Genomic DNA, 284,414 nt, shown 5'->3' with positions numbered 1-284,414 from the left:
TAAGCAATGATACAAGACTCTATAGGCGAAAGCATTCATATTTGCGTGTTGAATGATTTTATTTTTTGCAAACGGGGGCTGGTCCCGAATGCGTTTTTTTTCCCGTCTTGCGAGAAATAATAGGTTTCAACCCCCCCCGCCCCCTGCCTCTCACCCACCCCCTCTTCTTAACCTTGTTTATGCCGTCCAAAACGCCTGGAAAAAAAAAGATACAAGGCGTAACTAAAAAAAGATCACGCAGAGTTGGAACAATAGACGCCAATTCACAATGGACAATGAATTGGAGAGCCGAAACTGTTTGGGTTTCTGCGCACGTTTGCTACAGCCTGGGCAGCGAGAGGAGTAACAACGGACTTCAAGAGACTCCGGTCTCCGGGTCTGTGAGAAAATTCGGGCTGGTGGGGACGCGAACGGCACCGCGGCGAAACCGTCTTGGCTCGTCAACTTTATCTCGACTCAGCTCACGCGAGCTCAAGTAATCGCGGCGTTTGAGCGAATTGCTCTGGGCGGCGTGGAGCCGAAGAAGCTTCTTTCAAAGTCGAAAGAGAAGGTCCGCTTTTTGGTTTTGTTTTTTTTTTCCCCCCTTTTCACCGGCTTCCTCGTCTCTGATTCACTTTCGGTTTGTTTTACAGGTCTCGGTTCTTTGTCGTATTTTTTTTTATCAATCGTTTTCGCTATTTATTTTTTTTTAAAACCTTGTTGCTGAAGCAGGACTCCGGGTGCCTTACCATTCTGGATTATCTCAAAAAGGCCTCGCCGTGTAAGTACCAATACTGTTTGAATGATGAATTCTATAAACATTAGCAGCCTGACAGCCTGTGCAATTTTTGTGCAGTTATTGAAGTGGGGCGTTTTAAAATCAGTTTCAAAAGTGCAAAAAAGTTACGTGGACTTGCCTTTGTGCATGTGTGTACTGAAATATGTTCGTGCAAAAAAAAAACCTTCCAGCTGCGTTAAAAATTGTTTTAATGCAAACGGCTCAAAACATACATGCAAACAGTCTGTATCTCAGTCTTTTGTCTTTATTACTTATTATTAGTTGCCAAAAGGTCTTTTGTACGAGGGTACGTTGGTTAACGTACCTTACACTAAGCTTCAATTCTGCATTCTGTTAAGTAATTATAAGGCGAACTTAGTGGCCTCTGTGCTGGCGTTTGAGGCAAACAGTTGTCCGATTGTTGTAAGAGCCTGGGAAAATGTTTCAGGGTCTGGGACTCGGAGTGTCTTGACGCCAGACCTTCTTGTTAAGAAGACTTCTGTGCTCCCAGACGTTATTGTCATGTTAATGAGCGCCTGCACGTTGTTGAACTTGATGTTGACTTCTCTCTTTGGGGGCCTGCTTTTCTCGGTCACTTGTTTGTGGGAAAATCTTCTCTCGGGCTACAGTGTGAAATTAATTAATCAGGCCCCCTTTTGGAACGGGCAACAAAAGAGTCGAGGGGATCTGGGCAGCGCACAAAAGATTCAGACTTTTTCCTCTTTAAATAAACTTGATTAGAGCGAGCGAGACAGCGAAGGGAGCAGAAATAAGAGAAAAATATATTGGCAGGTGCGTAAAATTCATATTCAATTTTCGAGTCCTACTGTGTGATTTATATATATATAAGTAACAGGCACTCTTCTTAATAATTAAAAAAATGTAGCTTTTCAGCTTCCTACATCCACTCAAGTTGTATTCATCGTTTAGTGTTTTTTTTTTCAGTTAATGACGAACAACGCTGCACATATAGCTACGCATCTAGCTTTGTATCAAGGCCCTTTTAAGGATTGTAAATTTAGCGAGGGCTGAGGTGCTTCAACCGTGAAATACGTGGTGTGGGAGACTGAAATTAAAAAAAGTTCAAGCTGCAAAAATTGAATACGGATCCCCGGGAAAACTGATTTAATTTTGAAAAGCAAAAATGTACTAGGTAGGGTGTTCTGCGTTTTTATAAAACCTCCCGGTCGTTTGTTTGTTTTTATCTCTGTACACGTGTAGCCTTTACACGCACACATTCCGAGAGACTTTACACTAATTGTCAAAGGGAAGGCAGGGGCATGGCTGCTCTAACTACAGGTTGATGAGGAAGATCCCCGAAAAGACAAGAGGCCCGGCTGGATTCAAGAAATATGAGGGTGTTTAACAAAATCATATTTCTTTCACACGGAAACGCGCTGGACGTCCAATGTGATTTGGATAAAAGTTTAGAATAACCTTCTAATATGAAATAGTCGTCAAAGAGCACAGAAATATAGATTCGAATATTTCCTGAAACTACGGCTTCTTAAATTGCTTAACCCTAGGATATTTTTCAGCAGTGTCGGTTTGTATTTTCTCTAAATCGAAATGCAGTTACCGTGTTTTATTCTGGTTTGTTATTCCCAATGATCTTAGCGTTTCTTATTTGCCCTGTTTTGCTCAGTACACACAGGGGCACGCTGTATTTTTTTTTAATATATCCTCTGGTATTGTGGTAGTTAAAACAGGTTGATAATTAACCGTGCGATGGAATTTGGCTTGTGTAGGAGCTGCGTTGTGTAGGAGCACTTTTCTTTTTTCGTTGTGTTACGGAATGCATCATCTGAAGAGAGAAAAGTTCATAAAAAGGTTTTTTTTTGCCATCGAATGTGTAGTATGTAAATTGTGCAAGAATTTTCCTCTCTGCTCCCACACCAATTCAACATACATATATAGTCGTTTTAGGAAGCTTTTTTGTAAGCGTGATTTTTAGTGTAACTGTTACCTTGTAAAAAGTGTAGTGCTGAAATATGAAATCTGTAATCCTTATGCTTGATTGATATTTGATTGTGTGATGAAACCCAAATCACAACACGCCCCATAGAATAAATCACTGGGACGCAAAATGTGCTCATTTTTCGCAGAATTTATTTTCCAGTGCCTTATGATAATTTGCTAAATACAGACGTGAATTTGAAAACGGTATGGTTTATATAGACAAGACCAACACTATGTTACAGTACGTGCAATCTATGATCCCATTGGAACATTTTATACAGTGGGCTGTTGCAAACATTAAACAAATTGGCACGCTGGTGAATACTGCCTTGTAGTTATTTATTTGGAGAAAACGTTGATGTATAGTATTTTATGCACATATTTTACAGGCAACAGGTGCTGAAAAAAGCGAAGCTGTTTGTCCGAAGAGGTAAATATCTGATGCATGTCTAGTCCATTAAAAGAGATACCCTGATATTCAGTGTATACTGTATATCTGACCTGTGTGTATTTATGTGAGAGTGTCGGTATGATCGAGTTGTAAATATGTAATGGCTTGTTCTCAATTTAGAAAAACTGGATAATCAATAAATAATAGAGCAATTAAATTTGGCGCGTATGCGGTTTAGAGCTCGTTGCAAAACATTAACCATATTGTTTAGTATTGAGAGTTCTTTTTTACTCGGGAGATGATGGTAAGACTTTATAAACCTTCAATGACCTGGATTCCAGGTTTTATCTGGAACGTTTTTAAATGATGTGGGAGAACTTGCACTTCGTCATTTTATTTCGCTTTTTATCCGTTACGTCCAGCGGTTTCCCTGTAATTGTAATTTTCTTAACAGGCTTCATGCATTAAAGGGGGCCCAGAAATTGAGTGACATGTTTTCTTGTGATCGTATGACGACTGCAAATGCCAAAAGGCAGGATAATGAATTTTATGGTCGGAATCCGGATTCGCAGTGCTGGAGGGTTGAAATAATCCCAGCAGCTGTTTCACTTGGGGGGGGGGGGGGGAAAGAAAGATTGGGAGGCTTTCGGGTTCCGAAGCTTAAGGTCCTTTCACAGTTCAGCACAGAGCGACATTGTGCAGCGCGCTAGGGAGGCCTGGTTGTTAGCGCGCAGAGTTTGTTTAAAATATTACAGCGGTTTAATTTCCGCTTATCACGTGCTGTGACATCACGAATTCCAGGTCTTCTCCCACTGGGGTGCGGCCCCGTATCAACGTGTTTTAAAGCACAACATCTGATTTAGGGCTCTAAAAACCTGTTTGTCAGGCCGCCGGTGTAGTCGATTCCACCCAACTCCAGTACCTCCTCACTCGGCCCAATTATGGGATATAAAAAAAATTCGCGTTGCACTCGGAGTTGTATTGCGGATCAACGGCTACATAAGCACGTGTCCCAGGCATGCCTCGTGTTCCTCTAAATCTGGGGGTCCCTGCGTGTATCCAACGTGGACTGACTTCAGTTTCATCTTTTCTCGACTGCTTTAGAATAACGCGTATGTCAAACGTAAAAAAAAAAATCAAAATTTATTGATTTACAATACAGTCACGCATCCGACGAAGCCGGGTTTTTAGTGCCTGGTTCCGTTTTTCTCGTTCGGTTTATTTGAGGTCCTTTTACGGGGATCCTAAACTACCACGAACTCTCCGAGGCCGTTGAAAAGGATGCAGGCCTTGTGAGGACCGCGCGTGTTCTGTTCACTGGTTTACGTGGAATGTAAAAAAAAATTACATTGTGGTTTCCTTGAAAAAGAGTAAAATCGGTACTAATAACTGATCTATGACAGACACACACACATGCTGTTTCTCAAACGTCTTATATTTGCACGAGTCTTTTTTTTTTATTTCCATCTCTTTGAAATGGAAAAGGTGGACTAAGGTGGACTGTCTTCACATCCTGAAATAAACAGGAATTCTGTGGAGTTTGTCCTCCCTTTGTTTCACACCAGTGTGCCCGCATTTGCCGCACGGTACGTGTTTAAAGGTGGGCCTGCATGATAAACGGCTCGCTTCGGATATACAGATCAGATCCTGGACATTGCATTCAACTTTCCTCTCCTCCTGCCTTTTGCTCTTTTCTGCTTCAGCGAAGCGCTTTAACAAATCATTGTAAGAGTTAAAGAAAATAAATCACTCTGCGCCTTATTGGGGGTCCTCCCTGTAAAATAAGCTTTGAGACGAACTGCTTTATTGGTTTAAACTAAGCATGATGCTGCACTAACCCTCGTTAGCAATACATTTCCGGGACGCCCCCTGAGAGAAAAAAAAAACTTTTTCGTGTTGCATTTATAGATGAAACGGAGTGGAACAAAATGGAAAAAAATGAGGAAGGATTAAAAGAGTTATTATCATTATTACATTAGAAATAGAACACCAGTTGCTTAAGTTGTAATTGTGTGCGCATGGACGTCATGTTTCTCTTGGTCATATTTAGTCAACAGCATACACTAACGGTGGTTGATGTTTTTGAAACTGGAAACCCACACTTGCATGCGATTCGGGTGACAAAGAATGAAGTCGAATCCCAGACTGTATGAGAGACTGACCTACTTGTGGGGCCAGGGCGCGTCGTCTTCAGAATATTGCTCTTCAAAGTTAGTTTGAAAGAATGCAATTGATTAATCACGAGTCAGGTGATGTGTGTATGACCCAATCGGACAAGAGAGTGTGTATCCTTTTAGAAAGTGTGCGCGCTTTTTTTCCTCCTCCCTTTTTGATGTGGATGTGTATTTATCTGTTTACCGACAACCGCATTTTGCTGTGATTTTCAGAATCCAGAAGCACTGCACTTGATTATCATGAATCGAATGTCCTCATCTCTGCTTGCGTATTATCGCTGACTAAGATAAATGGGGGAGACGGCGATAATGTACTACACCTATAGACTCAGTGTAACTGGATTTGGTATCAGCAGCAGTATCATCAGCATGAAAAGACGTCTTGTAATTGTATCAAAAAGATGTTTGTTCAAACACGCCTGGGCGTATTTCAGCACCGTGGACAGAGACCCACACCTTCATTTTTGCGCGACTCCTGTAGGCTAGTGCTTCAAGAGTTTTTACAATGTGAAAACATTCTGTTTTATTGTACAGTCGTGTGTGTAATAAAAACACGAAGATGCATTTGATAGCTATAGGTAAAGTAACGCTGAAAATAAATGTTGGATACGAATTACTGTAACTGACGTCATTGTACCTATATTAATTCAATGATTTTAGTGGTCGACATCTTTTTTTTTAATCTATTGACAAAAGTTACCTTTCGAACAGACGTGCAGTGGTCGCATTACAATGGTCACTTTTTTCAGTTGTGGGTGTGATTAATATACGTTATATGGAAAATTATTGACACCAATGCATTTGAAAATGTAGTGTTATGTTTATAATAGCAACTTTGAAAACAAAATTGTTTTGATTGGATGGGCCGAAACGAGTATTACTTACTGCAGCTATTGTCTACTTCCTAACATAATGAATGCGAGTTCTACAAGAATGAACGTTTGAAAAACTTGAGAAATAAGGAACATACACGTTATTCTCTAATTATGGTTAAACCAAACCAAACCTAACCTAACCAAATCCCAGAAGGAAAGAATATTCTTGTTCAAAAATGGAACGCACAGTCCTGTTTATTAAGAATTAAGCTATTTACTTTTTTATGTCCGTTTCTCATTTGGCAACACTAACGTTTTTCATACTAGTAGTGCTCTTTGCGAGTTTAGGATATCACGGGGAAAGGGATTTATGGGTGCAAGGTTTCGCTGCGATTTCGGCTTTATGACAGTTTATACCCAAGATGTATAATATACCATCTTGGGCATAAAAACAAGTTCTAAAATCGGTAGACGTCACAACGAGTGTAGAACGGAATTAATTGTATTCTTGGCGGCAGAATTTGTTTTGTATTTTATGCAATTGTATTCCCGACGGGCATCCGATTTCGTCAACAACGCGTTGCTTCTCCATACCTTTTCTGACGTGTACCAAAATAAAACGGGATCCGTATCTTATTTTTAACGTAAATCCCAACGATAGTATTTATGGTATTTATGAATTTCCCCAGCATCGTCTTCCTCTCTTTTATTTCTTGTAGCTTATTGGAGGAAATTCAGTATTTATCCTTAAAGAAGCCTCAGCACTTCTTTCTCTTAGAGTCCCGCAGATGTTATGATTGAGTGCTTAAAGTTATGGATGAGCCCTGTTTTGCGGGAGTGTAGGCTTCTCATTAAAGGCACCACTGATGTGCAATGTAAGGTGTATGTTCACTACAAGAACCAGAACATCCGTCCCACTAGAACGCGTTGAAAGAGCTATAGAGCTGGGAAAGAAGATAGATGAGGCATTCAAGAACCGAGCTTAGAAGGATCTCCTGTTAGGAGGAGAGTGATAGATGTTTGGAGTAGCCCGTCCGCACCGCATTGCATTGTCGGCGTGGCTGACATCTCGATGTCCTTTAAGACCAAGCAGGATATGACGCAGGCGAGGGGGGCTAGGGCAGATTTGGGAGGGATGGGGGGTGCTGAAGGAAAGGTACAGGGTCGTTTTAAATCTCTGAAAACCGACTGGTGACCAAGTACCAGAGATGAAGTTCTGACTCTTCCTGAATCCGATTCATTTTGCCGAGTGTTGTTAAGAGCAGGGGAATTCGAAATACAAGGGAAACATACAAGCACAAGAGGATATTTCTTATTGTAGAATAAGTGAAATGGGAAAAAAGCACTAACCGTTTTTGTTACTTTTGAAAGTGATAATGAAAAATACTGTTGGAATAATAGTTCGTGTATGTTAACATGAAACAGGTCTCTAATATTGAGAAACAAATTCAAAAAAAAAATCTAAAAGCTCCACTTACACATTTAAAAATGATATCAAATTAGTATTTAATTTAACGTGACTAAATTTCTTTCTTAATTGTGTATTATTTTGCTATTCGTCAAATACATGACTTTTTATTTACCTTCTATACTGTATTTCTTATTTAAATTTATGATGGAACTGTTTTTGGACAGTATATCACTCTGCTTGTTATTTTAGACAGCATTGTTATAGTTGGCAATTAAGTTGTTTGACTTTACAAAATTAATATTTTATGTAAGTTGCCTTCGACAAATGACTTATTTCGGTAAGTTAATTTCTAAACATTTTTTCCAGAACTATTCAACATATTTAATATGTTAACTTAAGCACTTCTGGGGCAGTTGTGTAACGCTTAGTATAGTTTACCTTTGTGCACTTTTCAGAATATTTAATATATACTAATTTCGGAAAAACAGTCATCTTTTTTTCCTGGAAAATATAAAGTCTAAAATACACAGAAAACACCGTGCGTATTCCATAAGCATCGGATTCGTGAGAATACCCTTAATAATATCCATCGATTGATTGCTTGCAAAATGCCTACTTTTTGTCTCTATTTTGTTTATGAAATGCTTGCTTTTTGTCATATTAACAGAATATGTATTAGAAAAACCTGTATTTATAAACATGTGGATTCCGTGGTGCTAATTCACGTTTTATGTTGTTGTTGGTTTTTTCGTAACAACTTTAATGAACACCACAAGGGTTCTAAACGAAACACATTTCTTGAAATAGTTCGAGTAGGGAGCTGCGTCAGCAGGCGTAGGCTGCAAAGGAACAGGTACGGGTTTATTCCGTGCTGAAAAGAGAAGAAAGGAAACACAACGTTTCGCCTGTGGAGCCTCCTTCAGGTGTCAAATTTGGCGTCAATCAAGTGTCAAATTTCTTGAAAGACGACGACCTTGCAACTTCGTAAAATGTTTATGGTTCAGCACCATGGACAGGGCTGTAGGGACTACAGTGCCTGTGGAATGTTTCGGAGCAGAGGGATTCCTTAAAAGAGAATATACCTGTTTATACCTGCTTATAAAGTTACTGTAAAAATAGCAATACCAACTGGCTCTCGCTTTGATTATCGATCACTCTTGTCTGTTTACCCCGGTTGAAATTTTATTTTTAGTATATATATAATATTTATCTAAATGCAATTCCAAAGGGCATCTAAAACTTCATTTTAAACCATTTGTTTTTGTGAAGGATTTCTTGGTAATGGACTAAGTTGAGAAAGCATTATACCCTCCACCAATACTACCACCAGTACCAGCCACAACAAATAGACAATTTTAGGAGCACTGATCTCCATTCACTGCGCTGTAACCTACAGTCCACTTTACAAATAACTTCCAGCTTATTCGGTATTTTCTTTGGTTTAAACGGGTGACATTATTCCTAAACTGGACCTTTAGAGTTAGCTAGCTGTGTGTACCCGGTCCTAATCGTGTTGCGCAGAAAGAGAGATTCAACCGGGGGTATAATCTCGGGCACTCCGTTAACAAACCGGGGGGCAGTGTCATGCAAATCAGTTATCGAGCAGCCTTTGGCACGTGACCTGCTATGTATTACAAACGCAGTAGCACGAGGCAACTTGGAGTCTAGGGCAGTTGTCCAAAAAAATCAAATGGGAAAAAAAAACCCGCACGTTTCTGTGTAATTTCAATGCATCACAGTCTAGGTATTTATAGTGCTGTATAACTAATCATGCTGCTGCGAAATGTAAAATTTTTTTTCGGGAATTAAATAGATTCCCATCATTTCAAAGCGTTATCTGCGCTTTGCAGTTTATTTTGTTGAGGTGGTCGTTTCTGCATTTCGGACTGTAATGGTTAAATAAAACTGACCCGAACGCTTTGAATTTTAGATTACAAAAGGTTTTTTGTTTTTCAATACAAAGTAGAGGGTTTATAATTTAAATGGGTAAGTCGGTGCGCGATTCAGATCTCTCCAGATTCAGGACCCGCAGGTAAACAGGTAAGTGCAAACTGGAGTCCGATGCGGCAAAACCGACTTATACTATTAGCTTATTACTTGTTTCCTAACCACTAGAACCACTGGAGGAAAAGAGAAAGGTTGTTGAAGTGTGAGCATTTCCGTAGCCGGTGTTCTTTACAATATAACCAGAAAAATCGGTATTTTCACGATATCTGTCATCCTGTATATGAAAACCATAAAATACTGAAAAATAATGTGTGTTTTTTTTCCCCCCATAGGCTCCCCTTAATTGTTGTTCTTTCATTTTATGGGCATCGTAAGACTGGAAGCCCGAGAATTACACATTCGAAACCAAATAAATGGTGAAAAAAAAAAGAAAAATATCGTCTTCCTCTAGAGTGTGTGGTGATTTAATTATCCCTTCTTTGTCAAAGAATTAACAGAAAAAAAATCCTCATACTCATCCCTATGAATGCCGCAAAAACAGCCCTCCAAAATCCTTCATAGGCAGCTACTGTACTTTTCGCAGAGCGCCGACGCGTTTTAAATATACATAATGCTACATATTAAAGCCTGCCCGCTTTGTATCTACAGTCCTCTGCGCATAAAATATTAATTGAAAATAATTTGCATAACCTAGTGAATGGTACAAACTCTGCAGTCTGCAACCCCCCACGTCCTGGAGAACTCCCGGTTCAAACCTCTATGCTAATTATAGACCGGCCGGCGGATTCCTCATTGGCCGACTGGACGCTTGCCAGTCACTATTAATCTGCGTCTTGAGTGTGAGAGGAGGTTCTAATTGATGGAGTGAATATTAGGCTTTTAACAGAGTGAAAGTCAGACAGAAACTGTCTGGGCAGGGCGCGCGGGTGATGGGCATTTGTACCGCAGTTGATCAGAGATCAGAGACTGGTGGGGGGTAATTCAAGGTAGAATATGTAACACTGCGAGTTTACAAATGGTATCATTTTGCACTAAAAGGAAGAGCTACGGAGAGGGAAAGGAGAGTTTTACCAGTCAAATAGTTCGACGTCAAGGGAGTTTGGGGCACGTTCGGTCTTTCTCGAGCGATTCCGCCCCGTTTTCATCGTGCGAACGCGCGATCTAACGATAATGACGACGAAGAAAAACGCCGCAAGCGCTGGGGTGTACGACTGAAGTCAAGTGAAAGCATCTTTTTTTTTTGTCACCATTTTTGCCTTTTCCAGAAATCATAATCGCCTCTTATGGAAAAAAAAAATACTCGAAACACATTTCAAAAGGCTCAAATCTCCTCCTGCCCGCGTCCCCTCTCCATTTATCGTCGAGAAACATGATTGTAATGGGAAAATCTGAATTGAGTGAATGTACAGTACATGAGTATATAGGTATGTAGGTGTTTCGGTTGATGCAAACTTCTGAAGTCTACAGCATGGTCAAGAAAACTTTGTTTGTCTGTTGATGGTGTTTTTAGTGATTGTTGGCTGCAAAATATGAGGTTTATGAGGTGTTATTATTATGAACTAATTAGTACATGTATTTGGCAGACACTTATCCAAAGTGACCTATATTTGCGCCCATTTATACGGCTGTTGTATTTGAGGTATTTTACTGGAGTAAATCCAGTGAAACAACAGCAGTGTTTTTCCTGGGATGTGAACCTGCGACCTTCCAGTTACAAGTCACAATAAATGCAAAAACACGCTTCATAATTTACCGATTTAATGGCGAAAAACGTTCGTATAGACTATGCAAAGGGAAGTACGATTTTAGAATTTAACTCCGTGATAACATATTGATCTTATTTTCGACAGAAGCAAAATCAAGCTGAAAGGGTAAGGCGGGGGGAAATTCAGACAGCATTTCCAAGTGTCGAGAAACGTGCAGGTTTCCCGAGGCGCCGAGAAACGCACTGCCCGGATCTGTGAAGAGGAAGTGTTTCAGTGCAGCTTCAGAACTTCTCCGCTCGTTCTCCACCAGGTGTTAATTACCGCAGACAGAGTTAATTAGAGGTGGGCTGTTCGAGACTGGGAAAGGAGCGACGGACACCCCCTTTCCGTTTCCTATCACCCCGTATTCTAAGCGGCATGATCCAGAGGCCCTGTACGCGGACAGCAACTTATTTTTATTATAATTAAGTCATTGAGCGACTGTCTGACTTCTGACAGTGGGGCGATACATTAATAAGTAATTTTCGAATAGGTGCGAGCATCAATTAGTAAAATTATTCATGTGCCCATGTGCTCTCTGTATAGACGCATTTCAGATTCCTCATCTCCACGTTTTCTGCTTCCATTTTGACTTTTGCATACGAAGTGCGCAGATGCAGATCCAGACGGTGTCCTGCTGGAGTCTCACACCCTCCGCCAGCCGCTGTTCTGCTGCTGTTCCTACTCCAGCGTCTCCTTTGCCTTCCTATTCCTAAGCTTTCTCGTCCTGCCCGGCTCCCAGAGCTGGAAGTCTGAACCCCGTGGGCAGAACTGATATTGGATCCGATTCAATTATTTCCTCCCGTTTCCGATGCCTAAACAGAAGCATTTCCTGAAACAATCAGTCAGATCAACGCAAAAGTTTGAATGTTTGTGTAAATGAAGTCAGCAGGAACAGATTCAAGGGGCAAGAAAAGCAATTTAAGAAGAAATAACTTTAGATAATGATACTAGTGCCACTATCAACACTAACTCTAAAATTAATACTATTCTTAAAATGTTTATGTTAAAGGATATGTGAACAAAGTGAAAATGATTGAGTCTTATATAGTATCCCTCACCGGTATAAACACGTAAAAAGATCGACACCTCTAAGGCTGACAAGAAAATTGCAGTGCATAACATTGTGTACTTGAGGCACCGATTTAACAATGCATACTATCAGAAGGCATTGTAAAGCAATGCCACATTCTGCAATTAGCACCCGTCAGACATGTACAAAATATGTAGTGTAACTCTAACGTTTCTGAAACATTCCAGGGTTTAATCAACAACTTTTTCATTCTGCAGTTTTCTTTTGTTATTTAAAAAAGTAACAGCGGATTTCATTGGTCTGTAAGATGATTGTAATCAGTGCTTTGTAATTATATTACCAAATGCCTGTTCATTCTCACAGAATTAATATTACATAGAAGTTGCTATCTACTATCGGGAAACCCCCGTGAACTACAGACACGTCCGTGGTGCATCACTGTAGGATTTCTGTTGGTCTTTTCGATCTCCTCTTCCTCCTAATCGTCATCTTCTCTTTTGCATTGATGTGTATTTCCTTCCTCTCTTTCCGCGGAAAAGCGACTGGGCCTCTGGGCAGCTGCGTGCCTGTGTGCGGATGTGTGAATTCATCTACTTTGTATATAAAACCAGATATGAAAAATAGGGAGTTAATTTCATATAATACTTGGTTAATTTCTTTGTGCTTAAATCAAATGTTTCGGTCATTGCGTTACAAAACAGTTTTATAATATGTGCAAAGTGCAATAGCAATCGAAAAATAAAAAATGTTATTTTGTCGTTATGCAGTTGACCTCCAGGTATCCAAATCGTATTATGCTGGGAAAAGAAACCAACGATTACTTAACTGTATAATCAATTGTGTAACAATTTTATTTTTCTATTCTAACGGATAAACGTGGAGTTTTGAAGGTGTTGGGTTGACGACCGCCATTGGATTGAAGAATTAAAAATGACTTAATGTGGTTATTTTGCAGCAAACAAAACAGGGCTCCTATTCAAATCAGTGAGATAATTTATTAATAGACTTACTAATTAAAAAGCGATCAGATTAAAAACACCCTTCTTGTTACATTTGAGGGAAATATCTTTCCGCGCTTAAGTAAAAATTCTGTATAAAAATGTAGGTAAAAATTCATAAACAAGGGGAGCGCTACTTTTGTTTAGAATAAAGCAAAGGCGCGATCCAGCCTTTAAGCGCGTGTTACCGACAGAAAGACACCGACAAAAACCACATTATGGTTGCGCGCGGTCTGTCCCCGCCTCCTGAAGTTTCTCGTACTGTAAAAACCTCTTTACATCTTCCAGGCGGGCTGTTCCATTCCGGCATCCCAATGGGGAGGATGAGATTATAATGAGAACACACACACACAAATAATACTCCGGCCTTCTCGCAGTTGTGCAGTCCACGACGGAATCTAAGATCTGTGCTTTTTCCACACACACACACACAAAAAAATCCTTTGGCGGCACTAGCAAAAAAAAGATATATTTGCGTTATGGGCACACTTGTACATGTGTGTCTGTGACAATATGTGCATTGTCTGGAGAGCAAATCATTTTTCAGCCTTGCTGGCAGTTTGCATAGCATTATACAAAACAAGATTTAAAAACATTGACTATATATGTGTATACGTAATATACTGTATTACCGGAAAAGATCCAAACAAACGTATTCCTTAATTATTTTAAATTATAATGCTTTTGAAACTTTTCAGTAAACGGTAGATGATTTTTTCTGTCTTCTGCATTGCTTTGCAATGGTCTGTCTCTGCCCGTCAGGATTTATAACCTATGTATTGCGTGCATGCAAAGCCTTTTAAGTGTCAAATAATACATGAGCGTATGTGTGTGTATACATATGTGCAATGTTGATTTTTCTTAGGCGTGCCTCCAGCTAGCTGTAGCAATTATTGCGTGTGTGGGGTCTTTGCTAATTTAAGAGAAAATTAACATTTTGGTCCAGTGCCTTTACAGTATATACGCATTCATACAGTAGGCAGTGACTATTTCAAAACTGCAGAGCAGGTCGCGCGAGTTCAGCTCAGCAGTCATGATCTGTCAGGTATTCATGCGCGTGCAAATGAACGTTGTGCATCATGTTCATAGACCAGCATCCGTCCATAAGCTGGGAGGGTTTATTTTAAACCTAAAGGCCTCACAAATATAGTATAGCAGAGGTTTGGCTGACTGAATGTAGGAGAAAAATGACATGTATTTTTTGCTTCAGGTTTATACTTAACTGTACATTTCCCTTGCGAGGTAAATGCGTAACGAAAATTATTTATAGTTCGTGGAAGAGAAAAAAAAATTCGGTCTGACTTCAACGGTCACTGCGGGGACCTCGCCTAACTCTGCACCTGTTAATCTTATAAGACACGTGTATGCGCCCAATTTCCCCCAACGAAAATGAATAAGTCCAGCATTAGAAATCTGAACAGAAATGAAAGAGTGCAGGGGCGCACAGGCGGGTATTTTTTTTTCCTTTCTCTGGCAATCGAAACACTTTCGCGAGCTAGAAAAACGCCATTTTCGGAGGTCCTTTTCCTCCGTTCGATTCCACGGCAATTTTAATCTTGATGATGACGGCCGCGCGGATCGACGGGTGATAGTGTGTTATCAAATTGTGCTCTGGTGTGGTTGCAAATTACAGCTAGCTCAAGTTCGGTGGGCGTCAACACTGACCCCGCACCCACAATCGTAAAGGTCGTGCCCTCTCATAACAGGTGCGCGAGAAGTGAGTCCTGGAGGTTTGGGTATAATATAGAATTGGAATCTGGATTTGAACTTCAGTCTACTGTGGTTAAGGAGGCATTTGAAAGATACTCCTGTGCAGCTTGTTTCGCAAGCAAGTCGAGGTTTCGTGTGTCGTGCACTGCGGCGCGATGTGCGTGTCGCGACACGGTCATACTTCTTACGGTTATTAGCGCAACGGTCTTCCTACACGTTTTTGCGACAGAATCCTCGATTAGTCGAGGAGGCTCGGCGCAGAGCTGGGATTCAAAGCGCCAATTCCTTCTCCTCCGGTGTGCACTAATCGTCGCGCCACGCGTGGGTTCGGGGCTCCCGACCCCAAGTCGCTCTGCTGAGGTTTCGGCGTTCTCGGGCGACGAAAAGACGGCGCGGGGCGGGTTGGAGCCCCTGCGCGTGCTCCGTGCCACCCATGAGCGTTACGGAATTGGCCGCCACCGCCTGCGCTCGGAGATTTGTGTCGATTGCTAAAGACGCTTTGTTCTCTGTCTGTGATTCTTCCCTGCACTGCCGTTACTCTTGATAGGAGAATCCAAGTGTGGGGTTTTTGGGAAAACTCCATTTAAGGTGCTCTATTAAGTCCGCTTTCCTTGGAGTCGTATCATTACAACGGGTTATAGTTTTGCACGGCCTTGCAGTGTTTATGTATCTGTGTGATGCATATTAATCATGATAAAATTCATATTGTTGATGAGTCAGGAGATATTCTGTATTCCGCCGGCTTCGATTTCCAGTGGGAAGTGAATAACGAAGCGCGAATCTTTCCAGATCTTTCCTGTTTTTTTTTCCCCAGTTTTCGCTTTTCCCGCTAATCATCTTTACGATCGAAACAGTAGAAGATTCTTCTCGCAGAAATCGATCTTTGCCGTTCTAGGAATTTATCTGAATTAGTGTCTATCGGCTCCTTTGATCCCCAGACTAATGTTCGTGGACGAGATGACGTTGCAGACGCACGGGTCCAGTTCTTCTTAGGCCCCCGTTTGCTGCTTTATTCCAATCTAATTAGTATATTATAGACATAGAATAATACAAAATATGTAATAAGAAACAAGCCATTTGCCCAGATAAGTCGATGTCCGAATAATCCCAATGGTTTCTTTTGGCGTTTGGCCTGGGGTTTATGAGACACCCTGAGGACTTCAGGGTTGGCAGGACTAGATTCGCACCCTGAAGAACAGGCTCAAAGCGCGGCAGGATCGCAGGGACACACCGCGTTTCCTGGTCCCTTTAACCCCTCGTGGTGCAATCAAATGACGTCTCGTGTGATTGAAAACATTTTAACCGGTTTCCTCTCTTGTTTTTGTTGGGGGGTTTTTTCTCCCTTTTCGTCATTTGATGGCTGGCGTGGGCGGAGGGGCGTGCTGGTCCTGGGGAGACCTGGGGAGACCTGGGGGAGCCGGTGAGTTCGTGGAGCCGGGGGTCGCAGCTGCTGTGGCATCTCGGGCTAGGCAGGGCGCGCGGTGAAAGCCACGCGGCTGCGTGCTCGGGACGCTCAGCCGTGTGTGTGGCAGTAAGCCCTGCCTAATGGCGGTGACGTCACGGGCCCACTGGCGGTGTGACCTCGGTGGCCCGGGGAGCTGGTCCCAGCCCCGCGAGGCTCCCGTGTCTCCCCCCCCCCTTTCTCTTTTCTTTTCTTGAACTCCCGGAGCCTGACCCGATTCATGGGTGTCGGAGCAGCATTCTCTTTCGGGTGTCCCTATTATCTCCAGGAGACGTTCCCAGAACCAAGTCCGACTCAGTGCCCTGAAAGGACCTGTGTGTGTGTGTGTGTGTGTGTGTGTGTGTGTGTGTGTGTGTGCGTGCGTGTGTGTGTGTGCGCGCTACAGAGAGAGAGAGACCGGCCAGCTGTGCTTATGTAGATTCATGGCTTCTCCACTCAGTGAGGCGAGCCTGCGAGGACTCGCACTGACCACTAACTGGGGACCGAAGATGATGTGGCTTTTTTTCCCCTAGTTTTTCTCAACTCACGGGCTGTTGTATTAGTCTCATTTTCTTTATGTTCGTGTGCACCGACTTTGCTTTTTTTTTTTAAAAAAGAAGAAGAATCGATGATCTCACTAATATAGGACCGATCGCTGGACAAAACTAACCCTGCAGCAACTTCTAGTGCCGGACAGTCGAAAGAGCCTGTGTTAGCAGCAAAATTGAAGCACCTCAGTAAGTGAAACATTTTTTCTCATTTCACTCCGTTCCTCTGTTTGTGTGCCTAAGCGTTTGGTAGATGAATTAAAGATCAGTTTGACAAAGTTGCTATACGTAGAATGCAGATATAGGAAAATAACTTCTAGGTCCGCTTTAGGTGAGAGTATTTGGTATAAGGCAACTGCTTGCGCGTCTTCAGTGAAAAGTTCATTATTTGCTGTTGGCTGGGTTTGATTTATTTTAAGGAGATTGCAAACGTGTGGTTTTAGGAACGCTTTTCTTGTCATCGCTGGTGAGTTGGCTGATCAGTTTTAACACTGCTCTTCCGCGAAGTTATTTTGGACAAACTTTTAGAACGTCGGAGGCCCGTTTCATTTAAAACAATGTTGTGAGAGCAGGGCTGCACCCCGCATTATAATGATTTGTGTACTGTATCGCACCGAAGGCTGGATGCATTTTCTTTAATCAGCTGAGGCTGGTGTACACCGTGCATATCATGAGCTGGCTTTCGTAAGCGCATTTTATTGGATTGTGTATGTTATCATCAATTTTCAAGTAAAGCCTCTGCTTCTCATTTTATACGTAAAGGCCTTAGAAATACATCTCTCATTTCTGCATACTGGGTAGATGCTCTTTATGAGTATGACCACAATGTTTTCGACAGACGTGAGACTCGAAATCGCTCACAGTCCTGACATTGCAGTCTTACAGAACACCCCGTTCAGCTGTTAGCCTGTGGACCCTGCGCGTCACGGACCGAGGACATGCTCGCGTGTCTTACCAGAGATAAACCTTTTAAGCGCAGAGCAGTTTCTTTACAAAAGTTAGTATATTAGTGCTCGGCTGTCTTTCCTCTCCATTCTTCATGCACGAGTCCGCATTTAAACGGGTGATCGTATGAACCGGGGTGCTTTTTTAAGGTCCTGTAGAATCTCTTCCATTTGGAGCTGGTGACAAAGGGTGGGGTGGTGGGGGGTGTCAGATTTTTAAAATTAATTATCCCTAGCCGTGCATTATTTTGGAGGCATTAGAAGCGTTCAGCCTGCACTCACATACCTCTCCAAGCCTTTCAGGTTTATTTTTTTGCATGTCAGTGTTTAACAAGCAGAGTGCAGTAGATTGCACACTCCTAAGCTGGAGCAGGTCGCAGGCATGTGGTCCGATTCCGAGAGGCTACAGGCCCGAGTCTCCCTTCCCCTCCGACCTTCTGTCGATCCGGTATGCTCTGACTGCCTGTGACACTCAGCACAGTAGGGGGGAAAAAAAAGCATCTTCCACAACTCGAGTGACGGCGGGGGGAAGCGAGCATCATTCCCACGGAGGATTTTGTTATTAACTTTCCACCCATTCAGCGACACGCGGAGGTACACTGAAAAAAAGAGCACATGCGATTGGCGTTGGAGAGATCAGCACTGAAGTTCAGAGCACTGCAGGCTAGTAGCTCTACAACTGGCGAGTGTCTTAACTCCTTGCGTAGACGAGCGACGGAGCTACATCTCCGCCGTTGACAGAAAGGGAGAAGGACCGGGGCTGTTCGGATCCCAGCGTGCTGGGTGCGTAACGACGAAGGAGCCGGAATGCATCGGTGACTAATGATGCCAACACGCTCCCGCAATCGACACCGCCGGTGTTACGGTACGTGTGGATCTGAGCCGAAGACGCACGCCAACGAGTGCAATGCCTCCATGTGACCACAACAGAAGCGGCATCCAGCGCGCCGCGGTCCCTTTAAGAGAGGAGGTTTAGTTTTTGTCTTTGGTTATCTAGCTGTATGAGTTTATGTGATATCATAAAGCTAGAGAACCGAATGTACAAACTAATCCCGGAGACTTCGGGCACCGCGGCTGGAGACCGGACAAGCGGAGCAGGGGCTTGAGGAGAGAAGGGGGGGGCGGGAGTCGGGGGTAGGTGTGTGTTCAGGGGGAGGGAAGGATGGAGGAGAGGGGGCAGGTTTTAAGAGCGGTGGAAGCCCAGGTGCTATGTGTCCATTTAAAACCCCGTAAAATACCGGCGTGGGGATTTCCAGTGGACGAACAATATTAGAGGGAGTTGAGTGGCGCTGGAACGCCGCGCACACGTCTTGGAAATGCCTCTTCTGCAGCGAGCTGTGGAAAACGGGTCACAAACTGCACAGTTTCGACCGGAGGCAGTCTCCATTCAAGCCGAGATGCGGGTGCGCGGCTGTGTTGGTGGGAGTCTATGCACAACCTGATACTGCGGCCTGGCGGAAAGAATATTAGAGCTGGGTTAGTTTTTTTATAAGGACGCAGTTGGAGACCGCGACATAAAAGGATTATTTTGAAAGAGCGGCGTGTTATATAATCAGTGTAATTTAAACGTGGGTGCAGGTCAGGTGCGCGGAAATGGTTAAAACAAGCATGTGGGATGATTGGTCCGTTCCGGGGAGTCACGTGTTTGACACGCTGCAGAATTAGTTCTTACGCATGCTGTATCATGCAATATGGAAAATGAGAACGACCTTACAATTACCATATGCAATTCTTCTAAATCATTCCTCTTTCCCTCGACTGAGTAGTCCTGCAATGTGGAAGGGATCAATTTTATAACCATTTTCGTCCCCTTTCTTTTGCTGTTTGATCAGAAAGTTATCTATCACAGCCACACTGACATTACGTTACGAAATTATTTTCTGTAATTGTCATTATAGCTTTGGGCTGATATTTGGAACAGTAAATGTGCCGCTTTTCCTACACTGTAGTATAAATTGGGGGGAAATACTGCTAGTTTCGGATTATTTGGACTAAATCTCTTATCGTTTTAGCATTTTCATTGTTTTACTCTGACAAGCATGTCAGTGCCCAGTTATGTCATAAAACAAGATTAAATTAACTACAACCAGTAAAACATGACATTGTATTAGGAGACTGATACAGATGTAATCTGTTTGGCCTATTCTGAGAAAAAAATAGAATAAAAGCAGAAAAAAATCACATCCTGAGTTTTGGATGAAGACAATGTTTCTTCTTTATATTTATAGCATGTGATATTTCCATTTTTACATAGTCCTGTGTTTCAGCCTATATAACAAATGACCTTGTTTCTGGACAGGAACAGTATGTGCAGGAACAGTGTTGCCCATGGGGTTTCCAACTTTGTACTAGTAGTGGGTAGATATGGACAAATATAGGTATAAGAACATAAAGATGTGTTTTCTGGTTTTGCACACTGATGCTCTCATTTGTGTGAACCATGGCTAACATCTGGGGCTATTGCCAGTGACTGCTTCTGGGTCTGATTGGAGATTCCAGTAACACAGAGCACATGGCCACAGAAATACTCAAGAATTCATTAGTAACAACCAATAACTGCTTTAACCTGCGGGCCTTCCTTGCTTTATGGTGGGAATGCTAACTTGATTAACAGTACAGATAAAATCATGATGTACAGGTAGCAAAAGGTAAGAGAGGATGGACAGTAATCCAGATAACCTGATAAAGACTTGCTTCTTTCTGACCCATCCCCTGTAAATTACCACAGTGACAAGATTTCTGTAGGAAAGGCTAAGACCTGGATAATATGTGTTTTAGGTCATCTGGACTGAGAAGGATGAAGCCCGTTTTATGACCTGTGTACTGATGTTCTATATAAATATATACTATATATACTGATGTCTTGGTCAGATTTCAATGCATTGAATATAACTGGCTGGTTTTGAACTCTCCTAAGAATAATCAACCAGCCTCTGCCCTCACTGTCACTGAAAGATTAAAAATGGGGGGTTGGCTTTATTGTCTCTTTACTCTTTCCACTTTTGTGCAAATATTAACAGAGATTTATTTATTTTTTACTCAATACAAATACCACATTTTAATAATACATTGCCACGTTTAATTATTTCAATAATCCTAAAGTATGATTCAATAATCATTAAGTATGAGCAATTCTTTTTTTATCGGACTTGTGAAAAAAATGTGCATCTTGTCAGTACAGTGGGCTTTAAGCTTTAAGGCAAAGATCAATGTGCATTGGTTCCTACCTGATTGCTCTGGGTGGCCATTAATGACAATGCTCTTAAAAAGCATACTCAATTATTAAACATTTGGTATCCAGTGCATTCATCACGATACACATAACTGCTCTTTCTGCTTGTCAAACAGTTTCTTTCTTAAATATTAATATCTGTGATTAAGGCAGATATTTTAATTTAACGTGTGTAAATAAGGAACGCAGTGTTCAAACTTATTTGGACCAAGTCACAGTGTAGACAATCTGTGGTTTTGTGGAACAACACCAAGGTATCAATAACTATTGCTTAAGCATTTGAGAGACAATGCAACATACTGTATGTATCTCAGGAGTGCACATACTATGGAATCCATAGTATCTGTTAAGTATCAGTATATGTAATATGTACTGCATTAAATGTATAATTATTTCTTGCTTTTTATTTTGCAAGTAAAGTTAAAAACTACACACATTAATTTTAAAGACAATAATAGTTTATTATTGCATATCAGTATCTGTCAGTGCCTGTAATGATTGTTCTGGTGGAATGGCAAATGTTATTGTGATTCATTTGCTGTTCTGTTTCTTTTGTGTTGTATTAAAAGGCCAAGAATTATGACAAACATTGATAGACAAATTCCTTCTTATCACCTGCTGTACGTTAGTTCACAAATGTGTTTTTCTTTTCTGTATATTATTACTTTCAGGTGTCGTGTTGTAGTTAATGTCTTCATCTGTATAAAAGACCATTTAAACTAATTTAGAGTTATAGATAGGTAACATGTTAAAAATACAGGAGGGTGATTGTTAGTGCATAATAAACATGATTATAACCCGTTAAAATGTATGAAACAAAGAGCAGGGGAGAGAGTGCGTATTTAGCTCTTGGGTTTTAAGAGCTTGTACCAGCAGAGCTCACATAATGAGAAAGCAGAACAGAATCTACCTCTGTATTCCACTTCCTCCCTTTCCACATCTCTAACATGAGGCAGCATCTCCTGCTGTTCTGTTTCTGTAATATCCTGCGCGGTGCAGGGCTGAGATATTGGAATGTGCTCAGAATTCCGTCGCTGTGCTGTGCTGATTGACAGGTGCAAACTGTACAGCTGCTGCTGGCATCGTTTAGACTGGTCAGCACTGGTCAGCACTGGGTGAGGGCTGGCCTGGGTGGTGTCACTGAAGCTACGGTTTATGCCATTGGGTATGTTAAAACCCTGTGAAGCATGAGTGTCTGAAAGGATGTTTTAACACCTTTCCCAAGGTGAAGCAAAGCTAAATCCAAGGTGTTTTCAGGAGGAAACGTTGTGCATGCAATACTTTATGTGGTGAAAAATGCGCTGTGATTGTTTGTAATGATTGTGTTTCAATACTGTCAAAAATACTGTTTGCAGTACTTTACAAAGTCAAATTATACCAGAATAATTTTATAGCCATTAAGTACACAAAGTATATGTATTAGTGTGTTGGAGCCATTTCTAAATATTGGTAGTCATTAAGTAATATATATATTTATTTTCATTGCTAGGATTTAATTTAAGGAAATATGAGGTTTAATGCAAAAAGTATGTTCCAACAGCGGGCACTACGATTTTATGGCACAAGTACACTAGAGCTACAATGTGTTAGACACAATCCCACAACCTTTGGGTTGTTTATTGTAAATGTAAAATAAGTAGTGGAAAACGATCTTTTGTGAATCTCACTGCTGTAGGTTTTGTGTTCGCGGGGGTCACGATAGCTGGACCCGGAGTGGGCACTGACAAACGTGTCTGTGCTGCACTGGAAGGAACAGGCCTAAACGGATCCTGTGAATTCCAGGGACAAGACGTTCCGGTGTGGTGTGGAAAGACCCACTGTATGACAGTTTGATCTGCACCCACGGTCTGAAAAAAGCCGCCCCTTCTCGTACACGCGTGGAATGACACGCCAGGCGCCTCGGGCCCGCCGGACACGACCGAAGGCGCTCCAGCACTACAGATGTGAACAGCGCCCGCCAGAGCAGAATGAGTTTTTTTTAAACCGGAGCACGAAGGGAATTTATTCTCCATCTGAATCACGTGGATATTTGTTAGGCATAAACAGATGTCGTATCCTTGAGAGCGCATACCCGTAGACGACAATAATAATAACAATAATAATAATAATAATAATAATTATAATAATAGCAAACAAACTTAAATATGTCGCCTCACTGAAATGAGACTTTGTTATATTAGGCATTAGGGTGAAATTTTTTTAACGTGCTTGCACGTGCATTGATATACATATTGACTTGAAAAAACATACTAATAACAGCTCATGCTCTGTGTTTTTGACTCTGCATGTGGAAAAAGCAAGATGTCTTTTTAATTTTCTACCACGGTTTGTGTAGTCTTAAATTCGGTAGCTTAGCAACTGTCTCCGACTTCCTTCAGTGAGAAAGGAGTCAGGCTGAGCCGGGAGTGGTTTCAAATCCACGCGCTGCCTGCCTTTAATACAGCCGCCCCTGCAAAATTAGGGTTTAACTTGTTATGCGCTGTAGCTGAAAGCAAGTCAGGAGAAGGTCTTTCATCGCTGACGGAAGAACTATCAGAACGCAGAATACTGTGCTCAGACATGTCGAATAATGTATTTTGGAATTTGGAGGCAGTTGTTAACAGCATTTAGTGATACTTCAGATTTTTTAAAAATAGGCATATTCTACAACACACTTTTAATGCTGCTATTTGTAACTACTGGTTACTGGACATCAGACTTCATATACTTTACATAGCAACGGCAATATCCCGTGCATTCTATTAAACACAGCGAGTTTTCTGTTCGCAGGCCGTGCTTTGTGTGTATAGACGCGCAGAAAACGCTTGTATCACTCACTCGAATATCTGGTGTTTATTCCACTCTCCGCGGATAGGTTTGTGAAGCGTATTGCAAGAGTTGATTTGTAATAGTAAAATGCAGCAAAATAGAGAACATGCCATAAAAAAAGTTTACTGGTCACGCTCCTGCACATATCCATGCCATCGAAGGTGCGCTGAAGCAGGCGCAGACTGCTAGCGAGCCATGACATTAGCTAATGCAGTGACCGGTGACAAGCATTCTCATCTTACTCGCCTTTAAAATATTTTATAGTTTATTAAAATGAAGGCTATAAACAATTATTTGTATTTCGCAACGATTAAAAACAACGAGAGCCAAATACAGCAGGTAAATCGCAGTTTCTTCCGTGCCGTGTCGACAGAGGCCTGGTTTCAGAGCAGGTGTGTGCAGTGCGATTTAAATCACATGAGGAGCGCGGACGTGCCAAAGCTTTTGTCCTCCAGAACCCTCCCCAGAAAATGAAAAAAAAATAGAATCCTTGAGAATGATCTTAAACATCGTCAGAGTCTTTCTCGTGGCTGCTAATTGCTTCGAGAGCATGTGAAAAACGCTGTAGCCAAACCGGCTCTGCGTTCTTCATCAACTGCATTAAGCCGCACCATGCAGATACAATATTTTTAATATCTGACACCATTTCCCAGCTGCCTGACTAAGGGCGGCTGTTTAGTTGTTATGTGCCAGAACACTGGTATTCACGGTGCACAGAGCGCCGATTTGGATGTTTTGGCTAGGCAGCACAAATTGTTGGGCTTGAAAAAGCAGGAATAAAGCCCCAAACACAATAACAATCACAGTCAAAACATTAATAGTCGCACAAAATACTAAGGCGAACAATGTTTCTTATTACATCGCTACTGTTAAGAGGATTAACAGTTGTGCTAAGCAGCTTAAGTATGTTCAGAATTTATTTTCATGAAAACGAATAGAGCAAACTAATGTTCAGTAGTTTTCCATGGTTATATCCTAGTTACCTTGTTTGTTGGCGGATTCATTCTTTTTAATACATAACCTTGTCTTTTGTGCGTGAGTTTGGATTACAAATACAGTGTGTGTACAGAGTGTGTATTTTCTCTAATGAAAAAACGCGTTATCCATAATACCAGCGAACGGGGCCATTGTATGTGCGCCATAACGCATATATCCATTATATAGCAGAAAGAGTCGATTTTTAATATTTGGGTCGCCTTCTTATAATAAACAGCTAAACTCCAGGTCCAGACGACAACTTGACACTTCTGGGCAAAATAAAAACACGTGGCCTAACTAACCCACGGCATTTATTGGATTAATTCCATTACCATAGTAATTTTAGCGCACGCTGTTTGAAATGATTTCATTAAGCATTTCATGTACAAACCGCAGAAACACACGGCGGTTACTCTAAGTATTGTAGAAGAAAACCTTTCTTCGAAGACAATAAATACAGTATATAACTGAGCCAGCAGCAGAATTAATTTCTGCAAATTGACTATTACTCGACAAATGAAACATCTCATTACGTAGATACTGTCAGAGTCACGTGTTATAACCTTCACACCCACCTGGGTCTTCGTCTGTAGTGTTTTCGTTTTTTAAATACGAGTCAAAGGTTTGGAAATGGGAATCGCAAAACGTCTTTATCTGTGACAATAAAACGGCACTTACTGTACAAGAAAGCCATAGTTTGAAATGTAATTAAGGTGCACTAACACAGCGTTTACATAATAATCTCTTAATTATTATCTCACTTTCTAACACATTAGAGAACTTATTACTTTACATATTAATACATATATAATTTAATGTTTCAGTTCAATCAAAATTTAAACGTCGTATTTTTAAGATAGAAAAGTTATAGTAAAAGCTAATCGTCCTTTATCGTTTGTTTACGTGAACTATGTTAAGTGCAAACAATATCTACAAAAAGAATTTGAATACTGCTACGAAATCCAAGATATACTCCTAGATACTTAAAAATATATGCTAAAATCCACAGAATGTTAAAATTCACGTTACTGCTATTACTACTAGAGCAGCAACAATATGATGTCCTGTTAAGGACAACCTGTCTTCGTTACATTTTATACTATATTTGATACCTACCGGTCAATATATATCCAGAAACGCGCATGAAAGTGGTTCACCAGGGTTGTTGTCGATTTAAACCCTCGACGCTGCATCTAATTGTCGGTATCGTTAACGTTTAAGTACAGAAAGATTCAATTCTTGGCTTTCATGCCTGAACTGATGAATTTCATGTGTGCCTGTCGGTGAATGAAGTAGGGTACTGCTGTTGTTGTTTTTTTTGCAGGAGTAAAAAAAATATTTCAAAATGTAATAGTGGCAAAAGCTACATTTTATGGTGAAAAGTCAGAACGTCTTCAAGCATAAATAAGCATTCCACCTTCTTAAATTAATAATTGCTAGTATATGAAGAATGCTTAAAATATTTTTTTTTTGCGCAGCATTTTAATATGTTCAGTATATCTCTGTAGAAACCGTGGGTAAATAGTCTGTTCAAGGTGCGAGAGTCTTCATTAAATAAAACGGTGTATCTCCTGGTAAACCGTAAACCTGGGCCTACAGTTCTCCAGGTGAGCACTGATGTCAGATCGGTGCCTCTGTCCTCCTCTTACAAAAAAAATAATTCGTCCGAGATCTCTTCGCATCTTCACTCTCTGTGTAAGGGTCAGAGATGCACGATGGCGTTGTGAGTCTCCCTATTAGTAGAATTATATTATTATCAGTGAGTTAGAGTGGCCGGGAGGCGTGATTAGAACAAGCAGCCTGTTCGTGATCTGAGTTTGTAGCTCGAACATGGGGCCCTTCGCGACAACTCCGTTAGTTAATTGAAACAGGAAACCTAAGCGGTAACTCATGCTGAAAAACAAACAATAAGTCATACCTAATTTGAAGCAAAAATAGTTACCTAAAAACAATGCCCGTATTGGGAACAAACTGGGCAGATCTCTGTCTCTAGACAGTATAAAGCTGTTTATTTCCATGCTTTCCAGTTGGGTACAGCCTGGGAAAACAGAACTAGGTCTTTCCACCAGGTGATGGAAATAATCATCAGGAATATTTTTTGGAATATTCAGATGATTGTTTTCGGGGTCTGACAGAAAGAAAAAACCGGAATGAATATACAGTATTCTCAACTAAATATACATTTAGTTGATGTACATGCAATGGCAGGAGAAGCTCTATGTAATTTCAGCGTGTTTTGTCCCCCTCATTCTTCATTAACATACAAATAAGTGGTCTTGCATATATACTCTTTTTTTAAATCTTTTTGCAGGGTTGGGGAAGAGTAAAGGCGATGGCCTGTAATTGTTTTTTCAATGTTTTTCCTGAATTAAAAATAGAATATCAATGTTCTGATGCACGCTGAGCTACAGAGTCAATGCAAATAGTGAACTTAGAGGAAACCACCACTGAGAGCTTCCTTTAATACTTGCTCATGTGTAAAGGTTAGGGTTGGTTGGCACTTTAAGGATAAAGTGATCTATTTTTTTTTAATGACAACGCTAACATATCCTTATGAACCTCCCCTTCTTTTAACAAATGGTTGTTCTTACCGCCTTTTTCTTCTTTAATTCCAAAATTACCATTGAGTTATGTCACCTTGCTCCTATACTAGGCAAGGTCAGCCCCAGTCAATAATATTTAAAGCCTCAGTTGTCATCCCAGTATAGCTTCTCTGTGTAGGTCTTTAGTTTGTTGGTAGCACCATGCTGGGGTAAATCTTAGGGTTTGAGGGGCTGTTAAACCACGGAAACATGCTTTTCCTTGTATCACAGGTAATATATGTATTTTTGTTAGTCTTTTACACTTTTTGTGGTGTTGTTATCCTCGTTTTTTAAGTGATCACCGAACTTATCAATTAAGGGTGAGCTGCATCCTAGACCAACGCTCTCTTTTCTCTCTTCGATGTTGCAGGGGGCGCGTGTGAGCAGGCTGGACCTCCCTGTGGGCGTCACGGCGGCGGGCACAGGGCAGAGAGCCGAACCAGCGGTCTCCCATCCAAGCACTGTGCTGCCCGCGGGGGTCCCTGTACCCCCGGACACTTCTCTGCCACGGCGCAGGTGAGACAACGATCAGAAAAAACGCCACCTTCGGGACATCACCCCAGGCCACTGCACAGGGCTTGTGTGCTGCCCAGTACAGTCCAATCTTGCAGGCCAAATGTCAGTTCATGATGTGCTGTTTAGTCAGGAGGCATGAAAATATTAAGGGTGGTTGCATAACAACCGTTACTCGTTATCCGTATCCTCTAGCACACAAGAGGCTGGCTAAAGGTCAGAATCAGGCTTAGAGGCTTGGTGGTGGATCTGAAAGCTACGATGCAAAAGAAATAACTTTTGTCTTTACTCCACTTGTAGCGGTGAGCATGACACACACTCCTGTTACATAACCAGCCCACCTACAGTGCTCATCACTGCAAATGTCATCACCATTTAGCACCGGAGACCAGCTGAGCTCACGATGAAGCACGAGCCTCTCACGCTGCTTTTTTAAATTGTTTTTTTTTTTTTAGTTTTCGTATGCACATGTTTAAAAAGTCTCGCCTCTGAAGAGAAGCGTGCCATCATCGCCAGAGTTTGCGTCCACCACATGGGCTTCGACATTCCTTCTCCTGTGCCTTAAGTTTGGCATCAGGACAGGGACGTTCTTTTCAAACCATGCTTTTAAAATAAGTATTTTGTTATTGTTTTTTAAACCAAAAAACAATGAATAAAAATACATGCTGCATGAGTTATGTGTTAAATCGCCATTACAGAACATTATAAGTTGTTGGTACAACTGGTGTTACCTTAAGAATAATTAATGAAATAGACAAAATGCAGGATTTCCAATCCCATTCCCACGCCCCTCCCAAATCTTCCCCCACAAAAAGGAGTAAAACTAAAAGAGGAAGAGACGGAAGACATAACAATGACCATAACAAAATACTCATTACGCTAAGTCTCTAGGAGATGAAAAAGTGGAAGACCAGTCCTATCGGGTATCATCTGAGTAGCCAGTAAGACACAGGTTATGGTCTAGGCATTGAAGGGGGGCTCAAATTTCAAAACAGTTTAAAAATGTTTGCCAAGCTTTAATAAACGTAATGGTGGACCCGCAAGTTAGTGTGTATCTAATTTTCTCCAACATAAGAAACTGCGTTCTAATCTCTGACCCAAATGAAACAGATGTGGGTGGGGCACCTTGCTTCCAATTAGAGGATAAGGCACTTTGCAAGGAGAGATGCAAAAGCAGGGCCAAAATGTTTTTGCAAAAGATGTGATACTCCTCATCACCGACAGGCAAAATGATCGACACGAGCTCTTCTTTCTGTCTTTTCAACCAGGCTGCCAATGCACCTGACATTTTCCTCGCAGATCGGATCCCTTGACTTACTATAGTAACTGCAGAGCAAGAAAGTTGTTTTTTTCCCAAGAAATGTGCTTGCTTGTGTATGGCTGGACTATACGCAGGAAACTTGCCCATTTATCCGTTGTACCAACAACCGATGTATTGTAAAGAGAAAGTATGTGGAGGTTGTAATTCGCAGCACAAATACCAGAGATCCTGCAGGCACTTTCAAGGGGGGCTTCCATTTACTATTGGAGAAGGAAATTCAGTATGCACAAGTGAACGCTTTAGTCCCCAAATCCTGGCAGTCTTTCACAGCCATCCACCATGTGATTTGGCCTGAATCCCTGAGTTTTGGGAACACGGATTTGTGGAGCTGATTAATGTTGGTGTCTCCCCCTGCAGTGGCTTTAATTTCAAACACAGTTTCCCGGCCGTGGCTGATGTTGTGATCAGCTTTGCCTGTGATGCGTTAAAATGACACGTAAAATGCGGGTTTATTTTTCTAAATTTGTTTAAAAAAACGGGACGTCCTTCAATTCATTCCTTGAGAAAAGTCCAATAATAGAAGATGATAAGTCGTCTCGGATGTGTTAAATTCCATCCTTTCCGTCTCAGAGGCTAGCTCTTTCCCCTCTTGATCCATCCTCAGGCAAATTCCACACTCTCTTAAAAAAATAACCCTCACCCTCTCTCTCTACCTTCTTTACCCCCTTACTCCTATAAGTCTGATCCAATTTGTTAGGATCCTTGGTTTGGAAAGATAAGGCGAAGGGTAGCCGTTTGTGTAATCTATATTTTAATTCCTTTGTCTGGGGCCTCTTATCCCTTTAGGATACTTGGAGACTTTGGCAGGGTCTCCGTGTAAGGTGTGCTCATGTGGAAAGAGTGTGAGGGTGGCTCAGTCCTTCACCCCTCTAATTCCTCCTCGCCCCCTGTCCCCCTCTTCCCCCTGCATCTGCACGCGGGCCTCCCTGCACCAGCCTCTCAGAGTCCTCGAAGAGACCTCAAGTCAAAGTTCAAAGCCGTTTTCATTGCCCCCTGTTCTCCCGTCTTTCCTTCTGAGGGGATGTTGGGGGTGGGGGTGGGGGATCTGGGTTGCTTTAGTTGAATTTATTTCTAATTTATCACTTTATCCAGCCATAAACCTGTGAAACATTAAATAAAAAAAACATGGCCCAGAGACTTTCCTAGTTACTTTGCGAATGTTAATCTAAGAAATGTGACCTTTGAGGTCAGAGTGTGTTTAACACGAATAGGAACATTTCACAAACTTTTTTTAAACTGTTAACACGGTATATCTCCAGAGGGACATGTCTTCGGTGTAAAGTCACTTGGTAATTAGTAGAAAAAAAAATTAGAAAAAAGGAAATGATCACGAATTCATTTTTAGCTTTTTTAAAATTAGGTATTTTTTCTACAGGCACAAGAAATACAAAGCCTAAGAGCTGAGGAACAGCCCAACTGGAGGTTTGAAGCCTCTTATTAAAAACAAAATCAGTAACGTTTAAAGCTTTAAACTTCTGACAGGAGTGAGGAATTGGACACACTGTGGAAAGCACAGTTCAGACACATCAGGCATGCAGATACGTGTAAGGTATGCTGAGGTTATGTACTGAACCCACAGATTTCAGCCAGTAGAACCTTTTTAGAGACACTATATTAGCCTCTCCTTCCTGTAGGACAGTACAGAGGAAAGGGTGGCACAAGGAATGACCCACCAACTGGTGCTTCACGTAAGAGGTTCAGTGCTTCTTCCTTCCAACAACTACTGGGGCTTTTAGGACATCAGCTCAGCGCCCAGACTGTTGGGGCACAGCAACGAGACGGACAGCCAGGACCTGACTGAGAGAACAAACCATCCAGAGCAGGAAGAGGAGGAAGAAGAGAAGCCGTCGAGCCGCAGAAGGAGGAAGTCTTCTACGATAAAAGAAAAGGCTTTGTCTATAAGGCCCTAAAAATAAAAAAAACTTTCCTGTGACACCGGCCTAGTTCTGTATCGGTGTACCCCCAAGGAGAAACTGCAGTTAAAAATCAAAAAGAGAAGATCAGAGGGAGTTTAAACCCCGTGGCTAAAATCTACACTACAGGCACCTTTCACCCACTCTCTGGTTCGTCCACATTTCAGCTCAACAGCAGCCGCTGGTTTCAAACAGGCAGTCGATACTAGATTCTCAAGCAGATGGATCGATATGGACATGTTTGGGGATAGATGAATGGAGCGCAAAGACGGATTTTGGTAGTCAAAGAGAGATAAATACAACACATCCGCAGAACTGTGTTGCATTCTTTTAAAAATTGCTAAAAAAAAAGACTTTCATCGCTGTCAGGCACGACTCTTATTATTCGTAATTCATGTTTGCAACTATAATTGAAGAAGCACAATTTGCTGTATTTTACAATATAAAGGCATGGTATTCATGACGTTCAAGATTATTTTATCTCTTTAACACCAAGAAGTGCACGTTTTGTAAGTATAACCTCGTATTAATTAAAAGAATACAGTGTGCATTCAGTCAGAAATGGATTAAAACAGGTGGCCTTCACCATGAAATCTTCCTCGTCAAGTAATGTCTAAATATTACCGATAAAAACATAAAGCAAAATACTGATTGATGTATCAGTTTCAGTCACTGTTTTCTTGGGGGGGGGGCAGGTTAAGAAGATAATAGCAGTGATGGTAATCACTCTTTTTGAGAAACTGCTTCACTTTTACTGTTTGCTGCCCTGTTGCAGACAATCCCTTTCATAGAAAGGAAACTTGGTGCAGACTAAGTTTGATTCAACACGTTGGGCTGGTAGCATACCCACAATCCACTGATTTAAGAGAAAAGTCCCTTTGAAAAAAGGAAATTTAGTTAAGAGCCCTGTGCTTGGCTTTAATCAGCTTGACTGAAGGCCTGGTGTCTGGCTGATGCCTAGGGGATGTCTGGCCCCTTTGTATGGGGGGTGAGGGGGTGGCTGGATTGGTGTGTTTGAGGAGCTATCCTGGAGGAGGAAAGTCTGAGTCTTATTTATAGGGTGCATAAGTGGTACAGGTGACAGGTAAAGGGGTCATTGTTGGGTTTTTAACTCAATTCTTAAGGACCTGATGTTCATAAAGTGTGACTAGGTGGGTGCAGAGTCAGTGGTCAGAAAGCACTGGAAGCAAAGCAAGCTTTTATAATCTGGGGCCGAACAAGTGATCTGTCGTGTAGAGTGGTGGTTATAGCCCTGGGCTCATATTTGGAAGGCTGTGGCTTCGAATTCTGGCTGGGACCTTGCCATTATACTCTTAGTGCAGAGTTTCTGACTGCATGAATGTTGCTAATGATTAATATTAATTATTAATAGTTTAATGGCTGTGTATTGGCTTCTTGAGGTGCAATCAATATGGCTGCATGTAATGTACCTGCAGCAGGCACAGATTCTACTCTTCTGCGCCACGCCTAGAACATGTGTGACATTGATCCTTGCGGTGAGTGCTCTTTACATGTGTGCAGTGCTGTTCCGCAGCGTTTCCTGTGCTTATGGATAAGCTCCCAGCTGGATCTGTAATCCCCTCATTTGCAGTACAGACTCCTGGATCTAGGGGCTGTATCTCTGGGTTCAGTTTTCCCAGTTTAAATTTTGGCAGTGACGGACTGGCAGGCTCCAGAGGGCCCACTGGCCGGCTGTTTGACCGGACCAGGGGATATCTGCATCCCCCCCCAAACAGCACCTCCATTTTTGCCATTTTTTTAAATTCTGAATTTCATTGTGGAGAGACCACTTCCTCTTCCCTATTTTTAGGACTTCTCCTTTAATAGTGTTGCACCACTAAGACTCTGTGCTGTGCAGTCTAGGCTGTTAGTCAGAGGGCATCAGCTTTGGGATGTACATTTAATAATGCACAATTGTGATGCTTCACAAGTATGTGTCACTTACTCGGCTTCTGGATTCTGCCAAATTTTCCCACTGACATGCACAGCAGTATGGGTAGCACATTACTGGGACTGTAGCTGTCAAACAGGGACTCTGGTGCTCATAATAATGCTCTTCTGCACCACTGTTAAACCAGCTAATACACTCTCCATCACATTTTTCCTCACTGTTGTTCTAGGGGATTCTGGGAAATAGTCTAAGAGTCTAAAAGACTCTAAAACACTGCCACTGCCTCATTTCATAAAGATCCACATTTTTTTCTCCATAAGTGTGAAGTATCATTCTTTAACATACAAAGAAACTGTAAAAGGGATAGTGTTTGTAGTTTTTATCCTCCTGGCCGAACCTGTTAGAGTGTATTGCTGAAGCAGGTTATTCTTGATACATACACTGGTTGTTAAGGTTAAAATCTACCCTTGCAGTTGCTATGATACAGTCTTCAGTTGATGGTCTCGGATTCATCACTAGATTCATTTGTCATTGTCTCTGCCTTCAAAATGCCAATTAACCAGAAGCCAATTATCCTACCGGTATATCGTTGGACTGTGGGAGGAAACCGGAGAACCCAGAGAAACACCCACACAAACATGCAAACTCCATGCAGAATAGCACCCCAGGAATTGAACCCAGGGCCCCAGCATTACAAGGCAGCAATGCTCACCACTGCGCCACTGTGCTGCCCCCTGTTAAGAACTAGCCATGTGCAAATATTCACGGTTGCCAAACTTTGCATTGGAGTTCAATAGCTATTTAAATTTGTGAGAAAGCCTTTGACTTGCTAGGATTTTCCCAAGCTTTGCAGATTTTAAATGCAAAAACTGTTCTGCACGGCTGTTCTTAAAAGTTGCTTTAAATTATGCCCTCTGCATTATACAGCTTGATAGGAAATAAATCTCTTTAAATGAATTCAGTGAATGGGGGGAGGGGTAAGAAGGGAATGCCAGCGTATGTTAACATAAATTAAAGCCCATCTGCAACGGGTTGAGTGTTTTGATTTTTTTTTTTGCCTCTTTGTGCTGAAGGCAAGCAACAAGAAGGGGGAAAAAATAAAGAGGGACTTCCTAAAATTGGGCTGAAAGCAGTCCGAGTCCGAAGGTTAGCTGGCAGGGAGAGGGAAGTGTGTCATGGTACCTGGAAGCCGACAGTCTGAGACTGATGGGATTCCTTTTGCAGGAAAACGGCAGGCTTTACCAGCAGGGCCAGGCCTCTGGCATTTCTATGCAAACCAGGCTTTGAATAATGAGGTGTATTTATTAAGAGAGGGAAGCAGGGGAGGGGGAGTCATGCAGGCGCTCTGAAAGGCAAGGCAGGCTGCTGACTGAATGTGAAAGACGGAGGGAGGAAGGGGGGCATCTGGGCAGCAGTGGCTGTGTGTATGTGAAGGCAGAGTAGAAAAAAAATGTCCAGGCCTCCATTGGTTCAATGCAACTGCCGGAGCAGCTGTGAAAAGAGGTCTTCTCTTTTTCCCACGCCCAGTGCGACGCGAAACAGTAGTTTAGCTTGCGAGGGTCAAGTCACATTGCTAATATATACACAGCGCCTGTGTACTTATTCAATACGTACACACAGCTCATTTATTTCATGCGTGCACACACAGACAGACACACAAATGCACGCACGCACACACACGGAAAGCACCCTGACACTCATTTGTATCACACTGGAGCCTTTGTCTGATTTTAGGCCAACGGTCTTGGGTTCTGCAAATTAACTCGCTGTCTGTAAGCAGCAAGCAAGGGCCCCACTCCAGCACCGAGACACCTGCCACTCCTGAGCTCCTGAGGTGGCTCTTTCTTTTCTTGTAAATGGCAAATTAGAAAGAAAAGGCAACATATGTATTCCTATCATGTGCATTTCCAAGCAACTGAAAATTTTTGCTTCTGTGGGCAACCTAGCCTGTTTTGTTAAATGCAATATATATCTAGTGGCATTCATTGCTTTGCTGCACCCAGTATATTGCTGCACTCAGTTGTCTAATGAGTATCTGGCACATTTTTGGAAAAGGTACAAGTGTTTGAGCGGAACAGTGAGGGCTGGTACATCTTCCTAATGTTTGTAGATTATTTTGGCCTTAGATTTAAAGGAAACATTCTCACCAGCCTGTGTCCTGCTCTGCCTCCCAGTGTCTGATTAGAACTGAAAGACTGACAGAGGATACAACCTTCTCTTCTTAATCCATCCTTCCAGTTAGCTGCTTCTCTGCCCCATCCTCAATTACTTTTAGCACTACTGAGAAACTATGCTGCATTGTTGCCATCCAAAGTTGCTCAAGTTACAGAGTTAAATTGCTTCATGCACATCAACCCCCCTCCAAAAACAAAACCTGTCAGGTCTCCTTGATTTCTAGTTGTAAGTTAATGGTCTCTTGCAAGGCTTCCTGGAGCAGTGTTCGTCTGTGTCTGTGATGTCACGGCGCATTTGTTAGAGACTTTGAAAGAAGCTCTGTGACAAGTGTGAGCACTGGGGTACAGCACCAGTGCACTGCAAGTAATAAGACTGAGCCCTCTTTTCATGGAAATGGAGCCGGGAGCTTATTTAAACAGAGGGGGAGTTGTTTGTGAAGGCATAGCAACTTTCCAGGAATGTCTCAAAAGCTGGATTCCCAAGAAGACATGCAATCTATTTCCACTGAAGGCAAAATAATAAGAGGAAAGTCGTATTTCAGCCGTATGCCAGCCCTGCTTTAAACAAGAAGGTATTCTCCCGCTTGCAGAGGAATTGCACTTTGAATAAAGCCAAAGTTTACTGCCAGGGCCCTGTACACACACACAAACCAGACAAATCTATCAATTGTAGTGTGAGCGTGCCAACATTACAGTCCAACAAATCAGATGGGGGATATGTTTAATTGACAGAATACTATATACGAGGTGACTGTGTCCTGTTCTTTTCTTGGCAGGGTTGGTAGCAGTGACTGACAAAAGCAGCAGTAAATTACTAAGGTGGTGGAAGGGATAAAGGAGTGAGGTCAGAGGAAGGTCAGCAAGGGTTCATGTCCCAGTCCAACCTGTCCTCTCCACTCCTCACAGTCACTCCAAGAGGAGCAGATGAGTCCTGTGGGTCTCAGCCCTTAGCAAAGTTCAGTGTTTTGTTTTTTAGGGTTGCCTTTGTTATACAGTAACTGCAGAGACTTGTCGTCCCCAAGAGCTGTGATTAAACATCAAGCATGAAACCTAGAAGGGATTCACCCCTTGGTCTCCTGAATCTCTCAGGACCTGATGCACAAGATTGATATTAACACCACGGGTATAAAAGTATAAGCCAAAACACGACAGAGTTCACATAACACATATTTGGGAAGGCAGGTGATGTTTCTCTGTAAACTACCTGATTTGAGAATGCAAGCTGGTAAGAAATGTTGGCGAACAGGACCTGTGACGCGGGCACTCTGTGTGTGCTTTCCTCAAAAACATGTGCACCACCAGGGCACATGGCACAGCCGGCCGCTTCCCATGTCGCAATGCTCACCGCGTTCCCAACGGAGATAATGTTCTCTGGACGAGCAATGTGTCTCCTCACTGTGCCTATAGGCAAGTCTCACCAGTACCTTGCAAACTCGGGATATTACTGCCAATCTCTGACAGCTTGACCAGGACGCAGGCACTTTTGGGCAACTATTAGGGGTATCCCAATTCTTGTGGGTGAACTGCAAGAATCTAGGTGCAGATGACCACTGCTCCAGACTGTAGAGCTCGACTTGTGCACCATGTAAGGACCCCACTGCCAACCAGCAGGCACTTTCTAAGTTGTGCATGAGACATACTAAGGCCTTTATCAGCTGGGATCGAGTCATTAACCTCTTAATCACTTTTGGATTGAAACTTGGAAGACAATGGGGAGAAGGCAAAACACACACTGTCTAGTCCGTCACAGGACACACACTTGAGTGCATGGCAGCAATTTAGAGATGCCAACCCACCTAGCCAGCATGCCTTTGTACCGTGGGAGAAAACTGGAGCACACTGAGAACATAAACCTGCCAAGAATGGGCCGAAAGATAGACTCTAACCTAGCAACAAAAAGTTGTGAGCTAACTGCTGTGTTGCCCCCCCTTATAAACCATGAAAAATACCACTTAGCAGTAGAGATGACCACAAAGGTCTGGAATCAGAGACAGGCTGCTGTCAGAGTCTTCCATACTTGCTATTCTGCATGGCAAATCTAAATCTAAATACCTGTGGATACAAGCACAGTTCCAATGGTTTTTATTGACGTTGTGCACAGTGCTGTGAGCTTCAGTGGCCTCCTGCTCTGACATCAATTTGCAGTATTTGCAATGTGCCTCTCTTCAGCTTCACTGTGGATACTGTAGAAAGCCTATATTGCATGAAACTACAAGGAGAGACGGATGCAGGCTAGTAGTACCTCCCCAGGAGAGCACAAATACTGCAGGATCATTATGGAAAGTGGGAAAATAACGATAGCCGGAAATAAAAAACAATTTAGCTTTAATTTCCTGGTTTTTTTCCACATTTGCAGTAAACACAAAAAACAGAACTGACCTTTTTAACGAAAACGGAGGGCAATAGTCCAGCCAGAAGCCCCGTTATATTCATCATGGACATGTTTCTTTTTAAAGAAAAACACAAAACTTAGGACTGCATCAAATGTCAGCATCTGCCTTTCAGGAATTTAATTAGCTGTATTTAAAGAGCATAAAAAGTAATTTACTCTGTGATAATGAGACCTTATTTACACAGGGTAAATGATGTCTGTTTTAAACAAATCAGCAATTTCTTTTACATTTTAAAGTACCAAAAATATATTTGTTTTGGGTTGTATTTTCATCCTGTGTGTAGTAACACTGGTGTGGAGTTTTGAATGATAAGGAACAATCGCATGGGAGTCGAGGGGAAACCCTTTCAAATATGTGTGAGAGCTTCCTGTTATGGGAACATGATTAAAAAGCAATGTGTATGTGTGGGGGCCACAGCTGGTGGGGGGGAGGTGGTACAGGAAACCCCTTTCATATGTACAAATTTCTTCTTGAATGAGTTTTATTCAAGCTGGATACATTTCACACACAAACAAATGAAGATGCTCTGCACGTGGTCCAACACAGCAGAAGGTAGCTGTTCTGTTTTGCTCTCAGGATCGATAATTGTTGGCGGGTCGTTCACAGCTTTTGTCTCCCAACCTGCGCTCAGAGCTGGGATCCGCAGACAGTTCATAACAGCCTTGTGAAGGGGGAGAAGCTCCGTGCCTCTAAGCAGTGCAGATCTGAAGGCTTCTTCAAGGCATGTGCAAGGTTACACCATGTCAATCCACACTGCTTAAACGGAGACACTTCTCTGCCAGATGCTATATGGTGTGTTCGTTGAAGAGGCCAGCCATATCTCATCTGCAACATGGTGCCCAGCCAAAAATCAATCTTATGTGAAGTTTCAGTGTTGATTTAGTTTGATTTAAAGGTACTGGATCTAAAACTCTGAATTAAAAGCAGCACTTTGCTCAGAAATCAGAGTCCTGTAGTGAACATATTCCTTGAATGGGAACAGGTAAAGTTTCGTTCCATGCTGAAAGGTAGGGAAAAGAAACACTAGGTTGAGGATCCTTACCTTTCAGCTTGGAATGAACCTTGACCTATTCCCTTGCAGCCTACACATGCTGATGCAGCTCCCTGCTCGAATGTGGTCCTTGTATGCTGTACTTTATACTATATACAAATGAGTACTAAGGTTAAGGAAGCTTGTTTCCCCCCAACCTCTTTTCTGTGTTTTGCTCTTTCACACACTCCATGGCTCCTAAAATCCCCTGTGCTTAGCCTTTCTCCTTGCTGTTCTTTCTCTTCTTCACCCTTCTAACCTCTCATCCTCTTCCTCTCTTTCCATACTCAGATCGCGTCTTATCGCTGAGCCTTCAGGCCCAGCTTGTATTTCTTCTCACCTCTGTCCCAGCCTCTTCTTCCTCACGTACTCACCCCCTTTCCTCTCTCGTCATCGGGCCTCCCTGCGCCCTCTTAGTCTGTCTGCCTCTTTAGGCTCTCGGCCTTCCTGTCCTTCCGAGCCATTTGCCTCCTCATCCTCTTCCTCGTTCCCACAATCCCCAACCTCCTTGTTTCTCGCTCTTCCCCCCTTGTCCACCCCCCCCCCCCTTCTCTCTTTCTCTCTCAAGTTTAATTGAGTCAGTGAGCAGTTCACCGCCCTCCTCATTCCCCAGGATCCCTGAGCCCCTCCCTCACAGGAGGGGTACATTGTTTGCCCCGTCCCACTGATGTAATCCCCTTGGCTGGAACAATAAGTAGCCCCCTGGCCACTGAGAGGCATTAGCCCCCCAACGAGAGATGGGCTTTCAGCAGACCCCCAAACCCCTCTGCTTCTCCCCCTTGCCGACACCGCCCCCAGCATCTTCTCTGTATGGGGGTGGACTTTGCGTGATCAAAGCCCGGGCACATTTGCTTGTTTATAAGTCTGTTTATTTATTAAAATGCTTTCCCAGGAAGGAGCCTGCTGAGATGACAGGCTGCGACTTCGAAGGGTGTTAGTCAGGCAGGACTTACCACCCAATTTCAGTGCCGGACCTGTCTTGAAACTAAAAAAAAAAACTCGGCAGGGTTTGAACAAGTGTCCTGATGCAGGATAAAAGCACAATACAGTGCCAGGTCAGCCATAGTCTGAATAAGATCTGTTTTTATCCCAGTTTGGATGAGCATCTGGTTGGGTCGGATTTACATGGGTAAGAATAAATAATTTAAAAAGCGAACTAACTGTTTGGCCCAAAGTAACCAAAACTAGCATCTTTATCAGCATAAAGAGCATCACTCTTCATGGTGCAAGGAAATGTTTGTTCTTGTCTGCTAGCGTTTGTGAAAGGATGACTCATTTTCCTAATTAGCCTCCCCCGACATAGAAGTAAACTCAGCTGAAAGCACATGCAGCAGTGGAATCACATGGTAAAGTTCTGAGGAGGGAGACTGTGTGAGAGAAGGTGAGAACGAGGGCGTAGCATCTGTCCATCAGAGGTGGTTTGATAGGAGAGACGCCCTCTAAGCTGGGGCAAGGGCCCGGGTCAGCGGGTTTAGTTACTGGCTGTGGTGCAGGAGGGGTAAGGTTGACCAGTGGTGCGGTGATATGAGTCAAACAAAGCGGATGTGTACAGTGAGGGCAAAGAGGGTAGATGGAGTACTGGCTGTGGGCTGGGCCACAGAGAGGGCGGGGGGGGGGGGGGAATTGAGGAAAAAAAGGGCTGAGAAATTAGAAAAGACTCCTAGAAAAGAGCATGTTAAACCCAAGTGAATAATCCAAGATCTTACAAATAAAAACGTCCCACTAAAGGATTGCAGGAGTCCTGGAGAACCATCAGGGAAGCAGTGTGTTGTTTTAAGCCTCGCTGATCTTTCGTAGAGGACTGGGCGCGTGCTTTTTCAGACAAGGCAAAGAGCGTTTGGGATGAGATAGAAAATAATATTTTTTCTCTGTTTTGTCACTTATGGCATGGCACATTCCTAGCACTTTTTTTTTTGTTTTGGCTCCACCTTTACAAATATTTAAGAGGCGCGCCAAGAAGAAGAGTATTTTTGTGTTGGCCTTTTCCGATGGGGAGAACTGAAGACAGTTTCCTTTGCTGCCAGCAGCTCTTTTAATTGAGATGAATGAGCGCACATCTTGTCCTTTTATTGCAGTAGCTGTACTGTACTTGTGTAAAGGCAGGTCCTGCTGTTCTCCAACCACCTTGGAACAGAACAGATTATGCAATCACATACAGTATATATATAAAATGCCTTCTCTGGCCATGCTGCCTTTGTTAGCCATGTTTTAATGAAAGACAATATAGTGCCTAACATTTGTCCTGCTGTTATATTTCATTTGTCTTAGATTTGTTCTGATCTTTATATCTATACTTGTCACAGTGCTGGCCTGAGGTGTGCTCAGTAGTTTAGGGTTACAGTGCTGGCGTGCAGTGCGTTTAGTAGTTCAGTGGATAGTGTGGGGTTGCAGTGTGCTTGGTAGTTCAATTTTTAGGGCTCTGGGCCGCAGTGTGTTCAGTAACTCAGAGTTAGAGAGCAGAGCTGCTGTGTGATCAGTAGCTCAGTGTTAAAGTGCAGGGCTGCAGTTTTCAGTAGCTCAGTGGTTAGGCTGCTGGCCTACAGTGTGCTCAGTAGCTGGACTGGGGAGTGGAAGCAGGCTTAATGAAATACGATGGCTGTGTCCTTAGTATCGAAAGGTGTGACATTGTTGCTGTTATGAGTCATGTGAGTAACAGGATTTACAAAAAATTAAAAATTTAGGCAACTTATTCATTATAACCTGCCAGTTATTACATATCAGTGGGGTCATTTAAATATTTTTTTTTAAAACTGACCATTCACCCCCAGATGTTTCCTGACCTGTTTTATTTTTCTATGCTGCCTGTTACCACACGAGCGCCTGTGGTGAGCTCTGCAATGCTGCAAATTAATTTCGTCTGTAAGCCTGGTGTGTAAAGATCTCTGAATGGTATTATCTGTTCCCCCTTTCCCTGAAAGCGGAACTCCAATCCTTAGCCCTTCCTCATGATGCGATGCCCAGAGAGATGGTATCTATCTCCCCCTGTTCTGCTCCTCCTCTCCTCTGGGCACATCCCCCCCCCCCCCCCCCACCTCCTTCTCCTCTCCTCGCCCTTGGTCCCAGCATCTTCGCTGTGCTCAGTATGATGTTCTTGTTGGGGGTGGGGGGTTGAGGAGGAGAGGACTCTGTCTCGCGGTAGTTTAGCGTCAGCGCTGCCAGATCTCATACCCAGCCACTGCAGCAGGCAGGCAGGCAGGCAGGCAGGCAGCGAGCGGGGGCTGTACACGCCAGCGCGTGCACACTGCGAAGGGAAACGAAAATCGGCAAAACTGAGGACCACCACATCCATACCCCCCCAGCCCCCCAGCATCCCACCCCCAACAACCCCCTTCCTCCCCACTTCTCCGCTCCGTGCATGGCCGCTTCAATAATATTTATAGCGCGATCTGTTTCTCTCGCTCTCTTTCTCTCTCTCCCTTTTTTGTGTGTGTGTGTGTATATTTCTCTTTTCGAGAGCGCACAAGTCCAATGCCATGGGGCTGTCCCCCCGCCCTCCCTTCAGGAGCTGACAGATAGACAGCCGCACTGTTCTCTCCGTGTCTGCCCTGCGCCTCCCCGGCCCCTGCTCACCCAGGCTTCCAAGCCAAACACAATGCAGCCCCTTTCTCCCGAGGTGGGGGAGAATACGGCCCTGAGCTAACAATATCACCAAGGCTGTCTGAATGACAGGGAGTCCCATTGTGTCGTGCTGGGGGGGTTAACACCCATGTCTGGGCCCAGTGAATGGTATTATTGTGTCTGAGACACCCTCCTCTCCCCTCAGGCCCCACGGTCCCTCTCAGCCCCAGCGTAGTCCCCTTCCTCTGCTATCTTTACACAAATCAACAGTGGCTTTTCACAGACTCCCACTTCTCAAAACTTTATTTCTTTATTTCCCCTGACTCGGGGGGCTCCTGCGCATTTGTTCTCCTTTTCTTTTTTTTTTGTGGAAGGGTTGGGTGGGATATTTGGGGTTGTGGGATGAGTGCATGTGTGTGAATTGGGGGGGTGTATTTTCATAGAGCAAAGGCACAATAAGCTTGTGAGTGCGTAAAGGAATGTACCCTGGGGCCATTAACATAATAACAGGGTGCTGAAAGTGTTTGAATAATTTTAGATAATTCAAGAATATAAAAGAAAGGGTATTTGAGGTTTCCTTGTGGAATTTTTGCACCCATCATTTTTTTAACTGAGGTTTTTTTTTTTACTGTAGGCCAGAGCCAAAGGTCTTTGCATTGTCCGTTAAATGCGGATAACTGGAGCAAATCTCAAAGCCTGCTGAAGAAGGGCTGTAAACGCAAAAACAAACTGGGGAGCATAGCTCATTCTGGCAAAGTGGGTCCCTGTCACAGCCGCAGTCACGACATTCAGGTCTGCGGTACCTTAGTTTAGTCCGCATCGTTTCTGCAGGAAGTCATGCCTCTGCCTTAAGACTGAAGGCAAAAGTGTCACAGTGTCATGAAGAAGCTGCATGGAAGTGCATTAAAACCAGGAACATGAGGCACTTCTTTAAGCAATGGGTTGTGGCAGCATGCCTAGCAGTGTTGTCGACCTGCAGACCCCTGACTATGTTCAGGAAATGGCTGGATGAGTTCCTCGAAGGGGTTAGATGTTTCAAAGGTCACCTCCAGTTTGTAACTGGAAAATGCAAAAACGAAATGCTAAACGCTCATCAGTCTGAAGATTGTATTTCATTCGTCCTTTTTAGCTTTATTTTTAACGCACTTGTTATTGTTCATTATAGTTTTTCAAATCTGTGGCTTTTCTGTAAAAACATACCACGGGCAAAAAGAACACGACATATTTGGCAGGCAAAGTCTGAGGCTTTGTGCATTAATTGAAAATTTATAGTGGCTGATACTGGGAAAAAAACCACTCTGAAGCCCTATTATACATTACAGAGTCTATCATCATTTTCAAGGTTAGACCATGCTCTCCTTTCTCTCATACATTGAATCTTTAGACATTCGGGCAGCGCGTGTGATGAGCAACCAGCAAAAGTTATCCTGAACTTCTTTTCTGATTTTTTTCCCCTCTCCTTGTTTGCATGCAGTGAGGAGGAGGAGGACAAAGCCGAGCTTCAGAGCTTCAGATGAACTCGGGAGCAGCGCACAGCTGTTTGTTGCCACAGGCGGCCTCTCCATCTCTCCATCTCTGCGAGGATCCGGGGCCAGCCAGGAAGCGGCGGAGTGGGCAGCCGAGGCAAGCTACCGTACCCACTGGCGTCCCGCCTATACAAGCAGGCAGCAACCGCGGGAGAAATCAATACGGAGGAGGGCGGCTGGGGGTCGCTCCACACAGCCCCTGGGCAGGGAGCCCAGGGAGTCCTCCGCACATCTCCCTGGCTCTCTCCGGCTCTCGGAGCGCTTGGGCTGGAGCCATGCCGGCTGGGCTGCATCAGGCGGGGGCTCAACCCTGAACCGCTGTGCACGTGTGTCTGCGTTGATATATGTGTGTGTGTGGTTTTGCCGAAGGGCCTTTACTCTCCAAGACCACTTGCTAAAAGTTTGCCAGAAACAAAGAAGAAAACCAAAGGTCTTTTTTTTCTGCATTTTTTTTTCCCCTGATCACATCTTCCGAGCTCTCCTTGGACTGAATCATCCAGAATTCATTGGAGAGGCCTCTGTAATGCAGCACTGAAGTAGCAGTGTTTTGGCTTCAGTGATACGCTGAGCCTGACCTGTAACTGAAGAACGTGCCTGAAGACTCTCTGGAACGTTGTCTTCCATGGTTTTTCACCCCCAGACTTTCACCTAATTCTCCCTGAAAGGCTTCTGTGCACCTCGGAGGCCTAAAAGCCATGTGCCTGAAAAAAAACAGGGATTTTCCAAATGGAAATGCAGGCATTAACAAGTTTCTGAATAAGCAGTGAAACATCCATATACAGTATGTCTGATGGGGGTTTTATTCCCCTTTTTTCAAGAGCAAGATGTGTAAAATTCACAGGATGTGGCATTTCCAGAGCAGTGAGGCGCAAAGCAGAGAATGTTGGTATCTAGGCCCTGATGTACTCCTGTGCTCCACCCTTCCGGCTCTGGGACATTAGTGGAGACATGGCACCGAAAATCGCATGGATCCTGCAGAGCTTAACAGTAAGCATTGATGATCACACTTCCCGGCTTCTCTAAAAGTACGCAGAGACTCATTGCACTTTGGAATCTGATCTGGCCCTGTCACTTGAGACTACTCAGAATAAACGAGGTGCCAATGCACATCACTTCCAGCTTTCCTAAACTTCCCAGCTCTCTGTTAACTCCAGGATGTCGCAGGCTGACGTCTGAGGGAAGTTTGCTGCTGTGTAGTCAGTCTCAGCAGGAGCAAGTGCAGCCAGTGCCAAAAAGCTCAGGGGAAGTAAAAACTGGGCTTGAACTCTGCATCTTGCTCCAAAAAGACTCAAAAAACTCATCTGACTGGTGCAGGCACAGCGTGGACCTTTCCTTTCTTTTCCTTCTGAGATCTGTGGTCCCTTGAGCCACCTTCATCTCAAGACTTTACAGACAATGCAGGAAAAAAATCCAAGTGTGGAAGGAAATTCACGGTCCATCAAAACTTAATCTAAACCAATCAAACTTCAGGACGGGTGGAGTGCAGGTCTGGGCTCCATGATCCAGTATTGGTCTCTGTAGGCCACCTGGGAAAAGCAGCTGGGGCCAGTGTGTCCCAAGAGCGCCTGACCTGTGACAGCAGCAGACTTCTTCCTGGAAGGGGTGGACAGAACCCTAATCTCAAGGCGCAGCTCACGACCGGTAAGCTGTGATTTTGCTCCTTCACTGATACTCATCTCAGCAGTACCTAGTCCTGGACCACAGCACTCCAGCTTCTTCAGGTTATCATTATATCTGAGCTCTTCCTTGCTTTCATGATCCCTATCCCGAGTTAGGAAATTGACTACGTAAAATCCCTTACCATAAAAGGTGATCGCTGGAAATGTTCAAGATATCAATAATAATTGATAAGAAACTGTCAGAGCCACTAGATCACTTTGAGGGCTAAAAGAAAAGGTCAAATAGGATCATTGGATCAATGAGCTATCTTTTTCTAAGGAAGTCAGAAGTTCTGAATAGCCTCATCGTATTTGCAGCTTTTCTTATTTTCTTTTGATTTCATTTGAAATTTTAAGATATGTAGGATGCCTTTAAAATCACAAGTGCAATTAACAGGTGTAATCCACGTTATGAGGGATTCAATTAAATACTTTAATTCATTTAAATGAGACAATGCTTTCATGAAGGAGAGGTAGACAGTCCTGTTGTGTAGCAGCCTCTGGGCAGCTGTAGTTGAGTTAGGTTTGTACTTGTATTTTAATTAGTGTCTGATTAACACCTGTCAAGTGGTTATTTTTTAAAAGCAATATACACATTCACTTAACAGTTTTCAAGGGGGGTTTGAATGAAATTTAAAAAATCAGTTTGGCCTCGTTGGGTTACCAATGATCACTGAGCGCCCCTAGAGTGAGTGGCTCGTTCTTCCCCCGTCATCCCAAATCCGTTACTGCCATCTCGCCATGAGAGGGATTCACTAAGTTCCTAAAAGAACCACAATGTTCCGGAAGCAAAAAGAGAAGATGTGTAAGGTTAGATGTAACAAAAAAAAACATTGCCTTTGCTCTCCAAAGAGAAAACTCCTGCCACTGTGTTTTACTTCCGCTTGCAAAGTGCTGAAGCAGGTGTTCCCCTCCGGGCTGGAATATGACGGCAGGGTGGACCGTGGGGGATGGAAGGCTGGCATCGCAGAGAGTGGCACTTCACAAAATGGCCGCCCCTTGCAGCCGGCTCTCTGGGAGCCCAAGATGGCGCCTGCTTTGCATTCGCCAGCTGCGGAACTGTGAACGATATGCAAATCGCGGTTAATTACATTTGCATGCACTTGATTTAATTAACTCTCATGGCTCCGTCTGTGGCGCTAATAGCCTTGGCCACTCACCAGACACATATAGAATGGCGTCTATATATTTGGCTCATTTTTGAGGTTCAAATTTGGGGGCGTTGCAGTAGTAGTCAAGAAATCTCCTTTCTCTCTCTATCCTTGAGATTTTTTTAAAAAAATGAATAATGCACAAAATTGCAGGATTGCATGGGTGTTCAGTGGTAGAGTCCCACATGCTCTGCGCCATACGGGTGGTGTAATTATTTCTCAGTTCCTTTTTTGCTTTTGGGGACAGAAGAGAGTAATGTTACCCACTACTCTGCCTACATCCCTACTAAGCCTCTGGACTCCTGGCTGACAGGTTGTGGGTTCGAGTCCCTGCTGCAGACGCTGCTCTTATGCTTAGAGGGAGGTCATTTACACCAGTTGCTCCAGTCCACCCAGCAATAAAGGGGGACCGGGATTGCGTGGGGTCATCACTGCGATGGAGGAATCATACGGTCATCGATCAGCTTAGCACTGCAGAAGCCATGAGCTGTGCTCCGTGCTCTGTTATGCACTTCACTTTTGCTACCTTTCTGTTTTCGTCTTTTCATTATTCTGCTACCTTTCTGCATTTGTTCTGAGTAAATCGGTATAGATTCTGTGCACAAAGGACATAAGGGATCGTATCACTTTGAAGATCATCAAGACAATCATAATAATTAATAATAATAATTGCTTACACTTATATAGCGCTTTTCTGGACACTCCCCTCAAAGCGCTTTACAGGTAATGGGGATCCCCTCCACCACCACCACCAATGTGGCAGCCATAGTGCACCAGAACGCTCACCCCACATCAGTTATCAGTGGGGAGGAGAGCAGAGTGATGAAGCCAGGATTATTAGGAGGCCATGATTGGTAAGGGCCAATGGGAAATATGGCCAGGATGCTGGGGTTACACCCCTAATCTTTTCGAGAAATGCCCTGGCATTTTTAATGACCACAGAGAGTCAGGACCTCGGTTTTACGTCTCATCCGAAGGACGGCGCCTGTTTACGGTATAGTGTCCGTCGTCGCTATACTGGGGCATTAGGACCCACATGGACCGCAGGGTGAGCGCCCCCTGCTGGCCCCACTAACACCTCTTCCAGCAGCAACCTTAGTTTTTCCCAGGAGGTCTCCCATCCAAGTACTGACCAGGCTCACACCTGCTGAGCTTCAGTGGGTTGCCAGTTGTGAGTTGCAGGGTGATATGGCTGCTAATCATGGAGAAGTTTAGCAGTTACCATGCTAACCCAGGGGATGTACAGTCTTCAGTGCTCACTGTCCTTCTTGTCCACTCTGTTTCAGTGATTACATGTTATTTTAGGATTCACTTTAGAAACAGTTGTCTGTTTAACCCAGAATAATGACGTCCCTGCTACGGTGTTTCTTGGCACCCCTGAGCTGATTGTCAGTGACACAACCACAAGTTTAGCTGATAAACAGTTTAACCAGCCAGACCTCATAGCAAACCACCCTGTTAATGGTTTGTCTCCTTGTGTGTTTTTAAGAAAACTCTAGGGATGTCAGACAAATCTTTCATTTATTTCAGCATGAGCTTGCTTCGAAATTTGTCAGCTCTTATAAAAGTAAGGATTATGTCATGAAACTTAAACCACCTTTGTGTCAAGAGTTCATGTCCATGGTTTGACTGCCCCACTTCATCTTTTACTGATGTGATAGTGAAATATACTCTATTCATTTATTTTCTACTTTGGGTTAGGTTCAGCTGTATAATACACATATTGTTATACATCTGTTTGAAATGACACCCTATGACATAAACAGTGGCTGAATTGATGTATTAAATCATTAATATATACTGAAATGGACTATGGGGCTATTTCAGTATCCCAAAGATCAGTACAAGAGTTGCCTGTCTGGACCTGAAAGGGTCTTCTTCACAAGGAAACAGGACAAACATGTCAAGTTTAAATTTGGGTCTAATAAATGACAGATTCTCAGACTGTTGTGTAGTGTTCTTTGCTCTTTCTAAAACAAATTATTTTGATTGATTTCATACCCATAAGCAACAGTGTTGTTTTTGAAACTGTTGGTGAGAATCTGTGCATCTGTTGAGTGTATATTATAGAATTGTGCTGTACTATGACACCATCTAAAAGGTTCATATTTTGTATGTATAATACATTGGACATACATTTGGAAATCAGTAGTAAGAGACAATAGATCCATTTGGGGATATCTAGCCAGACAGTAAACGGTAAAACAATGTAATCTCTTTTTAGCTAACCCTATGATTGTCACAAAAATCTCTGCATGCTGTTAATTGCTTGCTCAGACAGAGGACCTTACAGTAAACATAGGGCTGTTGAGTTTACCTTCGCCAAGTAATTCAAAATGTTGTGCTGGATTTGGCTCAGGTGGTGATACAAAAGAACATAAATTTAAAGTCGCTTTATAAAAACCTTTGAATGCAAGTGGTGCAGGTCTGAGTCAAGGAGAAAGTGTGGTGTGTATTTTGCTTATGACAGTTGCAAAAAAACGAAAAGCAAACACACTTTGCACTGCACCTCTTCCTCCTTCGTCATATTTGCACGCGGCTCGTTATGCATGCTGCTCCCTTAATTGGCATGAAGCTAAACCCAGAAGAATGGCTGGCAATGAAAGTGGCCATTTGTTTCCCAACCTAACGACAGGATTCGGCCACGCTCGCCAGCGAACTAGACGGTATCCAGTGTGTTCAAAATGGCGGCCATGTTTTTCGAGAAAGGGGGACTCCGCGAGGAGGGGGTTCGGGGAGAGACTGTCTGGGATGGCGTGCAGATAGAGGCGAAAATGGCAAGAAGAATGGGAACACACCGCGCGTGTGCGTGTGTGAGCCAGCGTCTGTGTGTGTCTGCTTGCATTTTCAATTTGCATATTCAGAACAGCTGGGGAGCCCATATGTTTTAAGATGCGCCAGACTAAATTGAGCCCAGCAACCACAACTCCCCCCCCCCCCCCCTTTCTCCTCCATTTGCTGCCCCACATTTAACGTTTAAGGTTTGGCATGAACCCACGTAGATACATCTTCACACACACTGGGAGATACAAAAAGAAAGAGGGGGAAAAAAAAGCTTTTATGGTAATCATTACTGGAGCCATGTGTGTAAGTATACCACAGCAATTATGCAAAATTCTGAGCAAAGAGAAGAAGGAGGCATGGTACTGTAAATCCTGTTAAAGGTGGAGCAGGCTGGCGCATGAGGAAGAGAGAGAAAAGAGGAGATTGTGGTTTACCCCTTAGGTGCCAGAGATAAGGAGCCCCTCCATCAGTACTGGAAGAGGAAGCTTTATTGTGCCTTTAGAGACACCTTAAAGGCCTCCGACAGAAAAGCCACTCTGCATGAATTGCATCTTTGTGAAAGTCTGTGTCTACATCAGTTATTCTGAATGATTTTGAAACAACAACAACAAAAAAAACACTGTAAGCTATCAATTTTGCGGTAGCACCAAAGCATGTATTGATATTTAGGACAGTTTGAAGGCAGGTATGATTCAGCAAAATAAACTGAAAATAAAATGTTCAGGTCCCAAACTTCCTAAAAAATATGGATTCATATTAGAAGTCACAGATCATAAAAAGCCATAAAAATAGGAAAAGAAACTGATATCTGAATCTTGTAATAGATTAATATTTTTCTAGGAAGAAAAATGTTTTCCTGGCCTTGCATTCGTAAACATGAGAATAGATTTTAGATTGAAATGGGACCCTTTAAAGCAGATTAATGGACACGTGGCAGTGTATTATTTTAAGTGTTCTTTGTGCATTTACATTTGTACCGTTGCTTTGTTACTGAATGAGGAGGGCGATGTGCTTCCATGTCAAATCAGGTATTTTAAAAATCATAGGCAGTGGTGTCATTGATGAGTGCACACCTACAGAAAACAGTCTGCGGCAATTCTCAAAGCATCAGAGTAAAAGCCAGCTTCAATTCCAAGAATAATACGACAAAGTTCTTTCACCTCTCTCAGATTCAGACTTCGTACAGCATCTTCCAGAAGGCTGGCAGATTGTGCTGTGTAATGGAAAGTACCGGCGGTTATTCATTTAGTCCCTAAACACTCAATTTTAGCATTTCTCTTTGGTGTTTCATTGCCTGGAACCTCCTTGAGGTGCATGTATGGACCAGAATGCAATGCATCCTTTTTTTGTGTTCCCCTTAAATGAAAATGCAGCCCGTGGATAAGCACCAAAATAACTAATGGTTTGCCAACAGTAGAGCCTGTTGCGAGACAGACATGTAGAACGTTTTTCTTTTTTTCTACTGGGGAGGAAAAACCAAAACTAGCCGCTCTTATCTGCATCTGTGGTTAAAACGGAACAACAGTTTACTCACTGAGAACCAGTTTGTGATCGGCAGTCCTTAGTTTCGATGTTGACGTTTTTGATGTCGAGATTTTTGATGTAAGGAAAACTATAGCTGAAACGTTCATGTTTTGCAAACACTGTGTGGGTTTCACATTTTTACATACCAGTTCCGAAAAGGTAACAGAAAAGACTAGCCAGTGGATTTATATGTCTTCAGAAGAGATTTTTTTTGTTGTTGTTGTTTATGGGTTACAATATTTCGTATTTCATCACTCCAGTAATGGGAACATTACCAAAAATACGAAGTGCTTAACTTATTAATACAGCTTCACTGGGACTGGAATTCATTCATGGGAGAGTGGACTTGAATCACAGACTCCTGCTGTGTCTTGCTCCAATATTACAGAATGAAGTGAAAGGAAACATATTAATACACAACATACATGATCAGAAGAGAATCGTCTAGATCTTCAGTTCTTGCTAAATATACTCCAAATGGCCTGACTCCTGAAACAGATACATTAGACCGTAACACTGGAGAGGGGGTTACAGGCTTTTAATTTCTTCCTTAATGTTACAGCAGGCGTTGTTTTTTAGAATTTCTGCGGAAATCTTTCAACCTCCACAAAAAGTAATATAGTGAAGAGAAATGTCATCACTTTTTGGCAAAGAGAACAATTGCAAATTGAATATTTGACACGGAGCCAGAAAGTAAAGGCCCTGAGAAGATCATATGCTAAACAGAAACATTCAGGCATTTTATGGTGGTTTGGAAATTTTAAAGAATCAAAATTTAGGAGTCTGCAATACCAGAAAAAAGAGTACAGAAAGAGCAAACAGAGTATTTTAGCAGTGCACCTAAACAAGGAAAAAATGCACATTATAAATTAGTGTCCATTATGAATATTATTTATCCACCCATTCACTTGCATAATATACTCTCATAATATACAGCTTTATTTTTAACATTATAAAGTCACAGGTGACTGTAAAAATAAGTGCATTAAATTACATCTGAATAAATTGTGCATGTCTGGTGGAGAACATGGAGCAGAGAGCTCTGGGCAGAAGTCTGCAGTCAGCGAACTGGGGTTTTTAATGAAGAGGTGAGCAGGATGTCAGGAGCCCAACAACCCCAGGACAGTGCCTGCTGTCATCGCACGTGGGCCCCCTGTCCCTTTCATCGTGAGGCGCAGAGAGAAAGACAGACAGAACGAGGGACAGAGGGACAAAGCAGAGCTGTGCACAGCGCACAGTGCAACCCACCAGCCGGTTCGGCACCGGCAGCCGGCCGCTAGCGTGATGGCGCTGCTAAACTCCGAGAGAGGGAGAATAAAAACAGGAGAACATGCAAAATAAAAGCAAAAAAAGAACAGATGGGTGTACAAGGCATGGCCAAGGCAGAAAAGGGCAGTGGAGGGTCCTTTCAGTTCAACTCCCTCAAATCTCAAAGGGAAGGGGCAGGTTTGGCGGCACGGGCAGAGTCCAGTAAATGGAGTCCCAGCAGCAGCACACAACGCGCTCCATAAATATTATATTCTGCCGGAGAGACGCGCTGGAATTCAGAGAGGTGGCAGCCAAGCGTGGGAACAAGCGCAAAGAGTGTACAATCCCGTCAGGCGCTGGCTAGACAGCCCAGCTGCGCTGAATGCCTCCGCAGCAGGTGAAGAAGGACCCCGGAGGTCAAGGTCAAAGAGGGGCCTCATCTGTTATGCGGCTCTGGCTGTCTGGGCCCAGACAGCAATGTGTTTGGTTATTTAATAAGGCAGCCCGGCCTTCGTTTGCATACATGACAACCTCAGGCCATTCTAGGAAAACGCCAGACAGGCTTGAGGATAAGGGGATATTGCCATCATCATTCACCACTCCCTAGCCACGCCACCGCCACCCCCCCCCCCCCCCACACACACTACAAATTTGCTGTCTGTGTCTTTCCCTCTCCGCTTTCTGGATTATGACATCGCTGCCTGGTCACGGCACCCCCACCTCCCACTGTCTCTCCAAGGTGCAAATCCGTTACACTCTTCCATGCGTTTGTGCATAGTTTTATAACCTCCCTCCCTCAGGACGGCCCGTTTACTCCCTTAGCTTCTCATTTGGCCTTTTTTTTCTCCTAAGCTGCCTAGGTGGGACCTCTTTTAAAAAGCTCATTTGCCAATACGCAGTTAGCTTTGCTTACCCTTCACGGGCCCGTTTTCATTTTAGACAATGTCAAAACCTCCACAGAGACAAAAAAGTCCTGTGTTAAAAATCTCCTGGTGCAGATCAGCTGGCTTATGCAATATGAGAGAAACAAAAGTTTGAGAAATCAGCTTGTGCTGTGTGAGAATAGGGCATTTAGAGACGATTGTCCATAAACCAGCCATGTTTTGTTACTGGTGCAGCGGGTGATTGGGAGACTCGCTGTGGCTCAGCGCTGTGACTGCAGGTGACAAGAAACCCTAGATTGTGCCTTGTGTGAGGAGGAGGAGCAGTTTGTGAAATGGCAGGCGTGGATGGTGCCGCAGGAGGACCGGCTGGTCTCCCAGGGACAAAGAGGCAAATCTTGCAACAAGTAAAGAGATGCGGTCCAAGGTTGCAGGCAGACAGAGCTGCCTAACTGGGTAGGAAAAAGTCCCCTCCAGGGCTAGGATTTCTGAAGGAGCCACACGCTGATGAATAGCACAACACAAACCAGCACGACCCGAAGTCGAGCAGCGCTTTGGTGCAACTCTGAGCCACAGTTCCGTTTCCCAGCGTTCGCGGTGTGGTGGTGGTGCCCAGCAGATCCAAAAGCCAGAAGAGGGCTCGTTGGAAACTTTGGACGGCATCTAGAAACGCATTCACTGGCCCTAGATCATATAGGTCCAGGCTGCACTTAGGAAGACAGCAGGAAATTTTTGAATATGTTTTATTACAAAAGTTAAATGCAGTACAAGGTCATGAATTAGCAGCTCAAATTCTGTGCAGGGATAGAAAACAACATTATGGGAATGAACTGTTACAATATTATGTGTACCTGCGTGCACGAAGGAAGAATACTTAGGAGTCTTCTAATGATATTGGTATCCCTTTAAGAGGTGGGCCTTCAATGCTTGCGAGAGGGTTTTCGAAGAAAGGAAGAGAGTGAATGGATGCGGCGCACATCCTCCCACCCTCTGGTAGATTCCATTATTCACCCGAGTTTAAGCTTCATTAGTTCAGCTGAAAGAGACACCCTCCCCTTCTACCACCACCGCCTCAATAGACCTGTCTGACCCAGCGCTGTGCTGACTGGAGGAGCCCCTCCGGGCCCCCGGGCCCTCGCGTCGCTCTTCAATCGTCTCAACTTGCACTGAAATACAGCTCAGTAACGGCACTCTCCTGCGTCTCCTGCCCCCTCCTCCCTCATTCTCTCACCTACCTCTGCCACCCACCCACTGCTTAAATCCCTATCGCCGTGTCCACAAAGTATCTGCTCAGCTGGGGTCAGTGCTCAATACCTTCTGGGGTTTAACCCCCTCTGTCCCGGTGCCACCAGCAGACACAGACGCCCTGCTCTTTTCTTCCTTTGCTTCGCTGCTCCGAGTTGAGAATATCAGACTCGAAGGATCCGTCTTGATTTTGTCTCTCCATACACAGTCTGCATCAGTCCTCCCGTAATTATTCTTATGTCACATTCTTTTCCCCTCACGCGTTAACATTAAATATTTCAGTCTGCACTTTGTCCTGCAGACCTCCATTCTCTGCCTTCCTCTATCACTGGGAATTATAGTCCGAGATGTTTGTACACCTTAACAGATGATTTCCTTGTTTCTTTTGTGAAACGGGATAGGATCATTTTGAAAATTTTGAGAGAGGCGCTTTTTGTTGTTTTTTGATGTATTTGACCCAATTGCGTGGTGACTAGGGACCTGACACTGTTCCGAAATATGAAAATCTAGTCATTAGTCTGGAGCATGAATAAATAAGATCAAGGTCATTTTAGTGACTTAATTAGAGCTTGTTTGTAAGGACGAGGAATCGTGCATGTCATTCAGCAGCAGTAAAAACTTGCACTCTAGTGAGGTTCCTCAAAAACCAGCAAGAGGAAAAGATAGCCCAGTTTAAGAACCAAGCAGCATTAAGGGCATTTGCCCTCTTGCTGGATGTCTGATACTTCTAGAAACACTGTGCCTGTGTTTAAAATGTGTAGTGTAAGCATATTTCTTCTGATGTGTAAATTAATGTTCTAACCTCACATGCACAAACAGTACATGCAAAATAAAGGTTGGATACACTCTAATTTATACTTGTCATTTTAACACTCCTGTTAGTCTCACTTTAGAACAGCTAATCATCTGCTATCATTTTGTTCTGTCCACAACGCACTTGGCTCTCAGCTCTTGCCTGTAACACATTGTCAAGCCAGGCCCTTCATCCGAAAACTGTTATATCATTTTTTTTGTCATTTTAGGCAAAGGAGGAAAAAATATGCAACATAGACATAGGATCTAAATGTGTAATTCTGGTTTCTTATCTGTAAGTGTAAAAAAATTCATTCAAATGTTATGACATTTTACTGTTCTGTCCATTTAGTGAGGTCCGGTTTCCCACTAGTTCTTACCAGTGTTGAACTTATATACAGAGAGTGATGCAGTTGGAGGATGTCTGTGAAAAGATCGTAACGATCTTTTGCGGTTCTGAGATTATCCCAAGAGTCTTCGCCTACGGTTCTCAGTGTAAAGGTTTTGTCTTTGTGTTAGGCTTGGCACATGGCTCTGCAACACACATGAGCTCTCCCACCCTATTTTCCTGCTGGCCCACTGTCTCCACGGACCTCTACTGCTGGAGCTGCTGGATCTCTTCACCTTAATCCTCAGGCTCTTGCCCAGTTGGAAACACACATTACTGCATACATCTGACAAGGTCCGTCACTATAGGGACTCCTGGAAGCCTAGAAGGAGAAAGGATTAAGATTTTAATTTTTATTTCACTTTTTAATACAATGTGCACATTGTATACAAAGAAGTTTCATTTCCCAATAGCGAAATGAATTACGTATAGTGCAAATTAAACATCTGAATGAAGAGGGGGGTCCTTTTCAACAACCCATGGCTGTACTGTACCTCTGGGAAGGATGGAAGCCCCAGTCAGCACAGCTCACAAGTGTTCTGTGCTTGGCCTGGGCACACCCACTCTCCAAATCTCTGTCTCCTCTGCAAAATCCGCTTCGCACAAGGGCTTCGGAAAATTTGCCCGTATGCTTTGAAAGATAGAGGGGAAGAAAGAGGCGGTTGGGTTTGGGGAACAGCGCTGTGGGAGGACGCACGCGTGTGAGTGTGTGTGCGTGCGAGTGCGTGCACTGGTTGCTAGAGAGCAGGAATTGCAATATCGCAGCAGTGGGCGCGGAGCCTGCAGTGACTGCCGGAGACAAGGGTACAGGGGTGCCGAGAGACTGACGCATGCTCCGGTGCAGTAACACAGCTCTGCACAGAACGAGCCCTGTTCCCGTGGACAAATGCTCTCCTGCTTGTGCCTGTTGGGTGGCACCGCAATTAGAAGGCTCCACATATGACAAATATGGAGCAAAGCTGATACCCAAAGCTGGACCATCAGCTTGTTCTGTCCCTCCTACCCAGCATGTCTCTTAAAATAAAGCACATCCTGTGTGTTTTGTATCACTAATCTTCATCGTCATTTTAATTTTTGTTATTATTTATGATGATCGTTTGCATTGCGAATTCTCTTTTCAGATGATTCCTAGCCAGACAGCATAATCCATATGTAAATTTATTCAAACGAATTCCTGGCCGCAGCTCTGCAGGACTTTTTCTGTTAATTCTAAAGGAGGGGAGTGTTTTTGCCTCTTTTTTTTTGTTCTGAAAAGGGGTTGGACTGGCAAGAATCGGGGGGGGGTGCTATTCTGACCGACGGTGTCTGTGAGCTGGAGCTCTCTCAGCCCTCCTGAAAATCTCTGAGAAATGAATTTTAATGATTTTAAAATGGCTTCATCCCCTGTAATCACTAACAGTGTGCCATATGCCACCTTGCCTTCTATCAGGCACTCACACTAGACAGCTATAGCAACGATTCCAGGGGTCCTCGCTCTGAGTCTGTAGGGGTGAGATGGGAAGGTTTGCGCTTGGAGGGTAGGGGGGGGGGCCAGCATTAAGCCCTCACTAAGGCCATCTTTCCTATTTCTCTAAAGCAGTGCTGAGTATGCATACATGCATTCAGAAGAATATTAATAACCTCCGCTCGACAGTCCCTCTCTGTGCCTGTGCAAGACTGGCGACACTTCAGGTGTGATTTCTAGATCTGCTTTGCCACCAGCTCCTCGCGGCCCCGAGTTTGGTTAAGCCAGCTGTCTTTCCCGATCTGCACTCCCGTTCCCGATTTCACGCCACAAAGTGGGGTGAAGCCACCGGCACTCCAAGAAGCGCCAAAGCACAAAGCTCTGCGCACAATCCCACAAGCCCCGTGCAAAGCAAACTTGTCTTAAAACAAATCTAGACGCAGTGATCTGTGTTCAAATCCAGTTAATCCCCAACGACAAAGGCCTTGGGAGCCCGAGTCTAGACTGTGCAGTACTTGGTGTGACTTCAGATCACAAAAGAGCATCTCATTCCATAGGGTCCCAACTGCATAGCAACCTTCTACTTCTCAATCATGCAAGGTGGATGACTTGAATTGCATCTCTCTTATTTTCAACCTTTCTTATTTTAGTGTGTCTGCAGCCCTTTGGTCAGCTGCTCTCTGGCGTGAGTTTCAGTGGTGTCCTGGGAAATGAGCCTGCCTGCCAGCAGTGCAGTGTCCTTCTTAATCTGGGGGTTTTCTAATCTCAGTGTCTCACCACCTCTTTGGGATTTGCGGTGTCATTAGAAGACCGGATGCACAGTGCAAACTCGCAAAGCACGGAGGGTCTGGGGGAAAGACCGCCAGGGAACAGAACTACCCCCTTCGATTCACATCTCTTCAAGAGCCGAGACTAGACAGTTAACGGGAAGAAGCAAACGGCAGAAGTTGTTGTGTTGTGTTGTGTTGTTGCTGCTTGTTAAATTCCGTTCCGCTCAATTGAGGTTTTCCTGTGTCGTTTTTTTTTTTCATCTCTGGCTTGTTTGTTTGTTTTCCTTTCTTCCCGGGCAACAAAGTACAAACTCCAGGAGCTGCAGGATGCGGTTTGCTTAACAGAGTCTATAAAAGGGCTTTTTTTTTCTTTACGACGGCATCAGCTAACAGCCGAACAATGGCTAAATAGCCCACCCACTGTGAGGAGGTGGTGCCCATGGACTGGAGGGGGGCCCGTATTGCGCTGTATTGGCAAACCCAGCCCCAGTGCCTCATTCAGGGCTTGGTCATGGTCACTTACAGCGGAGAAGATTCACTCAGCTCACGCGAGGGCTGATCCAATGACATGGATTTTTAATGAGGGGCTATGTCTTTGTTGGGCAGACACAATATAGAGACGGGGGCTCCAGACCCCTTGCTCCTGGCAGCTCGCACTCACTCTCACGCTCAGCTCCTCCGTGGTGACTGGCGGGGACAAAGCAGATCAGAACCCGGGCCGAGCCGCAGACAGGAGAGGAGGTGGGCTTTCCTCCTGCTCCAGTGTCAGGGCTCTGTTACCCTCATGATCGTGTCAGCAACGATGACCATGACCCTTTCCACTGACTCAAAGGCCTGTCTTTGCATTCAATTTTCAAGCCATAGTTCTCTCACGTAACTATTTAGCTCACTATAGACTGAAAAATGATCTATTCACTGTTGTACCTTTAATTTCCTCTCTTTCTTAATTGTGCAGCTATATTTTGGGGCCACGCTTTCTAAACACATTGTTCACCTACTAGCAAAGTAAAACTTGTTCAGAGTTTTATTTCCCTTCTGTTTTCAGACGGTAACAGCTCCCTGCCCCAGACTTCAGAATGTTTCACTCTGGGCAGTTTAGAAATCTCATTGGTCTGACTAGAAAAAGTAACATGTTACAAATGTAATATATTGCATAGAATGTAAACTCAAATGTGGTTGTGCTACTTTTTAAAATTTTAATCAGTGCATTTTGGCTTTTAATATATAAAGTAATAAAAGAACAAAAAGCAAAGTTTAACAAAAAAAAGGCTTAAGAAAAACAAACATAAACAAAATTAAGAAAATAATAAGCAGCAGTCTTTGAACATGTCATTAATGTAGTTTGTTTTATTCAAAATGACAAAAGTCTAGTGACTAGTATTTTTGTTTTAAAAATAAATATATTTTAAAAACACCACTTTTACTAGCAAAGATGCAGTTATGAAAAATCCAAACGGAGCTATTTTGTCCTTCCATTATAATTTGAATCCCTAAATATCTAGGAATAAGGAGTGTGATTTTTATATGTAATTAAATGACCTGGACGGAGTAAACCCACTCACTTCAAAAGAAAAATATAGTTATAAAAACGCTGTATAACTGCTCTACTCCAGCTGTGGTACTACTCAGTAATTCCTGGGACACAAAAAAACATAAGAAAAAAAAAGTACAATATTTGATAGGTCTCTTAAGTTTTCCATGACACCTACCATTTTCATCCACGACAAATTTAGAAGACGTAACCATAATTTACTCTTTCCGCAAAGGAAAAAGAGAAAGCGGTTCAAATGTCTTAAATGTATAAAGTGTACAGTGATCCTTGTACAATAACTGGGTTATCCCAATCTACATGATTGCACACTTTTCCCTTTAGGCACAGCTAGGTGCCTCCCCTTTCAGCACATGTTTATAAGTTATGTCTGGACGGCACATCATTAGTATTCATCAGACAACTCCTCTTAAATAAACGGGGCCCCGGAGCATCAGAATACAAAGGGTTAAACACTGACGCCCCCCATCTCTTTCCCATCTCTGTCCCAAACCTTAATGGGACAACAGACAACAGCTGTCTGAAAATGAACATTCAGACATTTAGAAATCCCCCTTCAATCCCCCCCCCCCCCCCCCCCAGAAACACACATTCACCAAAACCTCCCCTTTGGCTTTTTCAGTGTCCCAGACTTTCCCCCCCCCCAACCCCCCCAACACACAGCCAAGCCCTGAATTTATTAGGCATCACCAGGGCTTCCAGTCAGCAGACTGTGGCGCACCATCTCCCAAGCTGTCCTGTCCTGAATGGGGCTCTGTCTACCTCCTCCCCCTCTCCCTCCAATCTAAAATGCTAATAAATCATGTTGCATGACACTTGCGACAATTCACCGGCCTGTCTGCTGGCGTTGCACAGATCTGCGTGGCTGTCACTCCTGGTGTTCAGCTGCAGCGGAACAGGACTCAACCCACCCGGGCAAAGAGAAAAGAGTGGAAGTCCAGGGGTCAGATATTAAGATTTTTTTTAACTAATCTTCACCTTTATTTTAGACTCTGAACAAGTCTCGGTTGGCCCATTCCGCAGGAAATGGCCTTGCAAAAAAACAATTTAAGTGCTGCTGTCTTGAGGTGCACACAGTCAGAATAATGTTGCAAACTGTGTTTGAAATAGCTCACTTCAGGTGCCCAGTGGAGGTGCAGGCAACATAACGAATTAAATCATAGTCTGTTTATTATCTAATGCACAGCTCTCCGGATTTTCCTTTTTTTAATTTGAGAGACCACAATTTCTTTTTGCAGCGATATCATTGCAACCTAGAACATTTCCATGACTGTCTGATTAAAGATCAGATTGAAAATTATTACAAAACCAGTGTTGTTCTGACCTGATCGAGCAATTTTAATGGCTAGGCAGGGTTACCGCAAATCTCTTGCTACATCTGGCTTTACTCATTCTGACGCAGAGGTGTGGCAGTGAAAGCAGCACTGTCTTATCAACTGTATCACCCTGGTGTTGGTGGAGAATATGACCGAGAGCCTCCATGTTTCCCAATGAGAGGTGACGTCCGTGGGACACAGAGCGCATCCAGATATGAATCCCAGAGGCGATATCCGTCTGATCACCACGGCCCCAACCCCCAGCCCCACCCACCTCCGTCCTCACAGCCCAGGGGTCAGTGAGAGTGCCCAGACAGCCCTGCTCATGACCGGTGTCTGGCTGCAGTCTCGGGGTCATCGCTGCCTGACCTCCCCAGCTGATAAGGGCTGCCTGCTGCCTGTTCCCCGGCCCAGATGTAAACAACAGAGCAGCATGGACACACGCCGCACACATGCTCACCTGACAGCAACGCTGCTTCTTTGCTTTCATGAATTGTGTGGCAGTATAAGTGCGTCAGGCCTGTATTTTCAATTTATATGTGTAGGACTAAAATTTGCATATATATTTACAGTCAATGCATTTTTACTCTGCACAAAGACATGTCCTTTCCCTGTCTCTACAGGCTAACCAAGACAGAGGGCAGTGCCCTGTTAATGCACCGTTTTTTGTTGTTTTTGCAGGAGTAATGTGAAGGGTCGAGCTGGACTGCCAGTAGAAACACAGCGTCAATGGTTGGTAGTTGGGTGATGGCTCGTCCCAGCGTAGCTGATGTCTCCGACAGCCTGAGAGAGCTCCGGCTCTGTCTCACCCCCGCTTTGGGCTGAGCCACTGCTGGCCAGTGACCCCAGGCTGGCCTTTCTCTCCTGACCGTTTGCAAGGTGCGGATCAGACATCCCTGTCACGCCAAGGTCAAGAAGGTCCTGAAAATTGCAGGTTAGCGCACAGCTCTGGCCCTCGAAATGCATGTGTAAAATTAGGAGTGCTTGTCTAAGGGCAGGTGAGTGTTAAAGGAGTGGACTTACACACCAGTGCAGGTAAGACAGGAAACTGGATTATCTGCAAGCTATCTTCCTGACGTGTCTGTACAATTATACTTCTTTGGCCAGATTGATTCGATTTTTTTTTACTTGAAAAAAGTTAATAATAATTATTTTGATAATGATTGATCAATCACTTATGAGCCTTGAAACTGTGCCATTGGAGGACTAGCAGAGTTTTACCTTAATGGGCAAGTGACCAAATTCTCCATTACTAGTACAAGGATACTGGGAAAAAACGGCGTAACAGCTAAGTAAACCAGTCTCTCACTTGGATATAGTGACCTCTGACACTTCAAGGGAATCTCCACCCAGCATTAAGGGGCTTAGTAATTTCAATGCAGGAAAAGACATAGTTCCCTTCCCTTGTCTGTTTCTGAGGAGTCTTTTAAATCTGGTCTCCAAGATGCGATAATTGTGGGTAGTTGGGGTAGCCACATTGCTACTGTACTGTAATGCTTGTCAGGACACACTCTGCTACTGGCTTCAGAGATTAAAGGTAAGTAATTGTTTATTGTTATTATTGCCAAGTCATACTTCAGGCCATTGATGGAGCTACATCTAAGAAGATCCATCAATAAATAAAAGGGTGTTTATTGAATGCGCCCTATTATAAATGTGTCTGCAGAGGTGAGTGCCTGACTGCCTGCATTAGCATTTGTGTGATGCGTGCTGTCGTCTGACTCAAAATTAATGTAACGCTGCATGACCAGCATTTTTCCTAAATATTATTTTTGCACATTTGAATATGCTTGTATTTCATCAATAAAAATCAATAATTAAATACAAAGATCGCGTGTCTGAATCTTTTCTCTCCAGTTTCTGTAAGCGTCTCATTGGTTGGCCTCATGAATCTGTTGTACACCTGGGCTACCAGTTTACGAAGAGCTGGCATTGCTTCCTTCCAGTGCCAAAAACACTCAACTTGCAAAGCCAGCAATACTTCGTTTTATTTTTGGTATGGAAATAAGTCCCCACCCACTATTGTCTTCTGTTTCATTCAGTAGAAATGCCTTCAAAGTAAATTAAATGATCAAGTTTCTAGTTTGTCACTGTATGGACATTCTAGTGTGAAAACCCCAATCACGTTGTAAATAACAATTACACAAAGCCAAAATAAATATTGTAGGGGTGCCTTTCGTGACCTGAATCTGAGTTTGGTAGAAAGATGGAAAACTAGAATCGGACTGAATTAGTTTGCTGTAAGGAGCCTCTTTCTAGTTCTAGAAATATGGCTTATTACTGCTTAGTGTTCAGTCCTGCTTTTTAAATGATGCTGCTGAGTCATGGTAAAATTGTAATTGAATGTACTTCTTTCAGTCCATAAGGGTGTCTGACCTACTTGTATTACTGCATTTCCTGTCCTAATCTCTTCTTATGGTAGATCTGGGCTTGGTTTATAGAAAACCGGCCTATCACAGAGGTAAAGGCACTGTGCTTTGGGGTTTCTCTGCTGCTCAAACAAAGGTGTGCTGCTCGCACAAATTTCTGCAAGTGTCCCACCCAAAAGTGTGGGGGTGAGTACGCTCCATAAACAGATGACACACTAAAGCAGCTGGTTGTGAGAGTTTACAGTATATGGGCTGAGTAAACCAGGACACAGAGGGAGATGCTCTTGGTGGTGGTGGAGAGCCTGTTTGCTATTGTTCAGTAAGGGAGCCGGCAGCCGCAACGCTCCGGCGCTCGGGGTGAAACTGGCACACACACACACACACACACACACACACACACACACACACACACACACACACACAGTAGACTGTGGGATCAATGCCGTGTTGAGACACACAGCCCCAGAAAGGCACTTTGATTGTGATGGGGGAGTTCGACCCCGAAAACTAGGGCCAAGCCACCTTGGCCATGACTTAGCTGCTAGGAGGGGAAGCGATCTGGGGGAAAGAAAGAGGGAGATTATCCCTTTTTGCCCAGCCAGTGAACAGTGAGGCCTGGCCAAGGCCCACCCATGGAGTCTCCACTGAGCCGTGAGATGGCCTCGTATACATGCTTACAAACCCTGGCAGATTCCCCTACTCCCGCCAGGGATAAACTTCAGGGGCACAGGCCTCCCTTTAAACACCACTCAGGAGATTACAACACCCTCCCCCCCCCCATAACACACACGTACCTCCACCTCCCCTTTCACACACACCCCCTCTCTTCGGCTCATTCTTACATTTTCGCTCATCTCCATTAGGAGTGTAGCTGTTGGAGAGGTGCAGTTTCTGACAGGCATTAAAAGAGCAGGGGTTTGGCTTTTATCCTTTTAGACTGAAAACAGCTTTTTTTTCCAACAACGAAATGATTGTCATATGGTAATATTGTAAGGGCAGCTCCCCGAGATACAGGTAAAGCACGAATCAGTTCAGTGTGTTAAATAGGAATTACTGGCTTGGAAAAAAAAAGCATAATGTCCTATAAAATCACCTAAAGGCCTGAGGTTAAATCTAAGTGGAAGTGCATTTTAAAACCAAGAACAGGAAACACTTTCTTACACCAGGGGAATCATGGAACAGACTAACAAGCCATATACTGTACGTATTTGAGGCCAATACCCTGGATTCTTTCAAGAAACAGCAGAATGACATCATAGGATCATGCAATTAAACCAGACAGATGATCTGAATTAACTCCTTTCACTTGTAACTACTCTTAGGTTCAGTTTTTAGCTTCTCCTCTGTAAATTTTCAGCTGTGGGTACGTCTGCAGGTTTCATAGAAAGTATCAGTATGAGGTCATTTCCACGCCCAAAGCACAGCATCTCATTTCGGCAAGAGCTTATCCTGGTTTCCACGGCATTAAGTGGACAAGAGAGCACGTCTCCCAATGCCCTGGATGGGACACCAGCACATCACAGGGATCCCCACTTACACAGCTGGGTGGGCTGGAGCACCTCCCTCTGGGTACAACAGCAGTGTCTGCTGCGGAGGTCCGGACCCACGACCTGTCAGGTCTGAGACCAGAGACTTGCCCACCACACCGAGCTGTCCCCATACCTGTGTAAAAACAACAGGAAAATATGAAAGCTTTCTTGAAAAGCTGTACACAAAAAACCTCAACACGAGTAGTTACATGTAGTCTGCATTACGTGTGCCATTACAAATAATCTTGAACCATTTTTTTTAAAGACCATGAGACTAGAAAAATAGTACAAAAGAAAGGCTGCAGTATCCTGGGCCTAAGAGTTAAGATTTTCTTTTAAGATGTGTATTTAAAAAAGGCAAGAACACTGTGATGGTATAATGGATATTAAAACTATACTGACTGCTAAAATATTTTTCAGCTGAGACGTGATGAAATGACATATTTTCTCCTAAAAGGCTTTATGTTAAGAATTAAAAGGTCAGTAGGTGTAATTTTTCTCCTACCAACATTCTTTATGTTTCAAATAATCAATCCAATAAATATAACAGCAATATTAATCTTGGGCATTGATTTGTGTGTTAATGTAAGCACTCTATGCAACTCAGGGTCAGGGGGAGCAAGAGTCTATCCTGCAAGCAACTGGCACAAGGCAGGGTACACCCTGGGCAGGACGCCAGTCCATCACAGGGAAGACAGACACCAACACACACACTCACACCAGGGCTAATTTTCCCAGAAGCCAATTTTCCTACCAGTATGTCTTTGGACTGTGGGAGGACATGAACATGGAGAGAACAAACCAACTCCACATAGACAGCACCCCAGCTTTGGAATTGAACCCAGGGCCCCAGCGCTGTGTCGCAGCAATATCAACCACTTCGCCACTGTGCCGCCCCACACGTATATTATATGGGATGATATGTTTTAAGCTTGAAATGCACAGGAGTGGTTCCAAGGAATTTTGGAATAACGGGTGTAAAACTAAAATAAGCAGTTTGGAGCAGTGGATAAGGCTGAAGACCTCCTGAGTAGGAGGTTGTAGGTTCAAATCCAAGATGGGGACACAGCTGCTGTTTCCCTATGAAAGACACTTGCCCCAGAGTGCACCAACAAATCGGGCTGGGTAAGAGGGCACCAAACATCTTTGTGGCATGAGCCAAATTAATACTAAATTGATCCTCCACTGACACGGGTAGAATATTACACTCTCTTTATCTCAAACCTGCTGTTTCTGCTCAGAACGATGGTGAGAAGGACCACTGACTCCCTAGCCACAATAAACAAACTACCTCTGATGTCAAAACCTGGAGAGGGCAGGACAGCAGGGGGTCAAAGGTCGACGGATGTTGAGGCATGTGCCATGTGTGGCATCACCACAGTGGCTGTGGTCATCCAGAGGTTAATTACTCAATGGAAGTGTGCCTGACATGAAGGCAATTGTAAACATTTAAAAGCCTCACACAGATGGTCATTTAAATGGTACTTGAGGGAACAGAAACTCCAGTGAACATGTTCAGGAACTCCAATTTCTCAAAACTCTCAAGCATGAGTGAAAAAATCCTGACAAAGAGTATCATTGAAGAGAGGACGCAAAACATTTTTGATTTTTTTGACGTCCGTCTCGTTACCAAGCACAAAATGTTGGTATTTTTGTTGATAAGAAAGCTTGAACTATTTATTTTCAAATAATGTATGTTTTCCAATAAAAAAAAATAGAGCTGAAATTGTGATGCATCACTGAAGAGACTATATAGAAAAATAACATTTTTAATTTTTACAACCAGCTCATTCTTTCATACTGGGCATATACATGATTCACACAATAACACACAGCAACAAGAGTGAGATATACTGTACATTTCTCCAGTATGCAGAGATTCTTCACGGTACCTCCTTACAGTAAGACATTTTTCGTCCTTACAGTTAAATACATTTTTCAGTAGGATTTTTGAAGAGCCCAAATAATGTCCATCAATAAAAGAGAGAGACATATCTGTTTTTTTATGACCAAAAAAATCGTAAATCTCCTGTCGATTAAGATAAAATCGCAACTCTTTTTATCACCAAAAAAAAACTAACATAAGGCAGACAAAAACATCTCGTTCATAACAAATACTTGTCAATCGGTCTGTACAAGTTAAGATTAGAATCAAAAGTTTTTTTTTGATTCCTTTACGTTATATTATTATTAATAATAAATCCGTAATTAAAATCAGGCTTGAATATAGACAGCCTTTATGCACCTGTGGGGTCCTAAGAGGTGCGCAAATCTTGAAATTAGTTTTACCTGAGGGTTAGTTTGCAGGCCAATCACCGAACTGTCTTTTTATCTTGAGTCCCTTTTCTTTATGCGAACAAATCGGCATTTGTCCATTTAGGTTTCAATATTGTTACACGGAATTTTTTTTACTGCGTGATATTCTTTTCTGATAAAAAGAAATCGTAGGTCCACGTGTTATTCCTTCGTAAACTGACCCCGTGCGCCTTAAGATGACAACATAAAGGTAAGAAAATTAGTTTTTAATTTTTTCGGAGCTGTCTAGTTCTTTCTTCGGTTTTCATATAATGAAAAGAGATTAGTAATGACAAACACGTGTATTTGGAGAATTAACACAGCTCGTGAGAAGATAAACTGCGTGCTGTGTTTCTTAACATAAATATCACTGGTAAGACAGTCTCATGAAACCTTGAAACTGAAATAATTACAGCTTTTCTCCCCCTTTTATTTTCTGCTGTTGTAATCGGTCTGCATTGCATTAGTTCAGGTGGGGAGCTACGTCAGCATGCGTAGGCTGCAAAGGAACAAGTAACAGGTTTATTCCACGCTGAAAAGAGAAGAAAGAAACACAACGTTTCGGCCGTGGAGCCTTCTTCTCCGAAATGTTGTTTTCTTTCTTATCTTTTCAGCGTGGAATAAACCTATTGTTCCTTTGCATTGTATTAGTATTGTCATATTCGTTTAAAACGGTGTGAAAGGGGGCGTTTATTCCTTAAATGTGTATTTATACAGTAGATGTCTTTAAAAAGCAGCAACTTGGGCCCGCGGTAACAGTTTTTAAGTGTTGAAATATAATTTTGAATGTCTTCAAAGCAAGCAGAAAAACAGCTGCACGCAGACGGAGATGCTCAGTGCGCTACCAGCGGCGCGATGGAGTGGTCTGTACCCGTCTGGGGCAGGTCTTCGGGAAGTGGTGCAGAGCTCAGGTGGGCTCGGGCGCTGGGGTCCGATTTTTTTGTGTGTGTGTGTGTGTTTTTTTCGCAGACAGCACTGCCCTCTAGTCCTGCACTAGACTTAGACAAGGCCCAGTTGAAAACGGTTTTAAATGAGGCCGAATTAGAGAGGCGGCTGGAGAGCTCTGGCAGGAGCGGGGCGGGGGGCTGTGGGATCGCACTCTGTTATGCTAACTACCTCGCCTCTATTGAGCGCCTTGTGGAGGTAAACGCGAGGAACAGAAGGTTCACAGGCTCTGGGCTTTTGTTATGCTAACTCCGTCGGCCACCCCCACCCCTCCCCACGGCAGAAAAAAAAAACCCATATATTTATATATATATATGGGCCCGCTCCCAGCGCAGCGAGGCGTGACACCCGCCGCACAGGAGCGCCGGCCTCCGGCCCCGGGCCGCTGCCAGAACAATGCCGGCGCATCGCCCAGCCGGGGCGGCTGAGGCTGCAGCCAAGTGCGGGATAAAACCAGGGACGAATGAGGGAGTCTGAAAGGGAGAACGGGGGGGGGTTGGTGTAACTTAGGGGGCGCGGATGCGTTCATCAACTCCGAAAATGTATTCGCCGCGGCCAAGGTTTTCCAAACTGAAGGTTTTCTGTGTCTCCTGATACCTCCCTTTATAATCACACAGCTTTCCCTTTATAATAATAATAGTATTATTAATAATAATATTTAGGAGGGCCTGAGAGCAACAGAAACGTATCTGCTCCCAGCTGGAGTGAATGATATGACCGTGCAGCTCTCAGCCCTGACTGGAGCACAGGAGGTGAACACACACTGTTGAGGTGCCTACTTGTTCTACACTTTGTCTTCTTGTGGGCTCAGTACCTTCTCTTAACCCACCCAACTGAACCTCTCCTGTATAGAAGCAGTTTCCGATTACTGGATGCCGGTGGATGAAGGTTTGTGTAACACAACCAAAGTTATAGATGGAACTTTTTTTTTTTTACAAAACCCCCCAAAACGTTGTCCAGTCTATCGAGACCGAAGTGGGTGGTGGGTGTTTAACACTGCGATGGAGGACGATGCATGCAGGTGTAGTAACTCAGGAGGGGAAGCCAGAATCTGGGCTGGTTTCCCCCAGTGCTGTGGGACACGGAGGTACAGCTCGTGAATAAAAACCGACCCTTGTAATGACTGCACCCTGTAATAGAGGGTTCTGAATTCGTGTTTGCAGTCTTCATTTTATTTCTTTAAAAAAATGCAAGGGAATTCTTGCAAAAAAAACATCCAGTCAGGATTGAACCAATAGCTCCCGACGGATAGGGATTCCTGTGTTGCTGATCCGTTTTGCTCCTGCATGGAATTCGGGAGCAGTGTTGGGCACCCTTCGCACCCCTGCTCCCGGCCAGTGAGAGTCTGTTGTAGCTTTTCCTTAATTATTTAGCCGATCTTCAGCAGCAGCGGCAGTCAATACAGTAATTAAAGTAATGGATTGAAGACCGAAGGAGTCTGGAGGAGACACAGCCAGTAGACTTTGAAAACGCACACATCCAGGCGGGCTGAATCAGCACCCTTCTGATTCGGATCCAGAAGTCGGTCGGTCAGTTCTGCGGAACCGGGAGAAATGGACTCGGACGGGTCCTAGGAACCAGCACCGGACAGGCTGGGCCGCAGGCGGTCTGAGGCGGTTAAGGCGCTGCGTTTCTCTGCCGCTGTGTGTTGTGGTGTGGCTGGCGAAAGACAAGCTGACCGCCAGCCGAGGGGAGCCCCCTGTTTCCCCTGTGAGACGGCGGAGAGGGCGGGGGCGCGCACCCCCCAACAAAACCCGCCAGCGAGACCGCGCAGCCCGAGCCTCTCGCCCAGGCGGGAGCTGCCCTCGGAGACGCGGGCAGGAGGATGGATCTCCTCGGATGAACAAGGGCCGGGTGGGATTGGCAGAGTGGGGAGAGAGGTGGGGGGCATTGTAAAATGTAAATACCCTGAGTGTGAATAAAGCGTTAGCGAGGAGATTTTCTCTCCATGTGAGAGCAGGGTGCCTTGTACCACACAGGGCTGCTTTTATTTTCCCCTTTTCTCTTTTTTTTTTAACAAGCCAGCTTTACAGGTCCAATTATGTTGCCAATGATGTCTTTCTCGGGGTTTAAAGCTGGAGAATTTATGAAAGCAGGCCGTGGAGGAGCCCACTGAGTGCAGTGACTGCAGGGGCGGGGGGGGGGGGGGGGACTCCGCTGCAGCACTGTTTTACCCAGAGTGCCCTAGCGGTGCCAGAGCGGCCATTTTCCTCAGCCGCTCGCCTGTGGGCGCGGGCGGGGGGCCGGGGAGGGAGGTGGGTCTGGCGTTCGTGCTTTGTGCCGTTTCCGCGACGTGAGAAACCAGGGCTGCGCCCTTGCGCGCCCGCCCTGCAGAGCACCCTGCAGAGAATCTGGGATTGGGGGCACTGCCTGCTCCGTACGAAGGCGCGTCTTGAGGTCCCAGCGTATTCCAGTGGCAATGCAAGCACAGACGGGGGAGAGGGAGGGGGGTTCTGGCTGATCAGACCCAAATAAGGAGCCTGATTCTCTGTTGCTTTTATACCCTCGCTGACGGCCTCCCGTTTCCCACGCCAGCAGTGGGGCTCAGGCCCGAGGAAGGACGGGGTGTGTGAAAATGAAGCCCTTTTGTTTGCGAGCTGGACTCTCCTGGGCTGCCAGGCTGTAAATTATTCATGCATCATTTGAATACATGCAAATGAGCTCGCACTCCGCTGGCACGGTCCCAGGTACCTATGGTAACCGAGCTTCCCAGGAGCCCCTCATTGTCCGTCCCCCCCGCCAAACCCCACCCCCACCGCCGTATCCCTCTTCGTGACGCTTTCCTCCTGCCCGTCTCCTCTTCCCCACTCCCCTCGTGTCTTTTGAGATCCCCAGGATATCGGGGTGTCTCTTGGTGCTGGCAGGCTGGGGGAGGGCACTGTCTGTGCCGGCTGGCCCAGACTTCACGGTCAAGGTCAAGTGCAGATACAACCGCCACCCACCCACTCACCCACCCAGCCGACAGGACGAGCAGCACAGCCCGGCTCCACACTGCCCCCTGTAGATCACACTGCCACACCTGCCTCCACTCCCCTCCCTCTGAGCCCTGGTACAGCAGCTTTTTGCTTTTTATAAAACCACAAAGAGGAAGCCCCTTCCGAATTTCTTTAACCACGCCAGCGACGAACCCTCTGACACAACACCCTTTGGTGTCATATGTTGGGAATCTTAACCAAACCGTTCGGTTAAAGAAATACGCAAACGGCACCTTGATACTTTGGCTTTTTTGGGGGGTATTTTTACTAATTCTGAAGCCCGTGGTCAGATGTGTAATAGTGCAGTGTGAAGCAGAAGTAGGGTTTGCTCATGCAGCTGGTGTTTCTGGAAATGGTGGTGAGGTCTGACAATTATTCGCATTTAATTGTATAAAACACTTTTCATACAAAGCTTTTCAAAACCCTTTATCCCCCCCCCCCCCCCCCCCCGAGGTGCAGTCCCCACCTGGGAAACACCCAGTAGCTATTCTGGACCCACAGCCTCACTGCACAGCACGGCGGGAGGGGGGGTGGGGGCAGTGAGAGATTGGTTTACCAATTAAATAAAGGAGACTTTTGGGGGAGGCTAGATTCTGCATGCAGAATGTATGCTGTGTTTTGCAGCATGTTAATGGAGGGGATTTGTGTAAGTTTGTAGGTCCAGGGAGGGCGATGTGTGTCTATTAAAAGGAACCACTGTCAAGGTCAGCTTCAAAGCAGTTCACAGTGGAATCCACGTTCCCAACACCGTACACTATGTACCACTGCCATCTAGCGCCCAGGGGTGCACACTGCAAGCCCAGCCCCGTTTGTACGTCTTTTTACACCTCCGGAGTCGGTGAGCAATCCAGATAAAAGGAGAAGCTGATACCCGTGTTTAAGTAAAATGTTTAATCCGCCGTTCCCACTTAAGCTAGATTTCACCCTGTGGCCTGGACTCCTGCTGTTTTTCCTGGGCTTCACATAAAATTGTTAAATCGTCAGAATCGGCTTGAATGTAAAGAATAATAAGAATGTAAGAATCGGCTTTTCAGTGGCTGGAACAGTACATTATTATAACATAAAACAGGTAAAGACAGTACAATTCGTTATCGATGTAAGTTAACTGTAAGCATACCAGTTGGGAAATGCGGTATTTGTGAGGGGAAAAAAATGGGAGACATTTTGTCCGAGGTTACGGATGTTTGTTTAAAGGCTAAAACATGGAAGACGTGAGAGTGGCAAAGCCCTTCACGTCCGATAGCGTCAGTGTCGGCAGGAAACGTGACCGGGATTTTTCGGGAAAGTGGATCTGCTCACGCTGTGCGCCCCCTTGCGGCCAAGGATGCACACGACGTGGGCCGTCCAGCTCAGTCCTGCTTGTGTGAGTGCGAAGGGGGGGGGATGTTAAAAACCCACTGCAGAGACCCGTATTTACACATCGTTGCTTTTATTATTAAATATACAATCTCTTGGCACAAATAATTAAAACACGAACATTTGGGTGTCTTAATAGTTTGATCTTGCCCCATGAAAACGAGAAATAAACAAACAAAACGGCTAAGATACTGTATGAATACACCGTTTATGTCACCCACCGCAGGTTAATACACCAAGCTATTCGGTTATTGCACACCTGTGACAGCTATCACCAGAATAAACACATGTAGTACTTTTACTGCCGTGCCCTCGTGTAAACAGGAAGATTACGTCTTTTTATTCCGAAGTTTGTTTCTGATAAAGTAAGAAAATAGAAAGCTTTTCTCGTAGCCAAGGAGACACCCTTAAGCTCATGGTTTTTGTTCTGCGTCTCGACCACCTGCTTTTCTGCATAGGAAGATCACGCTTCTAATGAAGGTTTTTATTAGATGACCCTTAGTCTACCGCTCCTAATTTCTGCGTCAATACTGCCACCTGCTGGACCATTTTAATACTGCAGTACTATTTCATTAAAGCTCTTGAAGAGGACTATTCATTAACCTGACCCTAGAAACGCGCGCTTGAGGAAAACGTGTGAAAACGTGTAAAACGCCTCCCTTTCCCGCGTGGTGTTCGTGAAATTGCGTGGGGAACTGAGCCAGTGCTCAACATTGCAGTCTGTGCTTACAAAGACTGACTCCCGTTGTTGCATTTTTAGGTGAAATACAGTTTACTGCATTAATATTCACTGTATAGGTTATTTTGTCATGATACTATTAAACAGTGTTCTATGTAATTGCATATTTTTATAAGCTTTTTTTAAACAGTAGAAAAAAGATCAAAATCTTTCTAAGGAACAATGCTTTGGGGTTTCTAGATTGTCTTTGTGCTTTTAAAACAACTTCATGTCGTGACATGCAAGACCTCTTTTTCTTTTCGTGAACACCGAGATAGTGAATTGTTCTTGTTCTTGTGTCGTGTGAAAGTAAGGTGGTGGGCCAATACCCAGGAAGGGCTTATAAAACAGTGCCCACAAAGAGTGCACTTGGTTCTGATCTGGTTCCGATGTGCCCTTTGGGTTGGGGAGTTAACGGGGCCCCTACAAGCCAGCGTCTCCCTCCCAGAGCCTTGCGTTTCCTGTTCCTGCGCGGCAAAAACGCCAACCGCTACAGAAGGGCAGTAAAACTGCAGCTGTTAGACTTGGGAAATCTGACAGATTCCTCCTCTGCAGTAGTGTAATGCACTCTTTATCCACCCGTTTCCTAACGGCTTCATCCAAATCAGGGTCGCGGGGGAGCCAGGCCCTATTCCGACAAGTAAGGGGTGCAAGGCGGGGTACATCCCTGGACGGGGTGACAGTCAGTCACAGGACACACACACACTCCAGGGCCCGTTCTCCTGCAAGCCAGTTAACCTACCGGTATGGCTTTGGACTGTGGGAGGAAACCCATGTGAACACGGGGAGACCATGCAAACTCCACACAGATACTCCCAGGTCTGGAATTGAACCCAGGACCCCAGCACTGCAAGGCAGCAATGCAAACCCCTGAACCACTCCTTATAAGCCTCACAAGTCTTGTTTTCCCACTAGTTATGTCCAGTTATGCCATTTCTTATGTACGAGTCCGTACGACTCGATTTATGAAAAATGCAGCAAAATCCATAAGAAAAGTGGCGCTATAGACGTCGGCTATCAAGTATTCCAGTTAGATGAGATCTTGTACATTTTTTGTTCTCGGAAGAAAGGAGGTTGGAATTATAGTTATGAGGAATTTAGGCACTTTCCAAAGTCCCGGTCTCTAAGGCATGGACTCTTTTTCAATCGCCTCCATTTGAAAACGATTTGCTGTAGCAAAATACAAATTACAATCATCTCATTCATGCACAGAACCCAGGTCCCCGAGGTTAAAGGTTAAAGCATCCCTTTATCCCAACAAGAGAAGCCTTGTTATTCTAGAATGTCTGAGGGCAATAATGACATAATTTTGTGTAACTTCCACTGCTATAGAATGCAAACTATTAGGACACACAGAAATCTCCTGCTGTACGCCATTAACACACTCTTTCCTCCCAGTATTGTTCTGTGTACTTTTACTCACCTCACACACACAAACTGATTCTTTTCATGCTGAGAACTCTTTAAGATAAAGTGACATTTATGTGCAGTTCCCGTATGAGTACATTTAAAACATTTGTAGATAAAACCGCACGAAGGTCTAGAATCTCTGTGGAGCCAAGAGTTCAAATTCCAGCCGTTGATGAAATTTTAAAAAGATTACGCTTATTGGGTGAAATAGTCAACAATTAAAACAACTCATCAAATACACAGAACAGCAAACACATTGCTTCCATTATCTCAAATTTCTGAACATTCAAAAAGTAAAGCAAATCTCCGCTATTTTCTAAACTAAAAATCTGCATTGTAAATTTTCACCTGAAGGGCTTTTAGTCAAAAACATTCCATAACAAATAATTTAGTAACCACTAAAAACGTATACAACACAAAAACCTTTTGTTTTATAGGCCTCACTATTGTGTATTGTTCCTACCGTCTTATTGCTGATAATTGTCCATGCTTTACAAACAGGGATGGGCATTCTGGGTCCTGGATGGGCACTGTCTCTCTCTGCCACTTTCCTAGTTTCTGACAGAAACTCATCCAGTTAAGCTGAAAAGGAGCTGATTTGAGGTTGTTAATGGCCAAGTTAGAATAACAATCTGCAGAAATACACCGGCTCTCCAGGACCAGGACTGGACACACTGACCCTTCCAGGACCGGGACTGGACACCCTGCAGACACACTGACCCCTCCAGGACCGGGACTGGACACCCTGCAGACACAATGACCCCTCCAGGACCGGGACTGGACGGACGGACATGTGCTCCGTTAGTCCTAATTTCGCATGCTCTTAATTGGTCTAAGTACTCAATTAACTGTGCAGGTTCTGCATGTCTCCATGTGCCTCTGAGCGTTTAAACACCTATCCAGGTCTTTGAAATAAAAGCAAATCTTAGGCACTGAAATATAAAATATCTAAAAGAAGGGAGGGGAGGTCAGTTTACAGCTACACAATATTTGGACTACTTCAGATGAACTCTAAAGCTGACTGCCAATTGAGAAAATCGGAGAACACCACTGGCCTGGGTTGGAGTCTCCTACAGAAGTGTTCTGAGACAGCACAAGCTACAGGCAAGGGGGGGGGGAGGTACAGGGGGGGTCACGAGTGCCAGAAAGCAGTCTGTCATACACTCAGCTGCTGTGAGCACTCAACCTCAGGCATGTGTAGTGCAAGCAAGGAGGTCAAACTGATGTCTGAACAACTGCAGCTAAATCCAGACCTTGGGTGCACTAAAGATAGGCTCCAAAACACTGGGCTCTAACAGCCACAAACAGCTGTGTGGAAGCATGCGGTCATTGCTGTATGAAGCACTCTCACACACTCTCACAGCTAAAACAGTAAGGCTTAGCAAAATTGCACTGTTCTTACAGGCTCACAGTAACAAAATCTTACATTCAATCTGGACAGTTGTGAAACACTCATTTGTAACAGTAAAGCAAAGAAGTTGTAATTGCCTTTTACAAAAGTCTGCAAAATAACTGTTCAGTTTACTGTTGTAAGGAAATGGCACGTTAGCAAAGCTCTAAGTATGTCTACTTGCTTCATTTTATAAATTATGCAGCATTATTTCTGTTGTCATCCTGTCATCCAGCACTGTAAATGATTTTTTTTCTGATCTTCTAAATTGAACAAAAAAGAATGCCTGACCCGGGCTTTGTTTAGATCACTTTAAAAAGAGCTACGGAGAGGAAAATAATGTTTTAAGAAACTACTCAAAACAACATCAGCAGCCATGAAATCAGGAATCTCATATTCGGTGTCTACTGCAGGAGTCCGCAGTCCTGGTCCTGGAGAACCTGTGTCTCTGCAGATTTTCCATCCAGCTGGGCATTTAAAGACCTCAATGAGCTGGTTACCAGTTCAACTAGACCACTTCACCAACTTCTCCTGGCTCTTCAGCTGCAGAGGCTTTAAAGAGAGCTGGAAAATCTGAAGACTGGAGACTCCCAGTATAGTGTCTTCTGCTTCTTGCTCTGACCTGACTGGTCAATTAAACAATTAACCTATTTTCTTACATGTATATGGGATATTACAGTGGACTTTAAATGTACTGATGGTGCATGCAACAGTACTTCAGCTCACTCGTGAATTGCAAACCCTGCTTGTTATCCCACTGTTAATTAGATATTGCCTCCCTCGAAGCTCTGCATAGTGCCCTAAAAGCAAGCAGCTCCTGCTGAACCCTGCTTAGCCGTTATCGAACCAGGAACACAGACACTGTCATTAAGGTTGAGACATTCTGATGCAGCTGCTGACAACTGGTCATTTCAGGTGCAGAACTAGCCAAACCCTCCATGTGAGCACTTCAGCGCCCTCCTGTGGTGACAGTTCAGAGAGAGAAAACAAACTGGGGCACGGGGCCATTGCTGTTTGCATGCTCTCGAGAACGAGGCACAGGACTTGGAAAGGTCAGCATAGTTCAGTATGCATTTAGGGGACAAATTGTTTGAAAGCCATCCTATTCATTGGCAACCTGCTGGGCTGCTTGAGCTAGAGGAGAATAGCCTTTAAAGCAACACTGCTACATTAGCCAAGCTGTTGAAACTCAGTCAGTGAAGTTACAAATACAGACATTCCTTCTGTTTTACCAGTCCCTTGAAATTACTTGTATTAACGCACCTGCTTCCTCTGCCCACGCTGCTTGTTAAGGCTTAAAGTCAGTGTGGATTCAGATTTCCTCCGTAGTAAATCCCATTTCACAAGTCTGATTTTATTGTACTGGAAGATCAGCACGTGAGATAAACCCAGCTCTGCTCTGCCAGATCAGATCGAACACTGAACCAGGAACTCAAACGGAACCGGCTCAAAGGTTTTGCACGAAGGCTCACAACTGACCGCCTCGGTTCCCGAATTGACCAAAAATCTTCACGACCTTCCTCACGGAAGTGTGAGTTGGCGATGTCCAGACGCCGGTAGCTGCAGCCCGATTGCTCCCGCTCTGGAGTGGAAGCCGGGCTGCGGCGTGCGCGGTGCCGAGCCGGTGTGCGTGTCGGGAGGCGAGCGTCTTGAGATGCGAGGCCCGGCTGCCCCCGCCTGCACGCCGACCCCTGAAGTCCACAGGCCTGTCCAGATTCGCCTCTCTCCTGCTCATCGCCGAAACGGGAAGGTGGTGCCGTGTGTCCCGCGCGTCGCCGTGCCAATCGCGCCAACCTCTTCCGCTGCCCTTCGCCCTCACCCCCCCCCCCTACCCCCACCCCCACCGTCCTTACCGCTGGACGTAGCCGTGCTGCCGCAGCTTGCGCTGGAGGATCTGCAGGAGGTCGAAGGTCGTGAAGCTGATACCCACCGCGATCGGGCCCTTCACCCAGTTCATGCTCAGCCCCTTGTAGAGCCCCCGCACCAGCCCCTCCTCCGCCACGATCTCCCGCATGGTGCCCGCGATGGTGCCGTACGTGTGCCCCGTCACGCCCGCCGTCTGCATGCGCCGCCGCACCACGTCCAGCGGGTAGGAGGCGGACTGGCCGATGAGCCCCGCGCAGGCGCCGAACGCCAGGCGCTCGTACGAGTAGGGGTGCGCGCGCCCGCTGTTCTCTGCAGGGAGGAGGGGAGAGGGTTGTGTAAGGGCAGTGCTCCGGCCCTGAATTTATTTCTCATCCCTATGACTGTTAAAACTGTCGATCTAGGGTACCATAACCGCTTTCTTTTAAAAAATAAAAGCGATGGATATTAAGAAATCATTTAAAGGGGAACTGCAGTCCCAATTTCTCAATTTCGGATTCTAAGTCTCGGTTACAAAATAAATTCATTGACGGTATCGCAAAATTTTACACATTCTGACTTCACACAAAATCGTGAACTTTGTGAAAGTTCTGGATAGTCGCCATGCTGTCGCAAACCCCTGGTCTCACCACAGGCGAGAGTGAGAGTTCCCATGACTTGTGACGTGAAGCAGCCCTTCCTGCTCAGTAGTCCCTGTATTGACTAATGTACTGCGATGTACGAGTGAATACAGTACAGGTTGTGCAGCAGACATTTCATTGCAGAAATGATCTGCATGCAGAGTTAACAAGTAGTGTTTGTCAGCAAGACCATCTGGAAGTCAAGAGCAATATTTCTATTGAACAAAAAGAGAGGTTTTCACAAGCCTGCTTGTTTACAATGTCATAGTGCCAGCTCACCTCACTGGAAGTTTTGTTGCCTCGATCTGAATCACAGAACACGGCGCTGTGCATACCTGCAAATTTAATCTATTTTGTGATGTAAATTAGGGGTTTTATATGTAACTGTGTACATTTTACTTTCTTTGTGGTTTGAAATGCCCATTCTTGCTAACCCAGAAATATAAAAATAGTGTTGCAGTTCCCCCTAGAATTCCTCCTATTCCATTTTATTTCCAGACCAGGCTCATAAATCCTAAAATAAAGTACGCAAGCAGGAAAATAAGGACACTGCGGACGCGCCTGTGCCTTCGCCCCCCCCCGGCTCCTGTACCTGCGTGGAGCTTCTTCAGTGTCTCGTAGGTGAAGAAGCTGAGCCCCGCGTAGGGGATGACCCCCAGGATGGTGGGGGCGAACCCGCGGTACAGCGTTTTCAGGCCCTCCTCGCGGGAGATCCGCACAAAGACGTGCAGGATGTTGCTGTACCTGCAGCGCGGGAAGGGACAGAAGATCGTCAGGCAGGTCAGGAAACAAGGAGGCCATCCAGACTAAATAGACAGAATTAGTGGGAACTACAGAACCCCCCCCCCCCACCCAGGACTTCATCCAGCAGTTTCTTGAGAGAGGCCAGGGTAGCAGCTTCAGCAACGTGGCTGGGCTGCTTGTTCCACACTCCCGCCATCCTGTGTGTAAAGAAGCACCTCTTGTTCCCGGTTTTGACCTGAGTTTCGTGGTGAGAGGAGAGCAAGGAGGCAGCACTGCTGGGAATTCTGCTTCGAACCTCCCACCCGAGTTCCAAGGTGTTCATCTGAATAAAACAGTCACACTTTTTTAAAACTGAAATCTCCCTCTTTTGTACTACACCTGCCAGAACCAAGACGTCAGACCCCAGCTGTCCCTCACTCTGCCCAAGCTAATCCTCATCGGCCCCTGTTCCCAATCCTGACTGGAACGACTGAGACGGTTTAGGAATATTATTGTTTTCCACTCCCCTCCCCCCCCAATCAATCCCATGGGAAACAGCCAATTAACCCACTGCAACCTGGCCCCACTGGCGGTGCACCCCTTAACCCTTTCTGTCGCGAGGCGTTATTATTTAACAAGGGTGGGGTAAAAGAGTGACGTCTTTCATCGTTGGCATCAGCAAAGGTATTGCCTCTCTCATCTGGACTTCTCCTCATATACCCCCGTCTGAGCAGGGGGCAGCTCAAAGAGCAGGTGTCCTAATACCAGTTCTCACAGATTCCGATTGTCCAGCAGCTTACTGCTCTGAGAACCATATCCATAAAACGGCACAGAGAAAAGCTGGGGTTTCTCTTACATCTCTTTGGGGGTGACGGCCATCCTCGCGCGGACCATGTCCAGCGGGTAGGTCAGCATGGTGGCTGTGGTTCCAGCCAGCGATCCCGCCAGAAACCGGGGGAACGGGGGCAGGGCTCTGGAAAACAAAATATAGGTTTCTCATACTTCACCTGGGCAAAAGCCTGTCTTTTTTTTTTTTTTTCCCCTTTCCTGATGCAAGAAATACAGAGGAAACATCTGGGACAGAAAGGATTCTGCAGGCCTGCTAAGATTTTATCACCTAATTTAAGATGAGATCACTTTATTGGCCATATACAATTTCTTGCATTAGGAATTCGTCTTTTCTCATACCCCAGCTTGCTCTCCATGAGACACAAAGACAGGGAGAGAAGCCTGGGGTCAGAGTGCAAGATCTGCAGCCCCTTTATGCAAAGCAAACAAGCGTGCATGACTGGTTTTAACTTTGCCCACCCAGATGTGCCCCAAATAAGGAAACTCCTTTTGTGTTGACCTGTGCACTGTAGCAGAGCTGGCAACTTGCACCACGTCCACTGGCAGACATTATGAGTGGGCGTCTCGTTTCCATTCCTCGTTTTGTTCACATATCCCATTTCTCCACAACGAGGGCCAGCGGCTGCGCTGAGCTTCTCGAGGAGGGGAGTCTGAAAAGTGGCTATTTATACCCTACGGATGTTTACACTGCCCACCTCCGAGACTCACTTCAGTGTCTGTGAAACGTGTGACCAGCAGCTTATGGTCTCCATCGTCACGCTGCGCTGATATTGTCTGATTTAGATGCAGCAGCTGCGTTCCAAGTTTGAAAGTAACTCAAGTTCTGGGTCAAAGCGTGTGGTCGGTGAACAAAACCGAGCAAGCCAACCACTCTGCAGCCTCAGGACGGGAAACGAGAGATTTGCCGGCTGCAGGTCAGTCTGATTTTTTTGGGACAGGTGTCAATGCTGCCCGGCGGGGAGGTCCTTACTTTCCCTGGAAGCCGTAGTAGCTTCCCAGAAGCCTCTTGTACTGCTCGTGGGCGCAGAACTGAATGGCGGCGTAGGGGATGACCCGCACCATGGTGGCGGAGTTCCCCCGCCAGAGGCTGAAGAAGCCATCTTTCCGGTAGGTGTGGTAGATGAGCCTGTAGGCCTCCTGTAAGGAACAGCAGAGAACTCCATCACTGGGGGCTCACCGTCACCCCCCTTCACTGCTGCGGGCACCCCCGCTGTACTTCCTCCTTCTTAATCTGGAGTCGCCCATCGTGCTTTGACACACCCACCTGATATGGAGCCGCCCACTGGGTGGCCACCAGCCCCGCGACTCCATGCACGACCTCTCCGATGGCACCCCGGACCGACTAGTCCCACCTTATTCCCCTGTCCCCTGACCTGAGGCTCGAACCCGCCTGGATCACGGGGCTGAGCCTGCACTCGGATGTGCTTCTCGGAAGGACTCCTGCCCCCGCTTCCTGCCAGTTCTTACTGGGATTCGGCTTTACAGCCTTACTGGGACTCGGCGTTACAGCGGCGACTCCAGTACCGGCTTGGGAGAGAACGAGACAGGACATTCGCCTCTGACACGCCCACCTCCGGAGCTGTTCACTCTCCAGCTCTGCAGAGTCTCACGGGAGAGGTCACGCTGACCGGCCGCCATTGGCAGGAAGGCTGAGAGAGCCCCCCTGACTAACTAACCCCAATCGTCTGCCACAGCAGCACTCCGACAGCTCGTCCGTTTCGGAGGCTCGGTCCCGTGGCACCAGAACACAAAAACACAAAAGCAGGAGCGAGCCCTGCTGCATGTGTCTCCATGCCACTCATTGCTCCTCCCTAACAGAAGCAGCCTGCAGTAGGTTCATGCTCAATTGTATTGGGCGACCTACTCATCAGCAGTGAGCAGCCTACAGCCTTCAGAGACGCACCATTCTCCCATCTGCTGATTAATACCAAATTTGCTACCGACGATTTTTGGATCCTCTCCCATCCAGAAATGTAAATAAGTGATTCTTGAAATGTCTTGTTAATTGCTTTGTTGCTTTGCTTAGGGTGTTGCATTCATATTCAATTAAAAACACTTTAGTTAGAATATCGTGCATCATTCTGGCCACCTCAATTTAAAATGGACCTGGTCTCACGAGAGTCATGTCGGATAACCTCATCACTCTGCTTATGCATCATATATATATATATTCTAACGTAAGGCACCAAAGCTTTCAAGACTTGAGAATGTCTCAAAAGATAAGACGCTGCGAATCTCTGAATAACTCTGAATCTGTAACGGCTGGGCTTCCCCATGGCCATGAACGGGAGTGTAGGGGAGTTTTTAAGACCTTTGCTTTAATCTCATCCAGCTGCGCTGAGATGGTGGATGAAACTTTCCATCCCATTCCAGCAAAGATACATGTCTGCCTTTAACCTGCAGCCATTTCCCTTAAACCTCATGTATATTTAATTTCCATTAACTCAATGGTCAAACAGAATGACAGCATCCAGAATGCATTACCCCCTAAACCCCAGTAACAATCACCCCAACATTTGACCAGTTTACAGGCATCCTCTTAAACTGTAAGGTACCTGAAGTGTTTTTTAACATTAAATTCATAATGTACCTCATTACAGAAAAAGCAAAGCAACCCAAACTGTGCCAGACTGTCAATTTATATTAAAAATACTGAGAAGGGTTATTATTTCAATGCTCACCTTGGCAGAGAATCTGTTTGAAGACACTGTAAATGTGATAAAAGACATTTGTTAAGCATTACCTCATACTGTCAGTTCCTGGCCCATCTCTAACTTTCAGAATCAGATCTATAGATCCTTTAATCAAGATATTTCTACTGATCAGTAACATTCCTTTAATCAGTTAAAAACACAAAGGTCACAGGTAAATCCACTGAGGAAAAGAGGACTGCAGTACATGCTTTCAAATACTTTAAATAACCATACAATTATATATATAATACTTAACTAAGGATGAAAAGAGATCGGTATCCTTACCTTGGAAAATGATCTTAGTTCTGTCCAGTGGGGCCACAGAGGTCTTGGCGACAGCGCCGGCGAGTGCCCCCGAAAACAGAGAGCTGATAACCGAGTGGCTCTGCTTGATCCCCTGTGGACAGACAGACAGACAGACAAGCCCTCAGCAAGAGCCCACAGACCGCTCTCGAACACTGTATAATTAGCCCATCCACTCATCCAGCTGTCCGTTTTCTAAACGCTGCGTTCAGTTCAGGGTCGCAGGGGAGCCAGAGCCTATTCCAGCAGGCAACAGGCGCAAGGCGGGGTGTCACAGGGCAGACGGACACAGAGAGGGCACGCACTCACACCAGGGCCAATTTTTCGTAATTCATTTAGCCCGCCAGCATGTCTTTGGACCGTGGGAGGAAACTGGAGCGCCTGGAGGAAACCTGTGCAAACTGAAGGAGAACATGCAAACTCCACACGGACAGCACCCTGGGAACTGTACCCAGGGCCCCAGCGCTGCGGAGCAACAATGCTAACCACTGTACCACCGTCCTGCCCCCTATCCATTCAATCAACTTATTTTATTTTCTTATATAGCGCCTTTCAATACAGAGCATTCACAAGGCACTTTATATGTTTGTTTTTATTGTATATTTTATATAAAGTATACAGAGTACACAATAAAACCAGATAATGTCTGAAAAATGAAAAGAAATAGATTAAGAGTTAAAGGCCATCAAAGGCATTTGTTTTAAACCCAGAAAAGCACCCCAGGGCAAGCCAGCCCAGTTCCTTCCGGCAAAAAGTATCTAAAATGATTTTTTTTTTCAGCATCGTCCAGGATTTACAGACATCTCAAACGTGCTGTTTTATTGTGCATTTAAATTTATTTTGTATTTTTTAGGCTAAGAGGTCCTTCTTGAATTCTCTAAAATGTTTTATAACATCTGCTTTGATAGAAGAATAGCAAAGGGAAAGAAAATTCAATCATATGCCCAAATCTTCCTTCCAGCTGCATGTGGCAGTTCTACTGCGATGCACATCAGCAGAATTCTGATCCCGCGAGGGGAAGAAAAGAGCTTTGAGTAGTAACCAAATCCGGTCTCCTGGGACACTGTAAATTCACATTGCTACATGTTAACATCAGGTTTTCAGTTCAGTTTGCACCTATCTCTCAAGCTGTCCTTATTTGGACTGCAGTAGATCATTAAGCCAGCATTGCGCAACCCGGGGGTGGTTTAGGCAAGGGGGAATGGCCTATCTCCTGGACAAGGGGTGTGAGGCACCAGTCTGGGTTGCCATTGGTCCCAGCCCTGAGTAACAGGCAGCCTGCTCCCCCTGTCTGAGAGGTAGGGTAATGACTGAGCAGGCTGTGAGGCAAACAAGCTTGTTAACAGAGACCTAGTAAAACCAGCTGGTGGAGATGCGGGGGTTAGATTAAAGGCTTTTCTCTTGGCTGATAACTGGGCTTTATGTCCTCAAGTCACTGAAAGGTTTTGGAAAAGGGTGGGCAGGATCTCGGCAATTCTGGTGTGGTCCGAGCCTCTCCTCTTCTTTTACCTCCAACTGTCTGGACTGTTCAGATGCAAACTGCGCCTCCGAACTGCTGCCAGAGATAAACTGGTTCCCCCACTAATTCTGATAAAGACTTGCGGAATCCTGGATGTGCAAGACAAGGAGGTCTCCCCCTGGTTACAAAGTTCTTGGTGCAATGCATCAGGACACTAGCTATGCGCTGATAAGAGTTTTACGAGTTTTCCCCGCTGAGATAATGGGATAGCCTGGGGAGTCGAGAGTTTGAATGTCAATGTCGGCTCCAGGACTCTGTTATGCAAATTGGACAATGTGGATTTTTAAACAGCTGCAGTGTGCAGGGCGTTTCAGGGCGTGGACTGCATTCGAGTTTAGACTCTTGAGTTTGGGCTCCGAGTGTGGACTCTGCTTGACCTACTCGGACAGCAGAGGGATGGGTTATGAGCCCTGTAACTTGTCGCCTACAAAAAAGCAAATCCTGTCCTACAGGACACAGTCCCACTGATCACCTTCTGAAATGCCCCTCCCTTTGCATTTTCCACGAGCCCTAAAACAGCGTGAAAGAATCCTGTGCCCATTACTGGAGCCTGTAACACAAATGGAGGGATTACCGAAAACATTTCTCGCGTTCTGCCTGTTTTTCAGGATGAAACTCTGCCAAGTACACATAGAACTGAGCACAAGCAGCTGGGAGAAGCACTGTAAAACGTTAACATTTGAAAGCCAGATGGCCGGGGATGGTGCTGTAAATGTCTAGTTAGCAGATGTTCTGCATGCCTGGTGATCGGAATAATGACAGAGAAGAGAAGCTGCAGTGGGATTATGAAATCGAAAAATTTGTGCAGTCGGGGGTCACAGGGTTCTCACCTCGGCTTGGCTGGGGGCGTGGAGGGGCAGCACCTCGCCCTGTGTCAGTCCCCCTCGACTTTCCTGAACCCCATTCCCCATCCCAGCCCCCCACAATCATACAGGCCAGGAATCCGGGTGCACTCCAGGAGCTTCCTGCTGCAGAACAGACAAAAGAATACACGTTTATACCTGCTGATCTTTCTTGTTTTCTCTTCCAGTAATATACAGGTCTATAGAAAAAATGTCTATCCTTTAGCTTCTAGAAATTGCAAGGACACTGCATTGTAAACCCATTATAAATAAAACATTCAAGCATACAGGTACTTACACAAAGTATATAAAAAGACATGATAAAAAAACAGATCCCAAAGTCAGTCGAGTCCACTATCTGTAATATAATATTAATATACATTAAATCCAAATTTGTATCATGTCACAATTTAACTGGCTCATCAAAGCCCTGTTCAGTTGCACCATGTACCATGGTCTCAAAATTGCAGGCTAGCCCTGACCTCACTTCGCCCCTCAGAGCAGTAATAAGTCACTGACTCAGACTGCAGAACAGAAAACACTGTGTGCTAAATAAGACACTGAGTCAGACCCACATAACAGCATAACAGAAAACACTGCGTGCTATCATGAGCAAATACTTCGAGAAGACAGCAGGACTCTGGGTGAAAGGTGCAGGCCCATTTAAGAATGAGGTGAAAGGCACGGACCCAGCAGTGCCCTGAGGACACAGACGCCAATGGGCTGGGTAGATGTAAAGCTTGACAATGCACACCTGTATCTGTGTCTTGTACTGCTGATTGTGCAGATAGCACAAGGGGAGGGAACCAGTCTCATGTAAAACCTAATACCACCCCATCTGAACCCTCAGCCACTCCGTCCTCAGGCGATATGCAGACAGAGGTTTACAAGAAGAACAAGTCTTGGGGGAGAGGAGGTCGACCAGCTGATCTTGGCCTGCTGGTTGTTGAGGCGGAGTTTCTCGGAGGATCCCAGATCCCCGACATTTGCATCGCGACCCTTTGCAGTCTCCCCTCTTCCGAGATAAGGAATTAAGCCAGGAATTAGCCTTGTCAGGCAAGTTCACAGTGATCTAAATCAGGGGTGTCCAGTCCTGGTACTTGGAGGAGCCAGACCTGCAGGTTTAACAGGGCTCTTTACAGACGCAGCACCTGTAGAGCTGGGAGGAGCTGTTAAACTGGCCCACTTCAGCCAGTAACCAGCTGGTTCAGCTCATTACGTTGTAATTAAAAACCCAGACTCGCTGCCCCTCCAAGGACTAGGAAAGCAGACTTTTGATCCAAATGAATCATCAGTACTGCGTTAAAATTACTCAGTTCCTATCACCCCTTAAGGTCCTGTTAACATCCTCATGGAACCCAGCCAGGAGCCCCTGAACTGATGCCCTGACTAGCCAGAGGATAGGGAAGAGGGTATTAATACAGAGGCTGTTTGCAGCTCCTGAAAGTCTGTGGCATTGGTCTCACTTGGTCTGGCAGCTCTGCCTGCTGAGACATGCGTCCAAACGTTATCCATCTGCAGCACGGCTCCGGTGGGCATCCACCCTGGCAGTGACCACACGCCCCGCAGACACTAGTCAGGCTCATGCATCTTGCGCAGTGTTTCAGTGGAGGGCAGCAAGTGTGCACCCCCCCACCTGCCGCGGACAAAGACAAGACTCCAGCCGCTCACCTGCAGTACAGCCCGTCTCCTTGAGGTCGTCCGTATTCAATTTGATTTTATTATTTCATTCTCATTTACAGCGTGACATTAAGGGGGCAGCAGGCTCAGGCATTTGCTTTTTTAACCCCTCCTTACCCCCCACTGAACAAGTTCAAATTGTCCTGTGACACGAGATTCGCATTTTCAGTGGAATAAACGCTCGGTGCATATGAATATGGAAATGCAGCGCTTAAGGGAATCTCCCGCGCTGGCAGACGGAAGGAACTGAACCCTTTTAGTCTTGGACAGAGGAATGTGTGGGGAACGTGACGCAGGTGTACAAAATCCTCAAAGGGCTCGACGAAGTCAACCCAGCTGACACCTTCCGACTCCACCGTGGCCCACGAACCAGGGGACATGTGGAAGTGAAATCAAAACAGAGTTCAACAGCCATGCCGTTGAAGCTGTGACCTTTGGCTCCTTCAGTAAACAGCTGGATGAGATGCTCAGCTCGATTACAAAAGAGAAGGACTATAAAAATATTCAGCAATAAGGATGGACATGTCAACCATGAACCGAAGGCCCTACTGTCTCCTTCAGTAGGAAATACAGAAGGCAGCTGCACTAGCAGCAGGTCATGCTGCTTATAAAATGAGCACATATGGCACTAAAGTAACTAATCCATGCAACACAAGCAAAGTAACATCTATAACTGATGACGATTCGTTAAAGATGCTAAAACACACCGCCAGTCCACCAGCTGACAGGCCTTGAAAACCACAGGCAGGACAGGACTTATTTTTGGAATCTGGTTGTTTTCCATGCAGCGTCCTCCAGACCGCCATCTATTCTCCACTAATGGCCTTCGTACGTGGATGCAAATGTAGGGGCATCAGAAGACCCAGCCCTTGGCTCACTGTCAGCAATTGTAATTATAAAGAGTAATATAATTTAGTTTCCTGAATAATCCGGTGACTGTAGGCGATAATAACACTGAGCTAAAAAAAAACGGCATTTTGTTATGCAAGAAAAAAACCTAGGTTAAATACACACATTTTCTAAACTCCTTTAGGCTGCTTTGGAACCTATCCTGGCAAGCAACGTGCACAAGGCACATGTATACATTGACACCAGGGCATATTTTTCCAAAAAAAGTTAGTTAACCTACCAGCATGACTGTGTGAGGAAACCAAATCGGAGCGAACAAGGGGAGAACATGCACACTCCACACAGACAGCATCCCAGGAACTGAACCCAAGGTCCCAGTGTTGTGAGGCAGCAATACTAGCCACTGTGCCACCATAACTAAAGACTTAAGTTCTGATAACTTAATGATAACTTAAGTTTTATCATTAACTTTCCCAATGCATCTCTTACATTACACTTCCAGCCTGTGGGAGCCTTATCAGTCATCTAATTAATTTATCTTGTGATAAAGCATTGGCGATCAACTGCATCATCACCACCTTGTAGCCTGATCTTTTCAGATTTTAGACGCTCAGCGACCCTGGTCAATAATGGGATAAGGGAAGGCAAAGGAAAACTAGGTTGCTGCTGTAAGAGATGTAGACCAGTAGGTTGCGCTCATCCCTCAGAACTTCAGTTGCAATGTGGGTTGTATAAGGTGCCATACTTCTGATGAGACCTTAAACCAAGGTCCTGACTGCTTGGCCATGAAATATCCCAACAGTGCACCTCAAAAGAGGAAGGTGTTCTGTCCTGGCTCAGTTTCACAATATTACAATAGCCTAGTGAACTGTAACTGATCAGGGGACGTTTAATTACCAGGGAGACACAACTCAGAGGACATAAGTCCGAGAACAGGGGGGTATTCTTTACCCAGAGATTTATGGGAGCGTGGAGTCTTGCAAGATGCACAATCTACTACGTCTCACTTCCGTGAGAAATAAAAAAAAATGATGTTTGGCTGCCCGTCTGGGGAGAGTCGTGATGTTCCGAGCTGGCGAGCTGCACGAGGAGCGCTCCGTGCTCCAAAATCCAGTTGTGGGGGGCCGGAGCGTGCCACAACCCCCCCCCCCCCCCGCGTGCTCGCCCAGTGCGCGAGACGCGAGCTGCCTTCACGCCGTCAATCGGAAATATCCAGCCGTAGAAATATCGTTTCTTTACGGGCGTCCATTAGCAGCTCAGAGAAAGGAAAAAAAAAACTCTTCCTTGAGGTAATTCCATCTCAAACAGCCTGGCTGCGTTTTCAAATCGCCTGCTTCACACTTCACCACTTCCACATCTCGTATTCATATGAAGAGAATACGATAGGCTATATGCCCACATGTTCAGCAGATACAGCACATACCCGAATGATGAATAACTACATTATATAAAAAAACTGTCTTCACCACATCGCCCGTTTTCTAAACGAGTTGGTCAGTAATATAACACACAGTGCCGTCAGCAGGGAACCTAAAATATGTTAGTGATAGAACATATCCTGCTTTCTTTACCAGCTGCAATCCGTACAGCCGTCAACAGACCTTATTCTGATCAGTGGAAACTGGAAACTTCTGTACAATCACCGCGAATAAAGCACGCAGGACTTCTCCCCCGAGGAACACGAAGCGAGACTCGAGATCACCCTTAAAAAGCCTCAAAACAAATCTGGTAGTCGCGCATTCGCAGGAGCAAAAGGATTAATCTGGGACACTAACAACCGCACACGCCAAAATTAAAGCAATTCTATTCGCTGCTGTACACGGTGACCCCCTGACGTACTGATGAATGCAATGTTAAAAGTGCTGGAATAAAGGCGTTAAGCAGATAGTGAGACCTGTTTAGCGCCGATCTCAGCGCTGCTAATTAATAACAAACACATTATTGAACCAGCTTCCAAACTTTACCGTGCCTTACCGTAGAATCACGTTCGGGCTGTTGCACTTTGCGTCTTTACGAAGTAAACTTGTCCAGTATTCCTGATGACAGCCAGACCTAATCAGTCACGACCCCTCCTCCTTGAGTTTTTAAACAGTTTTCGGTATTGTGTACTTTTCCGGCGCCTGTCACGACGGGATCCCCACGTCCTCTCAGAACTCAGCAACGCGTACCACAGCTCTGGTCTGAGTTTGGTCCACAGCTCTTAACCGTTATTGCCCAAATACCCACATCGTCACTGCCGTGACTTTGACACTATCGTCCATGCGACACACACACCCCCGCCCAGAGTTCGTGGGGAACAGCATTGTGGGAAATGTAGTACTCGCCGGCGCGGAGAAGCGATGGCTTTTGGGAATTGAAGTTTTGTAATACCGACGTGAACTTTTCCTGAATGAACAGGGTTAAGAAGTTGTTTTTTCGCTTTGTTTCTTATATTTTTTATTGAAAATAATTTTAAAAATGTAAAAAAAAAACAAATCTGTTTTATATATTATATATTAGTACTATATAATATTTCTGTTTCGTAATTATTCACCAATACAGTAGTCTTACTGTTGATGCGTTGGCACGCCATTGAAAGTTTAAAGACCGAGAACAGAAATGATTATTTGCAGTTTTTGCTATGAATTTCAAATGAATAAACTGGAGTTTCTGACAATTATTTTAGAACCTACCGTTTTATAGAAATAATACCACAGTTTTAGCTGAGAGATTTTGATAAAATCAAAGGTACTGCACGTTTGTAATACGAGACGAAGCAAAACAATCATGAACAAATTGCGAAACAAAGGGCAATATCCTACTTTTAAAAACAGTCTTTTCACTAAAGTTTTAATCCTAATGGATCTGTAAGTGAGTTTTGAAAATGTCAGCAGTCACAGCCTCTAATAAATTTAGGGCGGCGAGTTCCACAGACATGGCTCTGCGTACAAGAAGTCTTTTCCCCATTAGGGCAGAGTAAGAAGGCTTCAATCACAAAATCTCAGATTAAGAGGGGTACTATACTCAAGATGGAAATCCTACAAATAACCAGAAGCCAGACTGTTCTGTGTTTTATGTGTTAGCAGCAGAAACCTGAAGTCTACTCTGAATTCTGTGGGCAGCCCTTGTAGTTTATGGAGAACAGGAGTTGCAGGATTAGCTGGATGCAGAAGGTTGGGTAGTGTAATCTCGTTGGAACTGGTTGTTCACTGGTCAACACAGCAGGAAAACAAAACATACCCTTGTGACTTTTCTAAATCTCACTGGGCAAACGATCAAATCGTCAACACACTGCATTTGTGGCTCAAGATAGGTCTGGGGATTATTTACTGACATTGATCTTTTGTGAAAACGTAATAGTGGTACTTTGTTTTCCAAGGTTTACCTTACTGACGTCTTGCATTAACTTTACTTTGCTGAAACATGGTTTTGGTTTTCTTTATTACACCACTCTTCTTCCAGGGTATAACACACTTGTAAAGTAGAGATCAAGGAGCTTGAGCGCACACCTTCATTCAGCACTGACTATACGAGACGAGCACAGTCGACACACGGAGCTATGGGTTTCGAAAACCACAGATGGGAGTTATCCCACAGGTAAAAGATCCATTGGAAAACTGAACACCTTCAAATTGTATAGTTTGCTTGCCCAGACACCATGTTAGCCAGGTCTGATGGCCTTATCTCTCTCTTCAGGATGTCAGCAGGAAACCTTGGAACCCAGCAGTGATATTTTAACAGCCAAGGACCCCTAGGGACAGGAGAGGGAACTGCAGTGTTGGGCTCATGCAGACTTGACTTGCCCAAAAGGGAATGATGGGAATCTAACCTGTGAGTCAGCTGTTCTGTGCTTTAACTGTTCTCATCAATTTCTGGTCCTGGTTCAAAAGTGATAGTGGGGGAGGGGTTACGAGGAGTGTGTAGGGACCTGAGGCAAACTGTCCAGCACTCAGCGTTTGTCACTTTCTGTGCCTTAAAGGGGAACTGCAGTCCCCATTAATTTCTCAGACCGGTAAATCTCAGTGACAAAATAAATTCCTAGATGGTATAGAAAATATTTGAATTAAGCACAAACTTGTGAATTGTCTGAAAGTACTGTAAGTCGTCATGTTGTCGTAAAGTCGTGGTCTAACTACGGGCAAGAGCTCCGATGAGTTGTGACGAGAAGCAGCCCTTCCTGCTCACTAGTCCCCGTGAGGACTAATGTAATGTGATGTACGAGCGAATAACTACAGGTTGTGCAGCAGTTCCCCTTTAAGATGTGAGATTATACTGGTCATTCTAATTCCATGCTTAATTTCTGCCATAAAATTATACATGTAAAATAAAATAATACTGGTACAGACATTTTCTTAAATAGCTTGTGGCTCTGAAAAACTTGTGAAGGTGAAGGTTAAAAATGCATCTTCATTCCTACTTGCTAATTACAGATTTAATCCTTTAAATGTGGTCTTGGTGACTCATGTCTTATGAGTCTTACAGTCTTACATATCTTACAGTGTGTTATCAAATTCCTATACCTTGAAAGTACACATTGCTAAAGTCTTGTTACTTTTTTTTATTTTTCCATATAAAACTCCAAAAGAATTCAACTTATCAGTATGTATAAGCACAGAGTCCATCTTTTCATAACAGGTGGAATACAAAGAAATACGTTAATCTAAAAACAAAGGAATACAAATGTACAAATTTGAGGACACAGCGTCTTCAAAACGGCATTTGGGGAACAGAATGGATACATGTGATAAGCACTCCTTGCACTCCGGTGATAAAGCCACAGCTTCTGCTGCTCATGCCCAACACGCCGGAGAGCAATTTCAGGACAGAAGTACAGTGGACAGGACTGAGCAGAGGTTTGGGAGAGCATAATGCACATTCACAGAATTCACACAGACAGACAGGCGGGCTTTCTTTGACGTGTCACTGACATGCATGGTGATGAGCGCCGACGAAGTATTTAGGATTCTTCACTGGCTATCAAAAGGACTGAACACAGTAAGGGCAGTCACAAGCAGACAACAGGGTGCCCTGTGCGTGACCAGAATGGGGACCCTCACTCTGATGTGGCACCCCGCTCCCCTGGACATCGTCTTGCCCAGACAGCGGCAGACCCCAGCTCGGACGGGGCGTGGCGGCGGTGGTGGTGCCGGCCCGGGCCCCTGCCTGCCTGCTCAGTGGGACAGGCTGCCCTTCTGGCCCGTCCACAGCTCCCGCAGCTCCACATGGCAGCCCAGGTCGCGGAGGGCGGCCCTGGCCACGTCGCCGCAGTCCCGGTGGGAGGCGAGCGCCTGGCCGATCAGGGCCTCCGCGCCCAGCTCCAGGATCACCTGGCTGAAGTCCTGGGTCCGAGCCACCAGGTTCCGCAGCAACATGCACGCTTGCTTCTGTGGGGGGGAGGGTCACAGGACAGGGGCCTTCAGCACAGACAGCTGGCAACCAAGTGGCATTGCTTTCACTGTCAAGATATTTACCAGTACTGGCTGCAGACCGTTAACGCTTAAGACCAGATAAATTCATAATGAAAACAGTGTTTGTGTAGTAGTTTGGTATACATCAGAGAATGATATTGACCATATATTTTTCATGCTGAATACACAATTATAATAATAATTCCTTACACTTGTATAGTGCTTTTCTGCACACTCTACTCAGTGCTTTACAGGTAATGGCGCTTTGTCAATGGGGATTCTCCACCACCACCAGTGTGCAGCCCCACCTGGATGATGCAACAGCAGCCAGAGTGCCCCATTACTCTCCCCACACACCAGCTCTCAGTGGGGAGGAGCACAGAGTGATGAAGCCAATTTATAGATGGGGATTATTAGGAGACCATGATTGGTGAAGGCCAATGGGAAATTTGGCCAGGATGCCGTGGTTACACCTCTACTCTTTTCGAGAAACGCCCTGGGATTTTTAATGGCCACAGAGAGTCAGGACCTGGGTTTTACGTCTCATCCGAAGGACGATGCCTTTAGTATACTGGGATAACGAGTTCTGCCGGTTTAATCAAAGAAGAGTTCCCTTCCCCAGACAGCTCACCTGCACATGGACGTCCCCTGGGTGGGCCTTCATGGCCTGCAGCGCAGCCAGAGCCCCCCCACTTTCCATGATCGCCTTGCAGTTGTGGGGTTTGCGCAGAGCCAGGACACAGAGAGCTGCGCAGCCCTGCTCACAGACCTGGGAGGAGAAGTCAGTCAGTGAGAAACATGACCTGAATCCAGTGGACTGGAGTCCTGGAACCATTCAGGTTTGAGCTGACTAAACGACCCCCAAAGAGCTGACAGCCTTGTTCTCCCTCATTTTTTAAAAAAAGAATTTGGAATCTGACATTAGTTTTCATTATATACTGTATATGCCCAATTTGGAATCGCCAAATTGTTTTGAGATGTGTCCATATAGCTGTGACTCCCACAGTGCATGGGCCAGAATGAAGGCTAGCAAGCACGTTACATGTTATTCCAACACATCCACCTATAAGAGCCCTTCTTCGTTTGGAGCAAGGCACCTGAAAGGTGGCTACTGGTCAGAGAAGCGATGGGTATCTCATTGATGTCACTGTGAGTCTTCAGACTCAGCTTAGCTGACCTTGCAGTGACTCTCTGCTGCCCAGGAATCCTGGTCACAGTCAGCTACTGGTAAAACCCGTGTTCAAACGGGAAGTATCTCCGAGGTCTTGGGGCTCCAGCTGTGGTGCGTTTCTCCTGGGATACGCACCTGTGCATTGCTCATGTGTCTGTTCATTGCCATCACAATCAGCTCTGTCCCTCCTGCGTTCACCACCGAGTCCTTGACATCGTCATTCCCAGCAACGGCTCTCAGTGCGCTAAGCACCTGCTTCACGAGTTCCTGCAGGGAACATCGGGGAGTTTAAACTGTACCGCAAGAGCTCGGTTAATCTCGCAATGCAAATCTCCAAACAGAATAGGAAGAGTTCTCTATCTTTTTTTCTTCTTTTCCAAGAAGCTAGACTGTCTCATATGTATTGCCTCAGCTACCGTGCAGAGACAGGGTCTCATACCTGGTGGTCCAGGCTGTCTGCCAGCAGGGTGATAATGAATTTTAACCCCCCCAGGTCAACAATGTCCTGACAGAACTCGTTCCGTACGGCCAGACGGGACAGCGTGCCGCAGAGCTCGCTCAGGACGCTGGGGTTGTCTGAGTGAGCTGGGAGGAGAGAAAAACCGATTGAATAAAATACAGACTTGTTTGTATTTTAATCAAGAACAGACAGTCACAAAGCCGTTGCTGAAAAGCAAGCTCAGACTGTCTTCTATTCACTTTGTGAAATGGCTGAATGAAGCATCTATAGGCAGAAATTCATATAGCCTGGGGAAACATGGAAGAAACTGCAGCACTGTTTCTATGGCTGACTGGGTATGACCTTTAACCCCAACTATACTTGGTCTTACACGTAGTAACCGCCGGGTTTCACAACAGAGAGGGAAAACGCTTGATGTCAGATTCCCACAGACTTAATTATATTTTAATTAAATGTAGTTTAATTGATAACTTCAGCTCTGTGTCATCTTACCTTCTGATGCCTTTATGATGACCTTTAACCCACTATGCTCCAGCACAATCATCTTGGCATGGTCATGGGCGTGGCCAAAAGGGACTCTTACATCATCATCGAAGGTCATGACCCTAAGCGTGGCACAGGCCTCCCGGACTAACTCTGGCTGGGAGTTGTACCGTGAGATGGTGCCCGTCAGCAGCGCCAGCACGCCGGCCTTCACCAGGTCCTGTCGGTTCTGCTCGTGCTTCAAGCAGCAGTGGCGCACGACTCGGACGGCCAGGCAGGTCACGCCAGGGTCGTCCTGGTGCTTGTTAAAGACGCCCATCAGAAAGTCTCGCCCATCTGTGTCCAGCAGGTCTGGCTGTCCATCTGTCAGGGCTGCCAGGGCCCCTAGGGCTGCCAGCAGAGGTCTCCTCTCTCCGCCAGCCTTCTTGCAGTAGGAGAGGATTGTGGGATAGGCATCCTTCTGGGCAGCCAAGTAGCGGTGAGAAAAGTCCATCTTGCACTGCTCTGTGAAGCGCTGCAGACCGTCACACAAGCTGTCTGTATAGGAGGACTTCAAGGAGCTCTGCAGAGACTCTAAAGCCTAGGAACACAGAAGTGTGGAAAACAATTTTACATTGTCTCTTTATATTGACATGTTATTCCTTTTAAACACATCTTACCTTTTTTATTTTGCATCATTACAATTTTTACTTTAATTCCTTGTTATTACCCTTTATTTGTGCATTTCCTGTTATTATTGTCATTATCTTTTATGTGACCTCTCATATTTTCTCTCATAGGTTATTTTATGCTCCCTCTGCAAAGCACTTTGAGGAATGAAAGGAGCTATATTATTATTATTATTATTATTATTATTATTATCATCTTATAATTATTGCACCGCTAAGCCAATAATCTTGACCTCATCTGTGTCCCAAAACACATGACAAAAAAGGAAACCTGATCAGCTAGAAAGAAATCGCTCAGCAGCACAAGGCAGACTGCACCAGAAACCCCTGGGTCACTGCCTCCATCCCGAGGGCTGCCGAGAGCTTCTGTGAAATGTTGCTTAAACACTTACTTATAAATTCAGATATACTTGTGCCTGATTTATTTATGAAAGGGTGTTTTATTTGCCGTGGTTTCGGAAGTCAACGTAACATTTTTTGATACGAGTATATATTACAAAACACGAATATCTTGCTGGACATTATGGGAAGATCACGGCGCTGGCTCTGCACCACAATTTTACAGTTGTACCATGCTTCGGGCGCTTTTTTGTTTCTACTTTCACATGCCATCTTACAGCTTGTACTGTGCATTGCTAGACCCAGTAATGCTGTAACACAGTTTTGGACACAATTTCACCACGTTACATCACACTTCACTCTGCTTTTACCATAGTACACCGTGGTCACCCCTTGTAAAGAGACTTACACAGCCTCACTCAATGGTCTGGCTTAATTTGTCATCACCTGCAGAACACTGTGTGTCTGCTCCTCTTCGGTGTCCTCTGAAGCAGTCGTCCGGACAGCCTTCACGATATTACTGAGGTCCACACCTGAAAATGAACACATGCAAGAGCCTCATTTTCTACTCTTGCTCAGTGTCAACAGCCAAAATATTGGTTTTTTTTTCTTTCTCAGTGTTAAAATAACCTTTACTTGTCCCTTCATAGATTACCCTTGAATCGCCAGTTTCTACACGCGAGCTCCTGACAGAATTGCACGTGATTTTGTCAGCCCAGCCCCAGACAGTGACACACCTCATGTCTGATGTTGTGGTTGAATCAGTCAGAAACAAGAAGTAATTTAAGGAGAGCGAGACCATTTTTTTTGCTTTAACTGCTGCATCTTGGAGAGCATGTGCTAACTGTTCCAAAATGTTCATACTTAATGAACAGCAGTGACTTGTTAATTTTTCTAACAGGCTCATTTTCTCTGTGCCTTTCCATTTACACAGTGCGTAAAAGCAAAGTCTGTTGGTGCTTGCATTGCTCATTCTGTGCACATTAATCAATAACAAGAGTAATGAAAGTGCATGTTTTCAACAAAAGGATGTTTTGTGATGTTTTTTGGTACTGTTTAAAGACAGTTGTAAACTGTCAGACAGGGAATTCAATTATAATTTGTCATCTATTATCAGTTTTAGTCCTTACTTAGACAATTTGGAACCAGATTTAAAACAGTCCACAGAATTCCAGCAGGAGTGAATTACATTTTCACCATTTTAATAAGGTGACTTGTTAAAATGGAGTAACTTAGAAACAATCCAAAATGAAAATGTACATAAAGACACTGCGGCTCTCAAGGACAACAGCTAGCCATTTCCCCAACGTAATTATACCAATCAATGTACTCATTTGTACAAAAGGCATATTTTTCTGAATCTTTCTAAACTGGTCATTTAAGGGTGACCTGTCAGACTGACTGGATGGCTGGGGGGGTCTTCAGAACCAGAGTTGGGCTCCTCTGATACAACAGTTCCTGGGGTTCAGCCATGGGATCCCCACACCTGCTAGCTTTTGTCCCAGCTAAACTGTTTGCTTCAGTGTATCCTTTATTGAACCCAGCCTTTTCCCCAACTCAAAGTTTGGAGATGTGAAGGTAGCTTAGGAAGTCATGTAAATGAAAGGGCTGAAGTTGTTCAAGTAGGGGAGCTGCGTCAGCATGCGAAGGTTACAAGGAACAAGTAAAGTTTTATTCCATGGAGAAAAGAAAGGAAACACAACGTTTTGGCTGTTGTGTTTCTTCTTCGGCTTCTTCGGCTCCACAGCCGAAAACGTTAAGTTAAAGGGCAAGGTCCAACAAGCTTAGGAGGACTCTGGAAACAGTCAGAGTTCAAATTTAATTATCAGGTGTCAGTTAAGGGTCCGATTATTTCACGGAGAGCTCAAAACCCGGCAGGACGGGGAGCCATTGCGTTCAAGGGCCATCAGCGGGGTAACTTATCTCCTCGTACCCTGAGACTCGAACTGTTGCACCGCCTCGATCAGCGCCTCGGCGGCGTCCATCTCGAACTCCTCCATGTTCTCCTTCACCACCGCGTCGAAAGTCTCCTGCGCGATCCGACGACTCGCCATCTTCGCTCCCGACAAAACCGGCCGGTTCCCGGAAACCTGAGCGCTGAACACAACACGCAGAGACAGCCAGCTGGGGAGATGCAGCAAGATTACGGTGCCGTGTTGTTTTACGAGGCCGTTCACAAAGCCCTGGTATTGCTGTGAATGCCTAAGACCTCGTACTGTGCTGTACTGGCAAGAAGCATTAAATGTATATGTTATATAAATATTTTTATGTGGCGTGCCCCTATAAACAACACGAGTGCATTTCGAGTTTTTTTTTCCTTTACAGCGCATCCTATTCCATTATGCTGTTGCGGCTGCATTGTTACACAGTGCACAGTTAAGGTTAACGCAAAGGCTGTCGTCCTTTTACAAACGCCTCGATTCTTTCTTCGAGCCTTAATGCAACACTGTGCAAATCACTACGACTTAAATGCCGTAAAGATGACAGGGGTTACTAATGCAATCTTATTCTATTTTTAACACCAAAAAAAAACAAAGCGCAATTAAATAAATACCTGTGGTTCAAATCACCATGAAATATATATATATATAAACATACCTATATGTAGGTCCAGATATTTCGCTTTTTAAAGCAATCGCTTTGCATTTAAACACAGCACCCAGACACCATTCACCGCCGCCCAGATCAACTACAACTGTCACTGGGATGAATAAACCTAGAAACCGCTAACGCTACGGAAGTATCGTAGGCGGGAATCACGATAAAGGACCTACGTTCAAATGTGGGGCTACGTATTTTAAGAATAGGTCGATGTACAGGACGCTGTGTTGTCGTTCCGTGTTGTGCTTGTGTCGGGATTATTGAGTTCCGCGGCACTTTAGTTCCTAGTCCACCCTTTTCCTATCAACAAAACAACATTCTCAGTGGCAATCGTAAAATAATATATAAATATAGATAATGAATGCATTCATCACAGTAAGGCAGGTTGATTTTGCTTCGTACGTTTTTCAACTTCAAAAGCTATATAATGTTGAAATCTGTTTTGCTAAATTGATCATTTATCAGAAATTTTAGTATAGATTTTTATAAACTTGATATTTTCTTAAATTCTCCATCTGTTAAAATAATACCAGAAATTGCAAATCGGGATTGGAAAACAGAAATAAAAGGTGACGGTAGTGTTAAACTACATATCCCGGGGGGCCATTCGGTCCAAGTCCCGTTGAATTCTCGTTCTGATCTCAAATCCCGCGGTGTTGGAACAGCGGTAGCTGTGGTGGTTGTTGTTGTTGTCGGTAAAATGGCGTCTGGCGGTGAGGCCCCGGAGTCATGGTACCTCGCCCTGCTCGGCTTTGCGGAGCACTTCCGTACCTCAAGTCCTCCTAAGATACGCCTCTGTGTCCACTGTCTTCAGGCTGTCTTTCAGTTCAAGCCGCCACAAAGGGTCGAAGCCCGCACTCACCTTCAGCTAGGCTCGGTGCTGTATCATCACACCAAGAACAGCGATCTCGCCAGAAACCACCTGGAGCAAGCGGTGAGGGGTAGCGCAGGAAAGACCGGGGATTCGTGAGGGAGGCGGGGAAGTGAAGGCCACGTCTGTAAAGTGTACTATGAGAGAGGAAGAGTTCTGTAACAAGACCCCTAAATCAAATAAAAAATCTTCAGTGTAGTTCTTGAATTAGAATGCGACACATTTGCGTCTATTAAAAAATGAGCGACTTTTCTTTACAGCGGTAGTGTTGCCATATTATTTTAGCTGAATGTTACTCGATTATTAAGTTGAGCATTTCAAAATTCGTTACCCAATAAGGCGTCTTTCACCGCCAGAAGTAAGTAGTGGCGGTGCTTGTTGCACGGAGTCTTTTTCGGATGGAAATGTTTAAGATCCACTAGAGCTGCATTTTGATGGATGATTTAAACTTTTTTTTAATTCATTTTCAAAATTAACCTGTGACAATGGTTCACGATCTAACAGTTATTATGTTACTAATATTATTTTTTTTTCTCTGCAGTGGATGGTGTCTCAGCAAGTATCCTTTTTCACATGAGCACTGCTCAGGAATAAGTTACCGTGGTTGCTTGTTACTGTCATACCGGTTCAAGGGGTCAAGGTACCATATTGTTACTTTTCTTACTTTTTCTTATGTGAACTTCGGCAAAAAATGAAACTGAAGTCTACACTTTGCTTATTCACCCCAAATATGTAATATCACATTTACCTGTTTCTGGTCGAGTATTGCACAGTATTTGCTGATAGCTGTCAGATCGCTACAAGGCAGACCTGATGCAGGTTTTCAAAATCCCCAAAGTCAGTGACTGAGTCAACCCAGCGGGTTACTTCACAGCGAGCACTGAATTAGGAGCCAGGGATCACAAGTGGGAAAGCATGTGGAAGTTCTTGTAATACCAAGAACAGCAGGTGCTTCTTTACGCAGAGGGTTGTAGGAGTCTGGAACAAGGTTACCCAGTCATGTCGTTGGGAGTCAATACCCTGGCTTCTCTCATTAAACGGTTGGATGGGATCAAAGGATCAGTGAGCAGCTCATGACCCAACTTGCTGGATGGGTCGAATGGCCTCCTCTCTTTTGTAACCAGGCTTATGCTGGAAAACGTTTTACTTTGATTTGGCCGAAAGACAACTTGCTTTCGCTTCAGTATTGTAAGGACAGTAATGGAAGAGTAATTTCCTTCACAAAGCAACCCCTAGGTCCCTCAGTTTGAAGATGTCAAGTTTGAAGCTGCAAGTCTGCTGTCTGAACTTTATTGCCAGCAGGTAAGCCTCTTAAATTCTTGCTTTGTGTTTTGTTGTGAGAGAACCTTGGGGATTGTCTTGGCTCCCGGTTGTCTCTATAAACATCCCGTCATGTGAAAATGATGCATCTGTACGTTTGATCAAACTGATTGGATCGCCCCATCTTATTTGGTCATCCGTTTTTCCTGTTCTGTCGGCGTTTTGCTGCTCTCGGTCATAATCCATCCAATTTCTAACTGCTTCATCCGATTCTCGCTGGGGAGTCAAAGCCTTTCCTTGCAAGCAACTGGTGCAAGGCAGGGTACACCCTGGACAGGACGCCAGTCCACTGCAGGGCACACACAGACACAAACGCTCACTCCGGGGCCAGTTTTCCCAGAAACCAAATAACCTACCAGTATGTCTTTGGACTGTGGGAGGAGGCCCGCACAGACACGGGGGGGACATACCCTCTTCATGCACATAGCACCCCAGGTCTCGAATTGAAACCTGGGGCATCAGCGCTGCCTCTGAGGCACCTGCCGCCTCAGTCATCTTAAAATCAACATCTTATCCAGACTGGTACCTTTTGTTACATATGCAACCCTTTCAAAGTGCATCTGCACTTTCTTCAAAGCCTTTTATCTCCTCGGTGAAATGTGTGAGCAACATGTTTGTCTTTTTTTCCCTGTCCTGCCCTCTCTCTGCGTGTAGAACTCGGTCGACTCGGCAAAGCCCCTGCTTCGCAAGGCCATTCAGATCTCTCAGCAGACGCCGTACTGGCACTGCCGACTGCTGTTCCAGCTGGCGGTAAGAGTACAGATTTGAAGCCTTTTTTCTGTCCTTCCATATTACTTTTACTGTAGAACTCGTGATGGTCCGAACTTTATTTTTAAAGGGCACACATTATTGTCGTCATCTTAAAGCATTTCAGTTCTGTTGAGCGTATTTCTTCTAGCCTATGTGTCAAAATACAGCCTTTCCCTAATACATAGATGCTTGTTGTTAATTTGAGAATGCCAAATTGACGAAGCTTTTGACATCGTGGAAATGTTGTGTGAAATAAGCAAGTGCTTATTGCTGAAGCAGAGGTTGGTTTCTTTTGTACAGCAATTGCACACCTTGGAGAAGGACCTGGTGTCGGCCTGTGATCTCCTGGGGGTGGGAGCTGAGTATGCCAGGGTTGTAGGCTCAGAATACACCAGGTACTGGAAATTCTCCTATATGGACAGCTGAGTGTGCTTAAGAATGCTGTGTGACGTTAGCAGGTTAACTATTTTAGGTGTATTACTTTTATTTGTAGCAGTGGGGTTTTTTAAGTCATCACGTGTTGTGGTGACATTTCATAAATACTTATGAGGAGGTTGCAATTTAGAAGTATTAAAATTAATTTAATGTGATAGGGGATCACCTTAAAGATGCATGACATAGTGTCTTTTTGATGACTGCTTATCTCACCGTCCTTCTACTCAGAATACAATTCAGAATAAAGATTCAGAGTTTAACTTGCGGCCTTTTGTGCTGAATTTGCTGTTCTGTTTTTCTTTACAGGGCACTGTTTCTTCTGAGTAAAGGAATGGTGAGTTTTTTTTCTCTCCTTCTGGAAAAAAAAATTACTGTTGATTATTGTGTTCCTGTATAAGAAAAATAATGTAGAAACTTTTGATTTATGTTTCGTTTAAAACACCTTGGGTCCTTACCACTTTATGCAGTTTAGGGTCGCAAGGGAGCAGACACACTTAGGGGCAATTTTCCTAGAAACCAGTTAACCTACTAGTATGTCTTTGGACTGTGAGAGGTAACCGAAGCACCTGAAGGGATCCAAACAAACTAGTAAGAACATGCAAACTCCTTTCAAACAGCAGCCCAGGTCTGGAATTGAACCCAGGGCCCCAGCACTGAGAGGCAACAATGCTGACCACTGCAACACAGTGCTGCCACCCAGAGGCTTTTCTTTATGCCCGTTGTAACAATAATATACTGGAGCGAGTGGCCACTGAACGTGACTGGTGTGCGTCTTGCAGAACGGGGTTTGGATAAAAGTCTGGGTGTGCCGTCTTGTCTTTCCGGCTCAGCTGCTGCTGATGGAACGAAAGCTGCAGGAGGTGCATCCCTTGCTCACCCTGTGTGGCCAGATAGTGGAGAACTGGCAAGGCAACCCCATTCAGAAGGAGTCTCTAAGGGTCTTTTTCCTGGTACTACAGGTCACGCACTACCTGGATGCAGGGCAGGTGAGCCCAGCTTTTTTCATATTCTGACTAACATTACGAACTTGCTGACGTTGCATATTAATGTCCTGTTGGGAGTTGAAGAAACTGAGGAATTTCGCTTTTCAGTTTCCATAATACAAAAAGGTCCGAGTTATACTGTCTTTTGTGGACAGATCTTAAGCTCTGAACATGTTGTGGGTGGGGAGGGGGGAGGGTACAAATTCTAAAATGCCCCTGTCTCCTTTGTGTTGCTGTTGGCAAGGTTTGAGTCATATTCTTAAGGATGGCTCTCTTTATGTTGTCTTTGGGCATGGTGGTCAACTGTCTTGTTTCTAACCGTCCCCTTGGGGGTGCTCTGGGCGCAGGTGAAAAGCGTGAAGCCGTGTCTGAAGCAGCTGCAGCAGTGCATCCAGACCATCTCCACGCTGCACGATGACGAGATCCTTCCCAGCAACCCTGCCGACCTGTTCCACTGGTTACCCAAGGAGCACATGTGTGTGCTGGTGTACCTGGTGAGTCACCTGTCTTGAGACCAGTCTTCAGCCCGGGTGACCCACACACCTGTTAGCTTTTGTTTCAGTAGAGCCCTCAGTTACACAATCAAACCCTTCATTGACTTAACAAGAATAAAAATAATTTGACCTATTTGTTCCGAGCTCTTCAACATGCTACAGTTATAACTGTTGTATTTTGTAAGTTAAATAAAATCCCGAACTTGTGACTAGAAACAAAACGCAAAAATTCAATTGAAGCAACAGCATAGATCAAGTAAGGCTTTAGTTATCTGATGAAGGTGGTCTGGAATAAAAGCCTGCAGGTGTGTTGGTCACCAGGACCAGAATTGGGAACCACTACTTTAGACACTGCAGTACGGTTCTTAAAAATCTGGATGCATCTGAGGGATTTTTTGACATTGTAGGCACAAATGCCGTTTCTCTTTAGATAAAGATGGTTCACACGTTCCTAATGTTGTAATAACTGCTGACATTTGATTTTTCTGCAGACGATTTATAATTCTTGCACATGTCCCTCTTCTGCAGGTAACCGTAATGCACTCCATGCAAGCAGGCTACCTTGAGAAGGCACAGAAATACACCGACAAAGCACTCATGCAGTTAGAAAAACTAAAGAGTGAGTGAACAGACATGCTTTTCAACGTTAATTCAGAGTCTATGCACAGTGCTGCAAAAAAAGATCTCTAAAGACATTCACATCATTAATTACAAAAGCAAAAAATTTTTTTCTTAATTTCTGCAAGCTAATGTGTTTATAACCTGGTCTTGTTTGTCTTATAGTGCTGGACTGCAGTCCCATCCTCTCGTCGTTCCAGGTTATATTGCTGGAGCACATTATCATGTGTCGGTTAGTCACTGGTCACAAGGCTACAGCATTACAGGAGGTGTGTGACTCTTCTGGCGTTTTCATTCCTATTCTGCATTAGTGTGTGATAATAGGTGTATCAGGGCCTAGTTTTTAGTTTTTGCAGGCTTTTCGTTTTTTACTTATTGTATTAACGTTGAAGACATTTGCTATGAGACAATAAGACTCAAATAAAGCAATGGTTACTACATTATGCTGTTAAGTGATTGTAGTTATTGAGTTTTAAAGTTTTCATGGATTTTAACATGAAGATTGACATTTATCGTTAATGATGATAATGAGTGAAATCTAGCAATGGTCAAAAGTGCATTGTATTAAACGGTGCTCTGTGTTCTCTTTAAATGTATTTTTTCAGATCTCTCAAGTTTGCCAGCTTTGTCAGCAGTCCCCCAGGTTATTCTCAAACCACGCTGCTCAGCTTCATACTTTGCTAGTAAGTACCTTCAGTTGTATATCTGGGTGAGATTTCCTCCAAAAGTCTTTTTGTGACTTTTTCCTCCAAAAGTCACTACACGGTGAAAAGCTAGATGCTTGTTTGATTTGTCTGTTATTCTGAATTTGTATGCTAATGATAATTAATGCTAGCTGCCAGAAGATGGTACTGTTGCTCAGTTCTTTTGCTATAGTTTGTAATCCTAATGCTAGGTAATGCTTTTAGAAATTCAGTCCAAAACACAACTGTGACAGGAATGGTAGCCGCAAAAAGTCGATGAAGTAAATTTTTTAAATTGTGAATCCAGTTGCTTTTCCTTCCTTTGACCTAAACCCAGGCCTGGAGTAAAATTTTATCTCCATTAAGATTTAATTTGCAAATGTTAACGCATGAAAGAATACGTGGAAGAAGTTCATGGTAAACGAAGCTTGATGAAGTAGTGGTTTTCTAGTTTGTGTCTGGAGGGTGATTTGATAAGATCACTTTATTAGCCCTATACAATTTCTTGCATTAGGAATTTGTCTTTTCGCATACCCCAGCTTGCTCTCCATGAGACACACAGACAGGGAGAGAAGCTTGGGGTCAGAGCGCAGGGTCAGCCGTTTATATGGCGCCCCTGGAGCAGTTGGGGTTAAGGACCTTGCTCAGGGGCCCAATGGAGTAGGATTCCTCTGCCGGCCGTGGGATACGAACCAGCCACAGAGCCACCATTAATGTTTTTTTTCTAACACTTTATTTAATGATAAAAGGATTTTCAGGTAGAACACACAGAAAATAACAGCTTGTTTTATTTAATCTTTCATTGAACAATTGTTTTCTATATAATTAACTATTTACATAATACCAGCATAGAGGGGAGGCTACATATGGAAATACAATCAGCAAAACTACAATAAACAACGAACAATCCACGTTATTGCTTTGTTTTTTTAAACCTTGTCTTTTTATACCATAGGGTCTTTATTGTATTTCTGTGAACTGCATGGACAACGCAGAAGCACAATTCACGACAGCACTGCGAGTAAGTCAGATTTCTGCTCTGGCTGGTGTGCATTTTACATGTGCCAGTTGGAGTTACTGACTGTGAAACATGTTATGCTGAAAGTGATCTTCACTGTTAATACTGTGTTTGACACTTGCACCTCTTTCCCTCAGCTGACAACACACCAGGAGCTGTGGACGTTCATCGTGACAAACCTGGCGAGTGTCTACATCAGAGAAGGAAACCGGCACCAGGAGGTTGGGACATGTTGCATTTTCCAGGAAAACACATTAATTTTAAAAGCATTGTTAGAAACCTCTAAGCATTGCTGTCATTGTTTTATTCTAAGCATGCAGTTTAGGCAGGTGCATTTTCCAGCCCTCTCATGTGAATTGAAGTGATTGATGAATTAATATGGCTGCTGTTCAAAAACAAAACTGTTTGAACCTAATGTGTTCTTGTTCACTATCTGCAGCTTTATAGTCTTTTGGAGAGGATAAACCCAGATCACAATTTTCCTGTAAGGTAAGTATCTATAAGTTGTCTATGGGGTGTACATATGTTTTTGATACACTGCCTGTTTTCACTTGACTGTCATGGAAGAAATTGCTATGAGTGTTTATCCTTAGATAATCTATTTCTTTGTTACTCAAGTGAAACCTTTTAGCGATCGGACGTAGTGTATTAAGGTTGGCTTGTCCTCTTTTAGACTGCTTTTTTTGTAGTTGTTTACCAGAGTGCACATAAGATAATCGAGCAATACCACATTGTGTCCATGGATGATCATTTTTTGTAATGCATTTTAAATACTTAATGTTGAAGCATTAACAGGCTGTTTTCCTAAATGAGTTCATAAATTTGCCTTTTAAATCCCCCTTGCCCATTACTTCATTATGGAGCTGTTAATATTGCATTATCCTTTCTCTAAATAGAAATGCCTGTTTGCTCTTACTGCTTTGGATTAATGTTTGAATGAAGAATACTTTTTATAGGGGGGAAAATTTCCCAAATACAATGATTGTAGCAGGCATTTGACATCGTAAAAGTTCAGAGTCTAAGCCTTTATTCTTTTAAATGGTACGTTTTCTTTTCAAAGAATAAAAACGGTTCCAAGTACAAAAAGCGAATGGTGGGCATGTTGGCGTTAATCTTGACCTTACAAGATTCTCCTCTCCTCCTCTACAGCTCTCACTGCTTGCGGGCAGCAGCCTTCTACATCCGTGGGCTGCTCTCCTTCTTCCAGGGACGCTACAACGAGGCCAAGTGAGTAACGGCAAGGATCTGCACTCGCGCCAGACTCACTCACTCACTCACACAGAAAATGGCAGCCAGACCTTAGTGTGACATGTCTGAAGTTCGCCTAGATCCATACTCATTGTTTCTGCTGCAGTCTGTGTCCCTCCTGTGTTTTACTACGATGAAGCTGAAGTTCAGTAGTTTGTCTCCATCGCTGTGTTTCTTTGTCCAGGCGATTCTTGCGCGAGACTCTGAAGATGTCGAATGCGGAAGACCTAAACAGATTGACGGCTTGCTCCCTCGTCTTGTTAGGCCACATATTCTACGTGCTCGGAAATCACAGGGTAAGTAGCTCTGGGAATGTTAGGAGCTGCGCTGTCTTTGTTAAACCTGCGCAGCTTCGGTTTTTACTTTGATTTTTATTCTAACTGTAGCTCGGTAATTGTCGTCTGTGATCTTTGTAGGCAATTGTGATCCTGAAATTGTGGAATTTCGCAGTTTAAGATTAATTTTATTAGACGCGTCTAGGAATGTTTCACCAGTGAAATATGTTTGCAGCTTTTTAATTTGCATCTCCCTGACCTTTCCAGCTTGTCTTTTGAAAAGGATTAACACAGACCTGGCAGGCATACTGCACTTGTGTAAATACCGCAAAATCAGAATGATGTTTGTGATGGTCTGAGACTCCCTTAAACTCTGATTAACAGACTATAGTGAGGGGGTGACTTTAACAGATAAGACTGCATCTCCTTTAGCTAGTTGTTTCAAAAGCAAATTGCTTACTCACCTGCTTCATTGTTGGCAATTGTGTTGGCATTGTGGTGTGCGAGTGTTTAGATGAAGATGTTCTTCAGTTGTGTGTTTTATCAGTGCTTCCATTAAAGATGAAGCCAGTAAATGCGTTAATTTTTTTAATTCAGGAGAGCAACAACATGGTTGTTCCAGCCATGCAGCTTGCCAGCAAGATCCCTGACATGTCAGTGCAGCTGTGGTCCTCAGCCCTGTTGAAAGGTAAAATGCTACAGTTCTTATATCCCTTTTGTGTGAATGAACAAGTAGCCTGTTACATTTACGTTCTCCAATTACACCAGCCTAGTGTGTGTCCTCCAGTTGCATATTTTTCACGTCTTTGTTGTTGGCAACTGCACACACAACAGAGAATGAGGAAGTGTTGGCAGATGCCCTCTGAGCCAGTCAGGTTTTAATGTGACACAAAGATTCAGCATATCGTGAAGGAGATTGTGCGCCGCTGCCTTTCAAGTGACAGCATTCCATATTATATATGCATGAATAGATACTTAATATTGCAAAAATTAATGCTAAATGTTATATTTGTACATGGAGGCAGTACCTTTTAATTAGTCTTTTCAGACTGGTCATTGCATCCTTGGCTGCTTACTGCTTGTGCAGTAATGTGGATTTTACAATGATTTTTGTAAGATGACAGCAGATAAATTTGGAGGGTACAAAACTCCACACCAGAGTTGCCAGATTGATTTATTTTGTCTTCGGGCCAAGCATAGAACCATTAACTGCCAGTGGTCCTGACTTCCCGCTTAGAAAGGTCATTCAGGCTGATATTAAAATTGATGCCTTTAGGGTTTTTATTTTAGCTCGGCGTTCCTTGTTTACAAGAGGTTTGTAAATTCAGGGATGTAGGTATGAGGGAGTTTTAGAGCTTGGTTGTTAAAAGTATGTGTAGTTGATTTCCCCCTTCCAGATTTGCAGTAATCAAGTCAAGGACAAAAGGCAGTCTTTTGCATGAATTCAGGTCCCCTTGAGCCGCAGATACTGCCCCTCAAGACATGCCTGGCACTAAGCTCCCTGGGCCAAGACCCAGCCAGGCAAGAACTATAAATAACCTCAATAACTCCGTCACTCTAATCTCATGCACTAACCTCCTTTGTTGTGGCAGTAATGCACTGCATGAGGAGCCTTGATCTTTGATTAGTCCCTTTATTGCCAAGACATGGCTTAAAACGGCTCCACTTTTTTTCACATTTTTGTTTTTTACTGGTGGCTTTGCGGTTCCGTGGTGTTGAAACAGCACTTCCATTTAAGTTTTCTGTTGCTTAATTACCTGCAGATCCACTGTTAGGTGTAGTAACTCGATTCTGAAAGCAGATACGTGGCAGGATATTTTTAGATTTAAAGGACTCGCTCTCCATAGCCAACCAGAAGCCGCTCCTGTGATGAAATTTGCCTGCAGCTTTGTTCTTTTTATAATTTACACATGGGACAGCACAGTGTTGCTGCCTCGTAGCTCTGGGGCCCTGGGTTCAATTCTGGACCTGGGGTGCTGTCTGTGTGGAGGTTGTATGTTCTCTCCTGGTTTGCATGGACTTCCTCCAGGTGCTCCAGTTTCTAACCACAGTCCAAAGACATACTAATAGATTAATTAGCGTGCGCGCGCGCGTGCCCTGCGCGGTGGACTGGCATCCCATCCAGGGTGTATCCCATCTCGTGCCATTTGCTTGCCGGGATAGGCTCTGGCTCCCCCGTGGCCCTGAACTGGATGAAGCTGTTAGAAAATGGATGGATAATTTCATATTTCACGATTTGTACTTAACAATTGTAATTGTCCAAGAAATGGCAAATATTCAGAAATGCTTTTTTTTAACATCACTTTATTAACCCTTTACAATTTCTTGCATTAGGAATAATCTTTTCACATACCCCAGCTTGCTCTCCATGAGACACACAGACAGGGAGAGAAGCTGGGGGTCAGAGCGCAGGGTCTGTCATTGTACGACGCCCCTGGAGCAGTTGGGGTTAAGGGCCTCGCTCAGGGGCCCAACGGAGTAGGATTCCTCTGCCGGCCGCGGGATTTGAACCGGCAACCTCCCAGCCACATGCGGAGATCCTGAGCCAGAGAGCCACCGCTCCACCGCTTTCGTGCCACTTGTGTGTTCAGATAAAATGCGTGACTATTCTGGCACACATCTGGTGTTAGTTGTCACCTTGGATGTGCAGGAGTTTGTTTCTCAAAGTTTGAACTTTGTGTGTTTTAGGCAGTTAGGAGTCCAGTGTGCAGGACAATTGTTTGGATTACTTTGGCCTTCCAGAAGCTTTGTACTTGCCTGTACAAAGGGTTTACAGTTCTGGGCTTTGGGATGTGGAATCTAATATGCTTTCTATGTGGATTTCTAAGCTTTTCACTTAAGAGGTGTCTTAAAACTGGTCTGCGTGTCACCCAGGTGGGTGCTGCACTTTCAGTGGGAGGTACTTTATAAATCTAATATTTGAATTTGTCCAATTACAGCTTTACCAGACCACTTTATTCCTAGGTTTCTACTTTGCACTGTTAATTTAAAGAGCTGTAGGGTTCTGGACCCTGATGAGGAGTTGGAAGTGCCTCCTCTATACCAACAGCCACCGGTATTTGAATTGAAACTTGTCTTTTAAAAAAATTTAACAAAGCTGGAGCTATCCTCACGTTCTGAAGTTATTTTCAGAGCTATTTTTATTGACCCTCTCTGTGAATACAAGTACTTAAAAGTGACAGTGGCAGGCCATAACACTTAATTGTTTTGGTGCAGATGAGGGATGATGAGAACCACCTGTTGTGCTATTTGCCTTTGCTTTTGTTAAAACAGATACTTTGTCATTATGTTCCAGCTGTGTGCTGATCACTCTGGTGTTTTTTCTGTGTTCACTGTTGCAGATCTGAACAAGGCGTGTGGGAATACGATAGATGCTCACGAGGCAGCTCAGATGCACCAGAATTTCTCCCAGCAGCTTTTACAGGACCACATCGCAGCCTGCAGCCTTCCCGAGCACAACCTGATCAGTGTAAGAATGCCAGACCCTCAGTATACAGCTCACTTTAAGAGGAATGAAAAAGTAAATGAATTTGCCTCATTCTGCCTCCTCTCAGTTTTTTTTTCATTTTGGCAAATATTTCATATCTGCTTTTTTATACCAGTAGGGCCAGTAGTGAGAGTTCCTCCTGCAGTCTGTGTGGGTCCTAATGCCCCAGTATAGTGACAGGGACACCATACTGTAACAATGATGCTGTCCTTCGGATGAGACCTATAACTGAGGTTCATTAAAAATCCCAGGTTGTTTCTCATGAAGAGTAGAGGAGTTACCCCAGTGTCCTGGCCAAATTTCCCCCTGGCCTTTACCCATCATAGCTTCCTGTTAATCCCCATCTCTGAACTGGCTTCATCACTCTGCTCTCCTCCCCACTGAGAGCTGGGGCGCATCATCCAGGTGGGGGTACAGACTGGTGGTGGTGGAGGGGATCCCCATTACCTGTAAATGAGTACAAAGTACCTCTTTGAGTGAAGTGTCCAGCAAAGCCCTATTTAAGTGTAAGGATTATTATTAGCTATAATAATAATCCTTACACTCATGCAGCACTTTTCCGAGCACTCCGTTCAAAGAGCTTTACAGGTCTCCCTATAAAGTCTCCCTGGGAACTCCCCTCCACCACTGTGTAAGTATAAGGATTATCAGCTATTATTGATAAATTAAGATGTTTCATTAAGATTATTGATGTGGTCTTCCACTCTTCAATTTGAATTCCCCCATGTGTTATGTGGATTTTTAGATACTTCTGTACCTCTAAGATGCAGTTTGCATAACTGGCTGTTTTTCGTAGTTGCAAGCTTAGCTTTTCATAAGCTGGTCACAAACCACCTGCCCAGCTTAACCAAAGCTGAAGGGCAGATTGCAGAGTCGTCAAATAACTGAGACAAGCTGTCCTGTAATGCTACTCTGTTTATTAGCTTGCTCATAATAGCAGTGTTAGTAATTGCAGCGCAATCAAGCCACATTATTCGGCACCGAAAGCCTAAATGGAAGGAATTTCTTGTTCCTGCGTTGTAGTGGACGGACGGGGCCCCACCAGTGCAGTTCCAGGCTCAGAACGGTCCCACCACCAGCCTGGCCAGCCTTCTATGAGACCAGCGGCGGCGTGCTTCAGGAAGAGAGCTCAGATCCCGGGTCCTGAGAAGGAAACACAAAGGACTTTTACTGCTGTTGGCCTGAATGTTTTATCTAGAATTCTTTAGATATTATTAACTCATGGTCCTTTCCACGGTAGCGGAAGAGGGAGGGGGGGAGGAAGGTGGGGGGGTGGCGAAGGGGGCACCCCGACTGCCGGAGGTTTTTGGGGGCACGCCTGGTCCGAACAGGGGTGTGGAAGGGGAGGGCGAGCGAGAAGGGGGGCCCACCCGGCACTCCACCTCAGGATGTCCGCAGGCACTGCGTCGGGCCAGAGCCCCCTCCCCATCCCCCCCCCCCCAGACGCATGGGAGCGAACCGCTGGGAGAAGAAAAGAGAAAGCTGACACCATCGGGGGCGTCTGGAGGAAGAGGTGGACGTTGCCCGCTGGGCTCTTGCGTTGAGCTTCGTTTCCTTTAAAGACCGTAGTACGACATCATCAGCCGTCAGCGCTGGCTGTGGCGGAGGGGACGTCTCGTACAGGAAGACGTGAGAGGGGCCCACCTGGCTGTCGTTTGTCCATCAGCGGCTTGACCCCCCGACGTGGATTTCAGGCTTCCTGTCGGGAAGCTTGTTGGAATTTGTTTTTGACTTTTTTTTTTCCTTACATTTTAATACCACTGAGGAGGAAAAAAAGATCATTTTTTTCACACGGTTTGAAACTGCAGGGTTTTTGGTCGAACATACTGCAGTTTTGCTTCATTTCTCAACCTGGCCTTATTTTAGATGGAACTGAAAAGCCGGATAGTTTTAAAAATTAATTTTAAAAAAAGCACCCTCCACCTCCACTTAATTTATTTCAGGTTTCTGACGTAGTTCTTGTATCGTTATGAAGACGGAGAGGTTTAGAGATTTTGTATACCTGGTGTAACTGCAAACGCCAGCTTTGGAGATGCATGGAAAAAATGACATTCTCGCTCCCCGTACAAATTAGCTAATTTCCAAAAGTCCCTTTTGGTTAATAACACCTTTGACGGTTTATGTACCTCATCTGATAGATTGTCACCAGAAGGCTGGGAAAAAGTTGCTTATTCCTATTAATATAGATAATATATAAAATAAGAAAAGAAAAATATTATGCAATCAATAACGGACATTTTACATAAAAGGGGAAAAACAAGACGAAATATCCGTCAGGCATGATGTCTAATGGGCCATTGCAGTACCGGAAAGTGTCAGCAGCAGTCACTGTTGAGCAATTCTGAAAGAATCCCAGTTACTAGACAAATAGTTTATAGGTTTTTCTTTTTTTAATATTAAAAACTTTTTGGAAATAAATTTAAGGGGTAGGCTTTATTACTCCTTTCAGGCCTGTAATTACGTTTTCAAAAATATCATTGAAATTCCCTTACTCATGCTTCCTTCTCTCTGAACACATTTTTTTTCTATCATGCGTGTTGAAATTCATTTTTCTATTTTACTAGCTAAACAGATCATGGAGTTTGAATAATATTTTTGTTTCTATTAATATACAATTTTTGCTTAACTGCAGTTTAAACTGAAAATGTATTAATTTTGTAAAATTTGAATATTTGTATACCACAGTTAACAATATAGTCAACCCTTTTTTTGTTTTCCAAATACTCGGTTTGTATAAATATTGCAAAAAAAAGTTTGAAAACATTGTGTACCATCTTAGTTTTTTTTCCTAGTCAAATATTCGTTGTATAGTAACATTTGCTTTGATAAAAACAATTAAACCCATTCAATGTTGTCCACTGTTTAATGTTTACTTTAGACACAACTATAATATAGACTAGGACTTTCCCACCCTGGTCCTGGAGAGCTTCAGAACCTAAGGTTTAATAAGTGGCCTTTAGATGAATTTCAAAACCCCAGACAAAATTGCCCATGTTCAATTAAACTGACGTGTTCAATTAAGTAATTTAGAAATCGCTCTATTTTAAACCTTAAGCTTGCCTCCCCCTGGGTGGGACATGAAACCTGTGCTGTTTGCAATTGGTGCAATAAAATGCCAATCAAGACAATTTCGGTCTTTGATTGGCTGTTAAGTCTTCCGCTTAGTCATGAGCTAAATGTTCCTGTCGACACCGGGAGATGCGGAATGATTTGAATCCGCCTAGCAACCAGGAAGCCACGTTAAAGCGGTACTTTCAATTTAGTGAATTGAAAATATTTTTATCAAAGTTGTTATTTACTACCCTGATGAATTGTGGTGAAATTTGGAACAGTTGCTACATACGCAGTCATTCTTTTTTTTTTCCCTCGGCCCGGTGTAGGCCTGTTCAATTCACCGGATCCCCGGTACTCAAGTGAAACTGACTCCCTGGTCTGAGCTCCTGACCCCCGCGTCCCTTCCCCGTGGTTCCGCGTACGCCTTGGAGAAAAGCCTCCCCAATTACACAGATCAAACCCCAAAAATGTCAATTTACTGTAAATAAAACAAGATATATGTAGGTCCTCTTTCGTTTTTTTAATGGCATCCGTAAGAAGTGCAAATAACTGATTTTTGGAAGTTGATTAAGTTTTTCTGGTAGAATTATTTTGCTGTGGAATGTCACAGATCTCGTGTGCAGTAAATCTCAATAGTAAATACGAGCTTTAAGCCTATTTTACCTAGCAATAAAGTTACTTATATAGGAGTAGATTGAAGGGTGTTTGTAGTTCTGGCTCTTGGTGTTGGATACTGCAAGCATATTTTAAGGTAGAGATGCCCAACTACTCCGCTTTTACACTTCAACTCTCTTTAAGTATCTTATTACAAGTAGAGTTTTTCCAAGAAAGCAAATAAAAACTGGAATTCAGTTATTAAGGCTCAATGTATCAGAAAATCAGGAGCTTGCTGGTCCTCCAGGACTGGGGTTCTTCTCCTGTTTTAGGGGCTCTGGGGAGTCTCTTAACCGGATGGGTTTTGCTTATTTTTACTGGGCAGTACGATGGTGCAGGGGTCAGTATTGTTCTCTTGCAGCACTACGGGCCTGGGTTCAATTCCAGACCTGGGGGTGCTGTCTGCATGGAGCTTGCATGTTCTCCTCATGTTTAAGTGGGGTTTCCTCTGGGTGCAACGGTTTACTCCTACACTCTAAGGACACGCTGGTAGTTTAACTGGCTGCTGGGAAGACTGGACTGTGTGTGACCCAGGTGTCCTGTTCAGGGTGTATTCTGCATTGTGCCTATTGCCTATTGCCCAATGGGACAGGCTCTTTCAATACAACAACACTGTATTGGCAAAAGCAATGATGGAATGGGAGGATGGTTATACATTTTATAATCCTCTATGTTTTTGTACTGCTGAACGTCAGAAAGATCCAACTTCAGCACCTTTTTAATTCTTAACTGTGCATCGGGGTGAAGGGGAGGGGTAAAAATTTGGCTGTATTGAACACATTCAGTAATCCAGGTCAGGTCGTTCATTTAACACCGAGGAACTTAAGAAAAAACATGTCCAGTCAGATCCTGGTTCTGATTTTTGTATGTGTTCACATGGTATGGGCTGGCCAAGGCTCTGCACTTGAAATCATGTTCAGGAAGTAATGACCAGCCATTATTGAGGTAGGGATAATGAGACGCCTGTTGTTAACAATGTAACCTTGGTTCCAGGATTTTCTTTCTGCAGTTTTGATTAGGAGGTGTCTGCACAGCAATGAAAGCAATGAAAAATAAGTGCTTCCTCTCTTGAAGACTAACCTAGGGATACTGCCTCATCACTTCAGGTAATTAATAACTGCTTGTTTCTAACAGCTAACTGCTGTTGACTGTTAACCCATCTCTCATCTCTTTTCAGTGTATTCCAGATGGTATAAGACTTGTTGTCTAGGCCTATACCCCAGTAAATCAAGGGTTAACCATCCATTTGAGGTTGTTAGTACATCCCCCTCTGGAAGGCCAGGGCAGGCAGTGAAGTTCAGAGGCACGTCAGTCCATGCTGTAAAAGTGTCATTATTTATACAATTAGTGTAATCTCTACAAAAAGATTGCACTGTAATGAAATTGCTTTGAAGCAATTATGTGAAATAACTTGTTTTTATTCTTCATGCATAACTGTGCTGATAATGGACAGATAATTAAAGGTCTTCCATCACCATCATTCTCATCTCTTTTATAAAGATTTAGCCGGAGGGATGGTTATTAAGACTACCCTCCTTGCTCAGTGGCTGACCGTTATACTGTAGATCCCCACATTGCCTTCAACAAGTGCACAGAATTACAATTAGGTCTGCATGCTGTGGGCTAGGACTGTGCTTTGAGCTTCCTTTTAGAAATTGATCTCTAATACGCGATGTCCGAGCATCAGAAGAGAGAAGCAGTGGATCGTTCATTTACAGTACTCGAAAAGTATGTAGGTGTTTTCTTGTTACATTCCTGTTTGAAGAGTTCTTGTGTCCTGTCTCAGCATCACGGGACGTGTATATTTGTAAACACATGAAGGAGGGAAAAAAAATGTTACTGATGTGGAAGGCACTGAAATCTTAAAAAATATTTCTTAAAACGGAAAATCCTGGTAGATTCAGTATTTCCAGTTCTAGCCTAATATCGAAATTCTCCAGTCCGTGAATGTACGGTGAGAGGTTCAACATTCTTGAGTTGTGCATGAACGCAAACTTGAAGGATTAAACAGCCAACATATATTTTTCTTTATATTTTTCGACATAACCTCTGCTTGCTCCAGAAGTACTGTAAATGTTGCCATTAAAAACCATCTTTACTGTCAGTAGGGAAGTTGCACAGATATATTCCTCTTTTTCAAAGATGACAATTTAATAAGAAGCTTAACACCTTATTCTAATTTAGTTTTTGTTTTCTTGATTTCATCATTAAAAGCTGTAACTTTTATGTCTGGATTTGTTACGTCAGAGCACAGAAGTCCCTAAAAAAAAATAGAAGCCCTTTTTTTGCGTGCATGCTTCAGTGAGGGAGAGAGAGAGAGTGTTGCACTGTGTCTCTGTCCCTGATAACTGTATAAAAGTCCTGATCTGGGGTTATGATGAAGCTGCATTTGATGGCGAATTACAGCAGGGATGATTGCCAAGGCTGAGGTCAGTCTTGCAGGCCTGGTCACATGACTGCCTTTATTTCCAGCCTGCTGTGCAGTAGCTGTGACATTCCTCTGATAAGACTGCGCTCCACGAGTTCTGATGCATTGCCTTAAGGGTTAAAAAGATACACCTAATCCTGATGGTGTCGAGCCGTTCAGTGCCTGCATTAATCGGTCTGTGACTTGGAGGTGGGGGGGGGTGGGACGTTTTCAGAAACGGCCCAGAAGACAAACTAGAAATTGTGGTGCTAGATAGTGATGCTTATTAGGTAATAGGTGTCGGCACTGAAACAGTGCAGAAAGGAGACACTTCCTGCCAAATAGTGAGTCCAGCTGATCATGACAGGGAGGGGTACTTCCTGCATTGTTACTGTACTTTAATGGGGATTAAGTTGAAGCAGTCATGTTGCTAATGTCGGCCATTGCCACACGTAGGAGCCAAAAGGCTTTTAGCCCTTTTCTTACTCCTGGGGAAAGAGGGGTTAAAACCTGCTTGTTTTTCAACTTATCCAGCAGTTACATTGACCTGCTTGTTGCTTTTTTATTTTTTTAATAACTTTAAAAGAAGTTTGCGTGGTTAGTTAGATGATAACAGGGTTTATTTGTATTATATTTGACTAACTCCTCAGAATCGTACCAGTGATGCTGATATCCTGGTAGCCTGACTAAAGCTGTGTTTTTTCCTAATTACATAGAATGTAAAGGGAAGAACCTTACTCACCAGCTGAGTCACTGCTCCTGACAACTTTATCAGAGTTTTGGAAACTGCCTCTACCGTATACTTTTCATAAACATCAAACATCACCTCTTTCCCCCTTTTTGAAAAGTAAATTAGTGATTGACACTTATATTGTTGCAGAACCATTTCTAGGACAAGTTACAGTAATTCAGTAGAGCCTGGGTGTTCAGTAAACTTGAAAATGGATATAAGCTGCAAGAACACTTTCACTCACAATGTCTTTCACACTTAGTCACTTTATAAATAACCATGTTTAAGATGTTTGGCGCAAATGCTTAGTGGGATCTTTAATCCTTATATGTTTCTCTGTATGTATCATACGTTTGCGTGATTTCGTATGTAATTGTATAATTGTGTAGGATCATATTAATATATCAAGCGGGCTGCCACCTAATTTTCTTTGTGGATTGACCGTTGTTTGCTCGAAATCCTGTCCAAGTGACTGCTGGGCAGGTCTGTAGTGAAGAAAAGGGTTAAAAACACACCGGCAAACCCGATCCCCATCAGCTCCTTGGGGATGTGTGGAGTGTCTGCAGTGGTTTATGTTGCCGTGCTGCAGGGAGGCCTTTGTCTTTGAGGTGCCAGAGAGGTGGAAACTGCTGGGCCAGAAAGCTGGAATGGGAAAAGAGGCGAAAAGCACAGTGATTTTGTTTTCAGTTCATGCTGGAAATGTGAGCACGCAAGCCACCGGCAAAGCTCTTGCACACCCTTTTTTGCAAATAATAGCCACGCTTTCGAAAAGGCTACAGAGAATTCCGGTTCGAGCCAAATATCACTGAAGATACGTCTAAAATGCAAAAGTTTATGCAGATATTAAGCGCACGGAGTGCACAATTCTCTGATGGCGCAAAGGGACAAAAGTATGCAAATGCCTTGGTCTGCCTGAGTGTGAGCAACTTTTTTATGTGACTGCGTTCGCTTTGTGCCTTGAATTCTTTATTTTAATGAAAGCCCCACAGACAAGGCTTTGCCCCTTCTTGCCAAGAGTTGTGACGGTCACCTGTTTTTCAGGATTGTTTCTGTTTCTTAAGGCAAGCTCGGATCAATGTATCATTATTGGCGTTACCCCATGATTGTTTTGAGCAAATCGGATTAAAAAAAAAAAAGAGTTGCGTGACCTCTGTTGCTCCCCCTTCACCCCCACCCCCTTTCCCGAGTGCTGCGCTAATTGGAACACAAAGGATGCTGGAGCCCCTCTCTGCTCAGACGAAGCTCCTTCATGACATGTGCTGCCGCTTTCAAGAACGAGAGTGTTTCTCCGCGGAGCCGATCGAGCGTAGTGGGCAAAAGAGAGAGATGATGTGCCTCCTTGGGGTTATTGCTTAACTTTAATCCCCAGGGGCATCAAATTATGCCCTAATTTGAAAGAATAAGGTGATATAATCCTTAGTTGGGGCATATTATGCTTTTCATTCAATGCATTGAATCAGTTTTCCAGGAGAAAACATTTAAATCCAGGTGTAGACGGGAATTACTGATGGTATGTGATATCATTGATAAACAGCACATGAGATCCAAGTCAGATTCGTTTTGTTCCTGAAACCTGCAGGCTTGCGAATGGAAGTCACACTTTGGTTTTTCATTCTGAATTCGCAATGAGCTCTTTCCCTCCAGGGGCAGAGGCTCTGGCTGAAGGACAACGTGTCCATCAGACCCCCCATTTCAGTGTTTTGTCTTGTGGATCAAGACTTCCGGTTCAGTTCGGTTGCTGATGTTTGCTTGTGAAACGAACTTTATTGAGTGTGTGCCTGTGCAAACATTTTGATCACGATCATGAAATGTTATGTTTGATCACGTGTGATGAAATGTACATTTACCTGTCCGGCTTGGTGTTTTCATGATCATGTTTTCAGGATTTTTGCGCTATTTTTACCATTTTAAATAAAAAAAAATACAGTTGTAAATACAGTTGATAGCTACTGTACATCCAGACGCGTGAAAAAACGAGCTTGTTCGTCATCCTCGAACTCCCTTTTCTCCTAGCAGATCTAAATAACATTCACATTTCTGTTTAGTTCTATCATCTCCATTTAACTTTGTGTCTTATTATTTGCACTTATTTAAAACAAACTATATGACGTCTTTCCTGGTACTGCAGTTATATTACTTATTTTTGTTACTTACATTTTTTTTTCATTTTTACAATTTAAAATGTATGTGTCAATAGCTACTGGTCATCCAGGGTATGGGGAAAAATAATTGATAATTCATATAATTCATTTTAAATGCGTGGTATTAGTGGCAATGTTACATTTATTGGTCTTGAGGGGGTATGGAATGTATTGAGATATTCCCTAAAAGGTTCCCTAACCTAAATGTAGATCCTCTTGGGCTCCTGATTTGCATATCTCCTGCTTCTCTGTGTTTGCCCTCTAATTTCAGATAGTATTCACAAAGGAAGACTGTTTAAGGAAGTCTTACGGCAATATACTGCTGGTTATTTTCTTCGTTTACGTTGATAAACCACCAGCTGCTTCAGGTCAGTGAATTCGGTGGCAGATACTTTAGTGGCATTTATTGCGAGTGAGTTTTACTAACATTTGTACCCAACAGGGAAATGGCACTGTAGTCTCGCTGTCCCCCTTGATCTCCGTCAGGTGGGGAGGGGGTATTTGGAGCCAGTTTATCTCTATATCGATCTCTATTCTGCCTGCTTATTGGATCCACAGCAGCGGTAAATGTGCTCCTGTCCAGCCCGTTGTCAGCTCTCTCAGGAGCAGGCTCTAGCTCAGCCTCCAGGCAGCTGCTAGCACCCACCCATCCGTTTTTAACTGTTTCACCCAGTGCAGGGTGGCGGAGGAGCTGGAGCCTATCCCAGCAAGCAACGGGGCGCAAGGCAGGGTACATCCCCGGGGCAGGACACCAGTCTACCACAGGGCACACCCAGGCACAGTCACACACACGCACACACTCACACTGGGGCCGGTTTTCCCAAGCCAACCTACCAGTACGGACCATGGGCTGTGGGTGGCAGCCCACGCAGAACATGCAGACTCCACACAGACAGCACCCCGGGTCCAGAATAGATACTGGGGCTGCCATGCAGCAGTGCTCACCACTGCGCCACCATGCAAGCACCCATGAGTTTAGAAATTCATTAGAGTACAACTTGTATTACAAGTGGAGGGAGGGGTGGGGGCAGGGGGGCGATACAGGACATACAGTATCCCTCCCCAGGCTGTAAAAAAGTCAGCAGGGGTGGCTTCATTAGAACATTTTATACAGAGCATGTATTTGCAGTGCTCTAAACTACAGCATTTCGTACTGGACACACAACGAGAACGTTAAAATGTATTTGGCAAGAATCTTTTTTTAGCCCCCTGCCTAACTGTAGCTTTTAAAATAAATCAGTTGAGACCCATTTAGCTGTTCTGCTCTGTTCTCACTGTTTGCATCGCACCGAGTCTCCCTGGGCTCTTAGGCACGGGAGTCGATGAGGGGAGCCGGGAGGAGGGGGGGGGGACAACGATGTGACATTACGAGCTCGGCAGGAGTCGTGCCGAGCGGCGAGGTGAGGACAGGCGGAGCGGATCTGAGACGAGACGCCCTGAGCTGCCCTCCCTTGACTCGGTGCATGTGCGTCTGTGCGTGTGTGTGTGTGCGGACGCCTCGGGCAGTGGCCGCGGACCGGGAGGGCCGAGGAGGAGCCCACGGCGCCCTGACCGCACGGAAGGGGATGCTGCAGCCGGCGAGCTCGGTGCTCCGCGGTGGTCAGTGGCTGAGTGTACTCTGTCCCCCCTGGCGTGCCCAGTGCGCATGCCCAGTGCGGTGACGCCGCGGCTCCATGTGTGAGAAGCGCATTATTTGGCAACCGGAGCTTCAGCGGGTAGGGTTGAGAAGGGGGATCCCCAGGAATTAAACACCGAATTACGGGGGAAATCAGTCGTCCGAACCGCGAGGAAGACCCAAAGAGGGACGGGAGCCGCGCCACCTCGACTCCGTAAGTTGCGGGGTGCCCAAACTTTGCGGGCCCGTGAACCTTTTTTGTCTTGAATTAATTGAAACCGGGGGTAAGTTTTTTTTTCTTCCTCCTCCTCCTCCTCCTCCTCCTCTCTCCTCTCTCCTATCTGTGGTGAGTGAGCGTTAGGTACTGGCTAGTGTTGTAATGAATACACCTCTCCGGGCTGCACCGCCACCAAAAAACAAAAAACACACAAAACCACAAACCTTCGGGCGAGAGGGGGCAGAAAGTCGCCCCCCAAAATCCAGTTCAACTCGGGCCGGAGCCGTCCCGGGCTGGAACTGGATAGGCTTCGGGTGGGTGGGGGGGGGGGTCCCCGAGGTTATTTCGGGGTTTTATTTCGCCGTGAACGTGCGAGGAGCGGGTGGCCGAGCCCCCTGGGGTGCGTCTGGGCAGCGCGGCGAGTGGCCGTGGGAGCTGAGCTTCTCGGCTCCTCTCTCCTGTCCATTTTGCCTTTTTTAACCCCTCCATCACACACACACGCACCAGTTTCAAAAACACTTTTTCTTTGCCCCTCTTTCTACGGGTTAAAAAAGAAAAACAAAAGTGCGCGGCCATTGGGTCTACCCCGGGTTGTTGGGGTGGGGGGGGGCAAAAAGAGTATATTCGTCCCTTTTGAATTTTGAGGAGGGGGGGGGGGTGAAGTTTGGAGTGTAAAAAGTTTAAAATTTCCGCGCAGGTTTGTTTTTTTTCCGTCTTTCATCTCCCCTTTTCTCTCTCCTTCTCGACCCGAGAAGGCAGGCTAGGTTGTGGCGAACCGGAAACCCAGGTTGTGTGTGTGTGTATGGGTGGTGGTGGTGGTGGTGGTGGGGGGGGGGTCTTATTTATTTAATTAAAAAAAAAGATTAAAAAAAAAAAGTTGAGTTGTATTTTCACCCATCACTCCCCCCCGCCCCCACCTCCTCCAGTCCCGTCCCGTGTACATGCATGTAGACGGTGTTTGGGGAAAATAACATCGTCGCGAAGAGCGCGATTTTAAATCCCTCTACGCCGGGTAGGAAAGCCGGCTTTCCCGAGCCTTTCGGATCCCAGTGCGTTGTTTTTATTTTCCAAGTTTGGGGGGAGGTGGTGGTGCTGAGGGAGGAGGGGGAGGAAGGATAGCCGGGACTGGGAGAGCTGGAGGGAACCGCGGGTTCGGCGTAATGGTGGACGGTATTTTGTGTGCCTGGTTTGAGCCCCCAGTCGTGGCACTTAACCCGACTGGCAGCCAGTCTGCGCCTCCGTGTCAGAATAAAAGTCCCCGTAGTCTTCCTACTTCGCTGCGCTCCCAGTTCAGCGGGCGGCCTTTCTCTTCCTCCTCATCTTAAAGGTGTACACACACACGCACGCACGCACGCACGGGCGCGCACACCCGCCCCGCGTGCCCGCGCACGGCCCGGGGCCTGTACGCACGCAGGACAGCTCGTGGCAGGGACAGGCTGGTTTGGATGATGCGCGGGGGCAGGGGCCAGGGTGAGGGTGAAGGGGGGGGGGGGAGTGGTGGTTACTCCGAGCCTGAGGCGTGCACGCCTGTCAGGAGCTCCTGTGTGTAAGTTCACGGTGGCCTGAGAGCGCCTGTATTTTGAGAGAGAGTTTTCTCCTTTTTTGTTGTTGTTGTTGTTGTTTTCTGCTGCACTTGGGTTTGGGTTTCTGCCATTTAGGTACCTGCCTAAAGGCTTGGGGATGCAGAACGCAGAAGTAGCCTTTTGCATTGCAATAGGCTGGGATCTGCAGTTTTCTTTTTAAATTCCCCTGTTAATCAGGGGCGCATCTGGAGAGTGTCCCTGTCTTCACAGCAAGGACACACAGGAGTCCTGGCTCTCATGTCGGCTGCGTGTTCGCTCCTGGATCCCAGGCGTTTTGGTCTTTCCCAGGTTTCATTGCCTGTGACGCTTTATAGCGCAGGAAATGTTGCTGTACTTTTTATTACTTTATGTCGATACCACTTGTGAAAAAAAGCTTGTTTTTTCGCATGGTCCTGTGAGGGCACAGTGGGCGCACAGCAGTGCTGATTGGGTTTTTGCAGAGAATGTAGTGGAGTTTTCAAGTAAATGCTTGGGCCCAACAATTTTTTTTTCCTTTCATAAAGTTATTCTGGTTGACCTTAAGTAACCCTGCTAATAACCACAGCGCAGATCCCTAGGATACACTGAACAGAGTAAGAGACTGAAAGCTGTCCTTTGTCGAGGTCCAGACTACAGGATACCCAAAATAGCCTTTTCCACGTGCATTTTTTTTTTACGACGGAGACTTAGGAAGACGGATGCCCTTGTGTGTGTCATTGCCGTGAATCTAAACCTCCGTTTCCCAGATCCTGGTTCAGATTGCACCTCGATCTGCCCCTGCGAATTTGAGGAAAGCAGGAAGCAGGGGATTATGGGAGGCAGGGGGGGTGGGCGAATGGGTAATCTATCCAAACCAGCACACTGCATAATCAGCAGGGCCACATGATGGACGGGGGGGGATGGGAAGGGTGCCAGACACCAGACTGGATTGCAGCACCTTGGCATGAGCCGGCGTCTGAGACCGCTGCCGTGCTGCTTCCGTGTTCCTCTCGTACCTGCGCCCTCGGCCAAGCAAAATGGCTTCTCCCTCGCCTTGCAGCAGCGCTGATCGAGGTGCTGGGGGAATTCTGAGGTTCATTCTCCGACCTGGGCGGCGCGGCGGTTGGCATGGCGGGGGGCTGCTGGGTTCCACCCCTGACCCGGGGGGCGCTGTCTGCGTGGAGTTTGCATGTTCTCCCCGTGTTCGCGTGCGGTTCCTCCGAGGTGCTGCACTCTCACTCCCACGGTCCAAAGCCAAGACCGGTAGGCTGATTGGATTCTGTGAAAACTGACCCTGGTGTTGGTGTGTTTGTGGTGTCCCATCCAGGGTGTACCCCGCCTTGTGCTTGTTGCATGCTGGGAGAAGCTCCGGCTCCCACACGACCCTGAATGGATTCTCCAACCTTTCTCCCCCCCCCCCCCTTTAAGCCCCCTTCAGCTGGGGGGGCCTGGAGTAGTTGATGGAAGACATTTTGACCGCGCTGTATGCTAGGCCATTATCTAGCTGCCTCTCCATCTTGCTGTGGCCACGGCTGACCCAGATACAGCGCCGACTGAAGGGAGAGGCCGGTTCAGAGCCCCTCTGCTGCGGGGGCCTGGCTCTCTTCCCCAGTTCACTCCCTGCTGGGGAGAACGGGTCGCAGAGGGGGGCAGAAGTTAAACGGACGCAGGCAAAGGCTTCAGCAGTTGGACTGGGTGCTGGGGCATCGTCCACCAGGTGCACTGCCTCGGCCATTTGCATAATAACACAGCAGGGTGGTGGGCAGCTCAAAGGTCATCATATCTTTCTTTTTGAATTTTTGTTGAGGACGGGCTCTTTCTTTAAATCTGTTTTTTGTTTTTTGGGGGGGAGTTAGTTTTTACAACAGAGAAACTGGCTGTGCTTTACTCCCAATCAGATGTTTGCTGAGTGCTTTTGATGGGAAAAACAGCCTGGTGTTGCATCGCCAAAGTGCAGCTACAGAGGATGATTTTGCATCAACCTTGTCCCGGGGGTGGGTGTACAAAACCTTTAGCCTCAGCTCTCTCGGAGCTGAGGGCCTGGCCTCTGAGTACCGTAATTAAAAATTAATTGCAGACTCAGTTCAACCTGAACCACTTATGTCACAGCTGAGAACCTACCATGGGCAGGACAATAGCTTTTTCAAGTGGTATTTTATCACCACATGTTGCTGGAGCACCCCACAGCCTTTCATCACTCCCCTGCATCGTGGTCTTAGTAATGGACGTTCAGTGTTGAGTGTGATCACGGATTTTTTTCAGCGTTTTTATGTTTTGTCTAGATTCAACTGGTTACACCTTCTTCCCTGAAAACATCACCTGTCACTAGTTTTTACTGTCCTGCCTAGGACAGTATTTTTATTTTTAACATCATTCAGCTATTGGGAACTATTAGAAAAGATTTGATCAAGAACAGATTCTGATCTTTTGAAGTGAGCATTTAAAAAGAGACTAAGTGAGACGACTAAAACTGAATTCAGAATGGTAGAACTTTTTGTAAGCGAAAGTTTCTCTCTTTAGATAAATTTAAGACTGGCTCTGTGGAGAAAGCCATTCTGCTTTCTAGTGCTAACCTTTATGTTTCTGGAATGGACAAGATCAATTGTTCTTCAGAATAATGGAGTGGAGTTCTTTGTGGTGTGAAGCGTCACATGGCTGCTTCGCTAAGCAACCAGAGAGGAGCTTCCTGTTTGAGGACCTGAAAGGTGTCCACGCGGTGCCTGCGGAAAATTCTGGGAAGGGCCCCACCTGCCATTTGTCATGTCCAGCTGTGAGAGGGAATCATAAAGGGGAGCAATTATTAACATGATGGGTACATTGTAGTTCGGTCCAGCATCCTTCAGCTGGGTGTGTGCTAACCTTATTTGTGATGCGATGGGGAAATTGCGATGAGGAAATTGGGTAAGGATGAGAAAATGCTTCATGGGAGTTCCATTTCTTTGCAGTGTTGCCTGCTCACTCTTGGTGGTTTAGAGTGAAGGCCTGCTGCTTGCGTTGGCTGTCCGAGCTGTCATCTGCAGGCATGGAAATCGGAGGTGCTGCCAGCGTTCCTCTTGGCCTGCCAAGGAAAACGGCTCAAGCCGATGAATTATGTCTTAAGACGCTGCAGTCTCCCTCCATAAATTTAAAACTTTACCTTCAAGTCCTTTCCTCTGCTCTTATTTTTTTTTTTACCCAAAGTTATTTCCATGGCCTATCCTCGTGTGAACTCGGAATGCTTGTTCTTGCTGGAGTCCGATTCCGGATCTGTCTGCCTTTTCTCCAAGGGGTCCCAAAAGCTACTCTTAGGCGTAGGAAAATCAGCGACTGTCTGACTTTTTCTCGGCATCTTTATTTTCCCCTTTTATTTTTTTTTAGCTTGCACCATGCACTGGGTCGATTAATTAAAACGGCAAACACACCGTTCGAACATCAGAATGGCAATTGAATTGATCCCAGGATCTCGTTCAGCTGTTGGGCGAAAGAAGCCAGGGTCTCTGCTCCAGCTGCATGGCTGGTTAGCTCGTCCACTTCTCCTTCAGCTCTTTGCGTAAAGAAGCATCTCCTGTTGTCGGGTTTAAATGCTTTTCAGCTTGGTTTCCACTCATGTCTTCTGCTGTTGACTCTGAAGATGCCCCTGGGTTGATATTGATACATGTGAGAACTTTAGATTATTCAGTATGGGTCCCCCTCTTCTCTCTTTGAGACAAAAATAGATCAGTTCTTTTGGGCCCACAAGGTACCTGGTAACACCAGTACCCTTTGTGTAACATGGAGACCAAAATTGAATGTAATATTCTAAGTGAGAGCTTACTGGTGTGTGGCACAATTTCAACATCCCTTGATTTGCAAGTGCAGTTCTTCACATTCTTTTCAGCTGCAGTGATGGTTTTGCGAAGGAGCTGAAGCCCCTCCCGGGTAGGCTATCCGAGACCTGCTGGCTCAGTGCTTGGGCATGCTGTGCTAGGAGCTGGGGAAACGTCCCTTCTCTGGTTTTACATGGTGTGCCTGCAGCTTCTTTAGGGTTACCAGCTTCAGCTTCCCGTGAGTCGTGGATTGACCGAAGGTATGAGGAGGCCCTGGGTTTAATCAGAGCTGCGATTCGATTGACCACACCAGGTTACATTACTGGAGCTGTCACAGCACTTTCGAAACAGTGGGAGTAAAGAGCTTTACCCCCCAAAAAGTTATCCTGTCTTATAATTTGGTATTAAACGGGATATAATACAGCTGTGATCCCCCCCCGAGATGCTCTAAAGGTTTTTTTATTTTGCTTGATGCCTTTTTGTCACAGCCTGAGGTAAAGCTGAGTCAAGCACCTTCAACCTTTGTCAAAAGCCGTAACCGGCTGGCTTGTCATTTCTGTCTGCTGGATGGAGATCAGTCAGATATCGGCTTTTTCTCCAGAAACATCTAAAGGGCGTCTGGCACGTCCTTATTTTCTAACTATTTTATCCTGCGATTGGTGTCATGGAAATTATAGCAGAGAGTGCGTCGGACACGACGAGTAGAATAACAAGGCGTTTTATGTGTATGAAAGTATGCGGGTGTGTATGAATACATGGTCATAAACTCGGCGTTTAATTTGTTCTAAATTCTAGTTTCTGTGGGCACGCTTGCAGGGCAGCGAGGCCTGTTCCTGACTTTGTCACGTGGGGGGTGGGCGGGGGCTGTCCCACGGCGTGGGCAGGTGGGGGAAATGGGAGCTGCCGTCGGTGTGAGACGATCCCGGTGGGCACACTGCCGTTTTATGCAGACGATGCTCTCGGGGCCTGCAAGAGCAAGGCCTCCTTATTCTCCTGTGGGATGGAGATGGGCCGCCCAGCCGCCCTGTACTGCGGCTCAGGGGCCGAACGGGCCTCCCTGGTGTGGGCGCAGGGTTCCGCCAAGGACCGGGCCGGCTCGGTTCTCAAGCTGTCGCGTCACCGTGGCAATCGCCACAGGCAACCTGCGCCCGGACCCGGCTTCCCCCTCTCTTAACCGGAGTGTCCCGTTCAGCTTGGGGGTTTTCCTTGGATTGGGACCAGGTCGGCTTTATTTCCTCTTCCTGGCCAGGCGCATGTGTGTTACTGGTTTGATTTTTCTCGCTATAGAGTGCAGTTAAGCAGAGGCAGGTAGAGTGATGGGCTAGTTCTTTCATTGGTGTTTCTTTAGAAAGCAAGGATCTTTCCCTCGGAGTTCAGCGTGACCATGTGCTACTAGCCCGATGCGTTGAGCTTCCAGACTAGTCGCCGTGTGCAGTGTAGCAGTAGCATGTGGGACAGGAGGAAACCACTTCTTACAGACCTTTCGCTTTTGGTATTGCTTTGAGTTTGGTAGGACAGGCAAATGTGTAATCCCGCTTCATTGAAATCGTAAACTATCATAGCAAGGCTGAAGTGGAGCAATTTCTGGTTTAGGAGTAGGAGAGCTAAAGCTGTCGACAGGGGGGCTGTATCCGAGGTCTGGCAGGTTAAACTGGTTTTGGGGAAAGACCTGCCACCTGAATTGGGATCTCGTCAAGGTATGCACCGTGCACAAAGGAGGAAATTGGATACAGTCGTTACCGATGTGGCTTGCTGCTGAAACATGCATGTTGCCTTGTCGCTGTCATGGTTTTTTTTGTGTGTGTTTGTGCAAAGCCGCAGTCTGTTGGAATGAATAACGCTGCAAGTTGAGTCACTGGCAGCCTTGTCATCGGTGCTTCTGAAAGTCTGTGGCGCGAAGGACAATCAGATGGCAAAATTCTGAGACGGCCTGATCTCTGCGAGTTGCGTTGACTTGTACAGAGAGCTGACTGGGCTGCTGAATGCCCGCAGGCGGCAAGATAAGAGCGTGTCCTTACGAGGGCAGCTGGGTTCGGATCACCCCCGGGGCCTCGTCTGTTCTTTTAGAGCCCCGAAAAACCACTCCTGCTCCCCGAGGCTCATCTGCGTGTGACGCGCGACGCGTGACGAGCGCGTTCGCAGTTCTCCGCTCCGTGTAATTTAAACTGCTTAAAGCATCCCAGGAGTTCAGCTATATAATGTGAGACGCAAGGACACCACCACCAGATCCTTTCGGTCTGCCCACGTGGGCGGTTTGGACTTAATGGGGATAATCATTCACATAATCTATATTATTTAGTAGACAGCAGCAGAGGGATGAGCACAAACCCCTTTTCAGGAATCGGGGCTCCTCCTTTTTCCTCTGGTGATCTCGTAAGGTTTCACTCCTTGACCCTGGATGCCAAGGGCCTGTTGTGTCTCTTGCTGGGTTCGGAAGTTTGCTTCCCTGTTCTCGTTGCCGGCTGCTGGAGTCGAGCGCGCCGGGATTTGCTCTCCTTTCCCCTTCCCTGCCAGCCAGACCGGACACAATTCTGTATCCGGTACGACCGGCCTGTTAGACTAGGAGTCCAGGCAGGGCTGCTCTCCACAGTCTAGCCTTTATTCCATGGTACCTCTGCCATAGCTGTCGGACTCTCTTCAGGTTTAAATATCTCCAGGCGGCACGGAAGCACAGTGGTCGGCATTGCTGCCTTGCAGCGCAGGGGCCCTGGGCTCAAATCCTGGGGCGCTGTCTGTGTGGAGTTTGCATGTTCTCCCCAGGTTTGTGTGGGTGTCCTCCAGGCGCTCTAGTTTCCCCCCACTGTCCAAAGACATGCTGGTGGGTTCATTGGCTTCTGGGAAAAACTGAGCCTGCTGTGAGCTTGTGAGTGTCTTGACTGTCTGTGTGGGCCCTGCCTTGTGCCTGCTGCTTGCCCGGATAGGTTCTGGCTCCTTCACAATCCTCTGTTGGATAGATCATTTAGGAAACGGCTGGATGTTGCTATCGCCTTGATTTTAGTGAGTTAAGTAGTCTCTCTCTTCCCCCACCTTATGTGCCACATTGTGGGACAGAGAGCACAGAGTGGACACTGCATCAACCAGTTATAATATAATATTAAGCTATAATAAGCCCCCCCCCCCCAACTCCCTCCCTCCATATGTGAAGAGCTTTGGGATTCTTTGGAATGCAAATCACTTGCATAAATGTAAATAATTATTGTGTATGTTAAAATTTATTTTAAAAAAAGCCTGAATCCAGGATGAGCCCTGATCACGGGAGGGTTATCGTGAAGTCTGGTTAACATAGCAGCTGATGGGGGGGGCCTCCGCTGTCTTTTAGCTGGCCTGGGAGATGCCTGCTGGCTTGGTGCGGTAAACAGGAAGCTCAGGAGGCGACAGGCGACCGCTGCGAGCGAGTTAGAGATTTCAGTTCGCCTGCTCGACCTGGGTGCCTTGACTTTTTGCCAGGAGTGGAGGATGGGCAGCCTGCGCTTGATGGAGTGTCGTTCTCTGCAGAGCGAGGCAGGGCCTGCTGTGTGCTCCGCAGCTCTGGGCTGGACGGCGCAGCCCAGCTGCGGTAGGAGGGCCGGCGGGGAGTGAGGAGGCCGGAAAGCACAGGCCTGCCTCCTCCTGGGAGCGCTGCTGGGCGGAGCTACCTGGATTTATTTTTTCCTTCTTCCTCCCGTTTGTCTTCAAGGTGAGGCTGGTCTTGTGTGCAGTGCTCCCCATGGAGTCTCCTGTGCAACACTTCCAGATTTGCCACTGCTCTTCGTTTTGGTTAAACAAAACCCCGTCTTGTAAGGTTGTTCTTTCAACACCTCTGCCTAAGCTGACATTTCTGTCCATCTCCAGACCCTCCTCAATACCAGGGGCCATTATGTGTAAATCCCTTTTGTAGCGTTGAAACGGATTTGAAAATGGGCGTCTGGGGCAAAGGACCCTCGATTAGATCAGTTAACCCTTTTCAAAAGACCGCAAGTGGCTACAGCCGAGGAAGGCATTAAGATTATCTAGCCTGTTGGCAGCTAATTGATCAGCGGGTCCCATCCAGCCGTGCCTTGAGAGAAGCCAGGACGCTGGCTTTGACATCTTGGCTGGGTCGCTCGCTCGCTCCAGACTGGGCTGGACTCTGAGGATGCTGAACGTTTCAGTCGGGTCTCCTGGCGTTCTTACCCTTTAAGGCTGAAAAGGTTTCGGTTCCCTTAGGCTATCGATGATCTAAATAGAAGCTGGGAACCTGTTTGGTTAGGGCCCTTGGCGGGAGGCAGGGGGGGCCTCTGTTTTTAAAGCGTCTACAAAGAAAGATTTGCCCGCCTTTGCCGCTGGGAGCATGTGTGAACTCTACATCCAGCTGCCCAGGTTTTAACTTTGACTTTACAAATCTGCGCCTTCACAGGCAGCACTGTTCACTTTACACTTGAGCTGTGGGTAGCTTTTAGGAAGCGAATGCTCATGCCTGGCTAAGCTGAAGTGCATCAGCACAGTAGGTTATACAGAAGTCTGGGCTAGGCAAAGGCTCCCCACCCCTTGCTTCGAGGGTGCTTTTGTTTTAAGAAGAAGGGGGTTGGGCGTAGAACCTGTTCCTGCTTCCGGGCAACATGCTGTGGAGGAGAAGGAGCGGTTTTTGGGGGTGGGGGGGGGTGGGGGTGCTGACAGGTGGGGTTTGCCCAGGTGTTCCCTGGGGAGCCCTCCCGTGTGGCAGCTCCCGCTCGGCCTGTCTGTCACGCCGTCGCCCTGCCTTCTGCTCAGGTGACTCATCCGCGAGCCGCGTCCGCTTACCGCCATGACTGTGCTCGCGCTTCCTCAGCAAGCTCGTCATATCTGGAAACTGGGGTTTTTTTTTTTCTTCTTTCTGGAAGACCTTCTGCTGTTGCCGCAGGTGCCGAATGGGCTTCCTGTGTGCAAGTTAGGAGCCCCGTGCTGCGCTGTGGTTTTGCAGTAAAAAACCCTGATTCCCATCGTGAATTGGGTGGGGGGGGGGGGGGGGGGATGTATGTTTTGGTCAGCAGTAGCAGGCATGAATATCCACTGGAAGACAATCTGGGGGCCTGGGACAGTTAATAGTGAACCGGAACTTTGTTTCTTGAATTTGTACTGTTGAGGCCGTTGTCGTGTCAACTGGGTTTGCTGGATGTTTTCTGAGAAGCTTCAAGGGGGCTGTGGTAGAGGGTGGGGGATTGCGTTTGGAGTGGGGGGTCATTTTGGGATACCTTGCCTGCCCGGCGGAGGTGTGCAGCTGCAGGTGACCCCGATACGACCGGAATACACCTCACCTCACCTGTCGCGCTACACGCTGCAGTGGTGCGTGCGACATCAAGGCACTTACATGGCATCATGATTGGTGAAATGCATTGTAGCAGAAGGACGAGGCATTTGCATGGCATTGAAGTGTGGCTCGCAAGGAGGGCTTCAGAGCCACAGCCGCGGTGGGGCGAGGCAGGGGAGGCAGAAGACCGTTTGACGGTGGGAATGTTTTGGCGAAGTGGGGAATCAGAAATGAGCAACGGCATGGCAGGTGCAAAGTGAAACAGTGGAACAAATGTAGGAGCAGGCAGCAGTGTGGAGCTGTAATTAGGGTCCGGGGCCTCGGAGCTGCAGGGTTGCGGGTTCGAATCCCAGGTGAGACGCTGCAGGAGCGAGCGAGTTGCTTCACCTGAACAGCTGCAGTACGCATAACCCAGCTGTGTAAATGAGCACGGGTAAAAACGTCGGCCACGTAAATTGGTCGAAATGCACTCCACCGACCTCCTCCCTCACCAGGTTTGGGTCTTGTACGATCAGATGCACGCCCTGAAGGAAGAGGTGACGTCTTTGGGCAAGGTCAGGTTTGCTTGCCGTGTCTTTGCTTGAATAGTTTAACGCTGTGGACCAGCACAGAGACGCTCTCCTTCAGGATGGTTCTGTGAACAGCAGTGTAAAACTTCAGCACAGAATGTCTGTTCTGTGGCTGTTTTTGTTTTAAGGAAGGTGCCATTGAGCCTTAACAGCTGGTTCTTGGTAAAGAAAAACTGATCGCTATTCAGGTACGACGTCTCTGCGCATCATTTGCACTTTTTCTTATGCTATTTTTCAACCTCAGACATGATCACTTTTTTTTTCTGAATTCAGTTCCTTGACAGGGTCCCGAGCAACAGTGGGTTTATCTTTGCCTCTTTTGACCTGAATTCCCTGATGTATTTTGTGAAGATTTTTCTTTTTTGAGCGATACCAACAGGTATCACTTAAAGTGGAACCATTCCTTTTAAAATGCGTCAATTGCATGCTAAGATCTGCTGTTTCAATTCTACACTTTTTTTTTATCCCCACTAATGATCAAGTTTCACTTAGCAGAATTTTCATCAGATGGCCTGGTGAGGTCTGTCTGACAGTTGCCAAAATGTGTAGTAAACTTAATTAGCAATTACACATTTGTGAAATCATGTAGGCAGAGCTATATTAAGTAGCATTTATACTGGCTACTTAAGGACCGGTAATGCTAAATCCTTTTCTAGTCATTTTTAGACAGTGACCAGCCTACTTAACGATGTGTAAAACGCGTACCGTTAACATTCGGAGAACGGCAGCAGTGTGAATTAATTCAGGTCGACGTGCCATGGTTTGATGTTGGTATCGGTTCTGAGAGTCAGACTGAGGGGGAAAAGCCCACTCGTTCGATCAGACGGCTAACGCCTTTTGTGGATTCGGTCTGCGTCCGGTTAGAGCCGCACTCGCCCGCCTCCCATCGTTTTAAAAAGGGAACCCCTGGGACCGAGACAAGGGGGCCGCGGGTCCCAGGGGGCCGGGGACCCTGTGCTGCAGCAAGCGGTCCTTCTGAGGAGGCAGTAGCCTGCTGTCCAGTCACTGGCAGCACTGGTGAAGGGAGTCCTGCCTAACGTCTGCTGCTGGGCGGGTCAAGGTTCGCTCGAATGGCTACTGTGCAGTGTCCTATGGGGGCTGCCCTAGATTTAAAGAGCTCGGGGATCCTTTTGTGGGGGGAATTCACTGAATCCTTAACCTCAAAGAATGCCTTAGTCTTCTCGTTCCCCTGAAGACACTGGAGTACAAACCACACCGTTTTGACCTCTGTATCAGTAGCCGCTTTTCCAGTGGCTTCAGGGCGGCTGCTTCCTGCAGGGTTTTAACCAATTTCCAGTTTCCCAGCAGCCTCTTTTCCAGCACAGTCCGGTCCAGCAGACCTGTGAACTGTGCTTGTTCTTGTACTTTGTTTCTTCTCCTGTTCACAGCAGCTCAGCTGCTGTCCGGCTGTCTGTTGTCCCTTCTTCAGCAGCCCTTTCAGGGCAAATCTGGGTTCTTCTGACCCAGCAAGGAGAGAGAAATACGCTTTGGAAGATCTGCCACTCAGGCTAATTGGTTAAAACCAAATTGAGCCATCGGCCAATTAGTTGATATAATTCACGGACAGGATTATTAGGATATCGTCCCAGTTCATTATTACAGTGTATGCTAAAATGGGAAAAGACCGTTTGTTTCATCTTAACCAGTTTGTTACTTTAGGAAAAAATGCCAATACAACCCATTTGCTTTCCGATCTACTCTCGTGCGAGATGCCCTGTTGCTTGTGTGTCTTAATGTGCGTAGAAGGTTTATGCTTGCATGTTCTGGTCTTTAGGTGAGGCCAAAACACCATGCCGGTCGGTGTGTTGATTAGTCAGGAGTCCAAGTAGTCTTGCAAAACAGCCCACAGCTCTAAAACGTAGAACAGAAATGTACTTTCGCCGTTCATATACCGATGCGTGTTTTCTGGGGTGTTTAAAGAGCAGTTCATTAACGGCTTGAAAGGAGTGCCCTGCCCCAGACTGAATACAGTTCCAGTGTTCCCAGTGCAGTGCAGGTGAAGATTGCTGTGTGTGCAGACAGGCATGTGTAAGTGGTCTTCCTGCCGGCCTGTAGAGTGAACCTCTCTGGCGTGCCTCGGCTTCTGCTTGTGCTCGTCATTGCTCCGTTGCCGGGGGTGCCAGGTGCAGACTCTGGCGCTCGCGGGGTTAAGCGCTTCCATTTTGTTAGACCACGCCCCTCTTGGACTGATCCGCTGGTAGCGTCGAAATGGCAGGGCTTAACCCTTTGAGGGCCGGAGGGAGCCCTGGCTGACGCGCGTCAGAGCCACCTGCTGCGGCCCGCCTCTGCAGTCTAAGAGAGAGAGAGAGATCACGCAGCTGGGGCTGGTGGTGCTCGGCTCTGGCCCCCTCCGATCCTCCCCCAGCAGGGCAGACAGGAGTAGCACTGGGAGGCCGATCAGGCTGCTGGAGCTGCTGGACTCTGCCAGCTGGGGCCAGATGAGGCCGCTCTTATTGCTAGAACTGCCAAAGCCAAAGGGAGGAATTAACGGGGGGGGGGGAAGCTTGACTTCAAGAGCACAGGTATTTTACTCTTCAGAAACGACTGGGGGGGGGTGAAAGATTGCATTGACTTTCTCTTTTCAGCTGCTAAAATTCACTCAAACTCAAGATGGGGAAGTACGTCATTTCCCATGCTGGAGAGGTGAGCTCGGCGCTCTCCCGTCAGCTATTAATAGCTTGGACTTCCCACCATCCGGAACACTTTGCTGCTGAGGTTTCCTGCAGCAACACAACCTTGGTGCCTATCTCGGCGCCCGCTATCGTGGATTTTGTTCGAAGTCCGGCTTTCCCTAAAGTTCTCCCGGGATGTTTCTTTTCACTCCCTCACTCCTCTGCCCCGGTGATCCGGCTGGTGTGGTTTCTTGAGGCTCGCGGCAGCCGCCATGTTTTGCCCCTCCCACCCCCGACGCTTTGAGAAGGGGCAGCTGTGGTTTTTGATCGCCTCCTGAAAGGGAGTTGAGAGTTGGGGACCTGTGTAAATTCTGGCGTTTTTGTTTTCGTCGCCTCTTCGATAAAAGTCGTCCCTGTAGTCCCGTTCGCTTCTTTCCAAGGTAAAGGCCCAGGTAGATTCTCCCTCTCGTTGTTTGGAGTGAAATCCGTCTTCTGTTCCCCATATCGGAACTATTTGAGCGGAGCGGTGGCTCTGTGGCTCAGGATCTGCGCCTGTGGCTGGAAGGTTGCTGGTTTGTATCCTGCGGTCGGCAGAGGAATCCTACTCCGTTGGGCCCCTGAGCAAGGCCCTTAACCCCAGCTGCTCCAGGGGTGCTGTATAAATGGCTGACCCTGCGCTGTGACCCCCAGCTTCTCTCCCTGTCTGTGTGTCTCATGGAGAGCAAGCTGGGGTATGCGGAAAGACAAATTCCTAATGCAAGACATTGTATATGGCCAATAAAGTGATCTTATCTGCGATTTAAAGGTGCACCCTGAGATTTCCAGGGATTTCTGTACTTCTATTTCCCACTTATCCTGAGTGAGGCGGGGATGGGATGGCGTGTATTCTTCTGCAGAGCCCAGTGAGCGCTGCAGAGGAGTCTTCCCCTGTTGTTGTGTGTTTGCTGTGGGCTCCCAGGCAGGACTCTGGAAGAACTTGTTTCCAGGGCAGGAAGGCGTAGGTCTGCCCCTTGACACGCACACATCCTCAAGCGGGTGTGTTCACGCACGCGGGCGGCCATGAGGATCCTCGTGCGTTATTATTGTGCCCCGTTCTCCCCTCGCGAGGAGACTTGCGTTGCATCAGACGCTGATTAATTCAGGGCGGAGCGGTGGCTCTGTGGCTCAGGATTTGCGCCTGTCACTGGAAGGCTGCCGGTTCGTATCCCACGACCGGCAGAGGAATCCTACTCCATTGGGCCCCTGAGCAAGGCCCTTTACCCCAGCTGCTCCAGGGGTGCTGTATAAATGGCTGACCCTGCGCTCTGACCCCAAGCTTTTCTCTCCCTGTCTGTGTGTCTCATGGAGAGCAAGCTGGGGTATGCGGAAAGACAAATTCCTAATACAAGAAACTGTATAGGGCCAATAAAGTGATCTTATCTGCGATTTAAAGGTGCACCCTGAGATTTCCAGGGATTTCTGTACTTCTATTTCCCACTTATCCTGAGTGAGGCGGGGATGGGATGGCGTGTATTCTTCTGCAGAGCCCAGTGAGCGCTGCAGAGGAGTCTTCCCCTGTTGTTGTGTGTTTGCTGTGGGCTCCCAGGCAGGACTCTGGAAGAACTTGTTTCCAGGGCAGGAAGGCGTAGCTGGGGTATGAGAAAAGACACATTCCTAATGCAAGAAATTGTATATGGCCAATAAAGTGATCTGATCTTTTATTTTATAAATGTGGTTTTCAGGATGCCTCCCCTGTGGGATCAAACCCGGGGATGTCCCTGTATCTTACCTTTTTTTAAAACAAAGTTCTGCGAAAACAAAAAAAACGCTTTGACCCGTTCACGGGGCCTCAACCCGCTCCGTCACTTTGGCTGCGAGACGGAAAGCATGCAGCCTCGTCAATCTGAAGCGAAGAGCCGCTGGCTGCAGCTCTTGTTGCCAGTGACAGCTGCTCCTGCCCTGGGGAAGCCAGCCTGGCACAGCAGGGCAGTAGACTCCAGGGAGGGCATGTTGATGGGCTGCAGGACGTGGTGCTCCAGGTGTCTCTTGCTTTGCATGTGGCTGCATGGGCAGGTCTCATTTCCATGGTAGTTCCTTGCACAAAATAAATAAGCACAGCAGATCCACTTGCGCTGTCTCCCCGGCTGTGATGTCTTCATCCCCCAGAAGGCTTAATGAAGTTTAACTCTGCAGAGGATTGAGCACTGAGTCTTCAGTGATGAGTCTCTGGTGAATTCAAGCCTGCTACTGCTTTTGTTATTTTTTTATGTTTTCTCAAGTGAAGGGGGGGGGGGGGTATATAAAATTGAATGATGTGCGAAGACGGAAAAATCGCATCAGCCATTTAATGTGTGGAGACACCTGTTGCATGCCTCCATCATTATTAATCATGCGCTGTAAAAAAAAAAAGAAAAGCCCGTTGCTGTGATTGTTCATAAGTCTCACTCCGGCGTCTCCAGTTTTCCATAGCTCCTTCCCAGGCAGGTGGCGCAGGGTGCTGGGGTGGCTGTCTTCTTGCCAGCGGGACGGGATGGAGAGCTGTGCAGAGCGCTCTCACTTGGGAGACGTGGAGCTCCCGTGCAGCGATTCTGCAGTTCTAGATGTTTTTTTTTCTCGGCTCGAGCAGAGCGGCGCGCAGCAGAGCTCCTTCTGCACGCTGGTCGGTTTGTGCTCGTGTGAAGTGCAGGTAGACCAGTTTCCTGCATTTAACCTCGATCGGCTCCCGTGTCTCAGAGCTGGGGAGAATGCTGTCCTCCCAAGTAAGGCTTATAAGGAGCCAGCTGTGGAGTTCCCAGGTGCTGAAATGGCACGGGTTCAGATGAATTCGGTTTGGTTTTTGGGGGCCGTCCTGAGAAGGTGGTTTGGGGTTGGAGACTTTCTGATGTATTCCCCAAGCACTCAAACCAGAGCCTCCTTTTGTAAGAGAGAGTTACCTTGATGTAGCTCACGGCTACACCGCTACCACCAGCTATCGAAAGCAGAGGGGCTGGCTTCTTAATTTGAAGACTGCAGCTCAGCAGGTCAGTAGTTTGGGGGGGGGGGGGAGTTTGTAGCTCTTTTTTTTAGACAGGAAACAGGAAGCTCATGAAAAGAAGCCACTCTTCTCCCCTCCAAGCCCCCCCTCCCACTTAGAAAGCTAGTCTTCCTAATGCACTTTGCATTTGCTTCTGCCTCAGCTGTGCTGTGTGCTGTTGTTGTTGGTCTTTTATAAAGAACGGGTCGCTACATTGTCTTCAGCATCTCCTTCTTTTTAAACATCCTTAAGGAAACAACATTGCATTTCAAGGATCAGCCCAGGCAGCACTTTCCGCACCTGGGTTTTCACTTCTGTAGCCTCGGCCTCAAACAGAGTATTGATTATTTGCCTGTTATGGTGATTGGCTATTTTCAGACCAAACAGTTCAGAACTGGCTTAGATAAACTTTGTCTGTTGCCTTATCGAAGCCTACTGAAGACAGTTCAGTGATGCATTTTGAGTTACATGGCTTGATTGAAGTGCTGTAACAAAGGAAAAATGGTGACTGAAACACTGAGGAAGGCTCCTATTCCGCAGTTCTGTGCTGAAATGGGCTTGAAGCTTTCTGTTCTTAAGTGTCTGGAGCACTTGAGCGTGGAATTCTGTCATGTTAACTGTTCTTGAAGGACAAAACAGTAGGCTTTATTCCAATAATTAAAATTTAATAAAAGGATCTCTAGTTTCTAATGCCAGTATTTGACAAATCTCCACGCATCTCCAGCACATCTGGCACAGGCCAGCTGGCCATACACCTGACTCACATGAGCACGCCTGTGGCTACAAGGCAGAACGTTTCAGTTTGAAACACAGGAGCCAGTCTGTTAATAGGTGTGTGCATGTGTGCGTGTGTGTTTATATATATGCATAAAATATCTACACTCAAAACCTGCTTCTTTAGAAGAGCCTTTACTCAACTGGTTCTGTTCTTTACCCCTCTGCTCCTGCTGTGTTCAGTACCTCCATCGACTGTCTCCTCTCGCTGTGTGTTCTCATCGTGCAGACCTTTGCCAGATCGTGCACTTTGAGAAGCCACATTTAAAGGCGCTATATAAAGAAAAGGTTATTATTTTGTTATTGGCTCTGGGCTTGCCGAGCATCACTGCATGTAGACTTTAGGCTGCCGCCGTGATCTAGACACTGTACTGAGCATTGCTCTGATATAAATAAGCATCTTGCTGCAGCACTTCTGGCAATAATTTCAGGAACCCGAAAGGGGAATAAAGTCCTCTCTCTGGCACGGGGGGTGGGGACCGCCTGGCGCAGGAGCAAGCGCGATGCCCTCTCTCCCGCACGTGCGCGTGTTCGCCTGTGCCCCCCCCCCCGATTCCGTCCTGTCATCCCACCGCCGAATCCCTGGCGCATGGGGCGAAGCGTTCCTGCTGGTGCGGGGCCGGCAGGGCCAGGTGAGTCAGCAGGGGACCCACTAGTGGCAAAACCACTAGTGGGCCCCTCTGCACGTCAGGTGATCTCCTGTTTCCCACTAAGCACTAAGAAAATACGTTTTCAGTAAGTCAACGACAGTAGCTGGTGTAACCTTCTCTTTTATACATGAATGGCTGCCTACCCATCCCTGCCTTCTGTGCTGGCAAGAGGGTCCTGATGATCTGGGGACTACCAGACTCTCTTTTGTCGGCAGCTTGTGAAGGTCTGAGTCGAGGTTTGCTTGAAAGCCTGCTCATTTTCTTCGTGTTTTTGCCAGGAGGCCCGAGTCGCGATGCTTCTAGCTCCTTTCCTTTTGCACGGGCAGGTTTTGTCCTCCCCTGGCTGTTGCGACACATATCTTTTATATCTTCTTCTGATCCCTGCCTGCAGAAGCCCCAAGGCCAGGGCTGGGGCCTGCCTGAAGGAAAGTGTTCACTCCGCTCGGTGTCTTTGAACGTCCGCACGAGCTCGTTCGGTTAAATAATAGAACGAGTTTACAGAAGCTTTTAGAGTGACTTTCTTAACTGCGTGCATGCCTGATGATCTCAAGGCTGGGAGAACGTTATAAATAAAAATAATAAATAAACCTTACACTTTTATATCGCACTCTTCTGGACCCTCCACTCGAAGCGCTTTACAGGTAATGGGGATCCCCTCCACCAGCACCAGTGTGTACCCCCACCTGGGTGATGCACCAGTCTGCTCCCCACACACCAGCTCTCAGTGGGGAGGAGAGCAGAGTGATGAAGCCGGTTCAGAGAGGGGGGTTATTAGGAGGCCATGATGGGTAAAAGCTAGGGGGGAAATTGGACACAACACAGGGGTAACACTGCTTACTTATTATCCAGTATATTTTCTGTTCTGTTTGTAGTCTTTGAATGCATTTACCGGTTCATGTTACCAGCTGCGAAATATTAGTTTTTTAATGGTGTTCTGTTATAATGCAATCCTCCTGGTCTAGAACTGTTTCTTTTTGCCCTTTATTGTCATTGATACAGAGCTGTCCGACGTGTACTTTCAGACCCGAGACAAAGGTCATTTTCAAGGTTTGTAAGATATCCGTATGTAAACTCTTTAGGAGGAGAGGAAAAACCGTTACACAGAGCCTTGATCCCGCTGGTTAAGAGCTGGCTTGTGGGGGGGCTGAAAGCACGATTCTCTCTGGATCCTTGCAGCACGGAGCTGCTTAACACGGGCGCCACAGCAGTTTCTTGTTCATCTGCTGCGAGTGTGAAACTATTCCTGGTTGCTCTGAGAGGTCTTGTTCCGGACAGCTCGGTTCCAAAACTCCCGGGCAGCAGGCAGTCCTGTTCGCACATGGTCGGAGAAATCCTCCGGGGGGGTTTCCTGGACTTCTCCAGCGCTCCAGGAGGCAGCTTTGTCAGCGGGAAGTATCCCAGGACATGAGCCTCGTCGGATGGAATTCCGAAATTAAAATAAAACCTCGCTGAATGCGGACAGGGTGTGACCCTTTTGATTTTGTTTTTGACTGCCGCAAGAGGTGTTTTCTAAGGTGTTTGCCTGCTTTGTGTGTTGAAGTGTATTTTGGGCCGAGTGGACGAAGGATTTATTTCTGTTCTTTTCCTCCCAGGTGTTTTTAGGAGATCCTTGGGGGAGGGTTAGACAAGCCTTTAAGTAGGGGGTTAAGACCCGCAAAGTGTTGATTTCTCCTTCCAGGTCGCACAAGACATTTTGAGCAGGGGCTGGGAGGGGGTTAGTCAGGGGTTCCAGCATATCTTGATTCCGGGAAAATGAGCTTCTACCCGAGTTCAGTTCTGTTCGTGCTGAACCCTGGCCAGCTGTGTGTTTGTGATCCTGGGGACTGATTGGCAGTTTTATTGCATTCTGGATTGAGCGATTGGTTGTTTTTAGGAATTGACAGAGGGGATCCTTAAGAAAAGTTTTTAGTCTGTTGGAAAACAGTTCACCGGTAGAAGAGTTTCATCGCCCTGCGGGGATTGAGTGTTCATTATCGTAGGCATCTGCGCAAGCTCGGCAGGTGATAACCCTCCTCTGACAAGTTTACACTTTGCAGCCGCTTGATCGGGGTTGAGCAGTTCTGGCCCTGGAGGGTAGGCGTGTCCGCGGGCTGTCCGGTCCTGGCGTGTCCGCGGGCTGTCCGGTCCTGGTCCTGGAGGGCTGGTGTTCCTGCGGGTTTTCAAAGTCTTTCTTTAAGCCGCAGCTCCTAAAGCGCTGGGTGAACCTGTAGCATAGGTCCAGTTACGCCAGTAACCGGCTGGTTTAGGTCATTCAGAGCTGAGAATGAATGAAGACTTAGACACACCGGCCCTCCAGGACCAGGATGGCCTACCTCTGTGCTAGATGGGACCTCCCTGGATCCCTGGAAAAAGAAGAGCTCCGTGTAAATGTTTTCAAATTCCCAGGATAAAGGCTTTCACTTTGCTGTTTGAGTTGCAAAGATGTGCAGCATGCCAGTACTTTCTGGAAAATTATGGAATGAATTTGGAAGGGTTGTGCATTTGAATTACATTTCGGGTGTTTTTTTTTTCATGCAGACAGCAGGTCATAAAGAAAAAAAAGTTATCAGATAACAACAATTATTACTAGCGTGTGTATAAAGGCTCTGATGACCTAAGTGTAGAGTCCTGTGTGTCTGCTCCCAACTTAAACTGGCTGTCTTACGCTGTGGTAGCTGGATGCAGCAACCTTTTTAAAAAAAATAAAACAAGCAGAGAAGTAGGATAGCACTTTGGTGTGTGTTTTTTTGTTGTTGTTGTGTGACACTTTTGTGCCACTCCGGAGCAGACGACAAATTAGGCCAGAGAACGGAGAGAAAACTGTCCCTTTAAAAGTGGCAGCAGTGGCTGAGTGATGCTGTCTCTCTCTCTCTCTCCCTGCCAGACTTGTGTTTTGGAATGCCGGTGGCGTCTCTCTTGCAGACAGGCGTTGCTGGGCTGTTTGTGCTGCCAGTCCGTCTCTCGGAGGGTTAAAACCTGCTTCAGCCTCTCTTGCCCGCCAGCCGGTTCAGACCGGTTCTCAGGAAAGGGCTTTGTGTCTCCCAGTGAATCCTGGGAAGGGTCATGTGGAGCCCCAGTGATGTCACAGGGGATGAGAAAGACCTTGAGTCAGCTTTCTTTATCAGATGAGAGATGAGTGTGTTTGTGCGCTGCCCGCTGTGTGTGTGTGTGTGATACAGGTATTTGAGGACAGTGGGGTGTGATCAACACTCCCCCCCCCCCAGGTGACTGCTCTATCCTTTATGCTATAACTAGACAAGGGGACAGGGCAGAAAAAGTTTGAGAAGTTTCCAGCCTTGAAGGGGTTAAAAATTTCTTTATCCCTTAAGAATTCGGCACTTCCTGTGCTGCGCAGCACTGTTCAGACGAGAGGCCTGCTCATCAGGAGGAGGACATAAAATTAGCTGTACAGCCATGAGGCTTGAACAGATCTACTGCCCCCCCCCCATCCTTCTGCCCCCCTAAACTCACAAGGGGGTTCACAGATCTGGTCCTCTACCGTGATGCAAGATCTCCCCCCACCCCCAACCCCCTCCTTCTTCCAGGCATGAGGGCTGGCGGCTTGGCAGTCCACTCATTTATCCTAGTAGCCCCCTCTTTTGCAAAATAAAAGGGGGGCATCTCTGCAACCTGTGCCTGTCAGGGGAGTGTTGATGCTCTTAAAGCCCGGGCCCAGCCGGCGCCGCCCTGCCGAACCCTCGCAGCGACGATGGCCGGATTATAATAATCATCTGGTCGCTGGCACCCAGGTGCGTTTGCGTGCCAGGTTGGGCCCTGCGGTTTTGGCTGGCGCGTGGCAGGCTGTTGTGTTGTTTTTCTGTGCTGTGAGCGCCCCCGGGAAAGTGGCTCCCTGCTCACTGTGCCGTGGGGTGTTTTCCCCCCCTCTTGCACTTCCTGAGAGAAGATCGGCTGGGGACCTGGGCTGACCTCTTGCTCGGGCGGTAGGCCCTTTTCATTTTTTCTTTCGCCCTCCTGCGCTACTGGCTTCTTGAGGGCCTCCTTGGTTCGCGTTCACACGCGTGTATTTTCCAAATGGCAGTTTTGTTCTCATTGCCAGGCGAAGAGAAACCTTCCCGTTACAAATACACAGTATAAGGAGCTCGTGTTGGCGTTGGGGACATCGGCGAGGCAGTTTGAAGTTTTTTTTTGACAGTCGCAGTCAACAGTACAACTCTCCCCCTGTTTTCCCAGCACCAGTGGCCAGTCCTTGTCCTCAAGGGCCATGAGCAGGTCTTCTCTGTCCAAACTACGTGGGTTAATGTGTAAAAAAACAGGTTTAAAACCATTTAAGCCTAAATTCTTCCTATGATCATTTTCCTAAGGTCTTAAGCTTCTCAAGGTTTAAACAGGTGTAGACAGTCTGCTTGCTTAAGACTCTGGGGCTGGTTTTAGGAACTATCCTAAGCAATTCGTAACTGATGTGTGAAATGTGGGTCTTTCTTTAAACTGGGGCGCTCGCTGTGCATGTGTTCAGTCAGGGGAAGGGAAATTTTCACTCGGGGCCTACTAGTACAGCTGGCCTCTCAAAGATGAAATCTGGGGGAACTGTAAGCAAAACCCAATGGCTGCACTCCAGAAGTCTCTCTCCTGGAGAGGGCCATGTTGGGCTCAAGTCACCTGCTTGTAATCTTCGGAGCACGGGCTCCTCCTCGGAGAACTGTGGTTCACCGGGCTGTCAGTGAATACGTGTGTGCAGCTGTGCACGTACCTAGGATGTGTAAATTCATACAGAGAACATTTCTGGACGTACAAGTTGACGGTCTGTGAGCAAATCTTAAGTCTCTGGATAAAGTTCTTAGCTGCACCTGGGCGCCAGAGTTCTGCGTCCCTGTTGTATCCAGGAAGGGATTGAAAGGGTTAACGCCGGCACAACTGAGTGATTGCACATCAGTGTCCAAGAAGGACTAGTCGATACACAGAACTTTGCATGTCGGAGGTGTGTCAAGGTTTCTGCCCTAGTGTAAAAGTTAAGTGTAACTTTTTAAAGTACTAATTTACTTTTTATTTATTTATGGATGTCTCGCTCCCAAATCCACACTTACGCAACATTTACACAGCTGGGTATTTTACTGGAGTGATCTGAGCGAGGCACTGTGCACAAGAGGAACGGTAGCAGTGTCTTGCCTGGGATTCGAACCTGCAGCCTCTCGGTTGTGCGTAGTGCACAGCCTTGGCCACTCCTCCACACTGCTGCCGTGGAAATTTCACTGCATCTTCTGTGGTGCACCAGATTGGTCTGCACGGATGTGAAATGAGAGGGCGGTGAGCGTTGTGCAGTTGATTTTCCCCAACTAACACCTCTGTCCGTCTGTCGGTCCTTCCGCCCGCCAGGTGCCACGATGTCGGAGGAGGCGGTGCGCCAGACGCGCAGTCAGAAGCGGGCGCTGGAGCGGGACGCCCTGCCCCCCGAGCTGGAGACCAAGAAGGTCAAGCTGGAGAAGGGGGAGCTGGTGAAGAGCGAGCCGGGGGCCGGGGCGGACGGGGGCAAGGTGCCGAGCCTCCTGAAGGCCGGAGAGGTCAAGGCCATCATCAAGGTGGAGGTGCAGACCGGGGACGAGCCGGTGGACATGAGCACGTCGAAGGGGTGAGCTTTGCCCGGGTCGCCGTCTCTCTGCCCTCCCTCTGCCATGGGCTTTGGTTGGGGGGGGTGCATCACCTTTTTTTTTGTGAGCACGGGCCGACTGTGCATGATGTTCAGCTGATCCCTGGTCGCTGTTCCCCAGGGGTCAGTGGTTTGGCCACTTCAGATGAACAAGGCCCGTTGCCCCGATACCCCCCTGTAGATACGAAGCGGGTTCCGTCCTGCCTTGGTCTTTGCCCGATATTAATTGGCTTGAACCCCCAAAAAGACAATACGGGCCCACTAATTGCTTTGAACCCAGAGGACCCCCCCTTCTTTGCAGAGGAGGGTCTGATCCCTTCACGTAAGGAGCAAACGTGTCCAGGGCAGCATGGCGTTCACAGCCAGGTGTTTTTTCCCTGCGATGCAGCGCTGGAAATCCTTCTTGAAACGCGTGCGGTGGACACTGAGGGGCTTTCAGGCAGGCGGTGGGGAAATTGAGGTCTTGGCGAGTGGAGGCTATGCCCGTCGGCAGGCAGCAGCCCGGCTCCGTGGCGCCCCCGATGCCAGTCTGGGGACGCACGCGTAGGCCCGAGAGAGCAAACTGTCCAACATTGATGCTTTGCTCCTCCGAGCAAGTTTTTTCCTTCATAGGTCGTCCAGTACAGGTCGTGTGAATAACCTTGCTGCAGGTTTTTCAAAGACCCAGAAACAGGGACAATACTGGTTATTAGAGCCAGTGTTTCTATTCTGGCTGTTCTCTCCTGGCTTATTATATCTTCATGCTGCGGCATCTCTCATTTGCCAGCCTAAGGCAACAAAACCAAAAGATTCAAAGGAGCACCAGGAATGGCAGAGGGCCGACCACAGAGGGAAAGACCGTCTTTATGAATGATGTGGCAGTCTGAGTAGAGACGTCATGTGTCCCCCTGTGTTCGTGTGGGGTTCCTCCCACAGTCTGGAAACGTCAGGGGAGACCTCTGGCCCTGGCGTGAGTGTGTGTCTGCCCTGCCCTGCACACAGGACAAGTGTGGGCTGGTGTTCTGTCCAGAGGGCGCCTCAGACAGCTCCAGCGAAGCATGGGGTTGGTCAGTGCGCTTGTGGGACTGCATGTTTGCCGAGGAAGCAGGCATTTGCCTTGAATACAAGCAGGTTATGAACCGCTGTGCACCTCCCCAACATGCCAGTGTGCAGCCAGCATACGGAGTTGTAAAGAGGCTAATGAAAGGCTTACAAAAGAGGCTTTGGCCCAAACAGAGTTGTATTATGAACACTGGAGGCCGTGTGCGGCTATATCAGGGGTGCAGAGAGGCAGAAGATTGCTAGCTTTCCCTCCACCCAAGCTCTTTATTACCTGATTGATCTCATCGTTTTTTTGAGGACAAGTTGAGGCCTTTCCTAGTTGATACAGTGTCGCACTGGTGAGCATTGCTGCCTCGCAGCGCTGGGGCCTTGGGTGCAATTCTGGACCTGGGGTGCTGTCTGTGTGGAGTTTGCATGTTCTCCCCGAGTTTGTGTGGGCTTCCTCCAGGTGCTCCGGCTTCCTCCCACAGTCCAGAGACGTGCTGGCAGGTTGATGTCTTTTTGATCAGGCGTGTACAAAACAGTCTCCCTCACTCCGTTTTTTACACGTGTGTTTCCACGCACATCACTAGATAGGTTTGTGATCTAGAAGTAGCCATATCTGTTAAGTAAGTCCTGAGAAGCCGCATGATGGAGTGTAAAGAAAGCTCTTGGGAAAGAAAGAGGGACTTTAGATCAGTCCTGGACAGCGTCAGGGACAGAAGTCCAAAGATTCCCTTCGCCATTGCTGGCAGGATGTAGTTTTTGATGCTTTAAATGATAAACGTCCCTCTGCAAGTGAGCTGATGCTCGGGTGCCTGGTGTACCTTTCTGTCGAGAAACTGTGCTGACAGCAGAGTGGGGCGAGACGAGTTTTTTTTAGGCCGGAGGGAATAGTTGAGCTGACAGGCCTGGAGAGAGTTGGCGGGGAAAAGCGTCGCGTTTGATTTTATTTATTTCTAGGGGTGAGAATAGGGGAGCTCTGGGTGGGGGGGCAGTGTGACTGACTGAGGCAGGGGCAGATCGCTGTGTGAGGCGCTGTGGGACTGTGGCGTTTGCCTGTGTCAAACTGCGCCCGGCAAAGTGAGTGGGCACTTCACACAGGAAGTTTTGTTTTCTGAGTTTCTCTCTCTCTTTCTCTTTCTGTCTCTCGTCTCGGGCTGCTTGGCCCCCTTTTCAACTTTTGGAGAAGGCAGCCCACGTCAAGCTAGCCTCTCCATTTTCCTCTACACCTGAACCCTGCCTCCCTTCACAAAATGAAGGCTATGTGTCACAAACCGGTTCCAGCCGGCCGTTGCCATGGTTTCCACATTGGAAGGAACAGTTAAGGGGGGGGGGGGGGTGCGTGTGTGTCACATGACTGTGGAGGGAAATGCCTGGGTCATGTGACCCTTTTGGTAGGGTGATTAATATACAGGAAGTGATTTGTTAGCTCTAAAGATACTGTCTGCAGTTACTTGAAGAAAATATATTTCTGATTAGAGTTACTCCTGTTCTCCTGTCCCTGCACTAACGCCACCCTTTGTCCACTATTTAACCCCAGGCCCTTATTTTAAACTCTCAACTTTTTCATGTTCATTTACACTCCCAGCCCGACAGCAAAGGGTAAATGCGAGAGTCCGGGCCAAGAAGAGCACCTTCTGTTTTCCTACAGCTAAATCATTTTCTTGGCCCCGACTGGTGACCCAGAAGATTTTTTGTTTTTTAAACCGATCTCGTTGTTTGTTTTATAAAAAAAATGGGAAAATACATGCTTCTGACGTTGCATCGCCATTTATCTTTTAAAGCGTGCTGGTATAAGTGAAAGTGAAGCATGGTTGTTATTTTGTTTTTGCTTTTGTCTGTGATGTTTTGCACTCTTGTGAAGCGATGGTGTTTCTGCGGTGTTCCCCCTGTGCAGGGTGGGGGGCGATCATGGTCCTCTTTTTGTGCCAGATAAGCGATCCTCTTGGATATGACCAGACACCCTGCAGAACGTGGGGGAAAATTGCAGATTCACAAGACTTGAGAGCAGCATGGAGTTTGAAGGGATAATAGATGTTCTTAATGGTGAAGTGGGGTGGGGGGGGGGAGTTCTGGGCTCAGCAGTGTGGAGGTATCATTGGCAATCACTGGGGTGGGGGGTTCTGGGGGGCTAGGGTACCTGGGTACCTGGGGTGGGATGTCTCTGGGAGTCGCCCTGCTCGACACCCAACTCCGGTGGTCACTCATTTTCCATGCAGGCAGGCGGGGAGGGGGGGGGACTGACCGTCTTCCTGATCTGGCTTGTCTGTCCCAGCTCTCCTCCTCCTCCTCCCTTCCTGCCCGGGGGCCTGTCCCCGCTTGCATGCTCTCCTTCCCGAGAGGGGCCGGGAGGCACGCTGCGGTCACCATAGCCATCGGCCCTGCCGTGTCACAGACCGCGCCTCTGGACAGGCCTTGTGCGTGCAGGGGGGGGGGGGAGCAGGGGGTGCTTGGCCACTTCCCCCCTCGCTCTTCGCAGCTCCCAGAGCTACGGGCGCTTCCTGGCAGCGACAGCTGGGCCTGTGATACCAGCACTCTTGTGTTTTTGGAGAACTATTGCCTCTGCGCTGGTGCACATGTGCTGTCCCTCCCCCCCTCTGTCCACCTTGCCAGACAGCCTGTATTGATCCGCGGTCAGAAGGCAGCGTGCTGATAACCCCACCACACTCTTGGCGGTTGACCAGTTGCACTCTTTGTGAAAAATGAGCGTGTGTTGCCCCCTTGTGGAGGTCCAGGGGAACTGCAGGAGCTCAGGCCTGACTGAGGCTGACTGGACCTGGAGAACAAGAAATACAACCTTTTACAGTAGGAAACCTGGCAGTAAAAGGGGAGTTTTATATGGTACTGAATCTTGATGGGTTTTTTGAGCTTTTCTCCATCACTTTTTTTTTGAAGATGTGGTTTCATTTTCTACAAAACTTTTTTTTTAAGATGTCACACACATGGTATGAACTTTCAAACACAGAGCTAGTTTCCAGTTAAATGCAAAATGTTAACCCAAAACCCTTTAAAGGTTTTTCTTGTGTTGGTTATATTGTTAGACATGGCTTTTTTTTGTTCTTTTGACAGTGACATTAAGAAAGAGAAGCGCCCTCCTTCTCCCGATATCATCGTGTTGTCGGACAACGAGCCTTCCAGTCCGCGCATGAACGGCCTGAGTAGGTGTTTGAAGGAGACCAACACGGAGGCCCTCATGGTAACTCTCGTTCTCACCCTGTTGAACTGTGCTGTGCTGCTTTCCTGCAACATCTGAAGCCGTGGTATTCTGCAGCAGAATTGCTCCATTGCCAGGAGCCGGGCCCTCTGTGTTTGAATTCCTTCCCCACGAGCACATTTTTAAAATAGTTTTTTAGATCATTTCACATAATGATTAAGAAACGTGTTGCAAATCTCCACTGCAGTGGATTAAATTTTCTAATTTTTGGAAGACTAGTCACAGTTTGTTTTTCTGCAACACCTGTACTAGTGCATGAAGGAAGCACGAGTTGGGAACAAGCTCCCTCAAAGTGCTTTACAGGTCATGGGGATCCCCTCCACCAGCACCAGTGTGTACCCCCGCCTGTATGATGCGCCAGTCCGCTCCCCACACACCAGCTCTCAGTGGGGAGGAGAGCAGATTGATGAAGCCAGTTCAGAGATGGGGATTATTGGGAGGCCATGATTGGTAAAGGTCAGGGGGAAATTTGGCCAGGACACCTACTCTTTTTGGAAAAACCCACGATTTTTAATAACCACAGAGAGTCAGGACCTTGGTTTTATGTTTCATCTGAAAGACAGTGCCTTTTTACAGTATAGTGATCCCATCACTATACTGGGGCATTAGGACCCACACTGACCACAGCACCCCCTACTGGTCCCTTTTCCAGCAGCAGTCTTGGCTTTCCCAGGAGGTCTCCCATCTAAGTACTGACCAAGCTCACACCTGCTGAGCTTCAGTGGGCTGCCAGCTGGGAGCTGCAGGGTGATATAGCTGCTGACATTGTTGTTGAAGCGGATACCCTGTCTACTTTCTAATAACATCAGGATGCGTAACTTGGCTAGCTTCTAACTACCAAAGGCTTGGTTGGGCATAATGGCCTCCTTTCGGTGGTAACTATTCTTAAGTCCTTCTTACTGAAGAAGTCTGTTTTATCGACACTTTTACTCACAGTTCTGGCTAGCAGCAATGGACGCAACATCACTTTTGTTTTTGCTAGTAATCTTATGATTATGATGCATCATTTTTGATTGAAGTATGTAGCAGGTGGGCGGCGGGGTAGTGTAATGGTCAGCACTGCTGCCTCACAGTGCTGGGGCTCCTGGGTTCAATCCTGGACCTGGGGTTCCGTCTGTGTGGAGTTTGCATGTTCTCCGTGTGTTTGCTCCTGGTGCGGTGGTTTCCTCCCACAGTCCAAGGACATGCTGGTGGGTTAATTGGCTCCTGGGGAAACCGTGTGTGCGTGACAGAGTGGTGTCCCGTCCAGCCTTGCGCCTGTTGCTTGCTGGGATAGGCTCCAGCTCCCCCACAACCCTGAACTGCATAAAGAGGTTAGAAAAGGATCTGCAGAGCACATTTATCCAGCGCGAGCTGTAACATTCACAGACTTTTACACAATACCAAACACAGCGTCGCTGCTGGAAACGGCATCCCGGACTGGTTCTTCTCTGGCAAATTTGTCTATTCCCGGGGCGCTGTCACAGCCTTTCCCTCCTCCCCCCCCCCCCGCAGAAGAGCAGCCCGGAGGAGCGGGAGCGCATCATCAAGCAGCTGAAGGAGGAGCTGCGGCTCGAGGAGGCCAAGCTGGTGCTGCTGAAGAAGCTGCGGCAGAGCCAGATCCAGAAGGAGACTTCCTCCACGCAAAAGGTACCTCCTCCACCTCCTCCTCCCCCTTCCACAGCTCCAGGCTGGAAGGCTTCCTGCTCAATTCCTTCGCAAATGTGCTGGAAGGACCTGCCCTTGCTCCGTCCCAGTTCTGAGGCGTTGAAATGAGGTCGTCACGCTCCGTGTACCAGTTGACAGAGCTGAGTAGACTGGTGCAATTCTGGATGACTTCCTCTCCCAAGATTTAATCAGCAGTGTCTTCAGTGGGCCCTTGAACCCGTTACCCCCTGGTCCTGTGTCTGTGACTAACTGACTTCTCTGTCACAGTTAACTGACTCCTTAGATGTTGGGTGATCATTTTTTTTTAAATTAATTTCTATGAAGGTGGTGTCTTGTAGTGCTCATTGTCTTTTGTAAAGCACCTTAGTTTTAGAGTGCAAACAAGAAGCAATTTTTTGTTCTTGCAATTAAAAAGTAAAAAAAAAAGTTAGGTTGTTTGTATACTGGTGTTCACAGTGCTTGCTAGTCATAGTAACTGGAGCATTGTAGCAGACTGTTCCAACTCCTTTCTCTCTCTGTCCCCCTCCTAGCCCACAGGCTCATCTGGTTCTGTGGCCACACCGCCCCCTCTGGTCAGGGGCAGCCAGAGTATCGCTGCAGGCAAGGGAGCTCTGCAGGTGAGAGCAGACGCAATTCTGCGCAGCGCCAACACTGCCGTACCCACGTCTGTAGTGCACTGCCAGCACTGTGCAACACACACCTGCACTTATGGCCCTTGGCTTGTGCAATAGTAGTATTTCCCTGAATGCACTTAGAGGTGCCCACACAAATGAAACTTAAAGCATAGGATGAGCATTAGTGCAAGCTGAATAATTACCACTACACTGCACAGCCAGCGTGTGTTACAGCAGCGCCACATCTCGCAAAATAACGTTTTCTGAAGGCGTTTGACGTGACGTTAAAAAGTCGGCATCCTCTCCCTGTCCCGTCCAGGTGTCCTCGGGCCGGAGTTCAGGCACGGTCATCCCCCCTCCGCTGGTGCGGGGCGGACAGCAGGTCTCCTCCAAGCTGGGCTCCCAGCAGAACGCACAGATCGTCATGCCTCCCCTGGTCAGGGGCGCCCAGGTCAGCACTGCCTCTGCGCCATCTGTGCGCTCGGTCAAACCCGTCTATGATCTCAGGCACTCGAGTGCTTGTTTCAGTAGTAGTCAAGGTTCTGTACAGCTCAGTCTGACAAGGGAAGTTACATGATCCTCATGCTTTTAAAGTGGTACCCATCATGTCTGATCCTGCAGAGCCACTGGGGGGGTTAGGCTTCTCTTTCTGCCAGGGCTCTTGAACGACTCGATTGAGTCGACTGTTGACTTCTTTGGTGTTAATGACCACAGTGCGCAAGTCTTTATGAATCAGACCCCTCTGACTGAAGCTTGCAGGATTGTCGCTCTCTGGGCCCCCGGAGTGGTTGTTGGGTGTTTTAAATTAATCTCGATTTGGCTCGTTACCGAATCAGCTGGGAGATTAATAATCTGCCCTGTGCCTTTCTTCTTTGTCTGTCTCTGTCCCGGCCTGGTCCTGTCCTCCCATCTGTTCCTCCTCCTCCCTGGCCTGCCTGTCCCACCACATCAGCCCATCTCTGTGTCTTCCCAGCAGATCCACAGCCTGCGGCAGCAGCAGCAGCAGCACTCGGGCTCGGGGCCTCCCCCCTTGCTCCTGGCGCCCCGGGCCTCCGTCCCCAACGTGCAGATCCAGGGCCAGAGGATCATCCAGCAGGGGCTGATCCGCGTGGCCAACGTGCCCAACACCAGCCTGCTGGTCAACATCCCGCAGGTGCGCCGGTGCCGGCCGCCCACGTGCTGCTCGTCTCCCCTTTAGCACAGTTGTCTGGGGGGGTAACACGGAGTCTTGCACACACAGAACATCTCGCCCCATCTGCAGTGCCTTATACACCCGCAGTATAAACATCAGACTCCTCGAAATCCATCAACATCGGGCACGAGGCTGAGCTGCTGGCCGATGTGTTTTTCCGTGGGATGGCTTTGTATTCGGACGTGGGTTCAAAAGCACGCGTTCACGGCGGCGGTTTCGCAGTGGGCCGATTGAGATGACCACGGTTCGGGGGGAGTGTGCTGGATCTGAATGGGTGGCAGGTCGTGGAGAGACGATGAGAGGGGTCGCTTACGACTGTGCAGCACTTGGAACGGCATTTGCAGATGCCCCCCCTTTGAGCTGGGCCCAGCGTGTCAATGCCTCTGGTTACAAGTGCGGCTGGGCCCAGCGTGTCAATGCCTCTGGTTACAAGTGCGGCTGGGCCCAGTGTGTCAATGCCTCTGGTTACAAGTGCGGCTGGGCCCAGCGTGTCAATGCCTCTGGTTACAAGTGCGGCTGGGCCCAGTGTGTCAATGCCTCTGGGAGCCCAGATGGTTTCTCAGTCAAGAAGCCCAAGTAACTAGAAGTTACAAATTCCACGATGGACATTAATCTGTCAAAGCGCTCAAACAAGTGACTTGCAGTTTGTTGAGCTGTTTGTTGTCAGCTGAATGCAAGAGAAGGGGGGGTGACTGAATGCAGCAGATGAGAGGGAGGTGACTTCATGCACCTTCTGCCGGGGGGCTTGGCAGACTAGCAAGGGTTTTCGCCCCGGTGTGCATTCAGTCTCAGCCCTTCAGAAGCCTTTTTTGAGAGAGTAACCTGCCCTCCTCACTCTCTCTCTCTCCCTCCCTGACCTCAGGCCTCCCCGACCAACTTGAAGAGCTCCTCAGTGACCTCGCAGGCGGCGCTGGCAGGGAGCGGCCTGTCCTCCGCGGTGAACGCCAACGACTCCCCGGCCAGCCGCCAGGCCGCCGCCAAGCTGGCGCTCCGCAAGCAGCTGGAGAAGACCCTGCTGGAGATCCCGCCCCCCAAGCCCCCCGCCCCCGAGCTCAACTTCCTGCCCTCGGCCGCCAACAACGAGTTCATCTACCTGGTGGGGCTGGAGGAGGTGGTGCAGAACCTGCTGGACACGCAGGGCAAGGGTGGGTGCAGGCCATCGCTGAGCCTGGGGAGGGCGTTGGCAGGGGGGCAGGTGGGAAGGTACCGTAAAGTGGGGAGGGGGGCAGGTGAGCAGGCACAGTACAGCAGGTAGGTGGGCAAGTGGGCAGGTACAGTAAAGTGGAGAGGTGGGCAGGTCAGCAGGTACAGTAAAGCGGGGAGGTGGGCAGGTGGGTAGGTGAGCAGGTATAGTAAAAAGCAGGGACTGTTTGCACATTGTGGCGCCATCTGAGAGAAAGTCCCGAGCAGGAGATTGAGATCCTTGTTATTTATACCCAGCAGCCATGTCACCCTGCAGCTCACCCGTGGCAGCCCACTGAAGCTCAGCAGGTGTGAGCCTGGCCAGTACCTGGATGGGAGACCTCCTGGGAAAAATTAAGATTGCTACTGGAAGGTGTTAGTGGGACCAGTAGGGGGCGCTCTGACCCTGCAGTCTGTGTGGGTCCTAATGCCCCAGTATAGTGATGGGAACACTATACTATAATGCTATACTGTAGACTATCCTGAGATATAAAACTGAGGACCTGACTCTCGGTGGTCATTAAAAATCCCAGGGACTTTCTTGAATTTTTCACATTTGGCCATTGACCTGGCCAAATTTCCCCCTGGCCTTTACCAGTCATGGCCTCCTAATAATCCCCATCTCTGAACTGGCTTCATCACTCTGCTCTCCTCCCCACTGAGAGCTGGTGTGTGGGGAGGGTACTGGTGCATCATCCAGGTGGGGCTGCACACTGGTGCTGGTGGAGGGGATCCCCCTGACCTGTAAAGCGCTCTGAGTGGAGGGTCCAGAGTGGAGAGTTATTATTCTCTAGTTTCTCCTCCTTGCCGTTGGAATGCGCCCCTCAGATGTTCGCCCTCCACCTGAGCCTCCAGACGTTAGTGGAGTGTCCAGGACAGCGCTATACGAGCACAAGCACAGCACGTTTTCTTATCCCCCCGTTGCACTCGGCTGACGAGCTTTCTTTTTGTCCTCCTCTTGCAGGGAAGCAGGGCGTGCCGATGGCGGTCGTGGCCCCGGTACTCAAGGACCCCTACACTTGCGCCCAGTGCAAGACAGACTTCACGTGCCGCTGGAGGCAGGAGAAGAGCGGCACCATCATGTGCGAGCACTGCATGACCTCCAACCAGAAGAAGGCGCTCAAGGCCGAGCACACGAACCGGCTGAAGGCGGCCTTCGTCAAGGCGCTGCAGCAGGAGCAGGAGATCGAGCAGCGGATCCTGCAGCAGCAGGCCGCCTCCGGCCCCGGCACGCCCTCCGCGGGCGCCGGCTCCGCTGCGAAGGGCGGCGAGCCGCAGGCGCTGGTGACCCAGCCGATGAAGCAGGCCCGGCCCGCCGCGCTGACTCACAGCCGGGGGGCGCCCATCTCGCGCCACCACTCCAGCATCAAACAGGTGCGCTGGGGGGGGGGGCGCTCGGCATCACGGGAAACACCGCCCGTGAAACCACAGCTACACATCATGGAAGCCGTTGGGGGAAAAAAATGCTAGTGTTGAAATTTTAGTGCAGTTTTTTGGGGATACCTGTCGGGGTTCGCTGCTGCTCTGGAGTTCCTGGCTGTGTCATTTGCGCTGGGACAGTGAAGATGCATCTATACGCCACTGGCAATGTTTTCCACATTCCATACTCATGACCCAAATGACCGAGATTTCCGAAGTAGCCAGGACCACCCACGGTCAGCTGTGCGATTTGGGGGATCATGCATCACGGATCCTTGGAATTCGAACATCACTCCTCTTAAGACAAAACATTGGCAAACCCACTTTTTTATCAATACTGGAACAAGTTAAAGTTTAGGCTGTAACTGGATCTCCATGTTCTGGAGCTGGGAGGTGCTGCCCTCAGAACAGTCTTTGGTTTCTGTCGCACGCGAGTGTCCAGTCATGGTTCTAGAGGGCCAGTGTGTCTGCAGGCAAGAGAGAGCGGTTTTCCAGGACCAGGATTGTCCATCCTTAATATAGCGCCTTTAATGGCACATCCTCTCAAGGCACTTTACAGATGCACAGTAAACTTTAGAACGCATAATGTTACTCCTCATTCCTGCCTGATGTTTTTATCCAAAGAGACATACGTTGGCACCCTAGCTGGGGTTTTTTTGGAACAAGTCAGGGGGAGTACCTTGCTCAAGGGTACAACCTGCGGCGATTCGAACCCGCAACCTTCCCTTTGCAATTCTAGACCCCTGACTGCTGCTCCACACTGCTTGCCCTTAATTAGCATTAATACCGTAAATGAAACCAAATTACCCATTTGTAAGGTAAGAAGGATTTGAACGACCAGATTTGAAAGTGCTGATTGACTTGCGACATCTGATGTGGGCTGGGAGATCGTTCTGCGGCTTCGGAGCAACAGACTCAGAGGCAGCATCTCCCAAAGAGCTCAAACAATATGTAGGTGTCCAGGGAGATAATAGTTCACCGATGTCATTGGGAGCCAGATGGTTCAGGCCCTTGAACAACCGTATTTTGAAATCCAGTGATAGCCAGTGCAGGGAAGCTAAAACTTGGGAGAGATGCTCGTGCCTCTATGCTTTTAGTTAAGGTACAGTGTTACACAAAGGGGAGCCACACGTGAAGACGCAACCCCCCAGGAGCCTGGTCGAAAACTGGTCGGCAATCCATCCGTTTTCCCAGCAAGCTACGGGCACAAAGTGGGGTACCCCCTGGACAGGACAGCAGTCTATCACAGGGTACACACACACACACACACACACACACACTTGCACCAGGAATAATTTCCCCAGAAGCCCATTAACCCCCCAGCATGTCTTTGCGCTGTGGGAGGAAACCGGAGCCCCCGGAGGAAACCCCCGCAAGCACAAGGAGAACCTGCAAGCCGAGGTCCTGCGAGGCAGCAGTGACGACCACTGCGCCGCCATGCCTCCTCCTCCTCCTCCGCAGGGGTCTGTTGTGGATTGTTGTCGTTGTTGTTGTTGTGGGTGTTGACGTGGGCTTGTGTTCTGCCGCGCAGAACCCCGGCCAGCTGTCCCGGAGCGTGCCGCAGGCAGGGACGCGGGGAGTGCTCCACACGTTCTCGCAGTCCTCGCAGCTCCAGAGCGCCGCCGCCGCCGCCGCCGCGCTGGTCACCAGGCCAGGTAAGCACGCCATGCGTCCCGGGAACAAAGCGAGCAGCAGCAGCAGCAGCGGCCGCAGCAGCAGCCCCGCAGCCAGTGCCTGGAGGAAGCAGAGCACCGTGAGCCCAGGTAGATCCCGCCCGCCCACTGCCGAAACACCGCGCCTCTCTCTCCCCCTCTCCCCTCCTTCCTCGCCTCACTGGGGACGGCCTGCCGTGTGCTTCACTTCAGGAGTCCCTGAAGGGGGGTTCCCCCCCCCCCATTTACCAATCTGGAAAAGAAACGCCCAATTTAAATCCAGGATTCGCCTCTAAATTCTGTAATAAATGCAATTACCTCGACGGTCTCAATGCCCCGTAGTTAAAGCGGACAAAAGCCCTCTAGCAGAATTACGCCGTATAATTCTGTTACGGGGTTTTGGATGAGCCGCTTTGGTTCTGATACCTGAAAGTGATCGCCGTTTAGGATGGTTAACTCTTCCACGCCGTTAAGGAAAATTGATTTTCCGATCAAAATTCCGATCAAGTCCCAAAATCTGAATGAATGCAGAAACATTGGGCCTGCCGTCCTCCCTGCATTGCCGGGATTCTCCAAACTCTTGCACCTGAAAACCTGATTTGTGTCAGGGACTGGGGGGTGGCAGGGCTGGCGGTTTTCCTGCCCAGTTTTAGCAATAAAAAAAAAAATTACATTTTTGGAGGGAATAAACGCTATTCGAAAATTCTTCTTTTGCCGATCAAATTTAAATGCTCCCTGTTCTGGATATACCGTAGATGAAAATACCAGTCTCTTGCGTTTGGGGAATTGCTTCCCAGTCTGACACAACCTCGGTTTCCTTTGAAAGAGTCCCTCCTCTCTCTCTCTCTGCTGGTGGTGGGTAGAACTTTTTTTTTGGAGGGGGTGGGGGGCACTACAATGTAGTACATCCGCATGAGAGTTTTTCCTCTCCTTCAAAAATAAAAACACTAAGTTTGCTGTTGGTGAAAGCCATCATCAGTGTAAAAGTCTGAGATCCTCTGGTATTATTTAAACTAATTTTGTGTGCTGCCCTCTGAAGTTGGGACTTCAGTATGTGCTGATTTCCTGTTATTGGTCATGTCGAGATATAGATACCTCTCAGCATTTCGCGCCGCTGGGAAACAAAACCGTCTAAATATCTTTCAGCACTGTGAAGTGGCAATAGCTGATTAAAATTTATTCCCATTACTCATAGCAACTGCTTGCTTTTAAACACTCCGTAATCTTGAAAGAAGTTCCTTTGAAGACAGACGGAAGATGAAGAGATAAGTTAAAATTTAAGTCTGCTGATTTTAATTAGGCAGACATCTGCATGTTCATTTAACTCAGCAGTGATCTTTTTGAAGGTTGCCATGGTGTGTTTAGCAGTATTTGTGCACTTTTGCTACAGTGGTTTCCCAACCCTATTCTGCTTGTTACTGCTGTGGGCAGTGTGTTTACCCATAGTGTGCTATAGTTCAGGCTCTTTGCTTTCAATGTTTATCTAACTAGCGAAGACTCCATTAAGTGAGAAGTATTCATTTCCCTTTGAAAACCCTTATGGCTTTTAAATATAATAAAATATAGTAGTTTTAAACATACTACTTGACATGCATCAGCCTTCTGTTGGTGCTTGTCTTGACATTTCATTTAACTGCTGCTTTTCACAACCAGAAAAACACGCTCTGGGGTGAACAGGCTCAGGGATTGCCGATCGATCCCACCTGTAAACTCTGCTTCCCTCAGGGGGTCGACGATGCTGAACGCGGGGCGTCTGAGCATCTGACACGTGGCATGACAGCGCAGGCCCTGCTTTGTAACGAGCAGAATCTGTGATTTTAACTGGGGAAACGGAACTGGCTTATGGTGTCGCAGGAGCGAGAATAAGCACTAAGCAAAGAGCTTCAGCTGTGGCGAACATCCCTCTGGGTGGGGGGGGGGACATTCTGCTGGTCCCAAGTAGTCAAGCTGAGATAGGAAGCTATAGGAAGAGGAAGAGTGAGAGCAAAAGTGCCAAGATATCATTGGAAAGTCACCATGGGGAGCCGTTTTGAAGATCATTTTCAGGAAGTAGTAACTACCTCAAGTAGGGAACAGTGTGACTCAGCTGCCCGTGTCTTTGATTTGCAGGGGTCACCATGGCCTACGTCAACCCCAGCCTCTCCATGCACAAGTCCTCCTCTGCAGTCGATCGCCAGCGCGAGTATCTCCTGGACATGATCCCCTCCCGCTCCATCTCCCAGACAGCGCAAACATGGAAATAATGCAACTGCTCCCGATACTCTTAATAATCGCTAATAATCACCAGAGTAATAAAATAATAAGGATAACCAATCGATAGTTCCTGAAATCCATCCATCCTGTGACCATCGCCCCAAGCAAGAGGAAGGAGTCTTCGCTCTTCGTCTCTCTCTTTTTCCCGTTCTTTTGTCACTTGCTTGCCTGTTGCTTCGGCCTCCCCAACCACAATGTGGCGAGAGAGAGCGGTACACCTTTTTGCTGGGGAACAGTGCGACTTCAGTGGAACACCGCTTCAGAAGAGAAAGGGGTAACGGAACTAGAACCAATCTCATCCATCGTCGAAAACAGCAGGACAGGACCTTCAGAATGGTCCTCAGTCCGTAGGCGCCAGCATTCGTCTTGCTGCCTTGGGTGGTGACCCCGTGGGTGACCTTTCCCACAATCCCACTGGTGTCGGCTGGTGGCACTGTGACATCGTGACACCCCTGAGATTCACAGACTGGACAGCAGGAGGGGGGAGGAGGGGGGGTTTCTCTGCTGGAGAAGCAGGAGGATGGATGTTAAACGATGGGGGAATGGCCTAGGGTTGTGATTGCTGGACTGCTTTGGTGGGATTTGCTTCAGGTTTGCAGAAAAAAGGGCCATCCCATGTCTGCGGACACGGGCTCTTATGTTAGGCTGACAAAACTTGAACAAAAGAGGAGCAGGCTTGGTTTTCAGATGTGGAAAACTGTGGCTGAATGTTTTGAGTTTGTCCATAAAGAATTAGTTGGCATTTCTTATCGGTCTTGTCTGGCATTTTTTTTTCTTTCCAAATTGGACTTCCACCTCATCTGAGAAGTAAACTTCTGTCCAGATTTAACTTTAAAAAGAAACTGGAGAGCTGTTCTAAACATCTGCTTAGATGTGTTTTGCCTCCATGACTCTGAACTGTTTCTATTTTTTTATTTTTAAGTTAAGCCGAGGAGAAGCAAGCGCTAAATTGAAGACAAAAGAGAACATAGTTAAAAAAATATTAGAACAAACCAATACAATTTAAACTTTTGAACAGGGGGAACTTTTAGAAACAGATGGGGTTGCTCTAATGTTATAATTTACCCCTTTGTTTCAGTGTTTTTTTTAGATTTGTTTTTGTAGCGTGCTTTTAACCAGCCAGTACAAAACAGGACAGAAGAAAATTGTGCGTTATGCAGACTTTTAGGCTATAATTTGTGTTTCCTAGGGGTTGTTTGTATTTTCCCTTAACATTTGAGATTTTCTTACATTTGTATTAAGGAACAGGTTACAGATTGACTGCCGGAGATCCGCGGGGAGTTTAGTCAGTCTGTGTATTTGGCACTGTTGTCAGCCCAAAGACTGGACAGCTTTCAGAATGTGTTTTTTTTTTTTTTCCATCCCCAGCAAAACAGGCCTTTCAGGTGAAATTGTGTTCCAACAGGAAGAAGGAAGGTGTATCCTGTTATTTTTTTCTTGCCTCAGAGACGTTTCACACGCCTGCATCAGTCGAGTGGAAAGAGTGGCCCTAGCGAACTGAGCAACGTGCACAGGTGTGACTTTTTTCTACAGGTATAGAACACAAGGAGATCAAGCCAAGCCACAGCTGCATAAGGGGCAGTGGGGCGCAGTGAACTCGTGCAGTTTTGGTTGGTTTTCTCTTAAAGGTGACGGGGGGGGGGCGGGGGGCGGGGGGACCTCTGTCCTGCAGAATCCAGTCTTAACGGAGGCTGAGGCGAGAGAGAAAAGATGTTTACGCTTGACCCTCTCAGTGAAGTGCAAAGAGTAAAAGCTGTACTCTTCATCAAGGGGGGGGGGGAAAAAGGCTTTAAAGTTGAAGTGCAAAGCAGAAGTGATCATTTCTGGGTGTTTTTGTTTGCTATTCCTTTTTCCTTTGAGCGAAATGTATTTTTTTTTCCCCCCAATTTGTTTTTACGCCCCATTTTCCTGTTCGCCTGTGGAAAAACCCGCTTGCGTTCCCCTTTCAGACATCGGGTCTTTCAGCCACGGGCATCGTGGTCGCGTTGCCCTCCGCAGAGTACCGTCACTGCAGAAGTGGCTCGTTGAAAGCAGGGGTTTCTAAGGGTCACCCCGAGTCCTGCTGTCCTGCAGAGGGGTCGCTTTCTTTAATCAAGAGGACACAAGCTCTTCGGTGTCCATACTCTCCACTCCGTTTCTTGTCCTGCACTGCTGTTGTAAATCCTGGATTAAAGGAAACGGGAAAGGGTTTTGGAAGATTGGGGATTATAGGACACTTTTTTTTTTTTTTGGCAGCCTTGGTGTTGGATCTTTTGGTTTTTGGTTGCCTGAATCGATTTCGGGTAGGAAATTGTTGAATCCTCCTTCATTATCATTATCCATTATTTAAGCCCTCTGCTTATATAGCAGTTAATCAGGAGATTCCCAGTCCCTTTAAAGGCTTTATTAAGCAGCACGGGCTGTGCCGCTCTGATGCTGCCTGCTACTGTCTGATAACTAACACCATTCCGTTTCAGTGGGGGGCAGGCACTTCTTCACTGTGTTGTGCTCCCCCTAGTGGACTGTACAAATATGTTCCGATATGTTTGGTTTATTTTTCTCTTCCACTATCAAGTAATAATAAAGCTAATTTTAAACCCTTTTCATTTTTTTTGTGTGAATAATATCAGTGTTTAGAATTATTATTTTTTTAAATATATGGTAGTGTAGATTTTTATATATATATATAATCTATATATATAAAATTATTCAGGTTGTTTTCTTTTTACATGGCTGTATTAAAGCAAAAACTAGAATTCTGACTTGATTTTTGTTTTGTGTATGGTGGTTTTTCTGGAATGGTTAACTTCATTCCTGCAGGGGGAGGTTTTTGGGTTTTTTTTTTCCTGTTTATGTAAAGGTTTGCTTTACAGGGGTGGAATGATGGGAAAAAATGGTCTTTTTAGTGCCTTGCACTAAAACCCTGGCGGTATAAAATTTATTTTTTGGGGGGGGGGGGATAATCCCAGCGTATGTCTAGGCCTCTTCTAGTAGCTTGTTCAGTTTAACACAGTTGCACACTGCAGGTTGTATTCAGAGCCTGGACTCAAACCGTGTTTCTGATCAACATGTTCTTGCTGTTTGTCGCAGGTTGTTTGTTTTGTGCGTCGAGTGTTTTCTAGGCAACGGAAGAATCCTAATGTCAGGGCCTGCTTATCTCCATTCCGGGTTTCCCCAATTTTATACACACTTTCAGGTTCTTAACTTCCCGTTAAAAGATCATTTCGAATACGGATGTCGTGAGTTTACTAAAGGAACTTTGCCTAAACCGTCTTGGAATTGCTGGGTTGTTTTTGTTGCGTTGTAGTGCCGTTAACCTGCGAGGGAACTTTTAACAGCCTGGCGAGATAACTAGAAGCAGTTTACTTATTTATTGTTGCATCATTTTATCCCAAAGAACTTGACATATAGGTGGGGGGATTGGCTATGCATGGTTGTCGTCCTCCGCGAGATACCACACTGTGTAGCAGATCAGGGGTGGGAGTGAAAACCAGCTCCACCGTCAGAGGGAGCCCAGAAGAGTGGAACTTAGCCAGGACACTGTCGTTAATACACTCCGTATAAAAACCTGTCATGTAATCTTCAGTGACCAAGTAGTTGGGATTATGAGATCTCTGATGGACTGCTGCACCTCCTGCATCTCTGGAGTCAAAAGGCTCCCTTATTCTGCGTTTCTTCTTTGTCAGTCATGTCTTGGATCAGTTCATCTTTATTCTCTAACAGCTGATGACATCCGCAACATTTTGTCCTTGACGGTGCACGGCAGTGCTGTACGATTCTTGAGGCCTTTAAATAGAAGCACAATTTTGCAATGTTACAGCTTTAATCTTAAGTACTGTAAAGACAAAGTGTTATTTGTCAGTGCAAGCAAGCTTAGGTACACCAGGTGTAGAAGGTGAATGCTTTAAATACTGTTGTGAAAGTTGTCAAGTATTTGAGCGTCTCTCAGCTCCATTTGAAATTTTCGGAAAACCATGCTTAGTCCCCTTTCTTCCTTCCTGCACGAGAAGAGATCCGGGCACAGAAATCCACGTTATAAATAGCAAGGGCTACTGGAAGAGCTGTCTAAGAAGATGGCTTGCAGTTCTAAGAATAGAAAATAAAAATGGCATCACAGTTTCTCCTGAAGGGCCCACCTAGAATCAAGTTGCAAGTTTTATGGAAAAAAATTAAGGACATAATTTGCAACTCACTGTGATTTGAAATGACACAGAAGTGACTACTTTAATTTCTCTGCTTAAAACACTGTCCAGCCTTTGCTGAAAGGACATTGCTAAGATGTTCGGGAGAAGTCTCAGCCTGTGTTATGCTGTCTTGAGGGTCCAGCTGTGGGGGAAATGCTGTACGCACTGATGATCCTCAGTTGATTCCTTGCGACTGCAGCTCATTGTAGCTGTCGTCAGGGTGTTAGTGAAATATTAAATCCCTGATGTCATTGTTCTTGACAGAAGTGCTGCGTTTCCAATCTCAAATCCCTGGCTGGGGCAAAGCTCAGAATGGCTTTCCGCCGAGATGGTCCATAGCACGATTTTCAGTTTTTTCCTTCCACGGTCGCAGTTGTTAAAGAGAAACGTAAATCTGTTCACGAAGATAAGGACGTGTCCTTCTTCACCTTCCTTGGTGACGTGAGGTCTGTTTGTACTTGGCAAAGGCCAGGGCTGTCTTGTACACGGGCCTGCGTCTTTCTGTTAAACGGGTCAGGGGAGGGGATGCTGCTGGAGACAGGGAAGCTTTTGACTGGCTTCTAAAAAAGACAGAATTGAGAGAGGATTGTGAATAGCTTTATACATGCATGTATATTAAAATATTCTGCCTAATTATCAGACCCTTGATTTTGCTGGTTATCTTATTCGGTTTGTCATTGCATCTGAAGTTAAAGGACGTTTGAGAATGATAAACATTGACAAACAGACGGTCAAATATATTTGACCAAACATATATTTAGAGCCTGAATTTGAGCCGTTTTGTTTTTAGACGTCCTCCTGGTTGCAGATTTTTCATTTCCTCCTCAGTTCGAGTTCAGGAGATGGGGTTGGGAAGTGTTCTGATGTTGAGTAGACCAACATGTCTGTGTTGTTCCTGAAAGCGTTTGTTAGATTTATGATTTAGCATCTGTGTAAAGGGCAGGCACCCCTTTGCTTCTTGCAGATTTGGAATTGCTCTACTCCCAATGCAGGAGTTGGTTACCAGAAACACTTTTTGACCTATTATTTTTCAATTCTCTTCATAAGGGAGAAGGATTAGGGAAAGGCATTTTATTAGATATTTAAATGCAAAAAATACTTTTTAAAAATTAATGACCTCAAGGAACCACTCTAGTGTTTTGTCTGCGTTCATGCAGAGTTATGCTGTATATTGCATTTTAGTGAGAAGATAAATAACTTGCATTGTTAGTTTTTTTTCTGTTCAATTTACAAACTTGTAAAACAAAGTCGTTTAACATCAAAGAAATTAAAGGTGTGACATTGATGTTACATCAGCGCAGGGTATGTTTTTTATTTTATTTTTTTTGTCACTCATATTTATTGTGACTCTAAATTTTTGATAAAAAAGCATTCCCACTTAAAACCGTGAATAGAAAACTAATGGAAAGCCAAGCTGTAATTGATACCTGTATTGTACTGTGAGGTAGGGGAGGGGAGGGGAAGGGTTAGGATATGAAAATAAAGGAAGAGAACAAAAAAGAACATCCTGGTCTCTTCTTACTTTATTCATCCAATTGAGGTTGGTTTGCATTATTACTGTTTTTAATGCCTGGTTGTTTTTGAGGTTCTGATCTGCACTCACTCACTCACTCACTCACTCACTCACTCACTCACTCACTCACTCACACACACTGTGTTTCATGTTAGAGGGAGGGTAGAGTCTGGACCAGCACCACAGCAGCTCAAGGGTCCAGAGCTGGAGAGTGAGAGACACCCCCTCTCCCCCCCCCCCCCCCCCCCCCCCCCCCCCACCAAACTGGAAGGGACACCCTTCACCCTTTTCCATGGACCCCACCCAGAAATGCTGGTCCCCCCTTATACAACTGGGGTGGTGTCTCCCTCAAAGGTACATCAGGAGTGTCTGCAATGGGCGCTCGAACCCATAACTGGTCATGAGTCCATAACCTTACCCACTAAACAGTACACCGCCCCCTAAAGATCTAGCAATCCTGTTGTACTCCTTAGATCAGCTCTGTGTCGAGGACAAGCAGGCCTGCTAGAGTCTAGCTCTCAGGTAACCCCTTTTTTCACTGCACTGTGACTTTGAGAGGTGCAGTCATTTATCCGTGAACTGAGTTTTTTTTAATCAAGGGATCGTGGAGGAATGATATAGAGAAGACTGTGAAAACTCTGGGAATTGTAGGACATTTAACAGAGTGAGTAGTTTGGACCCCAGCCCTTGGATTAAAGCTCTCCAAGTCACTTGTGCTTTCTTCCCGATGTCTGGGTCTCGAGGAATAAAGGCAGAATATTAAGTTGTGCCGTTACGGTCTATGTATCCAAAATGCATAAATGCAGTTTACAAGCCTAACATGAGGGATTATATTATAATGAAAATCTGCAGGAAACTTAGTTTCGGGAAATGCATTAAGAAAAAAATGGTTTTGCCATTAACTGCTAAGACAGAAAAGCTGACATCAAACCTTGCTTGCGCTTTTGTTATTTAGATTTCTGTCAAGAGTACACAGAGCTGTGGCTTTTAAACTTGTGAGTGATGTCAGGGGTCACCAGGCCCACCACACACCTGCTGCTCTTAGTTCCAGCCAGGTTTTTTTTAATAATGTGACTCATTTACAGTGTTTTGATTGTTTTCAGTTGTTAGAAGCACATTAGATGTTGCCTTTTAACCATTTCATATGTAACATAAAAGTCCTAGTGTTTGAGTAGAAATAAACTTGCAAACATTCTAATGAAGTGCCTCATTAGATTCAAGATTTCTTTATTTGCCAAATACAAGTGCATTGGAATACTTACTCTTTCAGCTGTACCCAGTACAGTACAGCTAATATAGCTGAAGCTATATTACTATTACTAGCGTCTATTGTCTAAATTTATTGTCCATGTCTGTTTGTCATTAGAGAAAAAAATGCACAAATGACAAACAGACATGGACAATAAATTTAGACAATAGACGCTATAATACAGCCAAGACAGGACATAGAGCAAACAGCGCAGTACCTTAAAGTGCAGGTGTGAATATGTGCAGGTGCTAATTTGAGCTGGTGTTAATTGAACTTAATTAGTTCAATTAAGTAATTAGGCTCAGCTGGAATGAAAACCAGTGGGGGGTGTGGACCTCTAGGATCAGGGCACTGATCCCCTGAGATGCCACTTGAGAGAAGTGGGAGTTGCAGTAAGATTCAGGTGTATTTTCATCATGTTATCGCTTAGACGGAGGTTCCCAGTGCAGCTGTGTTGCTGTGTCTCCAGGTTTTCAGGCCAGTGGGGCTCTGAATGACCTGAATTGGCTTCTTATTGCCTTAATGGGACCAAATTACCAACTTTTCCCAGATCTCAAGGAGCTGCTTTTTTAATAAGACCTGGGCACCCTGCAGACACACTGACCCCCCAGGACCAGGACTGGACACCCTGCAGACACGCTGACCCCCCAGGACCAGGACTGGACACCCTGCAGACACACTGACCCCCAGGACTGGGACTGGACACCCTGCAGACACACTGACCCCCCCAAGACCAGGACTGGACACACTGGGACCAGAACTGGACACAACTGACTTCAAGCGTTGTTGCAAAGCTGTTCATGAGTCATTAAGTCATCTTCCAGTGATTCAGAACTGATAAAGGGTTTGTAAAAAGAATTAATATTAGTCTGCTAGCCATAATATAATTTTTATATTCATAAACATTGTAATTTCTCGGTTGGAATCAAACAGCCTCACTGTTGATAGCTGACATTTTGCTTTAACAGATGTCCAAATGAGTTACTCTGACAAAGGGAAAAAAATCTGCGTTTCGACCGTCCAAGTACTTCTCTTGTATATTTTCAAATGTATGACTGGTTTTGTTAGAGGTAAAAAACGCACAGTATACATTATTCATTCTGCCAACCAGATAACGCAGCTGGGTAATTAAAAAGTAAACAGCAGACCTATGCTTCGTGCTCTCGTCCAGTTTCGGTTGTAGGGTTTAGAAAATTGCTCCATCTTTTCTGCGCGGTGCCAAGAAGATGGTCAAAACGCTGTCGATCTCCTTCTCCTGGACAGAACTGGGTCAGAAACGGCGGGGGGTTGGTTCGGGAAAAGCTGTGTCGATCTCCTTCTCCTGGACAGAACTGGGTCAGAAACGGCGGGGGGTTGGTTCGGGGAAAGTTGTTGGCGACTTTCCTTTGCGTGCGGGACCTCTTCCTCTCCTTGCCCGGCAGAGGGCGCTGCGGGCCCTTCCCTGGCCGGCGCGTCCCGTGTCTTGGGGCTGAGTAGCGCCCCGGTGTAGCGCGCCAGCTTGGAGAGGTAAGCGCAGGACTGCTGTTCGTGGCTCTTCATCGCGGAGTCTCTGGCCGACTCGATGGTCTGGACTCTCAGCTCGCAGTCCGCCCTCTCCCGCCTGTTGGCGTGGTGAGCGTGTTTTTGACTCAGGCTGAGGCTCACCCGTCTCTCGCTGTGAGCCATTCCTGCCGGCCTGCTTGCCCTTTTCGTTCCACGGGAAAATATCCGACGAGCACCGACGAGGAAATTGAGCTCCAATTAAAAGTGGAAATCTATCTCCCTCCCTTCGTCACTGTAGCATTAAAGGTCTACTTTTATAAATGGGGTTATTATTTCGCTCCTATGCAGTCCTCTGTCTTCCAAGTAGAGCAGACAAGTTGTGCATCCTGCTGCTAGCGAACGCACTGTCTTAGTGTTTTGTTACCATATGAGCGATTAGGATTATCGGTTACACTGCTCGCGTGTGAGTGCGGAGGTATTATCACGTCGAATCGGGCTCTCCTGATTAACAGGTATGGGCTTGAGCGCCTTTACCCCCATGTTGTTTGTTAGCGATTAATTCCAGAGATTGTTGCGTGGATACGTCCGATAGAGATACAGTTGCTTACGAATTGCTTTTGAATGCGTGTGGGACTGTTTCTCTGCTTTGTGCTTTGTAATTGTGGCGAAATATCACCTCGTTTTCACTCGGAGAAGGGTTTGAACTGAGCTGAACCCGTTAATGGTGGAACCATTTTTTATTAATGCATTTCCTGAAACTACGTTTCTGCACATATTCATTTCATTAAGGAATCCCTCATGTAAGGCTTGTTGGCCGCAGTAAACATTTTAGATACATAGACTGTAACTGCCAACGTAAGGAACAAGTGAAGGTTTATTCCACGCTGAAAAGGAAAGAAACACAACGTTTCGGCTGTGGAGCCTTCTTTACAGCCTTCTGTCATACCCAAAGAAGGCTCCGCAGACGAAACGTTGTTTCTTTTCTTCTCTTTCCAGCCTGGAAGAAACCTTTACGTGTTCCTTTGCAGCCTACGCATGCTGACGCAGCTGCCCACCTGAACTACTGCAGACATGATATTCTGCAGTTATTTCCACAAGACCCAGACTGGGAAAACAGTGGAGCTGGAAGGGAAGCATAAGGGACTTCAAAAAATTTGCAAGGAAAATGCTTTGCGTGATTTCACTTCTCCACTCCACCAGTGATATTTTATAAACAGTGCTGTGAATTCTCCTTCGGTGTCCGTTTATTACACAGCGATTCAGCATCGTCAATAATCCACCTACAGTTGAAGACAACCTGTTGATTTGGAGTGATATTCACTCCAGATTCTACAGGGCCCCTGTTTATAGGTAATTTATCATCCTGAGGGAGGACCTGGAATAATTAGGACCAATTAAGTGAAAAGTTGATTCAAATCCAGTTAGGAGTCATGGGGTAGAATGGAAACCAGGAGTCACAGCGCCCCCTCCAGGACGGCGAGTGAATATCAATGCGCTTTTCTTTCTAGGAAGAAGTGTAGGAGTGAAAGCAAGGCCTGTCGATGAGCAGAGACATCTTGTGTGTCCTTTCTCCAAGAAACACCAGCAATGAAAAAGAAAGATCTGTCAGAGCCCACGAGCCTCCTGGACAGGGTACCCCTGGACAAGACGCCAGCCCTTCACAGAACACACACACACACACACACACACACACACACGGCACCCAGAGCCCCTTTCCCACCGGGGGAAACCCACACAAACATGGGGAGAACATACAAACTCCACACAGACAGCACCCCAGGAATTGAACCCAGGGCCCCAGCACTGCAAGGCAACAATGCCTCGGTTTCTGAGCATCTGAAACAAATTTGCATCTTTGACCACTGAGGCAGGGGATGTGTTCGGGCAAGTAGCTCATAATACCGACACACTGTAGGTCCAGACATCTGCAGCCCTGGTCCTGGAGAGCTCCGGACAGGTTAATTAAAGGTATATTCAGTTATGTCATTTAAAGACCATTTTGGTACAAAAACCAGAATATATTTCAGTAATATTTTTCGGGGACTGCAGTTTCCTCCATTAAAATATTATTTGCTTAACTGATCAATTGCATTTAAAACACGTTCCTAACATTGAAGCGGTGGGTGATTTAGGAATGAGTAGATTGGGGTTCTCCAGGAGCAAGACTGGGGATCCCTGCTGTAGCTCTTCATGGCTACATTACAGGGGACCCTTCCTGACTTAACTGAACAATACCGCTTTAACTAAATTGAGCAAGTAGGCGTTTGTATTCCATATTTTAACGAATGTACGATTGACGGAGGTTTGTCCCCTAAGACCTACTGGACTGTGGTTTTTCTTGACCATGTTTAGACCTTCTATATCAGCAATGTTTTGGATTTTGAAATAATTAAATCGTCGATTTGGGACAGGACTCTTCAGTGCCAGACCTCAAGGGGTTTCATATCAGAGGTTAAACAGTATTTTTTCCCCCCCAAGCGCAGCTGTTTGATATCACGAGTGCGTGGTGCGCGAGTCCCACCCCCCGCGCTGACAAAACCGCGGAAGAGCCGCTAACTTGAATAACGCTGCTTTGCTCTCACCCCAACCTCGCTTCTCTTTAGGGTTCAAAAAAATAAGATTGAAAACAGATTATGAGGACAAAAGAGCCGAGGCCATTAAAACAAGTTTGCTTTCCAGGACACAAGACCATTTGCATCCATAACCATCACTGCAAATGTACCAACACCGAGAACTAGGTGGACTCAAAACACTGACAGCACACGGCTCTCTCTCCCAGCCATCCGGCATGTTTACTGGTCACCCTGCTGTCGCAGCCAGGGGTCCTCCGACACCTGCTGCACGGACGGGCGCGTGGAGGGGCTGAACTGCAGCAGCGAGCCGATGACCGCGCGGCAGGGCGCCTCCACGGGCACCTCCTGCGGGTACACGAGCGCCTTCCGCTGGATGCGCGGCAGCTTGCTCACGTTGGAGTCGTCGAAGGGCATGCAGCCGGTCGCCATCACGTAGAGGATGACCCCCAGGCTCCAGACGTCGTACTTCTTGGGGTCGTAGGGCACGCCCAGGAGGACCTCGGGCGGGGCGTAGGCCGCCGAGCCGCAGTAGGTGCTGCTGACCTCCGGGTAACCCAGCGCCTTCCGGCCGAAGCCGAAGTCGGTGAGCTTCACCTGGTTGTCCGCGGTCAGCAGCACGTTCTCGCACTTCAGGTCGCGGTGCACGATGTCGTTGGCGTGCAGGTAGCCCACGGCGCTGACGATCTGCGAGAAGAGGACCTTGGCCAGCGGGCCGGGGATGGAGCTGAGCTCCTGGACGCGCTGCAGGAGGTCGGTGGTTGCCGCCTCCATGACGATGTACAGCTTGCCGCTGCACACCTCGATGAACTCGTGGACGCGGACGATGTGGGGGTGGCGCACCCCTCTCAGGATGTCCAGCTCCCGCGGGAGGAATTTGCAGACGAAGTCGTGGGGGGCTCGCCTCCGGTCCACGATTTTGATGGCCACTTGCTCGGGGTATTTCTTGGTGGTGGCCAGCTTGACCTTGGAATAGCTGCCCTCGCCTATGGTCAAGCCCAGTGTGTATCCCATTAGCGTCAAAACCTTGTCCCGGGACATCTCTGGCTCTCCTTCTTTAAAGTTTATGTGGAAGAGCCATCACGCCATCAGAGAGCTGCTGCCCCTGGTCTCATCTTCCTGTCCAGGCCTGTGTGGTTTGTGCCGGTACCGGTCTGTGATCCAGTCGTCCTTATGAAGTTTAGACACACGTCACCCGGTGACCACTGTCGCGTATGAATGGCCACACGTCCCCCAGCAAGCCATTGAAAATGATTTCAGATGACCCTTCCGCTCTTTAGAATGACAAACTGCCCTGGATTTCTCCATACGTAAATAAACACAGGCTTTCGAAAAATTCATTTGATCCAGTATTTAAGGGGCAGGGCTTCGGCCAGTCGTTATTTTGAATGTATTATGACGTTTTCGGTAGCTGGACCTCGTGTGCGTGTTTTAGGTGATGTGTGACGTATCTTGCTGCACTTTGGTCGTCCGGTAGTTGATACAACAGTTAGAGAAACGCCCATATCAGGTAGATTTTCTGACATTTCGGAGACGTATTTTCGGAAGCTACTTACATTCATTTGGATCTGTCAGTTGTGCATGTACAGTACATGGAGTGATCTGAGTGAAGCACATTGCACAACTGAACATCAGCTTTCAGCTTTCAATCGAGGTTCGATGATTTTTCAACCATCAAGCCTAAAGCCCCTTCAAAGCTACTTTACAATGATTTCTGTTTAGTTAGGGGTTGATTTAAAGACACGCGTCAAGATTCGCATTTTCTTTCTTATGTGCATATTACACGGTTAAAGTTAATATCATGTTAATGTATGGTTTTTGTTTGGGAAAGCACCGTAAATGATAGATTCTTTCACAATATTTACGTTATACACTAAAACTCCCCTCATAAAAAAATGTTTTGGGCAGAATATCACAATATGTAAATAATGCACGGACGTAATATATATGCGACGCTTTACTTTCCAAGTAAAGTGAAATGCCTTTATTTTAGTCTGCGAGAAATTCAACTACGACTCCACAATGAATAATCTTTTGAATTATCAATGAATAATTATTCCATAATGAATAATTTTTGTGGGTGTTTTAGTTTTGCGAAATGCAAAGGCATTTAAGGCTTCTATAATAAATTGATATATATTTAAAAGTATTTAAAAATATTTAATGGGATAACTTTTATTTTTTTAATACGCAGAATAGACTAATATTTAACGCACTTATGCGTTATGTATTATGTATCGTAGGGGTTATACGTTAAAACACGCCTGGATAAAAATATTAATATCTGGCATGAGAAATCAAGGACGATAGTAACTCAAGACAGGCACTGAGGTGCCAAGCCATGCCGAGCTTTATAGATGATCAGGATTTTGAAATTGACACAAAACCCTAGAGGAAGCCAGTGCAAGGACTCCAGGATAGGAGTAAAATTATCGGTTAGAGTTATCATATCGTATATCTTTAGGGGACGATGGCATTTACATCTTGATTTTGCACTCCAGTTGATCTTCTGGGGTAGGGAAAACTATTGCGTGTAATAAGGAGAATTCAAAGTAGTCCTTCCAATTTCCATACGCACTACTGCGTTCTCCTCAAATCAGTGGTAGTTTATACTCCACCTGCAGTACTCTGCCAAATCCAGCATGGCGGAAGCGTGCTGTCGGAACGGAGGACGTGAAGACGTCATCAGGAAGCGTGCCAACGTCACAGTTCTGCGCGGTTTGCAGCTGCGGTGAGGAACCGAAATGGCGACGTCCAAGGTGAAGCAGGACATGCCTCCTCCGGGAGGCTACGGTTCCTTTGACTACAAGAGGAATCTCCCGAAGAGAGGGCTTTCCGGTCAGTACTGATACCGCTCAATTGATGAGGATAAAAAGCGCGGAGGCTCGTGTTTCCCCTCTTTAATCTGGAGGTCTGCTTGTACAGCAAACGTAGTCCTGAGCTCCGCTTGTCTTTTCGATAGTTTTGACGCTTCTGTCTGAGCTCAGTCACGAATTAATAGAAAAATGTAATGTTATAATTGTAAAAACAAAACAAACACTTCCACGTCTATTAAAGCCATACATATATCCTGTTTTATAAGATGTATTGGACTCATTTCCTTTATCTTTGATGTAGTGTTTATATGCAGACATAGGTCTCAGAAACGTTCATTTTTAATCTACACAGATCTTAATATAAAGCGGTTTTTGCATCGTTATATATGTAATGGAAACGATAAACTCTTACTTAGGACGGTTTGCATGCTCCGGTTTTGTAGTATAGGTTTATCCGTTGTAGCTTATCTGTGAGTAAGATAATGACATTCACCACGGAGGAATGAACGAGTTCTGAAAACTCGCTTCGTTTTCCTGTTGTTTATTTCTCCTTCGAGAAAGTTTGGTTTATTTTTATTTAGGTTTCTATTAAATAACACCGCCGTGGTGAAGCGTGAGAATTTCACGTGGAACACGTCAGTGATGCACAGAAAGCTTACGTGTTCAGTCACATCTCACCCTAAAACCCGTTACAGTAATTACAGTCCTTACTTTCTGTATTGGCCCAGTTGGGTCGTTTGATTTGCTCGGAGTTAAAGTCATAACACAATGTATGATGCATTTCGCAGACAGTCAACCCTTTTAACAAATAAGAAAATAAAAACAAGTTAATCATCTGGTTTTAAGTGGAAAGGTTCACTTTTTATAGCGCAGTTGATGTTTTCTGCCGCTGCCCCGCAGCTCCCTTGTCCTGGGTTGGAGTTCAGTCTGGGGAGTGTGTGGAGTTTCTGCCCGTGTGGCGTTTGCACATCGTCTCAGTTTGTGTGCAGTTTGCACCAGGTGCTCTTTTGGATTTGCAATTTCTCCTTTTCTCCCTGCCCCTGGGGTGGACTGATGCCGTGCCCCTTGTTCCCCATGAGCTTGTGGAGTAGTTCCTTTCTGACAGCGGAGATGCCCGTTAATCTTTTCTTTATTGTCACTTTCAGGGTATAGCATGTTCGGTATAGGCATCGGGGCCCTGCTTTTCGGTTACTGGCGACTGTTTAAATGGAACAGAGAGAGACGGTAAGATGGCCTTTCCGGTTCAGACCGTCTTGCAGAGAATTGCTTTTCAGGAGATTATATTTTTTCTAAATGGGAAAAAAAAAAACGTTTTTTCCTTATTGTTTGTTGGTTTTCCCCAAAGAAAAGTTTCCTCTGTGTTTATTATGTGTCATGAAAGAATTGTACTGTACAAAAACAACATTCTGGACCACGTTCAAAGCAATTCTTCTATCAATATGCACTTTGTAAATAAAACATTTAGATCTGTTCCTTTTAGACTCTATTAAGTAATCTCCTATTTTACCCTTAGAGACAAGGAAACCATCTAGAGCAGAGGTTCCCAACCTATTACAGCTTGTGGCCCACATGACCGACCATAAAAACTGAGTCCCATACAGAGACCAGGCCGTCCTCACCTTTTCGAAACGGGCTAGCTCTATACCTCAGCAGTAGCCCCATTGACACCGGTAATCAGAGAAAATACGTGCATACAAGCTACAAACATGGCTTTACAAAGGCCGATTATTGATTACCGAAGGAGTTCAGTCAGCACCTCACAAAAAATAAATAAAAATTAAAATAAAATTAAAAAATATGGTAAAAACTAAGGCACCAGTACAGCTCTTTTCTTTATTATGATATCTCACACGCTTAATGCTAGCCTTGTCCAAAACAAAACTGAACGGGCAGGATCGAAACGAGCTGAAAGTTTTTCCAGAAGTGCGGAGCAGCCTTCTGTGCCCATGACCTTATGAAGACGCTGAGAAGCAAAAATCTGCACGATAACTATCAGAACAATTATAAAACAGAAGTAGATGTTAACTCCCCCTCCACTGGACGCATGAATGCACAGTGACTCAATAGCAGCGGCTCGTTCTCAGTTCCCAGGCACGTAAAGCCCAGAGCTGCTATGTTTTTTCTTCTTTAGTTTGGGTTTGGATTTTGGGTTATCGGTATGAGACACTGAAGCAGTTTCTGTGCTTGTAGATGGGCCTTCCTCTGTGTCTTTCCTCAAGCCATTTCTCCATGTTATGAAGGGTGATTAGGCAGTTAATACTACATTCTGCATGAGCTTTCTTGTCATGTCACATCTAATAATAATTAATAATAATAATTGCTTACACTTCTATAGCGCTTTTCTGGACACTCCACTCAAAGCACTTTACTGATAATGGGGATCCCCTCCACCCCCACCAGTGGGCAGCCCCACCTGGCTGGCGCTAAATGGCGGTCATGCAGCATCCTAAGCCATAATAAATATACATTATTTATATTGTTATTTATTATATATATAATGTTATATATTTATGATTCTTTCACAATTACAACAATCATTTGACAGCCCCTCTGCAGTACCGCCCACTGGCCCACGGGTTGTAAACCGCTGGTCTAGAGTAGTTTATTGCCATATGTAGATGTACATTAGAATGTTTAATTAAACTGATCTCTTGGGACATACACAGTACAGCAGACAACACCGCACGTTGTAGAGATCAGGAACAATAAATATATTGTGGCAAAATGAAATCTCAGAATATTTTCCTGTGTGGATACAGTTTTTCAACCAATTTCTAGTTGTATTTGCTAAAACCTTCCCATTAAAAGACTGGTGGCACTGAACCCAGTTTAATTAAAGGCATTCGGCTGAATGATTTCCATGAGAAAGCTAAGACTAGGAAACGGGGGGCATTCCTCATATTTTTTGGTTGTGGGCAACCCGCCTTGAAAAAGGTCTCCCAGCAGCACCTGGACGAGGAGATCAACTGCAGGTGCGTCATGGAGATGTGCCCGCACTCAGAGAGGGCTGCTTCAGTGGCCATACGAGAATGAGAACACGGCATTGAGCCGGTATAATTTGCTCGGGAAGGGTGCCCTGTCCTGCCCCATAGAGGGAGGGGGTTGGAGGCCCTGAGAGGCTGATGGGAAAGGAAATCTGTCCTTGGGGTTGGCAAGTCTTGGGGATCCATGACTATTTGAGATTGTTTTTTTTAGAGGCTCACGTTTGTTAATGTGTCCGTGTGAAAGACACACCCGTGTGATAACGTCTCGATAAAAAAAGTCTCCCCAAAGCGTGGAGTCGAGGCCGGGCGTCGTGATGGGCGGTGTTTGCGTCTTCCAGGCGGCTGCTGATCGAGGAGCTGGAGGCTCGGATCGCGCTGCTGCCACTGCTGCAGGCCGAGCACGACCGCAGGTGAGGGGCGCCAGCCGGGGTTCGCCGCACAGGTGAAGAGGCGTTGGTTCTGGTGTTCCGCCCGTCGGGGGGGGAAAGTGGAAACTTGCAACGTGGGCTCAAGAGTGTGTAGTGTTCCCCTCCCATCAAAAAGCACGCGAGGCTCCAGTGGGTGAGGTGAGACGAGGTGGCACAGGGCCGCTGGGGAGAGTCTTGCAGGCGGAGGGGTTTACTGAGGAAAAAAGGGAGGAGACTGTTCGGGGAAAATATGTTTCTGTCATCGGATTTTGAAATGTCCGCCAACCCAAAAAGTATGAGTGATGAGCAGTCAGAACCGCTGATATAAGCTCTTGCAAATTTATTAGATTCAGTAATCTTTTCTGATCACTTTTGATCCAAGCAGCCAAAAGTCTCCTAGAAAAAAAGTTGGAGATTGGAGCAAATTATCACTCATCCTAAAGCTGCCTTGGGCCCCAAAATTCTTCACTTGGAGTAAAATGTCTGTAAGTAGTATGGGAATGCTAATCCGTAAATATGATTCTAGAGAACAGAACAGCAGCAACAGAAGCACTTGGTGTGATTTGACTTGACTGCGTTCTCTTTTGATCTTTAACAGTTGTGATGGCTGTCCTTAGCATTTCCATTGAGGGTGGGGGGAATTGTGACAAATTCCTCTGAGATAAGAGTCCTTGCTTTGGCTGTCTGGGATACTTAGAACAAATAAATACAGCAGTTGTGACTTGTGGTCTTGGGATTGTCTCGTATCGACTGCTTAAATAATCTAAATCTTTTTCAATCAGGAGTTTAAGGGGATACTTGATGAAAGTGTATAAAAGGTTTGCAGATGGGGTCAGCCCAGGGTTCTGCTTAAGAAAGCAGCCAAACAAAGACACGGGCTTTCAAATGTAGAGGTAAAGGGAATTCATTTAGGGTGGAAAATAGGAAACATGTCTGTACACAAAGGGTTGTAGGTGTCTGCATCTGCTTCCCAGCCAAATGACAGGGGCTCCAACTTGAGGCTTCTTCAGAAAATAGCTAAATGGGATTTGACATTAAAAAGCCAAGAAGAGCAGCTCATGGATGGCCCTGATTCTTTTTGCAGATTGTACGGTTTCCCCTTTTAAGACAAGCTTGTTTATCTGGAAGCGGTCTCGACCTTTTTGCCGACTGCCTGCCTCCCTGTTCTGTGTTCCAGGACGTTGCGGATGCTGCGAGAAAATCTGGAGGAGGAAGCCAAAGTCATGAAGGACGTTCCCAACTGGAAGGTAAAAATCAAGGGTCCCCCTGCCCCTGGCTCTGTGGCTACAGGGTGATGCTCAGATTGAGCACAAAGCACGTTGTCCCTTGCTACATTTGCACGTTCTAAACATTTCTTAAATTGCTTCTGCAATATCAGCCTGACTTGTTGCCAAATGGTTCGAAAACCATCCTTTCCTGAGGACTTACAGAATCCACCTGCCAGTTTCTGTCAGATAACTCAGCTGTGCAACAGGCTGGAGGAAGGTGCCTGGTGTCTGGGTTCATTAGACACAGGTTGTGCTGATTGTGGGAGATCAGCGCTGTGCTCTGTCCAAATGTGGAACTCAGACGAGTGCTGTGGGGACTGGAAGTTCATCACTAGCGAAGGTCATTTATGAATAGTTATTGGGAAAGGCTGTCAGGTGATGAGCAGAGGTCTGGGGATGGAGGATCACATTTTTGTGTGTATACAGAACAAGGATCTAATGCCATTTTTGGCGCTTGTTGGAAAACACGGTTTTGAAAAATTATTGTCTCCATATAAGCTCCCAAGTAATTTGCTGAATATTTTTGCTTTTAAATTCTCACTTATGGCATCCCTGACCAAAATTGTTTTTTGCTGGGCTTTCAGCTTCAGACATTTAGTGTTTCAGAATACAAGCAGCAAAATGTTAGCCATTGGGTCGGTTTCTCTGAGTGTCATACGGTTATGTGACCTGTGATTGCTCTAAGTGAGCAAAAAAAAAAAGACTGGTTTGCTCTCATAAAAAAGGCTTTTGTACTTATTTCTCTGCATAAAGCTATCACTGTCACTTTCTGTAGTTCAGAGGTTTAAAGAAATTGTGTCCATGACAATATAAACTCAGGATGTTTGCAGAAACAGATTTGATGTATAAAATCATTAAGTCTTGGAAGACCCTGGCTTTGTGCAAACAGATTGTAATTACAGGGTTGGCAGGGTTGGATATATTTATCCTTTTTTCTTAGCAGCTGTTTGCTGCCCAGCCTGCACAGTACTGGCCCTTCTGCTTGTGCTATCACAGTGATGCTGTCCAGTCGCCTGGCTCACTATATCGTGCCTTTTCAGGTAGGAGAGAATGTGTTCCACACGGACCGCTGGGTCACCCCCATCACAGAGGAACTTTACAACCTCCGGCCACAGGAGGAGCTGTTGCACAAGAAGTTTGGTTTCCAGTGGTACGTGTAGGTCTGTTCCCCATCCGAGGTCGTCACCGTCGCTGCTCCTGGCCCTGCTGTAGTGGAGGACCCCGGGATCGCAGTCGCCCTGCCGTCAACGCGTCTTGTAAATGTTTAATATTAAAATACCTTTTCTCTGCTTCCGAAAAATCTTCACTTGGGTGTCTCCTTCTTCACAGTGTGCAACTCACTAATGCCTGTCGGGACATGGTATTTTGGACACCACCTGCACTACGTCCAATGTGTGCGTGTTGGGTAGATTATATATAGCCTGAATTCAAAGGTGTGACCTGTGCAGTTTGGTAAGGTGTGTTTCCTTGTGCTGTGTGATCGCATTTCCGTGAGTGTTTACTGACAGTTTTTGTTCAGGAGCGACTTGGTGGGTTTGTGCTTGCTGGAGGGCGGGTTTGCTTCATTGCTACATTTAGCATCTGAAGATCAAAGAACACACTTAAGGCTTTCTCCTGTCACAAGCGATCGCCTCCTGAGCACTGTTGCAAGTTAGCCTAGGAGAATCCAATCAAGGCCTTTGGTCTTGGAGAGAACCGACATGGTGATGAGCTGTGTAATTTTCCTTTCCCATCCGGTTATACGGGCTGCAGCGAGCTGCTGTGCACTTGATTCTTCCTGATGTTTGTGTGCGTTGAACTGTAATTATTGCTGTCGGAGCCAAGTTGCTTTAGGCTATTTGTACTTGTAGCCGTCAAATGAATGTCTAACATTGTAAATGCGAATGCAGTAGAGTACATGTTTTTGCTGAGTTCTTCAAAGGAATTCCATGGGGGGGGGGGGACAATAGCAAAACATTTCCTTGTCTATAGAGATCAGTCACAAGCATGTTAAAAAGGTCAGGACAGAATAAAAGAATCTAGTTTTCTTTGGGCTGTGGTTCCCCCTTGTTAACACCTGAGGGCAGTACAGAACAGCCTCAGTTCAGCTGCAGTGCAGTGCTGCTTGTTTTGTGCATTGCTTTGGGACATTTGCTTGTCTGGCGGGTAAAATACACAGCACAACACACAATACATATTACACAACGTGAAGCCGTTAACAAATGAGTTAGGTTTTTGAAACAAAGAAGCAGTTTGTGATCTAGTGCCATGCATTCCCTTAAAGGAGGTCTTGCGGTCTTCTTTGCTGGACAGTTGCCAGTGAGATTAGATGAGGGGTTAAATCTGATGTGTCATCTGTCACAGTTTAAAATGATAAATTATAATTTAAATAAACAAGTGAATATAAACCTATGCTCAGCTACCCGCACTGTCTCATATGGAGTATTAGTTGGACAGACTGTATTGTTTTACACTTCCCCCACCTCTCAAGTACTAGATACCTTCTCCCTGCTCTGTTATTTGATTCAGCAGCTGTGCCTTTTCAAGCTGCTGTCAGATATACGTGAACTATTCAGTGGTTCCAGGAGCAGCCTGTAATCATGCCTGGCACAGGGCTCTCGTGTAATAAGGGGACAGGTAAGGACACTGACATGCCTGCCAGTCATCTTCCTTGCCATTGCACCTGAGACTGTTTCCTGCAGTGCAGTGCAGGCTCTTCCTCACAGAACGGCAGCACCATCACTAGTAACACAACGACTGAGAAGGTCTGGCTGACAGGACTTGCAGAGCCTGTGACTGCTTCCATTATTCGTCGAACTCCAGAACGCTATGCATGTTTGCAAGAGACGGCCATCTGCCTCTCGCAAGCAGAGCACAGCTGTGTGAACGTGGCAGCGGGTTTTATTTTCGTGCTCAAACACTGAGAAGCGGTGTTGGGGTGCCTTCGGGAGATGGGGGGGGGGGGACACCAAGTGCTTAAGTCAAGCTCTTGCCCTTGCGACTCGAGGAACCGGACATCCAGAAAGTGGCCAGTGTGGCCGTCTTGTTCTGTAATCACCTCCTTTCTACCGAGCCGGCAGATTCTGTCGCAGGCTTGCAGGCACCGGGGTTGTGCTACGATTACAGCCCATAAACCTGTGTCTCTCAAGCCCTCCGCTGGGCCAGGAGAAAGGGAAAGAAGACGAGCTGATTGACAGCCGACTGACCTTTGAGTTCAGAAATGTGGCTCCTTTCACAAATCAAGAAAGGAAAGGATTCTCTCTGCCAGAGTCCTCTTGTTCTCCCCCCCTGTTTCCAAGCTGCGAGGCGCTTTGCTTGTTAACAATGGTCGACAGCTCCCTACTGTTCAGATGCTAGAGATCCTGAATTTCTTCCAAGTGTACTGATTTAATTTCTTAAGCCCTAGGACATTTCTCGACCCTGTTCTCCCTCTGTGCATGCCTTGTTATTTGCATTGGTTTCTGAAGCTGTCTTTTTTTCCCCTTTTTGGCACTGTCATTTTAATTAACCCTTCACCTAAAATTGTCAAGCCCTGGGCCTAGCTGTGACTGACATTTCAATGAGTTTAACCCCTGCACCCCCCCCCCCACACACACACACACCCGCCCCGCCTCTCCCCCTTTTCGAATGCATCGGCTCCATCCAGCTCCACTCTTCTGCTCCTGTGTGCTACAGGTTGATAGAGCTGCTCTTGCGCAGCTCAGCCAATCAGCTTGCTTCCCCTAGGTCTCCCTGCCTCTTAATTGGCTGTCGTTGTGAGCCACCGCTGCTGATATAAACAGAGAGAGCTACTTTTATCAGAGAGGGAGAGAGGGGAAAACAGATTCACACACGGCCAGGCTTTGGCTGGGAGTGGGAGTGGAAGACTGAGAGGGAGCAGGCTTGGAGAAACCAGCTCAGACTCGGCGCTCGTTTGCTGCTGTCTGTCTCTCCATCTCTGACCACGCAATGAACCACAGCTCGATGGAACCAGAACCGGAACCCATTGAGCCTCTCCGGTACCTAAGGTAAGACAGCATGGAATGAACCTGGGGTGGGTTAGGATTGAGTTGGGGGGAAGGGGAACTGTATTTCCTGTGTCTTTATGTGAAGAAGAGAAAATTGCATCTAAGCATAATTCCTAGTTTTGCAGGAGAGATGTAATGGATAAGCATAGTATACCTTATGACTTCTTCACTTGTTAAATGAGAACAGCCTGTCTCTTAACTCACACTGGCATATCTGGGCCGTGGATCTGCAGTGCCTTTAATTACTACAGCATTCAAGCGGAGATTAATCTTTTATTGGGATCAGTCTACATCTCTTGACGTCAATTCTGTTATTTTGGGAGGAAATGCCCATGTGAATGAGAATTAGTCTTGTTTTAAGAATGCCTGCTCAGTTACTTTACTTACCTCTTTCACTCCCCATGATATGCTTTGCCAGGGGTACTGAAATGACTGAAAGTGAGGTCTATCTGGTAGTTGGGGATTTGTCAGGTGCGCAGGAGGTTACCTGCTGTAACTGTCCATCACAGTCCCTGTTTCATGTGTACCACTGACATCCTGTAGAACATGTAATGATATAGCACATGTTCTGACACAAACCTCCTAAGTGACATTAAAGACAAAGGCAGTGAGCTGGAAGTGTCCCATTAGCCACTGAACCTAGCAGTCTGCTTAGTGTAAAAGGTTTTTTTTTTGTTGTTGGACATGGATCTGAGTGTGCTGAAAGAGTCCGAATGCACAGAATGATCAAAACATTCACTGAAAATGGTTTCCGTTATCTGGGCAATTGTAATTGTGCTGGGCTTCTCGAAAATGGTCTGTCGCTCTTGTAATGTACTCCCTCCTGTTGTCCCTCAATTTAAACTCTGCGTCCCCTTGTTGTTGATATTGAGGGCTGTCCTCCTTGTCAAGTAACTCCTAGCGACTTCATTTTTGCGACCTCCCAGTGTCAGCATTTGAGGAAGCAGCCCTGGGAACTCCTTTAGTGTTGCACAGGCTTCTTGGGATTCGGAGTCCTGGGACATTCTGTGTGTCCTTCATGAGGATCCTTCTGCTGGAATAGTCAGTGTGCACCGCAGTCCCCAGCCTCATGGACGCAACTCCAGGATCTAGTACCTTTCCTGTCAAAACAAGCCTGTTTTACACTGATGGAGGAAAATAAAAAGGCATGAGAGATGCTGAGTTGGGAGGCTCAGATGTAGAGACTTGACACGCTCCCGCTGGCAGTATGCCATCAGAGGCCAGGAAGACAAATTACAGTGTTCAGTGAGGTTGGGAGGTACTGCAATTTTCTGTGTGCCTGTTCAGGAAAAGTGCTGCTTGTTATAGGCGATGCTGCTGGGTTTCTCTGCTAGTTGGCAGCCGAGTTGTGTTCTGCAGCCTGGCTTTCCCTTGAATCCTCATTAATTTCTAATCACATGATCGCCTCCAGCCCGGAGCTCTGATCGGCAGTAGAATCTGCAAACTCCAGACTGCAGCCCCGTGGCCTCGTGTTTCTGACAGGTCTTGTGGAATCTTTGATCTTTTCTGTTTTTTTTTTTACCTTTCAGAATCTGTGATCCTCCACCCCCCGCCCACCTTCCCAAATTTAAATTGCCACATTAAACAGCGCCTCGGTTTGGCATGGTGGCATGGCAGTTAGTCTTGGATCTTTGGCCCAGGGTTCGAATCCAGCCTGGGGCATCTTCCACGGGCACCTGTCTCCACATGGGTGCCCTTGGTTGTGTGCCCTGCGATGGACTGGCACCCCGTTCGGGTGCAGTCCTGCCTGGTGCCCAGTGTTTCTAGAATGGGCTCTAGCTTGCTCCTGCCCTGACTTGGAACAAATCAGTCAAATAAAAAATTTGGCTTAAACAGTCCAAACTAGGCATTCAAAACAGAGCCTGACATAGATGTCACCGTAGTCATAGGAAGTTCCCCTCTCCCAGTGCTGAAAATAAAAATAGAGGAAAATCTCAAAATAAAGACTGGAGGGACTGATGATGGATTGGTGGACAGAAACTCTGTCTCGTTCTTGAATGGTTCTGTCGCCACCTTTGCATCTTTAAGCACATATCTTCACTTTTAACATTTGGGTTAAGCGAATTCTGAACTTGATCTGCAGCCGGATGAGCCTGGAGGAGCTGAGCTGTCAGTGTTGTAACCCCTCTGGAGTTCCTAAGTGAGGACGTCATTGAGACCGCTGACTGCTTCCCTGCAGTTTTTAAGAATTAGTTTCATATTTATCACCGAGGAACATCACGCGCTTCCAGACTCGTTTAAGTTGATGAAATTAAAGTTTCGAGCGTACTGCCTGCGGTGACTTGTGGATCTGCTCATGTGGAAAGGATTCTTTATCGGTAAACGCTCTCGCACATCAGCGAGGAGAAAGAGACACGGTTGTGATAGCAGGAGTGCCTTGCAGGCTTTTTCACAGCAACGATTTAGTTCCTTATGTCAGTGCTGAAGATGTGTGCTTCCTTTGTTCTGGTGGTGTTCCTTCTATGCTTTGAAGGCTGTGAGATCATGCTTCGACAGTCTTTGACAGAGCTTTGAGAGCTCTGTGCTTCCTCACGGTGATGTGGGGACACGGTGTGTTCTGCATGCAATTTCACAAACCTAGATTTTTGGAGCAACGGCAGGGGTATATCTTAGTGTAGCATTCGCAGAAGCCTAATGATTCTTTCTGGGAATGGAATGAAAGGACAGGACACAAAGGAACGACCTGAGGAACACAAAGGGACAACTCATGCCTTCAAAAACACTGTTTCTCTTTATCTGCCCTCCTGTCTAGCTGCACAATGGAGTTCCTCCATTTGCCTGGGTGTTGATGGAGATGTGTGCTGTATGTTGTTGCAACGGTTGGTTTAGCTTTGCTTGCAGCTTTCTGGCTCAGAAACTCTTCAGTTTTTCCATTCTCTCTGCTCTGGGTTTATTTATAGGCACCATGACCAGTTTCAAATTCAATAACCGTAGCAAGAAGAAGATGGTGTGTTATCTCGCAGTGCAGTTGCTGTAATGGCCTGAGCCATTAAAGGCACATTAGACTTGAAAGCTCGAGGTTTACAGAATTTGTCCTGCAGTTCCTTACAGTTGGTAGGGAAGCAGCCGTGGCGAAATTAATGGAAGAAATACAAAAGGATGCATGTTTTGATTTTTATCCCTGGTTTTAAAGGATGCACACTTTCATATTAGTGCATGCAGATGGCCGAAGTGTGCTGATTAAATTCAAAATCTGCAAACTGTTTATGTTGGATAACCTTGATCTGGATGGTATTATTGGTAGCCTACGCTCAAGTTATAAGCCCACATGTATATAACATGGTTATCAGTTATTTCAGAGGAGCAGATGGTGTTTACATTCTATAGCAGCCTGCACATGAAACTAGAAGATGTCATCAGACACTTGGGTAGAACTGGTAACCAAGGCATCATATCCTTCAATAACTGTCAGACCTGCATTCTGGAAAGCACATTCTGCTATACTGGTATTTACTGTCAAAATTGATGGTTTTTGGGATCGTGTGGTGTGTGTGATCATGTAAATAAATATTTCAACTCTAAGGCGAGTGTGAGCTAATTAGCGCAGGCTGCAGACAAGCACTGCTTGTGTAGGGGGAGGTCAGCTGGTTACTGCAGGAGGCTCGAGAGTTATGAGTTTGAGTCCAGTGCTGCAACCCTTCTGCTTCGCAAGCGGAATTGACTTTAGCTTAACATTGTGCGCAGGCCGGCCCCGTGCTATAAAGAGCGCGCTGTCTGGTGCATGATCGGCTGTCAGTTGAAATGAATCGCTTGCGTTTTGGGAAACAAATTGAAGCAGATTCCCCTGCCTCTGCATGCTCTGCGCTAATAGTGCTCCCAGCTTGTAACAATGTTTCTAACAGGTCTCCAGGTTAATTAGAATTAATTATCTGTGCCTCTTTGTGCACAGTAGGGAGTACACAGCTCAGGAGGTGTGTCCTCAGTTTTCCTTGGGGACCTTACCCTCTGTCTTTCAGCCAGGCAGAAAATGTAGGACACACTCCCTCTTTCCTTCTTCCTTACTGCTAGACTGTTTTGCTTCTTTTTCATTTCTTTTCGATTGAAATGGGCCATCTTCAGTTTTCTGCCCACCATTCGAAATCATTCGTCTTCTGCATCCCCCCCCACCCCCGGCTGCAGAAAATAAAGTGGAAATATTTCCACTCCATCCCCAGAACAAGAAAAAAAAGACCTGTTGCTAAGAATCCTTCACACGCTTTTGACATCAAAACGTTCCCCGGCTGGGCAGCCTGTGCAGTGTTGCCAGCACAGAAGTAATCTGCTAAGGGGTTATTGCCGGGGATGAGATTTCAAAAATGTCTCCTATGTAACATGATTAGTACTCCAAGAAGACCAAAATGATTGACCACAGGAATGGAGATAAGACTCCGCATTAAAGCCCCAGATTTGAATATTTTTTAATATAAACTTTAGGTACCTTTATGTTACATCAGGTACTAGATTAAATTCTTGTGGTAAATTACGTAGAAAACCAAACTATTAAGTCTGGTGCATCAAAAGAAACCTCTTGTAAGTGTAAGAAATTCACAAAGCTATGATCATGAAAATGGTTCTCCTTTTTCTGTAGAAGGCACTCGGATTTTATTGAACAGACATGACATTTGCAAATTCATTATGCTGGTTAACATTTGTCATCCACTGGGGGGGTCTGCTGTGAAAGTCACAGGCTAATAGCATGTGTGGCCACCGCTGGAAGCCATGCTAGCTGTGCCTGTGAGATGCATGCTTCACATCAGGTTGCAGTTGCAGTGTTCTCCCCCGTTCCTCTTGTAGAGCCCAGACAAGCATGTGCCTGTTCGCTGGTCTCGGAGCCCTCGGTTCCACACATCATCCCAGCTCAATCCCACACATGTTCAGTGGTGATGATGTCGTGAGTAGGGCATGTCATGCTCGTGAGCCAGGAGAACAGCCATTCAAAAGGAAGCCTGAGAATGTGCTGTCCTGCTGGAATGTCGTCACGCCTGGAGGGGCATGCAGAGGAGGGGCCAGGGAGTGAGGTCCCAGGACTTGATCAATGTAGCGCCAGGCAATCAGGCTGCCATCAATCTCTGCAAGAGGAGTAGTAAATAGACACTCCTGTCAAGCCTACGCTTGGAGCTGCCCATCAACCGGTCTGTTGTGCACAACAATTACTGTGCTGTGCTTGTCTGTCTGCACTCGCTGTCGTGTGGCGGGGTCTTGATTGGGGTGCTGCACCATAACAAGAGCTGTACGCTGTCAGTGTTTTTCTCTTATGATCTTCACCAGGTTTGGCATGCAGCAGATTTGCCTCAACACCTGTGCCCTCTCACTAATGAGGCCAGCCAGTGTCAGCGCTAAGCAAGCATATTGCCATCAGTCATGAATGATCAACTAATCTCAAAACAACCACACAAACATTGAATCAATATCCAAAATCGACACCCTTTGCTTTCCTGAAATCATATAAGCAAACAGTGGCACGTTGCTTTTGGTGCCCAATATGTATTCCCTGTCCTTCTTCATCATTACAGTTCGAGAGCCTGCAGCTCGGAGGAATAGATCACAATGCTCTGCGATGCAAGTCTAGTCTCCATTGCTGGTCCATGTGGGTGGTAGTTCTGTGCTTCAGCTTTCAGAAAGTGCTCTTGCTCCTATTGAGTTTTATGAAGCTGTAATTAACAACAGTAGAAGTGGTGGGGTGGGTGTGTCTCAGTTGCTGAATTCCTAAAAAAAAAGCCCCCTGCACTCGAATATCTTGACGATCTGCAAGTTATTTCTCATGCACTCAGCATGAAATATGCATTTTAAGACTGTCTTCAAAGGCACTGTGGCGCAAGGAATTCAGGGACTGCTGTTTCATGTGGGAAGTCTTCAGAAAGACACAGCCCCTGCCCTCGATCACTGCGAAAACCTGACAGACCCCCCCATACACAAGCACCTGTTCTCTAAGAGGCTGCTGCAGGGTCTTCCTTCCTCACCTGTCAGTGAGCGCCCCTGCTCTTATCCCCGCCTGGTTCCTTACCCTGTCCCTCCTGCCTCACTCTTCTTCTGTCATCGCGACGCTCGCTGGTGACGGGACTGCTCTGGGTGGCCCTGTGCCATTTGTATTCCTCTGTGTGAGTGGAGCAAGGGCACCAGCTTGGTTCACGCCCCCCCCTGCTCCAGGCTGCGCGGCGCCTGATCGCTCGACCGGAGACGTCTGAGCCGGTGCCCCTTCGGCCTGACAGCTTGTGTCCATTATTCCGCTCTCGGATTCTCCAAACCGCCCGGCCTGCTCCTCTCGCCCTGAGCAAGCAGAGCAGTTTTCTCCAGCGGGAAGCGTCTGCTGTGACGGCAGTCTGCATTGACAGCTGAGCTATTTTCTTCCCCTTCGTTTCCGGTATGGAGTTGCGTTTGACACCAAGACGAAGGGAAGCTATGAGGATACGATACCAAGTCAGCGTGTCGTGCTGTTGGAGCTGAAACACGGCCTCCATTTCTTCTGTAGCCTTTCTCTCGTGTCCTTGAAAAGTCTCGCTCCTCTGTGTCTTCTTCCTCTGGGGTTATGGGCTTTTACAGACAGGGGAAAGTTTTTTCTTCCAAAGATGATGTTTCACCGAGGCCTCCACTTAAAAAGCATTCAAAAAACTGGGGGGAAATAAAGAAATGGTGCTGCGCTGATGGAGATTAGATTGCGCACATCTGAGCCATTCCCAGCCTCTTGCTCGGCGATGCCCATAATGAAATCAGAAGGGCTCGTCTTGACCTGCTCAAAACCAGCTGGTGGAAAATCTCGTTTCAACCAGAACTAAACATGATGCGCTCTTTTTTTTTTATCAGGGTTGGATGATCTCTGATTTCTGGAGGCTCTTGTTTACCCAAAGAGTTGCGGGGGTGTGGAACCAGCTGCCCAGCCGTGATGTTGAAGCCAATAGCCTGGGTTCTGTCAAGAAATGGCTGGATAAGGTTTTCACATCAATTAGCTACCAAGTAGGGTACTTGGATCGGACTAAACGGGACCTCCTCTCATTTATAGACATTTCCAAGTGTCTTTAGACTTTGGCCGGATACTGAACTGCAGGATATTCTGATGGCGACTGTGCTAAAGTCGTAGTCTTCAGCAGGTCTGACTTGCCCGTGGTGCCGTGGTGTGGGCTAGCTTAAGTCCACATGAGTGTCTTCCTGTGATAAAGCTTCTGAAGCTGATGCACCAGATGCTACACTTGTTGGCTTAAATACAGTGACCAACGAAACACCTTCAAGCCTGGTTAGAAATGTTAACAGTCACGCTGTTAATTAAATAAGTAGACTGCCTCTGCAACTAAGGACTTGACTGGAACGGAAACCAGGAGACGCTGGATAGTCCAGGAATTAAGTTTGAGATCCCTGGTTTAGGGCAAAGCTGTTAAATGTTTCCACTTTTTCTTTCCTTGAGATCTCTCCTTGAGAAGTCTTATCTGGTGCTTGGCTAGCCTAATAAAGGAAAATCCTGGACATCGAGTGCACCTAGCATTGTCTCTGCCTCCAGCTGCTTCACTTCATTACTGTCAGCGTCTTCCAGCTAAACCCTCTGCATGTCAGCCAGCTTACATTTCTTGTGTGGTCCTGTAAATGTTTTGCCATTGTGTTAGAGAAACCAGGGAGAGAAAGGTGGAGGGGGGGAGGGGTCTGTGCTCGTTAGTGCTGGGCCGCAGCCCTAACGAAGCTGGAGCAGCCTGCCTGCACTCCGGAAGCCGTACAGAGCTGGCCCCTCCTCAGCTGGGGCCGACAGTCAATCTGTCTTTCAGTGGGTTTTTTTTTCATTCCCGTTTCAAAGGCCGGAAATTATCCTTAGCAGATATCACCAGGGTTTGATTGCATTTAGGGTTTCCATTTTCGCTGACACCCTCTCTCTCCCCTCATACACACCCAGCTCCAAAGCTCGGGATCATTCCTCTCTCTTAAAATTTGCTTCTTGTGCTTTTTACGAAGTTACTAGATTGCTCCTTTCTCCCTGCAGATCACAACGGCAGACTGCTGTCTTTCAGTTAGCTGTGTGGTTTTTATGACCTCTCGCCATTGCTTGCTTTCTCCTTTTCTGTCTTTGTTGTGCCTCCTTGCTGTGGCAACTGGGAATGCTGAGAAATGGCGCTGGAAAGTGAAGGTTGCGCGGTGTGTGAGGTATGTTTGTGCTTCAGCAACCCATGGTATGCCCAGCTGGTCCAATTCCACACAGATAACTCGTATAGGGCAGGGGAGTCGAAAGACTCCTACAGGGCCTGACGTCGTCTGGATTTCGGGCCAACCTGAGTAGTCAGTTAAACAATTAACCTCATTTTTTTCTTTAATTAGGGAAATTATTTTACAGTGGGTTCCTAAAAACGTGCAGTGACCAATGAAGCACCTTCAAGCCTGTTTAGAAATGCTAACAGTCGTGCTGTAAATTAAATTTGATTCTCTCTGTAACAAAGAGCTTGACTGGAACAGGAACCAGGAGACACTGGATGTTTGCAGGAATTACGTTTGAGGTCCCTGGTTTGAATCTGCAGAAGCCCCCTGTACAGTGGTGTGTGTTGTAATCCCACAACACTCGTCAGCAGCAGGCCGCCAATAGGCTGTGAAGCCTGTTCCATCGTGTGGGTATGGTTTAATGGGAACTTTGTGCTTTGGTTGAGTTCACTGTGTGGCGCTAACAGGTTTGATCTAAGGGAGGTGAGCACAGCTCCACGGTTTAGGTATTAAAAGCAAGCCTGCTGTACATTTCCTGGCAACGATTACTGAGTGAATGCGAAAACTCGGCCGGGTCAGCTCCGCTGGACGGAGTGCTGGCTTCCGCCGCCCAGCAGTCTGGTCCTCCCGCGCCGTCCCGTCTCCATAGCAACTCGGAGTCCGGCAGGCCGGAACCAAACCGGCTCGAAGAAAAGGCCACGTTACCCAGGGAGCTGTGGGTAGCCATTTCCGCCTCGTAATCCCAACACGGAGGGCTTTTTCCTGGCACTCTGAAAAGATGTTTTTTTTTTTAAGTGGAAACAAAGAACTATGATCCCCAGAAAAGAGGTTTAGCAACCCCGCAGTTTTTAACAGCCAAGGCCTTGCGGGCTTTATGTTGTTAATAGAATTGTTAACCAGTGAGTAAAACAGATGATTTTTTTTTTCCCAATTGCATTTAATTTAGCCCTTGTGACTTCTGTTGGAAGGAAATTCCAAAGCCCTGCGCGGGCTCCCTCTTCCCAGAGCCGTTTGCCGGCAGTGGGGTTTATTTTCTGGGGAATGTTCTCGCTGAGAGCGCGGAGTGGAGAAATAGGACACAGACAAGATTAGGGGCTTGAGGAGGAGGGAGCTGTGCTCCGGTGACAGCCGCAGAAAAGAGCCAGACTGGGTCAAAGCCGTGCCAGGCAGCCTGGCCTCCAACAAGAGGCACACATCTCTGGCTGAGGGGGGCTGTGTGTGTGGAAGTTGCAGAAAACTCCAACATAAAGGCAGCTGCAGCACAGAAGCATTGAACCTGATGCCTGGACACAGTGCTAATTACAAAGAAGTAATAAGACTTTTTTTTTTTTTTACCCCTCCCCTATTTTTGAATTTTTGTTGTCTTTCTGCTTTGTGCCCCGAAATAATTAGCTTCTGCTTATTATCCCAAAAGTAAAAGCTTTCCTTGTTAAAAAAAAGAGGTGTGAACAGATGGGTAGGAGAAGCCTTTCTGCGCATCAACACCATTTTGACACCCTTGGTTCCCCCCCCCCTCCCTTTTAAATGAAAAAAAAAAAGTGTCTCCATCGCTTGCCGGCGATTTGCGTGCGATGTCGAGCCGCGTCGCTATGGCAACCGCCGCTCGGCAGCCTCTTCTGGAAGAGATGGGATGGGTAAGTGTGTCTGTGGTGAAGCGTGGGCATCGGGGGGACCCGGTATCCGTGGGTCCGCAGCTGGGCAGCCGGCTCTTCTCTGCCACCGGGACAGATCTCATTAACAGGCAGGAGTCTTCACTCCTGGGCTCCTATCCCTCACCCAGACCTAAACAGAGCAGCGTGAAGCTTGATGGGCTTGTCCCGGAGATGGTAGTTCCCCGTTTTGTTTAGGTCAGTAACAGCCAGCTTCTTTGCCGTACTCTGTATAGAATGCACTGTCTGTAAACATACTGTTTTGGTTATGCAATGCTGTAGGTACTTCACCTGTGAAGGGTTTGGCTCAAGCCTGTGACTCAGAACCTGCTAAAATAGGAAGGCTCTTGAGAGGCCTCCATCTTTTAAAACATCTGTTGCATTGGATTGTTTGTGGCGTGAGATACTCCAAAGTTATTTGGAAGAAACTTGCACTCTTTTAAAAAGTGCCTGCATAAGTAGCTGTGATCCACGAATCTACAGTCACAGGCTCCAAGGTCCATGCTTCAGAGGTATATATATATATCCCTGTGGTATAGTTCTGTGGTGTGCATCCTCCCCGGCATTTCTGGCACCCTGGCCTGTTGAAACTTGAGAGCAGGTGGTACTTCTGTACACAAAGGGTGGTAGGAGTGTGGAACAAGCTGCCCAGCCGTGTTCCCATTAGAGGAGACTGCATGCATCGCCTGGTTTGTCAACACCTGGTTAATGTGCTGCATTGCTTGACGGCTTGACTCAGTAGACTTTATTGCCCAATCACTCGTACACCCCAGTGCTGGAAGCATCCATGGAAGGGCTTTTTTTTTAACATGTGGGGGCAGAGCAGAGCCTCTGGCTGCTGGGGGGGGGGTCCCCTGGAGACAGAGAGCAGGCGCTCCCCCCCCCATCCCCCCAACGTGGCAGAAAGGTGGGGGTAGGCCCAGAAAGCTGCCTTTGACATTAATCGCTCATTAATCCTGACAGCGCGCTGACATTAGCAGTCAGAACCCCCCCGCGGCTCCTCACCTGAGAGTCCCCTGTCATGTAGCAGCGCGCGCAGCTCCCCTGGCCCAGACACAGTCGATACAGGACCTCCGGCCACGCCAGCCCCGCTCTGCTCCTCTCTTTTGTCTCCTCCTCTTTCAGATGAATTATTAATTGCGATCTTTCCACCCAGAGCTCCCGAAAAAGAATATAAGAAAGGTTACTAACGAGAGGAGGCCGTTTCGTTCCTCTCGTCGATTTGGTAGTTAGAGGCCAATTGATCTGATGACCTCAACTAAAGGAAGCCGCGTATCGGCTTCAAACACATGGGCGGGCAGTTTGTTCCATGCTCCCACCACCCTTTGTGTAAAGAAGCGCTGCTCTCAGGTTTAAATGCACTTCCACGAATGCATTTTTCTTGCTCTTCTTTCCCCTGGTTCAGTGTTTTTATCTTTCTAGCCGTTCTCGAATGCTGAGCATCTTGCATACCCCTGCACAGCTGATTCGTTACTGCTTGTACTGCTGCCGATGTCTGAGCTTTGCCCCGTTGAGCTGAACTGTGCGGTACAAACAGACAAAAACATTTTTTCCTTTATGCGCTCTAATTGAATTCGCCCTTCCATGACTTTTCCTCGGGCTAGAGATAAAAAAAGCCAGTGCTGGGAAAGGAAATGAAGACGAGAAAAACGCAGGCGGCGAAATAAACAGCTCTTACAGTCCTGTGCTCAGCCTCTTTTGTGCAAAACCTTCATTTCTTTTGCTGCCATACCCTTGCAAAACGCGCTCCCTGTGGGAGCTGGCCCCCTTCGACGCCACAGAAAGGGTCTTTGTGTTCCCTGGCCTACTTGCTGGTGGGATGGGCTTGTTGTCCTAGGCTGACACAAGTAAACTAGTGGCCCAGGATACACACAGACCCAGCAGGGAGCTCTTTAATCCTGACGCCGGACCCCAGCCCTCCCTCTCTGCTGGAGGAGCCCTGCCAGGAAAATGCCCCGTGTTCGTCCTTCACCCGGCTGCTGGGCAGGCACATTGACGTAGGTAGCAGCTCGTGGCCAGGCTTCACGTGTGTGAGATCGGGTCCCTCGTCAACGCTCCCCCCCCCCCCACACACCCCCTCAAACTGTCTGCACAGCCATTCCTCAGATGTTTAGACTTTCTTGGACACCATCCTTCCAAACCCAGAGAGCTCCAGCTCCAGTCCTGGAGGGGCAGTGTGTGCACGTTTCCCAGATCTCTTCACAGCAGCAGCTCTGGAAGCTTCCAGACCCAGCTCTCAGAGTCCTGGCGTCCCAGTGTCATGACTGTCAGTGTGTCCTCCCTGGGAGGCCGGGTTTTATGCTGGGTTAAATCTCTGGTCGGACTTAGCACGTTGCACGCGGGGAAACAAAAGTCCGTCCAGCAGATTTCTTCTGATTCTGCACAAGGCAAGGGGGGCAAGTCTTTACACAAAGAGTTGTGGGAGTCTGGATCAAACTACCTGGCCTGGTTGCTGAAGCTCATGCATTGACTTACTTTGAGAAATGGCTGAGTGTAATGCATGGATCAATGAAGTACTAACTAGCAAATGGGCTAGATGGGTCGAATTGGCCTCCTCTTGTAACCTGTCTGATGTTCCTAAACTGTGGTCCAGGGTCTGAACGTCCACCACCTGATGGGGGGCAGGGGTGACAGCCTAGCTGCATCTACTGTTTCATGAGCCGGTGCAGCTTCTGCAGTGATTTGTGATTTTATAAATGATTTCATATTCACGGGAAAGCCATGATCCCGAACTCCTCGCCTGGCTTAATAACTTTGACCCGCCTCAAAGAAGGTTTAGGCTGCTTTGGATCTTTTTTTTTAATCTGAAAGATGAGCGTGTTTCGCGGTCCTGCCTGTAGGAAAAGAGTAATCAATATTTTGGCAACGTGGCTGGGGTGTGCATCCTTGCCAGGTTCCTCAGTCTCTCTCCGGGTCTGGCAGTGTCTCTCATGAGGCCCCCTGGGAGGTGGTGGCCGCCCCAAACCCACCACTCTGCCCAGCTATCTCCTTTGATGAGGTGGCACAGAGGAGTGAGTCATCACCTTTCCCATCACCCCCCCCCCATCTCTCCCCTGAATGCTGGAATTCTCCAACCTGGGAAACTTCAAGCCCACGCTGCAACCCACTGACGTCCAGGGGCTGTCTGGATCAGTAATCTCTACACAGAGCTGAAGGTAAATTAGCATAAGAGTAAGGACTGGAGGAGTAGAACTGATTGTCTCCCATGCGCAGGTGAATGACAGATGTGCTGTTGCATCAGTTCGTCTATGGAGTAGACGGAGACCATGCCAGTGATGCCCGCATCGCTGGCTGTGGGAAACACTCTTCTTATCTTATAGCGTGACTCTTCCTCTCCCCCTCTGCAGGGCTGGAGTTTGGTGTAGGCCCCAGCCACGTCCACTCCTAAAGGTGCAAAAAGAGGGGTCAACACCAGTTGAATGACGTCGATTGACATGATGCACTTTAAACTGTTCTCATGCTAAACCAGGTGATTGATGGGGCGAGTCGAGAGACCATCACTTCCACACTTCTGATTTCTAGCACAGCCGCTAGAGAGCGCGTGATCGTTGATTTGTAGTCGATCAGAAGTATGTTGTTTCAGCTCGTTTTCCGCTAGTCACTAGTGTTTCCCTCCTTTGCAGGCCCTAGACACTGTGCCTACAGTGCCGAATAGGAAATCCAGTCCTGCCCCTGTGTCTCTCTCTAACCCTCCACTCGGGTTGGTGTGTCTGAGGGACCACAGCAGCTCCTGGCTAGTATGAATTCCAGCAACCCCCCCTCCCTCACCTGCTCCCCCTCTCTGCCAGCAGCTGCCCGGGGTGGGCAGGGTGCCAGCGTAGCATGCAGACCCAGGGGTGCCCACTCCTGGCACCCCCCCCCTCCCCCCAGGCAGCCCTCATTAATTATAGAGAGGGCAGCTGGCGTCAGCGGCACAGCGCTGTTCCCCTGGGGCTGCGTATTCATGCAAATAGGAAATATTAAAAACGGGGAAGAAGATAGGTTCCTGTACTGGTCTTTTTTTGGGGGGGACTTATTTTTTCTGTTTTTTTCCCACCGTTGAGAGGGGGCAGTTCGGACCAGCCAGCCTCTATTGGTAGTTAGCAGTGATTTGACACGGGGATATCAGCCAGCTGTTTTCTGAAAAAAAGACAGCCGGGGCTTCAACAACATGGGTTACCGGATAGCTTGTTTCATGCTCCCACCACCCTTTGGGCAAAGAAGCGTTAAAGGCACTTCCACATGGACTCATAGCCCGCGCAAGGCCCCTGGACAAGTACAGTTAAATTTAAAAAAGTCCTGTCCTAAAATTTTATCTTTAATTCCGGCTCAGTGGTGCTCAGCAGCCGCCTTCTCCCTGTCCTTGAGGATGTAAAGGTCTCTCAGCAGGACAGGATGAGAGAGCAAATTAAACATATCTAAAAAGATCATCTATGGTCTAGAGCTCACATCCCTTGCAGGATCCCAAAAGAGATGCGTGCAAGATGTTGGAGTCCAGTTTATGTTGTGAGCTTGTCAGCAGCTGCATCACCTTGCAGCTCACAGCTGGCAGCCCAGCAGGTGTGAGCCATCCTGGCCAGTACCTGGATGGGAGACTCCTGGCTACTAAGGTTGCTGCTGGAAGAGGTGTTAGTGGGACCAGTAGAGGGCGCTCACCCTGCCACCCTGCAGTCTGTATGGGTCCCAATGCCCCAGTATAGTGATGGGGACACTATACTGTAAAAAAGGCACCATCCTTCAGATGAGACATATAACCAAGGTCCTGATTCTCTGTGGTCATTAGAAATCCCAGGGAGTTTCTTGAGAAGAGTAGGAGTGTTACCTCGGTGTCCTGGCCAGATTTCCCCTTGGCCTTTACCAGTCATGGCCTCCTGATAATCCCCATCTCTGAACTGGCTCCATCACTGCTCTCCTCTCCACTGAGAGCTGGTGTGTGGGGAGCGGACTGGTGCATCATCCAGGTGGGGCTGCACACTGGTGCTGGTGGAGGGGATCCCCATGACCTGTAAAGAGCTTTGAGTGGAGTGTCCAGAAAAGCGCTATATAAGGATTGGTAGTAGGATACAGGGCCTGGCCTGTAACTGGCGACTGTGAGCCCCCTGTAACTCCCCCTCCTCATCCTCCCACTCTCCCAGTTCCTCTCAGGCTCCTTGCAAGCTGGAGGCCAGAGCAGATCCAGCTGGTTGGCCTGTTGGAGGACAGAGTTGAGCCAAGATGCCTTTGCGGTCCTGCACGATTATTTAAAACCCCTGCAAGTTCAATTTTAAAAGTGGCTCCCCCCCCCCCCCCGCCCCCCTGCCTTCCTTTCTGTCTCTCTGTCTCCTTCTCACTCCCACACTCCCTGGGAATAGAAAGCATGAGGGATTTAGAGAATCCCTCTCAACAAGATTCAGACACTTGTGTGTTAGTGGAGTAATGGGCCCCCTCTTTGAACGTCCGGGTCACTCGCGGACACACTCAGCCACTAAGAACATAAGAAAGTTCACCATCAAGAGGAAGGCCATTTGGCTCATTGTTAGTTAGCAGTTATTTGATCTGTAGATCTCATCCAGCTGGCTCTTGAAAGGAACCAGGGTATCAGCTTCAACCCCATGGCTGACTAGCTTGATCCACGCTCCCACAACCCTTTGTAAAGAAGTGCCTCCTGTCCTTGGCCTCTGGGTGGTGTCTTGTTGTTCACTGGATGAATCCGCTGGGCCCACTTTGTCAGTAGCATTGAGGATTTTGAATACTTGTATCGGGTCCCCTCGTAGTCTTCTGATGACAGCTGTACAGAGAAGGAGGGCTGGTTCTGTACCCTCAGTGTGCGCGGTGCTTTAGCACCAAGTCTGACCGCATTTTTATTTAACTCAGTCATCTGTGCAGACTGGAGCAGCCTGAGAGCAGGACAGATTTTAAGATTTTGTCATTTTAATATATCAGCATACATTAAGATAAAAATAGTAAAAAAAATTGAATATAACTAGGCACATGATTTTTTTTTTGCTGGTTTCTCACTCATAGTTACAAATGGAGAGCAGTGTGGCTGGGAGAAGGAGTGATTACTCCTATTTCCTCTGGTGCAAAGCCATATTCAAGGAGCCCTCCCCCCTCCCCCTGCGTGCTGTTTGTGTTGGCATGGTTACGGGCACCTGCTGTTCCATCCTTGTTCTTAACTAATACAATATTTTTTTCTCCCTCTCTTCTTCTTAAAGAGACAGGCAGGCAGCTGGCTCAGGGTTCCTTCTGAGTGTCTGTGCGCTTTCCATTCTAGTAGATGACTATAAGCCTAGCCAGGTAGGTGCTCTGTGTCACAGTGAAGATCAGTTCAGATGAGCTGTCATCAGACCCGTGAGATTTCACAGCACAGCAAAAGAAGGGGGATTCTCGTCTGTCTTTTTTAGTTTAAACAATTAAATGCAGAACTCGTACAAATACATTACACATTACCTATCGAACAAGCACAAGGAGTAGCACAATAAAGTAGATCAAAATTAGTTTAATGAGCTGAGAAGTACAGACATCGACTGCTCAAGTATTGCGTGGCTAAGCAAGGGAGAGGTAAATATGAGGCTGAAACAATTTCTTAATTAATGACAATAGGTAATTAAAAGATGTATAATGAAATAAAGTTAGGCATCAATTCAACCTTATTGGAGCTAGAGAATGAAGGAGCTCCACATCTCCTTAAATTCACTTTCTTGAGTGACTTTATAAATTTTCCGAGCATCGAGATGTCTGAAATTAATGAGGACCATTGAGAAGAGATATTTTTGTTTTTGTCCTCCCAGTTAACCAGAATCGGCTTTTTCGCAAAACCTAATGATTATTCAGATCTTTCTGGGGGGTGGGGGGTGGGTTTGGGGGGGATTGGCAGTCGTTCTGGTGGCGTAAGCATTGAATTTTCTTAGGAGGCAGGTGGCACAGTGATTTGCAATTCCAAACTGGCATTTTCGAGATAGCCATTCCGCACACAAACAGCAGCAGCTGTGGAAGCATCTATTTGGGCTGGATATGTCCTGGGTTAATTTGTCAGGGGCTAATAATCCTTGCGCTGTCTCCCACAGCCCTGGCACAGAGTCGTGCAGGAAGGTTTCAGCAAACACAGCCCAGTCATGGTGGTGACAACAGGGCACTGTGTGTGCCAGCTGTACTGGGCAGTGTGCCCAAAGGACGATGCCCACTGTGGTCTTGCCATCATCATCATGCGATCTTGCCAGACGCTTGCTGCCCTGATGGTCAGACAGTTCACAGTGGATTAGTGTACAGGCCTGGCTGGACAATCAGTTTTGTTCAGCAGAGTAAAATCATGTAAGGTAGATATTTTCGGGACTAAAGGTGTCTTTGCTTCATGTTATTTTTGAAGTTCTTGTCCAATTTACTCAATCAACAAAATATATTTGATGGTGCTGTGACACAACAGGTTTCAGCACGCAGTTTGTAGTGTTAGCACCGTGCCTTAGAATTAAGTCACTTTTGCAATGAAACTAAAGCCGAGCAGTTTCATTGGAAATAAAAAAAAGAGCCTTGGAATTCTGTTCACTGCAGGACTGTCGAGGTCTGTGCAACTGAAACCCTTAAGCAGGGCAGCTCTTTAATAAAGTGCAGGTACTATACATGAGTTTATTTAGATTGAATAATTTGTAAATAAAACTACCATGGAAATAAGCAGATGGTAGACTGAGGGCTAGAACGCTGTTTGGATAGGACTCAGGACAACACTGCAGAACTAAACAGACACACTCACACACAGACCACACACACACACAGATACACATGGACACAAGCATCCAGAAGTGCTCTTTGTTAAGAACTGAATTGCCTTTATTGAATCTTGAGACCAGGGCTGTGGGAGACAGCACAAAGTTCTTAATCCCAGACAAATCCATACCATCTCACGTCTGACCTTTGGAAAACTGTTTCTGCTCTCGTTTGGGTTCCAAATGGCTTTCTGGTTGCCAAACAAAACTGGACTTGTTTTGCAACCCGAGCAGCACCCACAGCGAGCAGAACCCATTGTTGTGATGTGTGAAATATCAGGAGGAGCAGGGCGAACAGGGCTGATTCCAGTTAAGGGTCAGGCTCAGGTAAAAAGACGTTCAGCTCCAGTGGGTTTAAAACTGAGATATTATTTTAACACTTTGGTGTTATTGCTTGGTCCAAAGGTACCAACAGCAGATTGATAGCTTCTGGGAGATGTATGTTTACATCTAACGCTCACTGCAGAATCAGAATCCTGTCTGTGGGTTACACCTTTACAAAGATAATACGGCTTGCCCAGCTTCGTTTTCATGCAACTGAAAACGAACTTTTTCCTTCGCTCCCCAGCAGTGCGTGCAGCCTCTCCGTCGCTGCTGTCCCAGCCTGGGCAGCCCTGCGGCTTGTTGCTGTTACACCGGTGGCCAGAGAGCAGCCTGTCCTCATCCAACAGGCATCGAACCTGAAACCTTTAGTGCTCCAACAGGAGTACAGAAACCATGGCCTTCTGAGGCTCTGCCCAGGACACTTGTTGCCTTGGAAACAATGGCCTTCTGAGGCTCCGCCCTGGACACTTGTTGCGTTGGAAACCACTGCCTTCTGAGGCTCCGCCCTTCACACTTGTTGCCTTGGAAACCACGGCCTTCTGAGGCTCCGCCCTTCACACTTCCTCCCTCTGCCACAAGTGCTACTACCACTGTACTACATATATTCCTTCTCCTGATAAAATACTTTATTTCACCAGATCTATTCTTTGCTTTACTTAGCATCCACCTTCTGGTTTGCAGTTCCTGTCTCATGCACGCTGGAGTAATTTCTCAGCATGTCAGCGTGTAAAACTCCAGCATGCTGCACCATCTGGCCCCGCTCTGCAGGGAGCGCTCTGTGGGTTTGCACAGAAGGGGGCGCTTTATTTATTCATGGTGGGCTCCCGCTGGATAGACTCTCGACTCTTGCACTGTCTTGGAGACTAAGAAACGGTTAACCGGCCAAGCGATTCTGGAAGGTGCATTTCCGTGCTCTCTCTCTCTCTCTCTCTCTCTCGCTCGCCGTATTGGAGCTGAATGAGAATTCGTTAGATTATACCAGACAGCTCTTCCTCATTTCCCTAATGCACCATATGGCAAAGAAAAAAAGATACGCTACCCTGATACACGAGAGGTCAAGGTTCAAGAGGCGCTTGGCCAAACAAGCTTGATGCAGCTGCATTTTTAATGATGCCTTCATTTTTTACTGTGACTTGCTATTGACAGTTTTTAAAATGGCTCACTGGGAACGCTGAGGGTACACAGGAATGACTGTATTTAATGAGCATTGGAAGGCTTGCAAAGTCATAGCACTGTCAAAGTTTGGGCTGTGCTTCAGATTAGGTTTGTTCTTTTACAAAGTTGTATATATGCATGTGGGCTGGAATGATGGCATTTACTTGTGATTTGCTGCTGTGTCCATGTTAAGATAAGATCACTTTATTAACCATATACAATTTCTTGCTGACATGAGACACTCAGGCACACAGAGGGGGAGAGAGAAGCTGGGGGTCAGAGCGCAGGGTCAGTCATTTATACGGCGCCCCTGGAGCAGCTGGGGTTAAGGGCCTTGCTCAGGGGCCCAACGGAGAAGGATTCCTCTGCCGGCCACAGGATTTGAACCGGCAACCTTCCAGCCACAGGCGCAGATCCTTAGCCACAGAGCCACTGCTCGGTGAAGAAAATAAGTAGATAAATTCCTACAATGTGTTTGTGCACAGTTCTAGAGCCACAGCGTGTTTGATCCATCAGTTGATACTTCCCTGATCTTTAGTATAGCTCATAGCAGGCTTTCATAAGGAAATAAAACCTTGGAGTGAAAATCCGTTGGTATTCCAACATTCGACAGCAGAAGGAGCCCCAGGAGATATTCTCTTGCTGACACCTGCAGTAATGAGGAAAGGACAGTTAAAAAAATACAAACAGCGTGAGAGTGGATTTGACAGACGGAATTAAAAAAAGCAGCAAATCTTTTTGGAAGGGGGGTTTTCTCATCAAGTGTCGTTATTGCGACTGTGGCTTGAGCAAGGCACAGTGATAGAGGCAGGGGAGGCTGTGTGAATCTGAATGACTTTGGCTAATTGGGGAGAAGGCATCTCTTCACTCCACTGTCCTTTTTTGCACCTCGAGCATGTGGCTCAGACCGTCGCTGACACTAATTAGGCATTTAGCACCACTGGGGGTGTCACTTCAGCCCTGTACCATTGAGAGATGACACAACATATGGTTGAAACTCCATGATTTTGCTGTCCGGACTGTCGTGTAATCACGGTGGACTCACTCCGTATCCATAGGAGAGGTTGCTATGGGCAACCAAGTTGGCGGGGGGGGTTGAGCACAGAGCTACACACAAGGCAGCTGTTGTATGGGTACGGATTTCCACCCTACAAGCTTAGGTATGGGGGTGACAGGCTGGAAATTCGGGGTACTCAGCTCTGCGCTGGCCGTCTCTGGATCCGGTTTGCTCCATCTCAAAGAGCCGCAGACTTGAGGAGAAGGAGAAAGCGCTGTGCACTCAGCTGGACGGGCTACAGCCTTGCTGACTGAGCTGGGGCGTTGTCCGATCCAGGCAGGCTGGGGTGTCCTGTCAGCAGCTCGTGCAGTACGGGTGGGAGGGACCGGGGTGTGGGGTCATCCGTTGCCCAGTTTTGACTGGTTGCTGCCATTAGCCAACAGGATCAGGGATCCACATCCCTGAACAGGGATCCAGGAGCTCCCAGCTAAGAGGCTGCTTACTAAGAGGCATGGCTTAACAGGAACCAGCATTGCTTAGGATGAACAACATGTTTCCTTCCTTTAAATCACTGACTCATCACTCGGTGCACCAAGATTTTCTACAGATGAAACCATGCATAGCTTCAGACAGTCTAGGATATCGGTTATTTGCCCAGGTGCCCATCAAATGCACAACAATACAGCGTGCAGCAGTAGTTGCTGGCAATGAAATATCTTTTCTACGAGCTCACTGGGGGGGGTAAAAACACAAAATTAAAGTTACACAATAGCGCAATAGAAATTGAATAAAATAAACTCAGACAGAGCTCAATATAAATAGAGCTGCTATGTGTCCAGGGTGGATGCAATACATTATGTCCAAGTAGTGCAGTGTGCCGAATACAATGAAAACTGTGTGTCCATGTAGCCATTCCGGGTGATTTGCTGAAGGAACTGCAGCTTGGCTGTTTAGCAGTCCTATTCAGTCTTTGGCTGAATGCTTCGATACCGTTTACCGGACGGTAGGAGATAAGGGGGGGGAGGACTTCAGGATGGCCAGAGAGGAGCTCAGCTGTCTGCTTTCACTGATGCACTTCTGGCTTCAGCTCGTGGGCGACAGTGCGCAGGTCCCAGCAGTTTTGCTTTCTGGAACCCGGGTATGAATTATGCATGAGGGGCAGAGGCTGTTTTGAGAGGCACGTAGTGGCGCTGTTGAAAACCGCTCGATGACTGCGCAGCAGCCTTGCCAGGAGACCCTCTGTGGGATAGGATTTTTTTTAACCAAGCATGAACCCGGACCCTGCAGCTTTGGTAAACAGTCTAATTAGGATCCGAGTAATTGCAGCATAACGAGGCCGTCTGTGAATGGCGGGGAAAGGCGTTGCAGTGGGAGAGGAGCGAACGGTGGCGCCGGCTCTTCTGTAGAAGCGTGTCCGTCTTGCAGCAGGGGAGGGGATCGGAAATTGTTTAACCAGAAGGCCTCTGTATCCTCCGGCGGAGGACAGAAGTTACTTGAGTGGCCTCAGAAAAAAACTTCAGACCGGTTTACTATTGGTGGGTAGCAGCCAGATCTCAGATCTCGAGACCCGTTTCTTGAGAGAAGCCAGGGTATCGGCTTCAGAAGGGCGAGCTGTGAAGAAGCTTGTTCCACGCTCCCACCACCCTTTGTGTAAAATAGAAAAAAAGTAGATAAATTCCTACAATGTGTTTGGCACAGTTCTACAATCAGAGTGTGTTGGACCCATCTGTTAATACTTCCCTGATCTCTAGTATAGCTCACGCCAGGCTTTGATAAGGCAATAAAGCCTTGGAATGAAAACTCATTGGTATTCCAACATTTAAAAGCAGAAGGAGCCCCGGGAGATATTCTCTTGCTGAGACCTGCAATAATGTTCTGTTCTCAGTTTTTGAAGGACTTCCACTTAGTCACACTCATCCACTGAAGCTGAGGCGTGCTGCAGTACGCGACAGAGATTCCATTTTAAATGCTTCATTCATCCCTGAGGGGGGCAATTGAATGTACTATTCTGCCCTTCCTCCGCCTCCGGTTCCAGCTCTAGCTCTGCTACCTGGTGCCGTTTACCAGGCGGGTTATTGATCAGCGCTGCGTGGCGCAGGACGCAGCTGAAATTTCAGAATCGTCATTTTATCTCTATTTACTCTGTCAGCGTCTTTTGTATAACGCCTTCTCCTTTTTTTTTTATTTTCGGACTGGGCCGCCAGTTCGCTGTTCTCCCCCCTGCGCAGGGGTTGGCGAGGGCGAGGGCAGCTCTCCCTCCTCACTGTAACAGGAGCGACGATGGCCGCCACGGGCTGTCACTGGGGGAACTGCCGGGCCCCTGTTATTGCTTCCCGCGGCGGTCCCCCCGAACAAAAAAAAAAGCCCCTTTTTCTGCTGGAGTTGGCTCCGCGGGACTCGGGTTTGGCCCGGCCTGGCCCGGCCAGACAGCGCTCGCCGGGTGGCTGGCGGTCGGTTCTACAGCGCCACCTGGTGGTCGCACGGCTGAACCGACCCGTGTGTGAACGAATCGAGTTGGAGCTCAGTCCCCGTTAATTAAGGCAGAACTTGCAGTGGTGGCAGTCTATATATAAATGCTTCTTTCTTTTTTTTAAAAAAAGAAGCCTCTAACGATTTAAATATCAAGCATAATTATAGGGTTTGTTATGATATATTTTTTATTCCTCAGGAATTTGCTCTTCACGGTGATTGCGTTTAGCTGCGACACTCCGGCTCATTAATGTCTTGGCTATGAAACCTACAGCGCGGAAAAACTGTGTCCATTGAGAGACGTTTCGAGGGGCTGTGCTGAGAAAAACGTTTAACTTTTACTTCTGACCAAGAGACTGCACGCAAACCTCAAGCGTGGAAACTGCGCGCTTGTCGGTAGGACGTGTTAGCAAGATTCAATTAATAATGCCCAGTGATTTCGGTCCTGTCTGACCCAACTACACCCCGTGGCACTTCGGGTTGTCTTGGCAACGAGAGGAGCGTGCTGGGAAAATTGGCGTGGAAGCTGCAAAACATTAAAATTCATTTCTTGGGAGATTATACATGGAGGTTTCATGTAAGTCATTAATGATTCCGTTCTCTCCACTTTTAAGCCTAAATATACTCTCTTCACGGAATAAGGCGAAGCGAAGCGTGAGTAATGTGCAGCGTTAAGAGCCCAGACAAGATCGCTTCTAAGATTCAGCTGAAACGGATTTGGTTAAATTATAATTTGAAAAAAACAAAGACACGCTTATTTCTCGCTGCCACATGCACCCTCCTAATTTAAAATGCCCGGGATGGGCAAAAGTTTTGCACTGAAATATCGGTTTCCTCTCTAAATAATAATAATAATAATAATATAGCTTCGCAAAGCGATTTTCAGAGCGAGAAAAAGTCCAATGCACGGTGAGATGTTGTAGCCGAGTTAAAGAATTGCAATGATGGTTTGGAATTCAGAAGGAAAGTAAAGGGGGCAGAATCAGAACCCGTTAAATAAAAGCCTTTCTAAAAAAATAAGCTTTTGAGTCTAGAGTTGAAAAGGCTCTTTGAAGCCGACTCTCTGACATCCATAGGGGTAGAATTCCAGAGCTCTGGGGTGCAGCAGGAGACAAGCCCTTCGCCCATAGAGTGTCGGTGGGCTTGGGGGACTAGAATTAGACAACGTAGGGATTAAGACGATCGCAGCTCAGACAGGTACTGAGGTGCCAAGCCACGCAGAGCCTTAAGGTGAGCCATGAGCACTTTGAACACCAGACCTGTCAGGAAGCCAGTGCAAGGACACCAGGACAGGAGTAATGCGATCACTTGCACTAGACCCGGACAGGATTCTGGCTGCCGAATTCAGGACAGACTGGAGTTGTGTTCAGTGGGGATTTACAGCAGAGCGAGTAGTTTCGGCTGCAGCTCCACCCCAGCGAGTTACGGTATTGCAGTTATCAACTCGAAAGAAAACGACAGCGTTGACCAGCCTTTCAGCAACAGCTGGCGACAACATAGCGCGCAATGTGACGATATTTCTGAGGTTGAAGAATTATGTTTTAACTCTACGCAGCTTGTTGCGTGTAAAAAGCTTGTCGGTTCACTTCTGTCGCAGTACTTTTTTCCGGCCACAAGGCGTCGCTATTGTAACGTAATTATCCCCCCTTACAGTAACCGTTCAGTTCCCCTTGACGGACCGAGCCCAGGGACGAGCCTGTGATGCTCAAGCAAAGTGGCCACAAAGCCAGATACGAAGTTGTTCCCTGTCTATGGCTGGGAAGCTCTAAGATAACATTGTCACCATCTTGCAGGCAGTCTGGGAGATAACTATAAGAATAACTTATTTATAAAACGTTTTTCCAAAAACAGGGACACTGAAGAGAGTAGAGAGGGAGAGTAGAGGAGTTCATTCCCTTATGTAGAAGTACATTGGAATTCTAAATCACGCTGATCTCTCGGGACACTACATAGTACAGCAGACAACACCACACAATGTGGACAACAGGAACAGTACATATATTGTGGAAAAATAATTAAATATTTAGCAGTGAGACTGAGAGAGAGGGAAAAAAAAGGATAGACTATGTAAAAAAGTGCAGAGTGCAGGTGTGTATTGAGTCGGAGGCCTGCAGTCAGCTGATGAGGATGCGCACTGCAGTGGGGTAGAAGCTGTTCTTGAGTCTAGTGCTCAGTGCTTTAACAGTGTGGTACCGCTGGCCGAGAGGGTAGGGGGGAGCACAGATGTCCAGCCCTGTGGCACAATATCGCTGGGTCCCCCAGGGTAACCTTGTGTAAAGCGACTCTGGGTGAAAAGCACTTGACAAATGAAGGGGATTGATCTAAAAAGTCATCAAAGTGCGCCGATAAGGCATAGGTGCTTAGAAAGCATTCATGGACACAGACAAGGAAATCGGGGTCACTTTTCCCCAGTGGAGAATGTGGCAAGAAAATGGGAAAAAATGTGTCTTTTGCGAGGAGAAGTTCTGAAGTCTGTGACCATGTTTTTGGCCTTTACCCGATGGAATAACTAGCCATTTGTTTTTGTCAAAATGCCGCCCCTTCTGCGCCACGTGTTTCAGGCTGTACAGCTCAGTCACAGTACTCACTGTCACTCCCTCCTCGAGGAAGAGCATTTCACGCGCAATCTGCCCGCCTCCATTTTGCAGTGATTAAATTAATCACGGGGCCCCATGCAGGCTGTCACTCCAGGGACAATTAATAACTTTAATAACGTCTCTCAGCCCCAGGGCCATTACTGCACAGGAGCAGGGGGCCCGTCAGGCAGCCGCTGACAGATGAGTGATTAACTGAGCCGTTTCGGGCCCACAGAGACTTTATCACAGGGCTGGCTGCTTGGGGTTCTCTTGCGGTGCCATTGTGACATTTCACATACTCCTCTGCCACAGCCCCTGTGAGCTGCAGCCTACCGGCTACAGGCTGGAGAGAGAGACTATACTAAATAGCAGACCAGGTGGAGGAGGGAGACCCTACTACTCCACCTGAGATAATACTAATAATTCCTCACACTTACATAATGCTTTTCTGGACCCTCCACTCAAAGTGGTTTACAGGTAATGGGGACTCCCCTCCACACCCACCTGGATGATGTGACAGCGGCCAAAGTGCACCAGTCCGCTCCCCACACACCAGCTCTCAGTGGGGAGGAGAGCAGAGTGATGAAGCCAGTTCAGAGATGGGGATTATTAGGAGGCCATGATGGGTAAAGGCCAGGGGGGGGAATTTGGCCAGGCCGCCAGGGTTACACCCCTACTCTTTTTGAGAAACGCCCTGGAGATTACAGCAGAGAGTCACAACCTCAGTTTTACGTCTCATCTGAAGGACGGCGCCATTTTAGAGTGTCCCTGTCACTTTACTGGTGCATTAGGACCCTCAAAGACCACTGCTGGTCACATTAATACCACTACCAGCAGAAACCTAGTTTTTCCCAGGAGGTCTCCCATCCAGGGACTGACCAGGCTCACACCTGCTGAGCTGCAGTGGGTCGTCAGTTGTGAGTTGCAGGGTGATATGGCTGCTGACATGTGTCTCGCTGCAGCAATCATGGGAGAAAGGGACACATACAGGCAGGCTTCATAAAGAGTAGGAGCTCATGAACTCAGAACAAGATGAAAGAGGAGATTTTCAAATAGATTTTTAAGAAAAAGACGTTTTGTCACATTTTTTTAATTCTCCCAAAATGTAACCACTGTCTCATGTCTTGGAGCATTCGTTCTGAATGGGCCATGCAAGAGCTATTAAGCACTCGTAAACTGTTTTTATATAATTTTTAAAACACACTGGTTTACAGCAGCAAAAAAGAGCAGTAAAGTGGTGGTGTTCCAGTGGGGTGGCTGGCAGCACAACTTCACTGCTCTTGGGACTGTATTCCTGTGACGAGCACCTTCTGAGCGGAGTTTGCATGTTCTCCTCAAGTCCGCAAGGGTTTCCAGTATTTCGGTTTTCAGCGATATTTCCATGGGTCACGATGCACAGGCTGATTGGCATCTCTTACTTGCCCCCATGTGCGTGCTGGCATCTCATTTAGAGAGTAGTCGCACCTCGCACCCTGTGCCTGCTAGGCCGACTCTGGCTCATTGCACCCTGCCCTAGGGGCAAAGTGGGTATTGAAAAGACACAGCAGAGGTGGACTCTTGACAGCGGTCAGATGTGTAACAGGTTTGCGTTTTTTTTGTGCTGCGATCAAGAGGCATGGGAGTCCCAGTGCCTCCTGTATCCTCACCACTTGTCTGTCTGTGTGTCCCCGCAGCAAAGCAGAGGCGACGGCAATGGAGACCGAGCTCCTGCAGGACTACCGCTTCGGACAGCAGCAGCTGATAGAGATCTGGGGCCACGCCTGTGCCATCGCCATCACCAAGGTCAGGACACCTCTGTGCACCCCCCGTCCAGCAATCCCCATCCCCGCTCCCTCGCTCCTGGTATTTTGTCTGTCTTTTGCCATCCTAACATCCCAACCCCCTTCCTCTTTCATGAGCAAGACTTGAGAAAGAGGAAGAGGGTGAAAACAACAGCAGCTCGGCAGCATTCAGCTCAGTGACCCCTGACATTCCACCACAACATCTGAAGAATACATAAAGAAACTCTATACAGTAGAAAACATTTCCTAGTTTAATGGCTTCTTCAGTGGAATTTCATCTGGCAGCAAAAAACCCTCCATATGTCTCCTGCAGTCTGAACACAGGGTGCTGAACGCTGAGCTCTCCTTACACCTCTCTCAGCTCTCCCTAGTGTGCAGAAGTCTGAAGGGGACAGACGGGGGGAATTCTCCAGCACCAAACTGAGTTTGTCATGGTGTGCAAAACATTTCCAAGCCCTGTTTTTTCAGCATTCTCCCTGTTGTTTAAGTGTAAGTTCGCTAGGAGTAACAACAGTTAGAGGAAAACTGCAACGCTGTTTTCGTATTTCGGGGTTAGAAAGAATCGCCATTGATGAGTGCATTTCGAACCGCAATAAAAGTAAAATGTACACAGTACAGCACAGTAAAACCTCCAATTTACACCACAAAATAGACTAAAGTTCCAGGTGTGCGCAACACCATGCTCTGTGATTCAGAACAAGTCAACAAAACGTCCAGTAACATGCTGTGGCCCTGTCACACTGTAAACAAGCAGGCTTGGGAATACATTTCTTTTTAATCCAATAGAAATACTGCTCTCGACTTCAACAGTTTTAGCCGACAAATACTATTGACTTGTTAACTCTGCATGCAGATCATGTTGGAACATTTCTGTGGTGAAACATCTGCTGCACAACCTGTACTTATTCACTCATACATCGCAGTACATTAGTCACTAAGGAGACTAGTGAGCAGGAAGGGTCACATCATATCGCAAATTCCTGGGAACTCGAATGCAAGTTTGCGACAACATGGCGACTAACAATACTTTCACGAAGTTCGCGATTTTATTGCTTAATTCGAAATTTGTACATTTTTTCTAGAACCTCGATGAGTTTATTTCGTGAACAAGATTTAATAAATGGTCTGAGAAATGGGGTCTGTGGCTCCCCTATCAGTGCAGTGAAAGGATTATGGAGCGTTTTAGTCAAAATCTGACTGAACCCGCTTGGCTGAGAGCCGACCTCCTGGCCAGAGAACGAGGTGGCTGAGACCCCCCCTGCAGAGTGAGGGGTGACCAAGAGGCAGCTGCAGAGGGGGAGATGGGGTGGAGGAGGGATATGGGAGGAAGAGAAGGGGATCACTACAGTATTTATAGTGTTTCAGGAGAGGAAACGACATCAGCAGTGATCGCAAACTACTGCCAGCTGAGTCCGATTGAACTGGGTTGTTGTCATCCCTCCCGAACTTTCAATCTAAACTCCATTCAGCCCTGCAGCAGGGACTGTTGAAGGAAAACCTGAGCTCTGTAGGAGTCGCTCTCTCCGATATGAGCTCAGGAAACACCATCCTTTCGTTGTGGCCCAGCTTCCTCTGAGCCGAGATCTTTGAGGTTGAAGTTCAGCTCGCAAAGCTTTCATGAGGTTTAATTTTGCTCTGTCTCTTCAGGCGCTTGAGCTAACCAGAAAGATCACAACCAAGATTCTTCTGCGGTTGACAATATGCATGTTGACAGCAACAAAAAAACGTTTGCCACCATGTGTTGGCTTAATCTGACACAAAACCAACATCTTTAGTTCGCAGACATGAAAAAAGTAAGAATTGTTAAGTGAAAAGTCTTGTATATATAGAATTTTCTACAGCGTTGCAGAAAAAAACTGAATGAATGTTCTTCAGTAGGTAATTTATTGAAAGTTACTTTCCTGCCAGTTAAATTCTGGTTCTGGAATTCTTAAGTTTTAGTGAGATGAAGCCCAGACATGACTTTCTTTTTTCTAACATTATTGAAGTTATTTCTTACATGTTAGTTCTTTAGATGCTTTTATCCAAAGCAACATATAATAACCAAAAGCTGAACAAGCTCCTACGATTCACATAATAGAATCTTAAAATACGAAAATCTGGATATGTGTGCAAAAGAATAGATTTGGCAAAACTAAAACAATAAATAAAATAATGAAGCTTAAATTTACAGATGCTATAATGTACACAAAAAGTTCTGAAATCATATCGATCTTCAAATTGCTCAAGCTATATAAAAAAAGTACCGTAAATGGTTTATTCAGCATCATAACAAAATCTAATGGTTGTTGATAGGAGCTATGAATAAAGTTCATACCCGGATTTTCATTTCTGCTGAAGAGCTGCGTTAAGGTCTCATCCGTATCTTAAAGCAGAAGAAAACCACGACAAACAGCAGGTGAAACTAGAGATGCATATTATTAGCACCATTGTTATTTTATATAGCACCTTTCATAATACATCATCCCAAGACCCTTTACAGTGGAACCCAACCAGTACACACAAATAAGTCCAGTACAATTAAACAGAGTTAAGAGCTGGTTGTATAAAAGCGATTATAAATCCAGGATTTTGAAAGTGCTGACTGGCTAGCATCATCTGAAAGAGCCCTGGAGCAACAGGTCTCCACAGGGTGAGGAGGTTTTTGGAAAAGATAGAAGGCCAGAGTCCAGAGAGCTCAAGTGGGTAGATGTATCTTGGAGGTTAAAATCTAACACTAGTCGTGTGCAGTTTTCCACCATGGAGACCCTTGCCTGTATCTACAGATAACAAGCTCTCCTCAGCATGTCCTCTCCCTGGCTTGCTTCAGCTGCAACTGCTACTCACACAATCTTCTCTTTCATGGTGATTTTACTTTGGAAATCTCCCAGTCATTTTCCACATAGATAGGAATCATTAGGCTGCAAGACAGGCTCGGTCACTTATAGTCATCAGATTGCGGGGGGGGGTTGGGGAGCAGAGGTGAAGTTTATGTAGGTAAAGGAGATTTATCGCAAATTAGCCCAGCTGTGGGTGAGGGCTGTCTGCAGGCTTCCTGTTAGCCGTATGTTGTCATCCTGAATGAATGCAGTGAGCACTCCTGGGTGTCTGTGCAGAGCCTCAGTGCAGTACAGCTGACCGGTGCTATTGAGAACTGGAAGCCTAACAAACCACATGTCTTCAGAGACAAAACAGGCGATTCGCACAACCAGATCGCGGCTCAGAGACTTATACAGGAACACTGCGCTTAAGTGTTGTTAAATAAATCAAAAGCTCGGGTAGTTTTTTTGCTAGATCGCCACAAGCCGTCATCATGCTTGCCTGTCTCGAGGACTCAGTCTCCTGATTAAGATGAGCATTTTCCACTGTGGTGCTAAATACCAAATCAATTTTCAAGGGCGTCCAATTAAAATCATAATCTGCAACACAGATTTGTATTTGAATAATGCAAGGCACTGCCTGCTCAATGTTGTCAGCGCCTGTGGGTAAAACAAAAAAAAAGCACTAGTTCACTCTGTTATAGCAGTGCATACCCGCAGGTGACCAAGAGGCTGGGCCAGAGGGGGTCAGTGATGGTCCCTCCTTTGGATGATATAAGGACACCTCAATTTCTGAAGAAGCCTCTTACTTTTCCCCTGATCTATTGAGGGAGAGTAATATAGTGAGGCTACAGTGACAAAAAAAAGGGAGTGACAATTCTCCTATATGTATAGCAGTGATTCATGATTCTTCTGGTGGAAAGCCCTATATAAATACATGTAGTTAATAATTATTTTGACCTGACTTCTTTACATTCTTCCAAGAGTACCAATGCTTGTTCACTACAGATAAATACTAGGGTGAAAAAAAAAATTGAATCCACAGCTGACTCCACATTCCAGTTGAGAAAGACAGCAGATTAACAAAGTATCAGCCACAGCAGGGGATGAATGTGCCTCAGATTATCACTGAGTCATCAGATCTAGACTGTGAATTACATCAGTAATTCAAACAGTGAAGAGACGGCTTTGAGTGTAATGGGTTCCGGTCTCCTACTCAACTACATCAGGTTTTTTTATTTTGACACCCAAAGGATTGTTAATGTTTGAGAGGTGCAGCTACAGCTATAGAGAAGAAAGACGCTGGATTCCAGCCCTCTAAGGACAATCTAAAGGATGCATGTGACGTTACTCAGGCCCTGGTGTTATGGGCAAAATGCTTTATTTAAAGTGAGCAGCCCAGGACACATATAGTTACGGGACTTTTCCGATCCACTCGTTGGGTTATTTTAATGGGCAGGGTTTAAAAAAATACCTTCCCTTGCTGTGGATAGCACGGCGTGTGCGGTATGAGCCAGTGCTTTATTTCCAGGGTTTACTCATCAATTCTGCTCATTACTGCAGCTGAGGAACATTTCAATTCAATTCAATTTATTTTTATACAGCACCTTTCACAACAAGGTTGCCCCAAGGCACTTAACAAAGCTGTGTGGAAAATACGTGACATTACAATGAAGCATTATGCATGGGAGGTTTCAGACCCTCTGTCACACTGGCACTCAATAAGCTGTGTTCAATGTCCCCGCTGTTCAGAGTGCTGTTTTGTGGTATTGCACTATTAACCACATGACGGCTTCTCCAGGCAAATGTGCATTTGTTGATTTGCTACAGTTGGCTGTTTCACGTCAGTAGCCCCTCACCGGGGTGCTCATGTATAACCCTTAGCTCCAGGAGGAGATGTGGCATAGAAGCTTGGATCTGTGAGAAGTTCCCCACCCATTTTCATGAAGTGTTGGCCAAGGACAATGCTCGTTCCAGAGCAGTCGTGACATCCCCTTGCAAGAGACCCGATACCACCGTGCAGCAGTTCTGAGCAAAACACTTCACAAATCACAGCTCAGCTCCATCGAAATGCAGGTCCTGTCTGTCTGTGCTCTCTGTGCTCATCGGCTGTCTATTCCTCTGCTTCCTTCCCTCTAGGCGTTTCCGCTGAGCTCTTTCAGTAAGAAGCAGCCCACGATCCTGGTGATTTGTGGTCCTGAGCAGAACGGGTGTGTCGGACTGGTGTGTGCCAGGTACCTGCGCATATTCGTGAGTACCGCTCACAGTATCGTCCCACCTGTAACTGCATAGGCATCCCGACAGCCTTGAAAAGGGATGGAGACAACATTGGTCACCTTTGCTCAAGGTCTGTCTCATGAGATCATGTGATCGTGTGTGGGATCATGGGGAAATGACAGAAGTTAGAATGAGAAGGATGAAAAAGTGAATGCATTCAACAAACCTGAAAAACACTGGAAACCAGCAGTAGACAGATTTACCATGGCTGAGTCCAGACAAATGACTACAGTGTGTCAGAGTATTCCCTCTTACAAGTAATCAAAAAAAGCCTTGCAACTGTTTTCACCACCTTGCATGCAGGAGCTCAGCAGCGTCTTGATTGGTCGCTCAGCTGCAGCTGCAGAACACGATTGGTCGCTCTGTTACAGCTGAGGAGCAGGATTGGTCGCTCTGTTATAGCTGAGGAACGGGATTGGTCGCTCTGCTGCAGCTGAGGAACGGGATTGGTCGCTCTGCTGCAGCTGAGGAACGGGATTGGTCGCTCTGCTGCAGCTGAGGAACGGGATTGGTCGCTCTGCTGCAGCTGAGGAACGGGATTGGTCGCTCTGTTGCAGCTGAGGAACAGGATTGGTTGCTGCTGCAGCTGACCAAAGCCAGCTCCACCTCGCCAATTAGAGAGGACTCCCATTTTTCACCTTGCAGAGCCGGAGCTGCCATTCTCCCGTTGGCCAACATCACTGGCCACTGTGTCAAGGGAGAAAGAGGAGCCAGAGAGGACGGTGAAAGGAATACCTAAATTCATGAAAGTTAATTAGAATTCCTCAGTGAACCCAAGCAGGAATCTCCTCATCCAAATCAAACAGGCCAGTATCCCTGGAGATCGGAAAGACTGAGTGGCTCAGGAGCCGGAGGTCAGACTGCCTTGTGTTAATAATTTCGTCCGCTGATGGGATCGGGTGACCACAAATCAGAGAACTGAGGAGGCCTTGACAGAGCAGTGGCAGTCTACTAACGCCCTAATTGCAGACCTCTAGCACTACGCAGGAAGCCAATTCCAGCAGACTGGATGTTTAAACAGCCTGGACAGGGTACAGGAAAGGCAGCTTCATAGCTCTGACTGACTACTTACAGTACATAGAGAGAGGAAAAAAAAAACAAAACGTAAAACTAATACAACCACATGTCCAACACATTGAAATAAATGTTATTTAGGCACGTTAAATATAACTTCTCCCCTCAAGCTGTAGATTTAAAAAATTATGGAGCGTCCAGGCCACCTTTTAAAAGCCTATTGATGATTTACACATTTTTCTTCTGTCCATTCGAATGTATTGATCTGCTGTGGGCCTGAGTCTGGCCAAGTGCACAGGCCTGAGCTGACTGCTGCTGGTCCGCTCCTGGCAGAACCGGCCCAGCGAACAGCCAGACAGGAGCCAGGAGACACAAGTGGAAAGTAGGTGGAAGAGCATTTAAAACTGAGAACAGGGGAACGGGAGGCTCTTCTTCACCACAAAGGGTGGAGGGTACACCAAAAATGGCTCCATGAGACCCTCCGGGTCAATCAGGTACAATCAACCAGCCGGGCCTGGGCCTTGTGAATCGAGTGGCCTCCTCTCATTTGTAACCATCCTCTTTTCTGCCAGATGATGGGAGGTCTGGTGCAGTGAGGGGACAGGAAGTTCAGGGATGAAGATGAGGATGATGATGATGGTCTCGAGATGATGTCAATCCCCACCCTACTTCATAGAGGGTGTTTTCAGCTAAGAGGCTGGGAAGAAACAGATCAAAGAGAAAACCCTTTCCCTCATTTGAACAGATCCTGGACAACAGCCCCTCTCTTTGGCAGCTTGAGTACAGGAGCTCTTCCTGAACCGTTGATAACATATGGCCACAAACAGTCAAGCCCGAGTGATTTTTAATTTTCTCATTCATTTATCATTGTTGGCATCCATTAGTGGCACACACTGAAACCTCATTTCTGTCGTACGTTTCTTTTTAGCCTTAGAAAATAAAGGTTCTTCTGAAACCCTCCCTACTCTGTGAAGAGAAGTTTAGGGGTCAGAGGTCAGACTGCCCCCATCTTCTTCAATGGCTGCTCTGCATCGAAACACACAAAGTGCATCGACCTCTTCTGACCTCAGTGCAGGTCATCTTTTATTTTTCTTCAGATTGTGCTGAAATCGGAACTGTTCTGACAAAGGTGTTCCGGTCCTCTTCAAGGAAGCTGCGCCCATGGGCCTCAGTATCAGTGATGCTGTTCTCTAAACAGAGCCCTGCAGCTCGCGAGTGAATTTGCCGAACCGATGCACAACTCGTGCCCCTGCACCTGGGGACCAGCTAAAAACCTTTTTTTTTTTCCCCTCTTTCCCGGCCTAAATTTTGGCCGCGGCTCTCGTTTTCCGTACCCGCCCCAAGACTCGGATTGCATAAAGGACTGTTTGTGGTTCCAGACAGATGAAGATAAATGGATCGGTGAAAATGAGAAACCCCGCCAAGGCTCTGAACCGTCTCCTCCGCTACGCGCAGACAGCTGCTGCTGCTGCCACATTTCTGAGCTGATATGTGTATCCTGACAGACCCGATTTCAGATGCCCAGCGGACAGCTGCTTACACCAGAGCCCCCTTGATTTAGTGTCTGGGGAGCCCAGGAGGTGGTGGGGAGGCAAAAGAGAAATCATTCACTTCTGACATGCGGGGGATTTGTGCTGGAGATCCTCTGGTGGACCAACGGAGCCGGCACAAGCTTGTGTTCCACTGTTGCCATGCACCCGCTCAGAAACAGAGCTGCCTGCGCCGGGTCCGGAGGCTGAGATGAGTTCTCCGCAAGCCTGCTGTTTGTGCACTGCAGAGCTGTGGCATCACAAAACCACTACAGCAGCGCAAGCAGAGCTCTTCCTGTTCTTACTCGGTCGCTCTTCTCCCCCCTGTGCCGTTCAGGCTTTCGTGCTTTATGAGAAACTGGAGTCGGGAAGATGGTTTTTATCGCACGGATTCCACGCGTGGTGAAGCGGGATTCACTGGTTTTCATCCGCCCCCCCTCTGGTCTTAATTACTTTGTTGAACTAATTATTTGGCGAAGAAGTCAGATCACCTGTGTTATCAGGTGTCACTGACTTCCTGACTGAAATGCCAGAAAGCCTGCAGGCTTGTAAATTGCATGCAAAAGCAGCAGTAAGTTATGTATTTTCTATTGTATAATCATAAAATGTAGATGCATGCATGCATGATTATAAGTATATGTGAAATTATTTCTCATTTTATGCGTAGCTCAACTTTCTGTGCCGCCTGATATTTATGCCCTCTCTCTGTTGACTGGTGCGGATTTGACAACCCTTGGCTCTCCCCGTGTCACAGGAGTATGAGCCCACCATCTTCTACCCCAAGCGCTCCCAGCACAGCCTGTACCAGGACTTCACCATGCAGTGCGAGAAGATGGACATCCCCTTCCTGTCCTACCTGCCCACGGAGGTGAGCACCAGCCACCAGCCACCCATCCGGGTGTTCACACCTGTTCTGTTCACTCGGAATCTGCAGGGGAATTCTATATAAGTAAACAAGCCTTTCAGTGTAATTGTCTTGCATGCATTATGCCATGTCCGTAAGCAGGGAGGTGTGGCATCACAGAACCTGTGTGTGTTGGCACAATCTGCTCAACAGGTGCAGCTGATAAACGATGCCTACAACCTGGTGATCGATGCTATTCTGGGCCTGGATGCAGACCATCTGGACTCCAAGGAGCCCTACTCCAGCATCCTGGTGACCCTGAAACAAGTCAAGATCCCCATCGCCAGCGTCGACGTGCCCTCAGGTAACAGCTCTCCGGCTCTGGGGCATCAACTCCCTCGAGAGCTGCAAAGGTCTTCCATTCAAAAACCGGGCTTCATTACTCCTGAGCCCGAGTCTTCCACCAGTGGAATTGAAGCGTGGAATTGAAGTCTCTTCCGTTATGGTGTGTGCAGATTTCAGACCTGTTTGGATGGCTGTGTTAATTGCCTCACAGAACCACATTTTTAAAAGCGGTGCATTTTCATTTAAAGACTCGATCAAGTTTTAATAACCAGTAGCCAGAATTCAGCTGCATCAGGGGCATTGAGGATGGGACATCCTTCCTCTCGCTAAATTCTGCTGTTTGTAGCAGGTGGGTTAGTCATATTAGCTAGCATTTCCTTTATTTTGTGGAAGCCTGTGGTTAGCACTCTGGTTTCATAACTGGGTGGTTGTGGGTTCAAATCCCAAATCTGTTGCTGTACCCTTGAGCAAGGTCTTGCACCTGAATGGCCACAGGAAAACCAGCCAACTGTGCAGAGGGGTACAAATACGCTGCTTTGGATAAGACCGCCAGCCAAATAATTGATCAAGTAGGGCGAACACATCTGAGCGAGCAGTCAGACTCACACCATCTCCCTTGTCTCTCTCTCTCTGTGCCCTGACTGGCGCAGGCTGGGATCCGGAGGAGGCCAAGACAGACGGAATAAATCCAGAGGTTCTCGTCTCCCTGACGGCACCAAAGAAATGCGCCGCGAGCTTCTCTGGGAAGCACTTTCTAGCAGGGCGGTTCCTGCCGTACGACATCCAGAAAAAATACGAGCTCAACCTGCCCGAGTTCCCAGGGACGGACTGCATGATTGAGCTGTAACGCACACAGCCTCCAGGTGGAACTGAGCCTGTCTTTACAATAAATGAAAACGATACATATATGCATTTTGTATTTTCTAGGTTGTACTGTATTACATTGTCGGGCAAACCCTGCCTTTCCAATCGGCTAAGACTAGAATAATATTATTATGAGAATATTAAAATTTACCGGTGGTCCACAAATTGTAAGAAGCACAAAGCGGTAACATTATATCCCAAACCCCGGACAAAACTGGCACCCTGGTACCCTCACAAGATGACGTATCTGAACACGGCAGTAGCATTTTCCTCCCCAGTGCTGCGCGGGAAGGTTTTGAAACCGTCACAACAAAGCTTTGCGCCGTGCTGGGGTCACTTCTCTGCTATGTTCAGGTGCAGTCGCGTTCAGAATTCGTGCTGCTGCAGACGGAGGCGCGGGGCTGGGCTTTCTCCACCCGCAACAGCTACCTGGAGAAGAGGAGAAGTGACCTCAAGCAGTAACCATGCATTTCTTCGCTGATTTACTGAACACTGTTCGAACACCAAGCTTTTACATTGAACTAAATACAAAGACGAGTATCTGGATTATTTGCCCCACTGTTTCAGCCCTATCGTCGATTCGTTTGGCTTGAGCGACTGAGCCCTTGTGCGTGTGTCAACATCCTCTGTTGTCAGTCTGGTGTAATGGACAGAATATTCACACAATGTCAGTATTGCATGAAAAACTGGGGAAGGCTAATTTTAAATATGGCTAAGGAGGGGTCCTCTTTGTTTTCCTTAATCAAATGGCATCTTAATCAAAAACGTTCCCCCTGGGGTCAAGTAAAGAATGAAGACCCAGGAAGACAGGAACACAAACAGGAGTTTAAATTCTCCCCTGCGTTTCTGTGGAATCAAAGGTCGCTTCCCGCAGCTGCAGCCTAAGCACAGAATCCTCCCAGGTGTGAGGCAGTGAGCCCACAGCTGATTTTAAATTTATTTTTACAGGATCTGCTTCCATTTTCCCCCTCATTAAAGAAACATGGTGTGTTCTTGAGCTGAAAATTGTGCACAGGATTCTGCACTCCCCACTCAAGCACGGGTTCCTTTTTTATGTATTTAGCAAGTCATGTTTGTATCTGAAAACCTCTTTTTTATATATATACGTGCACTTCTGTTCTTTTTTTCTGTTTTCCTCTCCTGCAGACAGTAGTTTGGTTTCTAAAGGCTGTAGACTTCCCACTTGGTCCAATAAAGGGTTTTGACAGTCATGGTGTGAGTTCTTCTGCGTCTGTATCCTCACATCCGAGTAAATAGCTCGGGGGCTTTGCAGGCTCACGATAGTCACTCCGTGTGAAAAGTGGCTCAAAATTGGCAGTGATAGCATAGTTCGATTACTATTTAATTATATTTAGCTGTCACCTTAACCTCCATATCTGCTGGTACTTTGAGGAATTTCAATAGAAACCTTGACTGTGCACCAATGGGCCAGGGGGAGGTAAAGAGGTCTCCCATTCCAGGTGAGACACTCTGGAATGGCTCCCTCTTGTGGTCACTGTTGACATTGTCGCTGTTAAATATCCCATCTCCTCTCTGGATTTTAATGAATCGATTCTTCTGAAACAAATGTCGATATTTCTGTGTAGCCCGCCTAATCTGCCTTTTAATGATTTTTCCCAAACGATGGTCATTATTCTGCTATACACAACTAAAACCAGGCAATATTTTGATCGTCTGTGCCTGTCTGAACACATGTAACTTTGAACAAGCCAATGAATCTGTCTATATTACTTTCGGATATTCTCAGAAAAGGTCTATTCTTGTTCCAATAACTTAAGTCCTTCACTGCTTTGTAACACACTGGGAAATACCTCCGGCAAAGGTGTAGTGTCCTTCTCTCTCTAACAGTACGCCTGGGCATACTTCAGAAGGTCATCCTGACTTAAAAAAAGCCGTGTTGAAGTTTCAGGCACAGTAGGTGACTCCAATAAAACATTAGGCAGCATGGTGTATAATCATGGTGGGGGAAACAGGCACAGAGATCTGATTGGGGAAACTGTTTTTTTTTTAAATTCCTTTTCCTCCTCATCAAAAAAAAAACTAGGCTCCTTGAGAATGTCATTTCTGTCACCTCACTCTGTTGACAGATGTGAACCTGGACAGTGGCGCAGCAGAAAACTCTTCCTGCACTGCCGGTCGCAGGGGGGTCTCCACAGCCTTCGACACCCACCAGTTTCCCAACTCTGAACACGAACACACACACACACACGCCTGCCTCACACACCCTCTCGCTCAGACTCGCCGTCCTGCTTTTAAACACTCTCGGGCAGGGCAGCAAAGGCAGAGGCCGTGATGATTATTGGATAGCGATGTTAAGAGTCACTGTAGTCGTTCCTGAGCTTCTGCAAGCAGGACCTGCACTCTAACAGTTTCCATGTGCCTCGCTGCGGTTTTGTTGTTTGTAAGCGGTGTGGAATTCGATAGGTCTGCCTTCCATTTCTGCCCCCTGCTTCAGGTGTCGCCGCCAGTGGCTCCAGCTGGCATTCAAACACCTGTTGCGCCAGTGATTCAGCGGACTGGACGTCCAGTGGCGCTGGTCTGCCGGAGGCTGGGAACTGACAGGAGTCCGTCCGAACATTAGCCAGGTGTCCCTGTGCCGCCTCTCTGAGCCCAATCACCAAGTAGTCAGGCGCTGATCAAACAAGAAGAAAAAAAAAACAAGTTTCCACCCCAAAACACACACAGCTTCTTTTTTTAATCCTCTCTTTTTTGGGAGAGATTTGTCCGACACAGACGTTAGACAAAGCACACTGACCAATGACAGGCAGAAAGGGGCTGGCCCCCCCCCCGCCTCCCCAAGTGCCCCCTTTTTAAACCCCTGTGCTCAGTGCGGCTCCCAATCTTCACTTGTCACTGTGCTAAGACAGGACAAAGCTACGCCAGCAGTAGACAGAGGGCACAGAAGCCCAGATTTCTTGGAAGTTTGTTTTTTTTTTTCTTTTTTTGGACTCGCAAACTACAGTTACCAAGGAAGAGAGCAGAGTGTAAAACCTGAGACAGAAGCACCATGTGGGACTTCGAGAAGATGACCCTCCTTCTGCTTGTCATGATAACTCTGGCCACGGCACAAGGTAGGTTCTTTTTCAGATACTGACAATAAAAGTGTCACTCATTTTCAAACAATTTAGCTGCTGCAGAACGAGCTGTTCGTATAAAATGTGGGACAGCATTTTCGGGGGTTTGAGCCACTAATGAGAAAGTGGTGGGTTCAATTTCCAGGTGTGGTACAGCTGGGTGGGATACTTGCTCCAATGTCATTTCCAGCTGTTAAAATGAGTACAACTGTTAGCAAGTTTGTGATGGAACCATCAGCAATGAAACAGAATAAGGAAAGCTTAGCCAGTGAAGTTGTTAGCAAACTAAATGCATCACATTTCACCCTACATCTCCAACACAGCTGAACCACACTAGAAGACTGACCATATCATATTAGAAGATTCGACTACTGTGCTGAAACACAGGCTGGGAAACTATATAATAATTGTACATGTTAAATTGTCGATGTGATTTCTTTAAACACACATCCTAGAATTGTTAAAACCTTTCTCTGTGAACTGAATGCGCTGTGAAATTAGGAGCCCTCTGCTTCAGCAGAACATTGAAATGCATTACGAACTGTTTGGCGATTTGGAGATGTCCAATACAAGATGAAAATCTACAGAAGTCCAGAAATTATTTAATCAATTCCATAAATTACACTAATGACTTGAAAACAATTGCCATTGCAGTAATGTTGTTTGGGATCCCTTTTTATTTATGAGGATTACTGGTTTTGCAGTTTCTGCTGTTACAGCTGTCAACATGATTCCACATGTAGAGTTGTGTCCAGGTGTTTATGGAAAGAAATTCTATTAGGACGATACACTCAAGAGACAGGGTTCCTGGGAGAGTCACTAAGGGTTTGAGAGTAATTTTTAGATTTAAGTGGCAGACTGAACGATTCCAAAACAAAACCAGTGAAGGTTCCATAACGTGGGTGTGTTTTAAAGCAATACAGTAAGAGTTTTAAAAATAAAGCAGTCTAGGTGCAGGATGGATGTGACATTTCAGACCATTAGTTGATCCAATCCTGGAGCTAGGAAAAATGATCTAGATAAATATTTTTATTTGACCTCTTTTGCTTTATAGCGGTTCCTCCCTTCAGCTGGTGTAATGTTAGAGGATCTACGGACATTTACGGTAATTTCTCTAATTGTGGGGTAATTAATTAACAAGTTAAGGTTGGAGTAACCTAAGGTTGATTCTTCCTCTAAACTGTTTAATGGTCTTCCTGGGCTCAAAAGGAGATCTCAGCTGCTATGGGATAAGGTTTAGATCTCCGGCAGATCCTGTTTGGTCTGGGATCCAGACTAAATTGGGAGTCTTTTGCCCACCCAGACCCAGCAGCTGTTGGCATATTTGAATATCCTGTTCAACATAACGCGGACTAGATCGACCAAGGAATATCTGTTATTGTAGCTCACCTGAGACTTTCATAGTGAGAGAAATCACCCGATTGCTCTTACATGCGGAATACCCGCTACCATTTCTTTTATTATCTGGAGCGATTGCTGCCTTCCTTGAAGTGACCTGAGCTAATTTCAACACTCTGGATTCCACTGTTGAGTCACTCCTTATTTCAGGTGTTCTACCGAAAAAGCTCCAGCTCAAACCATTTGCTTGCCTGTATGTGTTCAAATATATGTGAAAATACTACGGAGACTCATCATTGATCATGCCAAACTGGTTTTATGCAATAGTCATGCTTCTGTGGAAAGAAAAAAATGGCATAAAGTTCCTATGAGGTCCTAAAAAAAATTGGAGAGTATGTACACAACTGGTCAGAATAAGAAAATGAAAACCATAAGCTTCAGAAACACATTTGCTGTGTTTTTATAAATACCAGAAATGCAGCAGAGGACCTCCTCTAGTAGGCGGGGATGTAGAGGTCGCATGTCCTATAGTAGGTGGGGTTGTGGAGGTCACATGACCTCTAGAAGGCAGTCCAGCAGACAGTAGAGGTCACGTGACCTCTAGTGGGCAGTACCATAGAGGTCACATGACCTCTAGTAGGCGGTGCTATGAAGGTCACATGACCTCTAGTAGGCAGTGCAGTAGAGGTCAGATGACCTTCTGTAAGCAGTGTAGTAGAAGGAACATGACCTCTAGTAAGCCGTGTAGGTCACATGATCTCTAGAAAGTGGTGTAGTAGAGGTCACATGACCTCTTGGACATGGCCCAACAGTCATGATGCAACCTATAGGATGGAGCTGTATAGTTTCCTTTCAGATGGTTTTGTTTCCCCAGGGGATGAATCTGCTTTTGTTGAGATAAAACAGCACTATTTATATAGGTGCTCTCAGTCACCATTCTCTTTCACAGAGAGAGAAATCAGATGCTTTCTTAACTCTCAGATGACTATAATGCAGCTTTTCCTTACGCATGACCTAGCTGAGTGAGGCTTAGTACTGACCCAGATGAGCAGCTCAAGCAGGCTGTGAAGAGCTGCAGGTTCCTTTCTTCCTCCTGCCAGTCTGGAAAGAAATCCGTCGGCACTTCGTGAAACACGACTGGCGGGACTGATGCTAGACCGAAGTAACTCATTAAGCCACTATGGCTAGGAGTATTAGCGATTATAATGATGCATAAGGAAGCACAAAAAAGACATAAAAAACCCACAGATCTTTGCCCGTTTGTCACCACTGCTCTGAAAGAAGTTCACGCATGTGAATTATGAACCAAGCAGTTCCTTCTGTTTCTTTTTACTGTGCAGCTTGGAATTAACCTCTGCTTCTCTCCCCTCTACCTATGACTAGCTTCTCAGGCTGCAGACAGTCCCCCTTGCCTGGTATTCAGGCGATGGCGCCATTAGGAACTGTGCTTTCCTCCAGCCAGGGCAGTGTGTCGGACCAGGGTTTTATACAGATGTGCTGCCCAGCCTCTCTGCCCTCAACGGAGCAAAGCTATTACAGCTCTTGCAAATATTATGGCCTTAACTCTTCACCGTTTTAAAAAAACAGCTTCCCCAGCCAACAGTCTTCAGCTGAACGGCACAAGATTTATGGATCTGGTTATAGGACAGAGTCACCACATCACCCTTTATACCAAATAGTGTCATTTGGGTCATTTTACATCATTTCTGACCTACCCAGAGCAAGAGGTCAAAAACTCTGCAATGAGTTAGAAATGTGTCTCTTTGAGGGGCACCAAACAGAAGACTCATCAACCTTACACTTAAAAAAAAACCCTTAAACCTTATCCTGCAGACTTGCAATAAGTGTGTTTTTACAAGACACCTTACAGCAGTTTGGGAAATTGCACAAGAGGACACTTGACACAAGCTCACCTCCTTGACCATAAGAAAAAGCAATCCATAATAGCCATCACTTTGAAACAAATAAAAACAGGACGGAGAGCTTGAAAGCTGCGACACTCCCACTTTCGGGGAAAGTCATATATTTGGTTTCAAAGCAATGCGGATAATCCGAAAAGAGAAAAACCCCGCAAGTAAATCGAAATTGTGGTAAATAAAAAATAAAATATTTCTCCCAGGGGGTTTCTCAAAAAGAGTAGGGGTGTAACCCCAGTGTCCTGACCAAATTTCCCATTGGCCCTTACCAGTCATGGCCTCCTAATAATCCCCATCTCTGAACTGGCTTCATCACTCTGCTCTCCTCCCCACTGAGAGCTGGTGTGTGGGGAGCGGACTGGCGCATCATCCAGGTGGGGCTGCACACTGGTGGGGGTGGAGGGGATCCCCATTACCTGTACAGCACTTTGAGTGGAGGGTCCAGAGAAGCGCTATATAAGGATTAGTAGTAGTATACAGGGCCTGGCCTGGTGGTGGTGGAGGGGATCCCCATTACCTGTACAGCACTTTGAGTGGAGGGTCCAGAGAAGCGCTATATAAGGATTAGTAGTAGTATACAGGGCCTGGCCTGGTGGTGGTGGAGGGGATCCCCATTACCTGTACAGCACTTTGAGTGGAGGGTCCAGAGAAGCGCTATATAAGGATTAGTAGTAGTATACAGGGCCTGGCCTGGTGGTGGTGGAGGGGATCCCCATTACCTGTACAGCACTTTGAGTGGAGGGTCCAGAGAAGCGCTATATAAGGATTAGTAGTAGTATACAGGGCCTGGCCTGGTGGTGGTGGAGGGGATCCCCATTACCTGTACAGCACTTTGAGTGGAGGGTCCAGAGAAGCGCTATATAAGGATTAGTAGTAGTATACAGGGCCTGGCCTGGTGGTGGTGGAGGGGATCCCCATTACCTGTATAGCACTTTGAGTGGAGGGTCCAGAGAAGCGCTGTATAAGTATAAGTATAAGCTATTATTATTATTATACTCTGATTACAAGTCAGTGGAACAGAATTAAGGAGCCGCAGCACTGAAGAATAGAATCACAACAGAGCTCTTTACAAATCAATACACATTTATAAACTAAGGCCACAACTAAATGTTCCATTCATTCATTTCCTGACCACCTTGTCAATGCAGTGTTGCAGGGGTGCCAGAGCCTGTGTTGGCACGGACACAGACACGCCCACACTCACACCTGAGACAACTGCCCCAGAACCCACTGTGCTGCCCAACGACATATTCCTCAGTTCTAATTGTTCATCTGCATTTTAAATCCTGCCCGTGAAAATGGATCTGCACTAACATCATTCGGTTTTACCACCAAACTGTACATTAACTCATTGCACGTCTATAATTTTATTTATGATTCACAGTCACACCTGACACCTTTCACCAATTCAGAGAAACTAGTGTTGATCCCAAATACTTGTTTTTTTTTGTGGTTATTTCTTGTAAGATCTTGAAACATTTTGGATGACCTTCAGATCGACTTGCCAGTTCTTCTGAAAAATCCCTTATTACTGCCAGTCACAGTCTGGCACAGATATTATTTTGGTGTAAATGCTACAGACCTTTTGTTATTTATTTTTCACTAAAATTACCCAACACCAGAAAAAAAGCTTTTAAGAGATTGGATATTGCAAGATTGTTTTCTCTGTGTTCTGTGGTGCCAAAAGTGCTTCAATGTATTAGACAGGACTCTCTCAACTTGCTCCCTAAATAAACGTGCCCATCACAATGCAATCAGACAGTTTCCTGGCATGACAAAAATTGCAGAAGTGTCAGAAGGCTGAGACAGTATTAATGATTTATTGCTGACCACAGTTGAATCCTATTTTAAACTCCCTTCTGTTCCTATGACAAATAATGTCCAGCATTTAGGTCTATTTCTAAACGGTCCATTCTTGTAGCCTTATCCTTTGGGTGCTTGTGTATAGATAGTAATACTTTATATTGCTCTCACACAACAGCTATTTTCTGCTCTCCAGCATTCTCAATCCCTATGCATTTCGATAGGCCAGGACTCAGCGGGATTTTAAATCTGGCAGGAGCCCACAGCAGGAGGATTAAGCACGACGAGCCCAAATGAGGCTTATTTACAGCCGAAATGAACAAGAATTAATGGAACCGCACGCACAGAAACACGAGTTCTGATTGACATAGCAACCGACTGTGTGTTTCGTTTCAGACAGCCATAGAATTTAAACTTTCATCTTTAATTATTAAGGCTATTCAAGTCCAGATTACTTAAGAGGAACTTTCAATAATTCATTTAACAATCCATTCGCAGTCACACATTTAATACAATATTAAAATAATCTTGTTCTGGCATATTTGTTAAACCTCCCAAAGTCACCTCCTATAGTTCAGGGCTCTGTACCAGTTTGATGAATTGCTCCCATTAACATGAAGAAGGTTCTCTTCAGCTACTGTGTGTCAGCAGCACATATTAAACTGATAAGTGGCTGCTGATTGCACACACAGTACTATAGTGCCTTGGCACCAGTCGTGACAGCTGATTTTAATTTCTTCAGTGCTTTTCATTCCATAGGACCCCCAAAAAAAGAAATAGTTTGTAATAACATCCACACTATCTTCTTCTGAAGTGCAGCCTCACCTGGGAGACAAACGGCAGACATTCTGCACCTGCAGCCCCACTGCACACTCACTGGGAATAGAGAGAAACTGGATCAGCTTAATGAACAGCAGGGAAGTTTAGGTAGGCCAGCCTGTGCAAGAGGAATTAAGACAGGCCACTGGTGTTAGTAGGGGGAACCCTACTCTTGCAGACGGTGCCCTGCGATCTATAAGGGCCTCAATCTAACACCGTGACTGAAGGACAACACTTCTCATAGCACACTATCCCTGGTCATCCTACTGGAGCATTGGTTTGGAAACTCTGGTCAGAGCGCCACCTACTGGTCCTCCACTCTAAAATACACTACTGCATACGCACAACCAAAGACTGGGAGAGATTTCTTAGGTCCTCTCAAGCTATTAGGCAATTAGGAAGCACTCAGTTACCAGCTATTAAATTAAAAAGAACCCAGTCTTTTTCCAAACGGTCACCTACGAAAGTGGAAGGGTCCCTGCCGAGCCCGTTTGAAACTGATGGAAATGGGTTGATAGCGGGACGCGGGACTAAACAACACGCGTTGATATGCTCTCCTTGGTGCTGCTCCACAGATTCCGGTCATTTTCAAACACGCTGACGCACTGCACTGCCCAATGTGAAAAACACAGAAAGACGCACTAACTCAGCAAAGCGCATCTGCACAGACTGTGCGGCTCGTCCGTTCCGCCAACAGAGCCAGCAGTCTGGCCAGAAGCTCTAAGTGTTTCGACAGACGACTCGCTTTTGCTGAATTCTTTTTTTTCTCCTCACGAATGTCGAGTCAAGTGCATTCTGTCTTTCATTCAAGCAGCCGAAGGAGAGGAAGCTGGGCCAAACATTAGCCTTAATAAATCAAGACTCCCAGCAAGCGATGTAGGTTTCTCATCGTTTCATCGCCGGATCAGGTGACGGCGTTGGAATTCAGTCGGGCAGACAGCAAATTCTGATTAACTACACGTCTCGTCACTTGCCCTTGCTTGTGAGCACTATCACATCCCTGTCAACCACAGTCAATCACTTTGATGTCTCTGAAACAGGAAGTGAGAATGGACACGTGCAGTAGGCGTGGCTGTTTTCGCGATGGTCACCTTAAATGTCAACAGTGACGTTTAAAAAGGCATATTATAATAATAATAATAAGCCTTTAAAGGTGGCTTCTCAAAGCGTTTTACAGAATAACAAAACAATAATAATAAAAATAACAAGATATGCACAGTGAGAGGAGACAGTCGATGGAGGTACTGAACACAGCAGGAGCAGAGGGGTAAAGAGCAGAACCGGTTGAGTAAAGGCTCTTCTAAAGAAGCAGGTTTTCTTTGGTTTTGAGTCTGGATTTGAAGGAGTTTAGAGAAGGTGACTCTCTATCTCTGGGGAGAGAGTCCCCGAGCTTGGGGGTGCAGCAGGAGAAGGCCCTGTCACCCATAGAGTGTAGACGGGCTTGGGGGACAGACAGGAGAGCAGAATTAGAAGAGCGAAGGTTGCGAGGTGGGGAGGAGGACGATAGTAACTCAGACAAGGCTCTACAGGCTGGGCGCCTCAGTGCCTATAGGTGAGCATGCGGATTTTGAAGTCGACACGGAATCTGACAGGAAGCCAGTGCAGGGACTCCAGGATAGGAGTAATGTGATCATATCGCGATAATGCGACGCGCACTAGTTCTCTTTATCACCCTTAACGGCGTGTTCAACCCACGCTTGTGGCTCCTCATTCTTTCGAAACGCAGCGAATCGACCAAACAAAATACACACCCGAAGAAGGCTCCAGAGCCGAAACGTTGTTTCTTTTTTTTCCTCTTTTCAGCACAGATTAAACTTTTACTTGTTCCTTTGCAAAGAAAACACACATTTCAGACCCCAGCGTCGGTTGTGCTTTTTTCTGCTTGCGTCTTTCTCCTGATCGGGGCTTTAGCAGTGGAAAGGGGGGAGTCTGCGGCCGACAGGTGTTCCAACACATTGGGTTGGAAACCGGCCGGCCAGCCAGCCTAGGGAAGCAACTGCTCTTACTTTCAGATGACACCGATCAAAAAAAAAACCTTTGAATGTCCAAACGCAGACGTTGTCGAAAAAACAGACAGCTGAAGGAGAAATTCCAGACTTCTGCTCCCTCTTAACTTTCACAGAGCATCGAGAAGTAACGCAGTATTTTTTTTTTCTGCCGCAGTACAGCTCCACCAGGGTGCTTAGGTTGGCAGCTGAAAATCACACTGTTTCACGGTAAATTCGCGTTTCCCATCCAAGAGAACAGTAAAAATAAGAAACAAGCAACTGCTCGTCAACACACTTGCAACGCCAAGTTTTTTTTTTAATCGAAAACGGATTCTCAGCTACCTAAATGTTCAGACAGAACATTTAGAAAAAAAATGTTGCGTTAGCTGGATGTGTGCTGGCTTGGTAACGATATATTCCAAGACATTAAAACAGTAAAATCATTGAGTTTGCCAGTGAGGGAACAAATCGCACAGGCACGAATTCTGACTATTCCGATGATTTTTACCTTTTTTACCTCTCTCTCTTCTCCCACAGACCCTGTTCGGAATGGTTTACGGGCCCAGAAGCCGGGAGGCAGGAAAGTTCGGCACAATTCCCTCCCGGAACCACAGACCACAGGTCTCTCTCTCATAATCCAGCAGACATCAGCTTTTTTTATACCAATACAGTGTCCCTCAGAACCGCACTGGAACGCAAAGGCAGAATTTAACAGTCAAGCGATTTCGATTTGCGATCATGAGATTAATATGGACAAATGCAACCTGTAGAATATAAATGCGGGACTTATCGCTGCTTACAGATAAATACAAATGGCTTCACCATGCAGCATGACAATAACCCACAACATTCAACCAGTACAACCAAGGAAGAATAATCAGAGGAAAAAAATGGAAAATCGTAGAGCGGCCAAATCCATTTTTTAATTTAAATTCAATTGAGCGTTTTACAGGCTGGACGAAAAATCTGAAGGCAGAACATCCCGAGAATAGGCAAGAGCTCACAGTGGCTGCCTCAAAGACTTGGCAAAGCATCTCAACCGATCCCACAAAGAAATTCAGCTCAGTGAGTCACAGCTTTCATGCAGTTATTGCCTCTAAGGGGATATGCAGCCAAATACTGGCTTTTACACTTGAGTGAATGTACCTCATAACTTCTGGTCTTTATTATAAAAAATAAAACGTATTATAATACACATTCACGTCAAACTCATGATCACAAATAGAAATTGCTAGACTGTAAAAGGAAATATATATTTTTTGACTTTGCTGTCCTAATACTATTGGAGGGCACGATACAGTGTGTCAGTTTGTATTAACAGATTATTTGCATTTGTTAAAGGGGAACTGCAGTCCCCATTTTCTCTGACTGGTTATTAAGTCTCGGTTACAAAATTATAATAGGTGAGGTAGAGTAAAAATCGTTCACAAAATCGTGAACGCTGTGAAAGTGCTGTATGGTCGCCATGTTGTCACCAATCACTGGTCTCGCCCTGGGTGAGAGTGCGAGAATTGTGACTTAAACTGTCCCTTCCTGCTCACTAGTCACTGTAATGACTGATGCAATGCGATGTACCAGTGAATAAGTACAGGTCGTGCAGCAGACATTTCACTGCAGAAATGTCCCAACGTGATCTTCACGCAGTGTTGACAAGTAGTATTTGTCAGCAAAACCATCTCAAAGTTGACAGCAATATTTCTCACAATATCTCTCAATATTTCTCACAATATCTCACACCTGAAGAAGGCTCCACGGCCAAAACGTTGTGTTCTCTTTCTTCTTTTTTTCAGCATGGAATAAACCTATTACTTGTTCCTTTGCAGCAATATTTCTATTGGATTTAAAGAGATGTTTTCACAAGTCTGCTTGTTTACAATGTATCAGGACTGCTTCACCTCAACAGGAAGTTTTGTTGCCTTGTTCTGAATCGCAGAACATGGTGCTGCTGCACAGACCTGGACATTTCATCTATTGTGTGATGTAAATTGGAGGTTTTACAAGTTACTGTGTACATTTTGCTTTCATTTTGATGCAAAATGTGCCCATCAATGCTGATTCTTTTTAACCCCAAAATATAAAAACAGGGTTGCAGATCCCATTTAATTTAACAACCCCTTGATCAAATTACTGGGATCAAATTACCCAGTCTGTATGACCCAACAAACAGTTCCCTCTCAGAATAAAACACTGAAGACTCTAAAAACCTGATCCCGATCACAAGGAACCATGAGGCAGTGAAAAATACTGACTTTAGAACGATAAAAAAACAGCTGAAAATGCAAAGCACAAAGCATGAAGCACGCGATAATATGGCCACGAGCAAAACCTCCCTGCAGGTGTACAGTAACGGGAAGACACCGCGCCACCTGACACCGTGACCTCTTCCTCTCGGAGGTCTGCAGACGCACCTCGGCCTTGTCAAATCACTCTCCCGGTTTCTCCCGGGGGTGCATGTTGAAGGGGGGGGGGAGGGAGGGAGAGAGAGAGCACAAGGGATGAGGGACAGATGTCACATGTCATGTGTTGTCAGGTTTTTCTGAAACAGCCGAGTCCTGTGCAGAGGTTTCTAAACCTGCATGGCCTGTGATGTCACTCTTGCATGCCCTGTGATGTCATGTCTCAATGGGTGCCTGCTGTTCGTTGTTTGGCACCCGATGAGAAAAGAGAGGGGGGATATAGACAGAGTAGAGGCAGCCCGTTCTGATTACTGTTACATTTCCAGCACCTTTCTTTTTCTTTCGGCGGCAACTCCTGCGAGATGTCCGCCCTCGATGATCAATCTAAGCAAAGTCAAGCCAGCCGGTTTCCCTGGGTTCGCACACCGCTAACCTCCACCCTCTGCAGGAGTGACCGAATGGACGTCCTGGTTCAACATCGACCACCCGGGGGGGACCGGGGACTACGAGCGCCTGGAGGCCATCCGCTTCTACTACCGCGAGCGAATGTGCGGCCGGCCCGTGGCCCTGGAGGCGCGTACCACCGACTGGGTGCCAGCGGGGGACACCGGTGAAGTGGTACATTCCAGTCTGGAGAAGGGGTTCTGGTGTGTCAACAAAGAGCAGCCGCTCGGCAGGGTCTGCTCCAACTACCACGTGCGCTTCCAGTGCCCTCAAGGTAGCCGTTACACCACCGTGCGCCTGGTGCCGGTACGAGAACGTCAGGTCAGCTGATCGTATGCCCAGGCTAATTCCTCAAGCAGGTCACCCTGCAGCTCCCAGCTGGCAGCCCCACTGGAGCCCAGCAGGTGTGAGCCTGGCCAGTACCTGGATGGGAGACTCCTGGGAAAGCTAAGGCTGCTGCTGAAAGAGGTGTTAGTGGGGCCAGCAGGGGGCGCTCACCCTGCAGTCTGTGTGGGTCCTAATGCCCCTGTATAGTGTTGGGGACAGTACAGTGTAAAAATGTCTCCGTCTTTCGAATGAGGTGTAAAACGACAACCTGACTCTCTGTGGCCATTAAAAATCCTAGGGTGTTTCTCAAAAAGAGTAGGGGTGTTACCCCAGCGTCCTGCCCAAATTTCCCCCTGGCCTTTACCCATCATGGCCTCCTAATAACCCCCATCTCTGAACTGGCTTCATCACTCTGCTCTCCTCCCCACTGAGAGCTGGTGTGTGGGGAGCGGACTGGCGCATCATCCAGGTGGGGCTGCACACTGGTGGGGTGGAGGGGATCCCCATTACCTGTAAAGAGCTCTGAGTGGAGGGTCCAGAAAAGTGCTATATAAGTGTAAGGAATTATTAATTATTATTATGTGTTGTATATCACTGTCTAATGCTCATACCTGCTACCTCCCTCTTCTCAGCATATCTAGATTAAAAAAACAGAATGCATCCATCCATTTTTGAACTGCTTCTTCTAGTTCAGGGTCATGTTTCAGCCCCTCTCTGCCTCTCTCCGCTATGCCCCGGACGGCACACCAGTCCACTGCAGTTCACTCACAGCACTAAAACACACATACTCACAGCAGGGCCGGTTTTCCCAGAAGTCAATTTACCTAAAAGCATGTCTTTGGACCGTGGGAGGAAACTAGAGCACCCCAGAGGAAACCCACACGAATGGGGGAGAACATGCAAACTCCACACAGACAGCACCATAGGTCTGGATTTGAACCCGGGCTCCAGGGCTGCGAGGCAGCAAAGCTAACAACTGCTCTATTGAGCTGCCCTGGCCTAACGCAACCTCTCAGAAAGTGTTATACTGTCAACAGCACAGTGGAGACCACTGCAGACATGATCTAACAATGGCAACCAGTGTCACAAACCTGAGCAGATGACACCACTTCCTTGTACAGGAACATCAAGATTATGCAGTATGTACAGATGGGAATGATCCATCCATTTTCTAACCTCTTCTTCCAATTCAGACAGCCACATACTGTAGCACCCCAGGTCTGGAATCGAACCCGGGGCCCCAGGGCTGTGAGACAGCAGTGCTCACCACAAAATGCTTTGAGTCACAGAATTTCCCAAGAGCTCAGGTAACTAACAGCCCCCCAAAACAAGCGGCTGTGCCTGTCCCCCGCAGGGCAGACCTACTGGGCGGAGTGGTCGGCGTGGGGCTCCTGCTCGGCCCAGGGCTGCGACGACGTGGGGATCCAGGTGCGCCGGCGGAGCTGCCAGAGCACCCAGCCGCTGCCCCCGCTGCAGGTGCCCGTCTGCGAAGGCAAGGCCACCCAGAGGAGGGAGTGCGCCACGCCCCCCTGCCCAGGTGACTGACAGCACGTAGGACCAGGCTTGGCTCCTGCCGGCCGGGTCTTCGGGTTTATACCCCCACTGTTACATCATTTCCTACTGGTTCCCAATGTGCCCTTCCTGGTTTTCCTTTACACTTCCATTATTACATCATTTCCTATTGGTTCAGAATGTGCGCTTCCTGGTTTTCCATTAAGCCCCCATTATTACATCATTTCCTACTGGTTCCCAGTGTGCCCTTCCTGGTTTTCCATTAAACTGCCACTATTACATCATTTCCTATTGGTTCAGAATGTGCGCTTCCTGGTTTTCCTTTACACCTCCATTATTACATCATTTCTTATTGGTTTGAAATTGTTTTCCACTGGAGGGCCAACGGGTCATTATCCTGGAATAGTGGATAGGATACAGGACTTGTAACTGGAAGATTGTAGGTCCAAATTCTGGGTGCTTCATTCGGACTGCTACAGTAAAACACCCAGGTATATACATGGGTGAAAAAGGACTCTACTGGGGATGAAAGTTTCAGCCATGTTATTCTTAATTGTGAGCCAGACAATCCTTTGCATTACTTCCTGTGCTGGATAGCCTTGACAATGAGACCTGATCATAAGGGGACTTCAGGGTAAGCAAGAAAAGGAAAGCCCCAACAAGACAGACCTCCAGCGCTTTTACATGACAACTGGCCATACAGTGAGACCTCTCACCATACACTCCACAGCAGAACCGTTCACAACACCAGCGCCAAACGAATCCAATCCAAAATGTGATGCAAAGCGTTGCTTTGCTATTAAGAGGCAGAGAACATGATATGGAACTATCCATTTTTAAAAGGACGTCCTCCTTTAAGGGTACATCCTAAGAGATAAAACTCCTTTAAAGAAAAAACAACAACAATTTTGCAAAAATATACTGTACCAAGGGCAAAAAAATGCACTGAGAGGGAGAGGGTTAATAGCCACTCATGTGCACCGGCAAACAACAGACATGTGAAAGCCTGTCAGACTGACAGTTTGCTTTAAGCACAGGACCAGCTGGGCCATTGACTCTTCATCGTGATATGTGGCCCAGGTTCCATTAATTGCGATATCAAACGCGTCTTTCATGTCTCTCACTAACGAGGGCTCTGATCAGGAGCTGTTGTTACCCCCTCCCTCCCGTTCACCAGGGACACATGAGGAGGAGTCAGCAGACTCCTTTGCCCAGGCGCTCGTCAGCAGCCCAGTCATGCTGCTTAAAAGCCTCATCAGCACTCATTAATCAAGGCTTCATCAGTGCATGGAGACACCATACAAAGACCCTCATTTCCTCCAGCAGCTTTCTTTTTTTTCTTAATGAGATGCATCCTTTATGTGGCGTTAATTGGGTGGCAGATTGGAAGAAAATGAGAGATCTAATCACGTTAGCTGCTTAGCAGTGACAGCTTTAATTAAGAGAAGCGCTGTACTTGTCGCTGCTGTGGATGATGCTAGCTGTCTCTTTCTTTTTATCTAGAAGTCAGGTGGAGCCCCTGGGGGCCCTGGGCCGCCTGTACAGTAACCTGTGGCAGGGGTCAGAGGGTCAGAAGGAGGACCTGCTTGAATCCCACCGACAGGCAGCAGTGTGTGGGACGTCCCGTGGAAAACCAGAAATGTGGCAAAGGGCCCTGTCCAGGTATCGAACTTTTCGTTCGCACTGTGAGAATTGCCAGCAGCCATATCACCCTGCAACTCGCAAGTGACGACCTACTGAGGCTCAGCAGTGTGAGCCTGGTCAGTACCTGGATGGGAGACTCCTGGGAAAACCTAAGGCTGCTGCTGGAAGAGGCATTAGTGGGACTAGGAGGGGGCACTCACCCTGTGGTTTGTGTGGGTCCCTTTGTCCCAGTATAGTAATGGGGACACTATACTGTCAACTGTAAAACCGATGAGATGTAAAACCGAGGTCCTGACTCTCTGTTCATTAAAAATCTCGGGGCATTTCTCGAAAGAGTATGGGTGTTACCCCAGTGTCCTGGCCAAATTTCCCCCTGACCTTTACCCATCATGGCCTCCTAATAAGGAAAGTGGTGTGGTGGCTCTGTGGCTCAGGGTCTGCGCCTGTGGTGGGAAGGTTGCTGGGTCGAATCCCGCGGCCGGCAGAGGAATCCTACTCCGTTGGGCCCCTGAGCAAGGCCCTTAACCCCAACTGCTCCAATTATAAATGGCTGACCCTGCGCTCTGACCCCCAGCTTCTCTCCCTGTCTGTGTGTCTCATGGAGAGCAAGCTGGGGTATGCGAAAAGACTAATTCCTAATGCAAGAAACTGTATATGGCCAATAAAATGATCTTATATCTTATCTTATAATAACCCCCCTCTCTGAACTGGCTCCATCGCTCTGCTCTCCCCACTGAGAGCTGGTGTGTGGGGAGCGGACTGGTGCATCACCCAGGTGGGGCTGCACACTGGTGGTGGTGGAGGGGATCCCCATGACCTGTAAAAAGCTTTTCTGGAGGGTATATAAGTGTAAAGAGTTATTAATGATTGATTAATGGATCAATAACCAAAGAAGAGGTGCTACCGTGGGTAGGGGGGGGTGGAGAATGTGAAACAGCACAGAGACCCTCTCCTGGCCTTGTGTTCCAGCGTGCCAGCGCTCGTGCCCCGAGGGGCATGCCAGCGTAGACTGCGCCCGCTGCGCCTGCGAGGACCACGTGCTGCGGGGGCAGGTGCACACGCTCATGGGGGTCCCGGTCGCGGGGGCGCGGGTCTTCCTGGCCAACCGGACCAGAGCGGTCAGGGCCAGAACGGACGCCAGGGGGGCCTTCAAGATCGCGGGGGTCTGCTCCACCGCCCAGACCACCATCACCATCAGGATGGAGGGGTTTGCCCCTGTAACCCTCCCCGCACTCAGCAACGGCACGGGAGCGTCCTGGGTGGACGCCGTCCTGCAGATGGCTGGTGAGTCTTGCAGAAAAACGCTCCTGGCCGGAACTAGCACTGGTTGGCGGGAGGGCATTGCAGCCGATTCCTAGGCAGCCCTTAAGACAGGGAACCTGGTGACCCACACGCCTGCTGGTTTGCATTCCAGCCCTCCTCCATCAGATAACCGAAGCCTCGCCGGATCGCAGAAGCGGCGCCGATGGAATGCTTGCGATTTGTTTCGAGTCACAAGTTCTGGATTTTCCTCTCCCAAAATACAACGGTTACAGCTCCAACGTGACGAAGAGCCGGGACCAAACAGCTCAGATCTTTTTCTTCTCAAGTCAACGAGGGGGTCGACCCTGGAAGCGAGGGCTCGGCTGGAACAGAAGCCAGCTGGCGTGTGGGGCACCAGGACCGGGATTGGGAACCACCATTGGGAAATGGCTGGATGAAATTCTTGGATAAACTACGGTGGTAGTGTACAATGAGCTGGCCCAGCTGGACTGACTCCTCTCACTCACACTTGACGGGCACAGGTAGGGTCATAGCATATACCACCTCATGGGCACCATTTTGTGCGCCAAAACGCAGTAGCGCCCACCTCACGGGCACAACTTTGCAGCCACTCCCTCCCCCCACCGCTGCCCGACGAGGGGATCGCAGCTGAAAACACAGCGCTGGAAGACATAACACGCGCAGGAAGTGGAAATGGATCCGGGGGCTGGAAAACCAAGCCCTGTAATTTTCACTCTGCCTGCGAAAGGCTTGGGGGGGGGGGGGAGAAAAAGAGAGAAAACTTCACGCTACACTTCAGCTGGCCCAGTTTATAAGCCGCAGTCCAATAACAATAAAACCAGCCAGTGACCCGCGCTGCCTTCCTCTTCAAGTGGCGCCCGGTTCCTGCCAGATCTGATGATGGAGTGTGGGAAATGGTGAACATGATGAATGGCTGGTGCCGTTTTTCTGTCTTTTCTCCCCCCCGCCCCCCCGCCCCTGTCCTGCGCAGAGAAGCCGTACGTTGTCAAGCACCCAGAGGACAAGGTGCGGTACGAGGGGCAGCGAGTGACCTTCTGCTGCAAAGCCGCGGGCACACCCACACCGGAAAAATACTACTGGTGAGGCTGCACCGCTCCGCCACCCCCCGTTCACTTCTTCTCTGCACTAGGGCACCAGCATGCCGAGGTTCTAAAGGGGAGGTGCGGCCCCCATTTCTCAGACCGCTTGTGACATCGGGGTAGCAAAATAAATTGATTGACGTTCTAGAAAAAAAAAATTACAGATGGCAAATTAAGCATGAAATCGTGAATGTTGTTAAAGTACTGTGAGGCGCCATGCTGTCGCGCGCTGCTGGTCTCTCCACGGGGCGAGAGCGAGAGCTCCTACAAACTCTGACAGGAGGCGGCCCTTCCCGCTCACTAGTCCCCGTAATTATGAATGTACTGCGCTGTAAGAATGAGTAAGTACAGGCTGTGAAGCAGACGTTTCACTGCATAAATGTCCCAACGTGATCTGCAAGTTAACAAGTAGTATTTGTCAGCAAAACCATCTCAAAATCGAAAGCGATATTTCTATTGGATTTAACGCAGGACTCATGGGAATTTATGCTGGCCGAAACCGCTGCACGTTTCCTCTCCAGGTACCACAATGGGACCCTCCTGGACCGCCAGGTGTACAAGTATGAAGAAGACCTGATCCTCAGGGACCTGAAACCCTGGCAGGCAGGACAATATCAGTGCAAAGCCAGCAATCAGATGGGTGCAATTAAGTCCTTCCCAGCCCACCTCACTGTCCTGGGTAAGCAGTCTTGCACACAGAAGAGCTAGCAGGCTTTACAGGAATGGGTAAGACTCAATAAATGAATAAATCAAAGCAGAACTTCTGGATCTTTGCAGAAAAGCGATTATAAACGATCCATTCACTCCTTTTGTAAAACAGAAGTGTATTTTAAGCCATTTTCCTTTTAATGTCCACATACATTTGCTTACAATAATAAATCGGTGATTGAAAGGCAGAAATAAATTACCCCTCAAAGCCTTGGTACACTGGATTATTCTGATCTGTGGCCACTCCTGGAAGCAGAATGTTTGTATTTCCCCGATATTTGATTCAAGCCCCAAATTGTCCCTTCTGCTGTAGATCTAAGAGAATCATCCTGACGTGATTGGGTTGATTGAAACGCACTCGAGATCCAGAAGCAAGAGTATGATTTCCTCAGCAGTTCAAAAACTATCGCATTGCCCTGAAACCCCAGACACCTCTTCTGCTGCGACCATGTTTGTTGAATCAACATCCACATTTGCCAATAAATTCGGACTTTTTTAGGTCAAGTCAGACAGCGATGCATTCCCACGTCTGTGAGGAGATAGATACCCGTTCTGCAAATTCCCCTCATGCTTGTTAACCAAGATATAGAGTGACTTCAGGGTTCTGCCGTATAGCTGTGCTAAAGCAATCATTATTAGATTTCCTCGAGATGGATCAGTTTACTTTTCTAATTCTTACAACATGCTAAATATGTCCCAGTGAACAAATTCAAGAAAGTCTGTTTTTCATGGGCCACAAGGCTACAGGCTTATTATCCTGTAATATATTATATCCCATCTATTTATATCCCAACTTTGATTTGCATTTACACTGGTGAACGCCACACATTCTGACTGGTCCTTACACACTAGCAGAAGAGTTACGGCATTACACAATATACAGTACATGAACGACCAAAGTTTTTTTAAAAAAAGGAGTCATTTTCTCAATGGCTGTAAATTGCGCTGAATATCTCTCAGGGCCAGGTTGCCCACATCTTCAGTCAGCTATAATCCATTTATTTTGGAACACAAGGGACTTAAAAGAGATTATTGGGACGTAAATTGAACCCAAGTGGATGGAGGCATTTGAAACAGCATGCACGTATGAGGCACTTTGCCCTCAATCAATTACATTTCAACAGAACAATAAGCCTTTCTTTCTGATCTCCAGCTGTGTATGTTTAGCAATCAGATCTCAGAACTCAGCAGGAAAGACATTCTAGTCAGCGGTGTGATCGTGCGCTTCTTAGTGAATATAAACTAATGCTGGCTGGGCCAGCTAAGTGTGGATATCGTTATTAGAAAAATGCAAATACATACGACAGACATCTATGAAACCATATACAGAAGGGTGGAAGGACACATTTTACGCTGAATGCAATCACTCCCCAAGGAAATGAAATGTGCTGAACAAGTCTTTCCAAGGCTGATGCTATTGATTTCCGTGTTATTCCTGCAGGAAAAGGAAAGCCCTCCTGCGTGTCCAAACCTGAGCACCACCTGATCAAGCTGCCAGTGGACTGCGTGCAAGCGGGCACTGACTCGCAGTTCTACAACGCCGGGCGCTGCCCCCACAGCAAGTGCGCGGGCTCCCTCGACTTCGACCTCCGCTGCACAGACGCCTCGGACTACTGCTGCGGGGTGAAGCGCATGGAGACGCGGGAGATCGACTGCGGGGGATACACCCTCCCCATCCGGGCCGTGGTCGAGTGCGGCTGCCGGAAGTGCGTCAAGCCCAGGGTGCTGATCCGCGGCCGCGTGGTGGCGGCCGACACCGGGGAGCCCCTCCGGTTCGGGCACATCTACATCGGGAAGGACAAAGTGGGCGTCACGGGGTACCAGGGCAGCTTCACCATTCAAGTCCCGCCAGACACGGAGAGGTTGGTGGTGAGCTTTGTGGACAGGCTGCAGAGGTTCATAGACACCGTCAAGGTGTTAGTCTTTGACAAGAAGGGAGGGGCGGTCTACCACGATGTGAAAGTGATGCGGAAGCAGAAACCGATAGACATCAGCTCGGCAGAAACCAACACCATCTATCTTGGGGAGATGGAAGGGGAGGACCCCATTGGGCAGATCGTGATACCACCAAACTCCTTCCACAAAAGCAACGGGGAGCTCTACGAAGGGACTGTCAAGGCGTCTGTGACCTTCCTTGATCCCAGGAACATCACCACAGCTTCTGCGGCACCTGGGGACCTCAACTTTGTCAACGAGGAAGGAGACTTATTCCCTCTGAGGACCTACGGGATGTTTTCAGTGGATTTCCGAGACCAAACCAACCAGGAGGCCCTCGGAGCCGGGAAAGTGCAGGTGTACCTGGACACGGAGCATGTGAAAATGCCGGAGCACATCCCCAAGATGAAGCTGTGGTCCCTCAACCCCGACACCGGAATCTGGGAGGAAGAGAGCGACTTCCACGTGTCCCGGGCTGCCAGCCAGGGCAACGGCCGGACCAAGCGGGAGGAACGCACGTTCCTGATCGGAAATATGGAGATCCGAGAGCGTCGGCTTTTCAACTTGGATGTGCCAGAGAGCCGGCGTTGCTACGTCAAGGTGCGGGCCTACATGAGTGACAAGTTCCTGCACAATGAGCAGCTGGAAGGAGTGGTCATCAGTCTGATCAATCTGGAGCCTCGGCCAGGGTACTCCTCCAACCCTCGAGCGTGGGGCCGCTTTGACAGCGTGATAACTGGCTCCAATGGCGCCTGTTTGCCGGCCTTCTGCGATGCCCTGAGGCCAGATGCTTACACAGCTTACGTCACCGCCACTATGGGCGGAGAAGAGCTGGAAGCAGCTGCCTCCAGTCCCAAAATGAACCCAAATATTATCGGAGTGTCTCAGCCCTACCTGGACAAACTGGGCTATCGCAGAACCGATCACGAGGACCACGCACTGAAGAAAACAGCTTTCAAAATCAACCTGGCCAAGCCCAATCCCAATAACCTAGAGGAGACCAACGGGCCCATATATCCCTACCAGGGCCGCATAGACTGCGAAAACGCCCCCTTCGACGCCAATCATTTCCGCTTCTTCCGCGTGGAAAAGGACATGTACGAGTACGACGTCATCCCTTTCCAGGAGGGCGACCTGACGTCCTGGACTGGCGACTACCTCTCCTGGTGGCCCAACCCGCAGGAGTTCCGAGCCTGTTACATCAAGGTCAAGATCAACGGGCCCGTCGAGGTCATGGTGAGGTCAAGGAACCTGGGGGGGACTCACCCCCGGACGAAGGGGAAGCTCTACGGCATCAGGGACATCCGCAGTGCGCGGGACATGCGCATGGCCAACAGCTCCGCCGCCTGCCTGGAGTTCAAGTGCAGCGGCATGCTCTTCGACCAAGCCAGGGTAGACCGCTCCCTCATCGCGGTCATCCCCCAGGGCAACTGCAGGCGCACGGGCATCAACAGCCTCCTGCAGGAGTACCTCGTCAAGCACCCGCCCCTGCAACAGAACAACGAGTCCCACGTTTTCAACATGCTGGCGCCCGTCGACCCCCTAGGGCACAACTACGGCATCTACACGGTCACAGACCAGAACCCCCGAGTGGCCAAGGAAATCGCCATCGGACGCTGTTTTGACGGCACCTCGGACGGATTCTCCAGGGAAATGAAGTCGAACTCCGGGGTGGCCCTGACATTCAGTTGCCCGGAGAGACCCGTTAGCCGGGAGAGCCTTTTCCAGAGGCTTCAGACCAATCCGGCCCAAACTCTAGCCCAGATGGCCCAAGACATGAGGGAATCGAGAAGACAGCAGGCCGGCCAGGACTTCCCCCAGGTGGTGGCGTACCCCTCGGCCCAGAGGAGGGGAGACACGGGCAGCCAGAGTCGCACGTCTGTGAGGGTGGCAGGCCCAAGAAGGACCCCAACTCGATCGAATCCCAGGAAGTAGGAAAAGGTCGGTTCAACCTTTAAATAGCGGCATCAGATCTGTGTGTCAAGATCCCCTGTTAAATGGCAAGTGAATGTCGGAAGATTGGTTTTTGAACAGGATTTACAGGGTCCTTATTTAATCAAAACTGGCTATGTTTAGATCCTTACCAGCCGTGGTAATTAAAACTCATCTTTGCCAGGCAGGTACCAATAGTGTTTATGGAGAACTGGACAAGGGGTAAAACGAAGTGAAATGATCTCAAGAACGAAGCAATGTCCTGTGTTGTACTAAAAGCCACGATGAAATGATCTGTTTCAATGTTCATGCTGATGCTCCTTCCTGACACTGTTCTTCCTCTCTCCGTGCAGGTCTAGGGGGTCCCTCCGTTGACGTCATTGCAGCACACAAGCAGAAGAGAAGACTTAAGGGCTGAGTAAAGTTGGCAATGAGAGAATATGTAGCCAGTGGGGAAACAAAACCATAGGGCTGTCTCTCAGTTGGAACATAACTCCTCTTTCCTGGCTTCTACCATGTGTGCATCTCCCAGAATTTTTTTAAAAAATGCAACCCCTTTAATGACACACTTTGACAAATCTTGAATTATTTGCACAAGACTGTGTGGGGGGGAACCTTCAGGGGCTCATAATGACTCACATAAATTGTACAGGTCAGTTCATATGCAACCATTTCCTCCAGCTTGGCCAAATTAAATTGAAATTACATATATAATGTACATATTTCCCCCTTTGCAAGGACTCAGAAACATATGAGCATTTCTGTATCTTAATGGGAAAAAAATCAATTTCCAACATGAAATATGGAGGCTGACAAAGCCAGATAGAAACTCTTCATGTAAGCTCTTGAATTGTTTCTTAAGTCTTTGTAGATAAGACAAAACTAGATGAGCTCTGTTCTTACTACTAACAAGCTATTTCAGGAGGCTAGGAAAGAAATGTTCCACTGAAATCCCAAAAGGGAGAAAAAGAGTTTTAATTTGCCAAAAAAACATCACCCTGCCTTTGGAGATCCGCAATGACCTTGGCACTAAAGGCTAGGAACACAAGCCGCTGGTGGTATGGCTCCTGATTCTGCACCGGCTCGGAGAATGACAAATTAAACAGGACACAGTATGGCGCAAGGAACTGTCGGCATCCATGCAACTAGGCCAGAGAGACACCAACATTTTCTCTTTTCGTTTGAATAGCTGGCCAACTATAGACCTGGCCAACCTGCGCTGTAACCTGACTGCAATGCGGACCGAGGGGTCCAGCCAAGACAAGCATCCCTAAACAAAACGGATCTCACCAGCTGCAGACTAAACAGTCGCTGTTTGAAAAAGATCTGGGAGCTGAAGTTGAGCGGAGAAGCACAGGTCTTCCACAACCCCCAGCTCCTGATTCTTTACCCTGCATTGCCACGATGTCAATGCTCTCCTGCCTTGTTTTATTCACTGACAGTGGATTCTCAGCGCAAGTAAATGTAATAATAATTAATAATAATTGCTTACACTTATATAGCGCTTTTCTGAACACTCCACTCAGAGCTCTTTACAGGTCATGGGGATCCCCTCCACCACCCCCAGTGTGCAGCCCCACCTGGATGATGCGCCAGTCGCTCCCCACACACCAGCTCTCAGTGGGGAGGAGAGCAGAGTGATGAAGCCAGTTCAGAGATGGGGATTATTAGGAGGCCATGACTGGTAAGGGCCAAGGGGAAATTTGGCCAGGACGCCGGGGTTACACCCCTACTCTTTTTGGGAAATGCCCTGGGGTTTTTAATGACCACAGAGAGTAAGGACCTCAGTTTTACGTCTCATTTGAAAGGACGGCACCTATTTACAGTACAGTTTCCCCGTCACTATACTGGGGCATTAGGACACACCGCTAGCGACCCTGCTGGCCCCACTAACACCTCTTCCAGCACCAACCTTAGTTTTTCCCAGGAGTCTCCCATCCAGGTACTGACCAGGCTCACACCTGCTGGGCTCCAGTGGGGCTGCCAGTTGTGAGTTGCAGAGTGATATGGCTGCTGGTTGTAATTCGTACATATGTACATCGAAGTGATTCAGCCAGACCACTGACTGGGTTTCATTTTGCTTGGCGCTGAGCATGGCACTTCCGTTTCTGAAAGTGCAATCATAACGCTCAGAAGTTTACTTGAAGGCTCTTGCAGCGTTCCTGCTAAAGGATAAGAAAAAGAACACTAAGCTTCCAAATCCAAAGCACGTGACCGCTGACAACATTCACAAGTGTCCTGTCTGCACCTTGAGACGATGAACCATGAAAGGCGCTAAATAAAATGCCACAACAGAAAGGGAAAAGTACTAATGCCGATGTAGCATGTACAAAGTACTGGTCTTCCCTCTCAAAGTTGCATTATTGATACACTTCATACAAAATGACTCTCGTTATTTTTTACTTGCTGTCGGTGCCTTTTGTCCCGAGTTTAGACGAAAGGGTTTCGGAAGTGCAATCAGCATGCTGTGCCAAGCTGATCTGAGCTCCGAGCCCTCAGACCGCCAGCCGCATTACTTCTGATGAGAAATCTGCTCTAGTATCCTTGCATGAACAGACTCGCAATTATTACCAGAAGCCCATGTCAACGGCCTTAATATACACAGAACAATGATTAACAGAAGACAAGGGTTCTCGGAACTAATTCAGTTTCCACTACCTTTTAAGAACTGCATCCTAATGATCCCCAAGTCTCAAATCTAATTCTAAAATGGAGTATAATAACCTTTTAGATACTGGCAAAATTAATCGGCTTAATTATTTCAAGCTAAGCGCCAGGACTTCCACTATGCCATGACAGACATGCCAGCTCCAACATCTTTGTATTGTTGTGCTGCGAGTGCCTTTTGAAGCCCGTGACTATGAAGGCACTGAAGAACTCACACGGCAGAGGAGTCAAAACCCAGCCGACCACAACACAGAGCAGGAATGAGGAGGCCTCCCAGATAATTAACCCTGTGCTCTTGAGGGACGAGCTTGGGTGGGCTCTAAATTAGATTGTGAGGACTGGTGGGGCACAGGGCCTACTTTGCTACAAAATTATACATATAGAATCATATTCGCCACTTTGTTCTGCAGCTGGATATTAAAATTAGATTAGGGAGACATAGAGAAGTTGCCCAAAAGCCCTGTGGATGTGTACTGATATATGTACACAATATATAATAATATACTTAAAGAGAAGAAAACACAACATTTTGGCTGTGGAGACACCTGAAGAAGGCTCCACGGCCAAAACGTTGCAACTTTTCTTCTCTTTCCAGCACGGAATAAACCTATATCCTCTTTGTCATATAGCGATTTCATCCAATCATCCACTTTGTTTAACATAAAATAAGGATAGCATTTCTGAGAAGGAAAAAGAAGAAATAAGGTACTGGAGAAAAGAGGAATTTCCAAAATTCCAGACAAGACCGGGCTGAACTCCTCGATAAGAAAAATCGAGAGAGAAAAGCAGGGAAGGATGTCACGCACACACCTACCCATCACGATGCAGGGAAAGAGTTTAAAGAGAGGCTTTACGTCAGTTGTCTTTTATCCCATTGGTTTTAATCTGCAGCTTCAGTGAGCCCAGGAGCAGCCTCAGGCTGGGCAACACTGTTTGAAACAACACTCAGGTTCGCCTAGTCATTAAGCTCAACCAGATGACTATCACGCTGTTGCTTTGTTCAATCTCCGTAAGTATGATCGAGCTGCATGCCGAGTAATAACCATAATTGGGGAGCACAGCTTCTGCAGTGTGGGAAACTGCATGTGCCTAATAACTACCACATGGACGGATTTTGATTTCGGTTAAAGTCCACTCTGGCCTTGAGGTGAGAAATGACAAACACCAAAATCTTGTAAGATTTTTCAAAAAGAGCAAAAAAAGACAGGGACATCCAAGGAGATATAGTATTCATCATGTAGATAAGGGGGTTGAAAATGATTTTGACTTACCGGGCGGAGATGTGGCTCTGTGGCTAAGGATCTGCGCCTGTGGCTGGAAGGTTGCAGGTTCAAATCCCGCAGCCAGCAGAGGAATCCTACTCCGTTGGGCCCCTGAGCAAGGCCCTTAACCCCAACTGCTCCAGGGCAGCGTATAAATGGCTGACCCTGCGCTCTGACCCCCAGCTTCTCTCCCTGTCTGTGTCTCATGGAGAGCAAGCTGGGGTATGCAAAAAGACAATTCCTAATGCAAGAAATTGTAAAGGGTTAATAAAGTGATGTTATGTTACCGTTATGAAAACCAAACATTTTACTGTTGCATCTAATTCATCTTTGCTTTAATATGTAATATTCCAGTAACATCTTGGAAGGGTTTAACCTTAGGGAACATACAGTATGTACTTTTTATAGGAAGTGGTGCTGAAAAGTAGACGTGCAGTGTTTAGGCCAGTCTGCAGAGCTTTAAAGAGAGAAAAACAACGACTGCCAACATTACAGAACACATGGCGTGAGAAAGCATTCAGAATTGATAGCATAAAGAGACATCCAAATACTTTTCCTTTGGTTTTGTAATGTTGTTCCTTTGTTGGGGAAAAAAAAACCTTGTGCACTTTCTGGTGCCCTGTAGAACATCAGTTTAATCAATTAGAGATAATACTGGAAGTTTCAGAATTCCTTTACAGAGAATGAAAAATATTTCTATTGAACACATTCTTTGATGCTGAGATGATCGTAAAGGCAGGGGGAAGTTTTTGCTTTTCAAGTAAGAAAGATGTAAGGTTTTCCTTTTGTTTAACAGGATTATTTTAGAAAGGAAAATATTCATTTAACACAAAATCTTCTGTGGCTTTGGTGTATCTTGTCTCTGCTTTCATTTCACCTGAACTCTACATCTCCAGTGCTAATTTATGACTTAATTGATCTGTTTCCTATTTTAGACTTCTGGGATTTTATTGGTCTACACAGGAATGGCTCAATGTTGGACACACCCACAATGGGTGTGGCGTTGCGTAAGCCACACCCACTGTGAGTGTTCTGTCCTCCTGCAGAAGCCCAGGTGGTCACATTTCAGGCAACACACCTGCATAAAGTCAGTCCTGAAACTCAGAAATTTGTACCAATTATAAATCCCATTTGACCTTAAGAGTCGAAAGCAAATTTGCAAATATTCCCCAAACAGAAAACTGAAATCAATAAGTCTGCGATTAAGAGCTCAACTGGAGTAAAAAGGAAGACAACCTTGTATTCCTCCAGGACCAGAGCTGGGTATCTCTGCTCTAGGCTGCAGTTCAGGTGCCGTTTCACTGAAAACCTTCACGCCAGGAGTTATGGTCCACATTTTCCAACACTGCATGAAGAAGACAGGTCAAGCAACTGAAAACGTGCAGCCGATCCTTAAAATACATGCTTCTTGTCTGCAAATGTTTCGACATTTGTCTTCTCTGCTGCTGCGTGGCAGAACATACCGATTGTGAACATGCCGCCTGTCTGAGGTCTGACGCAGCTGTCACGGTCACGAAGTTCCGCATTTCAGAAACATGGGGAATAACCATGAAAATCCTAAACACTTCGAGGCTCTGTAAAAAACATTTTGCAATGTGTAGTGCATGACTTTTTTTTTTAAACAATGCCTTCTCATTATGATGTTTCTGGCATTTTAAATGTGCATTATGTTATCATGGATGATCTTGTAAATAAAGCCATGTTGTATACTTTTGAAGAATGCCTCCATTCCAAAGCTTGTTCTCGACTGAGATGCATCCAGGAACCATAACAGAAACAGTAAACAGAACACAGAGGAGGGCGTAGGTGCTACTGATGAGCTCAGTGAATGCAGGCTCTTTTTTTCCGGAGCACAGGCTGAGCCCTGTTTGTCATCTGTAATTAGCAAGGCCCTGGCTTTACAAGTGCTCTGACACAATCGGCCGAGCTCTCCAGGGGGCTGGGCTGTCACGAGTTACTGGTCACCTGTCGGGCTGTTGCATCACCGACCCTCCAGTTGATGCAAAATTGTTCTGCAGGCACTGTGGGATTCGTAGAGTGACAAAGGGCTACTAGCCTCAGCAGCACACCTTCCAAGTGCACAGAGTCATCACTCGAGCTGAAAAACACTTCAAACGAGACTGGTATACAGACAGACACTAACTGGCGAACGACCTGACCTTCCCCAGAAACTGGGGCCGCCTTTTGATTTTGCTGCTGAAAACCTTACGTAAAGCAACAGAAAAGGGAACTGAAGTCTTCAAAAATGTCTTTATTAGAGAATCAACAGTCTACACCACAAATGGGAGGTATTTCATTGCACCATTGTAAAACTAAAAAGAAGAAATTATATATTTTATCAAGACAGCAATGTCTAATTATATAATTGACATGTAAAAGAAAGATCTGGGCTGTGCAGTACGGCCAAGACGAACATCAGTGACGATAACGTCACAGAAAGCCCACGTCTCAGAAATCCATATGAACACCAATATCGTTCTCGTGTGCAAACGTGCCATTTTGAAATTCAAACAGCAGCACAAGCTTTGCAGTGCTTGTCTTGTGGGCAGGTTAAACACGAGGTCAGGCACTGCTGAAAACTCCTGTCCTCCTGCAGCTCAACAGCCCGACTCGAGCAACACTATCCAATCAATAATCTACATTCTGGAACAGGCTCCCTAAAAAACAAATCACACTCGTTTCAACCTACCTAGCCAGCAAATCACATTTGAAAAACGATTCCGGCACACAGTGACTGCGCGCCTCAAAGGTATCTAAAAATGACTCGCCATTTAGTGACTCATGAGACTTGTGCTAAAACAAGGCTCTGCACAGGTTAGCGCAGGGGGAACGCCATTATAATAAACACACTCAACAGGGTCAGCGACTGGAGGAGAGGAAGTAAGAGCAGCCAGGCTGATTATCAGCTTCTATCTGGCAGCTTAAGAAATCAAAGTGGGAAAAGACATAATGAAGGGGTACCCCTCCCCCAAACCCCCTTCTGCCAGACCTGAAAGTGTCCGGGTCAAGAACTAGACATCACAAGCCGATTTCCGCACTGCACCTCATCGAGAACCAAGGTAACCTTACTGCCCATGGCAGTAGAGCAGAGCTACTTTACAAGTACGCAGAGTTCTGGACTTGCAACTACAAATCCTGCAGCAAAAAACAAATATACATAGTTTCTACCAGAAATCCTTATGATTATTCTTAGGTAGCGGGGGAAACTTTGTACTGTGTAATTGTTTATGTATATCCTGTCATGCTTGTAGAAGTAGAAGAGCAGCAGAGAGAGCTAGTATTGTGAGCCACCTGTCATTCAGTGCCAGTGACCGTGGTAATTAATTAGACAGGAGCCTTGTACCACCTGGAGGCAATTATCCACCATGCCCACCTCAGGTGGTTCAGGACTAGTTAAGCCGTGATCATGCAGTGCTCAGGAACTGTCACAGAGATCACTGGGGACTTCGTGGTGCCATCTGTAGAATTCTGACTGAATGCCTCTCTGTCAGAATAGCCCCTATAAGACACATTACACATCCAGAAAGGAGACCATGTACTTGACATTCAAGGTTGGTCTGCACAGTCATATTGATTAATCTTTGACAGTACTGTGCAATCAGGCTCATAATGGCATTTATGAAGTACTGAAAGAAACCATCCTGGAGAATTGCTAACCTGCATCTCCCAGTACTGCAGTCTCTATACAGCCGTGTAAATACTTCACTGATTGCTCTTTACTGTTCCATAGTATCCTATGCACTCATGCATTCACTTCCAGTCAGTTTTGTTTTGTTACACAGTTCGCCCATAACTGCAGAACACGAACCACAGTTGTTCCTGCTCATCCAGGTTTGATTGATTCTGGAAGGATGGACAGATGGATCACTACCGGACTATTATCTTGATGTCCGAGGTATTCGTCGTCTATATATTTATATCACAATACCACAGAAAGAATAGCTGAGCACACAGCAAACTCCTGTTACATCTCCAATTTATAATCAAGGTCAGATGCAAACGATTTCTTGTTCCCTGCCAGTCGCGCCTCAGTCTTAAAAACAAAGAGGGCACTGATGCCATGTCCTGCCTCTTGATAGCACTCATCACTCATGCCCCAGTAGGTCTGTATGGGACAGGATTGTGATAATCACAAATGACTCTGGAGAACATCCCGGAGGATCTCGATTTTCCCCCAAAAAACGATGGAAAGACAAAAACATAAATAAGGTATATATACCATCAATGCTGCCTCCATCAACAAGCATCCAGATCTCGAGGCTCCGAGACCCTGCGGAGCTCAGCGGGGTTCAGTCCTCGGAGGTCACAGGGAAGGGTTTTAAGGACAGCTGGCCCTGGTGCTTTACAAACACAGACCCGTCCTCCACCTTCACCTCGTGTACCCGTTGCTGTAACAAAACGTGAAGAAAAAAGGCACTATATCAGAAACACGCACAGCTGCAAAGCGATGTGTAAGAACGAACATTTCACTAGGAATACAAACACCCCAAAATTAGGGGCACTGAAAGGAGTGTGGAGTGTTCTAGTCAATGGGCTGAGCCTACTTGGATGAGGGCTGACCTCCTGGCCAGAGGACGAGGAGGCTGAGACCCCCCCCTGCAGAGTGAGGGGTGACCAAGGGGCAGCTGCAGAGGGGGAGATGGGATGAAGGGGGGGATGCAAAATACGTGTGTGAGGGAGAGAAGGGGATCACTACAGTATTTATAGTGTTTTAGGAGAAGAAACATCGTCAGGATTGATTGCTAATTACTGACAGCAGAGTCTGATTGAACTTGGTTGCTGTCATCCCTCCCGAACTTTCATTAAAACCTCTGTAAGACTGGACACAAGCCAGAGGTGAGTATTCCTTCCATGGCAGTAAGTAACAAAAGGCCAGGGTATCTGCTTTGACAACCTGGCTGGGAAGCTTGTTCCACACTCCCACAACCCTTTGTGTAAAGACATGCCTCCTGTTCTCTTATTTAAATACACTTGCACATCCTTTTCACTTGTGAGCTCTGCTTTTTGTCCCACTATTCATACCCAGCACGTTCACTGGGCTGACTTTGTCAGGCTTTCTGAGGATTGGGAATAAATCTAGAATTCAGGCATGTTGTTTCCCATTACTTCCCTTTCTCCAGTGAGCACGCTGAATATCTCGTTAATAAATTTAGAATGAGCCCCTCCATGCAGAAAAAGATGAATGAAAATAAATAAAAAACAGAACCATATCTTGAGCTGTCATTCCAAGAGCGTGCGACTTTCCAGGGTTCATGTAAAATCTGGGTTTTTTCTATTTTAAGACACTGTAGCTACAGGAGTTCATTTTCCCCGATATGCTTTTCCCCTTTTATTTTCCATGCCACATCCATAGGAATAAACAGGCAGATGGAGGACAGAGGAAAGGGACAATCAGGATACAGCGGTCATGTGATTCTGGGTAATTCCTATTATTATAGGACTCTTGGATTTTTTTTTTACTAATCTGAAGGTGGTCTATTTTAACCCTCACTTTTCAAAATCTATTTAGAGTTATTGGGGGGAAAAAATGCAGATATCCCTGCTCCTAAATTTCATGAAAAAAATGCCATTGTGTAAATATATATGTAAACAATTCTGAGATATGTTAAAAAAAACAAATGCTTATTCAAATAATCATGTTAGATATGAATGTGTCTCAGCACACACAATGTATAAATACATTTTCAAATAACAGAATATTTATATATATATAAAACATACAAAAACTAATCAAACATTGAGCTTATCAAACATTAAAACACCCATTCAACTCTCCCACCTGCGTTTAAAACGATAATGTCCGAAAACATTACCTTTCAAACAAAACTTTACAAGCTTCCAGCAACCACTCCAACCTCTTAATGCAATTAAATTCTAAAAAAAATTACTTTAACACCTTGAACTATGCTGTTAGCTGTTCATAAAAACACCTATAGCAAACATAATTAAAAAAGGGATCTTCACACATTCTCACAACCCCCCATAACTGTCATGGGAAGCTTATATTCCCATTCTGTCTGGAATGACTAAGTGCCCGTTGGTTTCAAGTGAATGGAGACAAGCTGTTGCATGCATTCTCCCCTCTTCACTATCTTCACCTGCAAGCCTGTCTCGGACGCCCCTGTTCGGATGTTAAAATCATAGTCGTGCCACGGACAGGTCACCCGGAGGACACCGTCTGCCTCTTCAATATCCCCCTCACACAGTGGGCCTCCTGTAAGCACAGGGCACAACAGTGGGGGGGGGTTAATGAGTGTATGTGGGGGGGGCTCTCTGGGTCACCAGAACAAGTCGGACCCCCACCAGCAAAGTTAGGCAAAGGCAAAGCTTCTATAAACCACCAAGAAAGGAAGATATTTTTTAACCCAAGCAAAGAGACTGTGGCACAGTGGGCAGTGATCAGCATGGGGCCCTGGGTTCAAATCCGTACATGGTCGGGAGACACAGTATATTGTATATCTTTTTCACCATATATTTGCCCGTCTTTCTCACACCTGAAGAAGGCTCCATGGCTGAAACGTTGCGTTTTCTCTCTTCTCTTTTCAGCAGGGAATAAACCTGTTACTTGTTCCTTTGCAGCCTATGCATGCTGACGTATCTCCCCACCTGAACTATTTGGAAATATGTTTGTTAAAATACATTAGGGGAAACATCAATTTCATTATATTTCAAATAGAATCTGAAGGATATACATTTGAACTAAATATATTTTACATTATACGAAAAGAGACGTCTGCATATTTTTCTGGTATACTGCAATACATTTCATTTGGGTAAGGGCCTGGGGTGCTGTCTGTGTGGAGTTTGAATGTTCTCGCTGTGTGGACATGCGTTTCCTCCCACAGTCCGGAAAGACACTGGCAGGTTCATTGGCTACTGGGAAAAGTGGCCCTGGTGTGAGAGTGTGGGTGTGTGCCCTATGGTGGACTGGTGTCCATCCCGGATGTATCCTGCTTTGCTCCCATTCCTTGCTGGGATGGACTCCGGCTCCCCCGCCATCTTGAATGGGAAGAAGCAGAAGGTGGACGGATGGGATTTCTGTTCCCCTTAAAAGATGAAATTTGAATGTAAAGACAGATCAACACTGTTCCGAGAGCAGTTCAAGGGCACTGGTCTGTCACAGTCAGGCTGGGGGGAATTTATGCTACGTAGGATTTTGTCAAACAGAGTGAGGAATTAGGAAAAGAAAGGGGTTAATGAGAGTTATTCGTGCTCCCTTTTACACAGGCATCCGTTAATCCCAAAAGCACTCAACAATAGATGCCTGTTTCACTCCCTTGCTGGAACGATAGAGAATTAAAGGGAAAGTGGAAAATGTCCCATAATATTCGTTCTCCAACCGCATTTTTCCCCTCTTACCGCAGGAACGGTTCTCAATTTTTTTGGGCGAGTCGCGACGAATACCGGCGCTATTATTCCTGTTGGAAGTTGCAATAAAACGGTCTGGAATCTGTACATGTAATTTGACGTGCAGTTTTCAAGTCTAATAGCAAACCAGCGGAGCCACTGGATAAAATGGTATTTGAAAATGGTTGCATTTAAAATAAAAATGCCTTGTTTTTTTTTTTTGTAGCGTGGTGTTTACGAGCTGTTAGTGATTTTTTGTTGAAGACACTTCGGCGAGCCAGCATAAGGGTACTATATATATAACGCGCGTCCCTTTGGGCTCGGTGTATCCAATCTGCCCTTGTTATCCACTTCGAAAACCGCAAGTTATAAATATACGTGGACTATTTTTTAAATAGTAAAACATTACTACTATTACTGGTGTAAATTACCTACTTCCTCAGACTCTTATTACATAGCCCCACTGTAACTGTCGAAAAAGGATTTTTTTTTTTAAATGGCCAGCCGTCTCAATTCTCTGTAAAAATTACCGGACCGCATAAAACAATAACAGAAACTTTAAAAAAACTCTGCTAACACAGCATTCGATGTTACTTTCTCGCCAGGACATGTAAGCCTATCGGTTACACAGTATATATATACACACACACACGTAACGTCATGCGTTTAAAAACATCTCTCTGGTCAAAAGAGGTTCAGTTGCGCTATATATTAAAACTGAGTTTCCGGCCAGTCAGTGGAACACCGGGGACCGGCAACTTTATTGCACTCGCGTCTCCGCACTTTAACACTCAATCGTGGAGAGTGAATTAGCTAGGGCAGTTAATAATAGTAATAATAATATACCTTAGTCTAAGTACGTCTGTGCCGCCGTGCACGGTTCAGCCTTGCAGGAGACCGGCTCCCCGGCTCGGATGCACTGACCTGAGTGCGCGCACCGGGCGTCCATGGCCCGGAACTCGCCCTTGGTGTGGAAGAGGCACACGTCCGAGTCGTAGCCGAGCTCGGAGTAGATCAGCCGGCACGGTTTCTTGGAGAGCTCGGTGACGGGGCCTATCAGCCTCCACAGCTCGGCGGCAGAATCGCTCCCGTACTCCGCGTTAGAAGAAGCCATTCCCCCCCAACTCTGAATTAAAGGCCTTCACATCGATGTTATTAACGTCACCAAAGCCCTTTGCGCCGTCTAGATATGGGCAGCTACTGTATGTAAAAGGTGATTATCCCGGCTACCTTCTTCCTATTTGTGGGACTCGGGCAATCGCAGTGATCTACAGCACTGGCCGTGACAAACCGATCTTAATCTCCTTGCAGAGGGTGGAACGACCCCGAAAGAAGGGAGATTTTCTTTCTCTCAGGAGGACTGGACTGGTAATAAAACAAGCGACCCTTCATTAACACCCCGTGTTGTCGTTATTCACGTGCGCTGCAGCCAGCCTTTTAGCGCCGACCTGTCAATCACACAGTCCAGGCTGTGCAGAAAGTGGGCAAAGGGCAAAATTAACCAAATTGCACGACCGCCACCAGAATATACTATTGGTGTCGTCAGCTGTAAGTCTGATGGGTGACCTAATTTTAAAAGGAGCAGAAAATATAATTTAAATAAAGAATAATTAATATTATACAAAGATGCGTTTTCAGTTGCGTGGTTTCAGCCTGTTGTGTTATTGGAAAATCCCTAAAAGACTCTGTGTTAATTAACGCGTGTTGTTATATCAGTATCATATTTCCCTGTTCGGTTTGCTATGTGGTAATCGGGGGGTGGGGGCGAAGGAGTTAAAAAGGTCACACCTGCATTCTGACTCGTGACGTAATCTACGCCTGGGGGTCAGCTGCGCTTCCCCAGAGGTGGCGGGCGTTAAAACAACCCAGACACACGCAGAAATAGGCCCGAATCTGAGAATAATTTTAACGAGGGCAGCGGGGGAGGTGGGGGGACGTGACGGCCAAGCTATTTCACTCGTCAGATGGACGAAAAACCCGAAACGCTTGTTGGGTGCACAGAAGCCCGGCCAGAACAACTTTTCAAATGCCGGTGTCTGGAGCGTCTGATCTCCTTTGGCCCTGAGGAACGTTTCAGAAGCGCTGGAGAAGCCTTCAGGTGGAGCTGCAAATAGCAGGACCTTTCAAAACAGCCCTCTGCCAAATGAACAGTGCTGTGGCCTGTTTGACTGCAATTAGCAATTACACTTGGTATTATTCACTTAGGATGTAAGTGGTTAGTCAGTCAGACTTTCCACAGCTTGGTTTTCTTTAAATTCTCGGTGTCTTGAGTGCCTGGCAAAGTACACATGCAGTGTGAAGTTTACATTTTCCACATGACATTTTACGAAGTTTAATAATTCAGAAAACTAACGCTCCATTACTTAGAATACTTGGCTTGCTTTCCTTGTACAACACTTTCCATATTTACCAATCTTGTATTGAGAAGTGCTTGAAACCAATGCCTTTAAACAAACAATTCTCCTTTCTCATGTTTCTCCAAAGCAAACATTAACATACCATCAATCGAGTAATTAGCGACAGGCCAGAGCAATCATTTTGTAAACCAATGCTGATGACACGACACTTTTCTCTGACTTTGTGGAAGATTTTGGGCGAAGAGACCCTGAACAGTTACTTTAAATTTATCAACCTTCATCTGAATCGCGAAGGCTCGTTCTGTTTTGTTTTGTTTTTTTAAAATTGGATTGTATAATGTTTAATAATCCAAGAAAAATGTCTGGTCCTCGTTGTTGTTTTCTACTGCCAGTTACCAAGTTGAATCTGAAACGAAGAAAAGAACTTCTTGTCAGGCGTCTCACGAAAGATTGATTACTCATCCTGGTTGGAGTTCTGCTGGAATGTTGGATTCAGCTGAACATTTCCTCACCTGTATCGAACAACAAGTTGATTTCTGCAGGGCTTTAAGAAACTGGCCCAGGCCTCGCTCTGTTGCAGTATGAAACTGTTTTCCAGCTAGGCTGATGGCTACCAGAGGTGGTGTCACTGTCTGCACCCCTTGCTCACCTGCATACACGTTGCACACCTGTGCAAACTTTGCAGACGGGTGTCAGGGCTCAGTCTCAGTTGCTGCACACCAGTGGTTCCCTTGTAACTCCAGTGCTGGCTTCCCGGCACTGGCTTCCAGCATGACTTGGCCACAGCACTGAATGACCTTGACTGAATTCGTCATGTCCCTCCAGCATGTCTGACCTATTTTCTAATCCCATGTGCCGCCTCAGATATCCCTCCAAGTCTTTATTTTCTGATTTGTTTGTTTAGCTGTAAAGAATCTCATTTTCTGCAAGTAAACCTACAAGCTTTCCATCTTCTAGGGATCAGATATGCAAAGTCCTGCACCAGCTCTATTAACACAGTTTTTGTTTAAGCAAGCACATGTCAGTTTTCAATCCTATATTTGCTTAATCATAAAACATTCATGTTCTAATCAGGTAACCAAAAAGTTGTATAAGCGTATATATATATACTTTAAATCTCTCCATACATACTCACACATATACTGTATACATACAGTTATATGTACTGTATATAAATAATTGTATACATTTCAAACAGTTTGTTTTTCATCTTCAAAAAATATTCCCTTCGCTTTTTTGGACCGGACTGGAAGTGATAGCAACTATTATAACATCTTCTTTTTCCAAGAATCTATGTGCTTCACTTGAACGTTTGAAGTGTGATTAAAAATGAGAACAGGAGATCACTATTTACACAAAGGGTTGAAGAGACCTGAAACAGGCTGCCCAGTTATGACACTGAAATTAAGACGCCCTGGCTTCTTTCAAGAAACAGACGGACAAGATCCTTGGATTGATTTGCTACTACTAAATGAACTTGATGAGCCTAATAGTCCCCTCTTATTTGAAACCTCAATTATGTATGGTTACATATAAACACATGTGGGGAAAATGAGTCCCAGGTACCTGTCTGGGATTCAATACCAACAGGCTAAACAACACAATTCTTCCTAAAGAACAGATTCCAGCTAAATCATCGCTAAAACATAACAACTTTAACATTGTGCGAGTCTGGAACAAGCTACCCAGCCAGTTTGTTACCCTGACTTTTTCCAAGAAGCAGCTGGATAAGATCCTGGGATCAATTAACTACTAGCTACCAAACGGTAACCAGTTACCTACGGTAGTTTCTCACATTTATAAGCTTTCTTATATTCTTTAAAAGATGCATTTCATACGCAATGCTCCAAAAATCAACACAGCCATAGCATAACACTGACCACTTGCTTTAGTGGCAGAGGGACCTGTTTTCAGATATAGGGATTTGAGAAATTAACAGTGGACTGCACCACAAACAAAAAGACCAAACACAGAAGTATAACTAATTCTGGGAGTTACAAGAGCAGTGGTATTTTTTATGATTATTAGGTAGTTTGCAGATGCAAGAACCGGCTGTTACTGCAGCCAAATCTGTCTGCTGTTTATCTTCTGTCAGCCTTGGAAGGTAAGGCCAGATCTGTGTCTCTTGCAGCACCGCAGTCCAGGGGCCATTGACAAACAGTGCAGGGAACAGGCAAAGCTTTGACAGAAAAAGAATGACTGTAAGTTTCTGAACGGAGGGCGAAGCTGAAAATAGAAAATAGACTCACTTCGCCCTAGTGCAAGCAAACACTCTTTGTAATTCTGCACATAGGAAGAATTAAATTTGAGACAAACAGAGAGAGGGGGGAGAGACATGAGGTGTGTGTGTGTACCGCTTTCAAATGTGTGCAAAACCAGAAAAGTCTGCAATGCTCCCCACCAAAACACACACGCTTTTCAGGTGTTTGATTAAATTGCAAGGAGAAAGGTAGATTTATGGCTTATAAATATGTCTGGAAGCCAGGCAGACAAGAAGGTCTCATTTTCCTGTCCTTCAGACCCACGTTGGCCAGAAAAACACCACTGCTGACAGGAGTGATTGACTCGTGACCCAGCTCTGCACGTCTGCCTGCGAATACTGATGGAATAGGAGGGAAAGAGAGCAAAGGCTCGTTTTCTTTCCTGGACAGGAAAGCAAATGCCTCACAGCAACCTGTGACTTCTGCCGTGGTTTCCAAAGGACAAAGGGGTACTGTACCTGCACAGTAATCACCGTACTCTGTGCATCACATGATAATAATTCAGCCGCAGCTGTGATCTAAGAAGACGAACGGGCTGGATTTCAGCAAGAACATACAGGGCTTTTACAAACTGTAATTTCATGAGGGCTAAAATGCAAATTTTAAAAAAATTCACACTGAAATAAAGAATTCGTTTAAAAAATAGTAGATGAAAAGGAAAGTGAAGGTAAGTCATTCCTTTACTTTCCTTCCTCCCACACAAGTTTTATCACCCAGCAATGTCGAGACACAGATCCGTCGGTGCAGCGACCTGCTTATCTTAACAGTGTCAGCGTTCTGCAGGCAAGGTGTTAATGATGTGTTTTTTAACGAACCTCCCTGTCACTCGCTGTGCTTTCCTGTGACAGAACTGTCCCCTCTGCACAGAAGCCCACAGGCTGCTGACAGCCCGACGCTTGCTTCTCTGCAGACAGCGTCTGCATTCGGCATTAAGGGGACGTCAGTTTAAGGACCAGTTCCAGGCAGGGTCCTCCTGTTCACTGTCTGTCACCCACAATGCCTTGCTGCATGGTGGGGGGGGGGGTTGGAAAGCTTTGAACTCATTCTGACATCATCGGTGGGCACCTCTCCAATCCTCAGCTGTCTGCACCCCGGGTGCCAGAGACACATAAAATTAAAAACAGTAGCCATTACGTCAAGTCCTAACCCTGAGTAAGTAGGTGAAAATGATTCGATTTGTAAAATGCACACCCCTGATTTCTTTTTTTAAAAAAAAAAACACTTTTTGGAGGCGTGGGAGGAATGAATTTTAAAAAATCGTTAAGAAGGACAGGTGTAGGCTCAACGAGGAGCGCAGGTGGACTAGTTAGCGACTGGAGTGAGGTCAGGAAATAACACACCACTGAAAAGTGTGCACTTAACGATAAGAGGGTGGAAGAATCCTCACTCTCTGGTGTGAGCATTCACACACACATATATATGGACACGGTGGTGTGAAGGTTAGTTAATGGAAGGTGGTTAATTTGGGTTCTGGGTTCAGTTCTAGCCAGCTGTGTCTGTCTGTGTGGAGTTTGCATGTTCTTCACGAGTTTGCATGGGGTTTTGCCAAGTGCATTGCTTTCCTCCCAGAGAGACTCACACTGGGATTGATTGGCTGCTCTCCACTGTCCCCCAGCACGCAAAAGAGGGCTGGTCTTTCTGGTCTCTTGCCCCTACAGTGAAACACGAACCAGAGCGCACAAGCGGACAATACATAGGACAAGCATGTGAAACCAGGAAGCTCCTCTTTACTCAAAGAGGTGGTGGGAGCATGGAACAAGCTATCCAGCCACCTTGTCGATGCTGATGACCTGGCTTCTTTCTAGACACAGCTAGATGGGATCCTGGGATCAATTAGCTACTGACTACCAATCAGCCCCTCCCTGCAGAGATATCTGGAGCTCCTGCCCCCAGCCCTCAGCCACATCCCTCACCAACTTCATATCTCTAGCCTGCCTCAGGTAATTGTTATTGATGAATTTTGCCAGGGGACTCACCGATGGTGTTGCACTCTGCTAGGGAGGGTCAAATTCACAGCGACGCAATGACACACAGTGTCCAGCAGGACCTCACCCAGCAGGTTAAAAATTCAGACTCACAAGTGCCTCCTGCTGGCAAGGGGAATCCAGCAGGAGGCTTAAATCCATTTAAGTCATTGCACTGACATCTCATTTGTGAAAATTAAGTTGAACAATTAAACCTGTTAAAATTACACCATTGCATTTTGCATCAAAGATAGATAGAATAGAAAGCTTCGTATAATGCTATTTTCCGAGAAGCCAAGCTGAGAGATTTACAAGATGAAAGTAAGGAGGTTGTTGGATTAGTAGAGAGATAAGCACACTGGTTTTCAGTGTTGCTCAGAAGAGAGCATGAGCTGTAAAACCACACAAACGTGGTTAGTTTGCCATTTTCCTTTCTTAATAATGTCGTCAATGCACATCTGTTGGCAGCAATATTAATAGCATTCAGGGTTTTTTTTAGAAAGTAATATTCAAAATCTAAAATCTAAAATCAAAATCTAATCTTTGCAGGTTTGTGGCAAAAATCGCCGACATGTTTTCCTTTATCTCCCTTTCATTTACTTTCCTTTCATCGTTTGCTTTGTCGGGGCATGTTCAGATCCACCGGTGCCACATTCTCTGAATTAATCCTTTCTTTAATTCAGCGGACCCGGCGCTCAGAGCAAAAAAAAACCTCAATGTCTTCCCCACTGCTTTTTTCATTTCCTGCTTCAGTAGAATTATTCGTTTTTTTTAGTAGAGAAGTGAATGATTGCGTGCAGCTGTGCACCCCCCACACCGGGACGACTGGAGTGATGGTGTAGAAGTGGGGTGTTGTGGATTAGAGAAGGAGCAATCGCTGGGACCCTGCTTTCCCTGCTCCCAGACCCGCCTGCTAAAGAGATCAGACTCCAGTGCATTCCTGCTTCATCTGCTCATCTCTCCTAATTACATCCAGGCCCAGTCCTGGTTGTTCTGTGGGCCCTGCTGTCTGACGGCCCCCCAGCCCCAAGTCTGGTCAATTTCAAGGTTTTCACACATCCAGCGGCTGGGCCATCTCCACACGGAGAGCGGAGGAGGGAGGGGATCGGGGGCTCTGGCACAGCCAGGCCTTCAGGCTGGGGTGGGCAGCGGTGTGGAACAATGGGTTCACGGCTGTTGTAGTTGTCCCAGTGCCGGATCTCCCAGCAGGCACTGTAGTGCCTAGGGCCTGCGAAGTTTTTAGGGCCTACGAAGGAGGGAAAAACTAGTGACTAACGAAAAAACGAGCTGAAACAACATGCCTGCGATCGACTCTCGGTGCTCCAAATCAACAGTCATTCACTATCTAGCGGCTGTTGTAGAAACTAGAAGTATGGACGTGATGGTCGCTCGGGTTTACATTAGAATAGTGCAGCGCCCACACCAGTCACTTTAGCGGCTGCACCCGTCCTTAGCTACGCGGCCGCAAGGCAGGCTGGGGGCAGCAGCCGAGGGGCTGGACTTGAGGTCAGTGTGTCGACCAGAGATTGACCGGGGAGTGTAAATAGCATAGAGAGTTTATGAGGAGCCATTGTAAATAGTTGCCAGTGTTTGCTGCTTTGTCCTTGTAGCCCACCGTAAACTGAAGTACCCCTCCTTAATCCTTACCCTGTGTGTGTGTGAACCTCCCCAGTTGGGATTCTGTGAGGACTTAGTACCCTTGTGTCCACACTCCACCCAGCAGGTGCTAAGGTGTTTCCCCCCCCCCTGCCCAGGAGGAAGGGTGGGGGTGGGATAGCTCACAGATTCCTGTGCATGATATTCCAGGGTGGGGGGCATATTGGAAAAAGTCTATGGGGTTGCTGGCACTGGTCAAGTCTCAGAGCAGAGGTACTGACAAGCCCAGGCCAGTTAGACTGGCACCGTCTCCAGTCAGACAGCGCAAGGGTAGAGGTAATTTAGGTATGGCCTTTGAGGGAGATGTCTGGCACAACTCCTCTGGCCTCCTGACAGCTCCTCCCTGTCATTATTTTCCATAGCAATTCTTTAAAAAGGTCTCCCCAGTAGGCTCCAAAAACCAATTATAACTTCCTGAGGGCATAGTTATGGGAAACACATTGTGTCCCCCAAGTCATTGAATTACACTTTAATCCACAGATAATGTTATTAGATAGGGACAAACCGACACACTGTACACTCACTCGTGAACATACATAAATTACACTTCTCTCACAAGAGCTCCTGTTCGCAGGCAGGCGTTGTGTTCATCTGTCTATAACACGTCAATAAAACTTCAGCACAGCTCTGCACTTTCAATAGGGTGGCGTGATCGGACTTAATTTCTCTGAAGCCGCCGGCCCAAATTTCCAAGAAGGGATGAGACTGTGGGATTATGAACTCCCAGAGGAGACAAGTGAATCGCGACTCAGAGAGATGCAGTGTATTCCTCTTTGGAGTGAATGCAAGATTTTATACCCTAATATGAATTAAAACAAAAGAAGCAAAATGGTGACCCCACTCAAAAAAGTACTTTTGTTTACTAATAAACAGTGGTTTTGCAATAGTTTTGAGAGTGCAGCTCTCTTTGCTGTTTTTTAAATCAATAGTCACCAATGGTCTGTTACTACCTGGAGTCTATTTAGCTATCGAACCAGGAAGGTCTGTTCTGTTTCAGCTGCATGGGCTTCAAGGATTACGATGCGTTTTCTATGACACCTTTCGAAGAGGAAGCTCTCCAACCACAGGATATTTACAAAAAAAGACATTTATAAACCAAAGCCTGGGTAGCAGGATACGATACCAGTGCAGTTAACCTGCATCAAGTAACCAAAAACAGAACTGAGGGTTCAGCAAAAAAGCAAAATGTGTATTATGCGGTTTATTAAGTTCATTTACATTTTTTATTATTGCACGTTCTGTAGCTGTTCTTCTGTGTTTTTTTAAATACATATTTGTTTCCTTTTAAAAAAAGGAAACAAAAATAATTTTCACACAATACAATACACAATGCAAAAAGAGCTGTTTTAAGTTAATTTAGTTCCTCTTTGAAAATTCTGTTGTTTTTTATCATCCATTCCAGTTTTCCGGTCATTCATCCATCCATTTTTTTAAACGATTTTCCATCCATCCATTTTTTAGACTCATGGGGGAGCCGGGCCTATCCCAGCAAGCAATAGGTGCAAGCAGGGCACCCTGGGATGCCAGTCCATCACAGGAAACACAGAGACACAGATACCACCAGGGCCAATTTTCCCAGAAGCCAGTTGACCTACCAGTATGTTTTGGGACTGCGGGAGGAAACCCACACTGGAGAGAACATGCATACTCCACACATACAGCACCCCAGGATTTGAACCCAGGGCCCCTGCGCTGCAAGGCAGTAGCACTCACCGCTGCGACATCATGCTGCCGCCCACTCCTGGTCATCGCCGATGGAAACGAGGATACTCAGACACTGTTCTTCCTGATCAAACAGCGGGCTCAGCTGCTTAGGCATCTTGCTCTGTTTTCTTGAGTTATTTTAAGAAAAGTGCATATTAAAAGCACAACATGTGAGCGCTGAGCTCTGATGACTTTTCCCCATCGTACTGTAGGTTCAATTTGGCCCCTTGTACAAGAAAAGAATTTCGCTGGCAGACAAAGCTTTCTACAATGTTTGTTTAACATTAGGTAGCACAGGGCTCATGTGTTCATGAGCTTGAATGAAACTCTATAGCCACTGTTCTTGAGAAACTCTTCTGTGTTGCTCTTTTCCTCTCTGGGCCCAAGCCAGCATCTGTCTCACAACAACCAGTTATTAGGCTCTCATGACTAGTGGACTCCTGTATCGCCTTACTAAAACACAAAATCACAGCCAATAAAAGTAAAACAATTTTAATGTCCAATGCTTCGGGTAGAGCCAGAGATAATTGCTACAGCTGTTAATCTTTTCAAGAAATTACAAAAGCAGTGGAAATAAATCACGTTAACAAATGGGAATTCAAATGTTCTTTTCTTGGAGGATGTTTTGAAAACCTTATTTTTCTTACTAATTAAAAGGTCAGGAAGCAGTTACAACGAAAGGGTGTGAATTTGCAAGCATATATTCTGGGCAAAAGACAGCAGCTGCCTTTCCTGTGGCATACTCATGAATCTTTCGATCTCCAGGTGGGGCACGGTTATTCCAAAGCTTAATGAAACGCAAACGGAAGCTGATAACCCTTTGCATACAATAAAATCATCTTAATGCGACCAGGTGATATTCTGATTTCTACAAAAGCACACCTACCAGAGGTTAGACATGAAAGCGCGCATAACAAGGTGTCTCAGCACGAAAAAAGTCACCAGAAGATGCATGCATTTTAAACGAGGAGTTCTGCTTGGTGTTTTTGAGGAAGCGGCCTCACCTGTTTCCTTGTGCTAACAGTCCTGTGTTGCCTGTTGTAAAGATGCCCAGCTGGCTGCAGTTCCTGTGCCAGGCAGGTCAGCCTCATGGTGCCTCAGTTCTGCTCCTCGGCGCGCAGCACTCCCAACTGTCTTCACTCCTGGCTGAAGAGGAAGTTGGTTCCATCAACTGAGTTCTGTTTAATTAGGAAATCAAGTCCGTGCAACCACCAAGGACAGACCAACACAGAATACAGAATATTATGAGGCCATGTAGCTGTTTTGCACAAGACAGACAAAATGCAACCAGCTTGATTGCTTGCTTTTCTTAACTGTAGAACAGTCAAATGAATTAGATGATCTGATTGATGGATTGATTGATCGGTTGATTGATTGATTGACATTGGTTGATCGATCGATTGACTGGTTGATTGATTGATCGAATGATTGATCGATTGATTGGTTGATTGACATTGGTGGATTGACTGAATGGTAGGTAGGTTGGTTTGTTAACTGATAGTACCCCAGCAAATTATATTTCATTACTAAAAGAAAGGGCAACATACGTTCTTGCATGAAAGTTGTTGCACTGGAATCACCCGGAGCAGAATTGATCATTATGATTTGGACCGTCACACAAACCCCTGCAGCTTTTCCAGGACCGTCTCCTGCATCAGGATAAATTACTGGCCTGGATGTGTCGCTGCGCCATTTCACAGTTCTGTCACCGCGCTTCTCGCACAACAGTAGCGGCTGGTGTGACTTTCCGAACGGAAGCCTTCGTGATCGCACCAGCCTCGTGCCACTCAGCGCTCCTCATCGGTGACAGGCGGCTTTGAGTATTCACTGCTCCTCTTCGTCCCATCACTTACTCAGTCTTTGCCAGAGTGATTTCATGCATGCTTCCCACATTAGCGATGGTCCAAAACATTTCTCTCTTCAGTCTGCCTGGTATCACACTGGGGGTCCCTGGAGGTCTTTAAATGCAGAAAACATAATGCATGAATCATGGTTGGATAATACAATTCTAACCGAATAGTACCAGACTAAAACAGGGATACGCGGAAATCTTAACCAAGAATAACACCTTCTCCATTCTCACAGCGGAGCTGTACTGGGCCTATATAACAGCTTTTACAAGCTGAAGGCCGGGCATTTTTTTTTAAAAACAAGCTTATAAAAGAAGTGACTCTCGGCTTCCTCCTTGTTAGCTCAGTCTGTCTGGGGGGCCTCTCTGGGTTCCTGGTACAGGGTGGGTGGGCTGGACAGACAGAACGTCACCCCGTTGTTTTAAGAGCAAAATCTAGAAAGAACAGGGAAGGTATCCAGGCGATTTCGGGATCCCGAAGAAGGCGGGTGTCCATTTCTCAGAGGCTGACATCCATTTTCAAGCAGTTTGTTCCGGTTCTGGGTCACTGGGGAGCTGGAGCCTAACCCAGCAAGCAAGAGGAGGGGGTACACCTTGGGTGTGACGCCAATCCATCACAGGGTACACACACTCACACCAGGGCCAATTTTCCTAGAAGCCAATTAACTACCAGCATGTCTTTGCACTCTGGGAGGAAACCAGAGCATATGGAGGAAGCCCACGCTAAAGCAGGGAGAACATGCAAACTCCACACAGACAGCTCCCCAGGAGTTGAACCCAGGGCCCCAGAGCTACAAGACAGCAATGCTAACCACTGCACCACTGTGCTGCCTAGCTGCTGAATGTGTTCTCAAAAGAAAGAAGAACAGTGGAGTCTTCTTTTTTAGTGTACCTTCAGAAGTCTGTATTTTACTAACTTAGCATAAACTACAAGCTTCCCTTCTGTAATAAGCAGAGCCTGTGCCCTTTATTGTTGCTGCCTACACGGGTGCAATTCAAGCTGACGATCTGTAAATAAGGCGTCACAGATTTGTTTAAATGTTCACCTCATTTCCTGACACGAGGTTGTTGATGGTGGGTCAGCCAGCAAAGTTACAAGAGTTACAAGAGTGTGACTCTCTTGCAACCAAAAAACAGCAGAAAAAAAAACTAGTACCGAATATAACCAGTAACACAAAGTGACGATGAAGCAGTTTGTTTGCATACGTTGCATAAATAAGTGGAATGGCAAATAGGGGGTCAGACAGGAGAGAGAAGGGGATCAGAGAGGAGAAAGATGGGGATCAGATAGGAGAGAGAAGGGGGTCAGACAGGAGAGAGATGGGGGTCAGACAGGAGAGAGAAGGGGGTCAGACAGCAGAAAGATGGGGGTCAGACAGCAGAAAGATGGGGGTCAGACAGCAGAAAGATGGGGATCAGATAGGAGAGAGAAGGGGGTCAGACAGCAGAAAGATGGGGGTCAGATAGGAGAGAGAAGGGGGACAGACAGGAGAAAGATGGGGATCAGATAGGAGAGAGAAGGGGGTCAGACAGGCTCTTACGCCGCGCAGGGGCTCGGAGCCTTTACGAACCCAGCGGTTCCCATCATGGCAAACCAGAATGACCTGAACTGAATCCCGCCACAACCTACAGAACAAATCAGACACCCCCGATTGGCCAAAACCCCAATTCTCTTGACAGATAAAAGGCAATCCAAAGAAAGCAGACCGCTGAGGAAAGAAGTCGGGAGAGTGCATTCTTCTGAAGAGCGAATACTGTCAATCAGCAGTCGAGCGTGTCTCCTCTAACAGCCAGCTGGGGTCCTGTCCAGGCTGGGAGCTCTTAGACTCAATCCAGGCACCAGCACCGACTCCTTGTTCCCTATACGGAGTCAAATTAACTGCCTGTTATGACGGCACCATTGCTCGGGGCTCTGGTCTCGATTGTGGATTAGGTATCATTTTTCACTTTTATTACATGAAGTTATTGGAGATCTGCGTCCATTTTTCATCTTGGGTCGCTTAGCATCATGAAAGAGGGGGCTCTTCTCTTCCTCAGAAGCCTTTTCTACTCTGTTCTCCTGACTGCCTCCATCACCCAGCGCTGACTAACCAAGGATCTCCCAGGCCAAAGACAGAGATCCTGGGAGAAATACAACGTCAAGATCACTAGACTGTGTCCCCCACCAGTAAGATATATTACCTAATAGGCTTTTTACCTACATTAAAATCAAAACTGATGGTGATAGTACACATTTGCTGTTTATCACATCTTACCCTGGTATCACAAGTCAGATATGGAGTGGAAATTTTGTTTTCTTGTTACAGATCTCCAAAAGACTCAGGTACATCTGTTTGGTGTTCGTTACAGTACTATCATCTCACGGCGTATTTTTAGTTTTGTGTTTCTGCAGAAGCATCCTGCAGAGTGAGGCATCGACAAGCCACAGCCCAGACAAACACCATCTTTCACGCGATCAGAATATTACTGCTGACTGCTGATTTCAAAGCAGCGAAAAAAACAAACAGCCATGAGTTAGAACGAATGCAGTTAGTAAGAATGGATCACTTGCGTATACTGAACTGTGAAAATCACACTCTCTCTGCCTGCACTGTTATAACGTGTCTTTCATTTGTCATTTGTCCAGAACTATTAAAGTAATAATTCTTGAAATAGAAAACGGTGACAGACTTTATTTAATGCTTTGTTTAAGGTAGTATCCAGTTTTCCTGTCTTATACGGAAAAAACTTTTCCGACTGCATGGCTGCCCACTCTTTGGAGAGTAACAGCAAGCAAGCACACAGACTCCCAGGAAGTTGCCTGTACAGAATCCAGAAAAGAAGAACCTATCTGATCCCCAGGTTTCCTTTACTCCTTTACTGTGGCACATTTTCAGCCCAGCTCCTGCAAAGATCCCACAGAATTCCAGTCACGGTCAATGACAATGGCCGACACCTCCGGGAGGGAGCGAGGTTAACCATTCTTTCGGCATCTTCGGCAGTTTCGGCATCTCACGCCCACTGGCAGGTGGGACGATCTACAAAAGTGGCCAGTGCAATGAGAGAAGAAGCAGTGGACACTGAGCAGGGATGGGACAGGGGGGATAAGACCTCTGGTTTAACCAATTAGATCTTTTTGTCTTTAACTTCCACAGTGCGCACACCGCCACCTACTGGACACTACACCCTGCCACCACCCCATTCCAGTCTGTACTTTTCATACTTGAGGTCTTTGAGGGCTTTTCCACATCAGGCTATTGGCATGTCTGACTTCATCGCTCTCAAAGCCTGTGGAAATGGATCCTCAGCTACGCAGCACCACATCCCTCTCTGGAGCAAACAGGACAGCATCTGGATTTCAGATTAATGCCACACACCTAACACTTTCAGGCAAAAATAGATCATATTAGGCTGCAATCCTGTTCCCCACTCCCTTTGAACAAAACGTGCAAAACTAAAAAAATGCAAAGACCAGAGCGAAGACGTGGCCTTATGTTGAATGTTAACTAGGCTGATTTTAATAAGGATTATTATTTACCTTTGTTCTAAAGTTTTGTTTTTGGTCTAAAGTTCATTGCTTGTTTTGTTCAATTCAGTGACAATGACTTTTAGGGTCCAAACAAACACTGAAGCACATGCACAGGCAGGTACAGTATACTCTGTTTCCTACTCAGCTATGCTACTCAGACTTCTTTCAAGAAACAACTGGATAAGATCCTTCAATCAATTAATCATCTCTCCTGTCTTCCTGTGTTCCTTTCCAAATGGTTGGAGAGTCACATGAGTCTGAAACCCTTCAAGCTCCCCTTGAATAGACAGCTTGCTATACTTTTCCACACACTGCCTGCAATCATACTGAAACAGAGACTTGGGGGTTATCTCCAAGGGTCCCAGATTCATGTTTCCAGGAGGTTTTGAAAAACTCTGGGAACCTCAGATGTCTACAATAAGAAAAAGAAGCATTTTATTCCTGGCTTCCAAGCTTCTCTTAGGGAATACTTTTGAGGGATGAGTCTGGGTTCAGGTGGTTTTCTGATGTAGGATGCATGATGAATCTTTTGCATGTGAATTTTCAGAATGTTAATGCAAACCACTGGTAAAAAATCTTCAGACCAGACAGGCCCTTGTATTCATGGAAGATCCATCAACACAACCCAAGCAGAGACCTGTTGTTTGACGTTTACAAGAGACAAATTTTCCTTGTCATACTGTTTACACAGTACATCTGTCACCAGAGAAAAAATAGATAGGTTTCTAATCCACTTGACAGCTCTTTACATTACTGATAAAAGACTGTTCATAACGGCAGAAATCCAGGCTGGTAAGGTTTAGCAGGACCCCTGTAAACAATTCCAGAAGCAAATATTAAGTTTAGTAATTGGAAAGGTCATTGTACTTGGCGCTACTGTCTCTCCTCCAGCTGACACATTGGAAAATGGGATAGCTTGTGCACACAATTTCCCAATCAAGGATGAGCAAAAAAAACGCTTGCGAGATGTGCTGCAGGTATTTTAGATGATCTGCATTTACACTTGAAAAACATCAGATGTTTGTCTGTTCTCTTCTTTCGGAGTTAAGCCGGCTTGGAAGACACAGGCTTGCCCTTAAACTGTCCAGTGTCTTGGAGAACGAGAAACGCTCTGCAGTTTTTACTGAACGGGACAGGTATCCAACTTAGCCGCTACCTTTCGTTTGATCTCTCTGGCACGGCCTCCCCCTTCCCCTGCTTCACAGGGGTAACAACAGCTTTCAAAATATCCAGGCCGGTGAGTCCTAATCCATCACAACAGCTGGCTTCTCACTCTCTTTCCTCCAAAGACGTGTCTTTTCGGGGCATCGTCGCTGAAGATGAAAAGGCTCGTTATGACCACTGGCGTCCAGTCATGCTAAATGAGCCTTAATTAGCCATATGGTGGCATTTCATTCATAACCTCTTCTCCTTTCTTCTGCTCTAAAGCACACTTGAATACATTTAAATGCATATCCCACATTAAAAGTGAATGGCCACCATATGGTTTGTGGCCCCAGATGCTTAAAACAGAAGCCACAAATATACCCAATGTACTGTATGAACCCCTCTTGCCTTTACATAGGCCCTATCAAAAATCCCATACCAGATTTCGCTCCTCCACCCCCACAATGCCACTATAAAAAGACCGTGTTGTGGTGCACGCGTGCTTTATTAAAAAGCCTTATTTCCTGTAATCAATTGCTGTCACTTCTAATTTAACACCCGATCTTCTGTTTTTCTGACAGCTCATCCCTGTGCACGGCATCGGGTTCACTAAGAGAGCTATGCAACTGGGATATATACCTATAGATCCAAAGTGTAAATTTTTTTTGCACCATTTTTTTCACAGTTCTGGATCAATTCACAGCTAATCTTTACAGGGGTGCCAGCTGGGGTGGGTGTTTCATTAGTCGTAACAGAACAATACAAAACTGAGATCTCACACACTGTACTTACAGAATAATTACCGATTTAGATGATACTTTTGTCCAAAGTGACTTATATAACCATTCATTTTGCCAAAAAGACCTTGAGAGAAGCAATTTGTTCAAGGACACAGCAAGACAACCCTGTGTTATTTTGAACCCTGGGTTATGAGTCTGCTTCAAAGAAACACACTCCAGTGACAGGGCAATTATTCTTTTTTAAAAAAAAAAACAAAGGCAAGGCAGAGAACGTCAGTTCTACAAAGAGAACCAAGAGGGCGTGCCTTCTTGGCACAGAGCATAAATAACTCATCCCAGCCCACGATTTACGGCTCGCTCCTGAGTCAGATTAAAGAACGTGCGCAGGGACGGCAGATCGATCAATAGTGAAACAGCCAAAAGCCCGGGAGACAAGCATGAAGACTGCACAAGCAGCGTGATGGCTCTGGCAGTCTGGTAAATAGCACAGCTGCCTGGTGTGTGTGAGGATCGTGCACTGCAAGATGCTGGAGGGGCCCACTATTATTTCAAAGCTATGCTACGCGTCTTTGGCAAATAAATTGCCTGTGGAAGAAATACTTTGTCAAACCAAAACCCATGAAAACAACTGGTAATTGCTTGAGTATGTGTGACTCTACCACTAAATGCTATGCATTGCTGGCCTCATAAAGGCAAAGGTCTAGCCTCAAGTAAAAGTAATGGCTTGGACCCTATCAAGGGGTTCTATGTTCAGGGAGAAAGGACAGCACTTACAGGCTGTCTTTCCTCCTGAAGCCTGTGTTTCACACGATACCAAACCCTCAGTGAGCAACACTGGCTCTTGCTTTCCTCCGACAACAAGGACCCTCATTCTATCACTCTCATAGCATCTCACCTTCCACAAGACTCTTCTTTGGAGCACAGACCCCTTCCAGAACTTGTTTACTGGGCCTGGGATCTGGCCCTGTGTGCTCATGCTCGGCAGCGGAGTTTGCCAGGACTCCATGCAGCGATCACGCGTGTGTCCTTCCTGACTGTCTGATCAAAACACACTGTCCTACCGCAGGGGACCCGCTAACGGCCTTCAGACGCAGCTTGCGCTTGGCCTACAGGCGCGCGTGCATGTTAGAGCACACATCTGCGCGGCCCGGACAGACACAGCTGGACATCACCGGCACTTGCTGGGCCGGGGCCATGGCCGAGACGTCTGCCGGAGAGATCTGGGAAGTGAAACGGGTCAGATGTGGTTGAAAAGATGGTTGGGATGCAGCTTCCTGCAGAAAAATAAAATCGCCGCTAGCGAAAATATCAACATTACAGGATTGGACACGTGGAATTCCAAGATTAACGGACCTGTGACTGCTGCTTTCTCTAGCTCTTCCCAAACTGTCCAACAGACAAAAAACAACTTCCCCCCCAGCCCCAACCCCAACCCCACCCCCATAAACCTGACAGTCTGATGGTGAAGCGATCTTCTGCTGGGACCATCACTGCCCTCCCTGCCTCTTAAACCCACTCCTGCAATTCTCATTACAGCTTCCCTCTCTGCTCATTGAGGGTTTCACTCTCTATTCATTTTCTCAACCACTGTCGCTTTGTATTTTAGTCATAAAAAAAGAGAAGGTTTGTGGTTCAGGTATGAAAGGGACATACTTTCGTCTAGACTCTAGATCTTTTTTAATAGCCCTGCCTGTGCTGCAGTCCAGTTTATTTGCTGCGGCCCCTGTGCCAAGAGAAATATTGTGTTACCTAATTGATGTTTTTTTTTTCTTTTTAAAAGGTCAGTTTCATACTCTTGTACGATGGTGGAGCTGGGTATTTTTACGCCAGCTTGCTCTGCACAAGAGGTTAAAGGATGAGGGTTGTGCATTGTGCAGAACAAGCAGGCTTCTATGTGCGACACATCTGTAAGGACCTCCTGAGTTAAAACAGGATGCGGACCTGCAGATTAAAATTGGGGAGCCCCTGGGGACCCTGTATTTTTAACAGGCAAATTCAAAATGACCTGACCTCCCACAGGCAGGTGTGCAAACGACGTGGTGCTGAGCCCCAGTTATTACTCTCATTTCAGTGGCTCACTTCAGTAGAACCAGACTCTCTTGTGTGCTCCCTTTAACTCCGGCATTGTCAAGCTTTTCACAATTATAGATCTTCTTTTCCGGTGAAACACAACCACAGATCCTGCCTTATAAGCTATTAAAAGTCAAGGCCCAAGCTTCTCTCTCCCTATCTGTGTGCCCGTGTGTCTCATGGAGAGCAAGCTGGGGTGTGCGAAAAGACGAATTCCTAATACAAGAAATTGTATAGGGCCAATAAAGTGATCTTATCTTATCTCTTATAAGAAACAGCCTGCAACAAAACCCTTCTTATGAGCCTTGCAAACAGTCTAACATAAGGGCATGAGAATAATGATAAGAGTAAGAATATAAAGATAATAATAATACAAGGATAATATAAGAATGTAAGGAAAGGGACTAGAAAGAAAAGTTACAAAGGATATCAGCCCAGCAACTCTTTCAGTCCATCTGTCTTGATTGTTTTCTAGCACCTAACTCATGTGAGGGTCTCAACTGGCCATTTCTTGAGGAATGAGAGAAGGCTGTCTTCAACCACATGGATGGGCTGCTTGTTCCCCACTCCCACAATCCTTTGTGTAAAGAAGTGCCAACTCTCATTATCTGCTGTCAGCGCGTACAACCCCTCTGTGTCTCTGGAGTCCGAAACTAAGAGGCAGCCGCACATCACAGCAACAGAAGACAAGCAAAAGATGAGTTTAAAAAGGCATAACTGCTTTCACCTTGCAGTGTGGGGGGGAGTGAAACATGAGGTTTGTTTTACTAAGGACAGGAGAGAGACTTTCTAGAAATCTACAAACATCCACAGGACCGTGGGCGACTAGGGGCAACACAGAGTCAGAGGTGCTAAAAGACCATAATTAGTCATTAGACTTTTTTCACAATGATTGTTGAAACAATCTCGGTCATCATGTGGGAGAACACATCTTTTTAATACATAATAAGTTGCATAAGACTGAGCTCACCCTCGAGGCAGTTCTGAATGCATTTCTGGTGTTAATCTCTCAAATCAGTAAAAAAACAAAACTAGCTTTTTTTGCAGCTTAATTCCAGTATGCAGAACTAACCACGTGTGAAAAAGCTGCTGTACTCTGGCACTAGTTGTGAAACGATAGAAGAGCTTCACAGAGTAAACATGAAGTAACCACAATTTAGTGGTTGGAAAAAAAAACATCTGAAGTGATACCTGCCACCTCATGATTTCTTTTTAAATCAGAAATCATCTTTAACCCTTTCAGCTCTTGAGAAGATAGGCTGTCTTTTCTTTTGTGGAAACCACGTCTAGTACTAGGAACTGTTTCAAATGCGTAAATGAGCAGATTAGTCTTTTACCTAATCAAACCTGCTGGGTTAAATGTTTATGCTTTGGGAGAGAAAGAAAAAATCAAACTCTGCACTTCTGTGTCATGGAAGTCAAACATTTGTTATCTGGGAAAACAACTAATACAAGGAGCTTTGAGTGTGCGAGTTTAATGTAAAGGAGAACAAAACTACATTATTTTCTGCCTCGCTTTCCCCACACACTTTACCCACCTCGTAACATCATCCTTTTGAAGGAAGAAAACGTTCGGTACATTTTCAGACCGCGTGTGAACCCAATCGGCACTGCGCTGACTCGTTTGTGCTGTTAAGACGAGTTAAGATGATGATGCGGCGCACTATGGCTGCCATCGCATCATCCAGGTGGGGCTGCACACTGGTCCACCAGTGGAGGGGATCCCCATGACCTGTAAAGCGCTTTGAGTGGAGTGTCCAGAAAAGCTCTAAGTGTAAGCAATTAATTAATTAATTAATTAATTAATTAATTAATTAATTAAAGCAATAACGAGACTCGCATCCTTCTCGCTGCAGTGAGGTGGTTAACGGACCGTTTTGGAATAAAAAGGGGGTATCAGTCGCTCTCTCCTCCTCGGTTCAAAACCGTGGAGCACAACCGAGGACTGAGCACAGACACGTCCCAAAGACTTAGACGCAAAAAAAAAACAAAAAAACAGATTTAGTTTTAATCGTGGAATCATGCAAAGCTTTTTTTTGCGCGTGTGTCATCTGGAAGGCAATAAAAATAATTTCGAAGCCGTCTTCTTGCTGTCTGTTATCCGATACGCAACGCGTTGGTTTTTTTTATCCCTCTGTCCCGCCGAAAGAGACTCGACTTCATCTCTCCCTCTGAAGCCCCAGCAGACCGCAAGGGAACAGGCACTGCTCGCTACGTAATTGAAAATAAATAACTCAACGCGCTTTCCTTTATGGAGTCCTGTTTCTTCAAATGTTTCCTTGGGGCCCGTCTGGTAGACAGAAGCGGTCCCTGTAAAACAGCGTTTTCAAAGTCAGAAATTCTTGCAGGGTGTCTCACTCTGCCCCCCTCGCTTAAAACCACAATTCCAGTGCCTTACAGTTTAGAATAAGGGCTGATTTATGCTAACTGATGCACCGGTTCACTGCTTCACAGGGTCAGCTGTGGTTCACGAAAAGGAGAAGTGGCTCTACATGAAATACTGTACTCTTCCGCTCTTGGTGTTTGATTTCCAAAATTAACGTTTTTTTCTTCTTTTTGAGGGAGTAGGAATGATTACAAAGGGGCGGCTCAGCTAGCTCGCTCGGTAGTTAGTAGCTGATCGACCGGGCGATTTCATCCAGGTGTTTCACAGGGTACCGACTTTAACAATATGGCTGGGCTGCTTGTTCCCGTCCCCCACCACCCTTTGTGTAAAGAAATGGTTCCTGTTCTCAGTGGCATTAGGGTTCGTGTTTCACTGTTCATTCTGAAGATGCCCAACGTGTTGACTTTTGCTTGCAGATTTTTTTTGTAATGAAAACAACCAAAATACACAGCTCTCTGCCAATAATATTGCAATATCTTTACCCACATGAAAACATCATACTCTTAGAAGTTTAAAATGCCTTCAATGAATTAGAAATCTTCTAAGGCAAGAGTTTGCATTCAATACATTTAGAGTTTTGAATTAAGTATAATTTCTCCAAAATATTCCTACTTTAATTAGTGAACATCATGACAATGGAAGATGGACAGTGTCTAGAATTGGGCTTACAGGTACTGTGTGGGGAGCTGTGTCAGTGTGTGTTGGCTGCACAGGAACAAGTAAAGGGTTAATTCCACGCTGACGAATGAAAAGAAAAAACACCGTTGAGCCTTCATCTCACCCCCAGCCTGAAGATGTCCATTCCTGAAGAAGGCCAAACAGCTGAAATGTTGCTTTCATCTACTTTTCAGTGTGCAATTAAGAGCTGAGTAGAGGAGTTACACAGCACAGCAGACAACACCACCCAACGTAGACAGCACATGACCAACATAATAAATAATAACAACAGGGACAATAACTATGCTGTGGGGCAATAAATATGTAGCAGTGAGAAAACAAAATGGTAGACCATGCAGAGAGTGCAGAGTGCAGGTGTGTATTGAGTCTGAGGCACTGCGGTTAGCTGTTGAGGATAATAATAATAATTATAATTGTTTACACTTATATAGCGCTTTTCTGGACACTCCACTCAAAGCGCTTTACAGGTCATGGGGATCCCCTCCACCCCCACCAGTGTGCAGCCCCACCTGGATGATGCACCAGTACTCTCCCCAAACACCAGCTCTCAGTGGGGAGGAGAGCAGAGTGATGAAGCCAGTTCAGAGATGGGGGTTATTAGGAGGCCATGATGGGTAAAGGCCAGGGGGAAATTTGGCCTCACTGAACTCAAATATTTGTGCTGCCGGTATCAGATAACGTTCCTGCACTCGATCATTATTACAATATTTGACTGAAGTGCAAACACAGTGATTACAATTAATGAGAAAGAAATGCACTCCACATGGAGCTCTGGACAGGGCTTTTTGGATAAGAACCTATAACTAAGAAAACCTAGTCTGGTACTTAAAAAATCTCTTTTAGAGTTGTGTCATACAGACTTTATTAACAGCTGCTCAGGATTCTAATAACTTTGTATTGCCAATATAAACCAAAATAAGTGATATAATGTAATAAAGTGAGGAATGGTTGTAACATACTGGACAGGTACAGCATTGTGCCCTTTCCTGCACGTTTATACACTTGTATTTCAGACATGAGCAGCTGGTTACTAGACTGTTATTCATTGACATTGATAACAGCTCATCAGGAAATGCACTCTAGCACTGGTTTGTAATTTGCGTTAATTGCAAAAGGTATCTCACTATTACTGTTTCCACTAGGGGGAGGGCACCAGCGTGTGTGTGTGTGTATGTGTGTGTGTGTGAGGGAGAGAGAGAGAAAAAGCGGGCTCAATCTTGCATCGAAACGCTAATTCGTTTTGGCCACTTTTTTTTTCCCCTCACTCCCTGCGGCGAGAACAGGGCCTCCCCTTTTTAAGAACCGCTGGCAGCCTGACGGAGCCACAGTCCCTCTCTGACACCCCAGCGAGATCATGGGCTTCCTGCAGCGCCTCGCCGCCGCTCTCTCGCTGCTCTCATCACTCTCCAGCGCAGGTAAACTCAACCTCCACCCCCCCGCCCCCTCCCGCCGGCCCGGGCATCGGACCCGGTCCCGCTGCGCGGTTCTGGGGCCGGCGCCGCCTGTCGATGGGGGGGCACACGCGTGCACAGGCACCTTGAGGGAACCTCTAGTTATTCTTGTCGCTCTTCTGTGGGGTTAAGGGCTATCGCAAAGGTTACGAAACGACATTCAGCCCGTTTGGTAGTTCATCTTCAATGGATCCAGAGATCTCATTCGGCCGTGTTGCGGAAGATACCAGGGTATCAGCCTCAACCACAATGCTGTTCCACGCTCCCACAACCTTTTGTGCAAAGACGTGCCTCAATGCACTTCCACATAGCTCTTTGTCGATGCTCTTAGTTAAGGCAGCAGTGATTAACTGCTGAGGCTGTGAATTCCAGTCCAGAGGCCTGTGGGTTCCACTGCCCTGTCTGGTTATAGGAAGCAAAATCTCTTTTAAAAAAACATCTTACAATAACGTAGTGACAAGAGCTTCTGGAAGGAAAATAAGAATACTGATCTCTTCTGCTCAAGCAGGAATGAGTTTGCTTTTGTGGGACAGGTCAAAATCATTAGTTTATTCTGCAAAACCTTAAGATCCCTGGCAGCTCGCGTTTACATTATTCTAAAGGAATGTGGAGGGAAATATACGACTCAGCGTAAGTATGTCTTGGGCAGTGTACATGCGGATTTCATGTTGCTTCAATGTGGGCTCACTAGGACATCTCTGCTGCTGGCACCGTTGGAGATACAGATGCTGTTTTTGTGAAACTGTACTGTTTTAATGGCTCTGTGTTTCCACAGCACGATGTAGGTCACAGGGGAGAGTACTGTGTAGCCTGACACAGAGAAAGAGTAGGAGAAAGAGTGCACTTAACTGCTCAGTGGGGATTAAATACCACTTTAAAGGTTTCTGTCTTTGTAACTGGCCACAGCACCAGGAGGGGGATCTGTTAGATCCAGATGGTCGGCTATGTCAATGCACTCTGTGATAGAACTTTGCTATATCCCCCTCCTTCATTAGTTAATTGATCATTAGAACATACGGACAGTTATACCTGAGAAAAGGCCACTTGGCCCATCTAGTCCACTTGGTAGCTGGCAGTTAACTGATCTCTTTCAGCCATTTCCTGGAAGAAGCCAGGGTATCACCTTCAGCAGCATAGGTGGGGAGCTTGTTCCACACTCCCGCAACCCTTTGTGTAAAGAAGTGCCTCCTGTCCTCGATTTGAAATGCACTCCCACACAGTTCCCACCTGTGCCCTCTGGCTCAGGTTTCACTGTTAAATTCTAAAGAGAATTAGCGAGATCGCTACATCATTCAAGGCGCGTGCATTCAAGCACCCTCATTCCTTGCTAAACGAGCACTTTATTTACGAGCACTCGCTAGGACGAGTGACACATATACAAAACTATTTTTGTTCGCCGAGTGAACTAATTTGAGCTCCAAGCGCGTAGCTCTTTGTGCCAGTTTTACTTTTCACTCCTCTTGGCTGCCGTTATCACAACCACCATAACAAAAATAACAAAGTAAAAAAAAATAAAAACAATATTGGTAAAAAGACTATTTATTTGTGGGTTTTATCCTTGTGTACAGTGCATGTTTTATTTTGGTTATGCACACTATGAATGCACAGTGTTGAGATCACTAGATCGTTTGATGCTCTACCTTACTTTTACAGTTGGGGGTTTTATTCTGTCTTTGTGCAAGATTTACCACCACACACAATAAACTATTTCTGTTTAGTAATACATTGATGAGTTGGTGTCCCTTCTAGTGCTCATGTGCAGTACAGATCATACAAATTTTATGTCACCACATAACTCTTTCATAACACATTTAAACAGCTTGAGCGAAAAAGACATGTTGCTCTACTCTGCTTTTTGTAACTTATACTAAGCTGCTTATGGTGCCACATTTTTCAAATTCACCAGAAAAACCCAACTGGTTTGTTTCCAGTTACATTGCAAGAGTCCGTAAGTGGACTCAACTGGTTTATGTCCGGTTGGGAGCACCTGGAACGAATCAGAGACTTTTGAATGGATTTTAATGGGGATATAGTGTCGCCTTAATGAGCCTTCGCTTACTGGGCTCGTATAGGGAGTATGGCAATGGAGGGAACTGCAGGGGTGGCAGTTTGGGTAGCCTGCTCTCCCCCTGCGCTAACCCGGCCCGTGTCAGCTGGCAGCCTGCTGGGTGGGTGATTCTAACAAAGAGGGGGGCAGTTCTCACCTGTGTCCCACGAACTCGCAGGGCTCTTCAGAGGCCGGATCATCGGGGGCCACGAGGCCCAGCCGCACAGCAGACCCTACATGGCGTACCTGGTGATCCAGAGAGACAAGGTGGCCGGCTGCGGAGGCTTCCTGATCAGAGAGGACTTCGTCGTGACCGCGGCCCACTGCGCTGGGAGGTAACCCCCGTGTAGCAGCCGAGCCGAGCCGTGCAAAGCCGAGCCGAGCCGAGCCGAGCCGAGCCGAGCCGAGCCGTGCCAAGCAGAGACGAGCTGAGCTGAGCCGAGCCGAGCCGAGCCGAGCCTTGCCAAGCAGAGCCGTGCCGAGCCGAGCCGAGCCGAGCCGAGTTGTGCCGAGCTGTGCCGAGCCACAGCGGGTCTTTCCTTTCCACAGATCCGCTGCTCCAGCCGCCTGGTGGGGAAAAAAAAAATCACTGACGTGACCCGGTCTGGGAAATCCGAGAAAAAACTGAAAAACACTGCAGAATACATCAAACCCCTTTGATCCGAGAGAGAAAACTGTTTGTAACGGGGATCCTCCATTGTGTTTGTGTGTGTGTGTCTTGCAGAAAACTCTACGTGCTGCTGGGCGCCCATGCACTGAAGAAACAGGAGTCCTCCAGACAGGTGCTCGATGTCCAGAAGCAGTTCCCTCATGAAGATTACTCGGAGGACAACCTGGAAAACGACATCATGTTACTGAAGGTGAGCCTCACTCAGCACGCCCCCGGCCTCCGGAAGAGCTCGGCACCTCCAGGGCTCGGCTCGCCGGAAAACAAGGGCTGGAATCCCTGGGAAACACTTTGACTTGAGGAAGTAACGCAAATGCAGTTGGAATCGCTACTCGACGGCGAAGGAGTGCTGGAAGGGACTGTGGGCCCCGACTAAAGGAGAAATCCCTGTTCCCTGGGCTGAACCCCAGTTCCAGAGCCGGGACAGGGGAAAGGTGAGGACCGCAGCCAGTGCGAGGGCCTGGAGGGACTCCTTCATTGTGCAAATCCAGCCCCAACACCCCCTTGCTCTTACTGACTGACGAAGGTCAATCACCCGCCGAAGAAGGTTTTTAACTCATCAGAGTGTAATATCTTGCTAAAATGCGTACAGAGATATTTTTGTGAAACAGGGTGACAGGGTGCAGAAACGTAACCATGGGGGTTTCTGGGAGAGAGCAGGTGGCCGTCGTGTTTAGAAATCCAAAACCCCTCCGGTTTTCTCAGAGCGTCCCGAAGTCAGGATATAAGAAGCGAAGCAGCAGAGCACACCCTGACACGCCGTGACGTGCCGAGCCGAGCCGAGCCGAGCTGAGCCGAACCCATGCCACCACGGGTCTCTCCTCTCTGCTCCCACAGCTGCAGACCAACGCCACCCTGAACCCGTTCGTGCAGCCCCTCGCCCTGGCGCAGGAGGGGGAGGAGGACCCGAGGGAGCACGCGCATTGCCTGGTGAGCGGCTGGGGGAGCGTGGATGCCGACGGGGAGAACCACCTCAGCGAGCTGCAGGAAGTCAACGTCACGGTCGTCGGCAGGAAGCAGTGCGACAGGGACTGGAGGGGGGGCATCACCGACAACATGATCTGCACCCAGCCGAGGAGGGGGCCCTGCGTGGTACGTGCTCAGACACACAGGGTAACCCCGCCATGCACCCATTTCTAACCTCTTCTTCCAGACTAAGCTCATTGGCCTTAAAGCTAATGAGAAGGCTCTTCATGGGGGGGTGTCCATCCATCTGTTTTCTAGATGCTTTATCCCTTACAGGGTACAAGGTCAGTGGGGAGCTTCAGCCTGTCCCAGCAACCCATGGGCACAAGGCAGGTGCACCCTGGATGGGACACCAGCCCAGAGCATACACTGACACTGACACTGACACAGGCACAGGCACACTAATATTACGGCCAATTTTACCAGTATCCACTTAACATACCAGTATGGCTTTTGTACTGTGGGAGGAAAGTGGAGCACCCCGGAGGACACCCACACGAACACGGGGAGAACATGCAAACTCCACGCAGACAGCACCAGGGTGCTGTGAGGCAGCCCCCGTGCCGCCCTGGGTAACCACACCCCCGTTACAATTCAGCGTCCTGTGCAACAGCAGCACCTGTTAGCCATCACTTTGCACATGGCCCTGCAGCACTGGCAACTGCTCAGACAAGCCCTAATAATCCCACAAATCTCTCTTTCTCAACCCAGGGAGATTCGGGGAGCCCCCTAGTGTGTGGCGGCAAGGCTTATGGGATCGTGTCCTTCAGTACGAACCCCTGCAATCTGAGAGGGTTCCCCCACGTCTACACCCGCATCTCCACGTACCAGCCGTGGATCAGCAAAATCATCAGCGCTAACTGAGGGGCCACTCAGCAGTGCCTCCGGGAGCGCCACTGGGCCCGACCCGGGCGCCCTGCTAGCTGCCTGACTGAAATCCCCCAGCCTCTTGACGATGCTGCTATGCGCTGGCTACACCGCGACTGGCTTTGCTGCAGCCGTCCTGGGGTCCCGGCAGAGACCAGGACGACCGAGAAACCCGATTCATCGTGGACAAACCCTCAATGAAACAGGGAAAAAAAATCCCAGCCCAGAGATAGCTGCGCTATGCCAACCGCAAAAACGAGAAAATAACCCACACTGAGCCTGGTAAAATTGTCTTTTTCGCACGCTTCAGAAGATGTGAAAGGACTAATCCAAGGCTGAAAAGATTGATTTGTACGGCTCTGAAGGAAGCATGAGTGCTGTTGTCAGTAGAAACACCCCTGTTGTAACACTCTGCCACGCTTCCAAGACGACAACATCTCCTCTGTAAAACCCCGGGACACTGGAAAGTCATTTTCCATGCAAAATCTCTCCTCTCCTCCTTGCCTCTCCTCAGCTCCTGTGTGTCTGACTGCAAATAACAAAATAAAAGCCACAAAACTGTTCAATGTGCTCGATTTTGTCTCTCTTACTTCAGAGTGATAATGTGTGCAAGTCTTGGTACACAACAAGCATGTCTTTCGAGATTTCAAGATTCCGGCTATGTTTTTAGTTAATTGATTATGGGTTAAGAAATTAACTGCTTTCAATACCTGAAGTGGGATAATCCCTTCCTGTCCTGTGGACTGTTGGATGTCCTTACATTTCCCTGTAAAAAATACCAAATGAAGCCCCAGGTGGAGCTCTAAGGGGAACTTATTGTGTTGCACTTGAGCACAGAAAAGAAACGCCGTCTCAAACCGGAGGGAGCAGGTTTTGTCAGCTCCACTTTTCAAAGAAGAGATAAGATCTCGCAAAGCAACATCCTGTCTTGTTTGCCCTTCCCATAATACTATGCCTCAGCATTTCCAGCTAACATGGGTGACTCTCCTCCTCAACCATATTCGAACACCTACAGCACGAAGCCACGCCCATCCGCGCGCTGGAGAAAAGAAACCGAGGCCCTCCTCACGCCTCACCAAGCCGAGTCAAAAGAACCCCCCCCCACCGCACGTATCCCCGTCATCGCTAGAGATAAAAGCACTATTTGAGCTAACGATAGGAAAATAAAACAGGTTGCTCTGGGTACAATACTGTAAAACGCTTCGTTTTAAATATTCTTGTCAGCCTCATCTGCAATCTTGGGGGGAAAGGGATTCCAGAAGGAAAATGAAGGAATTTTAAGCTTGGTCGACAACACAAGGAAGGGGTGTTCACCCCAACATCCTGCCTAACAATCTGACCTTCCGACTGCTCCTCCTGAGCCGAGCTGCCCGGACACTAACGATAGGAAAATAAAACAGGTTGCTCTCGGTACTTTACTGTAAAACACTTCGTTTTAAATATTCTTATACACTTTCTCACCCCTCTCCGTGACCTGCCCTGCGGTGGGACTGGGATCTCCCCCGTGTGTGAGGGAACTTGTCGCCCTTTGGGATGAAAGGTGTGGCATTCTTAGCGGAAGATTTTTTTAAAATAAATAACCCAAAATAAACTGCGTCATGACCGCATATACTGTATATCTACACATTCCTAGAATGAGGCATTGCATTAAGCTCTACATGCACGTGTATGAGATTAAAGCCGTACACCTTGCGGTTTTCTACTTGCCTACAGAGCATTGTTAAAAACCTGGTACTCACTAGTGGGGATTTATTTGCATGATGTATTGGTGCGCAGTGGTGGCTCTGTGGCTCAGGATCTGCGCCTGTGGCTGGGAGGTTGCCGGTTCAAATCCCGCGGCTGGCTGAGGAATCCTACTCTGTTGGGCCCCTGAGCAAGGCCCTTAACCTCAGCTGCTCCAGGGGCGATGTATAAATGTCTGAACCTGCACTCTGACCCCCAGCTTCTCTCCCTGTCTGTGTGTCTCATGGAGAGCAAGCTGGGGTATGAGAAAAGACGAATTCCTGATGCAAGAAATTGTATAGGGCTAATAAAGTGATCTTATCTTATGTACTGGATTCCTTTCTCGATTAACCCAGGACGGCAAAGAACTTAAACAACACTGCCACCCACAGGACGAGGCTAGTACTGCAGCAAGGGGAGAACAGTGTGGTCCCTCACTAAAAAGAACTC

General features: G+C 46.4%; 10 protein-coding genes and 1 long non-coding RNA gene across 19 annotated transcripts; 7 read left to right on the top strand and 4 right to left on the bottom strand.

Moving 5' to 3' along the window:
• The first annotated feature begins 27,842 nt into the window (after window positions 1-27,842).
• LOC148813804 (uncharacterized) lies at window positions 27,843-62,370 on the top strand. Its single transcript, XR_016086177.1, has 3 exons — window positions 27,843-27,989; window positions 43,741-45,433; window positions 61,224-62,370. It is a non-coding gene; the product is annotated as an uncharacterized LOC148813804 (long non-coding RNA).
• A 9,697-nt stretch (window positions 62,371-72,067) lies between these two features.
• Window positions 72,068-89,752, bottom strand: slc25a42 (solute carrier family 25 member 42). The gene is made up of 8 exons (XM_088907530.1): window positions 89,445-89,752; window positions 84,930-85,067; window positions 82,563-82,674; window positions 82,266-82,291; window positions 80,555-80,721; window positions 79,592-79,708; window positions 78,605-78,756; window positions 72,068-77,704 (listed from the first exon to the last, which is right to left on the bottom strand). The coding sequence occupies exons 2-8, from the start codon at window positions 85,008-85,010 to the stop codon at window positions 77,379-77,381; spliced, it is 981 nt and encodes a 326-aa protein (XP_088763656.1). The 5' UTR covers window positions 85,011-85,067; window positions 89,445-89,752; the 3' UTR covers window positions 72,068-77,378.
• Window positions 89,753-91,993: 2,241 nt separating this feature from the next.
• On the bottom strand, window positions 91,994-98,798 carry armc6 (armadillo repeat containing 6). Of its 3 annotated transcripts, none has more exons than XM_088907528.1 (8): window positions 98,577-98,798; window positions 97,912-98,075; window positions 96,426-96,511; window positions 94,981-95,551; window positions 94,468-94,613; window positions 94,164-94,295; window positions 93,489-93,626; window positions 91,994-92,833 (listed from the first exon to the last, which is right to left on the bottom strand). In XM_088907528.1, exons 2-8 carry the CDS (start codon window positions 98,030-98,032, stop codon window positions 92,621-92,623), a joined length of 1,407 nt encoding a protein of 468 aa, XP_088763654.1. In that variant the 5' UTR covers window positions 98,033-98,075; window positions 98,577-98,798; the 3' UTR covers window positions 91,994-92,620. The 3 variants fall into 3 exon arrangements, with proteins under 3 accessions (XP_088763654.1, XP_088763655.1, XP_088763653.1); XM_088907529.1 differs by having other exon boundaries at window positions 97,912-98,102; window positions 98,577-98,662; XM_088907527.1 differs by lacking the exon at window positions 98,577-98,798 and having other exon boundaries at window positions 97,912-98,438.
• A 472-nt stretch (window positions 98,799-99,270) lies between these two features.
• Window positions 99,271-113,604, top strand: mau2 (MAU2 sister chromatid cohesion factor). Its single transcript, XM_088907816.1, has 19 exons — window positions 99,271-99,513; window positions 99,992-100,009; window positions 100,687-100,752; window positions 101,425-101,520; window positions 101,821-101,915; window positions 102,262-102,289; window positions 102,786-102,941; window positions 103,286-103,432; window positions 103,961-104,051; window positions 104,216-104,319; window positions 104,656-104,733; window positions 105,689-105,754; window positions 105,889-105,972; window positions 106,191-106,240; window positions 106,901-106,978; window positions 107,184-107,295; window positions 107,872-107,962; window positions 110,616-110,743; window positions 111,785-113,604. Exons 1-19 carry the CDS (start codon window positions 99,280-99,282, stop codon window positions 111,857-111,859), a joined length of 1,797 nt encoding a protein of 598 aa, XP_088763942.1. The 5' UTR covers window positions 99,271-99,279; the 3' UTR covers window positions 111,860-113,604.
• Window positions 113,605-121,149: 7,545 nt separating this feature from the next.
• On the top strand, window positions 121,150-162,103 carry gatad2ab (GATA zinc finger domain containing 2Ab). Of its 5 annotated transcripts, none has more exons than XM_088907812.1 (11): window positions 121,150-121,576; window positions 145,058-145,310; window positions 149,421-149,547; window positions 151,060-151,194; window positions 151,743-151,829; window positions 152,146-152,277; window positions 152,800-152,979; window positions 153,881-154,163; window positions 155,165-155,574; window positions 157,151-157,382; window positions 159,381-162,103. In XM_088907812.1, the coding sequence occupies exons 2-11, from the start codon at window positions 145,066-145,068 to the stop codon at window positions 159,512-159,514; spliced, it is 1,965 nt and encodes a 654-aa protein (XP_088763938.1). In that variant the 5' UTR covers window positions 121,150-121,576; window positions 145,058-145,065; the 3' UTR covers window positions 159,515-162,103. The 5 variants fall into 5 exon arrangements, with proteins under 5 accessions (XP_088763938.1, XP_088763939.1, XP_088763940.1 ...); XM_088907813.1 differs by having other exon boundaries at window positions 157,151-157,274; window positions 159,381-159,798; XM_088907814.1 differs by having other exon boundaries at window positions 152,803-152,979; window positions 159,381-159,640.
• An 8,620-nt stretch (window positions 162,104-170,723) lies between these two features.
• tssk6 (testis-specific serine kinase 6) lies at window positions 170,724-171,542 on the bottom strand. The gene has a single exon (XM_088907808.1). The coding sequence runs from the start codon at window positions 171,540-171,542 to the stop codon at window positions 170,724-170,726; it is 819 nt and encodes a 272-aa protein (XP_088763934.1).
• A 1,649-nt stretch (window positions 171,543-173,191) lies between these two features.
• Window positions 173,192-179,276, top strand: ndufa13 (NADH:ubiquinone oxidoreductase subunit A13). Its single transcript, XM_088907809.1, has 5 exons — window positions 173,192-173,339; window positions 174,463-174,541; window positions 176,640-176,711; window positions 177,886-177,955; window positions 179,017-179,276. Exons 1-5 carry the CDS (start codon window positions 173,246-173,248, stop codon window positions 179,134-179,136), a joined length of 435 nt encoding a protein of 144 aa, XP_088763935.1. The 5' UTR covers window positions 173,192-173,245; the 3' UTR covers window positions 179,137-179,276.
• Window positions 179,277-181,744: 2,468 nt separating this feature from the next.
• Window positions 181,745-219,661, top strand: yjefn3 (YjeF N-terminal domain containing 3). The gene is made up of 6 exons (XM_088907804.1): window positions 181,745-181,962; window positions 208,672-208,780; window positions 213,717-213,827; window positions 217,152-217,265; window positions 217,455-217,605; window positions 218,237-219,661. Exons 1-6 carry the CDS (start codon window positions 181,904-181,906, stop codon window positions 218,431-218,433), a joined length of 741 nt encoding a protein of 246 aa, XP_088763930.1. The 5' UTR covers window positions 181,745-181,903; the 3' UTR covers window positions 218,434-219,661.
• LOC148813795 (Rieske domain-containing protein) lies at window positions 198,204-255,215 on the bottom strand. 3 transcript variants are annotated; one of them, XR_016086183.1, is made up of 4 exons: window positions 254,850-255,215; window positions 252,677-252,792; window positions 250,798-250,966; window positions 198,204-201,605 (listed from the first exon to the last, which is right to left on the bottom strand). XR_016086183.1 is itself a non-coding variant. In XM_088907805.1 (3 exons), exons 1-3 carry the CDS (start codon window positions 255,037-255,039, stop codon window positions 250,868-250,870), a joined length of 405 nt encoding a protein of 134 aa, XP_088763931.1. In that variant the 5' UTR covers window positions 255,040-255,215; the 3' UTR covers window positions 248,818-250,867. The 3 variants fall into 3 exon arrangements, 1 of the variants encoding a protein (XP_088763931.1); XR_016086184.1 differs by lacking the exon at window positions 198,204-201,605 and adding an exon at window positions 244,965-247,923; XM_088907805.1 differs by lacking the exon at window positions 198,204-201,605 and having other exon boundaries at window positions 248,818-250,966.
• cilp2 (cartilage intermediate layer protein 2) lies at window positions 221,265-243,076 on the top strand. Its single transcript, XM_088907807.1, has 10 exons — window positions 221,265-221,521; window positions 229,926-230,009; window positions 232,233-232,502; window positions 233,910-234,092; window positions 235,571-235,729; window positions 236,681-236,995; window positions 237,966-238,074; window positions 238,596-238,753; window positions 240,224-242,658; window positions 243,003-243,076. The coding sequence occupies exons 1-9, from the start codon at window positions 221,458-221,460 to the stop codon at window positions 242,650-242,652; spliced, it is 3,771 nt and encodes a 1,256-aa protein (XP_088763933.1). The 5' UTR covers window positions 221,265-221,457; the 3' UTR covers window positions 242,653-242,658; window positions 243,003-243,076.
• Window positions 255,216-277,595: 22,380 nt separating the features above from the next.
• Window positions 277,596-282,790, top strand: LOC148813794 (mast cell protease 1A). The gene is made up of 5 exons (XM_088907803.1): window positions 277,596-277,659; window positions 279,921-280,077; window positions 280,467-280,602; window positions 281,247-281,501; window positions 282,087-282,790. The coding sequence occupies exons 1-5, from the start codon at window positions 277,599-277,601 to the stop codon at window positions 282,237-282,239; spliced, it is 762 nt and encodes a 253-aa protein (XP_088763929.1). The 5' UTR covers window positions 277,596-277,598; the 3' UTR covers window positions 282,240-282,790.
• The last annotated feature ends 1,624 nt before the right edge of the window (window positions 282,791-284,414 follow it).

The sequence above is a fragment of the Atractosteus spatula genome, chromosome 28 (assembly GCF_055471065.1).
Source record: "Atractosteus spatula isolate fAtrSpa1 chromosome 28, fAtrSpa1.hap1, whole genome shotgun sequence".
Classification (NCBI taxonomy): Eukaryota; Metazoa; Chordata; class Actinopteri; order Semionotiformes; family Lepisosteidae; genus Atractosteus; species Atractosteus spatula.
Note: the sequence above shows the minus strand (reverse complement) of the source record. Positions and strands in the feature narration are given on the sequence as shown.

What these genes read in the sequence shown, in the direction of transcription:
- ndufa13 (XM_088907809.1), top strand. Translation starts at nt 173,246, where the DNA reads ATGGCGACGTCCAAGGTGAAGCAGGACATGCCTCCTCCGGGAGGCTAC. An exon ending in AAATGGAACAGAGAGAGACG is followed by an intron (nt 174,542 to 176,639) that starts GTAAGATGGCCT and finishes TGCGTCTTCCAG; the next exon opens with GCGGCTGCTGATCGAGGAGC. An exon ending in CAGGCCGAGCACGACCGCAG is followed by an intron (nt 176,712 to 177,885) that starts GTGAGGGGCGCC and finishes TCTGTGTTCCAG; the next exon opens with GACGTTGCGGATGCTGCGAG.
- LOC148813794 (XM_088907803.1), top strand. Translation starts at nt 277,599, where the DNA reads ATGGGCTTCCTGCAGCGCCTCGCCGCCGCTCTCTCGCTGCTCTCATCA. An exon ending in GCGGCCCACTGCGCTGGGAG is followed by an intron (nt 280,078 to 280,466) that starts GTAACCCCCGTG and finishes TGTGTCTTGCAG; the next exon opens with AAAACTCTACGTGCTGCTGG. An exon ending in CGAGGAGGGGGCCCTGCGTG is followed by an intron (nt 281,502 to 282,086) that starts GTACGTGCTCAG and finishes TTCTCAACCCAG; the next exon opens with GGAGATTCGGGGAGCCCCCT.
- yjefn3 (XM_088907804.1), top strand. Translation starts at nt 181,904, where the DNA reads ATGAACCACAGCTCGATGGAACCAGAACCGGAACCCATTGAGCCTCTC. An exon ending in TGTCCTACCTGCCCACGGAG is followed by an intron (nt 217,266 to 217,454) that starts GTGAGCACCAGC and finishes TCTGCTCAACAG; the next exon opens with GTGCAGCTGATAAACGATGC. An exon ending in CAGCGTCGACGTGCCCTCAG is followed by an intron (nt 217,606 to 218,236) that starts GTAACAGCTCTC and finishes TGACTGGCGCAG; the next exon opens with GCTGGGATCCGGAGGAGGCC.
- gatad2ab (XM_088907810.1), top strand. Translation starts at nt 145,066, where the DNA reads ATGTCGGAGGAGGCGGTGCGCCAGACGCGCAGTCAGAAGCGGGCGCTG. An exon ending in CCAACACGGAGGCCCTCATG is followed by an intron (nt 149,548 to 151,059) that starts GTAACTCTCGTT and finishes CCCCCCCCGCAG; the next exon opens with AAGAGCAGCCCGGAGGAGCG. An exon ending in ACCACTCCAGCATCAAACAG is followed by an intron (nt 155,575 to 157,150) that starts GTGCGCTGGGGG and finishes TCTGCCGCGCAG; the next exon opens with AACCCCGGCCAGCTGTCCCG.
- LOC148813795 (XM_088907805.1), bottom strand. Translation starts at nt 255,039, where the DNA reads ATGGCTTCTTCTAACGCGGAGTACGGGAGCGATTCTGCCGCCGAGCTG. An exon ending in CGCCCGGTGCGCGCACTCAG is followed by an intron (nt 252,793 to 254,849) that starts GTCAGTGCATCC and finishes CTGTGCTTACAG; the next exon opens with GAGGCCCACTGTGTGAGGGG. An exon ending in CGTCCGAGACAGGCTTGCAG is followed by an intron (nt 250,967 to 252,676) that starts GTGAAGATAGTG and finishes GTTTTGTTACAG; the next exon opens with CAACGGGTACACGAGGTGAA.
- tssk6 (XM_088907808.1), bottom strand. Translation starts at nt 171,542, where the DNA reads ATGTCCCGGGACAAGGTTTTGACGCTAATGGGATACACACTGGGCTTG.
- slc25a42 (XM_088907530.1), bottom strand. Translation starts at nt 85,010, where the DNA reads ATGGGGAATGGGGTTCAGGAAAGTCGAGGGGGACTGACACAGGGCGAG. An exon ending in CAAACAGATTCTCTGCCAAG is followed by an intron (nt 80,722 to 82,265) that starts GTGAGCATTGAA and finishes TGTTCCTTACAG; the next exon opens with GAGGCCTACAGGCTCATCTA. An exon ending in TACTACGGCTTCCAGGGAAA is followed by an intron (nt 79,709 to 80,554) that starts GTAAGGACCTCC and finishes TTTGTTTTCCAG; the next exon opens with AGCCCTGCCCCCGTTCCCCC.
- cilp2 (XM_088907807.1), top strand. Translation starts at nt 221,458, where the DNA reads ATGTGGGACTTCGAGAAGATGACCCTCCTTCTGCTTGTCATGATAACT. An exon ending in AACTCTGGCCACGGCACAAG is followed by an intron (nt 221,522 to 229,925) that starts GTAGGTTCTTTT and finishes CTTCTCCCACAG; the next exon opens with ACCCTGTTCGGAATGGTTTA. An exon ending in ACACCGGAAAAATACTACTG is followed by an intron (nt 238,075 to 238,595) that starts GTGAGGCTGCAC and finishes TTTCCTCTCCAG; the next exon opens with GTACCACAATGGGACCCTCC.
- mau2 (XM_088907816.1), top strand. Translation starts at nt 99,280, where the DNA reads ATGGCGTCTGGCGGTGAGGCCCCGGAGTCATGGTACCTCGCCCTGCTC. An exon ending in TTCTTCTGAGTAAAGGAATG is followed by an intron (nt 102,290 to 102,785) that starts GTGAGTTTTTTT and finishes TTTCCGGCTCAG; the next exon opens with CTGCTGCTGATGGAACGAAA. An exon ending in GGACGCTACAACGAGGCCAA is followed by an intron (nt 106,979 to 107,183) that starts GTGAGTAACGGC and finishes TTCTTTGTCCAG; the next exon opens with GCGATTCTTGCGCGAGACTC.
- armc6 (XM_088907527.1), bottom strand. Translation starts at nt 98,308, where the DNA reads ATGCGCTGTAAAGGAAAAAAAAACTCGAAATGCACTCGTGTTGTTTAT. An exon ending in AGACACACAGTGTTCTGCAG is followed by an intron (nt 95,552 to 96,425) that starts GTGATGACAAAT and finishes CTGTGTTCCTAG; the next exon opens with GCTTTAGAGTCTCTGCAGAG. An exon ending in CAGGGGACGTCCATGTGCAG is followed by an intron (nt 92,834 to 93,488) that starts GTGAGCTGTCTG and finishes TCCCCCCCACAG; the next exon opens with AAGCAAGCGTGCATGTTGCT.